This window comes from Hemiscyllium ocellatum, chromosome 13 (genome assembly GCF_020745735.1).
Source record: "Hemiscyllium ocellatum isolate sHemOce1 chromosome 13, sHemOce1.pat.X.cur, whole genome shotgun sequence".
NCBI lineage: Eukaryota > Metazoa > Chordata > Chondrichthyes > Orectolobiformes > Hemiscylliidae > Hemiscyllium > Hemiscyllium ocellatum.
In genome coordinates, this window is record NC_083413.1 from 19,972,721 (window position 1) to 20,261,078 (window position 288,358).

General features: G+C 41.6%; 5 protein-coding genes and 1 non-coding gene across 13 annotated transcripts in view; 1 reads left to right on the forward strand and 5 right to left on the reverse strand.

Annotated features, from left to right (window-relative positions):
- Positions 1–14,410: 14,410 nt before the first annotated feature.
- Positions 14,411–65,033, reverse strand: gpr160 (G protein-coupled receptor 160). 3 transcript variants are annotated; one of them, XM_060834048.1, is made up of 3 exons: positions 64,923–65,033; positions 25,676–25,751; positions 14,411–16,072 (listed from the first exon to the last, which is right to left on the reverse strand). In XM_060834048.1, the coding sequence occupies exon 3, from the start codon at positions 15,981–15,983 to the stop codon at positions 14,949–14,951; it is 1,035 nt and encodes a 344-aa protein (XP_060690031.1). In that variant the 5' UTR covers positions 15,984–16,072; positions 25,676–25,751; positions 64,923–65,033; the 3' UTR covers positions 14,411–14,948. The 3 variants fall into 3 exon arrangements, with proteins under 3 accessions (XP_060690031.1, XP_060690032.1, XP_060690033.1); XM_060834049.1 differs by lacking the exon at positions 64,923–65,033 and adding an exon at positions 37,793–37,820; XM_060834050.1 differs by lacking the exon at positions 64,923–65,033 and adding an exon at positions 25,967–25,999.
- Positions 65,034–81,397: 16,364 nt separating this feature from the next.
- nadkb (NAD kinase b) lies at positions 81,398–143,861 on the forward strand. Of its 3 annotated transcripts, none has more exons than XM_060834590.1 (12): positions 81,398–81,529; positions 88,463–88,774; positions 98,610–98,693; positions 106,598–106,727; positions 112,627–112,735; positions 113,208–113,293; positions 116,431–116,533; positions 119,661–119,821; positions 123,197–123,296; positions 129,788–129,945; positions 134,863–134,945; positions 140,730–143,861. In XM_060834590.1, exons 2-12 carry the CDS (start codon positions 88,470–88,472, stop codon positions 140,887–140,889), a joined length of 1,479 nt encoding a protein of 492 aa, XP_060690573.1. In that variant the 5' UTR covers positions 81,398–81,529; positions 88,463–88,469; the 3' UTR covers positions 140,890–143,861. The 3 variants fall into 3 exon arrangements, with proteins under 3 accessions (XP_060690573.1, XP_060690574.1, XP_060690575.1); XM_060834591.1 differs by having other exon boundaries at positions 88,466–88,774; XM_060834592.1 differs by having other exon boundaries at positions 140,738–140,862.
- Positions 143,117–180,657, reverse strand: sec62 (SEC62 homolog, preprotein translocation factor). 4 transcript variants are annotated; one of them, XM_060834594.1, is made up of 8 exons: positions 180,389–180,657; positions 165,698–165,806; positions 163,923–164,028; positions 162,781–162,982; positions 150,827–150,922; positions 148,715–148,775; positions 148,439–148,558; positions 143,117–145,789 (listed from the first exon to the last, which is right to left on the reverse strand). In XM_060834594.1, the coding sequence occupies exons 1-8, from the start codon at positions 180,398–180,400 to the stop codon at positions 145,317–145,319; spliced, it is 1,179 nt and encodes a 392-aa protein (XP_060690577.1). In that variant the 5' UTR covers positions 180,401–180,657; the 3' UTR covers positions 143,117–145,316. The 4 variants fall into 4 exon arrangements, with proteins under 4 accessions (XP_060690577.1, XP_060690578.1, XP_060690576.1 ...); XM_060834595.1 differs by having other exon boundaries at positions 180,385–180,657; XM_060834593.1 differs by lacking the exon at positions 180,389–180,657 and adding an exon at positions 179,654–179,758.
- trnal-uag (transfer RNA leucine (anticodon UAG)) lies at positions 167,382–167,463 on the reverse strand. Its single transcript has one exon. It is a non-coding gene; the product is annotated as a tRNA-Leu (tRNA).
- Positions 180,658–186,610: 5,953 nt separating the features above from the next.
- Positions 186,611–209,508, reverse strand: samd7 (sterile alpha motif domain containing 7). Its single transcript, XM_060834399.1, is given in 7 exon segments — positions 186,611–186,868; positions 188,247–188,357; positions 191,373–191,485; positions 195,467–196,068; positions 202,200–202,278; positions 205,820–205,933; positions 209,475–209,508. Coding segments are annotated over 7 exon segments (1,311 nt in total).
- Positions 209,509–284,793: 75,285 nt separating this feature from the next.
- The window catches only part of LOC132821695 (extracellular calcium-sensing receptor-like), an 8,904-nt gene continuing 5,339 nt past the window's right edge, over positions 284,794–288,358 (reverse strand). The window contains exons 5-6 of the mRNA XM_060834400.1: positions 285,796–285,919; positions 284,794–285,707 (exon numbers count right to left, since the gene is read on the reverse strand). Coding sequence (XP_060690383.1) covers positions 284,794–285,707; positions 285,796–285,919 — 1,038 coding nt within the window. The remainder of the gene's footprint in view (positions 285,708–285,795; positions 285,920–288,358) is intronic.

Sequence of the window (288,358 nt, forward strand, 5' to 3'; positions counted from 1 at the left end):
TCCTTAAGTATCCCAGAGGAAGGGTTACAAGAGGATTGTAGGTCAGTCGCTGTGTTGTACTGCATGAGTCCTCTGGCAGCTTCAACTTACTTCTTGGGCAGTACTGAATCATCCAAAGTACTGTTAAGAGACCTTTAATCAAGACTCCATCTTCCCTCTCAACTGGACATAACAGATTCCATGGCACTCTTTTTTTTCCCCTATCTCTGACAAATATCTGTCCCTCAACCAAAGTATCTGACTTTATGTATTTGCTAGTGCTAATGACGACCTTGTTTCATATAACAAAGTTCTGATGAGGTTTCAGAAGAATTTAATTAGCTGTAAGACGCACCCATCTGTCATGCAAAGATGGATGTAGGGTGATACAATGCTGATCTGTCATGATCTGGTTGAAAAGGTCCATTATTTTCCAGTATTTATGATGCAAACATTCATGCCAAAGAAAAATAATTAAAAAATTATCAGAGGTACTCACCAAGAAATCTGTCTTATATCATCACAGATTTCAGACTAGGGAGAAAAATGAAAGTGTCAGACCAAGTACTGAAGGACAATCTTCTTTAATACTCGCTGTTAAGAAATGAGGCTCAAAGAATCAGAACGCGTGGATTTTAGATTAGATTTCCTACAGTATGAAAACAGGCCCTTCAGCCCAACAAGTCCATACTGACCCTCCAAAGAGTAACCCACCCAGACCCATTCCCCTAACTAATGCACCTAACACAATGGGCAATTTAGCATAACCAATTCACCTGGCCGACACATATTTGGATTGTGGGAGGAAACTCAGGCAGAAACAGAGAGAACGTGCAAACTTCACATAAACTGTCGCCTAAGGCAAGAATCTAAACTGCGTCCCTGGCACTGTGAGGCAGCAATACTAATCTCTGAGCCACCCTGCTGCCCCCTTTTAAACAAGGCAGGAAGATCTGTTTTTCCAGTTGCAGTGGTTTATCTGTATTGTTTAATTATGCTGGAATAATAATTACTTAAAATGTCTCCACAAGCCTGGGGATGAGTTGTTATGAAGGTCTGTTACCACACATGAAAGAGGATGCAAAAGTCTTGCAGCAGAATTTTATAAACTAAAACTACTTGCTGGGACTTTCAACCCTATTTTCACAGGGTTTTGTCAATTTGTAGGATTGTGTTTCAAAGTTTCTGGCAAAGCCAGCTTTGAAAGTTTTAACGAGTTATTTTGTGTTCTAAGAGTTAAATAAAGGCTAACACCGTTCATCTACCATTTTCCTAACTGGGTACAATGTAATTAGACACTGCTGTCTATTCTGAGCATTGTAATAGCCCCCACTCATTCTTGGGCTGAAAGACAATCTTTGACAGTAGACGTGACTGCATCCTGTTTGTGGGTAACATTGGGTTTACCAGTTGGCAGCACCATTTCAATGGATTGTCTTCTAGCCTCGATGTGTGACGATATAGCCCATTTAAGTGGGCTGCAGAACCAATATAAAAACCATGAACTATTCTCAAATGAGGCTTTGGAAAGAAGCCTAGAGAAACTGTATTGTATTGTGTTTATTACAGACTATTAATGTTTATAATAGTATGCTGATAAGCATTCAGTTTGCTTTTTCCTTTGAAAACCTTTATGCAAATCAAAGCTTTGGCAAAGCCAACTTTGATAGATTTGAAGAAGCATTTTGTTTTTCATTGGTTGCCATCAGTGGCTAGAGCAGGAGCAGCTCTGATTCTTTCCAAAAATAACTGTTTATAGATAGTGCATATCCATGCACGGAGCATACTCAGTGTCAAATTATGTCGCTGCACTCATTGAAGACATCATCCCAGTAGCTTATGTGCCAACCCAATTGAGTCATGCGTCACAATTTTGTGGAAAGAGAAATGTCAGCTTTTCAAGATGAATGATTGCATTGTACTGTTTTGTACATGGTGTATTTTTTATCGTTAAGTGTGCAATTGTTGTTTAAGGACTGTGGTAGAGTCAAGTTAGAGTCATTGTGCTGGTCCACATCTGTAACAAAGTGTTTAGTGTAAACCCAACCAAGCCTAAGGGTCTTATTGTGACCATACACTCCAAATTCCCTCACTCCCCTCATGTGCCAATGTTTTCAGTTAATAAAAAAAGTTTAATAAAGTAAGCTCATTGATGTATTTTATTTTTGATGAATTCGTGGCTTATGGATAATGGTGGTAAAGCAAGGAAAAGTTGATTAGCTGACGGAATTATGCATTTTAATGATGTGCGTTTTTGGTTGTTAAAAAAATGTACTGCATTTTCCAGCAACTTCATTAGGTGCTTTAGAGGTTTTCTCCTTGAATCTCTGCAGTCCCTGTAATTGTGTTCGAAGATTCCACAGCAACAATGAAAGAGAAACCATTTTTACCTAAATCGTAACCACGTGTCCTGCAGAGGAAAGTTAAGGTGATAGCAGTCCACCACTATTATTGCTGCTGTCAGGTGTCAACTAAATATAAAGCTTGTGGATTCAAGTGCTGATCCCTGAATGGGAATAAAATGTGGCTGACACTCCCAATGTGGTACAAAGGCAAGTGGAAGATTGCCGCCTATCGGATGAAATGTTGTTCATCTGCCTTTTTGTTGATCTCATAAAAGATCCCACAGCATTATTTTGAACGAGGGGAGTTCTTTCTAGATGTCTGTCAATATTTTTGCCTCTATCAACATCATTATAAAACAGTCGTGCCAATTATCATAATGCTACTATGAGACCTAGCTGTCTGCAACTTTGCCGTTGTGTTTCATGCAGCATTGGCAAACTTCTTAAAATTACTTCATTGGTTACAAATGCTTTGGATGTTTTGAGGGCCTGAAAATTAGATTAGATTCCCTACAGTGTAGAAACAGGTGCTTTGGATGTTTTGAGGGCCTGAAAATTAGATTAGATTCTCTCCAGTGTAGAAACAGGTGCTTCAGCCCAACCAGTCCACACCGACCTTCCAAAGAGTAACCCATCTCCCTTTGACGAGTGCACCTAACAATATGGGCAATTTAGTATGGCCAATTCATCTGGTCCACACATCTTTGGACTGTGAGAGGAAACCAGAGCAAACCACACAGACACAGGGAGGACGTGCAGACTCTACACAGACAGTCACCTGAGGCTGGAATCAAACCTGGGATCCTGGTAAGGATGCAATGCTAACCACTGAGCCACTGTGCTGCCTATATAAATGCAAGTTCCACTGAGCCACCATGCTGTATAAATGCAAGTTCTTCCATTAGCAAATTTATCTGGTTTCATGTGTTGTCTGCAGTAACAAACCCTGGTACTTGTTGGCACTGTATGATTTCCAGGCATCAGTTAAGATTTTTCTCCAAATTGTGCTATGTAGACCATGATGGCTTACTACACAGCACAGTGGCTCATTGGTTAGCACTGTTGCCTCACAGAACCAAGGATATGAGTTCAATCCCACCTTGGGCAATTGTCTGGAGGTTGCATATTCTCCCCGTGTCTACGTGGGTTTCCTCCCACAATCCAAAGATGTGCAGGTCAGGTGAATTGGCCGTGCTAAATTGCCTATACTGTTAGGTGCATTAGTCAGGGTCAGTATAGGGTAAGGGATTGGGTCTGGGTGGGTTACTCTTTGGAGGGTCGGTGTGGATTGTTGGGCCTAAGGGCCTGTTTCTATACCGTAGGGAATCTGATCTTGTGCTGCCTGCCCATATGGTGCTGCAGTGAATACAGTGGGATGAAGGCCACTGTTTCTCTTAAGTTACATAGATGCGTTGCAGTGCAACTGTCAGGATTGTACTATGCTGGGAGCAAATAGGCTGTGAACAAGCAAGGTCCCTTTAAGATAAACACATACGTGGCTATGTTGAATCTTTAAGGCACTGAGAATTTAAAACAAAAATTAGGGAGAAAATTGATCCAATCCATTGGCATTAACCTTGACCACCCTTGTGTTGGAATTTGCAACCAGATTTTCATACAAACACAGGAAATAGAAACAAACCCTTTGAGGCTGCTTTGCCATTCAATAAGATCATGAGACTAATTTGTTTGTGTTTCAAACTCCACTTTCCCATACAGCCCTTGATGCCCCTGCCTAACAAGAATCTATCCACATCTGTCTTAAAAGTATTTAGTGACCCAGCCTTCTGAGGCAGAGATTTCCAAAGTAGCACAACAGTGTGAGAAAACAAAAATCTCACTGCTGTACTGAAAGGGGAACCCCGAATTTTAAAGTGTCCTATTTCTGACTGACCCACAAGGTGAAACATTGTTTCCATGTTCACCTCAGCAAGACCATTCAAAATCTTAAACATGGCAATTGGGTCAACCCCCACTCTTTTAAACTTCAGGGGAAATAAACCCAGCCTGTCTAACCTATCCACATAAAACCTGTGAACTGCTTCCAACCAGTGCTTTTATATTCTTCCTTTAGGAAGAAGATCAAACTGAGACACAATGTTGGAGATGTTTCACAACTGAAGCATAAAAATCCTTACATTTATGTTAAAAGATAGCATTCCATCAGCCATCTAGATTATGTGTTGTACCTGCATACTAAGCTGTAGAGTCATAGAGTCATACATCATGGAAACAGACATTTCCGCCCAACTCATCTGTCGCTGACTAGAAATCCCAATCCGACCTAGTCCTATTTGCCAGCATTTGGCCTATATCCCTCTGAACACTCTATATTCACATACCCATCCAGATGCCTTTCAAATATTGTACCTGCCTCCACTTCCTCTGGCAGCTTATTCCATACTTGCATCACCCTCTACATGAAAAAGGTACCAGTCTGGTCTTTTAAAATCTTTTCCCTATCACCTTAAATCTATGCTCTCTAGTTTTTGGACTCCCAACCCTTCCACGAAAAAGTTTTTGGCTATTCACCCTATCCATGCCCCTCATGATTTTGCAACTTCTTTAAGGTCACACCTCAGAGTCCGATGATCCAGGGAAAGATACCACAGCCTATTCAACCTCTCTCAATAACTGAAACCCTCCAGTCCAGCACCATCTTGGTAAACCTTTCCTGCATCCTCAAGTTTAACAACTTCCTTCATATATAAGGGTGAGCAGTATTGTAAGCAGTATTCTAAAAGTGGCTTCATGGCCTGTACAGCTCAACATGACATCGCAATTCCTATACTCAATATTATGTTCAATGAAGGCAAACGTGCCAAATGCCTTCTTTACCATTCCATCCACCTGCAATTCCACTTTCAAAGAACTATGCACCTGCACCCCTAGGTCTGTTTGTTTGGCAGCACTCCGAGCGCCCTATACGTCTTGTGCAGGTATGCCTTACCAAAATGCAACAGCTCACACTTATCTAAATTAAACTCTAACTGCCATTCCTCAACACATCACCCACCTGATCAAGGTCCTGTTGTATTCTGAGAAAAGTTTCTTTCATATCCACTACATCATGTTTTTTGGTGTCACCTGCAAACTTAATAACCATACCTCCTATATTCTTATCCTAATCATTTATATAAATTATGAAAAGCAGTGGACCCAGCAATGTTACTTGTAGCACACTGCCGATCACAGGCCTCCTGACCCTAAGCAGTCCTCTACCACCACCCTTTGTCTCCTACCTTCAAGTTAATTTGGGATCCAATGACTATCTCCTCCTGGATCCCATGTGATCTAACCTTACTAAGTAATTTAATCGAATGCTTTCCTGAAGTCCATATAGACAATGTCTACCACTCTGCCTTCAACAATCTTCTATTTCACCTCTTCAAAAAACTCAGTCAAGCCAGTAAGAAATGGTTTCCCACGCACAAAGCCGTGTTGACTGTCCCTAATCAGTCCTTTCCTTTCCAAATGCGTGTAAGTTCTATTCTTTTGAATCCCTTCCAACAACTTACCTACCACTGACATAAGGCTCACCAGTCTATGATTCGCTAGCTTTTCCTTAGTGTTTCTGAAACAATGGCACCACATTAACCAACCTGCAGTCTTCCAGAACCGTACCCGTGACTGTCAATGATATAAATATCTCAGCGAGGGGCCTAACAATGTTTTCCCCACCATCTCACAAAATTGTGGGAAACACCTGATTAGATCCTGGGAATTTATTTATGTTTATGCGTTTAAGACCTCCATCATCTCTTCTCTAATATGAACTTTTCAAGACATCACTATTTAATTCCTGAGCTTCCATGTCCTTCTCCACAGTAAAGACATAAAATCTTTGTTTAGTATCTCAACAATCTGCTGCAGTTCCACACATAGATGGCCACATCAATCTTTAAGGGACCTTTCTCTCTCCCAGTTACTCTTTTGCCCTTCATATACTTATAGATTTGTTTTGGGTTCTCATTAATTCTATTTGCCAAAGCTATGTCATCCCCTATTGGTCCTTCTGATTTCCCTTTTAACTACACCTCCTGCCTTTATACTCCTCCAGGGATTCACTCAATCTCAGCTGTCTACACCTGATGTATGCCTCCTTTTTCTTGACTAGAGCCTCAATTTTTCTCATCATCCACCATTCCCTACACCTACCATTCTTGCCCTTCACATTAATAGGAACATACTGACATTGGACTTGTGTTATCTCCTTTTTGAAGGCCTTCCACTTCCCAACCATACATTTTACCTGCGAATAGCCTCCCCCAGTCAACGTTTGAAAGTTCCCCTTTAATACCATCAAAATTGGCCTTACTCCAATTTAGACCTTTAACTTTTTGATCAGTTCTATCCATTTCCATCTCTATGTTAAAACTAATAGAATTAAGATCACATGCCCCAAAGTGCTCCCCCACTGACATCTCAGGCACTTGCCCTGCCTTATATCTCAATAGAAGGTCACGTTTTGCTCCTTCTCAAGTAATTACATCCACACATTGAATAAGAAAGTTTTCTTGCACACTTTACAAATTCCTCCCCATCCAAGCACTTAACACTATGACAATCCTAGATTATGTTTGGAAAGTTAAAATCCGGATCATTACAACCCTATTATTCTTACAGATATCTAAGATCTCTTATATTTGCTTCTCAATTTCCTGCTGACTATTGGAGGGCAACTAATACCATCTCAACAAGATGATCATCCTTTTCTTACTTCTCACTTCCAGCCAAATAACTTCACTGTTCAATCTCCCAGGAATTTTCTCCCTCAGTATAACCATCATGTTATCCCTAACCAAAAATGCCACCTCCCTCCTCTCTTGCCTCCCTTTCTACCCTTTCTATAGTTTCTCAACCCTGTAATGGGACACAATATTCCAAGTGTGGCCGCACCAGCATTTTGTATAGTTGCAGCATGATATTGTGGTTCCGGAACTCAATCCCTCTACCAATGAAACCTAACACACCATATGCCTTCTTAACAGCACTATCCATCTGAATGGGAACTTTCAGAGATCTATGCACATGGACTCCAAGATCCCTCTGTACATCCACACTACCAAGGATCTTTCCATTGACCCAGCATTCTGCCTTCCTGTTATTCTTCCTAAAGTGCATCACCTCACATTTAGCTGCATCGAACTCCATTTGCCACCTCTCAGCCCAATTCTGTAGTTTATCCAACTCCCCCTACAATCTGTAACATTCTTCCAAACTGTCCACTACTTTATCGACTTTAGTGTCGTCTGCAAATTTACTAAGCTATCCGCTTATGCCTGTGTCTAAGTCATTTATAAAAATGACAAACAGCAGTGGTCCCAAAACAGATCCTTGTGGCACACCACTAGTAACTGGACTCCAGACTGAATATTTTCCATCAACCACCACTCGCTGCCTTCTTTCAGAAAGCCAGTTTCTAATCCAAACTGCTAAATCACCCTCAATTCCATGCCTCTGCATTTTCTCCAACAGCCGACCATGAGGAACCTTATCAAAGGCTTTACTGAAGTCGATGTATACCATGTCAACTGCCCTACCCTCATCTACATGCTTGGTCACCTTCTCAAAAAACTCAATGAAGTTTGTGAGACACAACCTGCCCTTGACAAAACCATGTTGGCTATCTGAAATCAAATTGTTGCTTGCTAGATGACTATAAATGTTATCTCTTATAATCTTTTCCAAAACCTTTCCTACAACAGAAGTAAGGCTCGCTGGTCTATAATTACCTGGGTCATCTCTGCTGCCTTCTTGAATCTGGGCACAACATTTGCAGTCCTCCCGTCCTCAGATACTAAACCTGTAGACAATGACGACTCAAATATCAAAGTTCTGCTATCTCCTCCCTAGTTTCCCAGAGAATCCTCAGATAAATACCATCCGGCCCAGGGGACTTGTCTACTTTCACTCCTTCTGGAATTGATAATACCTGTGCATAACTAACCTCGATCCTTTCTAGTCTAATATCTCATACCTCATTTTTCTCCTCTACAATATTCTTCTTTTCCTGAGTGAACACCGATGAGAAATGTTCATTTAGCATCTCTCCGATCTCTACACTCAACTTCCCACTTCTGTCTTTGTGTAATTGATTGGTGCCACATCAAAGATTATAATAGAAAATAAAAGCCTATAATGTAGTGGGTAACCCATTAGATGGACAGAGAATTGCCTGGTGGACTGTCTGGCAGCAAACCGTATGTATGAAAGGGCCTTTGTCACATTGGCAGGGTGTATTAAGCGGACGCCCACCAGAGTCTGTGCTGGGGCCTAAACTTTTCATAATTTACAGCAATGATTTAGATGACAGGACAAAGCTTTGGTAATAAAATTTTCATTTGACACCAAGATAGGTAGGAAAATTTGTTATGAAGAAGACAAAAATGTTGTTGACGGATATAGATAGCTTGCGTGAATAGGCAAAACTTTTGTCGATGAATTATAATATGGGAGAATGTGAAGTTGCTTATTTTCCAAGAAAAATGAAAAAGGACAATATTATTAAATAGAAAATGGGATTTGAACCTATTGATCACATGGATCGCTTGGAGTGGCAGTTCAAGGCAATGAGAAGTTTACAAGAGCATGGGGGTATGATAGGTAGCAGTTTCAGGAAGGTAGCAAAACCACAGATACAGTCACGCAGATAGTTGACAGCTAGGAATGGTATGAGAGATAGTCAGGTACGGCAGGAGTCTCCTATGACTATCCCCATCTCAAACAGCAATGCTGTTTTGGATACTGCAGGGAAGAATTGCCTCTGAGTGTGGGTGGAGCACTATCAGCTAGGTTTCTGGTACCAGGACTGGCTCAACTGTAACAAAGGGTGTGTCAGATTCCAAGAGATCGATTGTAACAGGGGACTGTCTAGTCTGGGGCATAGATGGACTTTTCTGTGACTGTCAGTGAAACATCAGGATGGTGTGTTGCCTCTGTGGTGCCAGGGTCAAGGATGTCTTGGAGACGGAGAGTATTTTAAAAGAGGAGAGTGATCAGCAGGAAATTGTGCATCTTCGTACCAACAACGTGTGTCGAGAAAGGGATGAGGTTCTGCAAAGAGAAAATAAGAAGCTAGGTAGAAGGTTAAAAGGTCATCAGGGGTAAAAGTATTTGAACTACCACTGATGACATGTGCCAGTGAGAATAGGAGTAGAAGGATAGAGCAGATGAATGTGTGGCTGAGGAGCTGGTGAAGGGAGCAAGGATTCACATTTTTGGACCAATGGGATTTCTTCAGGGGTAGAAATGACCTGTTTAAGACGGATGGGCTTCACCTGAATTGGAAGGGGACCAATATCCTTGCGGAGAGATTTGCTAGTGCTACTCAGGAGTCTTTAAACTAATGAGGATTGGGTAGGTTGAGGGCAGGGGCTGATGGAAGTATGGGAACTAAAGTGATAGTGAGAAAAAAGGCTGAGGCTGGTACAGTAGCTAAGGAGAGCAAGTCAAAGCGTGAAGGCAGACAAGAATATGGCAGAGAACAAGGTTAGACTGATAAATTACACCACATTTACTTCAATGCAAAAGGTACTGTGGAAACATTGGAAAAGGTGCAGAGGAGATTTACCAGGATGTTGCCTGGTCTGAAGGAAAGGTTTTATGAGGAAAGGCTGAGAGACTTGGGTCTGTTCTCATTGGAAAGAAGAACCTTTCATATGTCTTATATGATACAGACATATAAGATGATCAGAGGATTAGATAGGGTAGACAATGAAAGACTTTTTCCTAGGATGATGACATCAGCTTGTACGAGGGGGCATAGCTATAAATTGAGGGGTGATAGATTTAAGACAGATGTCAGAGGCAGGTTCTTTATGCAGAGAGTGGTAAGGGGGTGGAATGCCTAATCTGCTAATGTAGTCAACTCAGCCACATTAGGGAGATTTAAACAATCCTTAGATAAGCACATGGATGATTTTGGGATAGTGTAGGGGGACGAGCTGAGGATAGTTCACAGGTCAGTGCAACATTGAGGGCTGAAGGGCCTGTTCTGCGCTGTATTGTTCTATATACTGTCTGGAAATCCAGGATCCTCGTTATCCACAGCAAATGATATCCCTACAAAGAACTATAATCTCGACGACAATCTATAGTTAACCGCAGATGATGGGTCCTTCTTTTATAATTTTCCTTTATGGTACAAATATACTTATTCTGAATCATCCACTTTAAATATTGAATTGAATTGAATTTATTGTTGCTTGTATCGAGGCACAGTGAAAAGTTTTGTCTTGCGAGCAATACAGGCAGATCACAGAGTTAAGTAGCATAGATAGTAAATAATCGATAATCAGCAGCAAAAACAAAAACACAGGTACAGGAGAAAATTAAGAGGTTGTGAGTCCATTCAGTATTCTAACATCAGTAGAGTAGAAACTGTTTTGAAATAGGCTGGCGCATGTGTTTAGGCTTCTGTACCTTCTCCCTGACAGTAGAGATTGTAGAAAAACATTGCCAGGGTGGGATGGATCTTTGAGAATGCTGGCAGCCTTTCTTTGACAGCGGGCCTGGTAGATGGATTCTATAGATGGGAAGTTGGCCTTTGTGATTGTCCGGGCTGAGTTCACCACTCTCTGTAACTATCTCTGATCTTGGAATGGTACAGTTGCCATGCCAGATAGTGATACATCTAGACAGAATGCTCTCAATGGTGTACCTATAAAGGTTGGCAAGGGTATTCGCAGTCATGCCAAATTTCCTCAGCTGCCTGAGAAAGAAGAGACATTGATGGCCTTTGTAACTAGTGTATTCACATGAAGAGTCCAAGAAAGCTTGTTGTGGATGATCACTGCCGGGAGCTTGACACTTTCCACTCGTTCCACCTCTGTGTTGTTAATGTGTAGGGGAGCATGAGTAACATCCTACCGAAAGTCAATAAGGAGTTCCTTGGTTTTGCTGGCATTGAGACCTAGGTTGTTCTCAGTGCACAATTTTTCCAGGTCTTTCACCTCCTGTCTGTAGTCTGTTTCATCGCCATCTGAGATTTGACCGACTATGGTGGTGTCGTCAGTGAACTTGGATGTGGCATTAGTTTGGTATTTGTTGACACAGTCATGGATATACAGTGAATACAGTAGGGGGCTGAGTCCAAGATCACTGGGGGCTCCAGTGTTGAGCGTTAGTGATGATGAAGTATTATCCCCAGTCTTCAATGATAGTGGCCTGTGGGTCAGGAAACTGAGGATTCAATTACATAGAGTGGGGCTTAGTCCAAGATCACTACGTTTAGTAATCAATCTCAGGGGGATAACAGTGTTGAAGGCTGAACTATAGTCAATGAGTAGGATTCTTACATATCTGTTCTTTGGTGACAAGATGTTCTAGGGAGGGTGAAGGGCAAGTGACATGGCATCTGACGTGGGTCTGTTGGTCCGATAGGCAAATTGGAGTGGGTCAAGAGTAGTGGGGAGGCTGGCATTGATTAATGCAATTACCAGCCTTTCAAAGCACTTCATGACCACTGAAGTTAGCGCCACTGGGCAGTAGTCTTTGAAACATGCTGCATGAGCCTATTTAGGCACAGAGATGATGTTAGCCCTCTTAAAACAAGGAGGGACAGTGGCCTGCTGCAGGGAAAGGTTGAAGATGTCCAAAAAGACCTCTGCCAGTTGACTCGCGCATACTCTGAGTGCACAGCCTGGTACTCTGTCGGGTCCCATTGCTTTCTTTGGATTCATTCGAAGGAAAACTGATCTGACCGCTGATGAAGTGACTGTTGGGATAGGTTAGGCAGGACTTGTCCGAATAGGTGTTACCTCTCCACCAAAATTCTGCTCAAATCGAATATAGAATGCATTGAGATGATCTGGGAGGGGTATGTCATCATCTGCTACCTTGCACTGTCTCTTTTTAGAACCTGTGATGTCATTCAGTCCTTGCCATAGTTGGTGGGTGTCTGTCTGGGTCTCTAGTTTGGATCAATATCAGTCCTTGGCTGTCTTAATTGCTCTGCGAAGGTCATACATATATTCCTGATATTTGTGTGGGTCTCCTGATCTGAAGGCTCACGCCTGGTTTTTAGCAGGTTCTGTATGTCCTGATTCATTCAGGGTTTCCTGTCGGAGAACACCCGGATTGACTTCCTCGATATGGAGTCCTCCACACACTTGCTCATAAAGTCTGTGACGGCGGTGGCATAATTGTCCAAGGTACCTGCGGACAGTTTGAACACGGCCCAATCAGCCCGATTCCAAACAGCACCGCAGTTGATCCTCTGCCTCCTCCGACCAGCACTGGACCTGTATCCACAGGGTATCTCCTGCTTGAGCTTTTGCCTGTAAGCCGGGAGAAGTAACACGACATTGTGGTCGGAGTTTCCGAAATGAGGGCGGGGGATGGATCCACTATCTATTTACGGTATATCCCCAGCCTAATGTGCCAGTTGCCTTTGACATGTGGATGAACAGGATACAACACGCATACTCGTTTAAGTAGACATATTGTAAGAACATTATTGTGGTTGTTAGTGATGTAGGTGGCCTTCAAATGGCATATGGGGAAACTCGGGGAGATTACAATGAACTAATGAGAACTTTCAGTAAAATAAGTATGGAGGAAGTTAGGAGTATAGAAGGAAAAAAAATCAAACTCTGACTGGGATTGCTTAAAGAACTAGCAGAAAAGAGATAATGTAGTAAACTGAATGAAAATTGAATTACATAGAATGTTGTGACGATGCTGCCACTTTAAAAAGGTTATTTTGTCCTTGGTTTTTTTTGAAGAGACATTCTAAAGGCAGAGGCACTGAAGAGCCTAGAGAGTAATGGCTAAACAATGGAAGGAGAATGGCCAATTCTCCCAGTTCAGGTTTTTTTCTAGTTGTTTTTTCAGCTGTAGCAGTCACCAGATGTGTGAGTCCAGAAGTGTTGCAAGCTTCAGTAGAAGATTTCGCTGAAATTTCTCTCTGGATGTTGTTCCCTCCTGCCTGTTAGAACCTTTGTTTGAATTTACCTTTTTGCCAAGGGGTGTGTTTATGGGATGTTGGAACATTGAATTGTTCAGTTTAATGAACAGTTAGTTGGAACTGTTAATCAGTAACATTTAATGCATGGTGAGGGTTAAGTTTTCCAATAGATAAGTTATTCAAAATGGCCCTTTCTTTTATTTGTGTTTCAACTGTAGTGTTTAAATAAATTCTGTTTTGCCTAAAGCCAACCTGCAACACCCACTTCACATCTGCCTTTAAAATAAGAAAAAGGTTAGAGTCTCGGCGACCTTCTGAAAATATTTTGAGGGGGTCTGACCTGGTCCATAACAATGTGCAGCACAAAATCAAAGTATGTGTTCTTACTGGTCCATCCCAGTATTAATGTTCCACATGGTCTCCATTTAGCCTTCTTCATAATCTTCTATTTCTTTTCCCACTAAAGTTGATCTAGCTTCCCCAAAAATACATCAATGCCATTTTGCCTTAATGGTTCAATCTATTAATGAGGTCCATATTTTAACTAGGTGGTTCTGGAATTGTAGGTGTTTAACTAGAGGACAAAGTACAAAATTAGCAAACTTGAAGCAAAATTTCAGAGTGGAAGAATTTGGATGTAGTGAACTTTTACAAACAACTCTGACCTGATATTTCATCCATTATCTACACTATTAAATTCTTTGGGGAGGGAATTGAAAGTTCTAGGGATGTTTAGACATCATCTAATCCCAAGGGGCATGGAGGTTCTAGCACTGTGTAACACAGGCCAAATATCCGTTCAATAGCAACTGGACAGGCCATGATGAAAATACGGAGATTTAATATCCGTTCAATTTCTGGTTAGGATGCAGGAGATGGAACAGTGTTGGTGAAGTCCATGATAGAGCAGCCTAATTGGCTACTTGAAGGAGAAAGAGGCATTTATTACCTTCACCTTAGTGTCACAGCCAAGAACAAACACTGAAACTTAACATTTCACATTGGTTATGATCTGCAAAGCAAGACATGAGGTGGTTGTCAGGCTGTCAGAGGTCCTGAAGGTGACACATTTGAGTGGAGGTGGTGTAAAGTAGGACAGAAAGCCCATGGATGAAAATGAGCCATCCATGCATCCAAGAACACAATGTGACTGATAACAAATTCATGCAAAGCACAAACCATTTTATTCATCATCATTGTCACCCTCAATTTCACTACATTAAACATCAGCAACAGAAATGCTTGACTTATTTCCTGTGCTACACATTTCATCGTTACATGTCAGTTGTAGGCAAACCTAAATAGCTCCATGAATAGAGAATGGAGATGGTTTGATCACCAAATGCCCCAAGAAAACAGGCCTCATGGCTTTTACAAATAATTAGAGCTTCTTTTGAAAGTTTATAACCATTACCCCCCCGCCCCACAGAAATTGCTTCATAAATGTGAAACCGAAATATATCTTGCAATAAAAGTGACAGGTTTGAGAGTCACAATTAGAAGGATCACATTCAGACATTTCAAGAGATTGGTGCGTGCAGGAGAACACAATTTTTAAAAATCCCATTGAGTAATTCTGATCTTGCACAAATCTCAATTCATCAACATTAGTGATTATTAATGTTCTTATCCGAAGACTAAGGAGTAAGATGAATCAATGTTATTATTAGATTGAAAAATACACTGTGATATATGTAGGAAAAACAGAAGTTCCTTCAGGCAATTAGAATCTTTGATTCATTGTCATCTTTCACTGGGATCCATCCTTCATCAGCTGCAGTGAAAACTTGCTGAAGATGGCAAAATCTCCAATGGCAGAAACTGTCTGGAAATAAGGAAATGACATCCTGAGAGACCTCACCGTACCGCAGCCAATAGATGGCTCCAATGAGGAAGCTGTTCATGAAACAAAGCCAAGGAACGTTCAAATCCATGTAGGCAGGCAGGGGAGCCCAGATCAAAACAACAGTCAGCTGAAGGAGAATAAATGGGCTCCAGGTCAAGAGAAAGCACATGGTAATATTGGTCAGGAGTTGTTCCTTGGCTGAATGGGACTGCCTCCATGCGTTGGAGTGTGAACATATCACCACAACCTCTTCCACATGGGAAATCACCTTCAGAGATCTGACAAGGGAGCTCAAACCAGACCAACAATAAATAATCACAAGAATCACTGTCAGAAGAATCAGAATGGAGAGAAAGTGGCTCTGAATGCTGATGGTGACATCACATTGGAGGAAATAGTTGTACAAGACAGCTTTTAATGGTGGATGGAGACTGTGGATATCAAATACGTAGACAATGGCTCCAATCCATAACAGCATGATAATGAAAATATATAGGATTTTCCGAGAGGTGTTTAAGGGTTTGGGAAGACGTGGTAGGTTTATGTAAAAATCAAGACCAGACAGGAAGAAGATGGGCAAATGCAGGACACTGTACATGGATGAGAAAATCTGTAGAAGCAGGCAGATGTGATGGTTTCCAATTTGAGTTCCGAGCACTGTACATGTCTTAAAACATGTAACGATTAACACATTCACAAATAATGCAAGATCCATTAGTGATAGGGAGATGCAGAAATAGCCAATCAAACTTGAGAGTATCTTTCGTTTTGTGCTCAGGATGATAAAGTTGAGGATGATCTTTGCAAACAGGACAAAGAGCAATAAATTTCTGCCGTCAATCATCTGGTAAATGTATAGGCTGCTGTCAATCTTAACGCAGTTCTCACAGAAAACAAGTTCCATGTTTGACTAATTTTAATCCACTGCTTATCTTCCACCTTATATGATGAGGGATAGATCTACTTTAGATTGACATCAGAATTCCTGCAAAGCTAAAACAAAGCAAAATTAGTTCTTCAACCTAACATGAAGCAATGAAATATCTAGAATCATGAAGCAATACACTAAATGGATCAATGATTTCATAAAAGATATTTGGAAAACTTTATTTTAGTGAGAGGAAGAACTACAACTTGTCCAGAGTTCTTCTGCCTGTCACTTTCTTGCGGCAAGTGATGAGATTATTTTTGTTGTTGTTGTCACTCTGTGTTCTGTAAGATAGCAGCTGTGAATACTATCAGCTAGATGCCTGGGGATTGCACCATTTAAAGCACCAAATGTTCCAAGGGTCTAGACATTCAGTTTTGTCTCAGGTACAGAATGGGTGGCACAGCTGTTAGCACTACTACATCACAGCACCACGGACCCAAGTTTGATTCCAGGATTAATTGATTGTCTGTGTGATTTCCTGCCGGTTGCTTGGTTTCCAACCACAGTCCAAAAATGTGCAGGCTAGCTAGATTAACCATGGTTAAAGTGGGGTTGCAGGGATAGGGTGGGATGCCCTTCAGAGGGTCAAATGGCCTCTATCTGCACTATAGGGATTCTATTATATATAGGGGTAGCTCCTAAGACCCGGGTTTGAATCTCACGCTTGGGTGACTGTCTTTCTGGAGTTTGCACATTCTTCCCATGTCTGTGTGGGTTCCCTCTGGGTGCTCCAGTTTCCTGATGTGAGTCAGTGTGGACTCAATGGCCTGCTTCCACACTGTAGGGATCCTATGATTCTACAGTCAAGCCAATCCCGAAGGGAGATGGTGATGTTGTGGTAATATTACTGAACGAGCAAACCATAATCTGGGCTAATGCTTTTAGGGCATGGGTTCAAATCCCATCATGGCATGTTGAGGATCTTAAATTCTTTAAATAAATCTGTATTTGAAAGCTAGTTTCTGTAATGGTGGCCATGAAGCCATTGTCAATTTTCAAAACAAAACATTTGGTTCTCTAACTTCCTCTCTTTAGGGAAGGAAATCTTATATGTGACACTAAGTCCTCAGTAATGACTCTTTACTGCCCTCAGAAATAACATGCCACTCAGTTCAAGGTAAAAGCTAAAATTTCCACAGTCCTACTGGACCATTGGGCTCCTCTCTCATTGTAGAGAAATGACTGGTGATGGTCAAACTTGAGGGTCACCATGGCTCAGGCAATGGCAGAGGTTTAGAAGGAAAGCCCTTCATACTAACTTTAGCCAGTACATGCTATTCAAAGGCAATTAGAATGGCAACAATTGCTGGAAAAAGAAGAAAAAGAACAGGGATAGCACCAAGTTGCCGCATCTCAATAGATCATGCAGGTCAGTTCAAGGGTCAGTGAGTAATCAGTCCATTAGGTCCCATGCACTGAAGTCCTGGCTGGCTCTGTACATTGGGGTTCAAGGAGAGTTTGAATAGCTCAGTGCTGCTGAGAAATTGGGATTCAAGAAACTCTTGGTTATTTATCAATCCCATTGAAAGGGAGCTGAATGCCAGAGAGCTGTTAAAGGCAAAGCCTGTAAGCAACCATTTTCTGTTATGGAAAACTGAAGTTTGGGGCAAAGTAATGAATGTAGGCCATGGGGTTCTACTTAGAACAGCTAGGGAGCTGGACTTGTGCCAGGATTAGGTGTTAGAGGGCAGACTTGTGAATCCAAGGGACAAAGTCTCAGAAGAAGTGATTGAGTATCTAGGAGGTCAGCAGTTGTTGAGGCATTCTGAATAGAGTGACTTTTGAAATCAGATGCTAGATCTTCAAAGAGAATTGCTGCAACAACTTGCATGAGAGACAGTAGCCTGATTTTCGATCCCTTGTGGGATGCACGGTATTCGGAAAAAACCCAGCTCTTCAAATCCAAGGCAAAGGGGAAAGCCTACCTCAGGTATCAGCCTTTAGCACCCAATCCTGTCTACCCATAGCCCCGGCTGCACATACCCCATACCTCCCAATAATGATGGGGAAATCAGTTTTGCAGCACAAATCGTATTGTGGTTTTATATGACCAGACACTCTGAATAGCTTGTACTTTTTTTTAAAACTTCCTACCTTTTTAAGACAGCTTCTTGACAAATTTGTCAGTTTCAATTAGTTTATGTACTTTTATGCACAAGCTTGCCTTCTCATAATCTCAAGACCAGAACCAAAGGGTTACCTTACCTCGTCAAAAGGAGAGAAATATTAAGCAGTCTCCGAGCGTTCACTCCTTTCACACCCATACACTTCTCATGTTTACCTGTGCAATTTAACATCATCTACCCATTCCCCATGACTTAAGATTCCAAACTTCTTTTGGCAGTTTTTGCTCTGGCTAAGATGCCCTCTACTATGGTAGAAAATCAAGGCTAAAGATTTTAAAGATTTTTGTGACTCACAGCTGGGCGAGTTAATGAGAGATTTGTGGAATCTGTTTTGATTGTATCTGCCATTTAATATGCAATTTATCATGTGATCCAACACAAATTTCCTATTAACCGCCAACTGCAACTCTGAGCCACCCACCATCACTCAGAAATATAATTGTTATTCCTTCACTGTCTCCAGCTCAAAATCCTAGAATACCTTCCTTAACAACATTGTGGAATCACCCACGGCAGTTGTTTAAGAAGGCTACTACCACCCAAGCGTAGTTAGAGAGGGGCAATAAATGCTGGCCTAGCCAGCGATGCCCACATCCCATCAATAAATCAGAAAAAGACTTTCTGTTTAATTCATTCTAATTTTGGATATTAAAACATAACAGATATTGCAGATTATTTTCTTGTTGAGAGTTACAAAGCAATATGTCTTTTATTTGATTGAAACCATAGAATCTCATGGCTTTATTCTCTTTCCCTAGACAATCCCTGCCTAATCACATCGTGGGTCTAACTACAGCACTTGAATTGCAGCGGTTCAAGAAGGCGGTTTTCCACCATCTGCTCAAGGTCAGTTAGGGACACGCAATAAATGCTGACCTAGCCATCGACATCCCTCAACTGAATGAACAAAAGGGACTACAAATCTTGTCAACTCTAAAGTTATTGTCTCCTAACTGATTGTAACTAGATTTGAAGGTCTGGTCTGGTATCACAACACACATCCCATTCAGACATTACCCCAGTGCCCATTGAATCACAGTTCAGCAATGATTCAATTCAGCAATTATACTTTTCTCATACTCATGTTCAAAATCCTTTTGAACCATTGCCCTCCCTGTCACTGAAGTGTTTTCCAGCCGTCCAGCCTTCTAAGATCTTTGTGCAAAATCTGGCATCTTGCACAATCCTGTAAGCTTTTGATTAGCTGCCTAAGGTTTGCTTTATGTAGCTTTGTGTCAAATATTATTGAATCATGGGCCTGTGAAGCATCTTGAAATGTTTGATTATGTTAAACACTTGACAGAAATGCAAGTTGTTGAATTATTCATTCTGAAATTGTGTGTCAAAATGATCTATAATTAAAATCCTTCACAGGTTCTTTAAAAATTGCAAATGGATATTTAAATTGGTTTTGGCATCACTGACATAAGAAATAGGAGCAGTCTTAAGCCACTTGACCCCTTGTACCTGCTCTGCCATTCAATAAGATCATGACTGATTGAATTACTCTACACTCCCATCTACCCCTCCAAAACCCTTCTACCTCCCCACCTTGCATATCAAGAATTTACTCATTACTATTTTTTGAATTGAAAGACAAAATAGCAGACATTATTTAATAAAACTCTGCAGTATAACTAATTGGCCATATTGGCCCACTATTCTCACATTGCAATCCGTTGTGCCAAGGACAGTTTTCCCTTGTGGCGACTGGGTGGGAGTGACATGTCAGTGTTGGGTGTAGGTTTGCAGATGGCCTATAAGCACGATCTTAACTTTACAGGCTCTCTGGCAAGGGGCAATAGTCGTTGGCAAATAGAGATGTTGGTGGATTGCTAGCTTAAGCAGCTGTCCGTCCAGTTCTAAAGTTCCAAGAAAGAGTCATACTGGAGTTGAAATATGCACTCTCCTTCTCTCTCCACACCTACAGCCAGACCGGAGTTTCTCCAGCATTATCATTTTATTTTAAAGTTCCAGCACATGTTGTAGTTTGCCTTTATCTCTTAGTGTCTACTCTTAATGATTGGAAGGCTATTTTGAAGATAAGTAATTAATTTCTTTCTGGTTCTCTAAACCATTTCACCACTTCAAAAAGGGGTTACACTGACCTAACAGCACACAAACAAATCATTCAGCTCAACTTCCAACCCTTTTTACGTTAGCCTGTTCATTGAACTCTGTTCCTCTCTCTCTCACGTGCTTATCCAGCATTCTTTGGTTAGCAGCATCAATCTCTGATCTCCACAGATAACTCATGCAGACCATTCTAACACTGTAGATTACCCATCTTTAGCCATGGGCCTCCATATGATGAGGATGCATGTGTCTTCATAGTTATCAACATGTTCCAAACTAGATGTCCCTCAGTACTTTACAAAGATAAAGTAAAATCAAAGTTGTTTCAACTGGAGTCGCTCTCATATATGTATGTTTGCAATACAACAAACATTGAATACATTGGTTTGGATCTTCTGTGATTCAGGATGACTTTAAGCCCCAGTAAAAGTGGAGGCTGGTCCCTATTGTTGGATTTTCGGCCCCACATCTGCAACTTCAGATTTTCATCAGGGCCTTTTAAGGTTGTAGTTTGGTGGGAGTTGTTAGCTCAAACTCTGCACTCCCAACCTGGTCGATTTCAAGGTGAAGATCAGCACAAGCTAGTCCTGCACAATTCCTATGGAGTCAGGCTAACCTTTCAAAGAGTTATGGCTTCCGTCACATAGGAACTGTTGGGAAAAGTAGTCTGCATGAGGGAATCTTTCAAAAGGCTGGCTCATAAAGTCAACCTCTTGCCCCACCTCAACCTCTCATTGCTGGCTATGCCATTCATCCAGCCTCTGAAAACCCAGTACTCCATCTGGGAATTCATGCCTGAAAACTCTACTGCAATTCTCTTTGAGGATGTAACTAATAGGTTTGATGAGGGCGAGCCAGTGATGTGGTTAGTGTGGACTTTCAGAAGGCTTTTGACAATGTCCAGCACACAAGATTAATATGTAAAAACTAAAGCGCATGGGATTGGAGTAGTGTATTGACATCGATAGAAAGCTGCTCAGCAGACAGGAAACAAAATGTCGGAAGAAGCAGGTCTTTTGCTAAGTGACACAGAGCGAGTAGTGGGGTAACGCAGAGATCAGTGCTAAGGCTTCAGTTGTTCACTATATATTAATGATGTAGATGAGGAAGTAAACGCAATAACTCAATTTTCAAATGACACAAAGCTAGGTAGGAGGACGAGCTTTCAGTAGGTTGCAGAGATACTTCAGTGTGATTTGGATAAGTTAAGCAAATGGGCAAATGAGTAGTGGATGAGGTAAAATGTAGACAAATGCAAAGTTATCCACTTTGGTAGCAAAATCAGAAAGGCAGATTATTATCTGAATGACTATAAATTGAGAGAAGTGAAGGTGCAGTGAGTTATGAGTGTCCTCATAAAACAATCACTAAAGGTAAACATACAGGTGCAGCAGCAGGCATTGAAGAAGGCAAATGTTATGTTGGCTTCCATAGCAATGTGAATCAAGTACAGGAGCAGGGATGCCTTGCTAAAATAATATATGGGCCTGGCAAGGTCACACTTGGAAGATTGTGTGCAGTTTTTGTCTCCTTATCTGAGGAAGAAGGTTCTTGCTATAAAGGGAATGCCATGAAGGTTTACCTGACAGATTCCTGGGATGATATGAGAAGTTGAATCAGTTAGGATTATATCCTTTAGAATTCAGAAATTGAGAGGGGGGGGGTGGATTTTATAAAAATCTATAACAGTCCAACAGGACTAGACAGGTAGATTTGTGACGACTCAGATGCTGAATCAATCCATGCCAAAATGTAGCAACAACTGGACGAAATCCTGGTAGCAAGTAACATTCACATCACACAAATGTCAGGCAATGACCATTTCTAAAAAAAAGACAATCTAACAATGATCTCTTGTCATTCAATGGTAGTATCTTCACAGAAACCCCAACTACCAACACTCTAAGATTTATCATTGACCAGAAACTGAATTAGAATAGTCATAAACATAGTGGCCATAAGACCATTCCAGAAACTCTGAATTCTCCAGTGAGTAACTCACCTCATGACTCTTCAAAGTTTTCCACCAACTACAAGGCACAATTCAGAAGTATGAAAGAGTATTCACCATTTGATTGGAGGTGTGTAGCTCCAACAACATTCAAGGAGTTTAGCATCACCCAGAAGCTAGTAGCCCACTTGGTTGACACTTCATCCAGAAACATATTCTCCCTCCAAAACTGAAGCTCAGTAGCAGTTGTGTATACTATCTAGAATGTGTATGGCACAAATTCACCAAGGCTCCTTAGATGACATCTTCAAACTCACAACCATTTCCATCTCAAAGGACAAGGGTAGCACAAACATGGGAACATCACTATATGCAATATCTCCTCCAAGTCACTCACCATCCTGACTTGGAAGTATATTATTGTTCCTTCAGCATGGCTGAGTCAAAATCTGGGAACACCATCCTTAAAAGAATTGTGAGTCTACCTACAACACATGAACTGCAGCAGTTCAAGATGGTAGTTCACCATCACTTTCTCAAAGGCAACAAGGGATGATGGCCAATAAATACTGGCCCAGCAAGTGATGTCCACATCCTACAAGTGAACAACAACAAAACGTCCAAGCCATTCTATCATTAAGCACAGAAGGGAATCATTTAGACCAGTGCATCTGAGTTGGATCTTTAAAAAGGTTATTCAACTATTCCATCTCCACTTCCACCTTTGAGTTATTTTTATCTAATTCCACTTTGGAATTGTTACTACATCTGCTTCCACCACTCTCACCAGACAATGCCTCTCCAGATTGCAATGTTCTGTGTAAAATAAAATTTGTCTACCTTTATCATTTTCTTTTGTCATATCCGCAGGAGAATTCATTTCTCCTATTAATCCTTCAAAATCAATGTGGTTTGGTTCTGTCTCATATCCTGGCCATAAAATTCTGCAAAGTTCTGTTTGCATTCCTGTACAACCTTGGTTCTTCTTGCCATTACTTGTGGGAAACAGGAAATCTTCTTTCCCTGCTTTTCCCCACAGAATTCCAGACCTTTTGGTTGCTGTATGGGTCCCTCAAATAATTTCAAAAATTTGAATTCTATTTTAAATTAATTAAGGGCAACAAGCTTCCCTGCTGTACTGAGAGGAAACAAAGGACATGATGCCATCTAGGAGAAAGTGAGGACAGCAGATGCTGGAGATCAGAGCTGAAAATGTGTTGCTGGAAAAGCGCAGCAGGTCAGGCAGCATCCGAGGAGCAGGAGAATCAATGTTTCCGGCATGAGCCCTTCTTCAGGAATGGAAGAAGGGCTCATGCCCAAAAAGTCGATTCTCCTGCTCCTTGGGTGCTGCCTGACAGACATGATGCCATTTAGCCTGCTAAAATGAGAAATTAAAGATTGGAGGAGAAAACCTTTGTGATAGAGACTAAACAACACATTACAACTATGTACCTGTGGCTGTCAATATTTCAACAGCCATAGTGCACAAATTCCAGAATTTAAAAAATACAATGCTCTTGCAGGAAAGAGAAGAAAAAGACGACTTGAATTTATATAAAACCTTTCTACATAAAATTCTACAACATAGAAATATGTCCATCAAATCTGTGCTGGTCAAAATCATCTAACTATTCTAATTTTATTTTCCTGCACTTTGCATATAGCAATGTATCCCTTACATTGTCAATGCACATTGAAATACTTCTTAAATGTTCTGAGAATTTCTGCCTCTACCACCCATCCAGTTAGTGCACTCCAGGTTCCCAACCCCGAAAAGAAAAAGACTTCCTTCATATCCCCTCTAAATCTGCCCCCGGGTCATTGATCACCAAGGGAAAACATTTCTTCTTGTCTGAGTTGTCTATAACCCTCAATTTTATATATCTCAATGATGCCTTCCTCCGTCTCTTCTGCTTCAAGGAAAACAACTCTGATCTATCCAGTCTCTCTTCTCTAAAGCAATATAGCCAATGTAGTTCTTCTTAAGATCATAAGACATAGTCACAGAAACAGGCCATTCAGCCCATCAATGAGATCATGGCTGATCTGATATCCTTCAACTCCATTTTCCTGTTTTTTCTCTATAATCCTTGTTCCGTTACACAATAAAATTCTGTCTATCTCAGCCTCAAATGTACTTAATGTCCCTGCCTCAACAAACCTCTACAGTAAAGAATTCCACAGATTCACTACCCTCAGAGAAAAGAAATTCCTTCTTATCTGTATCTTAAATGTGCAACCATATATTTTGATATTATGCCCTCTGGTCCTAAACTCTCCCACAAGGAGAAACAACCTTTCAACATCTACCCTGCCAGGTTTGCTACGAATCCTATATCTTTCAATCAAATTATCTCTCATTTTTCTATTTCTATAGGTTGAGCACAGTCCCAATCTACTCAACCTCTACTTATAAGACAGTAGTGGGGTGGGGGGGGGGGGGGGGGGGGGGGGGGGGAGGGGGGGGGGAGGGAGGGGGGTGCGGTGGGGGGTGGTGGTGGGGGGGGAGGTAGTAGGGAATGTGATAGGTAGATGAAGGTTGGGGGGTGTTGCAAAGGTGATAGGTCGGAGAGGAGGGTGGGCGCATAGGTGGGAAGGGAGATGGACAAGTCAAGAGGGCGGTGCCGAGTTGGAGGCTTGAGACTGAGATAAGGTGGGGGTGGGGGGGGGAAGGCAAATGAGGAAACTGGTGAAATCCACATTGATCCTGTGTGATTCTGAATGTGGCCCGCAGTCCGCGTAGGATCAGTCGGTTCCATCGGTAGGTGCTGAGGAAGGACATTTGGCTGTTTTTCCTATCAAAGTGCAAAACCTCATATTTCCCCACATTGCATTCCATCTGCCAAGTTTTCTCCACTTAATTAACCTGGCTATATCCCTCTGCAGATTCTGTGTCATCCTCACCACTTGATTTCCCACCTATTTTTGTGGTCATCTGAAACCTGGCTGTAGTACATTTACTTTCCTCATCTAAGTCATTGGTATATAATTGTGGACCTCGAACTGAGCACTGTGACATATCACTAGTTACATGTTACTGTCCTTAAAATACCCCCTAATCCCGACTCTCTGTCTTCTGTTAATTAGCCAATCCTCTAATTATGACATGAAGTCACTTTTGTAACCACACTACAGGCTATTTGTACACATTAAGAGCACACAAATCAAATAATGACTAGATAACTCATTTCATTTTTATAAGTGAAATTGAATGATGTATGTATGTTGGCCCAGGGAATGGACTAGTGCAGGGGCGTGGAGTTGGAGAGGGGTTAGTGGGGAGGGGCAACACTAGAATTGGAACTCCCCTGACCCAGATCCAAATATCAGTTGTGGAATCTTTAGGTTGAACTAATAGGCAATACTGTGACCTTGATTTAGAGCCTCACCAATAGAATGGGAACACTAGCAAGCTCAAAAGTAAAATACTTTTCCTGACTTTTAGTCCACGTTGGCAAGACAGAGTAAAATTCCTCTCTATAAGTGACAAGAAAATGAGAGCCAGTAGTTACCTTTCACCAGCTCCAGGTGCACATCGGTAGCAGATCCAGGTACACTGCTCGCTGCCTGATGATTAAATGTGCCAATCTGCAAACAAAAGACTTATTCAAATTGCGTTGACTTGGTGGTTTCCATGGAGATTATTGATTGTTCTTTAAGAGTTCATTGTACATTTAAATATTTGCTGTGTGCATGGAGTGGAACCAGATTGATTTGAAATTCCAAACAAATATATGAAAAGTACTGAGAAGCTTTTGTGAAATAACTCCACCTCTACTCAAATAAGGGAAAAACAGACCTACCCAAGACTTGGCCACTGATTTATGACATCAGGTGCAACTCTCATAACACAGTATTATTGAATCACACTGAGATTAAGTGTTCAAAAGAAAGAATTTTTCATGGCTCATCAACTTGAATGACATAAATTATTTCTGAAAGTACAAAAACATAGTTTTTAATGTGCTGTGCCAGAAGGCACATTAAAAAAAAACTTTATTCTACAGTGAGTTACTGTGATCTAAAATTCACTACCAGATAAGATGATCAAAGTAGATTCAACAACAAATTTCAGCAGAGGACTGGAAGAATATTTTAATGGAAATGTCTACAGGGCTACGAGGATAGAGCAATGGGAGTGAGACTGTATTGATGGCTTTATGCAACAGCTGGACCAGGTTCTTAAAGAAATTGTTCAGGGAATGCAGGTATCAATGGCTAGATCAGTATTTATTGCCCATCCCAAGTTGCCCTTGAGAAAGTGATTGATGAGTTGCCTTAAATTCTGCTGTCTATGTGGTGTGCAGTGTTTTCCTGAAACTGAGATCTTATGAGTAGAACAATGGTTAGAACGCTGCCTGACAGCATCAGGGACCTGGGTTTGATTCCAGCCTTGGGTGAATGGCTGTGTGGAGTTTGCACACTCTCCTCATTTCTGCAGGAGTTTCCTCCAGGTGCTCTGGTTTACTCCCACAGTTCAAAAATGTGCAGGTCGGGTGGATTTACCATGCTAAATTTCTCCATTATGTCCAGGGATGGGCAGGTTAGGTGGATTAGTCATAATAAATAAATACAGGGTTATGGGGACAAGATGGGTGCTCAGTCTGGACTGGATGTTCCTTAGAGGCCAAATGGCCTCTATCTGCAGTGCAGGTATTCTACGATCTTCCTTTGTGTCAGGCATGACTCAAACCAAGAATTTCTACATATTCCCATTGATTCCAGTTTTTCTAAGGATTCTTATGCTGTACATGGCCAAATGCAGCCTTGATATCAAGAAAAATCAATTTCACTTATCTCTGGAACTCAGTTCTTTGTCCATGTTTGAACTAAGGCAGTAATGGGTTCAGCAGTCAAGTGGTTCTGGTGGAACTCAACTGGAGTGTCAGTGAGCAGATTATTACTAAATAAGTGCTGTTTGATAGCTGCTGATGACATATTCCATCACTTTACGGATGATTGAGAGCCTACCGATGGAATGGTAATTGACCAGATTAAACAACTTGATTGAAGATTGATATCTGTAGACCTCAGGAGATGGCCAAGATGGATCATCTACTTGGCCACCTCTTGCTGAAGATTGTTGCAGAGACATCAGCTTTATTTTTTACTCTAGGCTTTGCCATTATAGAGAAAGGAAATGATTCCCCCTCCTCCAGGCATGTCCATTCATGACTGAATGTGGTAGGACTACAGAGCTTAGAACTGATCTGTTGGTTGTGGGATCACCTAGCTCCAAGTGTTACTTGTTGTTGGTGCTGTTTGGCACACAAGTTTACAAGAATTAAATTTAAAATTTGATTTTTCCGACATTTTATGCCAATTTCAAACACCCAGTTTGCGAGTTCTAACCACCTTCTCTTTGCCACGAACTTGCAATCCCTCAAACATGTCTGAATAAAAAAACCATAAGCTGTCATTTCTGCCCATCTCTGGTGGGATAGTACCACCAGGCACATTTTCCCTTCTCTTTTTGCCAAGATTCTGCAGGGACACCTCTCTCTGGGTCATTCTGGTCCACTCTTTCTCCGTTCCCTACATCTCCCCGCATCCCCATGTCACCTTCCCTTACAATCACAGACAGTGTAATAATGGTGCATTTCCTTCCTCTCTCCTCGCTATTCAAGGCCCCAAACACACCTTCTTGGTGATGCAGTGATTTACCTGCACTTCACTCAATCCAGTCTATATTCACTGCGCACAATATGGCGTGCTCTACAGCGGGGAGATGAATTACAGATTAGGTGCATGCTTTGCAGAACATCTATGCTCTGTCCATTAAAAACGACCCTGAACTTTCACCTGCCATTTCAACCTACCATCATGTTCCACGCCAGCATGTGTGTCTCTGGCCTACTCCAGTGAAACTCAGCATAAACTGTAAGAGCAACACCTTATCTTCCGCTTGGAGACCTTCAAGCCCTAAACATTGAGTTCAATAACTTTAGTATGAAGACCTGTTTCCAGGTCTTTTACCCCCAGGCCCTGACATGGGTTGCTTTCAGCATAGCCAACCCATTATCACTTATCGAGCCTCTCATATTCCCTGGCTTACTATCCCTTTGTCGACCTAACCTTTCTTTTCCCTCTCTCTTGGATCTATCTCCACTCCTTTCCACACCCAACCCTCAGTGTTAGCAAAAATACCACCTTTTCCTTGCTATTTGTTGAAAGGACGTGTAGTGTTAACTTTGCTTTCTCTTCACAGATGCTTCCAGATATGCTGAGTTTCTCCAACAATTTCTGTTTTTATTTGTTGCAGATTCTTTGATATTGCTGGATGAAAATCACTCTGGGACATGACACCAGTTATCTGAATGCAAACCCATTTTGCTTTTTGTAAATAGAAGATTACAGGGTGGATGCTATAGACAGTAGGTTGTGGAGTACTTGTGCCCCTCCCCAAAAGATGGTCAGTGCCTTCCAATGTGAAATCTGGCTGCCCCTTAGCAACAATGGGAGGGGTTGTGTGGCCTTCATTGATTCAGAGTAGGACATTTGTTCCTCATGTATAGCAGCAGCTGCTCTATGAAAAGCTCTAGTCCCAGCAGCACCAACATGCTGCAGTAGCTTTGCGAGAACTACATACTCCCTGAAGACAGAGAGTGGGAATATTGTCAATGATCATGAGGAAGTGCCAGACAATGCTGAACAATTATTTTGTTTCAGTATTCACAACAGAAAAGGAGGCTAGCTTGCCAGAAGTCCCAAGGAAATTAATAGATAGGTTCTAAATAAAATTAGTTTAAGTAAATTATCAGTAATGGGGAAATTAGTGGAACTGAAAAGAGACAAATCCCCAAGACCTGATGGTCACCATCCACAGGTGTTAGAGGTAGGAAAGCACATTACCGATTCCATAACCATGATCATTCAGGACTTAGACCTCTGGATTGCAAACTTGCTCACTTCACTTCATTCGTTGAAGGGAGTGACAGAGGGAAAGCAGGGAATTACCAACCAGTTTGTTTAATATCTGTGGTGGGGAACCTTTTTGATGTCTAAACAAGGATCGAGTAGCTAACCACCTTAAAATTTAAGTTAACCAGAGAGAATCTACATGAAGATTCATGAAGGGTAGATTTGCCTGATAAACCAGAAGAGGTAACAAAAGTGGTGGGTAGAGGTAAGTCAATAGAATTGTATAAGTGGACTTGAAGGTTTGAGAAAGTCCCACACAAGAGACTGCAAGTTCAAGTAGAATTGAGGGCAAATTATTGACATAGATAGAAAATTAGTTGAGTGGCAGGAAACAAAGTTGGAATAATGGGAAAGTACCACATGACTAGTGGTGTTCCGCTAAGATCTGTGTTGAAGTTTCAAATAGTCACAATATTCATTAGTGACTTGGATAATGGCATAAAAAGTCAAATATCCAAATTTGCTGATGACATAAAATTGGGCAGCATTGTAGACACTGAAATGCTGTGGCAGATGGATTTTAATATGGCAAGTGTGAAGTTATCCATTTCAGACCAAAAAACAGCAGATCAGGGCATTTCTTTTAAAAAGTCAAAGTTAAATACAGCACGGCACGGTGGTTAGCACTGCTGCCTCACAACGCCCGAGACCCGGGTTCAATTCCCGACTCAGGCGACTGACTATGTGGAGTTTGCACGTTCTCCCCGTGTCTGCGTGGGTTTCCTCCGGGTGCTCCGGTTTCCTCCCACAGTCCAAAGATGTGTGGGTCAGGTGAATTGGCCAAGCTAAATTGCCCGTAGTGTTAGGTAAGGGGTAAATGTAAGGGTATGGGTGGGTTGCGCTTCGGCGGGTCAGTGTGGACTTGTTGGGCTGAAGGGCCTGTTTCCACACTGAGTAATCTAAAAAAAAATCCAACAGAATTTGGGATTAACTGGTTAAAATACCATAAACAGGTGCAGAAAAAAAGGCTAATGGAATGCTGGTCTTCATATCTAAAGGGCTTGAGTAGACAGATACAGACGTTATATTGCAGTTACACAAAATCCTGGTTAGATCCCAATTAGAGCAGCATGGTGACTCTGTGGTTGGCATCGCAGCCTCACAGCTCCAGGGATCCAATTCCAGCTTTGGGTGACTGTCTGTGTGAAGTTTGCACATTCTCCCAACATGTGTGGGTTGCTCTGGTGTCCCTCCTACAATCTAAAGAGGTGCAGGCTAGGTGGATTAGCCATGAGAAATGCAGGATTACAGGGATCTGGTGTGTCTGGGTGGGATTCTGAAGGGAGGGGTGATGTGGATGCAATGGCCTTGTTCCGCACTGGGGAGATTCTAATGATTCAAGAGTACTGTGAACAGGTCTGGGCACCACACTTTAGGAATGGTGTTTTGGGCCTGATGGGAGTTCAATGCAGATGATACCTGGACATCAAGGATTAAGTTAGAGATGGGGTAAATTAGGTTTTAATTCTCTAAAGTTTAGAATGTTAAGGAGTGATCTAACTTAAGTCTTTTGAGCAGGTGTGGATCGGAGATCCCAGCAAGGGGGTGCATTTATGGTGTTAGGGAACTAGGACAAACAAGGTTGCTCTCTTTGGTGGGGCAGGGATGAGGGTGACCCTAATGAGCACACAGACCCTCCCAAGAAGCCTTCAGCTTTTCTGTCCACAATTAGCTGCCCAGTTGTTTATCATGACCCCACAGATGGATAAATTACCAGAGGCAGATTATGACCTTTGAGCAAATGGCAGCTAATTGCCTTAGGTGTATTGAAGCCCTTAATTAGACAAAGTGAGCGGTTTGAAGCCTTACCCATCCCAAAATATCAAGGCATACGGTTTAGGTCTAGGGTGCAGGTGGGGAAAGAAGACTGGACTGGTCACCTGCTTTATTTTATGCAGCTTCATCCAACTTTGAAATGCACTAACAGTCGTAGAATCCCTACAGTGTGAAAACAGGCTATTTGGCCCATCAAGTCCACACAACCCTTCCAAAGAGCATTCCACCTAAATCCAATCTATCCCTGTAACCCTGTATTTCCTATGGCTAATCCATTACTCTGCACATTCCAGTACACTATTAGCAACTTAGCATGGCCAATCCACCTAACCTGGACTGTGGGAGGAAACCCATGCACACACTGGGACAACATGTAAACTCCACGCAGACAGAAATCCAAGGTTGGAATCAAATCCAGGTTGCTGGTGCTCAGAGGCAGCAATGTTAACCAGGTAAAAACAATGACTGCAGATGCTGGAAACCAGATTCTGGATCAGTGGTGCTAGAAGAGCACAGCAGTTCAGGCAGCATCCAAAGTGAGTCACTGTGCAGCCCAGCTTTCTGTAAAATTCACATCTATGGCCGAAACTACAAAATCAAGAATAATATGTTGGAGTTTCTACAGACTTCCTCAATCTAGCATTTTAACTTTGGCAGAAACTCCAAATAAATTGGGAGATATTTTTCCAACCTCCTAAAACAGATGAGGCTGGGTTAATGTTCTTTTAAATCTCAAACGTACCGCTAGCTATCCACTTTCACTTTGGGTTAAGAGGTGCCTGGCACAGCTTTTAATCAGCCCTACCCCCACGTTTCTACACTTAAAACCAAAATCAATTATCCAAAGTAAATTAAAGCTAGTACTGACAGCAAAAATGGCATAAACCTCTTATCTACTCTTATTAAACTAAGTGTTAAGCAGGTTAGGCAGTCCTTAATGGGCCACTATAACAAACCAACACAAAGATCAAAATTAAATCAAAACCAGGTAGATGAAACAGAAAATAGGAGCAACAATATGCTATTAAGCCTATCAAGGCTGCTATCCCATCCAACATGATCATGGCTGACTATCTCAAAGAGATGATCCCACTCTCTCCCAGCCATCCCCAACATCCTTGGCTTCGAGAAAGGTATTTCTGTCAAAAATATATTCATTGACTTGGCCCCCACAGCTTTCTAAGATAGAGAATGTCAAAGGAATACCACCCTCCTAGTGAAGAGTTTTCCCTTTATCTCAGTCTGAATCAGCCTATCGTGTATCCCGAGTCCATTACTGCTTATTTTGGGAACAGATGCACACTCCTATTTCCCAGAGCATTATCTTTTGAAATGCAATGAAACATCACCTTTCTATTCTTTCGAAGCAAACTTTAATCAATCCTTCTTCCTATATGTATTGTAAAGGGTCTATCCATTAGCAGTGGTAGAGGATAAACCACTATTGAGTGGTAAGAAAACAAGGGATAGTTTGTTGCTCAATGCCAATAGGTTAAAATTACCTTGACTAGTTCAGCACAATAACAAAGATCATCAGGAGCTAGAGATGAAACATTTGTCTCCATTAGGGCTTTGTGCTAGATCCCTTCAGAAAAAAAAAACTGAGACATCAATAGATTGGATGGAGGTAAATGCAGCCACAACATTAACTTTCTGGACCATTACTTTATATGACATTGCTGTGGGATGGAAATTCCAGATGTTGGCACTTTAGTAGCTATGCTTTCAGCTACCTATGATGGAGATCAACAGCATGGATGCACTAAAGGATGGAACTGGAAGATTGTAGAGAACTCAGGATTGTAGCTGGAGAGTTGCACAGAGGGATTTTAAAGTAAGGAAGAACATTTAAGGCCATTTTAATTAGAGGTAAAACTTTAGGGCCAACAAATTAATTAAGACATCTCAATAGAAATAGGATCAAGGAATAATGGGACTGTGGGAGGAGACTGGAGCACCTGGTGCAAAGCCATGTAGACAGAGGGAGATAGACACTAACCTCAACATATTTAGTCAACTTCAAAAATCTGAATTTGTCAGACAGGAACTCCCTTTAACAAATCAGTGCCGACTATCCCTGATAAATCCTCACCTTTCAAAATGTTGATTAATATTGTTCTTCAGAGTTTTCCCAATAATTTCCCTACCACTGGTCTGTAATTACCTGGAGAAAGTGAGGTCTTCAGATGCTGGAGTATCGGACCTGAAAATATGTGTTGCTGGAAAAGCGCAGCAGGTCAGGCAGCATCCAAGGAACAGGAAATTCTACGTTTCGGGCATAAGCCCTTCATCCTGATGAAGGGCTTATGCCCGAAACGTTGAATTTCCTGTTCCTTGGATGCTGCCTGACCTGCTGTGCTTTTCCAACAACACATTTTCAGCTCTGTAATTACTGGGCCAATCCCTGCTGTCCTTCATTAATAAAAAAAACGCATTACCCATCCCTCAGTCATCTAGCACTTCACCTGTAGCCAATTAAATATTAAATATCATCTTGCCTTCCATAGCATTCTAATCTCATCAGAACCTGGGGTATTTATGCACTTAATCTCCAGCTACAGTGTATTCCACCTCTGAATATGGATGAGAAGTGTTCATTTATGATCTTACCCACATCCACTGGCTCCATGCATAGATTGTCCCTTTGGTCTCGGAGGTCCTATTCTTTTCCTGGAAATAACCTGACATCTTTTTGCAGGTGGGAACAATGAAAATCCCAAGGCTAACTAAGTATTATTTCTCCTCTTTACCCTCATTTGTTTTTTAAGCAGTCTCCTACACTGTACACTTTTGAAGGGCTTCCCCAGTTTATAAATGCACTGGACTTAACATACTTCCTTTTTCTTTTTCAAACTTTCAATATCCCTTGACATTGATATTTCTTTGGACTTACTGACCTTAATCTTCACTCTTGGGAGGAACATACTGGCCTTAAACTTTCACTGTAGTACTTGAAATGGATTCCCACTTTCCAAATGTAGATTTACCTGTACGTAGCTGCCCCCAGTCTATGTGCAGAGACAAAAAAAAACTGCAGATGCTGGAATCCAAAGAAGACAGACAGGAGGTTGAAAGAACACAGCAAGTGGGCAGCATCACGAGGTACATAAGTCAATGTTTTGGGTGTAACCTTTATGTCAGGTCCTGTCTAGTGATATTGAAATTGGCATTCACCCATTTTAGACATTTAACTTCTGTACTATCCTTATCCTTTTCCATAATGGCTTTGAAACTTAGAATTATGGCCACCCTTCCTAAATGCTCACTTATGGCTTCATTTAGTAGGATTAGGTCTGGCACTGCCCTATCTTTAGGGGATGAAGCTACACACTGGCATAGAGATCTCCTGGATGCACTTTAAAAATTTCAACCCATCTGATCTTTTCAGTTAATGTCAGCAAAACTGAAATTGCCTACAACAGTGTTTCTCTCATCTTTCTGATTTGCCTACAAAGCTCCTCCTCTATCTCTCTCTGATTATTGAGGGGCCTGTGGAAGAATTCTAGCAAGGTGAACACCCCACTTTTTATTTCTCATCTGTACCCAGATATCCTAGAAGGGCCTTTGAATCAGGCCAATCTTCCCACATTACTGTAGTGATGGTTTCTTGTGTCAAAAGTGCAATGCTCCTACCTCATCTCTCCATCACACCTGAAGCTTTTATAACCTGGAATGTTGAGCTGCCAGTCCTGTCCTTCCTTCAACCATGTCTCAGTGCTGTGAGTTCATCCACCCTACAAGTCAGGCTCCTTGCATTAAAATAGACATAATGGAGCTTTCTAGTCCTCTCATGTGCCTTGCCTTATCCTGCTCATGTCTTCTCCACCCACTGGACTTGTGGTCTTCCTCCTATATGGAATTAGACTTGGCTCCTAACTTTTCACGTACTGTGTTCACCCTTCCAGATCATTTTAAAATCTCCCCAACAGCACCAGTAAAACCTCCCAGCAAGGATATTGGACTTATTCTGGTTCAGGTGCAACCCATTAGGTTTGTACAGGACCCCAGTTACCCCAGAAGCTGGCCCATCAATCCAAAAATCATAAACCCCTCCCTCCTAAACAATCCTTTCAGTCACTCTTCCTTCACCTCTACCTTCGAGCTTACTTTCACAATCAGGATTCCCGCCCACCTTCCAAGGACCCCTTTGCCCACCTCCAACACACTGCATCCACCTGGACACCCCACGCTGGCCTATTACCTGCCCTCAACCTCTTCATTTCCAACTGCCACCAGGACATTAACCGCCTCAATCTGTCTACCCCCCCCCTCCCCCACTCCAACCTCTCACCCTCAACGCACAGCCCTCCAATCCAATCCCAACCTCACCATCAAGCTAGCGGATAAAGGGGGCGCAGTGGTAGTCTGGCGCATTGACCTCTACACAGCTGAAGCCAAACGCCAACTCAAGGACACCTCTTCCTACTGCCCCTTCGACCATGATCCCACCCCCCATCACCAGACCATCATTTCCCAGACCATACAGAACCTCATCATCTCAGGAGATCTCCCACCCACAGCTTCCAACTTCAGTCCAGGAACCCCGCACTGGCCGGTTCTACCTCCTTCCCAAGGTTCACAAGCCTGACCACCCTGGCTGACCAATTGTCTCAGCATGCTCCTGCCCCACTGAACTCACCTTTACCTACCTCGACACTGTCCTATCCCCCCCCAGTCCAAGAACTCCCCACATACGTTCGAGACACCACCCACACCTTCCACCTCCTCCAAGACTTCTGTTTCCCCAGCCCCCAACACCTCATCTTCACCATGGATATCCAATCCCTCTACACCTCCTTCCGCCATGACCAGGGTCTCCAAGCACTCTAATTCCCCTCCAGACGTCCCCAACAGTACCCTTCCACTGACACATTCGTTTGGCTGAACTGGTCCTCACCCTCAACAATTTCTCGTTTGAATCCTTCCACTTCCTCCACACCAAAGGGGTAGCCATGGGCACACGTATGGGCCCCAGCTCTGCTGGTCTCTTTGTTGGCTACGTAGAACAGTTGATCTTCCGTAATTACACCGGCACCACTCCCCACCTCTTCCTCCGCTACATTGATGACTGCATTGGCACCACCGTGCTCCCGCAAGGAGGTTGAGCAATTCATCACTTCAACAACACATTCCACCCTGACCTTAAATTTACCTGGACCATCTGACACCTCGCTCCCCCTTCCTGGACCTCTCCATCTCCATTAATGATGACCGACTTGACACTGACATTTTTTTTACAAATCCACCCACTCTCACAGCTACCTGGATTACACCTCTTCCCACCCTACCTCTTGCAAAAATGCCATCCCATATTCCAAATTCCTCCGCCTCAGCCGTATCTGCTCCCAGGAGGAGCAGTTCCACCACAGAACACTAGATGGCCTCCTTCTTTAGAGAAGGCAATTTTCCTTCCCACATGGTTAAAGATGCCTTCCAACGCATCTCATCCATATCCCACACCTCTGCCCTCAGACCTCACCCCTCCAACCGTAACAAGGACAGAACACCATTGGTGCTCACCTTCCACCCTACAAACCTTCGCAACAACCAAATCATCCGCCGACATTTCTGCCACCTCCAAAAAGACCCCACCACCAGGGGTGTATTTCTCTCCCCACCCCTTTCCATCTTCCGCAAAAGACCATTCCCTCCGTGACTACCTGGTCAGGTCCACACCCCTCTACAACCCACCCTCCCATCCTGGCACTTCTCCCCCTGCCACCACAGGAAATGTAAAACCTGCACCCACACCACCTCCCTCACATCTATCCAAGGCCCTAAAGGAGCTTTCCACATCCAAAGTTTTACCTGCGCATCCACTAATATCATTTATTGTATCCATTGCTCCCAATGCAATCTCCTCTACATTGGGGAGACTGGGCACCTCCTAGCAGAGCGCTTTAGGGAACATCCCCGGGACGCACACACCAATCAACCACACCGCCGCGTGGCACAACATTTCAACTCCCCCTCCCATTCTGCCAAGGACATGGAGGTCCTGGGCCTCCTTCACTGCCACTCCCTCACCACCAGACACCTGGAGGAAGAACACCTCATCTTCCACCTCAGAACACTTCAACCCAGGGCATCAATGTGGACTTCAACAGTTTCCTCATTTCCCCTTCCCCCACCTCACCCTAGTTCTAGACTTCCAGCTCAGCACTGTCCCCATGACTTGTCCTACTTGCCTATCTCCTTTTCTACCTATCCACTCCACCCTCTCCTCCCTGACCTATCACCTTCATCCCCTCCCCCACTCACCCATTGTACTCTATGCTACTTTCTCCCCACCCCCACCAGCTTATCTCTCCACGCTTCAGGCTCACTGCCTTTATTCCTGATTAAGGGCTTTTGCCCAAAACATCGATTTCACTGCTCCTTGGATGCTGCCTGAACTGCTGTGCTCTTCCAGCACCATTAATCCAGAATCTGGTTTCTAGCATCTGCAGTCAGTCATTGTTTTTACCTCATTCATTTAACCTACCTTTCTATTCCTTTACTCAGTTGCACATGACAGTGGAAGTAATCCAGAGATTACAACCTCAGTAGCCTTCCTCTGTAATCTACTACATAACTCTCCAAATTCCTGCTGCAGGAACTCTATTTTACACATCATTGGTACCAATAATGCACTATGACTGCTAGCTATGCACCCTCCCTGTTCTGAACGTCTTACAGCCACAAGTCATTTAGTCAGAAGCTCCCAGCAAAACAGAAATTCTAAAACACTGGTGGGCTGTTGTTTTACTTCCTCAAATATGAGCAGGCACAAGATTTATTATCTGGTAAACATTTGTCCCAACAGAAGATAAACACCTGTTTAGTTGGCTGTGCTCATTCACCCATGCTGAAATAGCTATAAAATCTTCATGCTTAGAAAAATAACTCACAGGAGACATTTTTAAGATTCATTATAAACAATTTGTACTAACCTTCCACACAGTCATCATTCCACTCAGAGCTGGTTTATAGACAAACATAGAATCTCCACCCTTCAGCTTCATTGGTTAGTTAAGAGCAAGCTTACACCCATTAACCAATGAAAGCAAAGCTATCTTGTTTGTAATTAAACAAGGTTCCAGCATATCCTAGTAACAGATGTGCCTGTATCAGACTACAGTTACAACTTGTATTCAATCAAAAGTTATTATAATTCAAATAAGACTATCCTGATTTGGGACCTTCAAGTAAAAATGTGGGCTTTAAGCTTGTAATGTCTTGTTTACTCAGAGTTGCTTTTTCCTTTTGCAACTAGTGGTTTCAGTGATAAAAGGAAATACATTAAATCTTCATTCTCTGGGAACACCGTAAGAAAGTCACGGGCTCAAATCTCATTCCAAAGGTTTGAACACTAAATCTAGGTAAATGCTTCTGGTGCAGAATTGGGAGCATTGACCAAACAGATAGAGAATTCATATCTAACTCGAAATGTTAACTCTGCTTCTCTCTCCACTGATGCTGCTAGACCTTCTGAGTTTCACAGTTTTTCTGCATTTATTCCAGCTTTGTTGCTAGTAGCTGCATTGATGATAATGTAGTTATAGATTTAATTATTAAAAACTGCTGTTTGACGTTTTCACAGGAAGAGCAAAGAGAGAGCACTTTGAATCACAGGGAATACCTATTCATCATTCATGTTTTAAATAGATTATTAGGAATACTGCGGTGAGTAACTCAACTCTTGACTCCCCAAAACCTGTCATCTACAAGACAAAAGTCAGGAGTATGATGGAATGACCCCCCTCTTGCCTGTAGGGGTGCAGTTCCCACGCCATTCAGGAAGTTTAACACCATCCAGGACAAAGTAGCTTATTTGATTGGCATCACATCTACAAATATGTAACTGCCATCCCTCAAGTGCTGCAGTATGTACAGTACTACCCACATGACACACTGTGAATCCACAACAATAAATTCCATCTATAAGGACAAGGGCAGTAGATTCATGGGAACACCACCCTCTGCACGTTCTCATCCAAGCTACTCATTATCCTGACTTGAAACCAATCACCTGCGATTCCTTCACTATCATTGCGTCAAATCCTAGAATCTTCTCCCTAAGGGCACTGTGGGTCAACTTACAGCAGGTGGACTGCAGTGGTTCAAGAAGGCAGCTCACCTCCACCATCTCAAGGGCAACTAGTAACAGGCAATAAATGCTGGCCAGCCAGCAATGCCCATGCACAAAGAGCAAATTGAAAAAAAATTGGAAATGAAATTCAGGTGGTTTCTGTCACAGGCAAGTGATCTTAAATGTCAATTTAGGGTTCTTGTTGTACAGTGATTGCATCCCTGTTTTTCGGTTGGGAAGCCTAGGTTCAACTCCCATATGTTCTAAAGGTATATAATAACATCTCTGAACAGACTGATGAAAAAAATAACTTCAATGTCAGTTTCTTGTCCAGCTGAGCCCCTACCAACCCCTACCAATCTAATACAAATGAAATGGACTTATTCAAACTCTCTAATATAGCGACAAAGTGAATAAACAGAAACTTACAGTTTATGAAAATGAACAGAATATGAATAAAACAAAAATCTTTGAAATCTCAAGTCATGAGAAATGAACTTGTATTTGGTTAAACCACACTAAGCAGTCCAGATCATTACAGACACTCTCAATAATTGCAATGATGTCATTTTAATGGAATTCGACTAAAAGGAAATCAGACCCACAGAACCTGCACAACAGCCAAATCCAGATTTGCGTAATGCAACAATAGTTGTTTTCATCCTAAAACAGCACAATAGAAAAAAAACACTCACAGCATTCTAGTATTTAGCAGTCTTCAATATCAATAACTGCAACACCAATTGTGTAAAGATGTATCTAATATAACCAGTTTCCAACTGACTGCAGGAACCAAACCCGTTTTAAGTTGCACAAGCTGTATAAATCACATGATTCATCACAAAAATAGGTTGCATTTATATAGCACCGAAATGGTCTCGATCGCTGACTGGCCTATTTCTTTTCCTGTGTGTTGTAGCATCATAAAATAACTCAAACTGCCTAACAGGAACATTGTCAAATAAATTTTGATAAAGATCCATATATCAGGGCAGAAGTTGTACGTTAAAGGCTATCTTAAAGCAGGAAACAGGGTCAGCGATGTTTCAGTAAGGAATTCCAGATTTTGGGACCTAAATGGCTGAAGTCATGGCAACAAATGATGTGGAATGATGAAAACCAAAGCTATACAAGGGGTCAGAATTGGAGGAGCAAAGAGAAATCAAAGGTTTGCAAGGGCTGAGGAAGTTACTGAGGTAGAGAAGGACAATGCTATCGTGGGATTTAAAACCAAATTTGGATTTTAAAATTGAGATGTGGCTGGGCCTGGAACCAATGCAGTTCAGAAAGCACAGAGATGATGAGTGAATGCGGCATGGTGCAGAATCCAGAAATACTGGCCACAGTTTGAAATGGTCTAAAAATTTAGGGATTGGATCTGAAATGGGTATGAAAATGTGTTGCTGGAAAAGCGCAGCAGGTCAGGCAGCATCCAAGGAACAGGAAATTCAACGTTTCGGGCATAAGCCCTTCGAGCCTTTCTCCTCGAAGATTTTAACCTGCTGCGAATCCTCTTGCAAGGATGCCTTCCTTGAAGAAGCTCTGAAGGGCTTATGCCCGAAACGTCAAATTTCCTGTTCCTTGGATGCTGCCTGACCTGCTGTGCTTTTCCAGCAACACATTTTCAGCTCTGATACTCCAGCATCTGCAGACCTCACTTTCTCCTCTGAAATGGGTATGTTGAGGTGTGTCTTTATAATCACTTATATCCCAACATGGACTTGGTGTGCCAACTGGAATTCCCAATCTACAATATAACTCTAGTTTCACTGGTTGCACTTTTCAGCAAATTGTTTAATTTCGTAGTGCAGCATAGCTGCAGCCTTAGTTGTACTACCCAGACAACACTCATAGATTTTTTACCTATAAGGGAGTCAAAGGTTATGGGTTGAGGATAGGAAAGTAAAGGCCACAGTCAGATCAAGCATGAACATTTTGAATGTTGGAGCTGGATTGATGGGTTGAATTGTTAAGTCCTGTTCCTATTACTTCGGATCTTATGAGAATACGGTTTTAAGTTATCTCAACCATGCCACAATAATCTTTACCCAAAGAGTTGGCTACATATCTTCTGACCCTGTTGGTGGTAAAAATGTACATTGAACAAACCAACATGAAAGTTTGGTGCACATAAAAGGGAAAAGCATGAGCTATTTTGCACTATATAAGAATTATCAGAAATTGTTTTACTATATAAAAATTCAACCCATTTTATCTCAATAACAACCTTGCAGATACTCAAATCTCACTGAAGAGTCAACCTGTTTCCAATTTAAAGATCAGCTGGTGCTGCCGTACTTAGTTTCTTTCTGGCAAAATTCTGGACCCACCTCTATGCTAGTTTCTGGTGTTAAAATCTCAACATGAAATTCTTAAATCTCTTATTTCTTAACATGAATTAATTAAATTACTCTTCTACGATCGTCTGCTTACAGAGCCTCTCTAGACTTCATTCTCCTGTCCTGATTGTTCTGGAGACTGATAAACTACACTGTGACTGGAAAAGGCCTTTCCTCTCTGAGCACACACTCTAACTGAATGTCTGGTGGGTTTTCTCCCTCTAAAGGGAAACTTTCTGTCTGCCTTAGTTTGCCTGTGTCCTTGAACACACTGATAGGTAACAACCCTTCTTTTCTCTCTGTTACTGCTAAGTCACTGAATAAATAACCTCAAGGGGTTAAAAGCTTCTTTTGGATGCATGTAAACAAAATTTCAGACAGCCAACCAGAGTACATAAAACTCAAGAATGAAACTTAAGTCCATCCTTTTTAACCCACACTATATAGAAGTACATATAAAATATCAAGCCAAACATGGTCCTGTCCTCTTTAGAACCCAACTTCCCAATTAGTAAGATTAATATATCATGAACTTCATCACTCAATAGATTAAAGGGGAAACAATGGACTATTACTATTACAATTGGAATATTAATCCAGAAACTCAACTAATATTCTAAGGACCAGAGTTCAAATTCCATTATGGTAGATAGTGGAATTTGAATTCAATTTTAAAAATTTGGAATTAAAGATTTAATGATGACCATGAAACCATTGTCAATTGTTGGAAAACCTATCTGGAACACTAATATTCTTTGAGGAAGGAAATCTGTCATCCTTAACTGATTTAGTCTACATGTGACTCCAGAAACACAAAAAATATGGTTGACTCTTAACTCCTCTAGGCAATTAGGGATGGGTAGTAAATGTTGGTCTAGCCAGAGATGCCCATATTCCATGAATGAATTAAAAAAAAACTGAGGTCAGTAGTATATAGGCCTTTCAGTGGCCCAGCAGGGGCTATTTAACTATTTTGAGAGTTTCTGTTTAAAAGACTAAATTTATTTCTCTATATCTAACTCCTGTGCTGGGGAGGTTTACTTTCTGTTTAAAACAGTAGAAAGAACTTCATTCTGTATCTAACTCTGTGTAATAGCAGTCCTGGGAGTATTTAATGGGGAAAGTGTAGAGGCAACTTAACTCTGTGTCTATTCACATCTGATACCTGTCCTTGGAGTGTTTAATAGGATGGAGTAGAGGAAACTTTATTCTGCAACTAACTTTATTCTGTTCATCTGCTGGGAATGTTTGATGGGGACAGTATGGAGGGAACTTTACTCAGTAACTAACTCCATACTGTACCTGTGCTGGGATTGTTTGATTGGACAGTGTGGATGGAAATTTACTTTTGGTTTAAAACAGTAGAGGCCTTTAGGGGAAGGTAGGTCAAATAACTGCACGGAGGCTGGTATCCCATCACCATGTTAAGCTATATTTACATGTGCATAGAACTAGGCACTCAAGCCTCCAGCTCTCAGGGTCAACAGATTGGATCAGGTTAGCAGCCCCAGTCAGGGAATTCATAATCAATAAGGTCCACCTGGCTGACCTGACTACATCTATCCCCCTCTAAGTCCGTGGACACGGGCCTATTCTTTTTCTTGTAGCCTGCCATAGGGCATTTTTTAACCAGGTCTGGTTCCTTCAACTCAGCCTCTGGTGCAGGTAATGTGTACTGGACTGTAACCTGTCTTTTGTGGCCAGAGCATCCTGGAAAAAAAATCATTCTCTTCGTTAGGTAATAAAAGCTTCAAGGTTACAGCATCTGCCTTGTCCATCCCAGAATTTGAGGTTTCTTCAATGCTGGATGGAGGGGGAAATCCCATGGGTTCTGACAGCCTTTCCAACTGTTCTGAGGGACTGACTGTGTTTTGCTCCTGCCCCGTTTGTGAGTTTGCAGCGTTCACCTGGTCCATGAACTTGTTCAGGGCCACCTGATCAATCTGAACATTGTATATCACGGGACCTTACCTCGCATCAACCATGCGTTTTACCCATGCAGGGCCATTTCCATGGTTTCAGCACCAAATTCCATCCCTTAAAGTAAACTCTTGCTTAGAGGAGCCTTGTGTAAAGTCTCATCAGCAAATCACCCTTTATTTACAAGTGCATAGTACTTGACACTGGTCCAACTTCTTCTGAGCCAGCCCTTAGAGTGAACAGAAATTCTGACACTCTTGTTTATAGCTGCCAGCCAGGGTTCCTTGATTGGACCAGATTAACAGCTCCATTCAGAGAACTCATATTCTGTAATGTCCACCTGGCTGACCTTGTTATAATCATTACAGTTGGTAAGTATATAAGGGAGAAAAGAACAGAAAGCTATATTGTTTTGGAGGGTTGAAGGTGGGAGGGAGCTCATGTGGAGCACAAACACAGGTGCACTCTAGTAGGAAGTACCAACACATGACCTTTGCCCTCTATTGTTGCTCACCAACTCTCCTGCCATTGATCACCCAACATTATATTTCAACCTGCGATACCAATTAGGAAGAAATTGAATGTACTAAATGATTATTGGCTGTCAATCAAATAGATTTTGCTCACATACCTGATATGTGTAAAATAGATTAAAGCAGTGAAATTGATTTATTTTAAAAACAGCGTTTTATTTAACTCGTATGCCTTTTATTCTAAGGTGTTCCTCCCATCAATTTCTTTTAATTCCAGGGGAGTTCAACAATAATCATGTTGGGCTGAAAAGCCTGTTTATATGTGATTCTATATGAAGACAATTGATTGAGCTTGAGAAGAATAAACTCTTCAATGTCAGGGAAGAAAACTATTCTCCCAGTTTCAGGCACTAACTTGTTGTAATGATTGCATTTTTAGGATGTGAAGTCATGGAGCCACCAATTTTGTTATGTTGGTCAGATATTGCTTCTGATAAAAAAGAAACTGAAGTGTAAAAGGAGACACACCTTGTGCATCAGACAGGAATCAAATTATAAAAGTTTAAATTCTGTTATTTCAAGCATAAAAGGTCTGCAAAAGATATTTGAGTAATAAATTTAATAGAGTATTGAGTAGTTGATTTGCCTTTGAAACTAATATTCAATATAAATAATATTCAATGCAATAATGCCAATACTCTAAATGGCATGATCCTCACTGGGGAGTTTTGAGTTCCTGAAACATTGTTAAATGTTGTTTTTAGTCGATTGTATTCCCAGAATTCTTGCAGCCAATTGATAGGGTCATCAAGGATGATTTTCAGATCAGTGGCTGTTACAACCCATTAGAAATTGGCAATCATCCCAAATGGATAGGTTTTGAAATCTATTGAATGTGAGATTCATTATTAGACTTCAGTCAGGAACCATCTGTGCATAATCCTTCATCAATTCCCATTCCCATTCTGAGAGGTGCACAGCTAGGTTGGTGTAAGATAGTGAAAGAGAACGTGACACTGTGGAGGTCAGAGCGTTGATTGATGCCATAGAATGAGGGAAAGTGAAGGCCATTCAGTGCTTTGAGCTTCTTATACCATTCAATGCAGCCATAGTTCAATCTGCGTCACCTCAGTTCACCTGTAGAAGAGGACCCTTTCCTTCACATCTGCCTGTACTTTACCTCACCAGGAAATAGTTAACCATCCAAATTGGGTTTATAAAATCATGAGGGCCACGGATAGGGTAAATAGACAAGGTCTGGGGGAATCCAGAATTAGATGGCATAGGGTTAGGGTGAGAGGGAAAGATTTAAAAGGGATCAAAGGGGCAACTTTTTCATACAGAGGGTGGTTGTTAGGACGGGCTACCATCCCCGTGTTCGTTTGAAGGAGAGAAACACTGGATCTGATTCAAAATATAAGCTGTTTTAATGAGAGAGAGCCGTACACAAATACAGTGAGGTTTTCAGCTCACTGGAGAAGGCGCCTTCTGCCTATTGTTCTCTTTGTCTAGCTTTTTAGCCCCTCGCATCCCAGTGCTACATCCTTATTTGGTAAGATACGGTATACTCGTATGGCATTGGTCCCGAGCTGATAACATTCTATTACCTCAGTTTGAGCTACGTGCATTTTAACACAGTTCCAATGTCCTGTTATCTTTTCACCCTCCCTGGGGCCTCGTCAGGCTATGCCATCAGCTTTTCGGTCTGCTCCTAGTGTAACATAATGGTCTACTGCTGCCTAGTTTAGCTAACAATTTCCAGACTTGCTAATACTACCTTACGTGAGCACTACCTAACAATAAAGTTTCTTAACACAACCTAACTTTAATAATGGATCCCAACAGTGGTGCATGTATGAATTGAACTGCCAGAGGAAGTGGTAGATGCTGGTACAATTGCAACATTTAAAAATCACTTGGGTGGGTATTTGAATAGGAAGGGTTTAGAGGAATATGGGCCAAGTGCTGGCTAATGGGACTATTAGTTTAGGATGTCTGGTCCACATGGATGAGTTAGACTGAAGGATCTCTTTCCTTCTGTACATCTCTATGACTCTAGGTTGGATGTGGTTTCATTCTGAGCATGAATATCGGTTGCCTTTATGGCAATACAAAAGAATCAATCCAGGGGACTAAAGCATCATTGATAATACAGGTTACTGTTGTTGAATCTATCAAAACAGTAATTTTACTTAAAAGCAAAGAATAAAATGATGTTCAACTCCATTTTGATGTAGTCCCCTCTCCTTCTGCCTATGCTTGGCCATCAATGGGCATTGCATGTAAATTAATCACTTGAAAATGATCTACTGGTGCTGGATAATAGATGGAAATTAATTTGGTTATGGGAAAAATATGTTCGGTTGTGTGTAAGAATACCCTGGATGTGAAAACAAAATGCAATGATGCTGTTCGGATATTAGGATGTACATTCTTTCAGGTGAGACATTTAATAAGATAAGAAAATAAGAAATAAGGGCAGGAAAAGACGATTTGGCCCTCAAGCCTAGTCCACTATTCAATTAGATCATGGCCAATTTGTTCATGCTCTCAATTCCAACTTGCTGCTTACCTGCCCTTCCAATGCCCCATATTCCTTTGTAGATCAAACAACTCACCCTTGAATATATTCAATTATTCAACCTCTACTGTCCTCTATGGTGGACAATTCTGAAGATTGACAACCCTCTAAGAGTAAAGATTAGAGTGGTGCTGGAAAGGCACAGTAGGTCAGGCAGCATCCGTGGAGCAGGAAAATCGACGTTTCGGGTAGGAGCCCTTCATCAGGAATGATTCCTGATGAAGGGCTCCTGCCCAAAATGTTGATTTTCCTGCTCCACGGATGCTGCCTGGCCTGCTGTGCTTTTCCAGCACCACTGTAATCTTGATTCTAATTGCCAACATCTGCAGTCCTCACTTTTGCCTAACTCTCTAAGAGTAGAAATTCCTCTTTGTCTTTATGTGAGATACCTTATTTTGAAATCATGTGTCTTATTTTAGATTAGATTACTAGATTAGTGTGGAAACAAGCCCTTCAGCTCAACAAGTCTACACTGACCCACCGAAGTGCCACCTACCCAGACCCATTCCCCTACATTTACCTCTTCACGTAACACTACGGGCAATTTAGCATGGCCAATTCACCTAATCTGCACAGTTTTGGACTGTGGGAGGAAACCGGAGCATCCAGTGGAAATCCATGCAGACACAGGGAGAATGTGCAAACTCCACACAGTCAGTTGACTGAGGTGGGAATTGAACCCGGGTCTCTGGCGCTGTGAGGCAGCAATGCTAACCACTGCGCCACCGTGCTGCCCACTGCCACCGTGCAATTCCCCCGCAACTGCCCACCAAGGCTCAATCTGCTGCCTCAGATCGTCATAAAAGATTCCATCACAACATTTCAAAGCACACCAGGAGAAAAAAGACATGCTGTCAATTTGCCATCTTGGAGCCATCAAGAAAGATGTAGGAATGCTGAACTTTGAAGGAAATGACCTGCTGTCAATCAACAGAACAATGGCTGTAATCAACAGCTCATGCTTGCACAATTTAAAACATTGCCCCTCCTCAGAAAATCCAGCTCAATCTCTGTGAGATTGCCACTCTGCTCCCTGTTTTACAACAAAGATAACTCCCCATTTCTGACAGGTGATTTCAATCTTAGTTTCTTCAGAAATGCAGAGGTGTACTTCCATTCTGAAAGTTCTCTTATAGTTTAGAATTGTTGCAGGAAGGCAAATCATTCAGCTTTTAAGCAGCCAGCTGCCATATTCTGAAATTTCAAATTCTACAATCACAATCATTTTGACAGCTATTGTCAAATGGTAAATGCATAAGGAAAGACTGAGGTTAGGCTACTGGAGGGTGGGATACCAGATGGGTGAGGTGGCAGAGAAGTAGGGTGCCAAATGGGTTGGGGCGGAAGGTGCCAGATAAAGATTTTTTTTAAAAATTCACTCATGGGATGTGGACATCACCAGGGAGCCAACCTTAATTGCCCATCTCTAGTTGCTCTTGAGAAGGTGGTGCTGAGTGTTCCAGTTCACATGTGGGAGGCTGACCCACCATACTCTTAGGGAGTGAATTCCAAGGTTATCACCCAGTGACAGTGAAGGGATTGCTGATATATTTCCAATTCAGAATGATGATTGACAGAGGAGAACTTGCGAGTAGCGGTGTATCTGCTGCCCTTGTCCTTCTAGACAGAAGTGGTTATAGATTTGGAAGGAGCTGTCTGAAGATCTTTTATGAATTTCTGTGGTGCAACTTGTAGATAGTACTAAGCATCAATGGTGGAGGGTGTGGATGTTAATGGATGCCAATCAAGCAGGTTACTTTGTCCTGGATGTATCAAGCTTCTTGAGTGTTGTTGGAGCTGTACGCATCCAGGCAGGTAGGGAGTATTCCATCACACGTTTGATTTGTAGCCTGTAGGTGGTGGACAGGCTTTCGGGAGTCAGGAGGTGAATTACTTGCGGCAGGATTCATGGGCTCTGGGCCTGCTCTTATAGTCACTGTGTTGATATTGTAAGGCTAGTTGAGTTTCGGGTCAATAGTAACACCAAGGATATTGACAGTGAGAATTCAAGAGATGGTAGTTGGATTGTCTGTTTTTGGTTATGGTCATTGCCTGGCATTTGTGTGGTGCGATGTGACTTGCCACGTGTCAGCTCAAGATATCCAGGTCTAGCTGGATTTGAACGCAGACTATTTCAATATCTGAGTAGTTGCAAATAGTGCTTAACAGCGTGTAATCATCAGTGAACATCCCCACTTCTGACCTTATGATGGACAGAAAGTCATTGATGAAGCAGCTAAAGATGGTTGGGTTAGGGACACTATCATAAGGAACTCCTGCATTGATGTTCTGGAGCTGAGATAACTGACCTCCAACAACTACAGCCATCTTCCTATGTGCCAGGTATGACTCAAACCAGCAAAGAGTTTGCTTTCTGATACCACATGATTTCATTTTCGATTGGGCTCCTTGATGCTACATTTGGTCAATGAGGCCTTGATGTTAAGGGCTGTCACTCTCACCTCAGAAATTCAGCTCTTTTATCCATGTTACAAGATAATAAGAGGGGTGCTGGTAAGTAATGCACTGTTTAGGGTAGGTTGGTGTAGTTGGGAGATCTTGTATCTTTTTGGGCTGGATGCCACGAATAGATTAGGCCTGGAGCTGAGGAACGGAGCAATGAGTCTGAAGGGTGTAGAGAAGGGAGGTGCCAAGTCCAGAACAGATGATGATGAGGGGAGGGGGGGAATGGTTGTGTACTGGGTTGGGGGGATGGGAGGCAGAGCAGGGGATGGTAGGTTCAGGTTCAGGTTCAGGTTCAGAGTGGGGAGGAGGGGAAAAGTTCTGGAGTGGGGGAAGGTGAGTGTTGGCTCCAGAGCAAAGGAAAGATGGATGTCAGGGCTAAAGTGGGACAGTGTAGGGTCCTGGGATGGCTTAGCATGCATATGTGGTCTGGGGGAGGAGTTGTTGTGGGTGCATGAGGTAAATATGGGATCAGTTGAATAGTTTCCAAGGAGTTAAATTATATTTTTTAAAATCACTTATGGGATATGGGCATCTTTGGGTACGTCAGCATTTATTGCCCATCTCTAATTCCCAGAGGGCAGTTCAGAATCAGCCACATTGCTGTCGGTCTGGAGTCACATGTAGGCCAGACGAGGTGAGGGTGGCATTTTCTTTCCCTAAGGGACACTAATGTATTAGATGGGTTTTTCCAACAATTGGTCATCATTGGATTCTTAATTCCAGCTTTTCTGACCCACTCTTTCTAATAATTAACAGTGCTGCTTGCATAGTAGAATTTGAACCCAGGTCACGAGAACATTAGCTGACTTTCCTAGATTAACATTCTAGTGATAATACCATTAGGCCATTGCCTCCTCTATGTTTAATAGTTTAGCTTTTCCTAAGCAATTATTTACTTAATTTTATTGGAAACTTCTGAAATCTCCAATTTAAATGGCTAACTTCTGAACTTCTGAGGATCCCAGGCAAAAAAGAGCTGTACAACAGAATCTTCAATTTCCTGGGTAATCCCTTTGGAGTGTGCCACAATGGGGATTCTACAGGGTTTCTGTGTACAACTTTCATCTACATTAGAATAACTGGATTGCCTGCCCATTTGAAAATCCAGGTCATAATGTCTAAGGGTCATTGGACATAAAATGTTAATTCTGCTTTCTCTTCACAGATGCTGCCAGTCCTGATCTCAGCTTTTCCATCAATTGCTGCATTTGTTTATTCATAAGATCTAATTTTGGTTGGGATTTTTTATTAAGCAACACCTTCTGAACAATTGAGAATGTACTAAGAATTACACTAACAAGTAATTTACTATTATCAGTTGGACTCTCAGTTCGGATCATTTACGCATACTGAAAGCTACATATATTCATGCATAATGGCAGGTCTTTTGCTGGCAAAAGGAACATGTTCAAGCATTGCATAAGTTGAATTAAACAAAAGCTTTAGGACATAATTCCTGAATGCATTGTCCATGCAACATCTCATTCAATTATAATTAATTCGCCAACAAATCAACACTCTTTTCCCATGCACAATAAATTCTTGCTCCACTTGAAATTTGGCGTTCTTTCATCTGGCCTGATGATTGCAAGGCAAGCTTCAAAGGCATGTCCCCTTTCCAGCAATGTTAAATTTTGTCTAGATGAGTTTTCCTAAGTGTCTCAGCCAATGTTTATCTGTCAATCAATGTCACACAGAACTAAATTACCTGGTCATGCATTGCATTTCTGTTTGCAGGGTGCATAATTGATTGTCACATTGCTGCAATAAATGCATTTCAAAAAGTACCAAAAAGCATTTTCTGATATCCTTAGGTCGTGAATGCATACATAAAAATGCACGTTGTCTTGTTCTTTTCAACAATTATCCTTTCAGAATTGAAATAGTATTGATGCAGCCTGAGAGAACGCTGAATTTGCAGGCCCAACTGAAGTTGGGAACAGAGGTCTGAAAATTACAAGAATGGCTGATATACAAGCACCACTTCCAAGGCATATAAAGGACACCTGCCTTGTGGAATTTAAGGTTTTAAACAGTAATTAAGAGGACTCTTCCTGCATAGCAATCCACTGCTTTATGTGCCGGACTACTGCGCATAATTGGAGGTTGAGCCTGTCTCCATGCCAATTCAGAACATTCCCTGGTCAGATGTACAGGTCAGTGAATTCTTCAAAGAGTCACAGAATGATATAGCACAGAAACAGACCTCTCAGTCCAACTCTGCTGCGCTGACCAGACATGCCAATCTGAATTAGTCCTATTTGCCAGCATTGGGCCCATATCCCTCTGACCCTTCCTATTCAAATACCCATCCTGGTGCCTTTTAAATGTTACAACTGTCCCCATCTCCATACTTCGCCTGGAAACTTGTTTCATCCACACACCAACTTTTGCGTAAAACAGTTACCTCCCCCACCCCCCACCCCAGGTTCTTTTTAAATTTTTCCCCTCTCACCTTAAACCTATGTTCTCTAGTTTTGAACTCCCCCGACCCTACAAAAAGGCCTTGGCTAATTGTTCTATCCATGCCTCTCAATAAGTTAATAAACCTCTATAAAATCATCCCTCAGCCTTCTACACTCCAGGGAAAAAAGTCCCAGCCTATTCTGCCGCTCCCTGTAGTTCAAACCCTCCAGTCCTGGCAACACCCTTATAAATTCTTTATGCACTCTCTCAAATTTAACAAGCAGCGCAACTAGAATTGTACACAGTATTCCAAATGTAGCCTCACCAATGTCCTGTACAGCTGTGATGTGACATCCCAAACCCTCTAGTCAATGTTATTATCAATGAAATTAAGTGTGCCAAACACCTTCCTCACTACCCTGTCTATTTGTGACTCCATTTTCAAAGAGCGACGCATTTGCACCCCTAGTTCTCTTGGTTTCGCAGTACTCCCCAAGACCCTATTGTCAAATGTTCACGGAGAAAGTGAGGACTAGAGATGCTGGAGATCAGAGCTGAAAAATGTGTTGCTGGAAAAGTGCAGCAGGTCAGGCAGCATCCAAGGAGCAGGAGAATCGATGTTTTGGGCATGAGCCCTTCTTCAGGAATGAGGAAAGTGTGTCCAGCAGGCTAAGATAAAAGGTAGGGAGGAGGGACTTGGGGGAGGGGCGTTGGAAATGCGATAGGTGGAAGGAAGTCAAGGTGAGGGTGATAAGCCGGAGTGTGGGTGGGGGCGGAGAGGTCAGGAAGACAATTGCAGGTTTCTCGAACTCAGCACCGCCTTCCTAACCTGCAATCTTCTTCCTGACCTCTCCGCCCCCACCCCCACTCCGGCCTATCACCCTCACCTTGACCTCCTTCCACCTATCGCATTTCCAACGCCCCTCCCTCAAGTCCACCCTCCCTACCTTTTATCTTAGCCTGCTGGATACACTTTCCGCATTCCTGAAGAAGGGCTCATGCCCGAAATGTCGATTCTCCTGCTCCATTGGATGCTGCCTGACCTGCTGTGCTTTTCCAGCAACACATTTTTCACCTACTGTTAAATATGTAAGTCCTGCCTGGTTTGTCTTACTAAAATGCAACACCTCACATTTTACTAAATTAAACTCCATCCATCACTCCTTTGCCCCTCATCTTAATCTTCAGCAACCGGAACAATTCCTGGTTCTACCACCAGGGAAAAGATTTAACTCAAAGGATTGGTCTATCTTGAACAGATCATTGTTGAGGTTTGTTCACTGACCTCACTGGTGAGAAAGGACACTGAATGGGTTTCAACCATTTCTCACCCACTCTTTCTAATAATTAACAGTGCTGCTTGCATTCCATTGAGATTACTACTTCTGCATGGTCACATATTCTGTACAGGTTTAAACGAAGAACATCATTTTGCTCATCAGAGATCATTCATCCAGAAACAATCAGCACTCTTTCCGGACTATTTTGTTCAACTTATGTGCACTACGCATAAGGAAACCTTTGGAAAGGATGATGTTTTTACAAGAATGGTGACAGAATGAGGAATTACAGGTGTGTGAATCAACTGCAGAAACTGGATTATTTCAAAGGAGACTATGCCAAGTTTTTTTTCTCATATTCAGCCATAAGATTTGGGTATTGCTGTGTAGGCTAACATTCATTACCCATCCCCCATTGCCATGGAAAAGTTGAGTCACGTCCTTTAACTATTGCAGTCCATGAGCTAAGGTACAAGGGAGGTCTAAAAGCTTGACCCAGTGACACTGAAGGAATGGCAATATTTTTCCAAGGGAGGAAGGTGTGTGACTTTGAGGGGAACTTGTAAATGGCGGTGTTCCCTGTATTTGCTCTCCTTGTCTTTGTAGGTGGCAGAGGTCAGGTCAGGCTGCTGTTGTAGGAGCCTTGGTGACTTGCAGCAATGCATCTTGTAGCTGGTACTCACTGCTATCATTTTCAATAATGGTGAGGGGTCTGAATGTTGAAGGTGATAGATGGAATGCCAATCAAGCCAGTTGTTTTGAGCTTCTTGAATGTTGTAGGAGCTGCACCCATCCAGGCCAGTGGGGAGTAGTCTGACATACTCCTGACCTGTGCCTCGTGGATGCTTTGGGGAGTTAAGAAATGAGTTACTCACTTAAGAATTCCCAGCATGTTCTTGCAGTCATAGTATTTAGATGGGTTTTAATAGAGGTTTTTAAACTGATGAAGGATTTATATAGAGCAATTGAGAAAAAGCCTTTTCGAATGATTGGAAGGATGATAAAGAGAAGATACAAATTTCAGGTAATTGTCAAAAGAGCCAGAGGTGATTTCAGGAGACAAAATCTTTTTGTGCCATAAGTGATATAGAATGCATAGTATAGATGAATACAGGGCACAATTTAATCCAGCCCATCACATTGGGATACAAGTTATCACTGTTCCTAGGTCAAAATCCCAGAAATCCGTCCATAATAGCTCTGTGGGTATTCCTACATAAAAAGGACTGCAATGGTTCAAGAAGGCAGCTCACCAGCACTCCTCAAGGATAGTTAGGAATGTCCATGAAATGTTGGCCATAGCCAGAATGAAATTGCATTTCCCATGGTTAATCCACCTCGCCTGCACATCCCTGGATAGGAAGTACAATTCAGCATTACCAATCTACCTAACTTGTACATCTTTGGACTGTGGGAGGAAACCAGAGCACCTGGAGAAAATCCACAAAGAGATTGTGCAAACCCAACACAGACAGTCACTGAGGGTGGAATCAAACCCAGGTCTCTGACACAGTGAGGCAACATTGCTTACCTCTGAGCCACAGTGCAGTCCATACTCTTGGGATAATTGAAATCAGTCAGAACTCTCCTGTCAAAGCTTTTTAAAAAATCAATTTGCCTGTTCGGGTGTGCTAAGACAGACCTCTGGAGCAGGTGGGATTTAAACCAAGGTCCTCTGGGCCAGAAGTAGAGACACTACCACTGTGTCACAAGAGCCCTCCCAGCAATCTGTATCATAGTCCTAATGACCTCTTCTTGCTGGTTCCTAGTTAAGCAATTCCCTAGATTTAGATTCTTGCTTTCAAATTCCTCCATGGACTTGCCCCTCTATATAGTCTCGTCCAGTCCTACAGCCCTCTTAAATATATGCACTCCCCTGACTCTGGCCACAGATTTTTAATCACTTTACAATAATGACTGAGCCTTCAGCTGTCTGGATCCTCAGCTCTGCAATTTCCTTTGGCAATCCCTTCATTCCTTTTTCTTACTCCCCCAACATGCTCCTTCAACCTCTTCAGCCCAGCTTTAAGTTGCCAATTCTCAAATCTCCCCATGTAGCCCAATGTCAAATTTTGTTTAACATTCCTGTGAAGCGACTTGGGATGGTTTACTAAATTAAAGGCGTTATATAAATGGAACTTGTTGTTGTCATTGTATTTCTGAAAAACCCAAGGCAGCTCTGTGAGATTGTCAACTAATTCTTCTCTTAAAATTGTAAGTTACTGACCTGACTGGATGCGTCACAGCAAAACTTTTCTCTTGCCCTCAATATGCCCAACTTTTGTTATGCTTGGCATAAAAATAAATCAAAGATGGCTAAATTCTCTTTGTATCTGACCATTTGCCCAGATTCAGCATTGCACTATGCTGCTCTTGGCTTTTAAATGATACAAGCCTTTCTCCGCTACAAACAGTTCTCCCTGAATTATTTAACAGATATAAGACTAATGAGGCTATCAGAAAACATATGAAACATTTTCAAATGGACTTCCATAATTCAAGACTACCATAAATTGAATCATTTGAATTAGCTTTTGCAATCTTAAAAGCATTGTGTTTCGAGTATTACATGAGATGTTTGAGGAGAATGCATATGTCATATTCAAACCCATCCAGAAAACTAAGTTACTGACACTGTCACTCATTTTTTCCAGGTCGACCTTTTCCTTGGATTGTGAAAAGGCTGGTCAGGAATGAACCCCCATTCCACCTGAAACACCTTTGCTCACTTACCATCCACACTATCCTACCTTCTCCATCAATGTTACCCTTCCCTCACCCATATTGCCACCCACCTCCAACTTTCATTGGCTACCATCAAAAATATTCCCCTGCACCAATCACATTCCTCTTCCCCTCTCCATAAGGCATAGGAGCAGAATGAAGCCAATCAGTCACTGATCTATCGGGAGATAGCAGATGGTGGGATTAGATTGATATTGATAAAGGATTATGGGAATCGAATAGGGCAGAGGGTTTAGTTTGGGATTTTAACAAGACAAGGGTGAGAGATCAGGAGTGATTTTTGTTTGCGATTGAAACAAGGCTACGGGAATAGGATGGTCAGTGGATTTAATTTAAGAATGATACAAGCAATAGGGATTTTGAGGGAACTGGAATTATTTTGAACTGAGACATAGCTATGGTGACAGAGGAGATTTAGAATTGAGATAAGGTCAATGTGTTGACTTTGTGATTGATACACCGCAGTGAGAACAACAGGCTGGAAGAATAGTTTTAGTTTGTGGCATGGCATTTGGGCAATGGGATCAATTTGAGATCAATATGGTCAGAAATGACAGTGCATGGGCAGTATAATGCACCACGTTACATTGAGTTTACAATGTTTATCCTCCATACACCATTCCTTGCACACTTAGGAATGAAGAAAATTGAAACCAAAAAATTTAAGTATAGCTACTAAGTAAAAGGAGCGAGCCTATAGTGACATCTAATAACATGTAACAGGAGGCTGTTATCAGGAGAGGACACCAAATACAATGTCCTCCCTTACCGTTCTCACTGTATAATTTTGTCGAATAAAGGTGTTGCTTTTCCATCAGATGCAATTATAATGTGATAATGCATTACTACACTATTTTTCCTCTGAGCGGGAATGGCAGAATCTCAGCAGTGGCAGTGGATGGGACCCAAATCCTTTTATTATTTCTCTGAGCCACTTCAAACTCCTAAGACCTTTTTCCAAGAGGAAAAATCAGCAGAATAACATTCACCTCACTCCCAGGCCTTAAGTTGATTCTGCTGCCAACTCCTGATAATATCATCAATAACTAATCTGCATATTTAAAGAACAACACTGATGACTTTGTATGAGTGCCCTTACTGCTTGTGATCAGCCAGATGGATGCAGATGCCAGTAATTAAATTGTCTACTCCTGCTGAATTCTAACAGGTTGAGAGTGTGCCAATGATAAGGTTAAAAATTACCCTAGCATGAATATAATGGAGCAGCACAGTGGCTCAGTGGTTAGCACTGCTGCCTCACAGTGCCAGGGATCTACATTTGATTCCTGCTTTGGATTGCTTCTTGGCCTTTTGGCTTGGAATGTGTGTAGTTCCTGAGGACCAGAGGAAGAGATTCTGCTTGAGAGCTGCAGGTTTGATGTTGTGGACGTGTGTTGGCAGGGGAGAAAGCATGGGAATTGTATTTTTTTTTGTTTTTTTTTACCCATGGTGTGTGTGCGCAGGTGTGAGGCACAGTGAGAGACAAGGTGTACAAATCTTTATTCAATTTCCACCACCAGGAAAAAGTAGGAAAACACCCGAGTGGCCTGTGACAAGCAGTGCCCTTCACATCAAAGGGCAAAGCTGTGTGAACAAACAGTGAAGGGGAGGGTAGGGACTAAATCAAAATAGAGTTGGAAGGGGAAATGATGCACTCCACGCCCTGCGGCGCCCACCTCTCCCTGAACAACTCCAGGGTGTTGGTGGACACCGCGTGCTCCTTCTCCAAGGACACCCGGAGCATGGGGATTGTATTGTGAGTTGTCAGAGCTGCTGGAGACCATTGCTGGATTGTGATTGGATGTTGGAGGATCGTTTGGTTGTGCTGACCTGCTCTTGGTGGATCTTTATGCTGGCTTTAGCCTAACGCCAATTCAGGTACCAGCCAACCTCAGAGCTATGGCCTCAGCAGCTGCTCGCAGCCCTGGCCACGGCATTTGCAACACAGTCAGGGTGACTGTGAAGAAGGTGGTGGAGCATGCACTAGTCGATCTGACGGTGTTTGTGAAGAAGATTTTGCCGGAGTGCAGTTGGTTTGAAGCGGTGGATGTGTCCTGCCTGTTTAACATCTACCTGTCTAAAGAAGATCAGGGAGCCCATGCAGTCATTTGGGCTCTTCTGATGCCTCAGCTCAATATATGAGTGAGAAATGCACAGATCTGTATGTAATAATGAAAATTCTGAGCTGTGTATGTAAATGTGGAAATATGTATGGCATTACCTAATGTACAGTATATCAAATTATTTTATGAATAAAGTATATTTTTGAAATTAAAAAAAGGATGTGTCCTGCCTGTTGATCTTCCAGCTGAAGGAGTTGACCCTGACTGAGTGTTGCAGACTGGCACATTCCAAGGTCCAGGACTATGTGTTGAGGGATGCGCTGAAGCTTGGGGCAGTTGCTGCCAAGGCGCGGTGGGGAAAGACCACCGTTTAACATCTGCCTGTCTAAAGAAGATCAGGGGGCCCATGCAGTCATTTGGGCTCTGCTGACGCCTCAGCTCAATATATGGGCGTATGAGCGAGAAATGCACAGACCTGTATGTAATAATGATAATTCTGAGCTGTGTATGTAAATGTGGAAATATGCATGGCATTACCTAATGTACAGTCCATCAAATTATTTTATGAATATTTTACGAATAAAGTATATTTTTGAAATATTAAAAAAAAAGTGGATGTGTCCTGCCTGCAGGATTTTCCTGTGGCAGGCTATTTTGACGTGACCTTCAGGCGTGTGAAGACTTGCGAGCAGCTCCTGAAGGTCTTTAAGGAGAAGGAAGGGGAATCTCTGTTCTCCATCTTGTCGGCGGTCTCGCTGTGTGTGCTTCCTGCGCAGAGAAGTCGGGTTGTAACAATCCAGATGTACAACCCTCACATCCCAGCAGCAGATGTCCTGACCTTCTTGAGAAGATACGTCCAGGTCGAGGGAGAGAGTACCGATGTGGTTGATCCTTTTGGAATCTGGCCCAGCAAACGACAGGTCCGGGTAACCCTAAGGGTCAATGCCAGTGGAAACATCCTCCACCCACTCTCCAGCTTTGCCATCGGAGGAAGCAGAGGTTACCTGACATACGCAGGGCAACTGAAAGTGCCGAACCTGCGAGAGGTCAGGCCACATGGCAGCGGATTGTAAGGTGACCGTCTGCCGAAACTACAAGCAGGAAGGCCACTCGACCGAGGAATGTAAGGACGCCAAGAACTGTAATCTGTGCGGAGAGGCGGGTCACATGTACAAGGCTTTCCCAAGATGAGGAGCCGCCACCTACGCACAGATGGCCAGGAGTGGCAACACGAGCCCTGGACCAACTAAGACCAGCAAGGTACCGCAAAACAGCATGGAAACGGTGTCTGGAGACACCCAGAAGGAAGGGCAGGCTGTAGCGGAGCAGATGGCAGACAGCGGGGAGATGCAGCAGCCGATCCAAGCTCCTTTAAGACATACGGAGGAAATGGAAGAAGATGGATCAAAGGAGGCAGAGGATTGGATTACTGTCAAAAGCAGGAAGAGGAAACCTCTCAAGGGCCCCAAAGCCACCCAGCGAAGGGGGAAGCGACACCTACACGACAAGGATACATGCAGTTCTTCCGACGGTGAGGACTGCCACAAGAAGGGTCGTCACTAGAGGAAGAGACAGAACGCCATGGGGAGAAAGGAGGGCAGCGACGGCCAAGCAGAAAAAGACGATCCCTCTGAGGGGATGGGTAAAGGCCTCCCCCTACCTGGTGAGAACCAAGAAGTACCCACCGTCCCACAGCTCCAGGTAACTGGGAGCAGCGGTCCTGTGACAGCCCTGCTGTCAGATGGAGAACTGGACGGTGCGGACCCTGGGCTTGACACGAAGACACCAGAGTGGGGAAATGGCTCCAGCGTGGAGCCGGACAGCTACCTCAGCCCTGGGAAGGTCCAGCAGTTTGCCGTCACCACAGGGATGCACACAGCTACCCCAGAGGGGCAAGACCAGCAGCAAATGGACACTGTTAACCTCGTAAACTGTTAAAATGGGGTTAAAACTTGCCAGCATCAATGTGCATAGCATCACATCAGCTACGCGATGTGTTTCTATGATGGCTTTCCTGGCCAGCATTAAAGCCGACGTCCTGTTTCTGCAGGGGGGTGGGATACCGCACCTCAGCAGCTACAGGAGATGGTCGTGCTTGTGGGCCCATGGGCCATTAGTTTGGTCGGGGGCAACAATAGCCGCGCCTTCGGCCTGGGTATCCTGTTGCGAGGAGGAAACTTCACCATCTCTGAGGTTAAGGAGGTGGTGGGCGGGCGCCTCCTCATCGCCAACATCATGTACAGGAATGCTCCCCTGACACTGATTAATGTGTACGCCCCAATGGGTAAGAGTGAACAGTTGGTCGTACTGCAGCAGCTTCCACTGTTGCTGGCTACGTCCAGGCCGATCATTCTGGCCGGAGACTTCAACTGTATCATTGATGCAGATGGATGATCCGGTGGGGGGGACAGTAAACTGGACGCCAAGTCCAGAGCCCTGATGGACACGGTAAAAGATGCCGAGCTGCACGACATCTTCAGCACCCCTGCAGACGGAGCGCAGCATAGATACACCTGGTCATGGGCAGACAGGTCTATCCGCTCAAGGATAGATTACCTGTTGTATCCCGAATGTTCTCTGTCAGATCCACCGACATCAAGTCGGTGTTCTTCTCTGACCATTGCCTCCTGCTGGCCGACTGTCACCTACAGGACGAGCAGCGGGCTGGTAAGGGAACGTGGAAGTTGAACACAAAGCTGTTGACCCCGGGAAACATTGAGGAGCTCAAGAGGGACTACGCAGGTTGGAGAGCCGTAAAGCCCCTCTTTGAGTCCCCAGCGGACTGGTGGGCAACAGGAAAAGGGAACATCAAGAGGTTCTTCATCCTCAAAGGTGTTCAGGAGGCAAGAGAGAGGCGGGGAAAACTGTCCAGCTCCAGGAAAGTATGCAGAACCTGCTCCTGCTGCAGACGATGGGGGTCGATGTCACGGAGGACCTCAAGGAGGTGAAGGGCCAGCAAGCCTCGCTCTTTGCCTCGGAGGCCTCCAAGATAATCTTCCGGTCCAGGGTCCACTCAGTGGAGCAGGACGAGACGTGCTCATGTTTCTTCTTCCAGAAGGTTCACAAAGAGAGCTCTGTGTTCAGCAGCCTGAAGGAAGAAGATGGCTCGATAACGTCATCTCAGGCTGACGTCATGAGGATCAGTAAATCCTTCTATGCCAGTCTGTTTGACGCGAAGCCGACCGACAGCACGGCCTCCCAGTCATTCCTGTCCTCTATCACAGAGGTCTGAGACAACAGAACTCACGAGAGGCTGGACCAGCAGCTATCTCTGCACGAGCTGACCAAGGCCATCGAGTCTTTCAAAAAGAATAAAACTCCCAGAAGCGACGGCTTGCTGTTCGAGCTCTTTTCCGCTCTGTGGGACTTGATTGGCCAGGACCTGCTGGAGGTGTATGTCAGTATGCTTCGGGCAGGTACCCTGAGTGAATCCATGAGGAAAGGCATCATCATCCTCATCTACAAGCGAAAGAGGGAGAGGGAGGAACTCAAAAATTGGAGACCAATTTTACTGTTGAATGCGGATTACAAAATTTTGTCAAAGGTAATCGCCAACCAGGTCAGGTCTGCTCTGGGGTCGGTGATTCACCCTGACCAAACCTGTGCTGTGCCGGGCAGGAAGATCGCTGAGAGTCTCGCACTCCTCAGGGATCCGATCGCCTACGTGCAGGACAGAGGGTTGGACACTGCCTGATCAGCCTGGACCAGGAGAAAGCCTTTGACAGGATATCACACAGGCATATGAGAGATGTTGTCTCCAAAATTGGTTTTGGGGAGGGAATCTGTAATTGGATCAGACTGCTCTACACCAACATTGTCAGTGCAGTCTCAATCAATGGGTGGGAATCAGATAGCTTCCCAGTCAGATCTGGAGTCAGGCAGGGCTGCCCTCTCTTTCCTGCCTTGTTCGTGTGCTGCATAGAGCCATTTGCCAAGTCCATCAGGAAGGATGCGAGCCTGACAGGGGTGACTATTCCTGGCAGCGGGGGCCTGCAGGTTAAGGCCTCCCTGTGCATGGATGTCGTCACCGTTTTCTGCTCGGATCCGCTGTCCGTGCGCAGATTCATGTACATATGTGACCAGTTCGAACGGGCCTCGGAGGCCAAGGTAAACTGAGGCAAGAGCGAGGCCATGCTCTTCGGGAACTGGGCTGACCAATCCTCGATCCCCATCACCCTCAGGACCGACCACCTGAAGGTGCTGGGTATTTGGTTCGGGGGGGCTGGGCCGTGCGCCAAGTCATGGGAGGAGCGTATCAGCAAAGTGAGACAGAAACTGGGCAGATGGAAGCTACAGTCGCTCTCCATCACGGGAAAAAACCTGGTAATCAGGTGTGAGGCACTGTCATTGCTATTATACGTGGCACAGTTCTGGCCTATTCCCAGAACCTTGCTGCTGCAGTCACCCGGGCCATCTTCCAGTTTATATGGAGATCAAAGATGGACCGGGTCTGAAGGGACTGGCTGTACAAAGATCTGGGCAACGGGGGAAAAAGTACACCCAATGCCACCTTCACCCTGATGGCCACCTTTGTGTGTGGCTGCATCAAGCTGTGCGTGGATCCCTGGTACGCAAACACCAAGTGTCACTCCGTACTGAGGTTCTACCTGTCCCCGGTGTTGCGAAGGATGGGCCTGGCCTCACTGCCGCAGAATGCTCCGAGTAGTTGGACCATTCCGAGTCCTTCGTGGAGAAGTTTATGAAGAAAAACACCTTTGACCACAAGTCCTTCAGGTCAGCGCGTAGTGTCCTTGAGACCCTTCGGGAAAAGGAGAAGGCGGATCCTATCGAGTGGATCTCTGAGCAGACTGTCAAAGCCATTTGGCAGAATGCCTCATCGCTAGAACTTTCCGACAAGCACCAAGACATGGTTTGGCTGGTGGTGAGAAAGGCTCTGCCTGTGAGATCCTTTATGCACGCCCGGACTCTCAGCCGCACCGCATGTTGCCCTCGAAGCAGCTGCAGGGGGGACGAGACTGTCACACACCTTCTTCTGGAATGTGCCTATGCAGAGGAGGTCTGGAGAGGAATGCAGTGGTGTTTGTCGAGGTTCGTCCCGAGCAGTGCCGTGACGCGGGACTCCGTGCTCTACGGCCTGTTCCCCGGGACACACACCGAGACAAACATCAACTGTGCCAGGAGGATCATCAACTCGGTGAAGGAGGCTCTCTGGGCAATCCGAAACCTGTTGATCTTCCAGCTCAAGGAGTTGACCCCGACTGAGTGTTGTAGACTGGTACATTCCAAGGTCCAGGACTACGTGTTGAGGGATGCACTGAAGCTTGGGGCAGCTGCTTCCAAGGTGCGGTGGGGAAAGACCACCGTGTAACATCTGCCTGTCGAAAGAAGAACAGGGAGCCCATGCAGTCGTTTGGGCTCTGCTAACGCCTCAGCTAAATATATGGGCATATGATTGAAAAATGTACAGACCTGTATATAACAATGATAAATTCCGATCTGTGTATGTAAATGTTTCCATATGTATGGCATGACCAACTGTACAGACCATCAAATTATTTTATGAATAAAGTATATTTTTGAAATTAAAAAAAAGACTGTGCAGTATTTGCACGTTCTCCCTGTGTCTGTGCAGGTTTCCTCCGGGTGTTCTGATTTCCTCCCACATTCGAAAAAAGTTGTGCAGGCCAGGTGAATTGGCCATGCTAAATTGCCCATAATGTAAGATGCGTTAGTCAGGGGTAAATGTAGGGAAATGGGTCTGGGTGGGTTACTCTTCAGAGTGTTGGTATGGACTTGTTGGGCCAAATGGCCTGTTTTCACACTGCAGGGAATCTAATCTATTTACTTTTTAGTGTTTCATGAAAGAGTCATTGAGATGTACAGCATGCAAACAGACCCTTCAGTTCTACTCGACCACACCAGTCGAAAATCCTAAATTAATCTAATCCCATTTGCCAGCATTGGGTCTAAATCCTTCAAAAACCTTCCTTTTCATATGCCAATCCAAATGCCTTTTAAATGTTTTAATTATACCAGCCTCTACCAATTCCTCTGGCAGCTGATTCCATACAGGCATCACCCTGTGCATGAAAAAGTTGCCCCTTAGGTCCCTTTTAACTCTTTCTCCTCTCACCCTAAACCAAGTCCATTAGTTCTGGATGCCTCCACCCCTGGGAAAAGCCCTTCGCCATTCACTGTATCCATGGTCCTCATTATTTTATAAGCCTCTGATGTTCTAAGGAAAGTAGCCCTCTCCATATTCAGCCTCTCCCTATAGCTCAAATGTTCAATTCCTGGCAACATCCTTGTAAATCTTTTCTGAACCCTTTCAAGTTTAACAACATCCTTCCTATAGCTGGGAGACCAGAATTGAATGCAATATTCCAAAAGTGGGCTAACCAATGTCTTGAACAACATAGACTGAATGCACTGACCAATAAGGCAAGCATACTATCCTGTCTACCTGTGACTCCACTTTCAAGAAACTATAAACCTGTGCTCCAAGGTCTCTTTGTTCAGCAACACTCCCATGACCTTATTATTAAGTCCTGCCTTCATTTGTTATTCCAAGATGCAGCACCTCACATTTACTTAAACTAAATTCCATCTGCTTCTCCTTGGCCCATTTGATCAAGATCCCGTTGTACTCTTAGCTAACCTTCTTTGCTGTCTACCACATCACTAATTTTGGTGTCATCTGCAAACTTGCTGACAATCCCTTCTATAATCATTTCTAAATTTTTATGTAAATGATGAAAAGCAGTGGACCCTGCAGCAATCCTTGTGACACACTGTTAATTACAGACCTCCAGTCTGAAAAACAATCCTCCACCACCACCCTCTGTCTCTTACCTAACAGATAGTAATAACAGGAGATGATTTAAAATCATTTTTTTTTGGAAATAGCCAAGGGTGATTCATGTTCTAGATAAATCCAAGTTTAGGCAGCTGTCTCTCAGGCAAAGAGCCCTGGAAGTCCCTGGTACACAAATTTAAATCCAGAGTACACTAACTTAACTACTTTCTCTTTTTGGAATATTTCTGATGCGTAATGGAGGTGCACATAGTTTAAATCATCTTGGATAAAGGGGCATGCTAAACATCTAAATGTAAGTACGTTAGGAAGAGCTATTCAGCTGCCTTTTATAATGGCCATTATTGCCTTAGCTATAACATACATCAAAGAGTACTACTGTAGTAGCAATACCGGAAATTCTATGAAAGAGGATATTGAGAAAAGAGCAGAAAGCTGCCATTTTAGAGTCAATCAAATTGGAATGGAACAAGTGGGCTGGACCAGGTCGAGAAGGCAGATATGCCTCTCAGAACTGCTTCAGTAAAGCAAAGGCGTCTTTACAGTAATCCTTTATAATTGTCATAGTTTTCCACCACTGAGATTAGCTTTCAATTCTAGAATTATTGATTGAAATTAAAAATCAGCCACCTTACGTGAATTTGAACCCATGTTGGCAGGAAAGGCTATTTTGTTCACTAGTTTACTGACTTTACCATTATAACACCAGCTTCCTCATTCAAGTAGTCTGCCTCATAATGTTGCACAAGCTGCAGCCTCCATGTAACCAAATTTGCCATGCTAGTACTTGGTATGTTCTGAAATTAATTTTTAAAAATATTGTCACACTAAAATAACCCTTGTGCAGATCTCATGAAAGGCATCAGTAAAAATAATACACATATGTTACAGTCAGCATCAATTCTGTATAAATGAATTATTACCCTAACTTAAAGCCACTCACCTGAGCTTAATGCATTCCTCTCCAGTGAACAGAAGTCTGTTTCCACTTGATTAAATGCAAAATTGCTTTTCTCACCATCTGGTACATTCAACAATCGAGAGAACTTTGAATTGCAGTCATTAAAGAAGGTGTGCCGAAGAGAGAAAGAATCACAAAAACTGATGAAGAGATCATATATATTGCTTTGCCCACCATTTAACTCCTCCCACAAATGAGTCCAAGTCAAAGCCCCAGGCCGTGGGTGTGATCCATATCTCAAACATTGTCAGGTTCACCAAGAGACGAAAAGCACACAAGAAAACCATAATTGTTTTGCTTTTATGACTGGTTTCCAAGATTAGTCAACTCATGCCTCTCCCTACAAATGAACAAACAAGAATGTCTTTTGTTGTAATTATATTGGGTGTAATTTCTACATAAAAATACATATTATTGTAAAACAAACTGCAATTAATAGAAGTGTGTGTTCCAAATATTTGTATGTTCAGACGATTCCTTGGCTTAAACAAACAACTAAAATATTATGTGAAATTTTACAGATGAAGAGAACACACTCTGTTTCAATAGAAATAAAGAACTTTCAAGGGGCTGAATTGCCTACTGCTTTTCCTATTTCTTATAGTCCTGTTGTCTGATAATGTATGCAGTTATACATGGACCTATATGCCCTGCGTGTACCTCAATGTACTTTACAGTCTATTAAGTACTTTGATAGGGAAATGTAGCATGCAATATGAGCACAACAAGGTCCCACAAATAGCAAAGTGCTGCTGTACATCAAAACAGTGTCATGGGATCTTTTGCATACACCTGAGAGTGTATACAGGTCCTCATTTCAAAAGCTCATTGAAAAGACAAAACTGAGTAATAGTAGATCCTCTAGGATCATCAGCCGATGTTTTTGTTCAAAGCTCATACTGGCAACATATGATTGAAAAATGACAATGGCATCAAGTCAGTTATGGTTTGCACTTAATGAAATGCAATATACTGAGAATGACCAAACAATTGTCCATTTGTGCACTCTAAACTGCTGGAATAAGTGAAGTTCTATGGAGCTGAACTGTGGGAACTTCACAACCCAGTTAAATGAGGAATCCTCAGGTTTAGTTAAGCGTTTTACATTAGAAATTAAAGTGTTCAAGCACTTATTCAGCATATACATTTCTCACAGTCATTGAAGCTGATGTATCATGGATGCCAAAGTCATATGGCAAAGGAGCGAACATAAATCATTCATTTGCCATATTAACTGCATGGACTAAAGTTTGATAAACAGAAATATAAATGCTTCTTAAAACATTGGATTAGTTTAAAGCTTTGATGTGCATAAATCATACACCCAAATATACATCTTAAAACTAAACAGGTTCAGTATCAATTTGAACCAAGCACAGAAAGATGCAAATGGCCCTAGTCAGTCAGGCAGGAGTCAGATGTGGATAGTAATTGTTTATGGTAGGATGATCTCAAACAAAACTGATGCTACATACTTAAGAGGTCAAAACAGAAAAAGAAAGCCAAAGAGTTGACACTTTGTTTATAAGGCTGTTTAAAGGATGCTGGCTGAGGCAGCATCTATTGTCCATCCCTGTTGCCCTTGAGAAGGTGGTGGCTACCGTTTTAGAACGACTGCAGTCCACGGTGTGCATGGATGCCCTCAGTGCTGTTGGAAAGGGGATTCCAGAATTTTTACCCAACAACAATGGAGGATTAGCAAAATAATTCCATGTCAGGATAGAGTATGGCTTGGAGGGGAACCGGCATAAGTAAGGAGCTTTGTTTAATTTTGCAGCAAGTACAAATGGACACATTATCTACAGAGCTTCAGAATTGTCTCTTCAAACTTCTCCCTCTAAATCTTCTGGGAATAAAAAGGAGAAGACTGTTCTTATAAAGTGCATTTGTAATGATTTTCACAACCTTTTTTGGCTCGTTACTTTATATTGAAATATTTCTTAAGCAAACTATTGTAATATAGGAATGTTGTAATAATAATAATAATGTTGTGGGCAGCACGGTGGCACAATGGTTAGCACTGCTGCCTCTCAGCGCCTGAGACCCGGGTTCAATTCCCGACTCAGGCGACTGACTGTGTGGAGTTTGCACGTTCTCCCCGTGTCTGCGTGGGTTTCCTCCGGGTGCTCCGGTTTCCTCCCACAGTCCAAAGATGTGCGGGTCAGGTGAATTCGCCATGCTAAATTGCCCGTAGTGTTAGGTAAGGGGTAAATGTAAGGGTATGGGTGGGTTGCGCTTCGGCAAGTTGGTGTGGACTTGTTGGGCTGAAGGGCCTGTTTCCACACTGTAAGTAATCTAATCTAATCTAATCTAATGTTACAACATACTGTTAAAGTTCTGATAGCTAGCTTGTGAAGGAGGAGACCAGGATTCAATCCTTGTTAAGTTTTATTACTGTTCAGAATGCATTGTGAACTGGTGGTATAACTGAAGGTCTAAGGAGCTGAACTGTGGGAACTTCACAGCTGAGTTAAATGAGGAATTCTCAAGTTTAGAACATAGAACATAGAACAGTACAGCACAGAACAGGCCCTTCTGCTCACGATGTTGTGCTGACCATGTGAGAAAAACCTAACGTACGAACTCACAAATTTCTGCCACCATGTGCATGTCCAGCAGTCTCTTAAATATCCCCAATGACCTCGCTTCCACAACTGCTGCTGGCAACGCATTCCATGCTCTCACAACTCTGCGTAAAGAACCCGCCTCTGACATCCCCTCTATACTTTCCGCCAAACAGCTTAAAACTATGACCCTCATGTTAACAATTTCTGCCCTGGGAAAAGGTTTCTGGATATCAACTCTATCTATGCCTCTCATTATCTTGTACACCTCAATTAGGTCCCCTCTCTTCCTTCTTTTTTTCCAATGAAAAAAGTCCAAGCTCATTCAACCTCTCTTCGTAAGATAAGCCCTCCATTCCAGGCAGCATCCTGGTAAACCTCCTCTGAACCCTCTCCAAAGCATCCACATCTTTCCTATATTGGGTGACCAGAACTGGACACAGTATTCCAAGTGCAGTCTAACCAAAGTTTTAGAGAGCTGCAAAAAGATCCCACAGCTCTTAAACTCAATCCCCCTGTTAATGAAAGCCAAAACACCATATGCTTTCTTAACAACCCTGTCCACCTGAGTGGCAATTTTAAAGGATCTATGTACCTGCACACCAAGTTCCCGCTGTTCCTCCACACTGCCAAGAATCCTGTCTTTAATTCTGTACTCAACTTTCAAGTTCAACCTTCCAAAATGCATCACTTCGCATTTATCCAGATGGAACTCCATCTGCCACCTCTCAGCCCATCTCTGCATCCTGTCAATGTCACACTGCAGCCTACAACAGCCCTCTATACTGTCAACGACAAACCAACCTTTGTGTCATCTGCATACTTGCTAACCCATCCTTCAATCTCCTCATCCAAGTCATTAATAAAAATTACAAAGTGTAGAGGCCCAAGAACAGAGCCCTGTGGAACACCACTCACCACTGACTTCCAGGCAGAATATTTTACTTCCACTACTACTTGCTGTCTTCTGTCAAGCAGCTAATTCTGTATCCAGACAGCTAAATTTCCCTGTATCCCATTCCTCCTGACCTTCTGAATGAGCCTACCATGAGGAACCTTATCAGATGCCTTACTGAAGTCCATATACACAAAATCCACCGCTCAACCCTCATCAACTTGTCGAGTAACATCCTCAAATAACTCAATAAGATTTGTGAGGCATGACCTGTCCCTCACAAAGCCGTGCTGACTGCCTTTAATCAAGCCATGCTCTTCCAGATGGTCATAAATCCTATCCCTCAGAATCCTTTCTAACATCTTGCAGACAACAGACATGAGACTGACTGGTCTGTAATTGCCGGGAATTTCCCTATTTCCTTTCTTGAAGAGAGGAATTACATTTGGCTCCCTCCAGTCCTCAGATACGACTCCGGTGGAGAGCGAGGATGCAAAGATCTTAGCAAGCGGCGAAGCAATCACATTTCTCGCTTCCCAAAGCAGCAGAGGACAAATCTGGTCTGGCCCTGGCAACTTGTCAATCTTAATGTTTGTCAAAATTTTCAATACATCAGCTTCCTCAATCTCTATCTGTTCCAGCATGCTTACCTGCTCCTCAATGGTTTCATTCACTACAAGGTCCTTTTCTTTAGTAAAGACAGAAGCAAAAAACTCATTTAGGGCTTCTCCTACCTCCTCAGACTCTATACACAAGTTTCCTATGCTATCCCTGATCGGCCCTACTCTTTCTTTGATCATTCTCTTATTCCTCACATACGTGTAAACTGCCTTTGGATTCTCCCTAAGCCTTCCTGCCAAGCCTTTTTCGTACCCCCTCCTGGCTCTCCTCAGATCATTTTTGAGCTCCTTCCTCGCCTGCCTGTAATCCTTTAGAGCTGAGCAAGACCCTTGCTTCCTCCACCTTATGTAAGCTGCCTTCTTTCTTTTGACGAGAAGCTCCTCCGCTCTTGTCATCCAAGGTTCCTTTATCTTCTTGCCTGTCTCAGAAGAACACATTTGTGCATCACTCGCAACAATTGTTCCTTAAACAGTCTCCACATGTCTATAGTGCCCTTTCCATGGAACAATTGCTCCCAGGCCATGCTTCCCAATGCATGTCTGATAGCACCATAGTTTCCTTTTCCCCGATTAAATATTCTCCCATTGTGCCTGCTTCTCTCCTTCTTCATAGCTATGTAGAATGTGAGGCAGTTGTGGTCACTATCACCAAAATGCTCTCCCACTGCAAGATCTGACACCTGCCCCGACTCATTGCCAAGCATCAAATCCAAAATGGCCTCTCCCCTCATTGGCCTGTCAACGTATTGAAATAACAAAACCCTCCTGTACACACCTTATAAATACAGTTCCTTCCAAACCATCTGCTCGAAGAAGGTTCCAATCAATATTGGGAAAGCTAAAGTCACCCATTACAACAACCCTACTACATTCACACATTTTCAAAATCTGCCGACCTATGCTTTCTTCAATCTCCCTGCTGCTATTGGGAGCCCTTTAGTAAACCCCTAATGAAGTGACTGCTCCCTTACCGTTCCTAATTTCCTAATTTCTGACTCAGTAGGCAGACCCTCCTCGACAATGGTAACTTGTGTAGCTGTGATACCCTCTCTGATTAGCAGTGCTACACCCCCTCCTCTTTTTCCCCCCTCTCTATTCTTTTTAAACGTTCTATACCCTGGAACATCCAGCAAACATTCATGCCCCTGAGAAACCCATGCCTCTGTTATGGCCACAACATCATATAACAGATACTGATCCATGCTCTAAGCTCATCACTTTTATTCCTGATACTCCTTGCATTAAAGCAAACACACTTTAACCGATCCCTTGGTTCTTTCCCAGGAAATTCCTTTCCATTGGCTGCGTTACCTCTTGCTATTGCCTCATCTCCATCAACTCTCACTGCCGGTATATAGCTCAGGTTCCCACCCCCCCGCCATACTAGTTTAAACCCTCCTGAACAACTCGAGCACACCTTCCACCCAGGACATTGATCCCTTTCCAGTTCAGGTGCAACCCGTCCTTCTTGTACAGGTCCCACCTTCCCCAGAAGGCATGCCAATTATCTACATATCTGAAGCCCTCCCTCCTACACCAGCTGCGCAGCCACGTGTTAAGCTGCGCCCGCTCCCTGTTCCTCGCCTCGCTATCTCGTGGCACCGGTAGTAAACCCGAGTTTAGTTAAGCTTTTTGTGTTGGAAATTAAAGTGTACAAGCACTTATTCAGCATATACATTGGTCACGGTCATTGAAGCTGAAGTATCATGGATGACAAATTCATATGCCATGGGACCGAACATAAATCGTTCATGAGGTATAGGGAGAGGACAAATAGGCTGGGGCTGACGGGTGACCTCATAGAGGTTTATAAAATCATGAGGGCCACGGATAGGATAAATCAACAAAGTCTTTTACCTGGGGTAGGGGAGTCCAGAGCTAGAGGGCATAGGTTTAGGATGAGAGGAGAAAGGGGCAACTTTTTCACATAGAGGGTGGTACATGTATGGATTGAGTTGCCAGAGGAAGAGATGGAGGCTAGTACAATTGCAACATTTAAAAGGCATCTGGATGGGTATATGAATAGGAAGGGTTTGGAGGTATATGGGCTGGGTGCTGGCAGGTGGGACTAAATTGGGTTGGGATATCTGGTCGGCATGGACGAGTTAGACTGAAGGGTCTGTTTCCGTGCTGTACATCACTATGACTCTATGACTTTAAATATATAACCCAACTCTACAACCCACTGTTAAGTGATAATAAATGTCTTGTTACATGTATACAAGTAACTATCCAATGAATGGCAGTCTTGCAATCCAAGGAAACATGGCAGATATTATTTACACAGCAAGCTCCCACGTCAGATAATAACTGAAATTACTTCATCTGCTTTTCAGAGTTGTGTGGGAGATAAATATTTGTTAAGAAATCTGGTTTACAATCTTCAAAAAAGCAAAGTGTGGTCATTCATGCCAACCTAAAAGGACAGACGGAGTCTTTATTTAATCTTTTACAGAAACGACAGCAACCCCACTGCATTAGCAGTGCATTGGTATTGGCACCTGAGTGTTAGCCTGGATTACATGATCACATGTATTGGAGTGGGATGTGATTCCACAATTTTACAACTTTGGGTGAAAATATTGCCACTGGACCATGACTAAACCTGCATAATGTGCCTAGAGGTCATAAAAAGCAAGCTTTTACCAATTCCATTGTGACAAACTATGCCTGTGTAATAGGACTTCCAACAGGATCCGACAATGGTGATGAGACGTACTGAGCAAGGGAGCTAATTAGTTCTCCAGGGCTGGCATAGCTGGGGCCTATGTGGGTGCCCATGGTTAACCTTTCATCTGGAGGAGGTGGGAGAATTCAAAAGAGAAATTATTGACGGTGAGGACCAGTTCAGCCAAACGAATGAGAGTGTCAGTGGAAGAGTACTGGTGGGGACGTCGGGAGAGGAATAAATGGATGTCTTGAAGGCCCTTGTCATGGCAGATGGAGGTGTATAGTGACTGGATGTCCATGGTGAAGATGAGGCATTGGGGGCCAGGGAAACGAAAGTCTTGGAGGAGGTGGAAGGTGTGGGTGGTATTCTGTGGGTGGTATTTGGGGAGTTCTGGTCCATCTTGGATATGACAGTATCAAGGTATGTGGAGAAAACTTCAGCACTAAACTCATTTCCACATACCTTGATACTGTCCTATCCCCCCGGTCAAGGAACTCCCCACATATGTGCGGTACACTACCCACGCCCTCCACCTCTTTTGTTTCCCTGGTCCCCAATGCCTCATCTTCTCCATGGACATCCAGTCCCTATACACCTCCATCCACCATGACGAGGGCCTCAAGCCTCCGTTTCTTCATCTGTCGATGTCCCCACCAGTACCCCTCACTGACATTCTCATTCGTTGGCTGAACTGGTCCTCATCCTCAACAATTTCTCCTTTGAATCCTCCCACTTCCTCCAGATGGAAGGGGTAACCATTGGTACCCACATGGGTCCCAGCTATGCCTGTCTCTTTGGTGGGTATGTAGAACAGTCCATCTTCCACAGTTACACTGGTACCATTCCACACCTCTTCCTCATAGTACATTGATGACTGTATCGACGCCACCTCATGCTCCCATGACAAGGTTGAACAGTTCATCAACTACACCACCACATTACACCACAAACCTTAAGTTCACCTAGCCCACCTCAGATACTTCCCTCCCCTTCCTGGACCTCTCTATCTCCATCAATGGTGACCAACTGAACACTGACATCTTCTACAAACCTACCAACTCCCACAGCTACCTGGACTACACCTCCTCCCATCCTGCCTCCTCTAAAAATGCCATCCCTTATTCTCAATTTCTCCGCCTCCACCTCACCTGGTCCCAGGAGGACCAGTTCCACCACAGAACACATCAGATGGCCTTTTTCTTTAAAGACTGCAATTTCCCCTCCCACATGGTTATGATGTGCTCCAGCACATCTCATCCACTTCCCGCAACTCCGCCCTCGAATCCCACCCCTCCAACCACAACAAGGACAGAACCGCCCTTTTAATTTCAATAAATGCAACGTTCTGCATTTTGGGAAAGCAAATCTTAGCAGGAGTTATACATTTAATGGTAATATCCTACGGAGTGTTGTGAAACAAAGAAACCCCTTGAGTGCAGGTTCATAGCTCCTTGAAAATGGAGTCGCAGGAAGATAGGATAGTGAAGAAGGTGTTTGGTATGCTTTCCTTTATTGGCCAGAGGATCAAGTGCAGGAATTGGGAGGTCATGTTGCTGCCGTACAGGACATTGGTTAGGCCACTTTTGGAATATAGTGTGCAATTCTGGTCTCCTTCCTATTGGAAAGATGTTGTGAAACTTGAAAGGGTTCAGAAAGATTTACAAGGATGTTGCCAGGAGCTATAAAGAGATGTTGAATAAGCTGGGGCTGTTTTCCCTCAAGCATCGGAAGCTGCGGGATGACGTTATAGAGGTTTATAAAATCATGAGAGGCATGGATAGGATAAATAGACAAAGTCTCTTCCCTAGGGTGAGGGAGTCCAGAACTAGAGGGCATAGGTTTAGGGTGAGAGGGGAAAGATTTAAAAGAGACCTAAGGGGCAACTTTTTCACGCAGAGGATAGTACATCTATGAAATGAGCTGTAAGAGGAAGTGGTAGGGGTTGGTACAATTGCAAGATTTAAAAGGCTTCTGGATGGGTATATGAACAGGAAGGGTTTGGCGGGATATGGGCCGGGTGTAGGCAGGTTGGACTAGGTTGGGTTGTGATATATGGGTGGCATGGACAAGTTGGACCAAAGGGTCTGTTTCCATGCAGTACAACTCTATGACTCTCTGACTCCAAGGTCCTCATCTTCCACCCCACCAACATCCACATACATCGCATCATCCTCGCCATTTCTGCCACCTACAAACAGACCCCACCACCAGAGACATATTTCCCTCCCTAACCCTATCCACTTCACATAAAGACTATTCCATCCGCGACTCACCCCTCACCTCCGTCCAAGGCCCCAAAGGAGCCTTCCACATCCATCAGAGTTTTCTCTGCACTTCCACACATGTCATTTACTGTATCTATTGCTCCCAATGCGGTCTCTTCTATATTGGGGGGACAGGATGCCTATTCGCAGAGCAGTTCAGAGAAGATCTCTGGGACACTTGCACCCACTAACCCCACCGCCCCCTGGACGAACACTTCAACTCCCCCTCCCACTCCACCATGGACATGCAGATCCTGGGCCTCCTCCATCACCAATTCCTTACCACCTGACACATGGAGGAAGAAAGCCTCATTTTCTGCCTCAGCACCCTCCAACCCCATGGCATCAATGTGGATTTCACCAGTTTCACCATTTCCTCTGCCCCCACCTTATCCCAGTTCCCACTTCCAACTCGGTACTGCTCGCTTGACCTGTCCTACCTGTCCATCTCCCATCCCTCCTATCCACTCCACCCTCCTCTCTGACCTATCACCATCACTCCCACCTCCATCTACCTATCAAACTTAGCCCAGCCCCACACCTCTATTATTTATCTCTTCACCCCCTCGGCTCACGGCCAATACCTGATGAAGGGCTTTTGCCCGAAACATTGATTCTCCTGCTCTTCACTGGCTGCCTGGCTTGCTGTGCTTTTCCAGCACCACACTCTTGAGAAAAAGCAATTCTTCCACCCAGTAAAACTCATTTGGTCATTTCATACACATAATGTAAATAGTTGTTTGTTTATCTTTAATTTTCTTTCCTTTGTGCAATAACCTGATGCTAGTGGAATAAAGAATCCTTGCTCTATGATCCTGAGGCCATTTGTGTGTTCAAATCTAATTATACACTTAGATGTAATGATAGAAGTCAGATGGGAGAAGTTCACTAACAGGTTATTGCCAAAGTACCTCACTTCAGCTTGTTTCATAACAGAAGATCTTCCCTCCTTGTCAATCAGAGATGTAGCCATTGCTTTGATGTTGTTTGACTAGCCTTGGGGAATTATGTTACTCAGTTTAAAATTTTGTCTGATGAATGCTCCTGTGAAGTACTTCCAAAGGTTTTGCTAAATTAAAAGCAGAGTATAATTGCAAATTGCTGTTAATGTTGCACCATTCATGGTTCAACTTATATGAAAGCACTTCAATTGTTAATATCTTTTGAGGATTTATGACTGGGGGATTGTAAAATTGGTTCGTACGAAGTACGGAGGAGATACCTGGACTCATGCTTTAACGTCTAGGCCTCCTTCTGAAGTTCTCAGCACTACAGATGTCTGTTTTCAGGCAATTCAATTAATTGCATGTGATGTCAAGGAATGGTTGGAGGCACGGAAAACTACAATGCTACAGGCTCTGACAACATTCCAGCAAAAGTACTTCAGACTTGTGCAGAACTTGTAACAACCCTTACTAAGCTGTCCCAGTGCATCTACAAAACTGGCATCTACCCAATAATGTGAAAAATTATTCAGGTACATCCAGCACATAAACCAACGGGACAAATCTAACATGGCCACGTACTGCCCTATCAGTGTACTCTTGATCATCTGTAAAATAATGAATATGTCATCAAAGTGCTATCTAGCAGACATGTTTAGTAATGACTTACTCATTGCCACTTGGCTCCTGGCTTCATTACAGCCTTGCTCCAAATGGATAAAGAAGCTGAATTCCAGAGTTGAGGTGAGAGTGACTGCCCTGACATCAAAGCTGTAATTGACTGTATGGTATCAAGATGTCTGAGCAAATCTGCTGTCAATGGGAATCAGGGAAAAAAAAACTTTCTACTTGTTAGAGTCATACCTGGCACAAATGAAGATGTTTGTATTTGTTGGTGGTCACAGCTCCAGGACATATCTGTAGATGTTCCTCAGAGTAGTGACCTTAGTCCAACAGTTTCAGTTGCTCCATCAAGGACCTTACCTCTATGATAAACTCAGAAATGGGGATGTTTCAACTGATGACTGCATAATATTCAGCACTATCTGTGACTCTTCAAATACTGAAGCAGTCCATGTCCAAATGCAGCAAGTCCGAGATAATATCCAAGTAATATGCATGCCACACAAGGCAATGGTTACCTCCTATGAAGGAAAATTTAACTGTCAATCTTTAATCGTCAACTAACACTGAATTATCAACATTGAATCCCCCACTATCAACATCCTCTGGGTTATCATTGACCAGACGCTGAATGGGAATACACCTATAAGTATGTGTCTATAACAACAAATAACAGGGGCTTGGAATTCTGAAATACTTAACTCAGTTCCAAACTCTCCAAAACCACTCAAACATCTGCCGGTACAAGTCCAAAATATGTTGCAATGTGCTGCACTTGCCAAGGGAAGTGCAGCTTCAGAAGCTGGATATCATCCAGGACAAAGTAGCCCACTTGATTGGCACCACATCCAGAAACATTCTCTCCCTCCAACACTGAAGATCAGTACCAGCTGTGTGTATCATCAACAAGATACAGTGCATAAATTCTTCAAGGATCCTTAAACAGCACCTTCCAAACCCTCGTTCTCCAGCATTTTGAAGGACAAAAACAGCAGATATGTGAGAACACCATGATGTGTGAGATCCTCTCCAAGCCGCTCAGCATCCTGACTTGAATATATATCATTGCTCCTTCAGTGTTCTGGAACTTCCTCCTTAATGGCATTGTAGGTCTATGTACAGCAAATGGACTGTAGTGGTTCAAGAAGGCATCTCACCACCAGCTTCTCAAGACCAGCCAGAGATGCCCACACCCGTGAATAAATGATTAACAACTAGGCACTGAAATTATACTGTGGCATTTGTTTCTTTTCAAAACCATTTGTTGGAGTTTGCATATTTTAAGCTTACTGAATTGGCCATGCTAAAATGCCCATAGTGTTAGGTGCATTAGTCGGAGGGAAATGGGTCTGGGTGGGTTACTGTTTGGAAGGTCTGTGTGGACTTGTTGGGCCAAAGGGCCTGTTTCCACACTGTAGAGAATCTAATCTAATCTTATATGAGTTTGTAGTCATTTTATTATTGTTTGGAGTTTGGTTGTCTTGTAACCTGTGAAGAGGTAAAACCCTCAGATCAGCCATAACCACTTTCCTGAAGACCTTTCTTCAGGATCCCAAATAAGAGTAAGAAAACTCATACAGCTATTCTCCCTGAGAAGTATTTCCTGAAAGTACTGCTTCTGTTGAAGATCCCAATGATAACTGCAATGACGATCTGTCCAAATGTGCAAGGATGCCAGACTGAAGATTCTCTCAAAGATTTCCTTTTATCGTCCAAACATTCACAGTATTTGGCCATTGTTCTTATGCAGCGATTTCCTTTAAGTGGCGGTGCATGTAATATCATCTGTATATAATTACTGTTATGCGACAAATTACATCTTGTTGTGAATGACAAGATTTATTCATAGATTCAGAGTCACTGAGCATGGGCACAGACCCTTCAGTCCAACAGGTCCATGCTAAACATAATCCCAAACTGAACTAGTCCCACCTGCCTGCTCCTGGCCCATATCCCTCCAAACCTTTCCTATCCATGTATCTATCCAAATGTCTTTTAAACATTGTAATTGTACCCACATCCACTACTTCCTCAGAAGGTTCATTCCACACTTTAACCACTCTCTGTATAAAAGATTTGTCTCTTATATGTTTTTTTAAATCTCTCCTCCCCTCACCTTAAAAATGTGCCCTCTAGTCTTGAAATTCCCCATTGTCGGGAAGAGACAACTGCTGGGAGACAACTACTATCAACTCCATCTATACCTTTTGTTGTTTTATAAACTTCTGTCAGGTCACCTCTCAACCTCCTATTCTACAGTCCCAGCCTATCCAGCCTTTGATTATAACTCAAACTTTCCATACCCGGCAACATCCTAGTATTTCTCTTCCGAACCTCTCCAGCTTGATAACATCCTTCCTGACTGGGCGACCAGATCCATTCTTCATCGTAGCTTGCTTCAAAGCCTCTGGACTAGCACAGAAAGAAAGATCTGTAGTGAATTTCTACCTACGGTACCCAGACACCAGAATATGACATGCTAGCAATTCTGGGTATCACAGCATATTACAACAAATTATATTATCCTCCCAGATCCTTTCAAGACGTTATAACGAGTGGTCATACCAACTAAAACAAACTGCATTTTTTCTTTTTGTACTATACTAAGAGTTTATTTTATGTTCATTCAGGATGTGTCCATGGCAAGGTCAGTATTAATTGCCCATCCCTAATTGCACTAAGTTAGTGGGCAGTCTTCTTGGCAATTGAATGGCTTGTTAGGCTATTTCCGACCGTCAAAAACATTGTTGTGTGTTCGATGCCAGATCAAGTAGGAACAGCAGATTTAATTCTCTAGATATTATTAATGAAATCAATGATTTTTTTTTAGAAAATACAGTAGCTGTTCACACTATTATAGATACTTGCTTTTTAGTGAATCTGGATGCTTAAGTAAAGTGGTTCATAAGCATGGTTCAGTGAGTAGCAGCTTTAAGCCAAAAGTGTGTGGGTTTAACTCCTATTCCAGAGTGTTGAGTACATAATCTAGGCTGACACTTCCAATCTAGCACAGTATTGAGGGACTGTTGTACTGCTTGAGACTTTAAATTGAGGCACATGCCTTCTGATATGGACAAAGAAGATCCCATTGTCCTGATTTTAAGAAAAACAGAGGAGTTCTCTTCACTTTCCTGGGATAATATTTAACCCTCACTTAACATTATTAAAATTGATTATCAGCTCATTTCATTTTTGGTGTTTATAAGACCTGTTGTATGCAATTTAGCTGATAATCTCCTTACAATGCAGCAGTGTACATCCAGGCAAATAGGCAGTATTCCAACATGCTCCTGACTTATGTCTTACTGTTAATGGAGAAAGTGAGGACTGCAGATGCTGGAGATCAGAGCTGAAAATGTGTGGCTGGAAAAGCGCAGCAGGTCAGGCAGCATCCAAGGAGCAGGAGAGTCGACGTTTCAGGCCTGAGACCCTCTTCAGGAATCCTGAAGAAGGTCTCATGCCTGAAACGTCGACTCTCCTGCTCCTTGGATGCTGCCTGATCTGCTGCGCTTATCCAGCAACACATTTTCAGTTCTTACTGTTGATGCAAAGGCTAAGGAATGCAGGATGCCTAGCCTCTGTGCATTGCAGAATCTTTTATGTTTTCAGTGTGTCAGTATGTGTGTGTCAGTAGTACTGCATTGGTCAGTAGGATGAAGTGACAGACATTGATTACACACAAGGAATCAAATGAAGATGGCTGGCACCCAGTTTTGGTTGTGACTGTCCTGTTAGTGACACTCTTACGATGCGAACTCACATTCATTGGAACATGAAGCACTGAATATATACCCTAATAGAGTGCAGCAAATCATTCAACCTCTTGTGGCATTGGAGCCAGGTGCTCTTCAGCCCCGCATGGGTGCTGCCCTCTTCAGCGACTTCTATTCAAGCTTTCTTTGCCTGTTGAAATGACCTCCTGCTGCTGTCTGTGGAGAAAAGCTCTTCCCTTCTCTTCTGGACAGCCTTCAGGAAAGCAGGATCCCTAAAGTGTGATGCTAACTTATGCCTTATCTCTGACCGGGGGGTGGATGGGGGTGATGATCAGAAGTTTTGATATTCCTCTAGCCGTCTGAGTGCATTTTAAATATGGCATCCTGAAGTTGGAGCTCAGAGGGTACCACTGGGCTCCAGAAGTTTCTGCCCACCCATTGCAATTGGGCATTTTACTTGCTTGTGAATACTTAATGATCTAACAGGAACTCAATCTCGAGATATTCTGACCTTCGAAACAGACCCTTTGGACCAACCTGTTCACGCCGACCAGATATCCCAACACAATTTCGTCCCACCTATCAGCACCCGGCCCACATCCCTCCAAACCCTTCCTATTCATATACCCATCTAAATGCCTCTTAAATGTTGCAATTGTACCAGCCTCCACCACATCCTCTGGCAGCTCATTCCATACACGTACCACCCTCTGCATGAAAACGTTGCCCCTTAGGTCTCTTTTATATCTTTCCCCTCTTACCCTAAACCTATGCCCTCTAGTTCTGGACTCCCCAATCCCAGGGAAAAGACTTTGTCTATTTATCCTATCCTTGCCCCTCATAATTTTGTAAACCTCTATAAGGTCACCTCTCAGCCTCTGACGCTCCAGGGAATCCATTGTTGATTGTCAGAAAAAAACCATCTGGTTCACTAATATCCTTCAGGAAAGATAATTGCCATCCTTCTCTAGTCTGGTCTACATGTGACACTTAACTGCCGTCTGGGCAATAAATGCTGATCTAGTCAGCGACACCATCATCCCGTGAATGAATGAAAAAAAATTGAAAAGTATTTAGATGTGCAGTTATGACGCCAAAGCTCACACAGCTGTAAGCCAAGTGCTAGTATAGTTTGGTGTTTGGTTTTGCCTGGCAATGGGCCAAAATATTGTTGTCTGTGCTGTTCATTTCTATGACTCTGCAGTAAAAAGCATGGAGGCACTATAAAATCCTGTGAAGTGCTGAAAATTAAACTTTCATGTGATCCATGATGACCCACATCCTTGTATTTGATTAAGGAAACAAGATGAGAATGTTCACTAAATGTAAAGGCGTTGATTTGCAACTTGCTTCATAATCATTAAGCTAATTGAATTTTTTATCTTTGCCCTGCATCTTCATGTGTTATTTCGATTCAATGATTAATCTAATGCCTTCTTGAATGTCCTGATTAAATCTACCAACAGAAACCAGCGCGTACCATTATAAAAGAAAAAAAATTTCAATCTAAGATTGCTTACTGCAACCCATCTCCAAGACATTGGACTCCTTTTGCGATAAATTCTGTGAGCATGATCTTATACCCCCCAACCACCTGGTGAAGGAGCAGCGCTCTGCACGCTAGTACTTCCAAATAAACCTGGTGGTGTAATTTTTAACTTTGGATTATAGTGGTGCTGGAAAAGCACAGCAGTTCAGGCAGCATCCGAAGAGCAGGAAAATCGAAGTTCCATCCAACATCGATTTTCCTGCTTCTCTGATGCTGCCTGAGCTGCTGTGCTTTTCCAGCACCACTATCATCCAGAATCTGGTTTCCATCTGTAGTCATTGCTTTTACCTAATTTTTAACTTTATCCAGACTTTCTTTAATACATGCAATTTTCAATGCCCAAATTGCATTTAGTAATTTGTAACCACCAGCGCCTTGTTTAAGCCAAAGCTCACTTGGCACCACTAACTATTCCAAGTCGTATAGTCGACATACGCGCGAGAACTATTCGGGATTCAGCACGCTCAACCAATCAGAGGAAAGAACTGGATGGACCAATCAGAGGAAAGAATTGGATGAACCAACCAGCGTCCTCAGTTACGATGGCCAATCCTGTAACTGGAGATACAGCGGCGAATGAGAGCTGTTGTTATTGGCGGGTGGGTGGCGAGCTCTAAACTAGGAGTAGTGACGCTTTCTAGGACTGAGTAACAGCCTGTGGCGCTGGGAGGGTGGCGTATGGTGAAGCTGCGGTCGGCTCGCCCTCCTCTCGCCTTTCAGGCTTTGGCTGCTCCTCGCTCTGCAGGTAAAGCGAAGGAGAAAGTTTCCCTCTCCCCTCCTTGTTTCACAGGCTTCTCCAGGCCTTCACCCTTGGCTCAGGAAATGTATTAATATGAATGTTAACAAATAATGGTCAAGAAGGTTTAATTTTTATCAATCACTGATATAATTCCAATACAATATAATTCCAATATTATAGAATACGGTATAATTTGTGGCTAGTGTTATTGTGTGACCTATAATCTTAATAGAAACAATATGATGCATAATATTAATTTCATTTTAATCAAAATACTTATACTAAATTTAAATGTTAAGAGTATTTTCATATCTTGGTGCAGTTGCATGTATTAATGCTTTGTAATATCATATAATAATAAAATTAAATGAGAAACTTGGTCTGGCAGCCTCTAAAGAGAGGCAAAGTAAACATTAAGTCTCTTATGAATCGTCTATGGGATATTACTTCAGATCTCTAACATTTGCAGTACTTTTTTAGTTCCTTGGGTGTTAGAACAAATATACAGAATTTTAGTAGCATTTGTGGAGCGAGAGAGAGAGAGAGATGATTTATGCTTCACTTTGGTCTTTCTTCAAAATGGGCCTTGTTATCTAGAAGGCAGGACTCATCACTTGGTGAGTGAGTCCAAATGTTCTGTTCATTTTAGTTGATTTTTCAGGAGTGTATTTTTTTTCTGAATATTTGTGAAGTAATATCAAAAGGGTGCGAGTGTTTGTTTGAAAGATCTTTTGAATCTGGGGGATAAAGTGGAGGCATTGCTGGTGGAATTTCTGTAATGCTTTTGTTGCTGATGCACAATCATTACAGTACTGGAGTACAATGAATACAACTGCTCTGAATACAGGGATTTTTCTGTCTCTGTCAACACTTACTGTTGTAGCTTGTAGAAAGCTGGATTGGCAATGCTTGATCTGGTAGTTGGATCTTATCAATGCTGACATTTTCAGCGATGTTGCTGCCAAGATACAGGAAGTGGTCAACGTAGTCCAGGGTGTCTCCTTGAATATTTTGCTTGGAATGTGGAATATTTAGCTGAACAGGACTGGGTTGATATGAATTTTGTTTTGGCAACATTCAAGGACAGGCTGAGTTTCTTGGCTGCAGAATTGAAGAGATTGGGAGTGACTTGCAGAATAGGCAGCAACCCTGCAGTATCTCCAAACTGAGGATCGTATTGTTCTCTTCAAGAAGAGGAGTAGTGACAACACTGGTAATGACAAACTAGTGAACCTTACTTCGGTTGTGGTTAGTGTGTTGAAAAAGATTATAAGAGGGTTTATAATCATCGAGAAAGGACAAAGTTGATTAGGGATAGTCATCCCTGTTTTGTGAAGGGTCGGTCATGCCTCACAAACTTTAGAGTACTTTGAGAATGTAATCAAACAGGTAGTGAGTTTAATGGTATTTGGATTTCAGTAAGGCATTTGATAAGGTTCCCCATGGTAGGCTATTGAATAAATATGGAAGCATGGATTGAGAGTGATTCAGCAGTTTGGATCAGAAATTAGCTAGCTAAAAGAAGACTGTGGCGATTGATGGGAAATGTTCATCCTGGAGTCCAGTAACTAATGGGGTACTGGAAGGATCTGTTTTGGATTCACTGCTATTTGTCATTTTTATAAACTACCTGGATGAGGGCATAGAAGGATGGGTTAGTAAATTTGCAGATGACACTAAGGTTGGTAGAATTGTTGATAGTGCAGAACACTGTTGTAGGTTACAGAGGGACGTAGGTAACCTGCAGAGCTGGGCTGAGAGGTGGTAAATGAAGCTTAATGCAGAACAGTGTGAAGTAATTCAGTTTGGAAGGAGCAACAGGAATGTAGAATACTGGGCTAATGGTAAGATTCTTGGTAGTGTAGCTGAGCAGAGAAATCTTGGTGTCCATGTACATCCCTGAAAGTTGCCACTCAGATTAATAGAGTTGTTAAGATGGCATACGATATGTTAACTTTTGTTAGTCGAGGGACTGAGTTTCGGAACCATGAGGTAATGCTGCAGCCGTACTGAACTCTGGTGCTTGAAATATTGCATACAGTTCTGGTCACTGCATTATAAGAAGGATGAGGAAGCTTTGGAATGTGTTCAGAGGAGCTTTACGAGGATCTTGCCTGGTATGGAGGGAAGGTCATATGAGGAAAGGCTGAGGGACTTGAGGCTGTTTTCCTTGGAGAGAAGAAGGTTGAGAGGTGACTTAATTGAGACATACAAGATAATCAGAGGGTTATATAGGGTAGCTAGTGAGAGCCTTTTGATGGTGATGGGGAGCATGAGAGGACATATCTTTAAATTGAGGGGTGATAGACATAGGACAGATGTCAGAGGTAATTTCTTTACTCCGAGTAGTAGGGGCATGGGATGCACTGCCTGCAACAGTAGTAGAGTCACCAACTTTAAGGGCATTTAAATTGCCATTGGATAGCCATTTGGATGAAAATGGAATCGTGTAGGTTAGATGGGCTTCAGATTGGTTTCACAGGTCAGCACAACATCGAGGGCCAAAGGGCCTGTACTGCACTGTAATGTTCTATTCTCTTCTATCATATATACATCTCTGGTCAGTTCCTGATGAAGGGCTTTGGCCTGAAATGTCAATTTTCCTGCTCCTCAGATGCTGCCTGACTGGCTGTGCTGATTTCTAGCATCTGCAGTCCTTGCTTTTGCCTAGTTCATTTTTTTGTGCAGAGTCAACTTAGGTTAGAGTTTTTTTGTTTTGGTACAAGTATTAAAAACCATTCAAAAGGCAGTTGATTATTGAGGTAGATTGTACATGGTATGGGGACCATCTGGCAACCTTAACACTTGTCTGGGTTGAAGGCATCTTGTTTCAGTCACCCACTCGTGACAGTTTCAGATATATTACCATGATTAAATTGAAATGTATTTAAATTTCTTGTGCTCCAAATTTTTGGATATCCATCAAAGCCATGTGATTGAGTCAAATAATTTGGTCTCTCTCTGAGCGTTTGCTCCGTCTGATATGGGATAGGAAAACAGGACGACACAGTGATCATTTTTGCATATGTTGCTGTTTTGACTCTGTTTTATTGTTTTCTGTGTGGATTTGACAAATAACCCTGGGTGTGACATATCTTTATTGGGTGGCAGGTTAGAATTCGATGTGTTGAGCCACAAAGACTAGAACCATCTTGCTGCAAGCACCTTCCATCTTCACTGCACCATAAAGTTTGATGTGGGAATGTCTGTTGCTGATTGTTGCATTGTACAAATGAAGATGAGGTTAGGAGGGTTCTTCCATTGATTTTTGCCCCCACATCACTGATCAGCTGTGTCTTTGAAGACTTGGTCAGCTCAATCAAGAGTAATGCTATAATGTTACTTTGTCACACTGAACCTCACAAAGGTAGGGGAATTCAATGTACCAAGTATATTATTTAGCTGAGGGAGGGTGGTGGATGCAAATCCACAGGTTTCCTTTGAAATTTGATCTGATGAGACTTCATAAATGACTCCCAGGGCCAATCCTTCCCAATTGTACATCACTGTGCCAACTATTATGATATCTGGTGGGACAGGACATCTCCAATGTAATTCCTGGGGATTAGCTGTGAAGTGGAAGATTGAGTACAGATATGACTTGTTGAATGGTCTCCCAATCGTGACACGTCCCAAAATATAAGTTAGAAACAGAACGAGTGAGGACTAGGTGCGCCATGTCTTGCTCGATATGAGGAGAAGCTTGGGTGCTCCAATGACCACTTGATCAATGTCACCAGGAGCTCCTTGCTCCTCATAGGGCCACCATGGGGGCGATGCAGATAAAGCACAAACCAAAATATCATCAACTGCAGAACAGGGAGACAGTGTGTCACACCGTTATTGCAGGTGCATCAGTCCATGATGAACCTGGTAGGAATGACCACTGCACAGGACTTCGGAAGATTGTGTTTTGTGGCAATACTAGCATGCAATGGGGATAAATCCAGCACTAATCCAGGAATGAAGGATTCCTGCCCGAAACGTCGATTCTCCTCCTCGGATGCTGCATGACCTGCTGTGCTTTTCCAGCACCACACACTCTCAACTCTGATCTCCAACATCTGCAGTCCTCACTTTCTTTGTGTATCTACATAAGCACAACCAACCTTGTGAAGCTACTGAGCAAGACTACATGGATGTTCAATAACTGTAGCAACATGTTGTAGTCATAGCTAAGTATTCTTACAATCATGGTGCTGATCAAAGTTTCTGCAGTGAATTTTGTTTACTTATAGACAGTTAAATAACTAACTAGAAGTTCTATAAGCATCTCAAAGCTCTAATAGCACAGCCAAGCAAGATAGTACCAAAAACATACACATTGTTTTGGTGGAAGTTTTGAAAAAGTGATCCAAAGTCTTCCTTCTAAAATACCATCATTACAGAAGCCAATCTTCAACCTAATCTTATCACCCTAAATGAATCACTCAAAGCGAAGGCTGTGGGGGGAAAAAAACAACTGGCAGTGCTGATACTGTACTCCCCAGAGCTAGCTGTATCTAGACTAAACTGTCCCAGTATAGCCGCAACACTGCCACCTATCAGACAAAGTGAAAAACTGACCAAACTGAAAGAATATCAAAATATCTGAAGTAAAAAATCACACAACACCGGGTTATAGTCCAACAGATTTAATTGGAAGCACACTAGCTTTCAGAACGGCGCTCCTTCATAAGGAGCGTCGGTCCGAAAGCTAGCGTGCTTCCAATTAAACCTGTTGGACTATAACCTGGTGTTGTGATTTTTTAACTTTGTACACCCCAGTCCAACGCCGGCATCTCCAAATCAAAAAATCTGAAGCAATTCACCTTCAGGACAAAGTAGTGTGCTTGTTTTGGCTTCCCACTCAGCCCCTTATGTGTTCGCATGATTCACCAGTGCATCATGGCTGCAGTGTGTATAATTTGTAAGAGATACTGCAGCAGCTAGCTTAGTCTTGTTTGAGACCAGCTGAAAAGCCACAATCTGAACTACCTGAATGGAAAATCAAGGACAGCAAGCTGCTCTCTGAATGAGAAGGTGAGATTCAGTAAATTGGGTCTCCAATTCTGAGTTCAGAAAAATTACATGTGATTTAGTTGAATATGCGTAATTCTGAAGGGACATGACAATAGAGTTAGGTTATCTTTCCTCTGGCAGTGGATTTTTGAACCAGGACACAGTCTCAGGGCATGAGGTCAATCACTTAGCACTGAAGTGAGGAGAAATTTCTAGATTCAGGAAAGGTTTACAAAGCTTTTTATTTGCATACTTTGTCTTTTAAGAGAGATAGGTATTTGATCTTTTCATGGGATCATTGGAGGTGGTAAGTGGGCAGGGCAGGAATGTAGAATTGAGATTTGTTAGCTGGGATAATAATATGTGAAATATCAGGCTCAACTACTCTGGCATTTTTTTTGCATGGGATGTGACATCTGCAATTTCACTTCTAAGCCAAAATATTCAGGTGGGGCATTATATTACTGATCCTTTGCTTCATAAATCTGGAGTTCCTCTCGCTAACAACACTGTATGAGAGTATATTCACCACAGGAACTTCAGTGTATTAAGTGGCATAACATCATATTCATCAGAATGCTTTGATAGGGATAATAAACATCAGTCTTGTCCCCAACCAATCAATCAGTTTAAAAACTTCTATCACAGTCTAGTTCATAACTTGGCTCACTTGCATATGTTTGTCGAACCATACTCTAGGGAGTCCATGATATTGGAGGCAAGGTACTAGTATGGAATGGGGGTTGGCTGACTTGCAGGAGACAGAAAGTGAGGATAAAGGGGTCTTTTTTCAGAATGGTCATCAGTGATGTAGTCGAGTCCCACAGGGGTCAGTAGTAAGAGAGAATAGTACTTTGGGGCACAATCTCAGAATGAAGGGAGAAATGTTTAAAACAGATGAAGATGTGAATCTGTGGAACTCCTTGTTGTAGAAGGTAGTGGAAGCCATGCTACTGAGTGCATTTAATACCACGATAGATAAATTATTGAAAGGAAGGGGATCAAGAATTATTGGGCAATGGCAAGAGAATAATGTTGAGAAACCTGTCAGCAATGATTGGTGAAGCAGATTTGAAGGATTGTGAATAGTCTATATCTGTTCCTATATCTTAATCTTGTGATGTAGTAAACATGGTTTCCTTTATTACCTTTTCTTTAAAGAATAGAATCCCTACAGTGTAGAAACAGGCCCTTCAGCCCAAAATTTCCACACAGACCCTCTGAAGAGTAACCCACCCAGATCCATTCCCCTACTCTCTTTTTACCCCTGACTAATGCATCTAACCTACACTCCCCTGAACACTATGGGACAATTTTAGCATGGTCAATCCACCTAACCTGCACATCTTTGGACTGTTGGAGGAAACCCATGCAAATGTGGGGAGAATGCGTAACCTCCACGCGGACAGTTGTCTGAAGCTGAATTTGAACCCGGGTCCTTTTTGCTGTGAGGCAGCAGTGCTAACTACTGATCCACTATGTCACCCTCTGATTCTCTAACTTTTCTTTTCTCCATGTGGTTTTTAACCTTGTGTAGGAACCTCAGCTACCCTTACACTTTAAATCTTGCTACTTGTAGTCATCATGCAGGCCGAACAGGAATCAACCAACAGCTGATGCTATGCTCTCTACATGCTGGGCTATTGAGAAGGTTGAACTGAGGCAAGATCACAGCAACTGAACCAGTAGACAAATTTCACAAATGTCATAAGCACAAATATCCTGGTAAAGGTCAGATTCTTATCTCATTCATTTGGATATTTTCACTCAGGTTGACCATCTGATGTAGGGGCAGCAATGTTATCACCAGACTATTGTTAGTTGTGATGTAACCAATTTGAATTGCATATTTTTGTGTAGTACAAATATTGATCTAAATTATTTTCATTTGTTTCAGTCAGTCATTTTATTTTGTATTTTGTATTTTTTCTTCCTCAGTAGTTTTATGATGGATGCAGCAGATAATGGCAGTGCCCTGAATGGGGCAGAAATGCCCCAAAACCCCTCAGAGACTAGGTCTCAGCCTCCACCCCAACCCCAGTCTGAACTCAAGGCCTGTCCGGGTGAAGAGGTGTGGGAACATAGGCGATCTGGGCGATCATACAAGAAGGGAGCACAAACATCCATGCCAACTGATGAAAAACCGGAATCTGTCTCATTGAAGAAACGGGACCAAATGTCACCCAAGAGACGGGAGCAGGTAGAAAAATCTCCACGGAAAAGTAAGACTCATCGAAAGGTCGGACACAGGTACAGTAATGGTACTTAGCTCTTCACTCTCTGCAGATATGGTCAACACTCTCACCCTTTAGGAACAGTTAATATATTGATATCCTGTGGAAATAATATCACCCACCTGGAACAACCAGTGCTGTAGCTTTGAAAATGGTGCAGAGAAGCATTACTAGAATTACTGAGATGACCTCTTAAGAAGAGATTTGAAGTTGGGATTGTTCTTGGGAGCAGAGAAGTGGAAGTTCAATAAATGTTCAAAGGTACGAGGTATTTTGCTGGAATAGTTGTTACGAGGACCTACATTTGAGATCATGATTTGGCGATGCCAGTATTGGACTGGAATGTACAAAGTTACAAATCACACAACACCAGGTTATAGTCCAACAGGTTTAATTGAAAGTACTAGCTTTCGGAGTGCCGCTCCTTCATCAAGTGGTTGTGGAGTGCACAATTGTAAGGCACAGAATCTATAGCAAAAGTTTACAGTTGTAAAGTGCAGTCTGTAAACTTTTGCTATAAATTGGGTCTTATGATTGTGCATTCTACAACCACCTGATGAAGGAGTGGTGCTCTGAAATCTAGTGCTTCCAATTAAACCTATTGCATTATAACCTGGTGTGTAATCTGTAACTTTTGAGGTAATTGATAAAAGAACTAGAATGGAGATGCTGGAAGGATCTTTCCTCTTGTCGGAGAGACTGGAGCTTCGAGACTCAGTTTTAAAAAATGTTTTTCCATTTAAGAAGAGGTGTAAAAGTTGTTTTTGGAGTGTTGTGATTCTTTGGAACTATTCCCCAAAGAGTGATGGAAGCAGAAATATTGATTATTTTTAAGGTAGATGTAAATGGATAACAGCATCTGATTCACTGTTGCGTGTGTAAAAAAAAAAATTGCCAATCTGTGAATATTGAACTCTAATAAAGGATGTTGTTAAAGTTGAAAGGGTTCAGTAAAGACTTACAAGGATGTTGCTGGGGTTGGAGGGTTCGAGCTCCAGGGAGAGGCTGAATAGGTTGGGGCTAGTTTCCCTAGAGCATCTGCGTTTGAGGGGTGACCTTATATAGATTTTTAAAATCGAGGTGCATGGAAAGGGTGAATAGCTAAGATCGTTTCCCCAAGGTAGAGGAGTCCAAACCTGGAGAGCATAGGTTTAAGGTGAGAGGGGAGCAATTTAAGAGACTGAAAGGGCAACCTCTTCACGCAGAAGGTGGAGCTGACGGAAAGTGGCATAGGCTGGTATAGTTACAGCATATTTAAAGAATATATTGTTATTTTCTTTAATTCTAAAAGTGAGCATTAAACAACAACTATTCACAAGTCTAAACTCCCCCCTTGTCTGAACTGCTTATTACCTGCCTTTAACTCAATAATAATATACTGTTCCAATAAAACACTTTTATTAAGTTGGTGTAAATTTAATACCATACAGCGATTGTGGTCTTCGGTGTCTTTGTCTTGCATCTGAAGAATTCTCTGGGTTGTTGTCTTTCTTTTTAAGGTGAAGATGTTTCATATGAAAAGTTTCCTCTGCTAGAGTGTTTCATTGTCTTGGGTCTCTCTCTCTTGATGGCAGTTGCTGAGTCTAATTTTCAAAATGCCTGGCTTTTTATCCCCAACATTGGATTGTCTTATTGGTTCGATGTTGGTAAAAACAAATTAAAATTCAATTTGATTTTAGTATCCTGGGGCGTAATTTTAAACTGGTTAAAATTGAACTGTTCTCCAAACAGCACCCAACTCTGTTATCTATTTCACAGCCAAATGTTACATGTTTTCAATTTTCCAGTACACAGAGACAGTTATCTAGTCATATACACAGGTGTTTGTAAGCTCTTAGTGCAGAACAGCATTCATGCTCTCTTAAAGGTACAGTACACTCCTTAAATTTCATAACACTATAACTTTAGAAATAGATAATCAGCTATAGGATTTGGTGATATTTTGAAATGGTGAAATAAGCAGAAATGGAGGTCTGATTTGCTGCTAGTTTGTACTTTAATGCTTTTATGTGTTTGGTTCATTTGCTTCCACTGTAGCTGCTGTAATAAAAAAATTAACTTGAATATTTTTAAACTTTACATATTAATCAAGATTTTGAAAGAAGTGAGTCAAAATTGCAGGTCAACTGGTGAAAATCATTCAGTCTTCTCTGGATTTGGAGGAGGTGCCAGAAGACTGGAGAATTACTAACATTATCCCACAACTCTTCCTGAATAAGGTCATAATCTTAGCAATTACAGACCAGTTGGTTTAATTTGAGTGTTGGGGAAGCTTCTGGAAACTGTTATTCTGGATAAGTTAATAGTCACATGGTAAAAGTCAAGTTAATAAGGAAGAGTCAGCATCGCTTTCTAAAGGGACAGTTGTGTTTAACTAACTTGGAGTTTTATAGAAAGGAAAGAGTAGGGATTGATGAGAGTAATAGTATTGATGTGGTATACATGGATTTCCAGAAGGCATTTGACACACAACAGACTTGTGAGAAACGTTATAGGCCATGCTAAAAAGTAGAAATGTGGATACAAAATTGGCTGATTGATAGGAAACTGATAATTTTCAGGCTGGAGGAAGGTATACAGTGGAGTTCTCCAGGACACAATTGTGGGATGTTTGCTTTTCCTGATAATATATTAATGACTGCATCTTGACATGCAGGAAACAATTTCAAAGTTTGCAGATTACACAAATCTTGGAAGAATTGTAACTGGGAAGTCAGCGTGGAACTCTAGAAGGACATTGACAAGTTGGTGGAGTGGGTAGGTAGATGGCAGATGAACTTCAATGCAGAGAAGTATGAAGTTTTGTCCCATGGTAGGAAGAATATTGAGAGATCATATAAAAGAGGGCACAATTCCAAAGGGGATGTTGGAGCAGAGCACCCTGAGTATATATGTACCTAGACCAAGGATGACCGGCGGAAAAAGCAGTTAGTAAAACATGGTGTTTTTGTCTTTATATTTAGAGTGTAGAGTACAAGAGCAAGGAGATTAGCATGCTGTTGGTGATGCTCTATTAGCATGAATAGAGGATTGGCTAACTAATAGAAGACGTGAAGGTGGAATGGGTGGGATTTTCAGGGATCCGTACTGGGGCCACAGTTATTTACGATGTAGATGAATGACTTGGATGAGGAAAGTGTGCCATAGTTAAGTTTGCAGATGACAAAAAAATAGGTGGGGAGGCAAATGGTGAGAATGACTTAGTGTACAGATGGATAGAGATGGGTTAACTGAGTGGGCAGAGTTTGGAATATAATATAAGAAATGAGTTTATACGCTTTGGCAGGAAGGATAGAGGAGCTGAATATTACTTAAATTAAGAAAGTGCCAAAAAAAACAGAATAAAGGGATTTGTGAGAGCTTATTCATGAAACACAAAAAGCTAGCATCCGCATTCAGTGAGTAGAATCGTAGAGATGTATAGCGTGGAAACAGAGCCTTCGGTCCAACTCGTCCATGCCGACCAGATATCTCAACCCAATCTAGTCCCACCTGCCAGCAACCGGCCCATATCCCTCAAAACCCTTCCTATTCATATTCCCATCCAGATGCCTTTTAAATTTGCAATTGTACCAGCCTCCACTACATGCTCTGGCAGCTCATTTCATACACGTACCACCCTCTGCGTGAAAAAGTTGCCCTTAGGTCTCTTTTATATCTTTCCCCTGTCACCCTAAACCTATGCCCTCTAGTTCTGGACCCCCCCCCCCCCCATCCCAGGAAAAAGACTTTGTCTATCTATCCTATCCATGCCCCTCATGATTTTCACCACCACCCTCTGTCTTCTACCTTTTAAGCCAGTTCCACATCCAAATGGCTAGTTCTCCGTGTATTCCATGAGATCTAATCTTGCTAATTAGTCTCCCATGGGGAACCTTGTCAAGCGCCTTACTGAAGTCCATATAAATCGCATGTACTGCTCTGCCTTCATCAATCCTCTGTTACTTCTTCAAGAAACTCAATCAAGTTTGTGAGACATGATTTCCTACACACAAAGCCATGTTGACTATCCCTAATCAGTCCTTGCCTTTCCAAATACATGTACATCCTGTCCCTCAGGATTCCCTCCAACAACTTGCCCACCACCGAGGTCAGGCTCACTGATCCATAGTTCCCTGGCTTGTCCTTACCATCTTTCTTAAACAGTGGCACCATGTTAGCCAACCTCCAGTCTTTGGGGAATGAGTAATGGGGAAGGCAAATGGAATGTTCGCGTTCATTTCAAAGAGAATACAGTATGTAAGTAGGGATGTTTTGTGAAAACCTTTCAAGGGTCTGGTCAATCCAATTGCAAGATTTTGAGCAATTTTTGGCCCTTTCTCTAAAGAAAGATATACTGCCATTTGAGGCAGCCCAGAGAAGGTTCACTAGTTTGATACCTAGTGTGGAGAGATTGTCATATGTAGGGAGGTTGAGTAGACTGGACTATGCTCAATATTGTTGCCTGGATTGGATGATTTGAGCTATAGGGAGAGGCTGAACAGGCTGGGCTGTTTTCCCTGGAGCGTTGGAGGCTGAGGAGTGATCTTTATAGAAGTTGACAAAATTGAGCGGCATGGATAGGATAAATAGACAAAGTCTTTTCCCTGGGATCGGGGAGTCCAGAACTACAGGGCATAGGTTTAGGGTGAGAGGGGAAAGATATAAAAGAGACCTCGGGGCAACATTTTCACGCAGAGGATGGTATGGAATGAGCTGTCAGGAAGTGGTGGAGGCTGGTACAATTGCAACATTTAAGAGGCATTTGGATGGGTATATGAATAGGAAGGGTTTGGAGGGATATGGGCTGGGTGCTGGCAGGTGGGACTAGATTGGGTTGGGATATCTCGTCTGCGTGGACGGGTTGAACCGAAGGATCTGTTTCCATGCTGTACATCTGTGACTCTAAGATTCTTGGAACATTTGACAGTACAGATGCAGAAAGTTTCTTTCCCCTTGTGGCAGGGTCTAGGACTTGAGAGGTTGCACACTTAGGATAAAGATTAAGAGGAATGTCTTCTGTGCATGTTAAATCTAGAATTCTTTACCACAGTGGGCTGTTGAGGCTGGGTCATTTAAGTATATTCAAGGCTGAGAGAGATTTTTAATTAGTAAGTAAGTCAAGGAGAAAGGGCAGAAAAATGGAGTGGATGATCAGATCAGCCATGATCTGATTGAATGATGGAGCAGATTTGATGGGCTAAATAGCCTATTTCTGCTATGTCTTACTGTATTATGGATGTTTAATTTGTATAAGACACTTGTTAGATCTCAGCTGGTGTGTTGTGTATTGTTTTTGAGTGCTTCCATACAGGAAAGGTATGAAAGCATGGGGAAAGTGTAGAAGCAATTTGTAAAAATGGTACAAGGAGTAAGAAACTTCAGTTTTGATGATAGAATGAAGAAATTGAGATTGTTCTCTCTAGAGAGAACAATGCTCAACTGAGATTGGTAGAGGTTTTCAAAATCATGAGCCAGCTGGATTGAATGAGCAGGCAAAGATGTAAAGTGTCCTTCAAAAGAAGCAAGGCAATGTGAGGAAGAAGCAATAGTTTGAGTAGAGAATGTGATACATGAGAATGTGGTCTTGTCAGGGCTGAATTGAGACTTGGATGAAAATTTGGATAGAAATGTTGTGTAAGTACAGGATACTGGCACTACATAATGATTCTCTTGCTTGAGTAGGTTAACGCACAAAGGACCAGGTGGCCTCGTTCTGCACCATAACAGTTCTGTGATTCTGTGAAGTATATTTCCCTGCTTTTTAAATGCAAGTTCACTCTTGACATTGGAGGCTGAGGGGTGATCTAAAAGAGGTTTATGAAATCCTCAGTGGCATGGGTGGGGTGAATGACCAGGGTCTTATTCTGGACTCCCCTACCTCGCGGAAATCTGGGATTGGAGGGTGTGGGTTTGAGGAGGGGTTGGCGGGGGGAGAGTTGGGTGTTTGGGTGGCAACCTGGTGGACAATGTTTTGATTGGTGCATGTATGGAATGAGGTTGCTAGTGAAGTAGTTGAGCCTGGTACAGCTAAAACATTACCATCCATCCAGATGGATGGTAGAATCGGAAGGGTTTAGAGGGCTATTCTGGCAAATGGGACTAAATTAATTTAGGATATCTGGTCAGCATGGACATATTGGAATGAACAGTCTGTTTCTGTGCTGTACAGCTCGATAGTTCTATGATTGAGTATCCAGCATTAATGTCAGGATTGAGGTTTCGTTGTTTTTTTCTTTGCAATCCTACTTAGTTTGAGTATTTAAAAAATTACAGACATTACAAGTGTTCCCATCTGTTGTTCTTAACTAACTTCCTCTCTATTGCAACTGCAGTATTTTCCTCACTGACTCCTTGAGGTAGCAGGTTCCAGTAGGCAATAGGTGCAGGAGTAGGCCATTCTGCCCTTCAAGCCTGCACCACCATTCAATATGATCATGGCTGATCATCCTTAATCAGTATCCTGTTCCTGCCTTATCTCCATAACCCTTGATTCCACTATCCTTGAGAGCTCTATCCAACTCTTTCTTAAATGATCCAGAGACTGGGACTTCACTGCCCTCTGGGGCAGAGCATTCCACACAGCTGCCATTCTCTGGGTGAAGATGTTTCTCCTCATCTCTGTCCTAAATGGTCTACCCCGTATTTTTTATTTTTTTTGTAGATATTTTTATTGAAATTTAACATTTTTGCAAATTTACAAAAATAAACAAAACTCTCAAATACAAACATTGATGTACAATTAAATCATATATACAATAGTCATAATTTAACAAAGAAAAGAGAAAGAAAGAAAACAAAAAAGAGAAAAAAAAACGAAAAAAGAAAAAAAAACTCAACTTTCTACTAATCTAACCTATAACTAACCAGAGTGTATACCTAAGTCTCTTACATGCTCGGAATGTATAAACATCAAATATAATAAAACCCGTATTCGCGCAGGATTCCTCTCCCAAGGGGCCCCGGAGCAGCCCGGTCTGAAATCTTCACTAAATAAAAGCCCTTGTTAGGATAGCCGAAATATCTGCATTTATATAATTCAAAAAGGGCTGCCATATTTTATAAAATAATTCAGTCTTTCGGTGCACCATACTACCCCGTATTTTTAAGCTGTGTCCTCTGGTTCGGAACTCCCCTATCAGCGGAAATATGTTTTCTGCCTCTAGAGTGTCCAATCCTTTAATAATCTTTCAATGTAAGATAGTCCCGCCATTCCAGGAATTGACCTAGTGAACCTACGCTGCATTCCCTCAATAGCCAGAATGTCTTTCCTCAAATTTGGAGACCAGAACTGCACATAGTACTCCAGGTGTGGTCTCACCAGGGCCCTGAACAGCTGCAGAAGAACCTCTTTGCTTCTATACTCAATCCCTCTTGTTATGAAGGCCAGCATGCTATTAGCCTTCCTCACTACCTGCTGTACCTGCATGCTTGCCTTCATTGACTGGGTAGAAGAACACCCAGATCTCTCTATACTGCCCCTTTACCTAACTTGATTCCATTTAGGTAGTAATCTGCCTTCCTGTTCTGGCCACCAAAATGCATAACCATACATTTATCCACATTAAACTGCATCTGCCATGCATCTGACCACTCACCTAACCTGTCCAGGTCACCCTGTAATCTCCTAACACCCTCGTCACATTTCACCCTGCCACCCAGCTTAATATCATCAGCAAATTTGCTAATGTTATTGTTAATACCATCTTCTATATCATTAACATATATTGTAAAAAGCTGCGGTCCCAGTACTGATCCTTGCGGTACCCCACTGGTCACTGACTGCCATTCCAAAATGGAGCCGTTTATCACTATTCTTTGTTTCCTGTCAGCCAACCAACTTTCAATCCAAATTAGTACTTTGCCCCCATGTGCCCTAATTTTGCTCACTAACCTCCTATGTGGGACCCTTTTCAAAAGTTTTCTGAAAGTTCAGGTACACTACGTCTACTATCTCTCCCTCGTCCATCTTCAAAGTTACATCCTCAAAACATTCCAGAAGATTAGTCAAACATGATTTTCCCTTCCTAAATCCATGCTGACTCTGTCCTATCCTGTTACTACTATCCAGATGTGTCGTAATTTCATCCTTTATAATAGACTCCAGCATCTTTCCCACCACTGAGGTCAGACTAACTGGTCTATAATTTCCTATTTTCTCTCTCCCACCTTTCTTGAAAAGTGGTACAACATTAGCCACTCTCCAAACTGCAGGAACTGATCCTGAATCTATCGAACTCTGGAAAATAATCACCAACGCATCTACGATTTCTCAAGCCACCTCCTTCAGTTCCCTGGGATGTGGACCATCAGGCCCCGGGGACTTATCAACCTTCAGACCTAACAGTCTCTCCAACACCAATTCCTGGCAAATATAAATTCCCTTAAGTTCAGGTCCTTCAGCCACTGTTACCTCAGGGAGATTGTTTGTGTCTTCCCCAGTGAAAACCGATCTGAAGTCCCAATTCCATTCTTCTGCCATTTCTTTGTTCCCCGTAATATATTCCCCTGTTTCTGTCTTCAAGGGCCCAATTTTAGTCTTAACCATTTATTTGCCTTTCACATACCAGATTCTAATCATTTAGCTGTTTTTTTCTGAGTTCATAATTGGTTCATGTGTGGGTGGTTCCTAGTCTTGGTCTCCCGCATAAATGAAAACAACAATTCCACATCGACTTGATCAAACCCTTAAATAATCTGAAATATCTGGATCTGGTTATCCCTCGGTTTGTTTGCTGGAGGAAAGAGTTTAAACCTGTTCAAACTTGCCCAGTTGATTGTCACCTCAGTTCTGGCATCTTCCCAATAAATCTATTTTGCTATTCCTCCAATAGTTCTGTGTGTGACCTCCTTTTACAAAATGGAGACCAGAACTCTGCAAAGTAATCTTGCATGTGGTTTATTTAACTTCTGTGTTTTTCAGTTTTATCGCGATATAACTTGTTTTGGATTTTTAAGGCCTTATTAACTTAACGTCGCTTTTTTTTTAAACCTCAAGATCCCTCTGTTTCTTGAAGCCATTTAGGCCAGTTTCAGTGTGTAAAATCCATGATTAATCAGGATACCAGGGAGATGTCCTTGCTGTTTACCCATGCTGTGGGATCTTCTACGTTCACTGGAGACAGCAGTTTGAGTGTGAAGTCTCATCCTGAATGTAGCATTCCTTCAGTATTGCAATGCAGCTGAAAATGGACGTAAGACAATGTGTTTGGATGAATTTTAGTTTATCCTGAATTCTTTACACAAACCCAGAGAAATGTTAGACTGTGGAACTCTGAAAATTGTGCTGAGGAGGTTGAATAGCATAAGTTTAAGGGGAAACCTAAAAAAGGAGAGAGTGAGAAAATTATGGAAAGACTGGTAGATGAGGTGAAGTCATGTAGAATAAGACTTCTGTGACCTATAAGCTTTGATCAATTGGATTGAACAGCCTGCTTTGATTCAGTAATTTCTGAAAGAACTTACCGGTTTTTGGTAGGAAATGCAGAATTAGAAGCTACTATGCACAGTAAGTTTGAGTGTCCTTAATTTCCAGTATATTTTTGCAGAATCCCTTCATAGTCTAAATAAAATTTAGATTATTGTATGTGTGACCTTCAACATTAATGGTGCAGCTGCTGTCTTATCAAAAAATTTACCGGCTTAACTCTGTTTTGTTTGCAGCTGTCCATTCCACCCTTGACTTATTAACCAGTGTACTGTTTGTGCATTTTTTGTTCATACCTCTTATTCTGAATGATATTTCTTGAAACTTTATAGATGTTGGAGAGGGAGGAAGAGAAGCCTGGGGATAAAAAAGCAGCCACCAATGAGAAGTGATACTGATAATTTGTTTCCTTTTTAAATTTAACATAACTTTTCTCTCCTTTCAGACAAGCACACTTTCTCCATGGCCCATCTCCTGATATACACTTTGGACCTAAAGCCTCCATTCTGCAAAACGCCACTAGTATCATGTAAGTAAAAATACATTCTTTTTCTGTCTTAAACATTGAAAAAAGTAGCCGATAAATGAGTTTCATCAAATCTTTTCAGGGTTGGTTTCTTAATGTGCACACAAGTTTAAAGCAGCATTATACTGTTGGAGAATTTGAAGTCTGTGAGCATGATATCTTTATCGTCGTTAGAAGCAATTCTGAATGTGAATTGTGGAACATTGAATTTGTGTCAGTTCTGAAAGATTGCTTGAGAGTTAATGCTTGCCAGCTCAGTGTAAAGCAAGTTTCAAAGGGTTTGTGGATCTTAAGTGATGTTTACAAAAGTTAAGGTCATCACCTTAAGGAGTATGGTCATTCTTAAGCAAGCATCAGATGGGGTAAATGGCAAGCACTGACTTCACTTGATATCTCTTTGCCTATTAATCTTATTAGCCTGAGTAAATGTACTGCTTACTCTTCTGGATGTGCCTTCTCATCTAGGAAATATTCTTGGTCTGGATCACCATCCTATTTGCAGCTGTTGAACAAGTAACTTCTGTGTGCAAGTTCTGTGCTTGTGCATATATAGAACATAGAACGTTACAGCACAGTACAGGCCCTTCAGCCCTCGATGTTGCGCCGCCCTGTCATACTAATCTGAAGCCCATCTCACCTACACTATTCCATGTACGTCCTTATGCCTGTCCAATGACGACTTAAATGCACTTAAACTTGACGAATCTACTACCGTTGCAGGCAAAGCATTCCATACCCTTACTACTCTGAGTAAAGAAACTACCTCTGACCTCTGTCTTATACCTATCTCCCCTCACTTTAAAGTTGTCCCCTCGTGTTTGCCATTCCCATACTTGAAAAAGACTCTCCCTGTCCACCCTATCTAACCCTCTGATTATCTTGTATGTCTCTATTAAGTCACCTCTCAACCTTCTTCCCTCTAACGAGAACAGCCTCAAGGCCCTCAGCCTTTCCTCGTAAGACATTCCTTCCATATCAGGCAACCTAGTAAATCTCCTCTACACCCTTTCCAAAGCTTTCACATCCTCCTCATAATGTGGTGACCAGAATGTGTCTTTATATTAAGCTGTATATATAAACAATGCATTCATTCCACACACAAGATTTATGGGAAACAAAAGCAATGAAAGTGTCTGTACATTGAATTGGATTGTCATATTGTCTTTATACCTGAACTGTAGTGCTATGGGTGAGAGGTTTAGAATCATAAAGGATGGAAACAGACCCTTCAGTTGAACCAGTCATTGCTGACCATAATCCTAAATTAAGTTCCACCTCACTGCGCTTGGCTGGTTTCCTTCCAAACATTTCTTATTCATGTACTTATCAAAATATAGAGTCATAGAGATGTACAGCATGGAAACAGACCCTTTTGTCCAACCTGTCATGCCGACCAGATATCCCAAGCCAATCTAGTCCCACCTGCCAGCACCTGGCCCGTATCCCTCCAAGCCCTTCCTATTCATAAACCCATCCAAATGCCTTTTTAAATGTTGCAATTGTACCAGCCTCCACCACATCCTCTGGCAGCTCATTCCATACACATACCGCCCTCTGCATGAAAAAGTTGCCCCTTAGGTCTCTTTTATATCTTTCCCCTCTCACCCTAAACCTATGCCCTCTAGTTCTGGACTCTCCCCACCCCAGGGAAAAGACTTTGTCTATTTACCCTATCCATGCCCCTCATAATTTTGTAAACCTCTATAAGGTCACCCCTCAGCTTCTTGCGCTCCAGGGAAAACAGCCCCAGCCTGTTCAGCTTCTCCCCATAGCTCAAATCCTCCAACCCTGGCAACATCCTTGTAAATCTTTTCTGAACCCTTTCAAGTTTCACAACATCTTTCCAATAGGAAGAAGACCAGAATTGCACACAATATTATAACAGTGGCCTAACGAATGTCCTGTACAGTCGCAACATGACTTCCCAACTCCTGTAGTTGTTAATGTTCACTTGAGAGTGTAACATTTTTTTAAAAAACGTTTTGCAATTTACATATGAAAGAATTGAAATTAACATGGTAATTCTAAAAGATGAGAGACTTAACAAACAATCCAGGTTTTTTTTCAACATATTATTTCAGTTACATCACACTGTAAACTTTTGCTATAAATTCTGTGTCTTACAATCTTATTCTCCACAACCCACCTGACGAAGGAGCAGTGCTCTGAAAATTAATGCTTCCAAGTAAACCTGTTGGACTATAACCCGGTGTTGTGATTTTTAATTTTGTACTCGGGAGAACCTTGAGTCAGCTGTGAGCAGGTTCAGAATGGGGTTAGATTGAGAGTAAAGTTCTCTATTGAACATTGAACATTGAACATTGTAACTGACCTACATTCACCACATCCTCTGGAAGTTCGTTCCACACAACAACTCTGTTTTTAAAAATAACTTTCCCCTAATGTTTTTCCAAATCTTTTGCCTCTCCCCTCATCTTGAAATCCCTTGGAGTCTAGGTTAGAGTGGTGCTGGAAAAAGTACAGCTGGTCAGGCAGCATTTGAGGAACAGGAAAACAGATGTTTCGGGCAAAAGCCCATCAGGAATGAGGCAGGGAGCCTCTGGGGTGGAGATAAATGGGAGGGGGGTGGGGCTGGGGAGAAACTAGCTAAGACTGGAGTAGGTGAATGGAGGTGGGGCTGAAGACGGGAGGGTGGAGTAGATGGATGGGACAGGTCATGAGGATGGTGCTGAGCTGGCAGGTTGGAACTGGAGTAAGGTGGGGGGAGGGGAAATAAGGAATCTGGTGAAGTCCACATTGATGCCTTGGGGTTGAAGTGTTCCGAGGTGAAAGATGAGGCGTTCTTCCTCCAGGTGTCGGGTGGTGACGGAGTGACAGTGGAGGAGGCCCAGGACCTGCATGTCCTCAGCTGAGTGGGAGGCGGAGTTGAAATGTTCGGCCACTGGGCAGGTTGTCCCGGTGATATTCTCGAAAGCGGTCTGTGAGAAGGTGTCTAGTTTCCCCAGTGTAAAGGAGACCGCATCTGGAGCAACGGATACAATAAATGACATTTGTGGATATGCAGGTGAAACTTTGGATGTGGAAGGCTCTTTTTGGGGCTTGGATGGAGGTGAGGGGGGAGGTATGGGTGCAGGTTTTGCAATTTGTGGTGGCAGGGGAGGATAGGTTGTTGGGGGGGGCGTGAACCTAACCAGGTAGTCACGAAATCCCTTACCCGAGGGAAACAATACCTGCCATTCACCTTATGACCTGTCATGATTTTGTAAACGTCTATAAGATCACCTCGCAACCTCCTACGTTCCAGTGAAAAGTCCCAACCCATTCCTTTATCCTTTATCTCAAGCCTTCCATTCCCTGTAACATCCTGGAAAATCTCTTATGAACCCACTGCAGCTTAATTCTTAATTAATGCACTTAATTTTTTTAAAATTGAGGAACTGTCAGAATTATCTCCAAATTGTTTATGCAACAGCATCTAAATAGTTGGGCTATGAAAATGCTGGAAGCACTTGAGACACCAAGACTTTCAATGTCAGTTCAAGGACTTTTTGTCAATGCTTTTATTTCCAATCACTGGAAAATTGAAGATCCACTTGTTAGATGAAGTGTCCCAGGTTGATCCTGCTATTCAGCAATAATTGTTCACTCATGTTTGGAAGTTAATCAACTTGAGCTTCTACTAAAAAGAGATATGTTCATTGGAAATATTTTCTGTTTTTCTGTCTCTGGTGCCAATTTCCAATGCATCCTGAGTTCATTTAAACCTTGCAATATCTGTAGTATTCTGGTTTTTGTATTACTGAGAATTACCTGCTGTTTTTACAAAAGTGTTACTTTGTGACTTTCCTCTTCAATTAGGGAAGCCACAAATGGACTATAAGATATTTTGAGGATGAAAGGATTATTGACTTTTTTATGTTTGCGTTCGTAGATGATTGTGCCATTTTGTTTTTTGACCTGGTGATCTCTAAAATCAACTGCATCATCGCCATTAACATTACAAGTGCTGGAAACTGACAAGGATCGAAATAGTAACTCATATTTATGGGTAGCACAGTGGTTACCATTGCTGCCTCACAGTGCCAGAGACCTGGGTTCAATTCCCTCTTCACTGTGTGGAGTTTGCACATTCTCCCTGTCTGCCTGGGTTTCCTCCGGGTACTCCGGTTTCCTCCCACAGTCCAAAAAATTGCAGGTTAGGTGAATTGGCCATGCTAAATTGCCCATAGTGTTAGGTGCAGGGGAATGGATGTGAGTGGGTTGCTCTTCGGAGGGTCGGTGTGAACTTGTTGAGCCAAAGGGCCTGTATCCACACTCTAAGTAATCTAATCATACTTTTTATATTTATTGTCTTTACTTTGGTTTCCTCCCTGTTCATGTGTACATACTGTATTCCAGCTGGCCATTCTGGGTGAAAAAACCCAGGATTTCCTGAAAACCCTGATTGTGGAGTAAAGATGATGGTGGTATTGATCTACAGCTAATAATGCACAGGGAATGAGGAGTTGCACTAAATAGCATGGCTCCAGCTATAGAAAGAAGACCATCAGCTTCATGGATTGGTCTGTATGAAATTGGCAAACCTTAGCCTGGAATGGTGTGATTGCCCTTGCAATTAGAGGAAATCTAGAGTACTGAAAGTAATAACGTATACATAACAAGAAAATATGGACTGAATTCTAATGCAAAGAAACAAACCCTTACTGGTGCACATTTCCTGAGCTCAAATTTAAAGCAAGATCTGGCATTTTTAATCTGGAGGACTGGAATGCAAGACTGTAGAAATTGTGGTTAGACTCCACTTGTAGTACTGTGAGCAGATCTGGTTAGCATGCCTTAGGAAAGATATATTGGCCTTGGAGGGAGTACAGCGTAGGTTTACAAGAATGATACATGGACTTCAGGCGTTCAGGCCTGCTTTCTCTAGAACTTAGTAGGTTTTAGGGTGATCTAATCAAAATCCTTAAGGTATTATCAGGAATAGACAGTGAAGATAAAAGTAAATTTTATTTCCACTGGTTTTGGATTCTAGCGCTTTGAGGCATTGTCTGAGAATTGAGGCTAGACATTCAGAAGAGATATTACCACATGCAAAGGTTGATAGATGTTTGACGTTCTCTCCCAAATGGCAGTAGATATAGGATCAGTTGTTTACAATTTTTAATTTGGGTTTTTTTTTTCTCAAGCAAAGGTATTAAAGGATATGGGCAAAATGCAGGTACGTGGAGTTAGGCCACAAAAATATAAAGGAGGATAGTAAAATCTTTTTTAGGTATGTGAAAGGGGAAAAAAAAATGTTTAGACTAAAATTGGACCCTTGAAGACAGAAACGGGGAAATATATTACGCGGAATAAAGAAATGGCAGAAGAGTTGAATTGGTACTTCAGATCTGTGTTCACTGGGGAAGACACAAACAATCTCCCTGAGGTAACAGTGGCTGAAGGACTTGAACTTAAGGGAATTTATATTTGTCAGGAATTGGTGTTGGAGAGACTGTTTAAGTCTGAAGGTTGATAAGTCCCTGGGGCCTGATGGTCTACATCCCAGGGTACTGAAGGAGGTGGCTCTAGAAATGGTAGATGCGTTGGTGATTATTTTCCAGAGTTTGATAGATTCAGGATCAGTTCCTGCGGATTGGAGGGTGGCTAATATTGTACCACTTTTTAAGAAAGGTGGGAGAGACAAAACAGGAAATTATGGACCAGTTAGTCTGACCTCAGTGGTGGGAAAGATGCTGGAGTCTATTATAAAGGATGAAATTACGGCACATCTGGATAGTAGGAACAGGATAGGTTAGAGTCAGCATGGATTTAGGAAGGGGAAATCATGCTTGACTAATCTTCTGGAATTTTTTGAGGATGTAACTCTGAAGATGGACAAGGGAGATCCAATGGATGTAATATACCTGGACTTTTCTGAAAGCCTTTGATAAAGTCCCACGTAGGAGGTTAGTGAGCAAAATTAGGGTGCATGGTATTGGGGGCAAAGTACTGACTTGGATTGAAAATTGGTTGGCTGATAAGATACAAAAAGTAGTGATAAACGGCTCTCTTTTTCAGAATGGCAGGCAGTGACCAGTGGGGTACCATAAGGATCAGTGCTGGGACCGCAGCTTTTTACAATATATGTTAATGATATAGAAGATGGTATTAATAGTAACATTAGCAAATTTGCTGATGATACAAAGCTGGGTGGCAGGGTGAAATGTGAGGAGGATGTTAGGAGATTACAGGGTGACCTGGACAGGTTAGGCGAGTGGTCAGATGCATGGCAGATGCAGTTTAATGTGGATAAATGTATGGTTATCCATTTTGGTGGCAAGAACAGGAAGGCAGATTACTACCTAAATGGAGTCAAGCTAGGTAAGGGGACAATACAGAGAGATCTGAGTATTCTTGTACACCAGTCAATGAAGGCAAGCATGCAGGTACAGCAGGTAGTGAAGAAAGCTAATAGCATGCTGGCCTTCATAACAAGAGGGATTGAGTATGGAAGCAAAGAGGTCCTTCTGCAGCTGTACAGGGCCCTCGTGAGACTGCACCTGGAATATTTTGTGCAGTTATGGTCTCCAAATTTGAGGAAAGACATTCTGGCTATTGAAGGAGTGCAGCGTAGGTTCACAAAGTCAATTCCTGGAATGGTGGGGCTATCTTATGTTGAAAGATTGGAGCGACTGGGCTTGTATACCCTTGAGTTTAGAAGACTGAGAGGGGATTTGATTGAGACGTATAAGATCTTGAAAGGATTGGGCACTCTGGAGGCAGGAAACGTTTCTGCTGATGGGTGAGTCCTGAACCAGAGGATACAGCTTAAAAATAAAGGGTAGGCCATTTAGGAAAGAGATGAGGAGAAACTTCTTCACCCAGAGAGTGGTGGCTGTGTGGAATGCTCTGCCCCAGAAGGCAGAGGAGGCCCAGTCTCTGGATTCGTTTTAAGAAAGATTTGGATAGCGCTGTCAAGGATAGTGGAATCGAGGGTTATGAAGATAAGGCAGGAACAGGATACTGATTGAGGATGATCAGCTATGATCATAATGAATGGTGGTGCAGGCTCGAGGGACAGAATGGCCTACTCCTGCATCTATTGTCTAAGTCGGCTATGATCTCATTGTATGGCTTGAGGAGCTGAAATGGCCTACTGTTCCTATGTTGTTGTGAGTCGGGCATGAATTTCTTAGATAATTAACTTATGCATGACTTGTACCAATTTAACAAAAGTTCTAGTTGTCAAAATAACCACTAGACACCTTAACCACAGAGAATCCTAAACAAACCTTCCACTGACAGGTAAGGTCTTTGCTGATGCTGAAATAGAAGCCTGTATAATATTTCTTCTCCTATAGTTGATCCAGAATATATGTAGCCTTACACTAGAGATTTCATGTTTGTTTGCAAGGAGTTAATCACCTTTGACAGATTAATATTGCTCTTTCCTTTACAGCCACTCTCTCTTTCCCCTCCCCCAACACCCTTCTGCCTTGCTGTTTCTTTCCTCCCCTGCCTCTTGCTTACACCCTCTGTGGCCTTCCCTGCTTTATCTCTAAATCTTGCAGTCTCTCCCTCGTCCCCTACTCCCTTTGCCATCTCTTGCAGCAACTTTCTTACCTGCCAGCAGCTTCATTCTTTTCCCCCTTGATTCCTTGTTCTCTTGGTGATCCCCATCTTCCCATCCTCACTCACAGTTTCCCTATTTCCCCCTACCAGTAGATTGCAACTATACTTCTTAGATTTTCCCTCCTTAAAACCACTGCTGTTCATTCTGCTATCTTTAATACTCTTTCAGAGGTCCTTCTGAACTCTGTTTAGTTACCTACCCTCATATTTCCTCACATAACTAAGTGTCACATGTTGTCTGTTAATACACTTGTTTTTTTTTGTAGTAAAGTGATGGTGTCTTTTAATTCTTTGTTGCAAGGCTTTAATTATTTAGTTCTAATTCTGTTCAGGCACATTCAAGATCCAACTAGTCAGAGGTTGACCTGGGACAAACCGCCAACAAATGTACTGGTCATCAAAAAAGTAAAGGATGAAGCCCTTCTGGAGCCCTTCAAAGAACTATGTACTTTTCTCATTGAGGTGAGCCACTTGATACTATGTAGACTTATCATCCCAGATAATGTTATTGCCAAACAAGTCCGATCCCAGATAGGAACCTGGTTTGTTGGATCATACTTGCTTTGTTAAAAGTAAAACAAATCGGTGTGAAGTGCTGCCAGAGTGGCTGTGGGAGTCGGTAAGTTTTCAGAAGTATAAATCGATGCTGAGAACTGGTGAGTGGGTGTTTTAATTGTGATTTTTATGTAAATTCCAGTTTATTCTGTAATTTAGCAATTAATTAAAATAACTTCTCAACTTATTCACTAACATTTCTTTGCAGCCTTAAAACACTGATGAGCACAGCTGCAGATTGTTAATAAGGTGGCCAGCTTAAACTTGTTTTCAGAAGTTATCAGGAAGCATAGAAAGAGGCTGTCCTCTGTACTGCTTTGTTTGCGTTGAGTGTTGCTCTGAGTGCAAGGAGTTTTAAATTTTTTGGTTTTGCTGAGTGAGAGGGGGTTCAGTGGAGAGGGAAAGGAGGTGTTCCTTTCGTTCTCTACCTTGTTCGTCCTCCAGTAATTGCCTCTTTCTTTGGTTTGGGGGAAGAACCTGGTTGGTGAGTAAATGGCAAACTATTCTAATTAGTTAATAGTTGTTTGATTCAAGCTGTGCAACAGTGTCCATCCTTTTGAGACAAATGCGAGTAGTTTCATGTGGTCCTTTGTTTTCATTCCCCTGGCTGACCATGGAATTTCTCTAGCACATTTAAGAGGTTGCTGTTTACTGCAAAAAATATGGAGTTGAATCCGGCACCAGCCTCCCTGTTCAAGTTCTCTGGGCGAACACATCTGCAGGAAGTAACACTGGTTGCTGAAGCTTGAATTCCAGATTTCTGCAGTCGAGTGGTAGCTGGAGTCACTGATGTGTGAGGCAGAGAAATATGTGGATAACATTTAGGGAGGTGGTTTCACCACCGACTACAACACACTAGCGCAGAAAGAATGAGTGACCACCAGGCAGTCTGAGGGATTTGATATGTTAGAATCCCTCAATCTGTCTTGCTTGCTAATTGTTTTTGAGTTTTGGATCTTGATGAGCGCTGTGGTTTCTCGGCGGAGTGCAGTCAGAATCAAGTCTGTGACATCATGGGTGACTCAGTTATTGAGGAGAGGAAGAAGAGTGATAAGCGATTCTATAGTCTGTGGAACAGATCAGCATTCTCCTGCAGTACTTGTGATTGTAAGATTGCTTTCCTATAGTCAGGATCAAGAATATCATGGAGTAGCTGCAGGATATCCTTCTTGAGAGGGTGAACGGCTAGCAGTGTCATTTACATTCCTACCAATGAAGAAGTAGGAAGTATAGAAAACTCCCAACAGAGTGACCTTTTCTTTCCTGTTTCTAACCTCAGCCCAAACTACCTCAGTGGATGAGCCCTCGAATGTTATCTCAATTGTTGTAATTCTACCCTTGATTAACAATGCCACATGCCAACCCCACCCCATCCCCACCTCTTTTACCATCATCTCTGTTCTTGCTGAAATGTGGAGAAAGTGAGGACTGTAGATGCTGGAGATCAGTTGTGTGGGGTGCTAGGAAAGGACAGCAGGCCAGGCAGCACCTGAGGAACAAACAGCCACAACTACATGGGGTAGAGGAGCAGGCGAGGCCATTTGGCTCTAAATGACAGATCTGCCATTTAACAAGATTATAGCTGATTTTCTATCTTCCTGTACTTCCTGTAGACAGTGAAAGTCTTTTTCCTAGGATGATGATGTCAGCTTGTATGAGGGGGCATGATGAAAATTGAGGGGTGATAGATTTAAGACAGATGTCAGAGGCAGGCTCTTTACTCAGTGATAAGGGCGTGGAATGCCCTACCTGCCAATGTAGTTAACTCAGCCACATTAGGGAGATTTAAACAATCCTTGGGTAAGCACATGGATGATGATGATCGGATAATGTAGGGGGATGAGCTTCGATTAGTTCACAGGTCGGCGCAACATTGAGGGTTGAAGGGCCTGTTCCTCGCTGTATTGTTCTATGGATCTGAAAGCAAATATTGCAGGCATTAGGAAGTAAATTAAATTGCAAAAGCTTGATCGCTATTTTCAGAATTACTCCCAAGTGGCCGTTATCTTTGGCAGTTCCTAAGACAAGGATGAATTGTTTCCACTGCAGGGGTAAGGGTGTGGATTCTGGGGTGGCTGAATAGTCTCGCCTGGAGCTGCAAACTCTACTACAGGGGACAGGTAGTGTTTGATGTGGTGAGTAACTGGGGGACAATTTATTCTGTGCATTCTTTCCACTGCTTGTACTTGCCCTCCATAAGTTCCACTCAGTGAGACTTTAAGCGGTTAGCACTTTTGCTGGTGCTGTTTTTCCAGTTAGTATTCTAAGGCAAATGATTTCCAAGTGTTGATGAGGATGTTGCATTTGTCTGGGGAAGCTTTCAGGCTTACCTTGTAATATTTCCTCTTTCCTACTTAGCATTGTTGAGTTTTGAGTAGAGCACTTGAGCCAGAGAAGATGAGTGCCTGCAATTTGCTAGTTTTATTCAGCCAGTGCAGACATGATGGGCTAAATGGCCTTTCTGCACTGAAATATTTTTGTGGCTCCATGTGATGAGAGAGGACTAATTGTTCAAATAAAAATATTTTCGGGCTGAGTGACCATAATATGAATGAATTTTACTTTTGAAGGTGAGGTTGTTCTAAAGCCAGCGTTTTAAATTTGGGTAAAGGACTTTATGAAGTTATGATGGCAAATTGGCTGAGGGGGATTTCAAAAATGCGTTAAGAGGAATGATGTTACAAAACCAATCAATGTTTGTTAAAGAAATCAGCAACTAAATTCCTTAACTAAATGCGAGATGATTTGACTGAAACCTATAAAGTACTTGGACCATGCAGGTACGGGTAAGATATTTCTCCTGGCTGGGTAATCCATAACCATGGTAAACTATTTCAAAATAAGGAGGAGCCTACTTGGGACTAAGATGAAGATGTTTTTTAAAAAGTGTTGTAAATCTTCAGCATTCTCTACCCTATTGGACTATGGAAGCTCTGTCATAAAATATATTTAAAGTAGGGATTGACCGATTTCTAAATGCTACTGATATAAAGGGAAATGGGGATGGTGTAGCGAAAAGTCATCGAAGTGGATGATCAGCTGTGTTTGTATTGAATGGCAGGATGGACCAGATGGGATGAATTGTCATCTTCTGCTCCTGTGTTCCTAAGATACTCTGCCTAGAGTATGAAACTTGATGAAGTTGTTGGGAATACATATTTACACTTAAATACTATGTCATAAAAACTGAAAGGTTTTTAATTATTTGTACATTCTTTAGGTGTTTAAAGTATTGTTTCAGTGCTGTTTACTAGAAATCAAGTGACTTTGGCGAGAAAAGGAAGCAACGTTTTCAGGGAAATGCTAAATGGTATTATTATCTCAATTATTGACAAACTTGGCTTTGAAAGGACCAGGAGCCCTCTAAACTAATGATTTCCAGAAACCCTTTTTGGACTTGAAATTCTATTTTGTAGACTGTGGAGAAGATCCAAGAAACTACAAGTGTCTCTCTCGAAATCTTTTCTCTCAGCAGAAGCCTTTTAGACTTCCTAAATATCAATGTTTCTGTTCACTTGGTAAACTGGAAGTAGACTGTGATCAATTCCCAAAGGCTCGTTCATGCTAATTACAATCAGAACTGAACATTATCATTGATATTTAGCTGTAGGTAACTCCTCTTCATTGACGAGGAGCCCAGTGAATATGAGTTCATCATATGCTATCCTTTGTTTACAGACCTTAAGCCCTTAACAAGCAGTTTGTTTTTCCTTTAGCCTCTTTTTAATGTGTGATTGTGTATATGCAAAAAGGGCTAACTTGTAACTGATCTGTGCTGTCAGGTTATTTCAGCTTGAGAGAACATGGACTGAAATAAAATGGTGAGCTGATAAGGACTCCTTCCACCTCCTTTTCAGGAAAGAAGCATGGAGTTCTTAGTTTCTCCAAGTTGAAGATGGATTTAAGAGTTTGGACACCTGTGGTGGGAAAAAAAAAATTTAAAGCCTGAAAATTGGAAACCGCCAAATAGATGGAGGGAACTTAACAGAAAATAGTCAATTAAGTTCCTTTTTTAAAATAAAATGAAGTGAATATAAAGAGTTATGGATGCAGGTGGGAAGAAAAAAATCTGAGATTGGAAGAAATCAGTTCTGTGGGTTGGGCTAAAATGATTGCCCCAGGACAGTCTTTGGAAAAAGGTTGAAATAGACTCCGTTGGATTTGGTGACTGAGGGGTAGAAAGGTGTGAGGGCACGTTCTCCAGTGGAGATTAGATCATTGACCACCAGGGGAACGGCTCACTGGTGTGGTCATGATTCCAGAGTAATTAGGAAATGCCAGAGAGCTGGGGTGCAACCCCTCAAAAGGAAGTTTGATCCACCAGGCAATTACAGTACCAGTCTTGACATCAGCTTTCATGACATTGTAGATGTTGTGATTTGAAACTAGAACAGTGGATATAAATCAGAGTAAATGAAAGGAGCAGAGAAACTGAGACAACTCCTGTCATATCGAAAGTTCCCAATGAAAGGAGTCTGGTGGAGGGATCCAAATGGAATGCAATTATGAAGGTAGGAAAAAGGTCTGTTGTGCATGATTCCTGGCCAATGAGGTAGGTGTGGAGGCAAAAAGATGGAAGAATTTGCATTATATTTAGTTTGAAATTGCTTGTGATGGAAGGTAAGATGAAACGGAAGATTTTCTTTTTACTGACCGGTTTATAGTGTTGGGTTAATGTGGATAACTATTTTCTTGGCTCATTAGTGTGCAACACTATATTTCACTAGCTTGTTGATAGTAATTTAATATGAACATTTGTTTATTGATCTGTTTACAGCAATAGGAGCACTGTTTTTAAATGAAAATTCAATTGCAGGGTTGTGGTGAAACCTAGATACCTTTTACCTCATTTTGGTTGGTGCCTTTTTGAATCTCATCTTTGGTTGATTCCTACTGTGAGCAAGCTTGTTATGTTGTCATGGATTTCATCGGCTATTGGCTTCATAAATCTAAATATTACCCTCTGATTCATTTTGCATGTGATTTGAGTGGTCAGCTGTACAAAAATTCAAGATGGTTTCAGTAAACATCTTTCAAGGATCTAAATAATAGATTTTTCTTTAATTGGACACACTTCAAAAATTCTAACAAGGCAGTCATTTGAAATTTAAGTTTTTTAGTACTTGTCAGTTTTGATTCTCATTCTAAGCCTATGAGCAGTCTGTTTGTCCTTTCCAGCCTGTTGTACCATTCACCAAAGTCATGGCCTACTTGATACTCAACTCCATTTATCTGTCTCCTCTTTATGCTTTGATCCTCCAGATCCTTCAAACAATTTACCCTCTGACAGCTTGTAGAAAATCATTACACTGAGGACTCTGTCCTTCTATCAATAAGAGTGTTTCTCTCATAAATGCAAACTTCATTTGAAGATCATGTCTATTTTTCAATGATTTCCTCTGGCCATATGAATACAAAATGATTTTGTTCTTTTGTAATGCTGCCAGGGAAACTGGAATGTTACTTGTAAAGGCAAAAATGATGAAGAGCTCCAGAGATCTCATCAGTCCCTAATGTCTCTAGATCTACCTCTGTAAGTAAATTGGATCCCAAATGACACAACAGCATGACTCTGTTGAAAGCAAGACAGAAGAGTTGCAGTCGAAGGAATAACACCTGTTGTGTATAGGTTTAAATAGTATACTCATTTTCCTCCTCCTCACACTGTTGATTAGGATGAGAATACCTGCAACATTCAGTACAGTATTCCTTTGGCAATGTTTGGTAACAGCAAGGGAACTAGGGGTAATTGTCGGCCTTTCAACTGAATTTAATTTTCTGTTGTTTCTTTTTCCTCTCTCTGCAGGAGAAACACTTGGTTGTATTTGTTGAGAAAAAAGTCGTGGATGACGCAGCACTTGCTAAAGATGTAAAGTTTGAGCCCATCCGGCAGCAGCTCAGTCCTTTCCGCGAAGGTGAGGTGGGAAGGGGAGACTTTCTTGCTTATAGAATACTATGGGATGATCAGATCTATAAATGCTGGAACTGCACACCAAGTCAGTCATCCCATTAGAAAATAAAAGTTTGGGGATTGAAATGTGAGGAAGAGCCCACCTGAGAAGAGACGTTTTGTGTGGAAAACCTTTCTTAAGACCCAGTGTTACTTTTTTTTTCTTTCTTAGCTGCCGGTGAACATAGTGTGTAACTTCTCTATTTGCCTGTATGTTGTGTATCAAGAAGCAAAGGCCTTTTAATTTATACTGCATGTGGTGTTCTCCTCTACTTTTGATTATTCATCTGACCTTGTCCTAAAAATGTAATTGGGAGACAAGAAGTAGTCCTGACTGTTGGTTTGTTTATCTAGATGTTTTTTGGGTAGTACAATATTTCTTCTTGAAAGAAGAGTTGGAATGCGTAAAATAAGCTTACCTCTTCTTTAATTCTCAGGTTACGATGAATTGTCTGGCTACATAGATCTAATCATTTGTCTAGGTGGTGACGGCACACTGCTATATGCCTCCTCTCTCTTCCAGGTATTAAGTCGAACTCCTGATATGTTTGTGTCGCGTTTGTTTTAGTATTTTATCACAAAGCTCGAAAAAGCTAGATTAAAGAGCAAGGACCTCTACTGATGAATGCTAGACAGTCAGAAACTTGCTACAGTAACTGTGAAAGCATATGTTTGCAGTCTGGACAGTTAGTGTGCATTGTGTCTGATGTTCAGCTGAAGTGATTAACAGTTGAACTACCCAAAATTGTACCCAAAGACTGCAGCAGAAAGGACCACTTGTATAGCAGCTTAGTTCACTCCCCAGAGAAGTAAAAAAAGTTTGAATTTAATTTTTGTTGACTGTTCCACGTTATGCCACTATATCATAATGACAATAGACAATAGGTGCAGGAGTAGGCCACTTTGCACCATCATTCATTATGATCATGGCTGATCATCCTCAATCAGTATCCTGTTCCTGCCTTATCTCCATAACCCTTGATTCCACTATCCTTGAGAGCTCTATCCAACTCTTTCTTAAATGAATCCAGAGACTGGGCCTCCACTGCCTTCTGGGGCAGAGCATTCCACACACCCACCACACTCTGGGTGAAGAAATTTCTCCTCATCTCTGTTCTAAATGGCCTACCCTTTATTTTTAAGCTATGTCCTCTGGTTCAGGACTCGCCCATTAGCGGAAACATGTTTCCTGCCTCCAGAGTGTCCAATCCTTTCATAATCTTATACGTCTCGATCAGATCCCCTCTCAGTCTTCTAAACTCAAGGGTATACAAGCCCAGTCGCTCCAGTCTTTCAACATAAGATAGTCCTGCCATTCCAGGAATTGACTTCGTGAACCTATGCTGCACTCCTTCAATAGCCAGAATGTATTTCCTCAAATTTGGAGACCAGAACTGCACACAATATTCCAGGTGCAGTCTCACTAGGGCCTTGTACAGCTGCAGAAGAACCTCTTTGTTTCTATACTCAATCCCTCTTGTTGTGAAGACCAGCATGCTATTAGTTTTCTTCACTACCTGCTGTACCTGCATGCTTGCCTTCATTGACTGGTGTACAAGAACACCCAGATCTCTCTGTACTGCCCCCTTACCTAACTTGACTCCATTTAGGTAGTAATCTGCCTTCCTGTTCTTGCCACCAAAATGGATAACCATACATTTATCCACATTAAACTGTATCTGTCCACTCGCCTAACCTGTCCAGGTCACCCTGTAATCTCCTAAACTCCTCCTCACATTTCACCCTGCCATCCAGCTTTGTATCATCAGCAAATTTGCTAATGTTACTATTAATACTGTCTTCTATATCATTAATATATATTGCAAAAAGCTACGGTTCCAGCACTGATCCCTGCGGTACCCCACTGGTCACTGCCTGCCATTCTCAAAGGGAGCCATTTATTACTACTCTTTGTTTCCTATCAGCCAACCAATTTTCAATCCAAGTCAGTACTTTGCCCCCAATGCCACGTGCCCTAATTTTGCTCACTAACCTCCTATGTGGGACTTTATCAAAGGCTTTCTGAAAGTCCAGGTACACTACATCCACTGGATCTCCCTTGTCCATCTTCAGAGTTGCATCCTCAAAAATTCCAGAAGATTAGTCAAGCATGATTTCCCCTTCCTAAATCCATGCTGGCTCTGTCCTATCCTGTTACTGCTATCCAGATGTCGTAATTTCATCCTTTTATAATTGACTCCAGCATCTTTCCTACCACTGAGGTCAGACTAACTGGTCTATAATTTCCTGCTTTCTCTCGCTTCTTTCTTAAATAATGAATTTGATATTGTGGAGAGTGTAAAGGGAGCGATGTCAGAGATCAGAAAGATATAAAGGGTCAGGAGTAAGACATCGTCTTTGGTGCTGAAACATCTGACCATGATGCATGTAAGATCCTGAAGAGACATGATGGGTAGATGTAGAAAGGATATTTACTTAAATGGAGAATTTCGAGCTAATGGACACTGCTTTTAAAAAAAAAAATAAAAGCTAAAATAAAATGCCTGTTTAGGATAGATAAGGACATTTTTTTTTCTCTGAAGATTGAGTGTCTTTGGAGTTGCCTTCCTCAAAAGGTGATGGAGGTAGTGTCTTTCAGTATTTTTAAGGCAGGGAGAGAGCTTATTGATAAGCAAAGGAATGAAAGAATATGTTCCTGGTGTTTTTCTCTTTTGCCTGGACCTCCGAAGTCTATGCACAGCATCAACTTCCTGAATCATGCATATCATTGTGCATGCAGCTTACAATGTGCATGCACATTAGTGAAAGATCATTAGAAAGAAGTTGAGGTCAAAATCATGATATTGAATGGCAGAGCACCCTCGAGCGATGGGGATGTCTTTTCTGTTCCTAATTTGTATGTTATCCCTAGCTGGCTTTTAATGGAAATGAACAGGCTGAGGGGTTTACACATTCTGAATGCCACTTATCTCAATAAATGAGTTGAGATTCACTTCCAATTGTTGGACGTGATTTTCAAAAGTGTTAACTCTGCACAGTTCATCTTTTGGATAGCCAGTTGGTAAAGAATAGTACTGAAGCCAGGCACTTGCTTTTCTATAAATGGCAGGTAAGTCATGGCATATATTAAACAGCTGATGCCATTTTTAGTAAACCATGTGGAAAAACCTTTTTCAATACAGGAATAGCACCGAGTTTTGTATTTTCTAGTTTTCTATAACGTCCTTTAAAAAGGTATTCCCATCAGTTGTTCTTCCTTCATTTTAGTCAGATAAGTGCTTTGTCAGCTGGGTGTGTTTTGGCAGGATATAGTTGTAAGCCATTTGACTGTGATGTATGTTCATATAGCTGAGTTTCATCCTTTCCCTACCTGACATCCTGAAATTTGTAAAATTTCCTACTGTTATCACTGGATGCTGGCTGAGCTTAGAAATGTTGTCTGAAAACCTGATGTATTGATCCTTATTGTACTGCCTCAAGTTATAGAATAAAAGTATTAAAAATTAATCATTAGGAAATTAATTATATTGATATTAATTATAACAGAGGAAGGTGGTAAAGTCAATAAGGGAATAGAATTTTTACAATATGCTGAGGACTCTTCCATCATTTAATGTGTAGAAAGTCTTTGTTTTTGTTGTATCAGTATGGATATGGCAGCTTGGTTTGTGTGGCTAACTTTGCTGTTGTTTTTTCTAGACCAGTGTTCCACCTGTAATGGCGTTTCATCTTGGTTCACTTGGATTTCTCACACCTTTCAAATTTGAATCTTACCGAAAAGAAGTGACCAATGTGATTGAAGGTATGAAAGAAATACTTCAGAACCTTTTTTATCTTTATGAAATGCTGTAGGCTGTGTTAAATGATACATCTAAGGTTCATCTGATCTTTATTTGGGGTTAAATTAACGTCTGTTATTAAAACCATCTCAGTAAACTAGTGTACATATACTCTGGTATAATGTCCAATTATTTTGAAAGATACCCAGCAATACAGTTATGGGTTCTGTCTTTCTGATCACCGAAACATTGATTTGCTTTCTTGACCTTCAGTATGCCTGCTGATGACCTGGATTGGGCCATTTGCAGACAGACTTGAGGCAGGCCATTACAATTAAAGCAGTGCTCCCTTTTGCCAACTTTTATTACAGTCAGTTTCGCTATAACGCGATAGTTCTGTTCTGTTGCAATTCCATGTTGTAAGAAAATCATGTGATAGCAGCACTACTTAAACTAAAGGGGCTGGTAGAAAGTTGAGTTTTGTTTTTTTTATTTTGGTTTTTTTTTCTCCTTTGTTAAATTTTGACTATTGTATATTTGATTTAATTGTACATCAATGTTTGTATTTGAGGGTTTTGTTTATTTTTGTAAACTTGTAAAAATGTTAAATTTCTAATAAAAATATCTTTTTTAAAAAAAAAACTAAGGGGCTGGAATTGCGTTATAATGAATAAATGCTTTAAAAATTCACAGTTTAGAAACACTGTCCCCAATTCGTCAGTCATATTATAGTGAATTTGCACTATTGAAACACTTGTCGTAGCAGAATGACTTTTGCCAAATTGTGGTAGAATTGCAGTTCGCCTTGTGGGGCTGTGCAAATAGTGCAGAGTGAGTGATTAATTGATTAACTTGGCTAATGTAGGCATTGAAGATATTGCAAAGTTGCAATGAAATAAAAGATTGGTAGATTGCAGTTTCAGCTCAGGAACTGATTACTTGGCTTTTCAGGTCTGTGTCACTATCTTTCCTCCCATTTGGTTGAGTCCCACTTTTTCCTGCACCATTCCTCTTACACCTCAACTCAATACAGAGGAACCTCGATTATCTGGCATCCGATTATCAAATATTGGATTATCCAGCAAGACCGCAAGGTTCCAATGCTTGGCTAAACTGTTATTGGCATTCGATTATCCGGAATTAGATTAACAGAATGAAATACTCCCTGCCTGTGTCCTTCAGATAATCTAAGTTCCTCTGTATTTGTCAACCACAAAGGACTGTTTGTTTCTTTTTGTGTGATTCATTCACTTTATTAATTTTTACCATTCATACTAATTATCATTTATGTGGGTGATGTAGTGAAAGGGATACAAATGACTGCATATTGTGCACGTATGCTGCAAATATTGCAGCTTGTTAGATAAAAATATGCTTTTAAATTGGGGATAGTGGGCAGTGTCAATGCTCACATTTACCTCCCAAGGGACATAGGCGCAGGTATGGATTATTTAGTATTTTATTGTACCATGAGAAGCATGGCTGATCGGTACCTCAACTCCATCAGCTTGCTCTTTTTACCTGTATCACTGATGGTCTTGCCCAATAAAAAGAAAATCTGTCACTCTTGAATGACCCTGTTTTAGTTTCAAGAGCCTGCTGCCTTGTTCAGGATTTCCTCAGTAGAGGAAATTTTTTACCTTACTGTATCATGTCATTTTTAAACTTCTCAGTTAGATGATCTTTTGACCTGGTGGTTCAGTGGTTAGCATTGCTGCCTCACAGCACCAGGGACCCAGGTTCGATTCCCGCCTCAGGTGACTGTGCAAACTTCACGCAGACACATTCTCCCTGTGTCTGTGGGTTTCTTCTGGGTGCTCTGGTTTCCCCTCTCAATCCAAAAATGTGCAGGTAAGGTGAATTGACCATGCTAAATTGCCCATAGTGTTAGGTACATTAGCCAGGATAAAATATAGAGTAGGGCAATGGGTCCGAATGGATTACTCTTTGGGGGGTTGCTGTGGACTTGTTGGGCTCAAGGGCCCATTTCCATACTGTAGGGAATCTAATCTAATCTAATCATTTCAGTTGACCCTTAACATCCACAAACTTGTAGTTGGAAATTTTACATAATCATCCTTATGATTTCACTCTTGAATGACCCTGTTTTAGTTTCAAGAGCTTGCTGCCTTGTTCAGGATTTCCTCAGCAGAGGAAATTTTTTACCTTACTGTATCTTGTCATTTTTAAACTTCTCAGTTAGATAATCTTTTGACCTTCTCAATATTACCACAGAGGGCTGTCGAGACTGGATCATTAAAACTCTATCTCCGCCTCTAATATATTAATCAGTAAAGGATTTGAGGGTTATGTGGAAAGAAAGACAGGAAAGTGGAATTGAGGATTATCAGGTCATCTGTGATCCCGCTGAATGGCCTACTTCTGTTCCTATGTTTCATGGTTTCCATAACTTAAATCCGAGGATAGTTCATGTGAATTTGTGCTGTCTTCATTCCAAGGCTAGTATAGTCTCCTGAAGAGTGGCAACCTAAATCAAATACATATCTGAGCAAGACTTGTCAACTCAAATATCACTTCCTCCCTTTCACACTCTTCGCATTTGAGACGACTAATCACAGAATTTATTTCTGTTTCAGTAATATGCTTTGGTACATAATGTAGTGCAGTATGTTGGCTGCAGTTATTGTGTCCACATTTAGTCATTGATACAGAAAAATGTTAAGGTCTCTGCAAGTAGAGAGCAAAGTCACAAAGCTGATTACAATCAGCATTGTGCCACAGGAGAAGTTTGGCCTCCTTTATCTTGAGAAGAAGCAACTGTGAGGGGACTTGGAAGAAAGGTAATAAGTTGATAAAATGATATTCCAAGACATGAGCTTTGCTTCAAATATGCGATGAAATTAGAACAAGAGGGAATTTTAAGATGACAGATTCAGGGCTCTGGATGTTCTTCACACACTGAGCACATACTGCTTGGGATAAACCTCTGGGTACAGTACTAGTGTTAGGAACACTAGGATTCTGTGATAAGCAGTTGGTTCAAAATATGTGCTTATTTCAGATAGATGAGCTAAGGTAACCTGTTGCTTCCTAATCTATATTTATCTTGCTATTTTAACTGGTAGGAGAGTGACCACTGCTGGAAATCTCAGTGAATGCAGCTTATTTTGGAACCTTGTCTTTGATCAGGAGATGCCAGGATAATTCTGAGGAGTCGCCTGAAGGTGAAGGTGGTTAAGGAATTAAAAACAGCAGAAGTGGAGAGGCAATACCAAGTGCAGGATAACGGACTGGCCCCACAGAGTCATATTGACAACGAGGCAGGAAAAGTCTTCATGCAAGTACTACATGTATGTGTAGACAAGACCATAAATTCTTGTGCGAACTCCTACCCTTAATGGAATGTAGGAGGGGAAAATTAGGCTGAAGTTGCAAATTTGAGGGAAAAATTAGAAAATAAATGTTGTAAGATATTGTAATGTGTATTCTTTTTGGTAGCAAGTTTCAAATTTTCACCATTCTTTGAAGAAAGCAGTTTTTAAAAATTCCTGATTGCTACTCATAAAAAATATTTATGACACTCTAGTTTAAGGTTAAAAGTAAATGAAAAAAACTGTTTGATAAGTTGGAAGTCCTGCCCAGAGGGTAATTGTTGCGAAGAGAAAAGGGTGCTTCGATTGGAAATTGAATAGTTGAAAATGGTATTGCATTAATACAAACAAAATTATGCAGCATCTTTGATCTGCTTTTTATCTTTTGGTGCCGATATCACTTCCAGTAGAGTCGACTATGTTTCGAGTCACATGTAGGCCAGATCAGGTATGAATGACCGATATCCTTCCTAAAGGAATTAATGAACCAGATGGGTTTATCTGAGTGCTAAGTGAGTTATTCTGGTTCACATAGTCACCATTAGGCTCACTTTTTTTTGTTTTAAAAAGTTCCAGACTTTTTTAAAAATTGAATTCAACATTCACCTTCTGCTATGGTGAGACTTCAACCTGTGTTCCCAGATCATTTATATGTGGCTTTGGATTTCTAGTTCAATGAAATTACCACGATGCTACTACCACCTCACTTTCACCATTTAGGTGATGAACTATGGCCTGCGTTTATACAGCACTACAGCATACACCATCTCATTACATAAGGAATAATAATATGTGTCACTTATTGTGTTGCTCAATCTTTGTGGAGTCCACATGCACAGATGAAAGATGGGAGCAAATTTCCAGGATAAGTGTAGCACTGATTCTGAGGCATTGTAAATTGTAGCCACTTGGTGGAGTTGGAGAGCTTCTGACTATTTTTCAGTGTCTCTATTTGAATGTGTTGTTGACCTAATATGATTGGAGGATAATGTCTTTTTAAAGTTCAGCATATTGTTATGTCAGGCTCTTTTCACTTACAGAACTGTGTGTGCATTACAACAGTGCCAACCAGAAGCAGCTAATGAAGTCAGCCGATTGCATGTCTATCTACTTGACTAACGCAGAATCTATGGCTGATCCTTGGAACAGTCATTTTGAATTGTGAATCTCTTCAGTACTGTCATCCCCACTCAATAAGTCTCCTAGTATATGACCCAGTTTCCTCTATACATCAATGATTGTATAGATTTTGCAGTTTTGTTTTTATACTCCAACTTAATGTTTTTACAACCATTGAAATTGCATTTTTCCTCTTTAACACACCTATGTCAACTTTTCTTATCTCTTCTGTGCCCCGAAGTTCCTCTGCTCCTTCCTGAAATTTGTCCAGATGTTAAAGTGGAACTGTGTACTGAGAAAATAATATGATCAGAACAGGAGAAAGTGAGGACAGCAGATGCTGGAGATCAGAGCTGAAAATGTGTTGCTGGAAAAGCGCAGTAGGTCAGGCAGCATCCAAGGAGCAGGGGAATCGACGTTTCAGGCATGAGCCTTTCAGGAAATTTCCTGAAGAAGGGCTCATGCCCGAAACGTCGATTCCCCTGCTCCTTGGATGCTGCCTGACCTGCTGCGCTTTTCCAGCAACACATTTTTCAGCTGTGTTCAGAACATCCAGCATTCATTTATTGGTTTGTCATTGAGCTTTACAAATTGGAAAATGATAGTAATTTCTGCTGGCAGATCTTCAGTTCCCATTATTGTGCACTTATATTTTCCTGTAGGAGCTGCTAGATAATGAATAAGAGTGAGGACACCGACTGCTATTCTGTCTAAAATCAATAGTACAAACCAACTGAAGCATATGAATGGTTGCCATGGACAAGATCACTTACCTCAGCATGCACTGATATTTGCCCAGAATTGTGTACAACTGTGACCTAGCCATATGTAAAAGTTCCATCGTGGTAGCTTTATGCTGTATTCCCTTTTGACTGTCTCAGACCTTTATTACTTTTCCTTAATCTTATTTCAGTGCCAATAGATTTGGGCTGTTCTTTCAAAACTGAAAATAATTAAGGCACTATTGAAATAATTATTTTGCCTTCTGAAGCAACATGTTTTCCTCTATTGCACATAATGCTATGATTGGAAGTGCACTTGCATTTGAGGTGTACATTTTTATATATGGGTATAGAGGTAGAAGATCCTTTATCTGAATATCCAAAAACTGAAAAGCTCTGAAATTTGGAAGATTTTTGTGAAGTTTTTTTTCTCACTAACAAGGTTGTTTGGCAAGCAAACAGTTAACCCAAGCCAATGCCCACTCGATGCGCCTCACTCAGATGCGACATGAGGGAGCATGGCCAAGCACCAACAGGCCTAGGATTTCTCGGTGAACCCCCCAAGTTGACACCGACTCGATGCACATCACTTGGATGTGACTTGGGGCATGGCAAAGCACTTTTTTACTCGGATGTCTGCTCCTCTGGTCAGATTTTTTAAAATTTCACCATGAAACTGTCACTATTCTGAAAATAGAAAAATTCTGAATTCTGAAAAAACGGCTGGTCCCGAGCATTTCAGATAAAGGATCTTCTACCTGTACCATATTTTAATCCAGTACTAATTCTTTGGATGTAAGCTTTTATGTCCGTCCCTAATTGTTCTTGAGAATGGGTGGTGAGCTGGCATCTTAGTGTTGTGGTCCATATGGTGGTGGGAATTCCACAGTTCTGTTCACAAAAGAGTTCTATTGTTTTCACCCAGTGACACTCAAAGACTGGCAATAGAGTTTCAAGTCAGGGGACGTGTGATTTGGAGAGGAATTTGCTGGTGATAGTATGATCTGCTGCTCATGTTCCTTAGGTGGTAGAGGTCACCTGTTTGGAAATGTGCTACGGAAAGAGGCTTGGCAATTTGCTGCAATGCACCTTGTAAAGCACATGAGTGCCATTCTGCACCAGTAGTGGAGGGAGTGAATGTTTACGGTGACAGTGGGTGGGGTGCTGATGAAGCTGTCTGCTTTACCCTGGATGGTGCTGAGCTTCTTGACTATTACTGGAGCCACACTCATCTGGGTAAATGGAGAGTATTCCATTTATTTTTCACTAGTGCCTCATAAATGGTGGGAATAATAAAGTCAGCAGGGTTACTTGCTGCAGAATCTCTCACTTCTGATGTACCCTTGTACCCTCTGTTCAGTTAGATTTCCATAGAAGTAACACTAGTAATTTGATGTGAATTATTTTTGTTTGGGGGCATTGGGGTTTTGTTTCATGTGATTGAATTTCCTCTAGTCTAAATGCATCATATGGCATTCCCCTGGAAATTGATTCTTCCAAATGGATATTACAGGTGCTGAATGAAGTGGTGGTGGATCGTGGCCCATCCTCCTATCTTTCAAATGTGGACTTGTATCTGGATGGGAGACTCATTACATCTGTGCAGGGAGATGGTATGGTGAACATTATAGTTTTTGTAATTTATTCATATGCTGGTTATATGCTTTTTACAAATAGATGGTGAACCAGTATTTTTCTCAAGTTACTTTTTCTCTATCCATTGCCTCTATCTTCCTTTCTCTGCTTGGTGATTGTATGGGTTAGATATCTCAATATTATCTTCAATAATCTGTTCATGGATGCTACAAAAACTGAACAAAATTCAAGATTTGGGCTGATAATTGGTAAGTTACGTTCAAATCTCTCAAATACCAGGTGACTAGTACCATACCCAACAAGACAGTATTTAAAATTCTCCCCCATGACCTTCATCTTGTACTGACACCATCTTGCAGGTTACCATTGACCAGAAATTGAACTGGGCTAATCACAATACTATGAGAGCAGATCAGTGGTTGGGATTAACCTAGTTTCTGACTCTGTCAACCTTGTCCACCCTCAACAAGACACAAATCAGAAATGTGACAAAATACTCTCCGATTACCTGTATTATTGCAGCTCCAACAACTCCAGAAGCTTGACACCATCCAGGATAAAACAGCCCATCAACCACCTTAAACATTTCTCATTTCCTCTGCCAGGGCATGTTGTGTGCAGTGTGCATAATCCACAAGATACACAGCATCAACAAGCCAAGGCTGCTTCAGTAGCAATTTCCAAACCTATGTTTTTTGCCATCCAGAAGAACAAGGGCTGGAGATGTGAGAGCCCTACGACTTGCACTATACCTCCCCAAACCCTAAATCATGCACAATCCTGAATTAGAACTGTATCGCTGCACCTTCACTTGTGGATTAATTTACTGCACTATCCTTGTAACAATGCAATAGTGTGTTTCTATTTGTTCATGCAATATAGGCATTGTAGGCTAGGTCAGCATTTATTCCCTTACCCTAATTCCCCAGAGAGAGTCAATCACATTGCTGAGGGTTTGGAGTTGCATGTAGGCCAGACCAGTAAGGATAATGGATTTACTTGGTATTAGTGAACCAAAGGGTTTTCTTTTGATAATTTGCACTGGTTAATTGGCCCATTAGATTTGTTTTATTCAATGCAAATTTCACCATGTAATGATATTCAAGCCCCATTTATCAAAAACATTTAAAAGATATGCAGGTTAGGTAGATTGGCCATGCTACACAGCCCATAGTGTCCAGGGATGTGCAGGCTAGGTTGATTAGCCATAGGAAAGGCAGGGTTACAGGGATTGGGTAGGGCCAGGGGCTGGATGGGATGCTCTTCAGAGGGTTGGTGTGGACGCAATGGGTCAAATGGCTACCTTCCACACTGTAGGGATTCTATGCCTCTATGAAAATATGAACCTGGAGTTCTGGATTATGACTATCCCCCTAACTGGACTACTTGTTTCAAGAAGATAACTTGTTATCGTCTTTTCAAGGGCTGTTTTGGATGCTAGTAACACTCGCATCCCACAAATATAAAAGATAAATAAAAATATCTCTAGCACTTAAGGCCACAAGATCTGGTTCCAGAAGAGAGACAATGGATGAATCCGTTTTATACCAGTTAACCTAAAACATGACCACAGTAACTAAAAATATCATTCTCCCTGAGCTTACCTGACAGACTGCAGGTAATTAACTCCTGCCCAGTTCAGTTAGTTTCAGTGGACAGTGCTTTTCTCAGAATAGAAATAACATTCTAAATTTATGTCCATAGTCCTACCATTCCCCTCTAATATACATGCACTCAGTTACATAGAATTGCTTCGATTGTCAGGATTATCAGTAGTCATGTGGGAAAGAAAATTAATCCGAAGATAGGAAGGACATGTCAGAAGGGCACTATGACAATAATCATGGTGACATCAGTATGCAGATGGACAGGGAAAATCATCAGATTGATAGTTGATCTCCAGAAAAGGAACTTGTGGAATGTTGACCAGATGTTTTTCTTTGGAGCAGCTTGTGGTAGAGCGTGCTGGGGAACAGGCAATTCTCGATTTAGTGATGTGTAATGAGGCAGACTTGATTGGGGAGCTTAAGGTGAAGGAACTCTGAAGGGACATTGACCATAATATGATAAAATCACCCTGCAGTTTGAGAGAAAGAAGATTTAATCAGATGTAATGGTATTACAGTTGAGTAAATACATGGAGTGATGGTCAGTGTTAATTAGAAGAGGAGCCTAGTGATGGCGGTGCAGCAATTGCATGTGTAATAGGGTATCAGGAGTCACAGTAAAAGTTCATCCCAAGGAAAACAAAACGTTTCAAGGGCAGGATGGGGCAACCATCGTTGATAAAGGAAGTAAGGGATAGCATAAAAGAGAAGAAGCTGCCCACAATATAGTGAAGATTTAGTGAGTAGCTATAGGATTGAGAAGTCTTTAAAAACTAGTAGAGGATAACTGAAAATGTAATAAGTGGGCAGAAGATGAAATGAGAATAACCTATGTAGTAATATAAAAGAAGATTGCAAGAATTGTTTTGGATATCTGAAAGATAAGAGGTGGGCAAGGATTGCTGAAGTAGTGGTAGTAGTTACTTTGCATTAGTTTCTACAGTGGAAGACGCTAACAACATAGCAGAATTTCAGGAGTGTCGGAGGGCAGAGATGAGTGGTGTGGCAATTTTTTTAAGGAGAAGGTGTTGAATCTGAATTCCACAGGGTCAATGTTAGGACCACAACTATTTGCTATATACACTAACAATCTGGATGAGGAACTGAGGGCATTTTAACTGAGTCTGTAGATGACACAAAGATGGGTGGGCAAGTAAGTGGCAGGTGAAATACAATGAGGCAAAGTGAGAGTTTATACATTTTGGTAGGAGCATAGATGCATAGACTTTTCTAAATGGGGAAAGGCTTTGGAAATCTGAAGCACAAAGGGACTTGGGCATCCTAGTTCAGGACTCTCTCAAGGTTTGTTTGGCCATTCTGAAGACAAATGCAATGTTGGAATTAATTTCAAGAGGGCTAGAATACAAGAACAGAAATATATTGCTGACACTGTATAAGACACTGGTTCGACTGCATTTGGAATGTCGTGCTCTGTTTTGGCCTCTATTAGATAGGGTAGACAGTGAGAGCCCTTTTCCTTGGATGGTGATGGCGATCATGAGGGGACGTAACTTTAAATTGAGGTGATAGATATAGGACAGAGGTCAGAGGTCGCTTCATTACTCAAGAGTTAAGGGTGTGGAATGCCCTGTCTGCAACAGTAGTAGACTTGCTACCTTCAAGGGCATTTAAATGTTCATTGGATGAGAATGTAATAATTTATGTTAGATGGGCTTCAGATTGGTTTCACAGATCGGCGCAACATCGAGGGCTGAATGGCCTGTACTGCGCTTAGTGTTCTGTGTATTGAAGGAAAGACGGGTTGCCATTGGATGGGGCCCAGAAGAGATTTACAAGAATGATCGTGGGGATGAAGGGCTTGTCACGAAAGGAACAGCTGAGGATTCTTAGTCTATAGTGTATGGAGTTTTGAAAGATGAGCAGAATCTAATTGAAACTTGCAGGATACTGGGGCCTAGATACAGTGGGCATGGAGATGGTTTCCACCAAGCTGGAGGACAGGAAATATTTTTGGCTGTATCAGACTGCTCCTTTTTTATTAAGGTATTTTAGGTGTTGGATGTGATTTCCTCGAATTCCAGGAGCAACAATTGTTTTATATGCTGTTGCATTTTTTTTGGAACTTTTGGAGGAATCAAAAGTCAAAACAATGGGACTTTTAAAAGGGAAAGGAATCACATGATGAGGTCAGTGCATGAGAGGGAGAGAAAGAAACCCATACTGTGTGTCTTGAAATGCATAAATGTGGATAAATCCCCAGGACCTGATCAGGTGTACTGTTGAACTCCAGGAAGCGATTGCTGGACCCCTCGCTGAGATATTTGTATCATCGATAGTCACAGGTGAGGTGTCGGAAGACTGGAGGTTGGCTAATGTGGTACTACTATTTAAGAAAGGTGGTAAGGACAAGCCAGGGAACTATAGAGCAGTGAGCCTGATGTCGGTAGTAGGCAAGTTGTTGGAGGGACCCCTGAGGGGCAGGATGTACATGTATTTGGATAAGCAAGTCTGATTAGGGATAGTCAACATGGCTTTGTACATGGAAAGTTGTCTTATGAACTTGATTGAGTTTTTTGAAGTAACAGAGGTTTGATGAGGGCAGAGCAGTAGATGTAATCTATATGGACTTCAGTAAGGCATTTGATAGGGTTCCCCATGGGAGACTGGTTAGGAAGGTTAGATCTCATGGAAGGAGAAAGTGAGGACTGCAGATGCTGGAGATCAGAGCTTAAAAATGTGTTGCTGGAAAAGCGCAGCAGGTCAGGCAGCATAAAAGGAACAGGAGAATCGACATTTCGGGCATAAGCCCTTCAGGAATGAGGAGGGTGTGCCAAGCAGGGTAAGATAAAAGGTAGGGACTTGGGGGAGGGGCATTGAGAATACAATAGGTGGAAGGAGGTTAAGGTGAGGGTGATAGGGCGGTGAGGGTGGAGAGGTCGGGAAGAAAATTGCAGGTCAAGAAGGCGGTGCTGAGTCTGAGGGTTGGGACTGAGAAAAGCTGGAGAAATCTGCATTCATCCGTTGTGGTTGGAGGGTACCTGGGCGGAAGATGAGGCACTCTTCCTCCAGGCGTCGTATTGCCATGGTCTGGTGACGGAGGAGACAGAGCCCCACTGTCTCCACTCCGACCCTCCAAAGAGAAACCCACCCAGACCCCTTTCTTTCTGACTAAAACACCTAACACTATGGGCAATTTAGAATGGCTAATTCACCCGACCTGCACGTCTTTGGACAGTAAGATGAAACCAAAGCATCAGGGGGAACCCATGCAGACATGCAAACTCCACACATTGTCACCCATGGCAGGAATCGAACCTGGGTCCCTCCCGCTGTGAAGCAGCAGTGCTAACCACTGAGTCACTGTTGTAGTTCTCCTTCCCCAATTTAACACTTCCATCCAAGGAATGCTGTTATACCTATCGGTCAGTATTGCAAAACACGCCTTATTATTGTCACTATTTCTAAAATGCTCTTCCACTGAAAGTTTTCTCACCTGGCTGGGCTCATTTCTCAAAACCAGGATCTGTGTAACCCCTTCCCTGGCTGGGTTGTTTACATTATAGTGTCAAGGAACTCTCCTAAATGGTCCTTAGAGGTTATGCCCCATCCAAGCCCCTAACAGGTTGTGAGCCCCAGTCAAGGGGAAGTTAAAATCACCCACTACAACGCTGACATGTTTACATCTTTACAAAATCTGCCGACATATTCTCAACTGTCTCCTGCTGGCTGTTGGGACACCTGTTGTAAAGTCCAGCATTGTGATTTCACCTTTCTTCTTCCTGACTTCTATCCATATGCCTTGCTGCACTAGTTCTGTGATGTATCTCCCTCAGACAGCCTAAGATACTCCTTTACCATAATGCAACTCCCCCATCCCTTTTACATCCCCTTCTACCACACCTGAAACATCTAAAGCCTGAGACATTCTGCTGCCAGTCCTGTCCCTCCCTCCAGCCAACTCCTTAATTGCAATAATGTCATAGAGCTTTGATTAGTACTTGGAACTAAGTTCATCTACCTTGCTGATTAGATGATTTGTATTGAAACACCTGCATTTCAGACCACTTTCCTCCCCTCTCTCTTTTTTTCAGCAGCATTTACCTGCCTGTTCTTGTTCTTAGTCATGTTTGCCTTGGTTTCTACCTTTTGCTCAATTTCTGCATGTACAGCCCTACTCTGGTTTCCATCCCACTGCCACACAAGTTTAAACCGTCCTGAACCCTCTACCAAGTATTACCACCATCACCATGCTCCCTGCCCCACCAAAACCACCAGAAGGACATCAGTCCCTGTTCAGCCCAGGTGTAACCTGTCCACTTTGTCCTGGTCCCAGAGTCCCATGAATCTGACACTCTCCACTTCACACCTTCTTTTCAGCCTTGTGCTCATCCTATATATCCTGCTGTTTTGATTCTGACTAGCTCATGGCATGGTAGTAATTCTATGATAACTTTTGAGATCCGGCATTTCTACTTTCTTCCTATATTCTCTATTTTCAGCTTTTAGGACCTCATCCCTGCTTTTAACCTATTGGTAAATGGATCAAGAGTTTGAGGAGAAGGCAGGAGCATGGGGTTGATAAATATATCAGCAAAGATTGAATGGAGAGCAGACCCTTTAGCCTGAATGGCTTAATTCTGCTTCTGTGCCTTATGGTCTTATGGATTGGCAGTTTAGTTGATCGGTGCTGGTGTTTATCTTTGAAATGTACCATCTTCCATGTGACTTTATATATTCCCTACATTTTTCTTCCTTCTGCACTTATCCTGTTTTCCCCTTAAATGTGATTTGTCTAAGCTGCTTGCTTCATCTACACTCTGTGGTGCCACTCTCTGCGTCGAGAGGTTGTATGATTTCTATGGTTTTCTGAATGTGAATGGTGTTGATGTCTTGTGTGGATACACAATATTTATTGAATAGTTACTTGACTTATTTCTTAGGTGTCATTGTGTCCACCCCAACTGGTAGTACCGCGTATGCTGCAGCAGCAGGAGCTTCAATGATGCACCCAAACGTACCAGCCATCATGATCACACCGATCTGTCCTCACTCGCTCTCATTCCGGCCTATTGTAGTACCAGCAGGAATGGAGCTAAAGGTAAACCTGTCTAAACATGATCTACATGCATGGTCAGGGACAGAGTTTGAGGATATTGCAGTCAGTCTAAAGCAACATCTTCTAAATTAACTTTTATTTAACAAGATTAATTCAAGGAATGAGAGGACTGTTTCATGAGGAGATATTGAATAAAATGGGCCAATGTCTCTCGAGTTGAAAAGAATTAATGCTGATATAATTGAAACGCATAAAACATTTGGTGGACTTGGGTGTTAGCGAGTTTTGAAAAGACTTGTAGCTCAGGTTGAGGTTCTGGATGTGGGTGTGCTCGCTGAGCTGGAAGGTTCGTTTTTAGATATTTTATCACCATACTAGGTAACCTCTTCAGTGAGCCTCTGGATGAAGCACTGGTGATGTAGCCTGCTTTGTTATATGTTTGAGTTTCTGAAGGCTGGCAATGTCATTTCCTGTGGCGATGGCATTTCCAATTCTTTTACCACCCCCTGAGAAAATGGTGGTAATCAAATACTGTGCAAGAACTGTCACAAACACTACATTGGTCAAACGGGCAGCAAACTAGCCACCAGGATACATGAGCATTAACTGGCCACAAAAGGACATGACCCTCTGTCACTAGTACCCTTACATACAGACAAGGAAGAGCATCACTTTGACTGGGACAACACATCCATCCTAGTTGAACAAAGACAAGCACAAGAATTCATAGAAACATAGCATTCCAACCGGAACTCTATCAACAAACACATTACTTTGACCCCATTTACCACCCCTTGAGAAAAAGAACAGGAAATAACATCACCAACCCAAACATAAATAGAAAGCAGGAACCATCAGCAGTGCTTCGTCTGGAGGCTCACTGAAGATGTTCGAGTAAAAAGTGAGGTCTGCAGATGCTGGAGATCAGAGCTGAAAATGTGTTGCTGGTTAATGCGCAGCAGGTCAGGCAGCATCCAAGGAACAGGAAATTCGATGTTTCGGGCACAAGCCCTTCATCAGGAATGAGGAAAGTGTGTCCAGCAGGCTAAGATAAAAGGTAGGGAGGAGGGACTTGGGGGAGGGGCGATGGAGATGTGATAGGTGGAAGGAGGTCAAGGTGAGGGTGATAGGCCGGAGTGGGGTGGGGGCGGAGAGGTCAGGAAGAAAATTGCAGGTTCGGAGGTGTCAGGAAGAAAATCTTCCTGATCTCTCCGCCTCACCTCACTCCGGCCTATCACCCTCACCTTGACCTCCTTCCACCTATCACATCTCCATCGCCCCTCCCCCAAGTCCCTCCTCCCTACCTTTTATCTTAGCCTGCTGGACACACTTTCCTCATTCCTGATGAAGGGCTTGTGCCCGAAATGTCACACTTCCTCACTGAAGATGTTACCTAGTATGGTGGCAAAACATCTGAAAATGAACCTTTCAGCTCAGCGAGCAGACCTACATCTGGACTTGGGTGTGTTAATGCTAAGATGTTGCTTCCATGGATCAAGAGGAGAAATTTCTTTATTTGGAAATTTGTGAATAATCATTTGGAGGTGTAGAACTTGAGCTGTGTGAATCTTTGGATTTCTCCTCCCAAAAACAAAGGAGATGTAGGCCATTGCAATTCTGACACATTCGTCAGTCATCACCTCCCCTCAGCCCTATTTTACCATGCACTTAAGATTTGAGAGTCCATTCTCAATAATGGACTCTCAAATCTTACCGATTACCAAGGTTAGATTAACTGTCCTATATTTTCCAATCTCCTGCTTCTCCCCCTTCTTAAATCGCAGTGTTAGCCATTTTCCAGTCCTCTGGGACCCACCCTGACTCCAGTGCTTTCTAAAAGATCACCAATGCCTCTACAGTATCATCAGCTATCTCCTTCAGAATTCTGGGAAGTAGTCAATTTGGTCTGGGTGATTTACACACCTTCAGACTTTAATCTTCCCCAGCACCTTCTCCATGTGATAGCCATCACACTCACCTCTACCCTCTGTTATGTTGCTGGTGACTTCTACAGTGAAAACTGATGCAAAGTACCTATTCAGTACCTCTGCCATATTTTTTGTTCCCCATTATCCCATTCTCTAGCCTCATTTTCCAGCTTTCTAATAATGCCTATTCTGCACTTTATAAAAGTGGGGCTATTACAAAACTGAACCCATCTCATCTGCTTGTTGGTTTTTCTTTCAGATTTCTTTGAATACAAAGTGACATAATAGCTTAAATATCAGTTCATACAACAAAATTATCTGAATAAATTGGGTAGATGCATAGACAGAAAAATGTGTTGGAAGTAATAATTGTGACCATTTAAATTAGGATAATGAAAAGAAAGCATTGTTAAATGAGAATCATACTTGGCCTAAAATTCATCCTGGCTCTGCAACCATCAACCCTTTGATTTGCGTTTCTTGTAGCACCAATTCCTCTAGAATTACTTGCCCTCCCCAACAATAATTAAATGAAAAATTCCATTCAGGATAAACAAGCCAGCGCAGTTGTTGATTAGCACCGGCCCCTACTTTCCATTGCCACTGCTGCCTTTTAATTCCATCTACTTCCATCAAAGGTTGTGTTATGTATCATAGCTTAGCGAAAAGCAAGGGTTATTCATGGTGTTGGGCAACATATCCCAGCTTAAGGTTGATTTGGTAAGGACATTGAACAGAAGTTGCCCAGCCAAGTTACCATCACTTTTCACTTTTTAATCCTGTAGCATCACCAAAGGAATCATACAAAAAAGTTTCCCAATCGCTGAACTTTGTAAATGCATAGATATGAATGAGTGCATATCATGATCTTGGGCTCAGTGAAAGTCCTGTGAAGAAGTACTGAAGTGTATTTGGTATGGCAGGCAATTTGTGCACTGAAAACTCCCACAATCAGCCTTAAGACCAGATGTATAGTTTTTGTGATGTTGTTCTAGCATACCACTGGTCAGCATCCCTAGCTCCTCTTTGCTGTAATCTTAAGTCCAGCTCAGGACAATTTGGACTTCGAACTCAGCCACACCTGACAAGATATATTGATTTGTTTCATTTTCATTTCTCGAAGGTTACCTCCAAGTACAATGAGACCTTGATCAGATGGGTTGAGTAGTGGCAGATGGACTTTAATTTAGATAAATGTGAGGTGCTACATCTTGGAAAGGCAAATGAGAGCAGAACTTACACATTTAACTGTAAGGTCCTGGCTGACCAAAGACCTTGGAGTGCAGGTTCATAGTTCTTTGAAAACGGAGTCGCAGGTAAACAAGATAATGATAAGGCATTTGGTATACTTATCTTTATTGGTCAGTGCATGGTGTATAGGAATTGGGAGGTCATGTTGTCGATGTACCACTGTTAGAATACTGCATTCAGTTCTTGTCTCCTTGCTTTGGAGATGATTTGCAAGGATGTTGCCAGGATAGAAGCTTGAGCTATAGGGAGATACTGAATAGGGTGGGGCTATATTTCCTGGAGAAATGGAGGCTGAGGAGTGACCTTTATAGAGGGTTTATAAAATCATGAGGAGCATGGATAGGATTAATAGCCAAGGTCTTTTTTTTTTAACCCAGGGTGGGGGAGTCCAAAACTAGAGAACATAGGTTTAAAGTGAGAAGGGAATGATTTAAAAGAGACCAAAGGGGCAACTTTTTCACACAGGGTGGTGTGTATGGAATAGACTGCCAGAAGAATTGGTGGAGGCTGGTACAGTTACAACATTTTAAAAGACATCTGGATAGGTATATGTATAAAAAAAATTGAGATGTGGGTCAAATGCTGACAAATTGGACTAGATAAATTTAGGATATCTGGTTGGCATGGACGAGTTGGACCAAAGGGTCTGTTTCCGTGCAATGCAACTCTGACTCCGTCTTTGTAATTACCTTTATTCAATTGTAATGCCGTTACATCTGATTCCAGCTTCTCCCCCTCAAACTGATGGATGAATTGTATCGTGTTATGGTCACTGCCCTCTAAGTGATACTTCATTTTAAGTTCCCTAGTCAAATCTGCCTCAGTACACATCATCAAATCCAAAATTGTCTGTTCTATAGTGGGCTGTATTACAAGTTGCTCCAAAAAAAAATGTGGTAGACAATCCAGGAACTCCTTTCCTTCAGATGTGCTTCTGATTTTCCCGGTCGGTTTGCATAATGAAGTCTCCCATGATTATTCTAATAATGCCTTTCTTACATGCTATTTATATCTGATTTATTTTCTTCCCCATGTTTAGAACTGAGGAAGGGTCCCCAGACCTGAAACATTAATTCTGATTTCTCTTCACAGATACTGTCAGACCTGCTGAGCTTTTCTAGCAACTTCTTTGTGATTCTGTTTTGTTATTGGTTGAGGGATAAATGTTCACCTCTGGTGAAGAAGGAGCTACTGTTAAAGATGTTTTATGAATGACAGTGGTTCTCACCGTACAGGAATTCCTCAATACTGAAGTGGACTGACAGCCTGGATTATGAGCTCAAGTTTGTAGATGTGCTGTAGAGTATAATGATATCCAGTTTGATCTTTGATTTGTGCTGACTTAGCTGTTCATAGATGGTTGGGCCCTACAATAGGCCTCAGTAGGACAGTCATACTTTCCAGCTACTTCTGGCCATGGGAGAGTAGGGAAGAAAATTATATAAATCCACTAAAATTCCTTGTCCTCAAACGTCAGAATCTGAATTTGTTATGTAAGAATATAGGACTTGAGCAGGAATATTCCATTTAATCTTTTTTGAGCCTGCTCCATCATTCAGTAAGTTCAAAACTATGATTGCGGTATCAACTCTATTTTTGGATCTGACGCTTATTATCAAGTTACCTGCATTTAACCCATTACATTCTTTTCTAAGAAAAGATGTTCTAATATCTTAACCAAAAATGTTAAATGTCAGTTTCTAGAAAGTGCAAATGAACTTGTCTAGAATGGTGAGAAAAATTGTAAGTTTACAATCTACACTTTGTTTGCTTTCTGAAGATAATGTTGTCACCTGATACCAGGAATGCAGCATGGGTCTCATTTGATGGTAGGAGAAGACAGGAAATTCAACATACTGACAGGCAAGTATAGAACAATGGCTATCATCTTCCTCCTCTCCTTGCAAAAAATTTATTTTATACTGGTAGTTATTGAATATGCCATGTAGGCAAGATCACTCGAACAAGGGATATGGCAATTTCTGATTGCTGGCCTGTTTACTAACTAACTTGGTGGGCCAATTAATATTCTGTCCCCCACTTTAAGATTACGAAGTTTGTTTTGGTCTAGAGCATTTTTTAAACTTATCTTGAAACAAGGACATATGCAACTAATCTTGGTCTTCAGTCATAATTTAGAGATCAAACCTGCATTGGCTTCAACTGGGCAAATCTGACAGTGGGGTACTGCATTTTGTCAAATCCCACTTACCTCCAATTGTTCCCCATTCTCCAGTTCATTAAGTTGCCTGTTTTATCAACTCTGCCATAGCTTCACTCCAGCTCTGCAACTCCTTTTATTGGCTATGTCTGTCTATACCTTTTCAGTGTCACTGAACTTTACGTTGTGGGTTAAATCTCCCATTTGTTTTGGTTGAAATATTCAGGGCCTTTGGTCGCCTCTGTGTTCTTCTCTGAACCCCTTCTATTGTTTTACATACTCTCTTCCTGTAAGAGCTACCTGAGCACCTACCTGTTTAACCATATACTTCTGGTCACGTTACCTAAACATTTCATTGCTCAATATGCACTTCTCATTTTATGACTGTTATATACTCAATAACTGAGGGGTGACAGCACACATGCTCACTTCAGAAGTAGTATTTCTTAGGACCTGAAATGTGTATTTCTGTGCAGCTGCATGATGTAACAATTTTCTGGTAAACTTAAGGGAAACTCTTCTTTGCACTTTATTTAGCTTGTGCTTTCAAGGGAATGTAGTCCCTTGGTATGATGAGGCATATTTTGTAGTTTAGTCAGAGTCTCGCAACACAGAAACAGCTCCTTGGTCCAACTTGCTTACGCTGACCAAGTTTTCCAAACTAAGCCAGTCCCACTTGCCTGCCTTTGGCGTATATCCCTTTTAAACCTTTCCTATTCATGTACCTGTCCAAATGTCTGTTAAATAATTTTACCTGCATCTACCACTTCCTCTGGCAGTCACCCCTCAACCACCTACGCTCCAGTGAAAGTCTAGCTGATTCAGCCTATCCTTTTAACTTGAATCCTTCAGTTAAGCAATATCTGAAATCTTTTCTCACCCTTCCCAATTTAATAATATCCGTCGTCCTCAGGGTCTGAATACGTAAATTTGTTGTTCAGTGAACATCAAAAGCATTCATAGTAGTAAGGCCCTAAGTTCAATTTCACTGGCTTTTCCAGCTTTTCTGGAGAAGCTCATGGGAGGGTTTAAATTAGTGGCAGGCAATCTGGGGAGGGGTGTTGATGGAGGTGGATGATTGGAGCAGCATATCTAAGTCTTAAGACTTGGGAAGAGCTTGAGACTAATGCACGTATAGCTTTAAAGAGGAACAGTTGTGGAGATTGTTGAGCTCAGTGGAGTTGAATTGAATTGAATTTATTGTCACGTGTACGGAGGCACTGTGAAAAGCTTTGTCTTGCGAGCAATACAGGCAGATCACATACTGAAGTAGCATAGATACCTAAATAGGTAATCAGTGGCAAAAACAAAAACACAGGTATAGTCAAATGCTAAGGAGTTAGAGTCCATTCAGTATTCTAATAACAGTAGGATAGAAACTGTTTTGAAACCGGCTGGTGTGGGTGTTCAGGTTTCTGTACCTTCTCCCCAATGATAGAGGTTGTAGAAAAGCATTGCCAGGGTGGGATGGATCTTTGAGAATGCTGGCGGCCTTTCCTTGACAGTGGGCCTAGTAGATGGATTCTGTAGCTGGGAGGTTGGCCTTTGAGATTGTCCGGGCCAAGTTCACCACTCTCTGTAACTGTCTCGGATCTTGAATGGTACAGTTGCCGTACCAGCTAGTGATACATCCAGACAGAATGCTCTCTGGCGCACCTATAAAAGTTGGCAAGGGTATTCACGGTCATGCCAAATTTTCTCAGCTGCCTGAGGGGTGGTGGGCCTTTGTAATCAGTGCGCTCACATGAAGAGTCCAAGAAAGCTGCTTGATGACCACTCCTAGGAACTGGAACCTCAGACTGCACTTGTTTCAATGCAAAAGTATTAGAGGTAAAACTGGTGAATGTAGAGGCTGGATTAATGCATACAGTAATGTTCGTGATGAGGTTGAAAGAAGGACCGGATTGGGAGCCTAATGTTCCAGGACTTCAATATTTTAGATGAGACAGGAGAAAGCTGCATTACTGGTTAGAGAGCATATCACAGCTATGTTGATGAAAACCTGGAGGGATCTGCAATGAGGCATTGTGGGTAGAACTCAGGAATAGGATGGATGCAATCAAAATACTGGGCTTGTATTTTGTATTGCAGATGTCTGAACTGCCAATGGGAGGTAGAGATATGTTGTCAAATTCTGCAAACATGAAAATAACAAGGTTGTTGTGGTGAATGATTTTAACTTCGCCCATACTGATTGGGATTCACTTAGTGTTGGGGCTTTGAAGGGGGAGCAAATTTTTAGGTGTCCAAGAGGGTTTTTTAAATAGCATGTGAATAGTTTGGGGGGTGCGGTTGGGGGAATAGTGACTATAATTTTGTATGTTTTCTGATATTTATGGATAAGGAAAAAAGTGGACCTTGGATAAAAGTCTTGAATTGGAGGAAAACCAATTAAGGCGAGAATTGGATAATTAGGATTGGGAGTGAATGTTTGAGGTTAAATCCTCATTTGACGTGGGTGTCTTTTGAAGACAAGTTGATTAGTGTGCAGGATAGTCATGTTTCTGTGGAAACGAAGAACAGGAATGGCAGGTTTCAAGAACCTTGGATGACGGGAAATTATCAGCTGAGTCAAAACAAAAAAGGAAGTGTACCGAAGGACCAGGCAACTAAAAGCAGACAAAGTCCTTGAAGAATATAGAGCAAGTAGGAAGGAGTTAGGATGGCTAAAAAGAGCTGTGAAATGTACTTGGCCAGCAAGGTTAAGGAGAATCTAGAGGCATTTTACACATCTATTAAGAGTAGATAGTAGCTAGGGAAAGAGTAGGAACCATTCCATGATAAGAGGAAGGCGATGTGTGGAGCCAGAGGAAATGGATGAGATTCTCAATGAGTACATTCATATTCACTTATGAGGGGGACACTAGGGATTTTGAGGTTGGGAAAAGGTGTGTGAATACTCCCTTGGGTAGGTCAACATAATAAAGGAGGAAATGTTCGGTGTCTTGAAATGGATTAAGGTAAACCAGTCTCCATGGGCCAGATGAATCTATCCAAGAATACTGTGGGAGGCAAGGGAGGAAATAGCCAGGGCCTTAACAGACATCATCCTTGAATCCTTTTTTGGCCTCTGGCAAGGCTCCAGAGGACTGAAGAACAGCCAGTGATTCTTTATTTCAGAAGTGAAACAGAGGTAATCCAGGTAATTACAGTCTGGTGAGCTTGACGTTAGTGGGGGGGGGGGAAGCTGTTAAGATACTGAGAGACAGGATTTATTCATTTTGGAAGTAATTGGATTTGTTAATAAGCAGCATGGGTTTGGGTGGGGAAGGTCATGACACCAATTTGATTTGAGTTTTTTGAGATGGTGACAAGAATGATTGAGGGAAAAGCAGTGGATGTTGTTGACATGGAATTTAAGGTATTTGATAAGGTACCTCATGGCAGGTGGTACAAAAGGTAAAGTGTCATGGGATCCAGGGTGTGCTGACTAGATAGATACAGAACTAGCTTGGTCATAGTGATGGAAGGTGCTCTTTGTAACAACACAAATCAGCAACTACTGTTCCACAGGGGTCAGTGTTAGGACCTTTTATTGTTTATATGTATTTTAAAAAATGATCTGGAGGAAAATGTAGATGTGTCTGATTCATAAGTTCACAGATGATACCAAGATTGGTGGTGTCGAAGGATACAGCAGGATATAAATTGCAGCTTTGGGCAACAAAATATCAGATGGAGTTTAATGGACAAATGTGAGGAAATGTATTTCGGAAGATCAAATTCAAGTGAGAATGACAATAAATGGCAGAACCCTTAAGGGCATTGATATAGAAGGATCTCTGTGTACAGGTCCACAGAGCTCTGAAAATGGCAACGTAGGTGGTCAAGAAGGCATCCTGCACACTTGTCTTTATTGGGCTTGGCATCAAATGTAAAAGTTGGCAAGTCATGTTACAATTGTATAAAACTTTAGGCCACATTTGAAATAGTGTGGTGACCAGAACTGCATGCAATATCAGAAGGGCGTGGATGCTTTGGAGAGCATGAAGAGGAGGGTTACCAGGATGCTGCCTGATCTGGAGAGCTTTCAGTATGAGAAGAGATCGGATAAATTCTGGTTTTCACTAAAAGACTGATTGAAGGGTGGCCTAATAGAGGTCGACAAAGTTGAGACGCATTCACGCGGGTGGATAGTCGGAGGCTTTTTCCCAGGTTGGAAAGGTCGACTACAAGAGGGCACAAGTTCAAGGTGAAAGGAGGAAAGTTTAGAGGAGAAGGACAGGGGAAATTTTTAACTGAACTGTGAGCAAATTCTTTTTGGAGAAGAGTAGTACTGCTTTGTGAAAGCATTTTGATTTTTCATTGAGATCGATGGTAAAATTGTACAGCAGCCTGGATCTACAATTGGGGATCATTTCCACAACGTGTATGATCCCAGACACTTTGTACCATAATATATTGATTCTGTAACAGTTACATGTTAACTGCTGGTTTCGATTCGATAACCAGGACATTTGCCATACAGAGCCTCGGTACTTTCTCAAATTCAAAGGGAAATCCTGGAGGGTTAGGGATCACCAATGCTTACTTTGTAGAAGCTGGGAATAACAGTTAGCACTGAAATTTGAATTGGACAACAGATGCATGGCAACATGTCCCTTGAAGCCACATACCATTAAGACTTCAAATTATATCACAATACCTTTACTGTTTCTGGCTGAAGTCCTGGAACATTCTCTTCTTAACAATACTGTAGAAGACCCAACTGGCATAGCAAGAACTGTGGCAGTTCAAGAAAACAGCTCACAACCACACTTTCCAAGGTAATGAGACATTAAACAATAGACAATAAATGCTGGCCCAGCCAGACTTGCTGACATCCCATGAACATCTTTTCTTTTAAAAAAAGATGTCTGTGATGGTCAGAGTTGGGCAAGTTGGCTACAGATGCTCCCAGGCAAAGGAAATAATGAATTCCTAAATGTATAATTACTCTTAATTAATTGACTATCAACAAATCTGTGCATAAAAAAATGAATAAATCGTTTTGTTGAGGAAGGTGCATTGCCATGAGAACAAGAACTTGCGTTCAGTAATACCTAGAAGTATGTTGGATAATAATCCTGCTGTCTGAATTGTGCCTTAAACTCTTACATTCACTTGAGGTGGTAGACAGGTCCTGGTTTTTACATTTTCATTTGAAACATGTTGAGAATCTGACTTGCAGCTTTATGCCCTGTGTGGTTTGAGCTGACTAATGTGTCACTTTTCTTACACATGGTCTTTTTTGCCACAACCTTCCTGAGTTTACTGTCATTTTAGATCCCAAGGAGAGTTGACTTCAAGTACCAAAGAGTCCAGTTGAGTTGTAAGTTTATAACAGCAGAACCATTACCTGTACTTGCTTTCTTTTCCTACCCAAAGCTGAAAAGCTTTAAAATGCCTATTTTAAAAGATGAGTGACTTAATTAAACTTAATATTCTTGGCATGCCAGACTGTTGTAGTGAATAGTGGGATAACTTTAAGTTGTTTTGTTTTTAAGCATAACAGTAACAACATCATGTTATCCGGTGCCATCGATCTGTTGCCATGACCTCGTGTACGACTGGTTTGAGAGTTTGGCAGAGTGCCTTCACTGGAATGTGCGAAAAAAGCAGTCACGGTTTGAAGAAATCACGGATTCTTCAGATACGGAATGTTAGTCCATAATGGATGCATCCCTTTCCCCAAACCCTGCCGCCTTAGCAAAACTTGATAATACTTTGTTTTAAGCTCATTGGAATATCTCTTCTGTTTGTATTGTTAAATGGAAGACAGTATTTTGTATCCAATTGTAGTGTACATTTAGCATTCCTACGGGTATGATCTTCCTGCCTCCCTCTGCCCAGCAGATTCCTGATAGCATAATTATCTTGGGCTTTTCACTGGGCTTTGTGTCAAAGTTGAGGAAAGAGTAATGAAGATGCACCAGCTCTTTTCGATGTGAACTTGAATTCATGTTGCTATTGCATTTTTTCAAAAGGTGCCTTAATTGACCATTATCAATAATCAAACTTGAACAGTAGAATCTGTCATTGCAATTTATTTGCTGCAGATCTGGTGTAAAATGAAGTAGCTTCATTTCCTTTTGATTAGTTTTCATATCTGGGGTTGACCTTCATTACAGAAGAGCAAATAAGCCAATGCTCTAACTTTGCCTGTTTATTTATTAAGCCTTATGGAAAATTCAAGCTTACCATCATCTTCAATGCCTAATTCCTTGCTGGGAGCAGGCTTTCATTTATCTGCTGAACCTCAACTATACCTTAGAGATCAGTGCCAAGAATGTGGGGAGAAAGTTGGTAACCTCAAGTCAAATGTTAACACCTGCTCAAGGACAAATGTGTTCACTGTTGCAGGAAAAAAAACATTTTATACATTTTGCATTGACAGTTACTTTCACCTCTGAATAACTGAACAAAAAATACATTCAGAACTTGGTTCTTTTGGATTGTATCAATCATCATCAAGCAAGGCCATTGTCAATTGCACCTCCCATTTTAACTGCTGTTTGGAGTGGGATGACACCAGGTTCTAATGCATTGTTCCATCCACTGTGATTCAAGAGGGTACACCTGAACTGAGTTTGGGCTAGCACTGTTTGTATTGTGAACAATCTCAGTTGCATATGTTAGGGCCAAACTGGTGCATTAGGTAATATTATTCTGAATATGCAGATAAGGGTAGCAGGGAACGTGTATATTTTAACCCTGACATTGTTTTTATCTTAAAGCTGATGCACATTAGACCTAATCTGGATTACTTTTGTTGATAGTGATAAAAAGTTCAGTATTTTCTTTCAAAAACATTGACTGCATGAAATTTGAAGGATGACTTACAAGTGATTTCCAATTAGAATTATTTTGACATCATATTAATAAAATTAAGTATCAAACAATATAACTATACTCTTATTGGACAAATGCCATTATAATAAGGGAAGATGTTGAGCTTCTTGCAGACATAATGACATACCACAGAACAAGTTACATTTCCAGTAGTATACAGTTGTCAAATTTGTTCTATTTTCAATAAAATAAATTATTTTCTTTGAAATTGTAGGTTACCAATGTAAGAGCAACAGATTCATTTTGGTGGGGTGCATTAGATCTGAGTTTTCTCATGCTGTTTTGGTGTCTTTGTAAGGAAAAGAATTGTATACCTATTACTGCAGATAACAATAAGTTGCCACTTTAAGTTAGTGAGGAAGACTATGTGCATGGAGCAGCAAGATTTACCTGAATGGCAGCAGAGCTAATGACAGTATTTAAAAGGGACTCAGTCACAGTCATTACTTTCATGGCTGCAATCCAGAGCAAGAGGCTTCAGTGTTCCTGTTGCTAAGATAAATTAATTTTGCAATCTCTTAACTGCTAAGATATAATTGCAAAGCTATAATTGTATAATGATCTATAGCACAAGATCCTCTGCTCATTGCATCCACACTGGTCAAACAATGAACCTGACTCAGTGGTAACCTTTGGTAGGGAACTAGTAACAGCTACACCAAGAAAAGGAAATTATGCAACAGAATTTTGTTGCACTTAAGCAATTTGGTGGCTGCTGGCATTTTGAAAGCTATTTAGTTAAGCCTGTTCCCTTTATTCATTTCCCCAAAGGAAGGAGAACCTTGCAGGGTTAAGTATTTATCTTGAAAGTTATTAAAATAGCTTCCAACAACCTTTAAGTCAACTTTGCAAATTGATCCCTTGTTCTTTTGAAATATTTTAAAATTTTATCTGAAGTTCTTACATGTGGGAACACTTTCAAGGTAAAGGACAATCTTGTTGGAGAGGAATAGGTTTTCTCTCAATGCCATTGCTTTAAAAGGTGAGAAACATGTCACTTTACCTATTCTCTGCTTGAAAAGGAAAATACACATAAACACAGTTTAGTTTTTAAATTGCATTTACTTCTTCAAATAGCTAAAACAGTTGTTTAAATAATGTTCCAGTAATCAAAGACAAGTCTTTAAATTATGTATCAATCCAAATATGGACATAACTGGGTTTGAACAAGAGTAAGGAGTAAACATTCCCTCCACCACTCCTCTCCCTCTCTCTGGTGAAATATGTGAAGTAGCATTGACCTGTAGCTACACTATACGATGTACAAATACTCAAAATACCATTTGAGAGCAGGTTGAGATACTCACTACCAGAAAACCACCGGCACACTGGCAAATCTTTCTCCAAGAAAGACACATGATAACAGAAAAAAATGCTTTTGTCATCTCATTAGGAAAAGCATATGAATATAGAAAAGTTCTACACTACCAAGTATTTTTTTTCTGTGCTATTAGGTTAATTAAACAGTTAACTACAAAGTTGTGGTCCACACTCAGGTGACTCTGTGAAATGTCAGAGATCGGTTAATTACTGCATGACGAGCAGATGCTGGAAACCAATTAAATTCCACATTTAACTCGATCCTTCAGACTACCAATAATGCGGCAGAGGTTTAAGGAGGAAGGCTTGAATCTGACTCAATGTTTTTCAACAGATTTCTAATGAGAGGGTACAAATTATTTCAGCTTGTAAAATAAATGCATTGTGCATTGAAAGATCAGTGAATAAACCTGTGAAATTAGGGATTGTTTTGCAAGATATAGATTAATAAAACAATGTTACTTACAGCTGCAGCAAGCTTCCTGTCTGCATGCCTTAAATTCTCTAGTTTTTTTCAAACCATTCAAAGAGATTGAAGATTCTGTGACACTTATGGAAACATTTGCATCTTTCTGGTTGTACACTCAATTACATGTAATGCAAAGATCATATTAAGGCTAATGTTCATACCATTGAAACAGATCCTTTACAAAGTAACTTCTGCATGATTCTTACGAAGCTAAGAATGTGTACCTCAACCTTCTTTTTTTGCTTCTCCTCAGTAACACAGTCAAGGTCCTAGTGTAATGATATCAAAATCTAAACTTGGAAGAGGTGGAGGCAATTTAACTGCAGTATTAACAAGCCAACTTCTAAACTATTACATATTTTCCTGTGTGCATGCCTGCATAAAATTGGCACATAATTGTAAGCCCCATAGTAATGTCCTCCTCCAAATACTGTACCTTCATACACTGAACTTGTTCCGTCCATGACCAGAATATGTATCTGTACTTATTCTATGATATTCGACAGTCGCCTTAAAATTGACAGAACTGAACAAGTGAATTTTACACAATTACACAAAGCATTCGTGCTTGATTCTGGATTGAGATGTTTTAATGGGTTATTTTCAGATTCCAACTGCTCAAGGAACAGCTGTATCCTGTTTCACAGACTGGGCCACTTGTAATCATTTTTTTCTGATTTATAAGCCACCAATGCACCACAAAAACTTTAAAAGGCTACCACATGCCAGAAATTTTGCTTGGCAGCAATGGATATGGCTCTGTTTTCCACTAGTACCTGATTTCTGGTCAAGTGTGCTGTGGAAAGCAGTGGCTTTTCATCTGCACATTTTCCAAATTTCACTGGATTCTTTTTGGTGTTAAGTATCAATTGCCTGAATGCATCAAGTCCCTCATCTTTTCGCACCATTTTCCAACATGCAGGCAATGTACCAAAACTACAGGATTCCAGTGCACAACACCAGCTTTGTACAGGTGCATGTGAGCCTGGAACAGAGTACAATACAACAAACACTACTGACCTCCTCAAGCAGTGGCAAACACCAGCACCAATTTAAGGCCTGCTGTCTCAGCTGAGTAAGAATATACACAGACATGATATTGCAGATGTAACTCTTTGGACCACTGCATGGTTTGGCTTTGTCTTAGAATTTTGAAAGGTCATGATGTATGTGCTGTGGTGTGGAATATAACTTATCTTGCCACAGAAATCTGCTAATGCTAACAAGTTTTCCTAGTGTACCTCCAACTCCTCTGCCGAAATATTGTGGCTTATGATCATTGTGACTGGGATGAGGGAGTTTTAAAATGCTATGATTATCATGCAGTTTTGACATTTCACAATATCTCATCATGGCATCCACAGTGGGCCAGGTACATGTCTCCATCCCAGTGTGGAACTGTTTTCAACATCAGCTACTCATGCTCGGTTGCTGGAGATGGAATTATCCTGTTTTACGACTTACTGTGTAATGGCTGGGCCTCTTCGTCATCATCTTCCTCCTCCTCCTCCTCCTCTTCCTCTTCATCATCTGTGGGCTGTTCCAGTTCCTCTCTAGTGATCATTTCAAAGTCATTCCCATTGCCACTGCTATGCTGGGAACCATCATCGTCCCTTCGGTCACTGTCTGTGTCTGACTGTCGCTCCCTAACCAAATTGCCTGCTGCCTCTTCTGCTGTTGCTGTTTCTACTTTTGTCTCTTCCTCTTCTACCTCCTTTCCCTCATCACCTTCAGGTTGTGACTGTTTCTGGGGGTCAGTCTCCTCATCTGTTTTCTTGGAGTCCGATTTGGGCCCCTTGTACTCATGTGTGTACAGGGGTCTGAAGGAGTCAATGAAACCAACATCCGCCGTCAGGTTTGGTAAGAACCAGAAATGATGTCGACCACCAGTGAGGAGCCAGATTAATAGGAAGAGAATGCAACGAGCTGCGAAGAGAATCAAATAGTTATCAATATTAACAGACAGATTAAAATCATTGTAAGAAGATGCATTTTTTTTAAACATCTGATTCGTTATTCCAAAAATCATCTGCCTTCTAAAGACATTTCTTGGATTTTGGTGCAGTAAGTAAAGAAAAGCTGGTTTGTAAGTTGAATGAGGGATGGTCAGCTAACTATTGGAACACAATTTTAGATAAATGTGTAAAAAAAAATGGCAGAGAGGCAGCGTAGACGGATGAGAGGACTTTTAAAAATATGCAGTGACCTAAAATAAGTTGCCCAAAAGGGTTGAGGAAGCACATTCGCTAGCAACTTTTACATAAGGGAATTCTGCATCTATCTTAGCAGGAAAACTATGCAGGGCAATGGGAAGATCAGGAAGATCAGTGGTAACCCACAGAACAATTGTCTGGCTTCTTTTCTTCGTCATGAAAAAATCTAACTCAATCACCGATAAATAAATTTATTTCGAAAAGTGATATTACGAGGTATAACTGCTGCGTCATTTAGAAACATGAAAGTTAACAATTATAGAATTGTTGTAGGACAGAAGGAAGCCATTCAATCCATTGTGTCCATGCCAAGTCTCCACGATAACTACTGACCCAGGCCAAACCCCCTTTATGTTACCTACAGTCCTACCTAATTTATCTCTTTTCTTTCAAATAAGCCAAAAACATCTTTAGAAAAAAAGAGAATAATAGCTATGTAAAATGTAGATAGGGGGCCAGCTCTTGTAAATATGGCACAGGTCCAGATGCAACCTGCCTTCTATGAAGGTTATCAAGGCCAAAGTCATGCAAACTATGGAGTCTCCAGACTAGTTTCCAAAACGTTTTCAACACAAAACTCTCACTGGAATTAAATGGAAATTTAAAATCAAGCCTGTCATCTATTTCAAATTTTGCTAGTATCAGTTATTGACTCTCACCTCAGACAAGTGATTTCTGTACATTTGAAAGGGGTGTCTTGCTGTTTAATTGTAAAATAGCATAGAGGAACAACACAAATTCCAGACAGAGCATAGATGGATTTGGTAATAAACTTAGTCTGTACTTCCAATGGGATGCAGGCAGAACTGGTGAGATTAACATTTGAATGTAGTGGCTTGCATAAATCATTTCAGAAAGCAGTTAAGAGGCAGTCACATTGCTTTGGTTGATTCGTGCTAGGACAGACTAGATATCGACAGAATATTTTCTTCCCTAAAGATCACAGCATTGATCTGGAGAAATAACTGCTTTTGATAGCACATCGCACCTTAATCATTTAATATCCTGATTAAATTCGGTGTTAAGAGATCTCATTTTGTTTTTGAACTAAAGACTGCAAATGAGAAAATGGATACGTTTGAAAAGGGGATGTCAAAACATTGTTTACACCTTGGAGAAACAAGGAAAGCTAACATGATAATGTGAGACCATAGTACATTTTGCGAGTACTTTTTGAAACACAGACTCAGAGTGAAATGAACTTGAGGAGTAAGGAATCCTCCAGAAGTTGGCTGTATCAATATCTTTCCATCTTCCCTGGTCAAGTTGCTCTCTCCAGTTTTCTGTTGAAAGAGCAAGCAGACTCAAATCTTGGATGCTGTAAAAGATAACCCTTAAACCTAAGGGGAAAAAAAACAGGATTGTGAAACCAACCCTTCATAGTGTGATGACTTCGACAATAGTGGGGTTTGATTTCCAGCACACTACCCCGATGAACTGCGACAATTATTCCAGATTATGCACAGTTCTGACAGGTTCTCTTTTAAGCCTCAGGTTATGGTCCTCCATTGACAACACCTTCCCCTGAGGTCAGCAGTAAAGTAAGAGCTGAAACTTTAAGATACCACGCTGGCAGGAATGTGTACAATGAGACAACAGTGCATGAGTGAAATGAAGTACTGAATGGAGACCGCCAGATGTCATGGCAGCAAGGAATTGAACAGAACAAGGCATGAAGGCAGCTTGGATTAAGTCTAGCACAATGCCAGGGCAAAATAAGGATAGGAAAGGACACTGACAAATTGCATCCATGTAGTGCTCAATTTATTGAAATAATTCAAGCTGCTTGGATTGCTATCAAAAACAAATTTGGTGTCTGCCACATAAGGAGATGATAATGAAAATAGAAAGCACTGGAAAAACTCAGGGCAAGTCTGGCAGCATCTGTGGAGATACACAATTTTTTTAAAAGCTTAATAGGACTTTTCTTTAGGACTTGAGGTATTAAGACAACTTAGCAATCACCAGGTCAAAAAAAGCATTTGTAAGGATGATAGAAATGTTGATATTCCTGTATTTCCAGAGGTCTGTTGGCTGCAGGCACAATCACCAATGGTTCTGTGATTAAGGCCAAGGTAGTCCAATATATTGGAATGGACGAACAAAGATGTCTTGGAAGGTTGTACAAAATTGTAGAAAGGGAAGGAGCATAGGCACTTTTTTTTAGTGGAGGCTGCTTATTACCCTAGATCTGGATACAAGTCAGTAATTTTTTAAAAAGATATAATTAACTTTGACATTCCTTTAATTTTCTTATTTGTTTGACAGTTTTCATTTGGATGCAGTAAAATCTACACATTCTCAATCTTTAAAATTAATCAAACACAAGATACAAATTCTTCAATCATGAATCGTTACTCACCCACAGCAAGGAGGAGGATACTGGCAACAAAACAGCCTGCTGCAACACTAAGATAGTAAACACCTACTCGCATTTCTGCAGGCCACAGGGGAAACAGTGTAGCGGCTATCACTGCAATGACTGTTAAATGACCAAAAAAATGGTTAGTTGCATTGCCTGTTGACAGAAAGATGGGATGGGCGAGGAGGGGGGAAGAGGGACAGACAGAGAAACATGTAGGGAGCACATACAGGATAACACATACAAATTAAATATGTTGGTATTTGAGCAACATACCTAATATTAGTCCCATTGCAAATGTCTTAAAATGAACAGGATCATATATCCATACGTATACCTTAAAGAAAGAAAGAAAGAAAAAGAAAAGGGCAAACTGAGAATTCCTTTTGACAGTAAAGCAACAGATTCCAAAGTCTCTGCATAGGCCTGACAGACCTACTATGCAGGGAAGTAGAGATGGTGAGAAAACACAGATCACTTTCTTAAAAGCGGCTTATCCATTCTATTCAGAGACAATACCTTTAAAACTTATAATAGGCACAAAAGATAGAGAACAGATTAGCAACAATCTTTTTCGGAATAACTACATTTACTACTGGAAGACTACAACATATTTTGCATTTCCATTTTCATGTTTGCTTTGCCATGTCAAGTACAGCAAGTCTTTGTTTAAGGTTTCCCCCTTTAATGTAAGTTAATGGGGCTTTGGAATCTTGATGAGTGTTGCAATTCATTTTAATACCAAATACATATCTCAATTGTACCTCACTTCTGACTTAGTTTCCTGTTCTCCTCCCGACCTCCTCCTTGTGGTCTCTTCTCCACTCTGAACTTCAACTTATGGTCGTTCCCCACTTTAAGACAACAGACTAAAGGCCTATTACCACCCTATTTCCCAGTTATGGCATTTTCCTCTGCCCGAATATTGGATTGATGACCTCACTCACATATCATTTCCCAATCCTTGACTCGTATTCAGATGCTGTGGAAATGAGAGAGTTTTGATGGTTCAGATGTGCTGGTGATTTCTACCACCCTGCTCTTCTCTAAAGCCCCACCTCAAAGCAGGGAGGGAAAGGGAAGCAAAATCATTTAAAGAAAAACAGATTGAATGTGTCTCAGCACATCATGAATTTTCACTTCCTCTGTATCACAGCACCATCTCTGGATTGACCCTCGACATTGAATGGGAATACCAACTTCAGAGAGGGAAGTGGCGAGAGAGGCAGGAAAGGAATAAGCTGCAACTTAGATGTTGGGAGCTAGGAGACGCCATAACTCGTAGGTGGGAAGTGAAGAAGAGGCCACCACACAGGAGTCAGAGAGTGGGGAGGAGTCATCAAGGGCTGATGATCAGGAATGTAGGGAGCAATTCAGAGGATCATCAATTAGGAGGTTTGGTAAACAGTACCACTGGCAAGGAGGAAATACTATCAGCAGCAAGTTGCATTTTTCTTGCACATTTTTAAAATTGGTAAATTAAGTAGCTTTTAAAATAAAATAAATGTAGGAATCTAACAAATGTATAATATTTTAATTTGGAGAGTACAGCTTGTTTTTCATTCATCCATGGGGTGCAGGCATTGCTGGCTAGACCAGCATTTATTGCCCATCCCTAATTGCCCTGGAAAAGTGATACAAACCGTCTCTTGAACCACTCTAATTCTTGAAACGTAGGAACACGAATACTACATTTCGGGAGTTCTAGAATATTGTCCAAATGACAGTGGTGCCACATTGATGTGGATCCAAGGCAAGATGGTGTAGATCTTGAAAGGGGAGGCTTGCTGAGGGACAGGATTTTTCTTTTGACATATAGCAAGCATGAAAGAAAACACCAGCGGACAGGTGACAAGTTCAGTGGAGAGAATTATCTGCTGATTCATGTTGGTAGGGAGAACATAGAGACACAATACAAGATAAAGGGCACAATTCACATGGTGCAAAAGAAGGGGAACTTTGGATATATCTATGCATATGTTAAGAAAGATTGACAGAAGTTAATAAAGCATCCAAAAACCTAGATTACATTAACAGGGACAGAACACAATTGCAATGAGTTTATATTGAACTTATAAACGTCACTCAGACAGTCACCCAAGGCTGGAATCAAACCCGGGTTCCTGGCACTGTAGTAGGCAGCAGTGCTGAGCACTGAGCTTTCGTGCTACCCTTTAGGTGACAATGCTGGAGCATGGAATGCTTCACTACTACAAGTGAATAAGGCAGAGATGACTGCAACTTTTAAAGATGGGTGTATAAAAGCACAGAAGTACAGGAGATAGTACAGGAGTAGAAATAGTTTTGTGTTGTGCTAACAAGAAGCTGTCAGATAGGATTAACTAAACAGTCATCCTCCAGGCCAAAAACTCAATGGAGTTTCTTTACCTCATTTCCATCAAGGAAAAGCTGATCATTGTGTGGTTCCAACTTAAATTTTCTTTTTGTCTCTTTCTTTTTCTTTGGTGTTCCTGGAGCTTCATCCTGTCAAAACAATCAGAAAGGAAGTTATTGACAGATAAAGATTAAGTGAGAATATCCTATGACTTTAGTATTCAAAGCATAGCAAAGTTTTCAGCATAGGACTACCTCAAAAAGTCTACGTTCACAAGTTTCCTTGTTCAGGTCAAGCAATGACCACTACACTACCGATATCCACTGCTAGAGCCGCAGTTTAAACCCACTTTATATTTATGGAGAGACACAAACAATGCAACACATAACTGAGGAGTATCCTCTTTACAGAGAAGAAGGTGACTAATTGTCTTAAGAACCTAAGAACAAGCAGGAATGGGCAACTCAGTGTTTTGATCCTGCTCTGACAATTATCACAATCATGAATAATCTAATCCCATGCTAAACCCCACCCTTCTTGTTCATTGCTCATAACCCTCCAACACACCTCACTAAAATCTGTCTATCTCCTCCTCAAATTTCTTCATGGCCCTGGTATCCACCACACTCTGGGGTAGTGAATTTCACAAATTCACAACCTTTTGAAAGAAGCAATTTTTCCTCATCTCTGTTTTACATCTATCACCCCTAAGCCAAAAACAATGACCTTTTGATGCTCCACGTCAACTTTTTAAATTCACTTGAGCATTGTATATAGCTCAAATAGATCGCTCATTCTTCTGAACGGGAGCATACAGGTCCCTTAGCAGTGGTCAGGATGTGGGACAGAACGTCAACCGAGATAGAAAAGTTACGTATGAAAGGCACTACTACAATTATTATGGAGGGACTTCAATATGCAGCTGAACGGGGAAAATTTAGCTGGTAGCTGATCATAACAAGAGGGATTATTTAATATCTACAAGATAGGTTTTTTTTGGAGCAGCGTGTGGTACAGCCTACTAGGGAACAGGCAGTTCTAGATTTGGTAAACATGTGATGAAGCAGGCTTGATTAGACAGCTTAAGGTAAAGGACCCAGAGGGGGCAGAAACCATATAATAGAACTGACCCTGCAGTTTGAGGGGGAGAAGTTGGAATCATATGTAATAGTATTACAATTAAGTAAAAGTAACTGCAAAGAAAGAAAAGGAGCTGACTAGAGTTGATCAAAAGAGGAACTGAGCAGGGAAAATGGAGCAGCACTGGCAGGAGTTTCTAGGGGTATTCAACAGGCATAGTAGAGATTCATCTCAAGGAAGAACCATCATACCAAAGGGAGGATGAGGCAACCATAGCTGACAAGGGAAGTCAGGGATTTCATAAAAGCAGAAGAAAAAACCTTACAATGAGGGGAGGATTAGTGGGAAGCCAGAGGATTGGAAAGCCTTCAAAAACGAGAGAATAACTACAGCAGTGGTAAGGGGGAATATGAATAAAAATGTGGGTAAATTAACTACCAATATAAAAGATTGCAAGATTTATAAAAAGAGAGGCCAAAGGGAACACTGGTCCACTAGAAATTAAGGCTGGAGAAGTAGTAATGAGGAACAAAGAAATTGTGGAGGAGTGGAGGAACTGCATCTCTCTTTACAGTGGAAGACACCTGTAGCATATCAGAACTTGAAGAGAGTTGGGGCAGAGAGATGAGTGTTGGCCACCACTAAGAAGGTGCTGGGAAGCTGAAAGTTCTAAAGGTGGATAAATTATCAACTGGATGACTACACCCCAAGGTTCCGATGAAGATATTGGTGGTGATCTTGCAGGAATCACTGGAGTAAGGGAGAGTCCCAGAACACTGGAAAATGGATAACGTAATAATACCCCTGTTAAGAGAAAGAAATCACAGGCCAGTTAGCCTGATCTCAGTCATTTGTAAGATTTGAGAGTCCATTATTAAGGATGAGATTGCATAATACTTTGAGGTGGCAGGGTGGCTAAGTGGTTAACACTGCTGCCTTATAGCGTCAGGGACCTGGGTTCGATTCCAGCCTCGGATGACTGTCTGTGTGGAGTTTGCATGTTCAGATGAGGCGATGGAGAGTTACAGAGTAGCTAGGAAGGATTTAAAGAGAGAGTTAAGAACAGCAAGGAGGGGTCCTGAACAGTCTTTATCAGATAGAATGAAGGAGAACCCGAAAGCTTTCAATAGATATGTGAGAAATAAAAGGATGACTAGGATAGGAATAGGGCCTGTCAAAGACAGAAATGGGAAGTTGTATGTGGACCTTGTGGAGATCGGAGAGGTGCTAAACAAACATTTCTCATCTGTTTTCACTCAGGAAAAGGAGAATATTGGAAAGGAGAAAACTGAGGTACAGGCTATTAGACTTGAAAGGATTGAGATTAGTCAGGAGGAAGTGTTATCAATTCTAGAAGGTGTGAAAGTAGCTAAGTCCCCTGGGCCAGATGGGATTTTTCTCAGAATTCTCTGGGAAGCTAGGGAAGAGATGGCAGAGCCTTTGGCTTTGATCTCCGAGTTGTCATTGTCTACAGGTTTAGTACCAGAGGACTGGAAGTTTGCAACGGTTGTGCCCTTGTTCAAGGAGGGCAGTAGAGACGACCAGGTCATTATAAACCACTGAGCCTTATGTTTGTTGTATGAAAAGTTTTGGAAAGGATTATAAAAGATAGAATTTATAATCATCTAGCAAGCAACAAATTGATTGGAAATAGTCAACATGGATTCATGAAAGGCAGGTTGTGTCTCACAAACCGCATTGAGTTTTTTGAGAAGGTGACCAAGCATGTGGATGAGGGTAGGGCAGTTGACGTGGTATACATGGACTTTGATAAGGTTCCACATGGTAGGCTATTGGAGAAAATGCAGAGGCATGGGATTGAAGGTGATTTAGCAGTTTGGATTAGAAACTGGCTTTCTTTAAGAAGGCAATGAGTGGTGGTTGATGGAAAATATTCTGCCTGGAGCCTGGTTACTAGTGGTGTTTTGGGACCACTGCTGTTTGTCATTTTTATAAACGACTTGGACACAGGCATAGGTGGATGGGTTAGTAAGTTTGCAGATGATATTAAAGTCGGTGGAGTGATGGACAGTGTGTAAGAATGTTGCAGGTAGACATGGATAAACTGCAGAATTGGGCTGATAGGTGACAAATTGAGTTCAAAAAAGGTGGCCGATAAATGTGAGGTGATGCACTTTGGGAAGATTAACAGGAAGTCAGAGTACTGGGTCGATGGAAAGATTGTTGGTGGTGTGGATGTGCAGAGGGATCTTGGTGTCCATGTACATAGATCCCTGAAAGTTGCCATCCAGGTTGATAGTGCTGTTAAGTCGGCAGACAGTGTGTTCGGTTTTATTGGTAGAGGGATTGAGTTCCAGAGCCGTGATGTCACGCTGCAACTATACAAAACACTAGTGCAGCATCACTTGGCATATTGTGTGCAGTTCTGGTTGCCCCATTATAGGAAGGATGTGGAAACATTGGAAACGGTGAAGAGGAGTTTTACCAGGATGTTGTCTGGTCTGGAGGAAAGGCTGAGGGAATGGGTCTGTTTTCACTGCAGAGAAGGCGGTTAAGAGGGGATTTGTTAGAGACGTAGAAGATGATCAGAGGATTAGATAGAGTGGAGAGTGAGAGTCTTTTTTGTAGGAAGATGATGTCTGCTTGTATTAGGGGGCATAGCTGCAAATTGAGGGGTGATAGATTTAAGACAGATGTCAGAGGCAGGTTCTTTACTCAGAGCGTGGTATGGGTGTGGAATGCCCTGCCTGCCAATGTAGTTACCTCAGCCTCATTAAGGGCATTTATATAGCCCTTGGATAAGTATATGGATGATGTTCACAGGTCAGCAAAATATCAAGGGCTGAAGTGCCTGTTCTGCACTGGATTCTACACACAGTCTGCATGAGTTTCCCCTAGCCGCTCTGGTTTCCTCCCACAATCCAAAGATGTGCAGGTTAGGTAAATTGGCCAGAGTGTTCAGGGATGTGTAGGTTAAGTGCATTAGCCAGGGGTAAATATAGAAAAATAGGGTATGGGAATGGGTCTGGGTGGGTTACTTTTCAGAAGGTTGGTGTGGACTTGTTGGGCCGAAGGGCCTGTTTTCACACTGTAGATATTCAGTGAAAGTGCCTTGTAAAATAGGGCCAAGTCAGCATGACATCGTCAAGAGGAGATCATGCCCGACAAATCCATTAGAATTCTTTGTGGAAGTGATGAGCAAGTGGACTTGATCTATTTGGATTCCCAGATGGCCTTTGTCAAGGTGTAACACAGGAGGCTAATAAGAAAGACAAGAGCGCATGGTGTTAGGGGCAAGGTATAGACACTGTTAGAGGATTGGCTAATTGTCAGAAGACAGTAAGGTCATTTCCAGAATGGTAGCCAGTAACTAGTGGAGTTCCACAGGAGTCAGTGTTGGGCCCAAAACTATTTATGCTCTACATAAATGATCTGAAAGAAGGAACTAGGGGCATTGTTCCTAAGTTTGTAGATGACACAATGACAGGTGGAGAGATATATCACACTGAGAAAACAGTGAGGCCATAGAAGTACTTGGACAGGCAAGGAGAACGGGCAAAGAAGGGCAGATGGAATACAAATGTGGGAAAGTATGACGTTATGCACTTTGAGGAAGAACAGAAGAACAGACTATTTTCTAAATGGAGAAAGATTCCAGAAATCTGAAGCACAAAGGGATTTAGGAATCTTAGTTAGGATTCTCTAAAGGTTCATATGCAGGTTCAGTTGGCAGTTAGGAAGCCAAATGCAATGTTAGTATTAATTTTGATTAGGCTAAAATACAACAGCAGGGATGAACTGCTCAGGCAGTATAAGGCTATGGTCAGACCACATTTGCAATACTATGAGCAGCTTTGTGTCTCGTATCTAAGGATGGATGTGCTGACATTGGAGGGGGTCCACAGGAGGTTTGCAAGAATAATCTCAGAGATGAAGGGTTTGTGATGGGGAGCAATTGAGGACTCTGTTAGTAGCTGATGTGGATTAGAAGGCTGAGCAGATGAGGGAGGATCTCAGTGAAACTTACAGAATATTGAGAGGCCTGGATTGAGTGGATGTAGAGAAAATGTTTCCACTCGGAGAGACTTGGATCCAGGAGCACAGCCTCATAATGAAGGGACTACAGAACTGAGACGAGAAGGAATTTCTATAAGCAGTGGTGCTGAATCCATGAAACTCATTGTTGCAGGGAGCTATGGAGTCACTGAGTATCTTCAAGAGTGAGATAGATTAGTTCTTGATTATTAAGGGGATCAAGGGTTACGGGGAGAAGTCAGAGAATGGGGGTTGAGAAACATCAGCCATGATCAAATGGAAGAAGACTTGACAGTACAAATGGCCTAATTCTACTTCTAGGTCAGTCAGTCACAAATTTACAAGCTGTGTCAAAGGTGGCTCATAAGGCTGCTGCAGTACATCTCTCGATGTTACACACTGCAGCGTTGTGAAAAGGTGGAAGAGGAAGTGAATGTTTAAAGATGGAGGATAAAGTAACAGTTAAATGAGCTGCTTTACCCTGAACATGATGCAGCATTTTGCAACCATGTCTTTGGAGAGCTGGTCCAGTTATGTTTCTGGTTAATAATAACCCCAAGACGTTGGTTGTGGTGAATAGTGATGATGGAACTGGACAGGCTAAATGCAGGAAGTACGTTCCCGATGTTGGGGAAGTTCAAAACTAGGGGTTACAGTCTAAAAATGAGGGGTAAGCCATTTATGACTGAGATGAGGAAGAATTTCTTCGCAGTTATGGAATTCTCTTCTAAAGGAATTCTGGGCCGAATTTTAGTCTTAACTGTTTTCTTTTTCTTTTCACATAGCTAAAGAAGCTTTTATTATCCTCCTTTATAATTTAGGCCAGTTTCCCATCGTACCTCATTTTTCCTCCGCGTATTGCCTTTTTAGTTACCCTCTGTTGCACTTTAAATGTTTCACAATCCTCCAGCTTCCTGCTCATTTTTGCTATGTTATACTTCTCTTTGATCTTTATACAGTCCTTAACTTCCCTCGTCAGCCATGGCCGCTACTGCCTCCCCTTTGGAATTTTCTTGCTCTTTAGAATGAACCTTCTGCATTTTATCCAGAAATACCTACCATTGTTGTTCAACTGTCATCTCTAGTAGGGTATTAAACCATTGAACTTTGGCCAGCTCCTCCCTCATAGCTCCATAGTTCCCTTTGTTCAACTGCAATACTTCCGATTCTCCCTTCTCCCTCTCAAATTGCAGATTAAAATTTATCATATTATGGTCACTAACTCCTAATGGCTCCTTTACTTCGAGGACCCTATCAAATCCAGTTCATTGCACAGATCCAGAATTGCCATCTCCCTGGTAGGGTCCAGTACAAGCTGTTCTAAGAGTCCATCTCAGAAGCAGTCCACAAACTCCCTTTCTTGGGGTCCAGTACCATCATGATTCTCCTAGTCTACCTGCATGTTGAAATTCCCCATCACAATTGTAATACCTTTGCTACAGGTCAATTTCAACTCCTTATTCAATTTACACCCTACATCTAGACTACTGGTTGGGGGCCTGTAGATAACTCCTATTAGGGTCTTTCTACCCTAAGAATTTTTCAGTTCTATCCATACTGACTCTACATCTCCTGATACTATGTCCCTCCTCGCAAGGGACTGAATATCATTCCTCATCAACACAGCCACGCCACCCCCTGGGTGTCAGTCTGTCCTTTCAGTAGCATGTATAGCCTTCAATATTCATTTCCCAGGCCCTGTTCACTTGAAGCCACGTCTCAGTTATCCCCACAACATTGTACTTGCCAATTTCCAACTGAGCCTCAAGCTCATCCACCTTATTTCTTATGCTTTGTGCATTCATGTGATATTTTCAATTGGTTACTCCCTTCACCCTTCCTATCAATCCCTATTTCACTTGACCATACTGTATGATCCCTGCTTGACTTTTCTGCTCCGTTGATTCTGTTGTCTTTAACTTCTCTCATTCTCACTTTCCCTTTAATTTCCTTCTTGAATTTCCAATTTGTCCCCTCCCCTACTTAGTTTAAACACACCTGTGTTGCAGTGGCAAACCTACCTGCCAGAATGCTGGCCCCCCACCTATTAAGGTGCAACCTGTCCCTCTTATATAATTTATCCTTAACACAAAGCATACCCCAAGAATTTAAATCCTTGTTTTCTGCACCAGTTCCTCAGCCACACATTCAAGTCCATTATCTCCCTGTTCCTGCCCTTACATCCTTTCTTAAACAAAGGCACAATATTAGCCACTCTCCGGTTATCTGAAATCTCACCCGAAGTTGTAGATGATACCAATGTTTCTGTAAGGGGCTCCAGAATTTTCTCCCCAACTTCCCACAATGCCCTCAGATCCACTAGATCAGGTCCCAGAAATTTATCCACCTTTGTATTTTCTAAGACCTCCAGCATGACTACCTGTAATGTGTACTGTTTTCAAAACATCAATATTAATATATGAATTCTCTAGCCTCAATTTGTTTTCCGACAGTAAAAACTGATGTAAAAATATTCATTTAATGTCTCTTCCATCTCTTGAGGTTCAACACAAAAATTACCTCTTTGATCTTTAAGAGGTCATACTCTTCCCTCTCTCCCTGTTCTCCAGCTCTGAATGTACTTGTAGAAATGCTCTGGAACTTCCTCAACCTTTTCTGCCAAGAAATCTCATATTCCCTCTTTGCCTTCCTGATCGTCCCCTTAAGAATGCCCCTATACTCTTTATACTGGTCAACAGATTCATTTGAACCAAATTATCTATATCTAATATATGATATTTTTTATTCTTGACTAGAGTCTCAATATCATTATTCATCCATTGTTCCCCTATCGTACCAGCTTTACCTTTCACTCTGCTAGGAACATAATGACTGAATTCTCATTATCACACTTTTTAAATTCAATTTAGTTAAATTAAACAGAATTACAATATCCTATCAAAAATCAAAGGTGAGACAGAGATGACCCATTAAGATCCAGTGCTGAAACCAACACAGAAAATGCTAAAGAAACTCAGTAGGTCTTGCAGTATTGGTGGAGAGGGAAACAGCTCATGTTTTCAGCCTGATATAGAACTCTTTAGTAATGCCTTGAAAATATTAAACCTGCAGCGTCTCCATTTTTAAAATTGTTTTATAAGTTTAAGCTTCTAAATTTTATAATACCAATGCTATATTACTTTCATTCTAATAACATTTCAGTTTCTTAAAACAGCAAATAGTATCTTTTATTTGCTGTGGATTTTGATGCCTTTTTGTGATTAAAATAGAGGCTTTCTGCTGGCAAAATGGAAGCTGTCCTGCAGCTTGGATGGATTATTCCCCTTCTTTCCAGGTAAGTTTATGCTCTCTCATCTTTCATGGCCTAATACTCAAAACAAAGTGTCTGTTCCCAATTTTTAAATAATGTTATGGCTGTGGTCTTAATAAATCTTCCTTTCAAATCTGTTTATTTCTTTCTTGATTTTGTCAAAATCCTGAAATTCTTCTAACTTTCTCACAAGTCCTCTAAATTTCAAGTTGCTCTTTTATTAACTTAAATCTGATATTCATGTAGTTGCAGTTTTAACACACATATTTTCTGTTTTTTACTTTACTGTATCAGTCTTGCCTCATTATAGGGGTTTGATATAGTGGTGACATTTTTTTGGTCCCTTTCTTTCCCAACTAAGTCCATTGCACTGCAAAAGTGAAGATATTCCCCCCACTTTCCCACAGAAATGCTGAACTTTATTCCTGAAACACTAAAACTGTTGCTCCCCAATTAGAGCTTAAATTAGGACTGGACCTGCAGATCCTTTTTCTCTAATGATTCTCTGAGAAAAGTGACTAGCTTTTTTTTTGAAAAAACACTGCACTGTTACCCACATTATCTTTCTTATGCCTCTCACCAGATCAGAAATGAAGACTTTAGCCTGAACTGTTGCCATTTCTTCCATGGGTTGTCTGTTTCCTCTGCTCAACTGCTTCCAGCTGCTGACTGTATGTTCTTAAAGCAGTAAACTCACTTGTCACTGGACTTGAGATGTTAACAATTTTTTCTCCACAGACTTGCAGAGTTTCTCCAACAATTTCTGTTTTTATTGTAGTTTTCCACTTCTGTTACATTGAAATACTTAAGCAGTAATTCCAAATGTTGATCACCATGTTGCATATCTGTCAAACCAACAAATGGCAGCTTGTGGTTCAGTTTGAGAATCTATCACCAATCCTTGTTTACTTACTGGGTCTAAGGACCTGTTTGCTTAAAATGGCAGAGGATGAACCACTTGTGAATCTTAACAAGAGGAGGAATGTCTTAAAGATGTAGTTTATTGCAGGATATCGGTAAGAAAAAGTCATAGCTACTTTTTCGAAATTATATACCTGACCACCATCAAGATCTAGAGCTCTACTCTTTGTTCTGCACTCAGGACTATTTGATGTCATAAAATTAGACGGAACCAAATGCAATCTCTAAAAGTAACTCTTTCAAACTCAATACCATATGCAAAAATCCACAGGCTGGGCCTAAAGCATTTCTTGTATCCAATGCTTTCAACCACTTTTATCAATATCATGCTGAGTGAATTGAATTGGTTAAAGACAGGCTGGAGCACTTGCAACTGTCTTTTGCAGTGATGTGGACTCCCCCCCCCATCATTGTGGGAGAGAATACTTATGAAGCATCCCACCTGGTTAATTATTTAATTCTTCACCAACATGCATACCTGCATTTGACAGGACTGTACAGCTCAGACAAATTTGTTAATTGAGAGATGGCTTTGTTCTATCACAGTCATTCTGTTATCAGTTTGCATGTGGTGCTGTGCTATAACTTCTCCAGGTTAGTATGTTATTTTGGTTAAGAAAGACACTGCTCTTGGCACATGATCCTGCATTCTTCATTGAATCAGGATTGAACCACTTGATGGTAACAGCAGAGTGGAAGGCACGCTAAGAGAGAAGTTTTCAGATTGTGGCTGAACGCAGATCTGCTGTTGACGGCTGAAAGAACCTCATGGATAACGAGTTTTGAGTTGCTGGATCTGTTTAAAATCAAATATCTTCAGTGTGGTGGTAATGCCATACAACATGGTAGAAGATATCCTTTGTCTTCACAACAACTGTACAGTGGTCACTCCTCCCAATACCTCATGAGCAGAATCATCTGTGACAGGCAGATTGGTGACAGTGTGATCAAGTATGCTTTTCCTCCTGTTGATTCCCCCACTATCCTCTGCAGACTGTTTGCCAGTTATGCCCTTTGGGACTCAGCAATCTCAACTGATGGTGGTGCTATTAAATTGCAATCACATTCAGCTGCAATATATTTTGCACTCATCCACAGTATTTCTTCCAAATTTAACATGGAAGAACACTGGTTCATCCACTGAGCGAGAGCGATAAGTGGTAATCCACAAGGTTTCCTTGACCATGTTCATTTGACCTAATGGCATCTGGAGTCGACTCTGAGGATTGCCAGAGTCTTTTAGCTGCATATTTTTGAACTACCAATTCTAGTCCAATTGAATGGTGGAAACTAAGGCTGAGTGGTATTATTCTGAGAATATGATTATGTCAAGTTACTGCTTGACTAGACTGCAGGACAGCTTTCACAATTTTTTCTCATGTGATATTAATGAGAAGACCTTCAGCAGGTTCCTTCGTTGTTTCCATTGCTAGGTTGACATTGGATGGTCCATCAGTTTTCTTTTAACGTTTCTATCGTGGTTTTGTTTAACTAAGTGGATTAGGTTGCTTCAGAGGGCAGTTAAGAATCAACCTACATCCTAGCTATAAAACCCTTAAAGAAAGGCCGGTGAAGCTTTATTGCCAGAGGATTTGAGTACAGAGTAGCCTTGACAAATTGGATGTGGAAAATTTGTTTCCTCTTGTGGGTCAATCCAGAACTAAGGGACAATGATTGAAATCAGGGGGTTGTCCTTTTAGGACAGAGATTAGGAGAAATTTTCTGAGGGTAGAGAGATTTTGGAACACACTGCCTCAGAAGGTGGAGGTGGCAGTGGTCAGTAAATAATTTTAAGACAGACTTAGATAGATTCTTTTTAGGCAAGGGAATCAAAGGTTATCAGGGGTAGCTGAGAATGTGGAACTTGAAACACAAACAGGTCAGCCATGAACTTATTGAATGGTGCAGCAGACCAAGTGCCAAATGGTCCAGTTGTATAGTGGCTTGGTTAGGTTGCACCTGGAAGTACTATGCACAGTTTCGGTCTCTACCTCGGAAAAGATTTTATTGCCATACAAGCAGTGCAAATTAATGAACAAGACTTGTTCCTGGGATGGTGGAACTGTCCCACGAAGACACAATGGACAAACTGAGCCTGCATTCTCTAGTTTTGAACAATGATGGTGATCTAACTAAAATTTACAAAATACTTAAAAAAGAGAGAGACAGGGTTAGTGCACGTAAGACATTTCATTTGGTTGGTGAGTTTTGAACCACAGAACACAATTTAAAAATAAGAGGGTTGTCACTTAGATCTGCGATTAAGATTGTTTTTTATTCAGAGGATTGTGAATCTTTGAAATTCTCTACTGGAGGACTGTGGAAGTTCAGACTGAGTATGTTTATGTATGCTTAAGTTGACATTGACATATTTCTGACGACCAGTGGTATATAATGTAACAGGGGTGAGGTGGGTGAAAAGCTAATAAAATGTTCTATCTGCCATGATAATATTGAATGGCAGGGAGGCTCAATGATCTACTCTGTTCTTAAGGTTGGGAATTCTCTCAAACTTCTCTATCTCACTTTCCCAGTTTTAATCAGTTCCTAAAATGTTTTTGATCAAGATCAATTGTCATAATATTTCTTAAATATGGTTGCGTCAAATTTTGCATGACGATGCTGCCGTGAAACATTTTGAGATGCTTTATTAAGTTGAGGTGCAATACAAATACACTCATGTGGCAAAAGGATTTCTGTCACGCTTTGTACATTTCACTCAGCAATCAAGTCTCTTACCTTTTTCTCCTTCTTAGTTTCTTCCTTTTCACTGTCTTTTTTCTTCTCTTTCTTACTCTTCTCATCTTTTGAGACTTCTTTCTTGCTCTTCTTTTCCTCGTCCTTACTGCTGTCGTTTTTTCCTTTCTCTTTTTTGATCTCTTTCTCAGACTTCTTTTTCATCACTTTCAATGCGCGGTGGAAGAACTGCTTCTTCAGAAGCCTGTCGACATCAGACAATAAAAATATATATTTTGGTCATTGCAAAAATATCTATTTTCCTCCTTTTCTCTGCTGATGCTTATTCTTGCCCAGGGAAGGTTGTGGACATACCTACTGCCATCTGGCAACTCAATTTGCTGATTAACATATCCCTCAACCAATGACACAAAAACAAATTAATCTGATCATTATCCCATTGCTGCTTGTGGAAACTTGTCAGCAAATTACTTGCTGTGTTTCACACATTCTAACAGTGACCAGACCTTAGAATTCACTGGTTGTAAAACATTCTGGGTCATCATGAGCTTAGGAAAGGTAGCATACATATCAAAGCCTTCTCATTACTAAATTTCCACTGCAAAATTCTTTCAGAGAAATTCTGGAATCATGCTGCTATTTCTGTGACCATTTTTATCAAGCTGAGAAATGGTTTTGTCACTCCGTGTTATGGATGCAATCATATATTGTTACTTAATATACATGAATAAATATTCTAACCATTTATTAGGTAAGATGTTAAATAAATATGCATAAATGGGAACAGACTGGAAAGCACACTGCTGTAGAGTGCAACCAGGATCATCTAACCATTATAGCAATGGCTTGCAGTGTTCTAGTTATAAGCCAGCAGTATTGAGGGCCAGCCTAGGTTAGATATTGGGATGACCAAGCTTACCACTGGTTCTACCTTTTAAACAGTAATCATGGAGCTACAATTCTCCAAGTGACTCTGCTTGCTAACATGGCATACAAAGCCAAGTGCTAGAAAATTGGATCAGAATAGTTGGGTGGTTGTTTTTGACTGGATGCAGACTCAATGAGCCAAAGGCTTTTATAATTCCAACCACATTTCAATATCGCCTGCTGATTTAAGGAGGCGCAATGAAATGAACAAGAGGAAACAGAGTTTGCAAATTTAGCACTTACAAACTTCCACTCACCTGTTGCAGTAGTCAACTACTGATTCTCGAGTTGTAAAGACTGCTTCCTCTCCTTTCTTTGATTTTGCCCATTTTGAATCCAGCAAGCAGTCCACTGCTTTGGAAGCTGAAAGGCGATGACAACATTAGCACTGCACTTATAGCACAAACAGGCCATTCCGTCTAAGCTGGTGATTTGAGTGTCCTTCTATCCCTTTTCTTCTTTCCCTTCTCCCTCATGTAATTAACAATAGATAAGGAATGTTGCTGAAGAAATGGTAAAAGGTTTTGTTCTGCCTTAATTATAGAGGACGTAAAAAACATTCCAATAATAGCTATAAATGAGATGTCAAGATAAATGGGGAGAGGACAGGTGTATGGCTTTAAGATTAGAGTATTAGTCATGATCATGCTGAATGGCAGAGTGGGCTTGATGGGCCTATTTGCCTACTCCTGCTCTATTTGCTATGTTTTTATGGATAGCCTTGACAAATTGAATGTGGAAAAGATGTTTCCTCTTGTGGGTCAATCCAGAACTAAGGGGCAATGATTGAAGTTAGGGACTGCCCTTTTAAGACAGAGATTAGGAGAAGTTTTCTAAGGGTTGAGAGATTTTGGAACACACTGCCAAAAAGAGGTGGAGGCGGCAAGGGTCAGTAAATAGGTTTTAGACAGACTTAGATAGATTCTTGTTAGGCAAGGGAACCAAAGGTTATCAGGGTAGTTGAGAATGTGGAACTTGAAACACAAACAGGTCAGCCATGAACTTACTGAATGGTGCAGCTGACCAAGTGCCAAAAGGTCTACTTCTGCGCGCATTTCAGGTGGTCAAATGCTTGTTGGTGTCAAAATCTCCACATGGCAATAAATTTAAATTTCACAGACTACAAATTAAACATTCACAAAAAAGAAAGGTTTTCAAATGGAATTAGTTTCTGCAAAAGATCATAAACTTGTGAAGAAATGGTGATGCATGAGACAAGTGGAGATGGGCTAAAAAGAAGAGTGGGATTGAGGAGTATAGTGAAAAGTTAGAAAGGTAAAGTAACATTCAAGAGAATGCACAGGCTTGTCAAATTTAAGTCTTTGCTTCGGAGTACAGCCTTTTTCTTCCCCCCAAGTGCTGGAATACCTTATCCACAACTGTCCTTAAAAGAGGCTGAAGTTTTCAAGACTGACATCAAAAGATTTTGGTTTGGCAAAGGTACCAGGAGCTAGGGTAGATAATTGTAAATGGATATCAATTGAGTAACTTTGACCAGATGTTCTGGGTGCAAACATAGGCACTAACAGGCTACATTACCTCTAATCTGTGTGAACCTCCGAGATCGGTGCGGGGTAACAACTTCCGAAACTTGAAGCTAATGCTGGTAACAATATTGGCATGCAAATCGCTTGAGCTGAAAATGTGGTGCTGGAAAAGCGCAGCAGGTCAGGCAGCATCCAAGGAACAGGAAATTCAAAGTTTCAGGCATAAGCCCTTCATCAGGAATGAAGGGCTTATGCCCGAAACGTCGAATTTCCTGTTCCTTGGATGCTGCCCGACCTGCTGCGCTTTTCCAGCAACACATTTTCAGCTCTGATACTCCAGCATCTGCAGACCTCACTTTCTCCATGCAAATCGCTTGATCCTTGGAGCAGCTGTCGGATGCACTCATCGCTAATTTTTATCTAATATGCACACACATGTGCATGCATATGAACCAACATAGGCACAACACAAGCATATGTACAAATATATATACATGCATTTGGTACTTGCATAAATTATTTTAATTTTGGCACTGTGATCTTACCAATGAAATAATCAACTCTGTGGCCCATCATGGTGGTCGACTTAGTTGGGCAATTGAAGCGCAAGTACTTGGCCACTGCTTTCTCCTCTTTAGTTGGCTCTCCAACCTCCTAAAATACAAAAGACAATAGCACACAATAAGTGCATTCAAACACAATACAGTTTTTAAATTGGAACTGCTCCTTCCAAGTACTGATCACTACAAGCATCAGAGTAGAGATTAAAATGGACCCTAACCAACAAATTCACTGAATAATATGTACAACTCAATACAGGGCCTGAGCAGCATAAGGTCAGTGCAGCACACACTGTAACAGTCTAATTTAGTTCTTTATGAGAGATATTTTAACAGAGGCTTTAGAATAATTGCTCGGTATTTCAAGAATTTTCACTAAGATTGTAACGGTCATAAACTGCGCAATATGGGAACTAAATAAAATATTTAGTTAGTGACCTTTATGGTAGAAAATTGTGCAGGTTATGACCTGTTGATAGCATGCACACATCCAATCAGGCTACAAAGTGATTGAAAATGTCATTAGCAGCTACTCAATAACAACCTGCTCACTAGTGTCCATTCTGTATTCTGCCAAGGAACATTTAGCTCCATGCCCTAGTCTAACCAGGCATTTATGTTTTTCAACTTGTCACGTGGTCACATGCTCCACATTCTCACCACTATCAGGATAAAGAACTTTCTCCTGAATTTCTGCTTGCATTCCTTAATTGACTATCTTATTTATGGTCCCTAGTTATAAACACCACTAAAAATGGAAGGATCTAAAAGCATGGAAGAGTTTGATAGAATAAAGACAAATTAAGTTAAAAAGCATGGTCATAAGTCTACAAAAGCATACTATTTGAGTCACTCCCTGAAATAACTTTTTCAAGAAAAGAATTGTTAGAAATTCATCAACTTTGACATTTTCAATGGCATTTCTACAGAATTAGAATTCCTACAGTGTGGAAAGAGGCCTTTTGGCCCATCAAGTCCACACCGACCATCCGAAAAGTAATCTACCCAGACCCATTCCCCTCTTACAGTGGAACCTTGATTATCGGAATATCGGATTATCTGAAGGAGATCTAGAGGTCCCGATAGAAACATTTCATCAAAGATGTGTTTCCAACAGTGATCGCGTCTCTTGTTTACAGTGATTAAACAGGCACCGTCTCCAAATGACTGATCTCCCGCCCTTTCTCTCTCCCCACACTTTCTCTGGAGTTCTAGAGGGGTGTACCCTAAACCCAGATAATATCTTCAACATCGTCCTGTACCGGGTGAAGGTGGAACCTGTCAAAACGCTGCAGTAAAAAGGTGTGTGCGGGTGTGTGTGTCTGTGTGCGCGCGCTATTTGGAGACTTACCCCACAAAAGCAGCAGCAGCAGTTGGTGTACAGTCCGGCTGCCCTGGAGAGGGGCAGGGGACAGGATTGAACGGGTTTGGAAAGCGGTGTTGGATGGGGGTGCCGGCCAATTCACCTAACCTGTATATCTTTGGATTGTGGGAGGAAACTGGAGCACCCGGAGGAAACCCACGCATACACAGGGAGAATGTGCAAATTCCACACAGTAAGTCACCCGAGGCTGGATTCGAACCTGGATCCCTGGCACTGTGAGGTAGCAGTAGTAACCACTGAGCCACCATGCTGCCCAATCCACTGGACCTACTTCACCCATGACTCTGGTAGCGGTGGCATTCGAACCCACGACTCAAGAGAGACTGGAACCTAAATCCAGCGCCTTAGACCACCTGGCCACACTACCTCAGTATTTAAATTGGACATAATTTAAACTGAACAATGTTTCAAAGTCCATATTTTCCTGAAAAAAATCAAATTATTAGGCTGTAATTAACTAAAATGATATTTGAAGCTGATGATTTATTCAGTTATCCTTTAATTATATTATTTAAGGAGACCGGACATGAAACCTGCATATTACTGTCAATAATACTCCCAGATAGAGCTATGGAATATATAATATTTGTAAATGTGACTGACAGTTAACTTGCTCCTTGCTGGTTACTTTTCCACCTGCTGATAAAGGATTCTTTCTGGATGTGCTAAATCCTAACAATGAGGCTCAAAATGATTGGTAGCAAATGTGTTGATTGGAGGCACAGGATTGCAGTCAGCAGATGCATTCAAATCACCTGACAATTTTTTAAAGCAATAAACTCCTGGCTTCTTGTAGTTCCAAAGTACAATCTGTTTCTATTATGTGCATATTCAAAGTCGTTAATGTTTACAGTACAAATTACATTTTTAAAAACGCAATAAGTGACTTTGAATAAAACCAAATGAATAGAAGTATCTAAATACAGGAATGGCATCTCCCTCAATGAGAAATAGTTTTGCTCTCAAACGACTAATGACCCATGAAAGAAATTTAATTTCTATTTGAACATATTTTATATCTTTTCCATCCAGGCAGCAACTTTCAACCAATTGATGCACTTGAGAACAACTTAGAAAGTGATGGTTCATTCTTCCTGTGGAAAACTAATCTAATAGATTGGTTCAGGCAGAAGATGACAAGTTCTGTTCAGTTCAGTTAAAATTGAGTCTTTGGCCTCCACTGTTGATTTAATTCCAGCACACTTATGTTGCACGTATTATTGTCAAGGAGATGGCTGATGGATATCTGGAACAAATTGTGACATTTTCCCCCTACTGGCTTCCAATAGCTGCAACATGCACTGGTGAGCTCAGAACAGCAATGTCTCACCACAAAAAAACTGCTTCAAAGCTGCTTCTTTCTCTGCACTTGATGCAATCATTTTGGAATTTGAGAAGCCATGACTTGCTCATTTCAACCCACAGTCCGTAATTTAAAGGCTGTTCTGAGAATCACATTTCAAATATCCAAGATCCTTCATTTAGAAGAAAATAAAATCCTATGCTGAGTTGACTAGTGGTTTAACTGTGCATCCTTTAGTTATTAGAATTTGGCAACCTGATTGCACCAGCTAAACAAAATCCCCAAAATATGTAAGGAATTCTTAGAGCACTTCACTTTATAAAACAATTTTCACTTAAGGAAACAAATAAGTTAATCATGAGCAACATTTAGCTATATGCGGAAGCTTGCCAGATGCAAACTAGCATGTTTTCTTCATTATATTACAATTATACTTTAATTGGTTGTGAATCAGAGTCATGCCAATGTGGGTTCATTTCGAGCACCTGTGAGATTATCATGAAGGACTCTCCTTCACAATCTCTCCCCTCACTTGAAGCATGATGACCCTCTGGTTAAACCACCATCAATTGTCTCTTTGTATTGACAGCAGCCTCATAGTCTGGTAGAACTACGGCGAATTTTATTACAGTTCAAATGTACTTAATTGGACTGAAGTCTGAGGAATTAGCTAAATTTGTGCAAGAAAGACTTTTCAGAGTTTGATAAAGTTTGAACACTAAGGACCACATGTAAAAAAAATTCTTACAATTTAATAACCCTTACTGTCAACATGCCGTTCATTACATACCAGATAGGATAATGATTAACAAAGGCTCTGCACTGCCACTGAGAATTCCACATAACTAGTGGCCTGGGAACGAAAAGCGAAAAGGCCTGAGGCTATTTAATCATAAAGGCAATTGAATTAAATTATTACATCTTATCTTAATCATGTTGCTAATGGCATGAATACTTGAAATTGGGTTGGGAGATACTTGGTGATAAATTTATATCCCTAACATTTATATATGAAAGAAATTTTAGTTTGAAATAATTAGTATTTCTGATGTCTCCCAATTTAAAACCTACCTTTTATATTATTTACATACCAGTGTGTTTTAGGTGATTTTAGGTGCTTTAACAATGGCATTAATATCTATCCTTAGGCAATAAACCTCAAACTTTGTGACCTGACTCAGACATTTACACTCTGCACTACAAAAAACATGACTAATGGACAATACTCTCGCTTCCAAGTCATGAGAATCTAACTCAAGGACTTGCGACAAAATAAACCAGTGTGCTATTCACAATTTACTGCAGAGAATACTTTGTGGACAGAATTGCAATTCCAAATTCCATTAGATTTCAAACATTATAATTGCATGCAAAATAGCTGGCTGGGAATGGCAGACTTAGTAAGGATTACAACATGAGACAATTGACTGACAGATATAACATGCCAACACTTAGGGAAAATGGTTTGGAGATATTACAACTGAAGTCATCAACTATATAAAATGTTGGTAACAACCTAGTTTTTGGTAACTTATTACAGACGAGCGATGAACGCTAAGGATTCCCCTGGTAGCAAGTATGCACTTGGAAGAATAAGGATTTTCTGGCAGAAGGTACTGCATCAGGTGAATAGGGTTCCTGATAACAAGAAATTGAATTTAAACATAAATTGACAATAGAGTCTTTGAGTCAGCAGCCAGATGCTCTGCAGTGCTGTCTGAAAATATGGCACAGGGTGCCATCCATAAAATGTTCTAATGACGACTGAATCAAATTTCAAATTGTCTTTCTAGACAAAGTTTTCTAGAATAATGCTAAGTGTTGACATGAAATAACAGGATCCAGTCTTCGTATTACATCATTCAAATTCTCTCTTGTAGTTCCTGGAGACACCTGTACGCTGGAGGAACCTACAACTTGCACAAGTAGAAGGATACATTTGCAAAGTTTCACTCTCCCCATTTTTCCCTCTCTCCAATTTTAGTTACCTCTTACAGCCTGTCAATTTTTCATAGCAATTGACCAGACTTGATTAGGTTAAATTGCAAAAGCCTTTGGTTGCGACAGATTGGCATTTCAGAAAATATTTCAGCTCACAGTTTATGGAAAACGTACAGTAAACAAACTCATCTTGCAATCTTGTCAGTTTTGTATGCAATATTAACAAACAAGAGTGTAGATGTACAGAACTTGCACTTAGTGCAATTGGAGCAGGCAGACAAAGACCCATCAACTCTACAAATCTTAGTGCAACTAAGTCTAAGTATGCCTGGAGGGATTTTGATAAAAATTACCAAGGTTTCCTTGTCACAAAATGTATATACACCAAAAAGTAATAAATTAGGACTCTGGACCAGCATTACATCTGCACTGAGCTCACAGTCCTGGATTAGTTTTTTTTAAATTAAAAAGAAAAGTCATATCAAAATCCAAAATGCAAGCTGAGATACAAATTTTAACCCCATTTTTAAACGTGGTACATGCAGCAGACTTCTGCTCCAATTAGTCACTTTGCTCTACTTGCTGTATGGGTTCTGTGCGAAGTGAGCGGATGCTCATTGCCAGATGACAGCAAAGAGGCCATCTAGTTTGTACTGAATCCGTAATTATCCTGGGGCAAACATAACTGACATGTCACTATCCAAGTCCCAAACATACAAAACATTGTATGCCCATTAACTTTGTAAGAAACAGTAGCAGTCGTCAATTAGATCATAGCTGATCTGATCCAGCCTGAGCTTCACCTTCCTGCCAGTATATCCATAACCATGAGAGCGGCACAGTGGCTCAGTGGTAAGCACTGCTGCCTCACAGCACCAGGGACCTGTGTTCAATTCCCATCTCTGTGTGGAGTTTGCACATTCTCCCCATATCTGTGTGGGTTTCCTCCGGGTGCTCCGGTTTCCTCCCACAGTCCAAAGAAGTGCAGGTTAGGTGAATTGGCTATGCTAAATTGCCCACAGTGTTAAGTGCATTAGTCAGGGGTAAATGTAGGGGAATGGGTCTGGGTGTGTTGCGCTTCCGAGGGTCGGTGTGGGCTTGTTGGGCCGAAGGGCCTGTTTCCACACTGTAGGGAATCTAATCAAAACCTCATCTCCACTGTTAAGCAACAATCTGACTAACTTAGTTTGAATATATTCAGTGTCCCCAGTCTCCACTGCTCACTGAGGGAGAGATATTCAAATGCTGATGACCCACTGAGAAAATACAATCCTCTTCATCTGTCTAAAATGGGACAGCCCTTATCGATTCTGTCATGGACAGATGTATCTGTGGCAAGCAGATTTGGAAAGATTGAGTCAAGTATGCTTTTCCCTCTTGTTGGTTTCACTATCACTTGCTGGTTCCACTACCACTTGCTGCTCAATCAGTGCAACAGCTAAGGACCGGCTCAGACAGTAGTGGTGCTGCTGAGCCACTCTTTGTAGTGGACATTGACGTCTCCCCCCACCAGAGTACATTATGTGTCCTTGCCACCCTCTGTGTTTTCTCCACGTGTTGTTCTCAAGAGCAGTTAGGGATGTGCAACAACACTGTTGAAGCCATGTGCATCCCTTGAATGCTTAAAGTCTTAATGACAATCCAGATAGTGACTAGCGACAAGATTACAATCCTGAAGGTGAGTAAATGCCCATAAAGATGTAAAACATGCAGCCTCCATTCTGAAGTTCAGGTTGTTTTCCAAACTGTTTCTGCAACAGCGCATACACTTAGTATGTTAGACACAGGAGGAGGAATGATACTGCGGACTAAATGCACTAGCAACAAGTGTCCAGATAATGATGGCTGGAGACATTGTTAAAAAATCACCAAGTTTCATCGGTGAGCAAAATTACCATTAACTGTCCATAAACCGTTTGTGTGGGGGAAGAAATTACTTGACCAGAAAAAAACAGGATAACAGTTACTAAACCAGCAGGGAGAGATGTATGTATGTGTGGGATGTGGGTATTACTGCTAAAGCTACATTTAATGTTTATGCAGAGTAGTCTAAGAGTTCAGAGTGTTACAGAAGGCTAAACCAGTGCGCAGTTGGAACAATGAACAGGTCAAACTTGGATGGAATGCAAAATTTGAATTTCATGATAAAAAGGCAATATACATATTTTGCTCATCAATCTCCAAATTACCTTAACCATAACCACTACTGTACTTAAACATCAAGATACTACCATATTCAAGAATTTTAACCTATACGACTGTACACTATGTATTTTCCCAGTGACCGTACTTGGTCATTGGTGCTATTTGCCATCCGTACCAGCACGTAGTACTTCGGAAAGGTTCTTTGTCAATAACACACTTCTGCTGTTGTATCATCTTGTGGCTATTGAAGGATTAATGGTACAGAATATGTCACCGTAGATTATCAGAAATCCGGAATCAAGTCTCACCTGTTCTAGAGGTGTGAGACAAAATCTCTGAAAAGATTGATTAGAAAATAACCTGCACTGTTCTCACTGAGGCAGTGGTAACCTCCACACCGCTGAGCCAGGAGGTTTGGCTTCAGCTCCCACTTCAGGATCTGATGGTCATAGAGGTGAACAGATCGATTAAAATTATTATGTGTGAATTCATATCATTCACATGATAAGGATTTCCAACCGCACATCACCACTTACTACTGATGCAAATCTCAAACCACTGTAAAAGCGAGAACAAGTTGAAGTGGTCAATGCAATTGGAAACGTAACCCTCTGAGTCATTGAGGCGGTGTAGAAATATATTTGCTCATCAGGTACAGAGAGTCGCTGTCTCAAGAGGACTTTAACATATTGAAGTGATTTTATTAACACATTCATTTCATGGACACTGGCACATGCTCAAATCTCCAGAAACAGTATTGTCCCCGTGCGGTTGACTCATTTTAACATGAAACCCCTTTGAACAGTTATTTCAAAACTAGAATTATGATAGTCAAAAACACAATGGGGTTTTTAGCATGATCTTTAAAGCAAAAGAACACCTGCCAAATTATAGCAACATCAAAATGCTTACAGGAGCAATCATTTTCATCACTTTCAGCTCTCTCTTGCATGGATAAAAACTCTTAATTGTCACAATACTTTAACATTACCCTCTCTCTCATAACAGAGAGTTTGGAAGGACAAAGCCTGGTATTGGGCATTTCAATTCATTGTGATGCCTCCACGTTTTACAAGTTTTGAATAATTCTGTAGATCTGTTGGGCATGTCCCTAGTTTCACAGCTTAGCCTCTTGCAAACAACTTCAATTGATGTAACATAAGAAAATAGTCAAAGCGGTTCATGGTAGGGATTCTCAAACAAAATTTGACACCAAACTAAGTTCGGAGATATTTGGATAGCTAACCAACAGTTTGAACTAAAATTAGAAATTTCAGGACAGCATCTTAATGGAGAAATGTTAGGTTGGGAGACATAAACAGGGAATTCTAGAACTTATAGTTGTGGCATTTGAAAGCATGAAGTCAGGTATGAGCAAAGGGCCAAATTTGAAATGCACAGACCTGAGGATTATAGGACTTGAGAAGGTTAATCAAATGGAAAGGGGAGAGGCTACCAAGGGATTTAAATACAATGAAAAGTTTAAAATTGAGGCAACTTATTTAGGCCAGTGAGTAAAGGAATGATGGGTGAATGGAACTGGGTGTGATAGGAAACAACAACATTTTCTCAGAAGCCACAGACATCCTTCAGGCAACCAGATCAGCAAAATGAGTTTAAGCAACAGGAAGCGTCCGTTGGCTGCCTTTACAAATCACTCAGCTGTTGCACTTCTCAGTTTAATGGAGTAAGAGCTGAAAATGTGTTGCTGGAAAAGCGCAGCAGGTCAGGCAGCATCCAAGGAGCAGGAGAATCGACGTTTCGGGCATGAGCCCTTCCTGAAACGTCGATTCTCCTGCTCCTTGGATGCTGCCTGACCTGCTGCACTTTTCCAGCAACACATTTTCAGCTCTGATCTCCAGCATCTGCAGTCCTCACTTTCTCCTCTTTTGAGTAAGACCAAATTTGCATTATAGATCAGTTAAGTACTTGCAATTTAGCAAATGAAAACATACCATCTATGACCTTAGTTGTCTTGTATGCTTATTTGTCTTATATACCAAACTACAATGTCTCCTAATTTGGCAATGACTTCACATTTGAAGCTGTCATTTTCCTCACCCTCCCCACTTGTAACCTTCAGCACTCTTACAATCTTCTGAGGGCGCTTTGCTCCTTCAATTTTAATGTCTGTGCATCCCCGATTTCTGGGCCTTAAACTCTGGGATTTTCTTCCTTAACGTCCTTGCCCCTCTCTCTCCACTTGAATACTTCTTTGAAAATCACCTCATTGACTGAAACTTTTGCTACTCATCCCAATATAATTGTTCTGAAGCTTGGCAATGTTTCTGCACCTGGTATATTAGTAGGCAATTTTAGGCACCTTACTTGAGGAGGGATAGAACATAGAACATAGAACATAGAAGGATACAGCGCAGTACAGGCCCTTCGGCCCTCGATGTTGCGCCGACCGAGTCCTACCTAACCTATACTAGCCCAATAACTTCCAAATGCCTATCCAATGCCCGCTTAAATGAACATAAAGAAGGAGAGTTCACCACTGATACGGGCAGGGCATTCCATGAACTCACAACCCGCTGTGTGAAGAATCTACCCCTAACATCTGTCCTATACCTACCACCCCTTAATTTAAAGCTATGTCCCCTAGTAACACCTGACTCCATTAGCGGTAAAAGGTTCTTAGTATCTACCCTATCTAAACCCCTAATCATCTTATACACTTCTATCAGATCTCCCCTAAACCTTCTTTTCTCCAATGAGAACAGCCCCAAGTGCCTCAGCCTTTCCTCATACGATCTTCCTACCATTCCAGGCAACATCCTGGTAAACCTCCTCTGCACTCGTTCTAAAGCTTCCACATCCTTCCTATAGTATGGCGACCAAAACTGCACACAATACTCCAGATGAGGCCTCACCAGAGTCTTATACAACTGCAACATGACCTCAGGACTCCGGAACTCAATTCCTCTGCCAATAAAGCCCAGTACACCATATGCCTTCCTCACAGCACTATTTACCTGGGTGGCAACTTTCAGAGATCTGTGTACATAGACACCAAGATCCCTCTGCTCATCCACACTACCAAGTAGCCTACCATTAGCCCAGTAATCCATCATCTTGTTATTCCTACCAAAGTGAACGACTTCGCATAGTTGTAGTTGTATTGAAGGCTGTTCAGAAGAGGTTCACTGGATAAATTCCAGAGGCGACCGGCTTGTCTTATGAAGAGAGCTTGAGCAATTTAGGACTATACTTTCTGGGGTTTAGAAGTATGAGGGGAGATCTAATTGACGTAGTTAAGATGCTGAAGCAGATCGACAAAGTAGGAGGAGAAAAGATGTTTCCTCCTGTGGGGCAATCTAGGATGAGAGTCATAGTTTCAGGATAAAGGTCAGAAGGCAAAATAGAGACAAGGAGAAATTACTTCTCTCAAGGGGTCATAAATCACTCGTGTGGAGCATGGTAAATTTAAAGGACAGTTAGACAGATTCTCAATTAGTAATGGTTTGAAGGGTTATGGAGGGCAGGCAGGTAAGTGGAGTCAAGGCCAAGATAAAATCAACCATGATTATATCAAATGGCACAGCAGGGGGCTGAATTACCTTCTCCTGTTCCTAGTTGTTAAGTTTCTTCTAATGTTTTACTATTTTAAATGATGCTATTTAATTGCATCTATTGCAGTCATTGTTTTTGAGTTCTGAGTGTCAGTCACAATCCTGCTCCAGGCTTATTTTTTGTATGCATCACTTCAGTACTCTAGCTACATTGGCCGCAATTAACTACTACAATCACATTAATGTACTGATGGCACAGGGCGCCTTCGAGCCTCCCATGTAGTTTAGACATCCAGAAAAATGCTGAAGATTATTTTAAAGTGTGCTTGTCACAACTGCCAACGCTACCCAAATACAGACAATACTATTTAGGTGGATAGAAGAATACCACCAACACTGGCACAAGGTTATTAACAATAAAAGCCACAGAATCCACTATGTCAAATTCACCACCCTAAATTGATCCAATCACCATTTAATCATATCGAACAGTGAAGCAATATCCAAGTTGACAGCAGTATCTTATTTACTCCTTACTGTGTGGGACAGGGAATGAAGCCGAAGAAAGTTCTTGATCAATGGTTGAAAAGGACTAAGACCAACAGAATGGCTGCCAAATACTGTCTCAACTGTCCCTCACCACATTAAGCCCCTCACTCTCATGGTGCACTGGAGCAGTGCCACTGTAAAATAAGATCTGTCAACACTGCTTGTTTTCATGCAAATAAAGTGAAAATATAAGATGCATATTTTCAGTTTGCGTATTCGAAGAAGTCCTAACATACGAATTGGGGCAAATGACGGTAGTGTTAGTTTTGTCGCTGGAAAAATAAACAGCTCAAAAAAGGAAATATTTCATTAATCTCTAAATTAATCTCTATGATCTTCAAATCACTTTTCACAACCACAGGACATCCAAAAGTACTTTCCAACCAATGGAGTATTTCTGAAGGGTAGTTATTCTGGTAACCTAATAACCAATTTGGACACAGTAAACACAAAGAAACAGCAATGCAGCGAACACAAGAAAACCTGTTTTAACTCTTGGCTGTAGGATGAGTATTGAGCAGATACTCGGGGAGGACTTCCCTGGTCATTATCAAATAGCACCTTAAGACCTTTTCAAACCAACCCAAGTGGGAGGAAAGAGCCTTAGTTTAATATCTCATCTGAAAGATGGGACCTCACCAAGTGCTGTATTGAAACTGACGACCTACATTATTTTCTGGGACACAAACTAATCATCAGACTCAAAAACAAGACTGCTACCCACTGGCTGACACCACACAAATGTATACCGATTTCTGTGGTAAACAACTTTTATTTATACAGCACCTGAAATGTAAAGAACGCACCAGGGATCTACATTAGCAGTCAGAAAGATCATGCTCATGCAACCAGAAAGATTAGAAAGGAAATTAAAAGATTATGAAAACTAGTAGGTGGAAATTTTCCACAAAGGTGAGACAGAATGAAGAATGCAGAAAATGCCTGCATTAAATCTATGGAGTGAATTTATAAGGCTGCATGAGGTTACGGAGTTGAAGCAAGTGATTGACAAAAGATGGTAGAAATTAAACAAATCATGGGCTGCAAAATAGACAGCACAAATCATGGGCTGCATAAGGACAGACAGAAGCAAAAGGCTTGCATTGCTAAAACAGCTTTTAGCTTAAACAGCTTTGGCTATTGCACAGTTTCAGCAAATCATTTTCACTTGTGGTGGGAAGAGTCCAAAAACAGAGCCCTTTGTCAACAAAATCATCACAAATAAGTTCAAAAAGAGCTTAGGAGAATTGTTAGCCACAGAGTGGTAAAAGAGTGTGAAACATTTTGAGAAATATTAGAGATTCATGAGGAGAAACTGTTAAGGTCTGAAACTCCTACGACAAACTCATGTCCCTCTCTCTTCTCCATCAAGACGTTCCTGAAAACCTATCCATTTGATCAAGCTGTCCTAATAGCTCTGTATGTAATTCAGTGTTAAATATTGTTAGACCACAATGCTTGGATATGTTATTATACTAAAGGCATCACAAAAATTAAAGTTGCGTTACTGAAACTGGATAAACACAGCAGAGAGGCATGAATGGACAAACATGTTGTTGGTGGGTGATGAAACAGGTTAGGACAAAACTAGCAGATAGCATTAATAAACAGAAGCATGAGGATAAACCATTTACAGTAAATTGAACTGCCTTGATGAGGAACCTGGAGAATTGCTTCCTCCCACTCCACACCTTTCAATTTCAGACGTTAAGAGAGTTCACAAAATGAAGTGGTTGCGTCACAGTTATAAATAAAAGTTCAACCTACGTGCAATCAACTAACAGACTGTTGTATGCAGGCTGTGTAATTTATTCACCATCTCATCATCTGTTATATGCTGTAACTGTATAGACTGGGAGCTTTCAACACAGTCTCAGTCAGCTGGTTACAGTATCCCAGGAGAAAAATACCTGTCACCATTACCTCATTGCACATGAACCGGTGCCAAAATCAGCACATACATCAGAGGCAAATAGAATTTAAAAATTAACGAGAGATATAATAGTTAACAACCACAACTTGTGATTCACCACAAATTAATGCTTCATATTGGCCTGCTCGTCTCCCCTTCTCCACTGCTACTCTCTCTGCAGAAATCATTTCCTTCCTGTGTTCTAATCTACTCTTTTCTTCACCCAACTCCTCTGCATCCCTCTCTCTCATCCCAGTTCCTATCCCTGGTTATCACTCCTTCTTCCTGCTCCTCTTAGCTTCTATATCCTACACTTTAGACCTCTGCTATTCCTTCTCATCACCATCTGCCTTGCCCCATTTTCCACCAATCCTCCTAAGGGCTCTTCTGGTGCAGTGATAGTGTCCCTGCCTCTGGGTCAGGAGGCCCAGTTTCAAGTACTTCTTCCTCCAATGATGACATCCCTGAACAAATTGATTGGAAAATATCCACCAACCCTCCTATCGTTTCCCCTTCATTCCCATTTGATCATTGCTCCCCATTGTCCTGGCTGCAATTTCACATACCAGTCTCCTGTTTTCTCCCCCTACCTATACTTTAACTACAAATTTCGTCACCTCTCTTCCAGTCCTCCTTTCTTTAGCTCACTCTCCCCATGACGTTCACCTCAACATGCCCCACTCTACTTGACAGAAGCGAGGACTGCAGATGCTAGAGATCAGAGTCTATATTGGAGTGGTGCTGGAAAAGCACAGCAGGTCAGGCAGCATCCGAGGAGCAGGAAAGTCGACGTTTCAGACAAAAGCCCTTCATCAGGAATGCCCCACTCTACACCTGCTCTCCATTTCTCCTGAAGCCTCACCCCTTCTGCCCTCAAACTCACCCACCTCTGGCCCTCCCCATACTCACCCTTTCCTCTCACCACCACATTCACTCACTCACTCACTCACTCCCACTACACTTGCTTCTGCACAGCACACTCCCAACCCCCTTCCCTTATCCTCCTCTTCCCCCACACTCCACCCTCACCAACACCACCTCCCCCCCCTCCATCCACCGGACCCCCACCTCCTTTCTCGCCCCCCGGCCACTCCATCGTTTCCCCTATATCCCATCCATTCTGTCATGTCCCTGCCTGAATTTCCTCTCTACCCCGGGCTCTCAGCCGCATCCAGTTACCGGCTCCCGCTACCTGACTCCGCTTCTTCTGTTTGCGCCGCTCCGCCATCTCCCCGGCCCCAAGTGACGTGTAACGGGGAAACCAAACATCGCGAGAGTCAAGGCCTGGCATCATAAGCGTCCCCTGCCGGCCTGGAGGTGGAACTACACAAACACAGCCCCGTGCCGCCCAGAAGGAGGGGCAACTGCAACAACACAATCCCCTACCGCCCAGGAGGAGGAACTGCACCAACAACGCCTCCTGCCGGCCAGGAGGAGGAATTACACCAACACTGCACCTTCCCGCCCAGGAGGAGGAGAAACTGCAACAGTCCACTCCAGCTCAGGAGGAGGAACTGCACCAACAACGCCTCCTGCCGGCCAGGAGGAGGAATTACACTAACAACGTCTCCTGCCGGCCAGGAGGAGGAATTACACCAACACTGCACCTTCCCGCCCAGGAGGAGGAGGAACTGCAACAGTCCACTCCCGCCCAGGAGGAGGAGCCAAAGAGAAGGAACTCATGCACCACGTCATATTCGAGGAGGAACTGCAAACTACAGCGTCCCCTGTCGCCGAGGAGGTGGAACTGCACTAACTTCCCCCTGCCGGCCAGTAAGAGGAATTACGGTTTCCCCGCCACCTGCTGACCCGGGGAGTGAAACTGCAGTGACACCGCCCCTGCTGCCCGCAGAAGGAACTGCAGTAGGACTGGCCTCTCCTGTGCCATTGGCAGATATAGAGTCTTATTTAATCATGAGATACCGGCCTCGCTGGCCATTTCTCGTTCCTCGTTGGCCTTTAGATAGTGGTGGTGAGCTGCTGCAATCCATGTGCCTTAGGTAGAGACCGACATTGCTGTTCTGGAGGAAATTCCAAGCTTTTAACTCAGCGATGCTAAAGGAACAGCAAACGATTTCCAAACCCGAATGTTGAGTTGATTGGCGGGAACTTGCTGGTAGTGGTATTCCCAGCTATCTGTTATCTTTGTCCTTCTAGATGGAAGTAGTTTTGGTCCCGCTGCCACTTCCTGCCCAGAAAGAGTCAACTGCAGTCACACTGCTCCCTGCTGCCCAAGATGGGGGACTGCAGGCACAAGATCACTTCCTCCCCAGGAGGGGGAGCTGCAGGGGACCAGTCCTTGATGTGAAAATTTTTTCTATTTCAAAAATATACTTTATTCGTAAAATAATCATAAAATAATTTGATGGTCTGTACATTTGGTCATGCCATAGATATGTCAACATTTACATACACAGATCAGAATTTATCATTGTTATATACAGGTCTGTGCATTCCTCACTCATACGCCCATATATTTAGCTGAGGCGTCAGCAGAGCCCAAATGACTGCATGGGCCCCCTGTTAGACAGGCAGATGTTACACGGTGGTCTTTCCCCACCGCGCCTTGGCGGCAGCTGCCCCAAGCTTCAGCGCATCCCTCAACACGTAGTCCTGGACCTTGGAATGTGCCAGTCTGCAACACTCAATTGGGGTCAACTGCTTCAGCTGGAAGATCAACAGGTTTCGGACCACCCAGAGAGCGTCCTTCACCGAGTTGATGATCCTCCAGGCACTGTTGATGTTTGACTCAGTGTGCGTCCCGGGGAACAGGCCGTAGAGCACGGAGTCCCGCGTCACGGCGCTGCTCGGGACGAACCTCGGCAAACACCACTGCATTCCTCTCCAGACTTCCTCTGCATAGGCACATTCCAAGAGGAGGTGTGTGACAGTCTCTTCCTCCCGTAGTCGCTTCGAGGGCAGCGTGCGGTGCGGCTGAGAGTCCGGGCATGCATAAAGGATCTCACAGGCAGAGCCCTTCTCACCACCAGCCAAGCCTAGTCTTGTTGCTTGTTGGAAAGTTCTGGCGATGAGGCATTCTGCCAAATAGCTTTGACAGTCTGCTCAGGGAACTGCTCAATAGGATCCGCCCTCTCCTTTTCCCGAAGGGTCTCGAGGACACTACGCACTGACCACTCCCTGATGGACTTGTGGTCAAAGGTGTTTTTCTTCATAAACTTCTCCACGAAGGACAGATGATACGGAACGGGCCAACTACACGGAGCGTTCCGCGGCAGCGAGGCCAGGCCCATCCTTCACAACACCGGGGACAGGTAGAACCTCAGTACATAGTGACACTTGGCGTTTGCGTACCAGGGATCCACGCACATCTTGATGCAGCCACACACAAAGGTGAGGGTGGCATTGGGTGTATTTTTTCCCCCGTTGCCCAGATCTTTATACAGCGAGTACCTTCAGACCCGGTCCATCTTTGATCTCCATATAAACTGGAAGACGACCCGGGTGACTGCAGCGACACAGGTTCTGGGAATAGGCCAGACCTGTGCCATGTATAATAGCAATGACAGTGCCTCACACCTGATGACCAGGTTTTTTCCCGCGATGGAGAGCGACCGTAGCTTCTATCTGCCCAGTTTCTGTCTCACTTTGCTGATATGCTCCTCCCAAGACTTGGCGCATTCCCCAGCTCCCCGAACTAAATACCCAGCACCTTCAGGTGGTCGGTCCTGACAGTGAAGGGGATCGAGGATTGATCGGAAGTGCTGGTGTAGACAGTCAAAAATCTCACGGCACCAGATTATAGTCCATCAGGTTTATTTGAAATCACAAGCTTTTGAAACAACTCTTCTTTGTCAGATGCATTGAGAGAGGGCACAACAACACAGAATTTCTAGGCGGATCATACAATTGGTGTAAATGGAGTGAACAAACTAAAAATAGTTAATGGAGAACTCTGTTAGAAAGAAGATTCCAGTTTTGATTGATTAAGATGCAAATTCAGAATCTGTTTCAAATCACTACCCCAGATAATTAAAGGTTTTATCAGTGTCTGCCTAACTTTCTAAACTTCAGTCAGACAGAGATAAAAAAAATGATATCTTAAGTCAGACACTGAATTGTAGTTGTGAGGCTTCATTCAGAATCTGTCTCTGAGTTTTAAATCAGGCCAGTCTTGTTCCAAAAGCGGTAATTTATAAAATGCCGCACTGACTGTGACTACAAATTGTGTGTCTTCTGAACAACATAGAATGTATCTACAAATAAACAAAAATCCTCAGTGAAATGATTTACCCCATAGATTTATGTAGATGTATGTGTGTATGTGCTTGAGAGACTGTGAGTGTGAGAGCATGTGTGCAGGTGAGTGTAAATGTGTGTGTTTGTGAGAGGTCTGTGTGAGTGTGAGAGAGTGTAATAAGTAATCCAAAACTGTACAAACTAATTAAAGTAGAGAGGTCATCCTTGCCTACAGTATACGAGATAGATAACTTTGGCTGAGTCACATGAGTACCTGCTATGTACATGGGGGAATGGTGTTCCCACGTGTAATGGTAGTATCCATGTCTTCTCTTCAAAATATCCCCACAATGTCACTAAATGTGATGCAGTCCTGTCTTACAAGTGAGGCTCAATGAAAGCTTTATTATTTTTCAGGACTGAGAAAAGCAGGTAAATCCTAGTCAAATCACAGATTCAGATAATTGAGACATGGAGCAGGAGGAGATGGGGGCAATTTGCTTCAATAACACAGGAATAAAGATTAGTGGAAGATTGTATAAATATTTCAAAACCTACCTTGACATTATCTCCGAAAGCAGAAGGATATGAATGCCAAAAGGAAACACGATAATCCCATTATTCTGCACAAAATGCTCTGTTATCACTTCCCTATCAGGGCAAATAATGTTCACTTCGATAAGTTACCAAGTGGTATTGGCTTGTCTGGGAGGCAGTATGTAGGATGAAGATGCTATTCACAGACAATCAGCCAGTTCTCTTGAAACCCTCCTCAACCGAAAGCACCAAAACAGATTATTTACTTATCAATTTGATTTCTAATTGCTGGACCTTGTGCACACATTTTCTGTAATTCCCAGCATTTCCACAGTGACTATACTTCTCATTGGCTATAAAGCACTCTGAGATATCATGAGGTTGTGAAAAGAACAATATAAATGCAAATTTCCTCCCAACTTATTTTTAGTAATCTTGGAACTGACCCCCACCCCAACGACAATGAATGAATAACTGAAAAAAAGTTAATGTTGGATGTTCTGGTCTTTGAAGGTCATTAGTAGTTTTATAAACTTTTGTCTGAAAATTGAAAGACTTTTACTGAAATCAATGGAGCAGTGGACTACCATTCATACAAGAGTTGGATCTAACTAGTGTTTTGCCATTCCATTTTTTTCTTACACTTCAATGTTATCCAAAAAAAGGATATAAAAATAACTATACATTTTCATGTGTACAGCATCTGATCACATCTCAAAACATTCGGAAGGGCAGAGTACCTGAAACTGGAGGGGAAAGGTAGCAGTACAATAGGACAAGAGTCATGAAGTAAAGAAAAGAGGATCAAGAGTAACAGGTTCAGTTTCCAATCCAAAGATGTGCAGGCTAGGTGAATTGGCCATGCTAAATTGCTCACAGTGCTCCGGGATGCGTAGGTTAGGCACATTAGTCATGGGTAAATGTAAAGTAATAGGGCAGGGGAATGGATCTGGTCAGTGTGGACTTGTTCGGCCGAACATAATCCAATCCAGTAATGGATTGCAGATTTCCTTTATTATAACTCACGAGGGTCATGTGCTGAAAATTGAGCCTCGCTACTCTGGAGTCATCACAAAAGTTAAAGATTTTTAAAAATTATGCAAAGTTCCCCAATTTACATGACTTCAGATTCAGGTTGATAGAAAATACAGACCAGGTTTCTGTACTGAACAAGAATAACTATTCATTACATGCAGCTAGATTCGAGCTACATGACCCCATTAGCTTAAGACTGGTTAATTATGTTAACATTAGGTAAGAGACATTGTTATCTCCTAAGAAATAGTAACTAGGTCAATGCTACATGACTGTTGACAGTGGAACTGACTAATATCTAACAACAAACTGACAATTTATCTCAAGAGGGTTGGAATATAAAAGCAGCGATATGCTTCTGAGACTTTATAAAGCTCTAGTTAGGCTCCATTTGAAGTATTGTGTCCAATGTTGGTCTCCACACCTCAGGAAGGACATACTGGCACTGGAGCGTGTCCAATAGAGATTCACACGGATGATTCCTGGAATGGTAGGCCTAACATATGATGAACGGCTGAGGATCCTGGGATTGTATTCATTAGAGTTTAGAAATTTAGATTTAGATTAGACTTACAGTGTGGAAACAGGCCCTTCGGCCCAACAAGTCCACACCGACCCGCCGAAGCGCAACCCACCCATACCCCTACATTTACCCCTTACCTAACACTACGGGCAATTTAGCAAGGCCAATTCACCTGACCCGCACATCTTTGGACTGTGGGAGGAAACCGGAGCACCCGGAGGAAACCCACGCAGACACGGGGAGAACGTGCAAACTCCACACAGTCAGTCGCCTGAGGTGGGAATTGAACCCGGGTCTCAGGCACTGTGAGGCAGCAGTGCTAACCACTGTGCCACCGTGGAAAGTTGAGGGGAGATCTAATAGAAGCTTACAGATAGTGCATGGCTTAGTAAGGATGGACGCTGGGAATTTGTTTCCATTAGGCTAGGACCCGTGGGCATAGCCTGAGAATTAGAGGGGGTCAATTTAAAATGGACATGAGGAGACATTTCTTCAGCTAGAGAGTGATGGGCCTGTGGAATTCAGTGCCATGGAGTGCATTGGAGGTCGGGGCATTAAATGTCTTCAAGTCAGAGAATGATAAATTCTTGACCTCGCAAGGAATTAAGGGTTACAAGGAGAGTGCGGGTAAGTGGAGTTGAAATGCCCATCAGCCATGATTAAATGGCGGAGTGGACTCAATGGGGCAAATGGCCTTACTTCCACTCCTATGTCTTATGGTCTAATGGTCTAAGCTTAGAGCAGTTCCTCCCGGTGACAGTCATTTATGTATCACTGAGTAGAAGTATTTCCAAAGCTTCTGAGAGAACCTTTTCAGGCCATCCGCCTTATTCTGCCATCCACCTCTAATTCACACCTTGAACATTCACTCTCTCTGTTGCTGATACCCTGTATATGTCATCAAGGACAGCAGCAACTTGCTATATGACCTTTGAAAGCAGCTTTCAAATCTATGGTATCTACAGCTGGAAGGACAAGGGCAGCAGGCTCATTATGGCACCACCACCAGCAAGTTGCTGTCCAACCAACATGACACTCTGACTTGCACCTATATTGTTAGCTCCTTTGTCATCTTTATGTCAACATTCTGAAAATTCCTCCCTGCCACCACTGTGGAAATTCACCTCTTGGATAGAAGTATTTCAAGAAGACAGTTCGCCACCAACTTCTCAGAGGAAGCTAGAATACATTCCCTGTCAGTCATGAATGAAGGCACTATTTTTGGAAAAAAAATTGGATTCTTTAAATTTTGTGATGCTTTAGAGCCAATGAGGATGATTCTTTTACTCTACAGTGTTCCTGGACTTTTATTTATTGATATTGTCTGGATTGTGTCAATTAGTAGAATAAGAACTTGGAGAAATTGATTTGATTATTTGGAAACACTGTATAATAAAAGATATAATTATTTGGAGGAACCCAATATTTGAAAAGAAAGTTATAAAACCAGAGAGAAAGTGAAAGACAAGAATGAAAAGAGAAAATAGGGAAAAATACAATGCAAAGAAAACAATGGGATTTAAAAAAAGCAAGAAAGAATAAATATATATTAAATGAAAGAAGAAAAAAATAAATGAAAGGAGAGAATTATAGTTAAGAATGAATTTTGTTATTTTCTTCATATGTTCGACAAATTCCCCAGCTGTTACATGTTTAACTGTTAATTTGGATCAATTTCTGTACCATGTGAAATAATTTCAAATGAAAGGGCATTAAACTTCTGGGGTCCAATAGCTGTTACTCACTGAATCACACTTACAGGTAGCTTATTTACAATTGAAGATTAGTATTGCTTTCTGACCCAAGTATCACAAACTCAAGAGATCTACACATTGAATCCAGCTCAAACAATTCAACCTAGATGGTCTCAGAAGCCTGTAAATGACGTTGTTCATCAGGTGTTTTGTCTGGTGTTTCCACTGTACTTTGTTCCGAAGCCTTGAATTTCTCCTGGTCTCGTCGACCTGGACTTCTCCGCAGGTCATCACCTCCAGCAGATGCTATGGGTGAAATTCCATCTGACGTCTGATTGACCGTTTCACCAAAAGCACTTTGCAGGGGTGCAGAGACCGCAGAGTTCATCACATACAATACATTCCCCACACGTCGAGACACCTGGAATGAGAATGAATAAAAAAAAGTATTAATCTACTTGTCATTACTTAGAACTTTACAATTAAATGATTTGCTTTCAATTAAAATAAGTCAGAGCCAGTATTTATCTTGCTTCTATAAAACAAAGAATTGTTTTGAAGAAGGGTCACTGGATCTGAAATGTTAACTCTTCTTACTCTCCACAGATGCTGCCAGACCTGCTGAGTTTCTCTAGCAATTTATGCTTTTATTTTGTCAGATTTCTGTTGAGCTTTTGCCTATAAACAGGCCAGTGAAAATGTAAATATCATATTCTTATAATTGGCAGAATCCTCAACACTGTTTTCACAGTTTAAGAATCTTCTAAAATTCTCGACAGTCATTGAAATGCTTTTCTGCTATTAACCTTTGTAAGAATTGTAACAGTCTAGCATTATGTCCTCAAATCAACTTTTAAGTCTAAGGAAGTTAGGGTGATAGTGTTATGAACCCAATTGATGATAATTCTGACAAGTCAGATCCCAGAATGAAATCTGTTTGATAAACCATAAGTTTTATTTTTGCAATTTTGTTATTATGGTGGTCGGTCACTGAAAACATTCAAAAGATGCACTTACAGCAAATAACATAAATATAGTCCACAAAAGAAAAAAAACGTACACCACACAATTTGGAAAGATTTTATCATAAATTGCAAAAACATCCTTTATCCCAGCAATATTCTTTACAAACACTCAATCCCAGTGAATTAACACTTTTATCTTCACTCTTGAAGTTTGAAAACAGCTGATGAGGTTGGAACCATTGCCATTCATAAATTTATATATGTTCATCAGATGTGATTCCACCTGTTCTAACACTAGTACAATTGCAACATTTAAGAGGCATTTGGATGGGTATATGAATAGGAAGATTTTGGAGGGATATGGGCCGTGTGCTGGCAGGTGGGACTAGATTGGGTTGGCATATCTGGTCAGCATGGATGGGTTGGACCGAAGGGTCTGTTTTCATGCTGTACATCTCTATTACTCTATGACTCTATAATAGTAACAGATTATTTACAATTTTCCCACAAGGTGGTAGTGTATTTGCTAGTTTGGTGTCACAAAAAAAATCCATTTGAAATGCCAATTGTTGATTTTATGATGAATTCGAACATGTCGGTCTGAGCCATGAACTAACAAATATATCAGAAGAGTAGGCCATTTAGCCTTTCAAACCTCCTCTGCCATTCATTAAGATTATAGCTGATATGATATTAAACTCAACTCAATATTTCTGTATACTCTGAGTAACTTTTCAACCACTTGATAATCAAGTAAAATCTACCTCTACCTTAAAGTTGTTAATGGAGATGGTGAATATTGGAGTTGTGGCCATCTGACAGCCTGGAATGTACCTGGGATTGGATTTTTAAAGCTGGACCCATCTTCAGACCCATTGTATCCAGAAGATGTCCTTCAATGAGAAGAAGAAGAGTCACCCCATCAACAGCATGATCTTTGAAGGTCTAGGGGTTAGGAGAATGAAAAATATGAATATTGACCAAGCCTCTAAACCAATGCCCCCTCCAGATTCACTATAGTCAGAACCAAGAAAATGCATTGATTGGCAAAATAACTGGCCAATTAATGAGCATTTAAGTAATAAAAGCAGAAAATATGAGAGAAATTCAACAGCACCAGCAACATCTGAATAGAGATAAGTAGATTTGGTTCAGAAGATTGAACCCAAAACATCAGCTATTTATCTCTCCACAGATGCTGCCAGACCTGCTAAGTTGCTGTAGCACTTTTTATTTTATTTCATGTCTTCAGCATCCACAGTATTTTACTTTCAACTAAGCACTTAAAGGGTTATTTTCTGCCCAGCCTCAAAGACTGACTGACTGACTCACTAACTATCACAGTCACTCTCACAATCACTCTCATACTCTCACATTTCCACATTGATTCACTCTCACACTCACTCACTGTCACATACTCTCTCTCTCATCCTATCGAGGGCTGCTGGGATGAGCGGGTCAGATATGCTGGCAGCTCTCTTAGTTGATATTTCTTCCAGTTACGGGGCTGACATCTATCTCCAGCCAATTAATGCCTCTTTTTGGGTTAAATGGTTGAGATGTCAATGCATTCTCCACTGACTGTGTGGGTGGTGTGGCACCACTGGAAAAAAATCTAGGTCATGGTTATTAAATGAAGGATTCAGTAATTTTTTTGATTGATTTATTTTGCTTGTCCTTGCCTAATGGTGGCTTTGAAAAATAAAATGAGTGGTTGCTTCTTCAGGCTGTTCCTGGTTATGTGCGCCTGATGAAGGGCTCCAGCCCAAAACGTCGATTCTCCTGCTCCTCGGATGCTGCCTGACCTGCTGCGCTTTTCCAGCAACACACTCTCAACTCTGATCTCCAGCATCTGCAACCTCACTGTCTCCTGGTTATGTGCTGCTTATTCTTTGTTTCAGAACAGATGCTGCTTCCATTCATTCATCCATGTCTACTGAACTGTTGATGTTAATGAGAGTGATGGTGCATGTTGGAGCAAGGACTAAGATCTAGTTCTTTCCAAGCACTTGTTATGTAAGGAGTTCTGCCTTGGACAGATCTATTATCAAGGATATTAAACTGATGGCAGAAGCAAAGTATCACAGATATTGGGTATCTGTAATAAAGCCATAAAAATACAGGGATAGCTAGCAGGGTGTGCACTTTCTGTGGACAGAGCAGTCGAGTTATCAGCTGTATTTCACCCTGTGGGGAGTGTGGTTGTGAGGCTGATGAGACCATGAAATGGTGAGGGAAAGTGGGTGCTGGAAGTTCTGTTGTCTTCCAATTACTTTTCCATTTTTATTTTATTTATTTATTGCCATATGCATCTTGTTACAAAGTACAGTGAAAAGTGTTGTATAGTGACACCACTCTTTGGTACCAACTTAAAACTCAGAAAAAAAAACCAAAACATAGAATATAAAGGGTGATTGTCCTGGTGGTGAGGCCCAGATCCCTTTTGCACGTCACAGGAACAAAAGTTGTCACTCTTTGGCATCATCTCACCTCCATAACACCCCTACTACTGAGTCCTCGCTGGACGTTGCCAATGCAGAGGCCACCGATGCCTCCAGGTATGGTACTGGCCCAAACTCGATTCTGCTGCTGCCATGAGTCTGCTTTGGGCCCACCTTGCCGATGCAGCTGCTGCTGATGCTATATTATGGGCCCAAACTTGCTTCTGCCGCCCCCTTTATGAATCTGCACTAGACACAGATGCCACTGGGCATCCAAACTTGCCTCTGCAGCAACCATGAGTCAGTGCTTGGACCACCTTGATGATGCAGAAGCCACCAGGAATCCAAACTCTCTCTGCAGCTGCCACCCACGAGTCTGCACTGCTGGGTCTACTCAAGGCTGCGCAGCTGGGCCTACTTGAGGCTGTGGTGCTGGGCTCACTTGCCGATGCTGTCACCACAACTGAGTTTTTCACCAAGAGGTAAGTAAAATAAAACAGAAGAGGAAAGAAAAGGTAAGAGAGAACAAAAAAGAAATGAAATAAAAAGAAAAGTGGATAGAGCAGAGGAGTCCTGTGCTCAAAAGCTCTACTCCACTGCCATTTTACTCAGGTTGGGGAGGTTGGAATGTGTGCCTCCTGCACAGAGGCTAAGTTAGCCATTAAAATTGGCAATTGATACGTTTCTTCTCCACTGACATTATCAGTAGTGCTGGGTTTTCTGCAGTGGGCAGAGATGACCTTGAGGTGGTGGCATCCTGTTGGAGTATTGCATGGGCAATCTGGGTAGGGGGGGTCCATGGTTAGGGTACTGCCTCCCCACTCCATCCATCATCTTTCATCCTCTTGCTGGAGCTGACATTGCTGACCATCCATTCCTCCCCCACCCCTCACCTTGGTTCTTCCAGATCACACTTACCTATTTGTCCTTCCATATGACCTCTTATTGCAGATGCTGTCCCATCAATTGCCACTGGTTACAATGGCACTGCTGAGACTGCAGGTTCTCCACGCTCTGGTTGTCAGCTTTTGGGCTAAACAGACTTCTTTTAAAGGGACAAAAGATTTGATAACAGCTAATTAATTGCTGGAACTTTGAGAAATACAGCCAGAATCCTGCAACTGACTAAAACAGTGCTGTAGTGGCTTCATGGCCCACAGTAAAATTGAGCCCAGTGTTCTGGATCAATTACCTTTCATTTGAGCAAAACAAAAGAGGTCATTGATGTAAAATATTAATTTAGTTTCTATTTCCACCAAATCTGCTGTAACCTAGAGCACTTTTAGATATTTACATGGAGTTAAAATTTCCTGTGTTGGTACTTAACCCACAATATGGAATTCTCCCAAGTCCTGGCCAACTTTTATTCCTCATGCCACAGGCAAATTAACTATTTCTCTCATTTTTTGTTTGTGAAGCCATGCTGGTTGCTATATTTGCCTCCACTGAAGCATTCAATAAATAAATAATGTAAAGGGACAAAATAAGCCATCATGGAATTGAAAAGGAAAACGTTTACTTGAGCATAATCTGAGCAACTTGGCAAGAAGCTGACAAACTTGTAAACATCATCCACTGTTCACTTCTGAATGTTTTCATCGTCTTCTGGTAAGACGACAGTATGGGGTCCTGCTGAAGAAAAGATGGAAAGTTGTCATTTTGCCCTTGTGGGAATTGGAGGTCGAGAAGACATGAAATGTGTCAGTAATTAATTGAAAGCCTCTGTCAGAATTTATAACCACTCTCGATATATGTCATGAATGAATTAATGTAAGATGATATTATAGGAGGAAATTGATGTACTATTCCAAAATCTAGTTGTTGATTAATAATGAAATTAAGCGGTTCCTTTTAAAAGAATTAACACGGTTGTTAAGCAGTTGAAATAAGAATTTATATATTTAATTAATATTTAAAGAAACATATTGAATTAGAACAGATTATACATTTAAAAGGGTGAAGTGATACATTTTGGGAGACAGAGCAAGGAAACTTAATACGAAACAAAAACAGAAATTGCTGGAAAGGCTCAATAAGTCTGGCAGCATCTGTGGAGAGAAATTAAACACCGAGGAAGGGTCACTGGACCTGAAACCTTAACTCTGATTTCTCTCCTCAGATACTTGCTGAGCCGTTCCAGCCATTTCTGCTTTTGTTTCTGATTTCCAACATCTGCTGTCCTTTCAATGTTTATTAAGTCAATATAAACTAAATGGTACAATTTCTAAAGGAGGAGAAACCTGGGGCTATAAGAGCACAAACATTTGAAGGTGGTAGGTTGAAGAAGAGGTTAATAAGGTTCTTGGGCTTTTAAGAATGAAGGCATAAAGTAAAAAAGTAAAGGAATTAAGATGGACCTTTATTGAATTTTGTGTTGGTCTCCACTGAAAGATTGTGTTCAAATCTGAGCACATCACTTAAGGAAGAGTGCAAAGATATAAGAATTTAAGTACGTAAAAATAAAACATAAGGAACAGAACCAGGAATTGTTCATATGGCTCATCAAACTTGCTCCATCATTTAATATGATTTTAGTTGATCTTTGTATTCAACTCCACTTTCTCACTTGCTATCCATGTCCTCGATTCTCCAAGGGACCAAAATTCTGTCTGTCTCAGTCTTAAAAATATTCAAAATGGGCACCCACAACACCCTGGGTGAGGGAATGCCAAAGATTCATAAACCTTGGAGTGAAGCAATTTCTTGTCATTTCAGTCCAAAATGATTGTTCATCTTTCCTCGCATTTCCCTCATTACACGCCATCTACCACCATGTTTCCCATTCATTTAACCTGTCCATCTCACTTTGACTCATTTAACTTGTCTATATTGCTTTGGTTAGAAGTAAAAAGGATATGAAAGATATAGACTGTAGGGAAATAGATGGTGACATCTTGCAAAATATCCAGATTACAGAGGAGGAAGTGCTAGATGTCTTGAAATGGGTAAAGGTGGATAAATCCCCACGACCTAGTCAGGTGTACCCGAGAACTCTGTGGGAAGCTAGAGAAGCAATTGCTGGGCCTCTTGCTGAGGTATTTGTATCATCGATAGTCACATGTGGGGTGCCAGAACACTGGAGGTTGGCAAACGTGGTGCCACTGTTTAAGAAGAGTGGTAAAGACAAGCCAGGGAACTATAGACTGGTGAGCCTGACCTCGGTGGTGGGCAAGTTGTTAGAGGGAATCCTGAGGGACAGGATGTACATGTATTGGGAAAGGCAAGGACTGATTAGGGATAGTCCTTGATTGAGTTTTTTGAAGAAGTAACAAAGAAGTTTGATGAGGGCAGAGCAGTAGATGTGATCTATATGGACTTAAGTAAGGCGTTCAACAAGGTTCCCCATGGGAGACAGATTAGCAAGGTTAGATCTAATGGAATACAGGGGGAACTAGTCATTTGGATACAGAACTGGCTCAAAGGTAGAAGACAGAGGGTGGTGGTGGAGGGTTGTTTTTCAGACTGGAGGCCTGTGACCAGTGGAGTGCCACAAGGATCGGTCCTGGGTCCTCTACTTTTTGTCATTTACATAAATGATTTGGATGCAAGCATAAGAGTTCCGGTTGGTAAGTTTGCAGATGACACCAAAATTGGAGGTGTAGTGAACAGAGAAGAAGGTTAGAGCTTAAAAATGGGTTGCTAGAAAAGTGCAGCAGGTCAGGCAGCATCAAAAGAACAGGAGAATCGACGTTTCAGACATAAGCCCTTCTTCAGAAATGGGCTTATGCCCGAAACATCGATTCTCCTGTTCCTTTGATGCTGCCTGACCTGCTGCGCTTTTCCAGCAACACATTTTTAAGCTCTGATCTCCAGCATCTGCAGTCCTCACTTTCTCCTAGCGAAGAGGGTTACCTCAGATTACAACAGGATCTGGACCAGATGGACCAATGGGCTGAGAAGTGGCAGATGGAGTTTAATTCAGATAAATGCAAGGTGCTGCATTTTGGGAAAGCGAATCTTAGCAGGACTTATACACTTAATGGTAAGGTCCTAGGGAGTGTTGCTGAACAAAGAGACCTTGCAGTGCAGATTCATTGCTCCTTGAAAGTGGAGTCACAGGTAGATAGGATAGTGAAGAAGGCATTTGGTATGCTTTCCTTTATTGATCAGAGTATTGAGTACAGGAGTTGGACGATCATGTTGCGGCTGTACAGGGCATTGGTTAGGCCACTGTTGGAATATTGCATGCAATTCTGGTCTCCTTCCTATCAGAAAGATGTGAAACTTGAAAGGGTTCAGAAAAGATTCACAAGGATGTTGCCAGAGTTGGAGGATTGAGCTATAGGGAGAGGCTAAACAGGCTGGGGCTATTTTTCCTAGAGTGTCGGAGGCTGAGGGGTGACCTTATAGAGGTTTACAAAATTATGAGGGGCATGGATAGGATAAATGGACAAAGTCTTTTCCCTGGGGTTGGGGAGTCCAGAACTAGAGGGCATAGATTTAGGGTGAGAGGGGAAAGATATAAAAGGGACCTAAGGGGCAACATTTTCAAGCAGACGGTGTTACGTGTATGGAATGAGCTGCCAGAGGAAGTGGTGAAGGCTGATACAATTGCAACATTTAAGAGGCATTTGGATGGGTAGTTGAATAGGAAGGGTTTGGAGAGATATGGGCTGGGTGCTGGCGGGTGGGACTAGATTGGGTTGGGATATCTGGTCGTCATGGACGGGTAGGACCGAAGGGTCTGTTTCCATGCTGTACATCTCTGTGACTCTAATTAAGCATTAGAGAGAACATAGAAAAGGTTGACAAGAATAATTGGAGGGATAAGGAACTTCAGGTACATTGAAAGATTGGAGGAGCTTGGTCTGTTGTCCTTAGATAAAGGGAAGGTTATTATTAAATGTGATAGAGCCATTCAACATCATGTGGGGACTGGACAGAGTAGGTAGGAAGAAACCATTCACATTAGGAAAGGACTGAGTACAAGAGGATACTAATTTAAGGTGAATGGTAAAATTACCGAAAGCGAGACAAAGAAAATATTTTTACACAGACAGTGTTTAGGATCTGGAATTAGCTGCATGAGGGCATGGTGCAGGCATATTCAGCCATGGCTTTCTAAAGACAATTAAATAATTAACTGAAGAGTGAATGTTTGCAGAGCTTCAGAGAAAAGGCAATAGTCAATTTGCTCTTGAAGAGGGCCAGCAGAGTCATGCTGGACAAAGTGTCTCTCTCTCTGCTGAATCAGTGTACAGTTCTAATATATATTTGTTTTGATTCTCATGTTCCTGAGATGCCCTAAGAATTAATTAATTTCAATTAAAAACAGAAACTGCTGGAGAAACTCAACATGTCTGGAAACATCTATGGGGACAGAAACAAAAGAAATGTTTTGAATGCAATATGATTGTTCTCTGGAACTCAATTCATGTTTTATTTTTAAGTGTCATGTGAGCACATACTGCACACAGACAGGTCCATTCATCATAACCAACAAGCAAAGATAGTAAATCGTAAAACAAGATTAAGGCAGTTGTTATAACAAACCTTCAATGCATTGGAAAATAATCTCCTTCCTGATTTCATTCCTGTTCTTCCTGGTATCTGAAATCGGCAAGGTATTGCTGGCAGAGGCAATGATGAAGGGAATATATACTTATGTGGCACAGCTTTTGAGCATATCCTTCTCAGTTCCAGTGTAAGAAGTATTACCATTGTCTGTCTCTAATAATTTCTCATTGCTACTGCCATGTTCTCTCAATCTTTGCTCACTCTCTTTATAACCACTAATTAATCCAAAAGGGCATAGTAAGTTTGTGTCAATTTTGTTTTGGTTTGGGTTAGCTGAAAGACCAGACTTTGACTCATTTTCGCATCCAATTTCCTTTCCTTCCACTGTTGTTACTGAGGTGCAGTTCAGCTTCCTGTCTTCTATGTGTCCTTTGGATCTACTATAATTATCATCTGCATTCTTCTGAGTGGCCACCCTTTTTATGCCTCTCTGATTCCTATCTCTGCACAATGTATTCATCAGAGGATATGGATTGGATGTTACCAACAGGCTATTATCGACACTAACGTTGCCCAATGCATTTTGATGGAGGAATGCTTCACTGGTTTGTTGACCTTTGGGTAGCCTGTATATGTTGTGATGTGCATTGGCATCTGTTGAAATGCCAGGACAAAGGAAAGGCACTTCCACTCTCAATGGTCCTTTTCGATGAGCGTTCTCCAGCACCTCCTGATGGAGTAATGCATCCACCTCCAGCCTAGAATTGAATTCAATCACTTTAGATTAAAGATTCCAGCCTCATAATAGATATTGTTTTAAAAAAATACTACTTCTGATTCTCCCTACATAGAATAAGGACAAGGGGTAAATTGACATAAACACACACATTGTTTTTCCCATGCTGTCCATGCATAAATCTGGAATTTTCAATTGGTTGCCCATTACAGAAATCGGTGGAAGTGAGATTAAATAGTTTCAATAATGGATGTCCTGTCCACAGTGAATGTTTATAGACCTGGAGCACCTTGAAAATGTCTTCAAATCTCAAATATTTTACCGATAGGGAAATATATTAACTTTATAAGATTGATCACAATATTAGCAGTTGTTCAAAGCTCAATATCTTAATTTGAATTGTAATGGAATGCTGGTGTATTAAAATGACAAACAGAAAATGCTATAATAGGAGAGAAAGGACAACTTGAAATTAGTCTTCAGCAGCATAAATAGAAAAGGAAATCAATATAAAGTAAAATGAGCTGCTAGTTTGCTTCCATTATGCATTCGTCCAAGCATTCCATGAAGCATCATGAAAATTAAAGAACAAAATTTTCATTCTCATAGTGTTATTGTAGAGAAAAGACCCCAATCCCATAGTAAAAAATGAGGTCTGCAGATGCTGGAGATCACAGCTGAAAATGTGTTGCTGGTTAAAGCACAGCAGGTCAGGCAGCATCTCAGGAATAGAGAATTCGACGTTTCGACCATAAGCCCTTCATCAGGAATGAGAGAGAGTAGCCAAGCAGGCTAAGATAAAAGGTAGGGAGGAGGGACTTGGGGGAGGGGGCGATGGAGGTGGGATAGGTGGAAGGAGGTCAAGGTGAGGGTGATAGGCCGGAGTGGGGTGGGGGCGGAGAGGTCAGGAAGAGGATTGCAGGTTAGGAGGGCGGTGCTGAGTTGAGGGAACCGACTGAGACAAGGTGGGGGGAGGGGAAATGAGGAAACTGGAGAAATCTGAATTCATACCTTGTGGTTGGAGGGTTCCCAGGCGGAAGATGAGGTGCTCCTCCTCCAGCCGTCGTGTTGTTATGTTCTGCCGGTGGAGGAGTCCAAGGACCTGCATGTCCTCGGTGGAGTGGGAGGGAGAGTTAAAGTGTTGAGCCACGGGGTGGTTGGGTTGGTTGGTCCAGGCGGCCCAGAGGTGTTCTCTGAAGCATTCCGCAAGTAAGCGGCCTGTCTCCCCAATATAGAGGAGGCCACATCGGGTGCAGCGGATGCAATAGATGATGTGTGTGGAGGTACAGGGGAACTTGTGGCGGATATGGAAGGATCCCTTGGGGCCTTGGAGGGAAGTGAGTGTGGAGGTGTGGGCGCAAGTTTTACATTTCCTGCGGTTGCAGGGGAAAGTGCTGGGGGTGGAGGTTGGGTTGGTGTGGGGTGTGGATCTGACGAGGGAGTTACGAAGGGAGTGGTCCTTGCGGAACGCTGATAGGGGAGGGGAGGGAAATATATCCTTGGTGGTGGGGTCCGTTTGGAGGTGGCGGAAATGACGGCGGATGATACGTTGTATGCGGAGGTTGGTGGGGTGGTAGGTGAGAACCAGTGGGGTTCTGTCTTGGTGGCGGTTGGAGGAGCGGGGCTCAAGGGCGGAGGAGCGGGAAGTGGAGGAGATGCGGTGGAGGGCATTGTCGATCACGTCTGGGGGGAATCTGCGGTCCTTGAAGAAGGAGGCCATCTGGGCTGTGCGGTGTTGGAACTGGTCCTCCTGGGAGCAGATGCGGCGGAGACGAAGGAATTGGGAATATGGGATGGAGTTTTTGCAGGGGGCAGGGTGGGAGGAGGTGTAGTCCAGGTAGCTGTGGGAGTCAGTCGGTTTATAATAGATGTCTGTGTTGAGTCGGTCGCCCGAGATAGAGATGGAAAGGTCTAGGAAGGGGAGGGAGGAGTCTGAGACAGTCCAGGTGAATTTAAGGTTGGGATGGAAGGTGTTAGTAAAGTTGATGAACTGTTCAACCTCCTCGTGGGAGCACGAGGCAGCGCCGATACAGTCATCGATGTAGCGGAGGAAAAGGTGGGGGGTGGTGCCAGTGTAGTTGCGGAAGATGGACTGTTCCACATATCCTATGAAGAGGCAGGCATAGCTGGGGCCCATGCGGGTGCCCATGGCAACTCCTTTAGTTTGGAGGAAGTGGGAGGATTGAAAAGAGAAGTTATTCAGGGTGAGGACCAGTTCAGTCAGTTGAAGGAGGGTGTCAGTGGAAGGGTACTGGTTGGTGCGGCGGGAAAGGAAGAAGCGGAGGGCTTTGAGTCCTTCGTGATGGGGGATGGAGGTGTACAGGGACTGGATGTCCATAGTGAAAATAAGGCGTTGGGGACCGGGGAAGCGAAAATCCTGGAGGAGGTGGAGGGCGTGGGTGGTGTCCCGAACGTAGGTGGGGAGTTCTTGGACTAAAGGGGACAGGACCGTGTCGAGGTATTGGGAGATGAGTTCGGTGGGGCAGGAGCAGGCTGAGACAATGGGTCGGCCGGGGCAGGCAGGTTTGTGGATTTTGGGCAGGAGGTAGAAACGGGCGGTGCGGGGTTGTGGGACTATGAGGTTGGAGGCAGTGGATGGGAGATCCCCTGAGGTGATGAGGTCCTGGATGGTCTGGGAGATGATGGTTTGGTGGTGGGGGTGGGGGTGGGGAGGGAGGGGGTAACAGATAGAACAGTGCCAGAAACATTACTGGTGGTAAGAAATGCTACGAAGGTGGATAACCCATGCAAGGCCTGGGTGGACATGATAACTTAAGAGGTGAGAGGGCAGCTAGTGGCCTACATACTCGGACTTGGGGAGGGAACCAGGTAGACATCATTGACTACTTGATTGGGTTGTTAATTTGGACAAATCAGAAAAGCTCTGCCTCATCAATATTAACAGGAAATTTAGAATCTCCTCTGTTCAGGAGACTGACTATAGACAGTGTACTCTGCACAAGTAAGTCAAGGGTGGCTTGGTGATGGATACTGGCCTGAATGCAGTTATTTCAGTGGTGACATGAGTGTGATTATTAAAGGGGGCCAAAGGCACTTGACATGTTGTTAGGGCTTTCCATAGCTGAGACACAAAATGGCCAACATATGTTTAAACAGAATTAAAAGCCTGTTCCAGCATTTAAGTGAGAATTGAGTTGGAACTCCTGAATGTACTGGTCACAGACAATTGGACATAATTTACCAGGAGAGAATTTGAGTATTTCCTGAAGTTGAGTGGCATTCAGCACATAAGGACAGCTCCATTCCATCTATTGTCCAATGGTCTGGCAGAAAGACTGGACCAAATGATGAAGGCAGGCTGAAAGCAGCAGCCTATAGCATCACTTGATGCAAACCTGTTCCAGTTCCTGCTTGGTTATAGGACCACCCTGCATGCAACAACAGGGTTGGTTCCAGCAGAATTGCTGAGGGGGAGTAGACTCCACATCAGGTTAAACCTGACATACCCACACGTGTGAGGAAGGTCGGAGTGTGAAACGGCAGCAGGAATGCCAATTCTGACACAGGCATCCTCTGGGAGAGAGAGAGAATTTAATTCAAGGGAATAATTTTTGTGCTGGTACTATGGAAGTGGCCCTGCATGGGTGGGTATGAAAAGATACAGTCCTGAATAAACATATGGATCACCTGAAAGCTATTAACATGAAAATGTGGCAGGGCAAAATATACCTGGTCCCTCAGAACAGCCAGAAGGGCTGAAAGAAACTATAGGTTCTCTCCTTCCATCGAGTGTTGAGGAAACCTCAGAGTCCAAGGCAGATGCAGCATCCATACCATTGGTGCTGGAAGGTGAGGGGGAAACTGCCCTGAGATGCTCATGACACAAGAGATGGACTATAATCTGGTACACACAGTCTGTGTCAGAGTCTGAGTCAAAGGAACTGGATCTGGGACAAAAATGTCACAGGAAAAACTAGAAGAGAAAGACCAGGCCTGCATACTCCCACTTTAGATTAGATTACTTACAGTGTGGAAACAGGCCCTTCGGCCCAACAAGTCCACACTGACCCGCCAAAGCGCAACCCAGCCATACCCCTACATTTACTTCTTACCTAACACTACGGGCAATTTAGCATGGCCAATTCACCTGACCCGCACATCTTTGGATTGTGGGAGGAAACCGGAGCACCCGGAGGAAACCCACGCAGACACGGGGAGAACATGCAAACTCCACGGTAATTGAACCCAGGTCTCTGGCGCTGTGAGGCAGCAGTGCTAACCACTGTGCCACTGTGCCACCCACTTGGGGAAGTGGTGGAGGGATGTAGTGATTAGAACCAGCTGGACTTTATTAACTATGAGGTCCTTGATTGGCCCAGATTAACAACCACAATCAGGAAAACCCTGGCTGACCAATATTAACAGGAGATTTAAAATCTCCTCAGTTCAGGAGACTGACTCTGAGTCGGCAGGCCATAGCCAGAGCACTGTGCACAAGTAAACAAAGGGTGATAGGATACTGCCCTCTGTGCAATTATTTCAGCAGGACAGAACAATGTGACAGGAGAAAGTGAGGTCTGCAGATGCTGGAGATCAGAGCTGAAAATGTGTTGTTGAAAAAGCGCAGCAGGTCAGGCAGCATCCAGGGAACAGGAGATTCGACGTGAAGAAGGGTTTATGCCTGAAACGTTAAATCTCCTGTTCCCTGGATGCTGACTGACCTGCTGCGCTTTTTCAGCAACACATTTTCAGAACAATGTGACAGGCAAGAAGAGTGAACAGGACAGTGTAAGAATGTTGGACAAAATAACAGAAGAGTTGAAAGTGGCAATCGTAGGAAAATGTCATAATCCTTAATAAGGAGGCTATAGCAGGACACTTAGAAAATCTTCACAGAATCAGGATGTCCCAACATGGTTTTGTGAAAGGAAAATTGTGTTTGACTGATTTATTAAAGTTCTTTGTGGAAGTAACAGACAACATGGATAAAGGGAGTTCAGACGTCAGTTTGAACAGGTGACACATCAAAATAAGAAGTCATAGTGTAGGGGTAATATGTTAGCATGGATAGAGGATTGGTTAGCTAACTGGAGCAGTGGGCAAGCACAGAAGACCATAAGATGAGGAGCATCTGGCCCATTGCATCAGTTATACCCATTCACTGAGATCATGACCGATCTGACAATCCTGAACTCCACCTTCTTGCTTTTTGCCCGCAACCCTTGATGCTGTTATTGATTAATAATCTGTCTATCTCAGAGTTTGATATAACAAATGACCCATTCTTGACAGTTCACTGTGGTAAAGAATTAAATAGGCAACTATGTATTTGGAGTCCTGCTGCAAAGGAAGATGACCTCTCCACATCTATCCTGTCAAACCCCCTTCCGAATCTCAATGTTTCAGTAAGGTCACCTCTCTTTCTTCTAAACTTCAATGAGTACAGGTCCAACCTAATCAACCTGTCCTCATAAGAAAATCCCTCCATACCTGGGATCAGCTTAGTGAATCTTTTCTGGGCTGCCTCCAACACCGGTATATCTTTCCTTAGATAAGGGCACAAACCTGTTTAGTGTTCTAGGTGTGGTCTAACTAGTGTTCTATACAATTTAGCCAGGCTTCCTTTCGAATTATCTTCCCAGGTCCTTGGATATTTTCAAGTGAGAATTAGATAGATTCTCGACTAACAAGGGCATCAGAATGCATGGTGGTTGACCGGAAAGTGGAGTTCAGGCCACAACCAGATAAAGCATGATCTTATCAAATAGTGGAACAGACTCAAGGGGCCAACTGGACAGCTTCTGCTCAAATTTGTATTATTCAATGTTTTTAGACTATCTCTTGGAAAACTAGGAATGTGGGTATTTTTCAAAAGGGATGTCCAGTGCTTAAGTGTCTCAGCCTTGAAAACCATGGGTGCCATTGCTTAAAATCAGTGACAGGCCAGAGTTGGGGGATTGCAGAGATCATTGTGTGCTGTAGGTCTGGAAGAGATAGAAAATGGTGAGTCATTGAAGGGATTTGAAAACACAATCAGACAAAAACTGTGAAGTTGATTATGATCATAGCTCTTTTTTTATATATAGAATCTATGCAGTAAATTGTATATTTGACTAGTTGCAGAGAAAGGTCAGCATTCAAAAGATTAAACAGCTAATGCAGCCACTTCTATGATTGCAAACCTCTACTCACCTAACCAGATTCTGCTTGTGAATCAGTTCTTGGCGTCTGAGCATTGAATCCATTGCTTCTGGCGGCAGAATATTGAAACCTTCAAAGCAAGTTTGTACTATATTACCGAGTTCTGATAGGTTGGTTCCTATAGAAACTCTCTGAATACAAATATCTGACAACTCCAACACACCTATTTTAAAACTGAAATTGTCAGCATTTTACTAACTAAAAGTTTTAAGGAGTATGAAGAATGGATAGATGACTTTGGGTTACAAATCAACCAATTGACAATAGGTGCAAGAGTAGGCCATTCAACCCTTCGAGCCAGCACCTCCATTCGTTATGATCATGGCTGATCATCCTCAATCAGTATCCTGTTCCTGCCTTATCCCCATAACCCTTGGTTCCACTATCCTTAAGAGCTCTATCCAACTCTTTCTTGAAAGTATCCAGAGACTTGGCCTCCACAGCCTTCTGGGGCAGAGCATACCATACACCCACCGCTCTCTGGGTGAAGGAGTTTCTCCTCAACTCTGTTCTAAGTGGCCTACCCCTTATTTTTAAACTGTGTCCTCTGGTTCGGGACTCACCCATCAACTGAAACATGATTCCTGCCTCCAGAGTGTGCAATCCTTTAATAATCCTTTAATAATGTGGTTAGCACTGCTGCCTCACAGCGCCTGAGACCCGGGTTCAATTCCCGACTCAGGCGACTGACTGTGTGGAGTTTGCACGTTCTCCCCGTGTCTGCGTGGGTTTCCTCCGGGTGCTCCGGTTTCCTCCCACAGTCCAAAGATGTGCGGGTCAGGTGAATTGGCCATGCTAAATTGCCCGTAGTGTTAGGTAAGGGGTAAATGTAGGGGTATGGGTGGGTTGCGCTTCGGCGGGTCGGTGTGGACTTGTTGGGCCGAAGGGCCTGTTTCCACACTGTAAGTAATCTAATCTAATCTAATCTAATCTAATCTTATACATTTCGATCAGATCCCCTCTCAGTCTTCTAAACTCAAGCATATATAAGCCCAGTCGCGCCAATCTTTCAGCGTAAGATATGCCCCCCATTCCGGGAATTGACCTCGTGGACCTACACTGCACTCCTTCTATAGCCAGAATGTCTTTCCTTAAACTTGGAGACAAAAACTGCGCACAATATTCCAGGTGTAGTCTCACCAGGGCCCTGTACAGCTGCAGAAGGACCTCTTTGCTTCTATACTCAATTCCTCTTGTTATGAAGGCCAGCATGCTATTAGCTTTCTTCACTGCCTGCTGTATCTGCATGCTTGCTTTCATTGACTGATGTACAAGAACACCTAGATCTCGTTGTACTGCCTCTTTACCTAACTTGACTCCATTTAGGTAGTAATCTGACTTCCTGTTCTTGCCACCATAGTAGATAACCACACATTTATCCACATTAAACTGCACCTGCCATGCATCCATCCACTCACCTCGCCTGTCCAGGTCACCCTGTATTCTCCTAACATCCTCCTCACATTTCACCCTACCGCCCAGCTTTGTGTCATCAGAAAATTTTTCATACCTTCATCTATATCAGTAATGTACATTGTAAAAAGCTGCGGTCCCAGCACTGATCCCTGCGGCACACCACTGGTCACCACCTGCCATTCCTAAAGGGAGCCATTTATCACTACTCTTTGTTTCCTGCTTCAAGATCAATCATCTGAAAAGCAGAACAGTCTTGCGGGGCTACCTGACAAGCTTCTGTTCCAACGTTCCACAGCTCATACCAGATTCAATATACTGTCCAATGATAGTGTCAGCTGACTATGGTCAACACAGGATCAATAAAATACTTTAAAGAGTCCTTGTAGTTCAATAATATTGTTCCTAATTCTGAGCCAAGAGACACAGATTCAAGTCCCATGTGCTCCAGTGATGTGATTGGGAAAATATCTAAAAACCTTAAAAAATAATTAAATTCTTAATGAAAGAAAATCCAGCATGATAAATACTTTAATCGCTTTCATAGATCATAAGGTGGCCCTTCAGCCCACAAACTGTTCTCACCATTTGATTAGAGCCTGAATTAAGTATATCTGAACACCATCGTTGGTTGCATATTCCTCAACAAAAAATCTTAGAAAATTCCCGCAATATCAGTTGCAGAATATAAAACATCAACAGCTTTATAAGGGAAGTGAATTCCAGTGTTTTCACTCCCTTTTGCATGAAGAAGTGTTTACTGACTTATGACCTTCCAAAGATTTCTCTATGCAGTTTTGATAGCAAGTTGTAGATTGGAATACAACTAAGCACTTCAGATGTTGCAAATGGCTAACCAGGTAAGCGTATGAAGGTACTTTTACAGATTGATTAAAAATACACTCCATCTTGCAATTAAAACATTTATGGGTTCGTGGTGTGTCGGCAAACTGACTAGGTCAGCATTTATTGCTTATTTTTGATTGCTCTGGAGATGGTGGTAGTAAGCTGCCTTCTTGAACCACTGAAGCCCTTGGGGTGAAGGGGCTACCCGAGTTAGGAAGGGAGTTTCAGGAATTTGACCCAGTGGTACAGGAGGAATGGCAATATAGTTCAACTCAGAATAGTGTTTGGCTTGGAATCAAAAATGCAGATAATGATATTCTAATATATCTGCTGCTCTTGTCCTTCTGGTTGGTAGAGGTCACAGATTTGGATGGAGAGTTGGTGAGACATCCACACAATGTCCTATAATAACTCACACTGCTGCTATTGTTCATAGATAGTGGAGGGAATGAATGTTGAATGTAGTGAGTGGGTTCCAAACAAATGGGTTGCTTTGTCCTGGATGGTATTAAGCTTTTTCAGGGTAACCCATCTGGAAAAGTTAAATGACAGCTTCAGGATGTTGTTTGTGGGGAATTCAGTGAATGACGTTGAACAACAAGAAGCAATGATTAAGTTATCTCTTATTGAAAATGGTTATAGCCTGCTACTTGTGTGGAAAGAATATTACTTGCCACTTCTTACCTCAAGCCTGGATGTTGTCCAAATCTTGCTGCATATGGATACTACTGCTTCAAATATTAGGTGTATGATAAGATCATCAATTATTGTAAAAGCCACCTGATTCAAAAATGTCCTTTAGGGAGGGAAACCTGCTGCCATTAGCTAGTCTGGCCTACATTTGACACCAGATCTACAGCAACATATTTGATACTTAACTCTCATTGAATAGCCTAACAAGGCATTGAGTTCAATGGTATCTAGGGATGGGCATCAAATCTGGCTTTGCCAGTGGTGCCCACATCCCATCAAATAATAAAGAGAAAAGTAATTGGAATCACTTCAATGGATCAGCTATTGAATTTGAACTCTGAGAAGACAAAATTCCATGGATCTTAAAGTTCTTCTTGACCCACTGGCTTAAAAATATACATTCACAATCTCATAGTACAACCCACTGAAACATAAAGGAGTAAAATCTAGAAATGTTGGAGCGTGTGGAGTGGAGCCCACTCAAATGACAAATTGTAATTTTTATTTACCAAATATTTAAAACAGATTAACATTTTCTTGAAAATATTTTCTTTGTGTTTTAATTATTTCAATTCCACTTCCTCAAAGGAAGTGAAAAGTAGGTAAAACATTGAACTATCACCCACACAACTCATTTTTGAATGAATTTGTAATTTTACCTGCCCCTGGGTAGGTACGATTGTGAATCACACTTGTTTGGAGTGATGTTCCAAGTTGGGAGCCCAAGTGGATTTGCTGTGTTTCAGGTAAACTAAGGATTTCAGAAGTTGCTCCTGTAGGAATAAGATAGTGAAAGTACCAGGTAAATCTGTTGTAATCAGCGAGATTTGTCAGACATAGCAGCTTGGTTATTCAGAATTAGATGCGGTAAAATTCCTTCACTCGAAAGGTTGCGAATATTTGATGTTATCTTGCCCAGAGGCCTGTGGAAACCCAATTGATGCGTTAAACTGAGATTGATAAATTTCTGGATTTTAAGGGACTTGAGGGATATTGGGATAAGGGAGGTAAATAGAGGTAAAGTCAAAGATTAGCCATGATCATGTTGAATGACTAAGCAGGCTTGAGGGGAAGTATAACCTGTATCTGCTTCAAATTCTCATGTTCAAGAACAAATTCTATAGAAATAAAGAAAAAAAAAGTGAGAAATGTTAAAGAACAACATTCTATTGTTTCATTTGTGGATTGGTTATCTTTAAATCTTATTTGCTGATTAAGTCTTGGATCCTTTAAGCACCCAATTGCCTCAGTAAACAGATAGTCCACATTTGAGCCTAACCACTTCTACATGAACCTGGCAGGATCTGATTAGCTGCCTATTTTAAGGTAAAAAATGAGCAACATAATCCATCAAATCAATTCTTCATCAATGGATTATGTTAAAATTCTTCCCATCTTTTAAAGGATTATAGTTGCAATTTGCAAAAACACTGAAACAGACTGTTTCTTCAAATGCAAATCTGTTGTTCCTCAATTAGTTTGAGACTTGTGGTCGCTTTAACATCGCTAAGGTTTTCATAACCAAAGCCTTCTAATGAAATGCTGGAGCTAAACACAATGCCAACTTTTTTGGCCTCAATCCAGTTTTGGATTTGGCAACAAGTGGCCACCCAACTACTAGATTCTACGCAGTCTTGGTCTCTTCTCTCTGCTCCCTTGCTGATTCCAGAGAATGTGTTGCATTTAAGTGAAACAATATATGCCAAAGATTACTTATCAATGCTATCCTTGGGGTAGAACGTGATGGTTGTTTTTAAAATAGGTGTTCGTGAATTTGCAGTTCATTTAACATAAAAACAGAATCACACATCACAGAAGGAGGCCATTCAGCCCATTATATCTAATCTGGATCTTTGAAAGAGCTGTCCAATTAATCCCATTTCCCTACTCTTTCCTCAAACTTGACAAATATTCCCTCTTCAGGCACTTATCCAAACTTTCTATAAGTATCTCTTGAATCTGGATCCACCATTTTTTTGAGAAGTGCATTCCAAATGCAGATCAATCGGCTGTGTACACGTCTTCTCACCTCCCCTCAGATGTTTTGCATCTCTCTTAAATGATCCTTCAACTTATAACAGACCTCACCTTTAGTTCTTTGTTTTATCCACCTACACCCCCCTCCACCCTTCTCTAATTCAAAACCCCTCACATTTCTGTGTTTCCTCAATTGTGATAAAAGTTAATAGATCCAAAACCTTAATTTGGATGCTGCTTTGTGCTGCTGAGTGTTCCCAATGTTTTCTGTTTTTACTTCAGATTTCTAGCATCTGCAGAGTTTTGTTTTTGTGTAATAAATCTGTACCTTCTTCATACCTCATTTCACATCCAGCTTTTACCATGAAGGGTGTGCAACAGAAATAGTTTGAGCATCATCTGTTGAGGAGCTGTGGTTCAAAGTGGACACCAAGAGTTTGAATCTTCTGTTGTCTGGGATCCATCAACTGCCCCGAGGGTTCGTTAGCATCATTTGATTTCTCATCAACATTTCTTGTTAGTGATAAAACTCTGAACAAAATAAAGATGCAACAAATTGATAAATGGAAACCACTTGTTGCAATTGTTTTCCTGATCCTTAACATTGCAGCTTTCATTATAAAGGATTCAAAAAACCTCCACTACTTGCTTTATGTTTAATACTGTGATAGTGTCTGCCATGCCTCAGTGGGAAGCACTTTGTGCTTTATAGGAAGGTAATGAATGGTGTAGTGGTAATATCACAAGATTTAGTAATCTAGTCAAAACACTGGGGATATGGGTTCAACTCCTACCATGGGAGATCGTGAAATTTGATTTCAATTTCAAAAGAAAACCCTGCAATTAAAAGCTTGCTGGAATGAAACTAATGTCAGTCGTTCTTTTAAAAATCCATCTGGTCCACTAATGACTTTTTAGAGAATTACTGCCCTTATCTTGTCTGGCCTATGCGTGACTCCATACCTGCAGCCACATCATTGATGTAGATAGATTTTTGATCAGTAGGGGAATCAAGGTTTACTGAGAAAACTCGGCAATGTAGATGTGAGAAAAATCAGATCAGCCATGATCCAGAATGGCAGAATAGGATTGAGAGGCTATATCTGTGTTGATTCAGTATCTGTGTTATTAATGGCCTAGCCAGTGAGACTCACGTTTCATGAATGAATAACAGAATCTGGAGGCTGAGTTCAAGTTCCAGACCAAAGACATGAATGCAAATTTCAGGCTTACACTCTCAGTCGTTGGCACTGATGTGTTCCTTTTTCACATGTAACTTTCATCCTTTCAGGTAACTGTAAGATATTGAAGACCAGTGTTTCCAGGAGGAGACGATGTGTTCCCAACAGTGTCGTAGGCTGATATTAAATCCACAGCTAACATTGTCAAACATCTAATCTGGTCATTACCCTATTATTATTTGTTAATATTTTCTGTATGCAAATATGTTTCCTACATTACAGGGACTTCATTGGCACTCAAGTGCATTGAAATATCCTGAAGTCATAAAAGGCACTGTAGAGATGCAAAACTTTGTTTCTTTAACTGCAGTTTTCACTAAAATACATCACAGACCACAGAAAATTTCATGAATTAAAGATTTCTTGCTCTCCTTTATTCCCTCACTGAAAGATTAATGTATTAATCTACTGTGACACCTCGATCCAATGTTCTTATTTACTAATGGCATTGAACAAAAACATAAGAGGTAGAGTTTCCTTACTTTGAGTCTGGAGCTGTTGGACTGTCTCGGTAAAGGTCATATGGGAGGAGAATTTGAGGGGGTGTATATGCCAGTATGACAGGCCACTCAGTTTTTCAATTTCTTTAACTTAATAATTGCTTTATCCAGCAAACAGTTTTCCCTTCTCCCTTTCATATCTTTCTGTAGTTTTCTGTGTCCAGACAATCCAATAGCAGAGCCAGATCTTATGATCTAATGTGTATGAAATTCAGTATTTGTGCTATTCATGGCCTCTAAGCCAACAGGTAATGAAAGGAAAAAAAAGTGCTATCTCATGATTTATTTACTAAGGATATGGATTCAATTTTGATGAAGGAATTCTGAACAAAGAAAGAGGAAATTAAGACAGATAACTGAAAACCTAGTTAGATTCTTACAGTAACATAGTTAGATCGGTTTTAGAATGTTTTTAAATATAGTGAAACTTAAAAGAAACCTCCAGAGTGAAGTGGGTGAAGATTCTGTCACCAGTTATGGGTGATGTAATCTCCAGGATGTACATTAAGGAGTGGGATTGTTTCTTGAACAATGTTCAGAGCTACCGTGTTACCCTTATTATTAAGAGGGATTTTCACAAACTCTCAACTACCAACCTTGATCTTCAACTGCTCCAATGCTGTTAGCCATCTGGTACAGATTTTTCTCAATCAACTACCCTGGTTCATTCGATGTGGACATCTTTCCAAAATGCTCCCTGGGTGTCATGATGAGCTGGATAACAGGGTCCACTCCTACCCTTCAAAGCAAACTTCAAAAAAGGCCCTCACAGGCAGACTTTTACGAAGTGTTTTAGAGAAATAAAGAAGAAAGAAAGAGAGAATCTAAACTGACATTGCGTCTATTGCAAACAAAGTATGTTTCAAATAGCTTCAAATATTTTTGAATTTGCTGTAAAGGAAACATGGCAGCAGGCTCCCACAACACAAATATGATCCTGACCAGACAATATCATCTACTTAAAGCTGGTTGTGATATGTCATTATCATTTGCAAATTTGGATTTTAAAGTACAGATAAATTGGATATTGTTTCAGTTCTGTGAAGGTGACTAATGTGTTTTTTTCCAAAAAGATCAAAAAGTTATTTCAAATAGTGAACTAAAGAAAATTTCCAAGAAATAACCTGAATAAGTTAAATGCCTCTCTCAGATACCTAATTTATTAATTACTGAATGTATACAAAGGTAAGTTTTAAGTCTACAGCAGGAAAGATGGTCAGGGGCCAGAATCAAATCTCAGTTCAAAAGAAAAGATTTACATCAGCAGAAATTGATTTGAAGAAAGTTTCAATCTGTGGGAGTTTTTAGAGGTTTCCCAGCTGTTCGGTTTGATCTACAAAGCTAGGTTTCAATCTGGAATCTGACTTGTCTGTGTTATCATGAGCTGGGATCATAACATGGTTCAGGAAAGCTATTGTAGAATATTTCAGGTTTGGGAATTGCAGGGCAGAAGAAAAACTAAAGGAAGGCTGGCATTTATAAAACACTGTTCCCATAAGCTTAAGATCTTAGAACACCTACACTGCAGAAAGAAGCCATTTGACCCATTGAGTGTGCTGATCAATGAAGAGCATCCTATCCAGTTCCAGCCCCCCCACCCTATTGTTATGACTCCACATTTACCATAGTTAACCCACATAACCTGTATGTTCCTGGATATTAGAGGGCAATTTACCATGGCCAATCCACCTAACCTGCACATCCTTGGACTATGGGAGGAAACTAGAGCACCCAGTGGAAACCCACACAGCCACGGGGAGAATGTGCAAAGCCCACACAGACAGACAACCAAGGCTGGGAATGAAGTTGGGTTCTTGGAGCTGTGATGCAGCAGTGCTGACCACTAAGCCACTGCACTGTGCCTGTGTCAAAGCACTTTGTAACTAATTCAGGACTTTTAAATTCTCATCACTGTCATAACAGCAAACACACAGAGATGTCGATGGAGTTGTTGTAAGATCACTGGGCCAGGACTCTGGTATCCTTGGGAAATCCTCTGGGGATGTGGGTTCAAATCCCACAAGAGCAGCTAGTAAAATTTAAATTGACTCAAACTTACTGGATTGTAGAATTATTCTTAGTAACAGTGACAATGAGATAATTATTGATTGTCATAAAAAGCTATACATTTCCTTTCTGGAAAGATATTTCCTATCTTTACCTGGTCAGGCCTAATCCAGACCCACAGCACTGTGGATCTTATCTGCTCTCTGAAATAGCCCAGTAAATCATGAAAGAGTAAAAAAAAAGTAGCCAATTGCATTTCTTACTACCATTCAAGAGGATAAATGCAGCCTTGATTTCATGAGAATCTCAAATGAGTTTCAATGTCTTATGAGAAAAACAGCACCGTTAACAGTGCAATGTGCTGCTTTGGAGTGTCAAATGGATTATGTGCTCAAATCTTCTGACTCAGCACTGAGATTGCCCCTCAATGAGTCATAGCAGAGATTACACAAGAGAGCCTTGTCACATTTTGTCTGTGTGTTCTAGTATTTCTGAGCTACAATTGGAATTGGTCTCAAGAGTCATTTTTATGTTGAAATACGGTAAGGAGTTTGCAATCCTGTTGGATTCAATGCATTCTAATTAAACAAGGAGCGATGTTTTGCTCAATAGGTCAGTTTCTATTGGCTTATTCAATCCATATTGTCTTGGTTTAGTCATAATTTTGAGTCAGTTAGATTGGATTCGGGTCTCATTCCTCATGGATGAAACTATCACGATGCTTCAGTGCCAAATGGAGACACAGGGGACAGATTTCTGGAATTTGGACAGGGTATAGATGGAGTAACCTGTCTACAACTGAAGGAGAGCACGCGTTGTCTTTGCTATAATGTATCATGCAATTGTAAGAGAAAATCACCATTCATAATCCTGAAATCAAGTTTACTCTGTTAATCTTTCTTTTCTACATAAGTATGGAATAAAGCTGCTCTATTCTAAATACATAATCTGATCTGCTTGTTCAATTCTTAGCATACAGCAATTTAGTATGCCGTAGAAGCCATTATCCACTCTTATTAGTGTCACCCTCAGTAAACACCAGTATTGAGTAGCTTGCATTCTTTTCCAATCCTTTAATCCAGTCCTCTTCTCTTAGGACCAGGGGTTTTGACTCAAGACACAGTAGCCTGCATGCTGAAGGAGTCATACTCTGAATCTAACAGTGTTACCCCTTGGCTAGTAAGCATGGTTGGCATTAAATTACAAGATGATAAAACATTGAGAATTTAATCTTTTGATATTCCCTTTTCTTATGGGTCATTGCCCTTTTTGTTAAAATCATGCAGAGTTCTTTTAAAGTTTCATCATTGTGCAATTCACAACATGCAAACAAATGCATGTAAGTGTAGTTGAGGATAATTAAGATAATTAGGAATAGTCCACTCAACCTCTTCAGCTCATTTTCACCAGCAATTCTGAAATTAAAAATTGGAGATTTATCAGATACACCACTGGAAGATACTGTGGGATAAATTCATGCTTTGTGTGTTAGTAAAAACAAGTGATTGTGAATCATCATTCTGTTTTACTTCTCCTATTTTTGATTCCATTAGATTCAATCTGTCTCAAGTAGAAAATAGAACTGTGTAGCACAGGAACAGGACCTTCAGCCCATGGTGTTGTGTCGAACAAGATGCCAAATTAAACTAATCCCTACTGCCTGCCCTTGGTCCATATCCCTCCATTTCTTGCATATTCATGTGCTTATCTAAAAGTCTCTTAAATGCCCCTATGACCACCACACTGGCAGTGCGTTCCACACCCCTACCACTGTCTGTGTAAAATAACACTTGCCCCTCACATCATCTTTGAACTTTGCCCCTCTCATCTTAAATGCCTACGCCCTGGGTTTAGGCATTTCAAGTACTTATCACAAGTGCCTTTTCACTTAAAGTGTTTTCATTGGGTATGTTGCATCCATCCTTTTGTACATCTTGTTCAATCGAGCATGAGCTTTTGTGTACTTTTTAGGTATTAGGTAAAACACACACTAAAATATTATTTGTTGCAACAATCGCAACAAAGTCTCAAAAACAAATGATACTGTTCAGACCAGTTGACACGACAGAGGCACCAGAAACAAGAATGACAAAAACCATCCTGTTAACCCTTCAAAGTCCTCTTTACGATCATTTGACGTCTAGTTCCAAGATTAGGAAAGTTGACTCACAACTAGTCAAACAACAACCTGGCACAGTCATACTCACTGAATCCTAATTTTCAGACATCATCCCAGACACCACCGTTGCCATCCCTGGTGGATGCACTGGTAATGCGGATCTATTGGTTCCAGTAATAGCACTCAAGACTTGTTGTCCAGAATTTGCTGCACCATTAGCCAAGTTGTTCCAGTACAGCTATAACTGACTTTCTCCATCTTTAAGTTTTCTGCTCTCTTTCAAATAATAAACGATTTGGCAAACTATATTCATGTGAGATTAGCAGGGAGATATCCATAAAGTGGGGATAGTAAGACCTCGTCACCTGGATTTTCCATTATTCTTCATAAACATCTCACCCAGGAATCCTGGCCTTTATTTCTATGTGTTGGATTATCTCACTTCTATACAATCAATAAAAAACTTGCTCAGAAGGAGTGTGTCACCAGACGTTAACAGACACCAACAATATATACTGAGTGTAGCTCAAGCTGGACAGCTGTCAACACACTGAAGCATTCAAACTATGCCAAAAGACATCAATGGCATTAAGAAGATGAACCTTGTTTGGGCCCCTTAGCACACTCATTTCCTTTCACATTTTACTTAAAAGAAGAGCAGGTTGAGTTCTTTCTTGTGTCATCAAGGCTCATATATAAATTATTTTGCGGACTTGAATTTGAAGAATTGCGAACAGCTGGAGTGTTTTGTTTTAAGTAGATCAATGAATGAATGTTGGAACTTTTTTTTAAACAAGATGTTTTCTTGTTGTCACATGTCTTGAGATAATTGCTAATTTACTGGAAACCACTGCTTAGTCCACGACAACCAGGTTTCACTTTCTGCTTTGAATGATCTTTGGAGTAGTTGCAGAAAGGCCTGACAAATAGGAAAAAAACTTCTCATCTGAGCTTTCTTGTTTCTGGAGAAGAATCATTGTTGTGGGTCCAGTGTGTTATTTTTAATCTAGTGTCATATCTGGAGACCTAGTCCAGCTGGGCAGTGGTACATCAGGTGGCAATTCCATGTGAGTATCAGAATTAAATTTTATGAATGGCCCATGGGATCGAAATGGTGGGTCACTTAGGTATGAGGGAAGCACGCACTAAAACATTATTTTGTTTGCCAGGATTACTTAAAATGCAATTATATTTGACAAGACCTGTCATACATGTTGGGTAATGGGAAGCAATTTGGTTGATGCTCAAGTTCCCTCAAATGGCCTCGCAAGCAGTCAACTGAGATTTCACAGTGATTGTTACAAAAAAACAATGAAACTGGACAGACCAGCTGGCCTGATGGAGGCACCAAAAGCAACAATGGCAAAAACTGGCCTGCTTACCCTTCAAAGTCCTCCTTACAATTGTCTGGGGTATAGTGCCAAGGTTGGGAGAGCTACCTCGCAGACTAGAAAAGCAACAAACTGGCATAGTCTTACTCATGGAATCACACCTTACAGACCTTACTGGTCTGTTGGCTCTGACAACATGCCATCAATAGCACTGAAGACTAGTGGTGCAGAACTTTGTGCACTATTGGACAACCTGTTCCAGTACAGCTAGAACACTGGTATATATCTGTCAGTGTTGAAAATTACAAAGGCATGTTTGTAATCAAAATACAGGACAAATTCAGCCTGACCAATTACCACACCATCAGTCTACTCTCAGTCATTAGTAAACTGATGGAAGGTGTTGTTAATAGTGCTACCAAGCAGCACCTACTTAGCAATAACCTGATCACTGACACCCAAATTGGGCTCCACCATATAGACTCTCCAAAAAAAAATCTGAGGAGTTGTGAATGGTACTGTCCATTGTGCAATCATCGTTCATCTCCTGACCTCATTACAGCTTTGGTACGAACATGGGCAAAAGACCTGAATTCCAGATATGAGGTGACACCAAATCTGCTTTTGACCAAATATGACATCAAGGATTCCCAACAAAGCTGGAATCAATGGGAATCAGGAGAAAAACTTTCCACTGGTTAGAGACACATCTGGTACAAAGGAAAATGGCTGTGGTTGTCAAAGATCAGTCATCTCAGCTCCATGTCATCTCAGCAGGAGCTGTTCAGAGTACTGTCTGATGTCCAACCGTCTTCAGCTGCTTCAAGAATGACATTCCCTCCATCATAAAGCCAGACGTGGGGGTGTTTGCCAATGCAGCACCATTCATGACTTCTCAGATACTGAAGATATTCATGCTCAAACGCAACAAGGTCTGGACAAATTTCCAGGTTTGGCTTGACAAGTGGCACGTAATATTCACACCACACAAATACAGTCAACGATCATCTCCAATAAGAGACAATCTAACTACTGCCCGCCGACATTTAATGCTATGACAATCATTGAATTCCCCCACTATCAACATTTTAGGGTTACTATTGATTGGAAACTTGCCATATAAATACAGTAGCTACAAGACCAGTTCAGAGGTTAGGGAATCCTGTAGTCAGTAACTCATTCACTTCCTGACTCCCAAAGCCTGTCCATCATCTACAAGGCACAAGAGTGATGGAATATTCCATACTTAATGGGTGCAGCTCTAACAACACTCATGAAACTTGAAATCTGCCAGGACAAAGCAGCCCACTTTATTAGCACCACATCCACATTCAATTACTCAACCAGTAGCAGGTGTGTGTACAATCTGCAAGATGCAGTGCAGAAATTTGCTAAAGATCTTTAGACACTCCCTTTCAACCCCCACAGTCAATTACATCAAGAAGGACACAGGCAGTAGATATCTGGGAACACTACCTCCTGCAAGTTCCCCACCATCCTGACTTAGAAACACACCACCATTTCTTTAGTGTTGCTGGATCAAAATCCTGGAATTCCCTCCATAAGTGCGCTGTGGATCTACTTACAGAACTGCAAAGGTTCAAAAAGACAACTCACCACACCTTCTCAAAGGCATCTAGAGACAGGCAATAAATGCTGGGCAAGCCAGCCATAATCACATTCTACAATTGAATAAAAAAGGTACCAAGGTAACTTATTTGAGTAATACTGTTGATCAAGGCCGTGTGTCATCCAAGAGGGCAGAAGTGTTGGCTATTTTGGATGTGTGCCTGGAATAAAACTTGAAATTTTACAGTATGTCGCAAAAGGATTCTTTTGCCCATTAGTTCTGAACATCAGCAATGTCATTGCACCCGTAACAAACTTATTGAATGAAGACAGAAAATTTGAATGGATGTAAGAGTGTCAACTTGCCTTTGAAAATTTAAAAGCTATACTGATAATCATCCCAGTTTTAGCCATACTGGGTAAAAGCTATACTGATAATCATCCCATTCAAATTGGCAGTGGTTGCCAGTTATATCAGTTTGGGAGCTATTGTATAACAAGGATGAGATAGGGGTTGATGGCCTCTCAGGTATTTTTCAAAGGAACTGACATAATATCAACAGTTGAAAGTGAGAATGAGTCTTGTGTGAAATCTCCATTATTTTCAAATATACATCACTAATAATGTAGATAGTACTGTGTTTATACACACCACAATACTTTGATTTTCTTAGAAACAGATCCAGGGCATGAATTTAGGATTATTTCAAGGGAGCTCAGTTCTCTAATCTTATAATTTGGAAATTGTTCCTGTGCCTGGAAAAGAAAATGCTGCTATGGACACCTAATTGAGAGCACTCATGCCAGAACCTGTGACGTGTAAAAATGTTTGCTGTATAACTCTGTATAATTAATTTTTAATATTGGGTTATGATGATTTCTGTAAATATTCATAACATGATGCAAATGTGCCTTTGACAAAAGTTGATTACACAAAAGAATAAGGGGAAGAAACAAAGCAATTTGAAGAGACATTATCTTAAACAGCAAAAAGACACTTTCTCACAGCAATATCCTTTACAAACATCCAAGCCCATTGAAGTATCACCCCTATTATCAAATTAAAACATCTAACTCAACTCATGAAGCCTCAAACACTTCTTTCTGGTGAATTTCAGAACACCCTACATATGTGATTCTTTCTGTCCCTCCCTGAAAAAAAACACAGAAGCAATTACCTTACTGAGCTTATACACTGAATGCTAGGAAAAAAAACCCTAAGAGGTGTTTGAGTTAGTTTGATTACTCTTAGGTGGCTAAACAACATATCTACTCATATGGATATTTTCTATAACACTGAACTTGCTTCTGGCCTTTAGCCTCTCTATGTGCTTCTGATTGAGTCATAAAAGCTCAGTGTAGTAAATATTGCAGCATTTATCGCACCAGGTAACTTATCTAGTCATTTAGCTCAAGTCACTTGTTCTGTTTTTTTGCGGAAAGATTGTTTGGATCAACTGCTAAATATATTCATTTCTGACCCTTATTAAAAAAAAATCATCTTCTCAGAACAGAAAAGCAAAAATCCATTTACCTCTAATTTAGAAAAAAAGTTTCCAAATAGTAATAGTAATAAGCCTTCATCACAGAATGAAAATAATGAATTCAAGTATCATAGCTAGAAAGTATCAAGCGCTGCAGGCCAGGCGTAGCAACTTCCTTTTAGAGATGAGACCTGTGATCAAACTCATTTTACTGATGAGTTTGGAAATGACAAACATGATAATTCAACAGGTCAATCAGAAAAAAGGGAATTAATCTATCACGTGTCTCATCTGTGGTTCTCTTACATTTCGTAGTTTGCCTGATCCTAGTTGTGATAAAAGGTTGTGCACATGACTAAAGGTCATCTCCATTTCAAGGAACTGACCAGCAAAGTAAAGAAAATAATAGATTAGGGGACAACCGAACAGAATAAAGTGAATCAAAACTTTTGACTGAGTCTTTGGTAGTGGATGCATCCTGTAGGTCTGATAAGGTGACAAAATAAAGATGCATTTTCATTTCTACAACATCCCTCGTGGCTCTGTTCCAATTTAGTTTGCAACCAGAATCTAGGCACTGCTAAAAACAAAGCATTCAAAATTGCCTACAAACTGCTTTATGATAATGAGCAAAATTTCACTTTTTTGAGATGTTGGTTGAGGGACAAATCCCTTCCAAGACGCTGGGGAATACTATGTGACCTTTGGCATTCACTGTGGAGAATAGAGAGGCCCTCAGTTCAATGCTTCTTTCAAGAAGGCAGCGCTTCTGAGAATGTGGCTTTCTCTCCTCTCCCCAGACCCACTGACCTGAAATAGGAGTCTCGACTTTATGTTCAAACCTCTGTGGAACTCCAGTCTGTAATGTTTTGACTCAGAGTTGATTGTGTTACCAATGAGCTATGGTTGATGGATAGAAATTAAAACTTTTCATCTGCAAAATTAATACATTTTCCTCACCATTCACTAATTTAGGAAAACTGTCTGATGACAATATAACACAAAGCTACCTTCTTAAACAAAACAGGGGTCAAACTGCAGAGACTCACACATCATTAATCTTATTCCCCTTCTCCAGTTGATAATCCACTCACCAATGGAAATAATTTCCCCATCCATAATGTCAAAACCACTTTTAATTTTCAGTACATTACTGGTAATAAATCTCCTTCAAACTTCCTCAAATCGTAGCAGGACCTATACACTTAATGGTAAGGTCCTAGGGAGTGTTGCTGAACAAAGAGACCTTGGAGTGCAGATTCGTAGCTCCTTGAAAGTGAAGTTGCAGGTAGATAGGATAGTGAAGAAGGCGTTTGGTATGCTTTCCTTTATTGGTCAGAGTATTGAGTACAGGAGTTGGGAGGTCATGTTGTGGCTGTACAGGACATTGGTTAGGACACTGTTGGAATATTGTGGGCAATTCTGGTCTCCTTCCTATCAGAAAGATGTTGTGAAACTTGAAAGGGTTCAGAAAAGATTTACAAGGATGTTGCCAGGGTTGGAGGATCTGTGCTGTAGGGAGAGGCTGAACAGGCTGGGACTATTTTCCCTGGAGCGTTGGAGGCTGAGGGGTGACCTTATAGAGGTTTACAAAATTATGAGGGGCATGGATAGGATAAATTGGCAAAGTCTTTTCCCTGGGGTTGGGGAGTCCATAACTAGAGGGCATAGATTTAGGGTGAGAGGGGAAAGATATAAAAGAGACATAAGGGGCAATTTTTTCATACAGAGGGTGGTACGTGTATGGAATGAGCTGCCAGAGGATGTGATGGGGGCTGGTACAATTGCAACATTTAAGAGGCATTTGACTGGGTATATGAATAGGAAGGGTTTGGAGGGATATGGGCCGGCTGCTGGTAGGTGGGACTAGATTGGGTTGGGATATCTGGTCGGCATGGACAGGTTGGACCGAAGGGTCTGTTTCCAAGCTGTACATCTCTATGACTCTATGACTACAATCCCAATTCCTCATCTGTCCATGTAACTGATCACCCTAATTCCCCTTTTGGTGATTTCAGTGGATAGATGGATGATTTGCAATGCACATTGATGCCAATAGAATAAGTTCAGTTTCTTCACTGGCTTGAGATGTGTTGACCCTCAGATTAAATTCACTAGCAGTTGTCTCTCTGTAATGAAACAGTAGCTCTATTGTTCTCTGCAGCTATGGCAACTTTACCTTTACTTCTGGTAAAACTCCTCTGATGTTGACATACAATACACTCCTGGCTGTATGTATAAATTTGTCTGTAGCCTCAATTTATTCAGTTTGTCAAAGCATCACAGAGAACATGCTTCCAAACAAAAAATTACAATTAAAGTCTGTGTCAGCAGTTTTATTGTTTAGAAGAGAACAGTTTTGCATCTTTTATTAATGGGTTTTGATTGAGTAAAGTGCTGACATGAACCCGACTGTATCATCCAGCATAAATAACACCATTCATGAGATTCTAATCACCAAAAGATCATAGTGAATTCAATATTATTTTGCAAAGCGAGAGAGTTCGCAATAGAACAATGGACAAATTAAGTGCATTTAAAATTAAAAACTACTTAAGCCTTACCTCAATACCATTGAAGTGTGTTGGTAGGAGCCACAAAGCCTCAGAATTTCCAATCAACCCAACTCTATATTCACCAAAAAATGAAGAGCAGCTTTCAACCTCTGTTGTGCAAATGCAATCCATGAAGTGGCCCCGACTGACTGAAACCGAAAACCTCATCCAAAAATTAGTAAAATTACAAGTCTCAGCTTCCCTGTTTTTTCCAGACATATTCTTGGAAGTGAGCCAGTTCTGAGTTACGTAACGAGTTCATCAACCAGTTAAACTCTTATACAATAATGTAAACCCAAAAATAAATTAAAATTACGCAGAAGCTTTTCAATAGAATCCAGCAAAGAGATAAATTATTTAAATGTTGTTCAACTTGAAGAGGTTTTAATGCATTGAATATGGAAAAGGCCTGAAGAGAAATCAAACATTCTCCCTCTTGTTTGAGGAAGTGAAGAATCCCCTTAGAATTTTCTCTGGCAGTGATGAACAAAATATTTATTTATTCCCATGTTTGGCTTGTTTATGACAGAAGGAATTGGATAAGACATTTGGCTCATCCAAGCCACTCTGGCTCTTTTGAAAAACAGTTAAATTGTAAATGTATACTGTGGAAGTTAATACCCCTTAACCCCCCAAACCAGGCAATCATTTTAAAGTTGGAGCATGGGGTTCTGTCTTATTGGGGAGGAGGGCGCAGGGTGGGGACCCATGCAGTCCTGGACTCCTCACATCCACCAATTAAGACCAGAGCAGGAAGGCTTGAGGGTGCTTTCACATCTGCAGATCATCTGAGACTATTAAATGAGCAATTAATGCCCCAGTTTAAGACCTTTTCCTGCTTCCATTTGTACTTTATCAATAGCACTTGGGGAAATCTTACTGTGGGTAGACCAACAAAGAACTGTCCACTTTGTTTGCAGTTCAGTAGGTGTGGTCAAAGTCCTCAAAAGAACAGTTTTTGATTTAGGCATCTGGCATTATGAAGAGGGGTCCCACAGTAAACCGCAAATTATACCAAATCTGCAACCTTGTGTATGAAAAATCCTTCAGTCTACCATTGTGATTAAACCAGGGATCAACCCTGGTTCAGTGAAGGGTGCAGGAGGACATGCCAAGTGCAGGATTAGACATACACACAAACGAGGTGTCAACCTCCTGAAACAATGCAACTTGCATGCCAAACAGCATAAGCAGCAAGTGATAGACAGAGCTAAGTGATTCTACAATGAACCAATCAGATCTAAGCTCTGCAATCCTGCCACATCCTATTCTAAATGTTGGTGAACAATTAAACAACTCACTTGATAAGGAAATATTTCCACAAATATTCCCATCCCCAACATACCAGTGAAAAAGATAAGGCTGAAGCATTTGCAGCAACCTTCAGCAAGAAGTGTCAAGTAGATAATCCATCGTGACCTCCTCAAGTGGTCCCCAGCATTACAGATATCAGTCTTTAGTCAATTCAATTTACTCCATGTTATTTCAAGAAATGGTTGGAGGCACTGGATACTGCAAAGTCTATGGGCCCTGACAACACCTTAGCAAATATACTGAAATTTTATGCTCCAAAATTTGCTGCACCCATAGTTAAGCTGTTCCAGTACAGCAACAACACTGGTATTTACCAAACAATGTGAAAAATCCCCATATACACAAAAAGTGGGACAAATCCAACTGAAGTGCTGCCGCATCACTCTATTTTCTATCAGCAGTAAAGTGATAGAAGGTGTCATCAATAGTGCTCTCAATCAGCACCTGAACAGCAATAACTTGCTCACCTATATCCAATTTGGATTCAAGCAGGGCCACCCAGCTCCTGATCATACTACAGCATTGATTCAAACATGGATAGAAGTGCGGAATTCCAGAGATAAGGTGAGAGTGACTCCCTTCACATCAGTATTGCATTTGGTTGAGTGTGACATCAAGGTGCCCTAACAAAATTCAAATCAGGGCAAACTCTCTACTGGTTGGAATAAACACAAAGTACACAAAGGCTGTGGTTGTTGGAGGTCAGTCATCTCAACTCCAGGAGGTCAGTCATCTCAACTCCAGGACATTTGTAGAATTTCCTCAGAGTAGTGAATTAAGCCCAAACATCTTCAGCTGCTTTATCAGTGACCTTCCCTCCATCATCAGGTCTGAAGTGGGGATGTTTGCCAATGATTGCAGTATTGAGCACCATTCAAGACTCCTCAGATCCTGATGCAGTCCATATTCAAACACAACAAGATCTGGATAATATCGAAGCATGGGCTGAAAGTGGCAAGAAATATTCATGCAAGACAAACACTAGGCAATGACCAGCTACAGTCTAACCACTGCCTTGATATTCAATGGTCTTAGCATTATTGAATCCCCACTATCAACATCTCGGGGTTATGACTGACCAGAAACTTATCTGGATCCACAATATAATGCAATGGCTACAAGAGCAGACCAGAGGATCGAAATACTGCAGTGAGTAACTCACTTAAGCTTGTCCTGAATCTCCAAGACAGAAGTCAGGAATATGATGGAATATTCCTCTCTTGACCACATTCGAGAAGTTGATACCATCCACAACAAGGCAGCCTGCTTGATTGGTACAATATTCACAAAATTCACTCCCTTAATCACTGACTCTCCGTAGAAGTGTGACCATACACAAAATGCACTGCAGAAATTTGCCAAAGATTGTTAGGCAACACTTTCCAAATCCATGAACACTTCCACCTAGAAGGTCAAGGGCAGCAGATACATAGAAAAACTCTCACCTGCAAGTTGGTCTCCAAGCCACTCACTATCCTGACTTGCAAATATATCAACATTTTTTTCACTGTTGGTGAATCAAAATCCTGGAATTCCTTCCATAATAGTATTGTAGGTCAACACATGGATTGCAGTGGTTCAAGAAGGCGGCTCTACCATTTGCTCAAGGATATTAGGGATTGTCAATAAATACTGGCCCAGCTGGAGATACTCACAATGAATATTTTTTTAAAATCTGTTTAAATTCTTCATAATTTAATGCACTCTACAGGCTGTGGAAACAGATCCTGGCAGGTCTAAACCTTCAAGAAAGAATCACATTTTTATTAATAGTGGCACATACAAAGGTCAGGATTACAGAAACAGGTCTTTAAATGATTGCCACGTATTTTGCAAGTGGATGTTTACAAATCTTATATTTACAAACTAGGAGTGTTCGCTTCAGCTTGGTGAATCAGAGAAGATTTAACAGAATTTTATCTATTCAGCCTTTCTCTGAGAGAAGCACTTCAATGTGAATTAAAATATAGTGTACTTACACTGTATGTAGAGGGATGTTCAATTGTTCAAAGGTAATAGATAGACATTACACAAGATGGCAATGACCTATCCTGACAGTGGTCTCACAAGTTGGCGAGAACCAGATTCCTTCTTGGCTTGTTGTTCAGAGTTCGAACAATTTCAACTAAAATTGGCTGTGATAAAAATGTTCATTGTTTTCTTTTTAAATCTTCACCAGCTCCCTTCACCTCCTGACCACTTGATGTCCCTGTCCTGGACCTCCTCCCTGACATCACTCAGATTGTTCTCTCCAATCCAATGCCAGTTCCTCAGATGGTATTAAGAAATGGGATTACATGAAATAATTACTTGAGTAGTTCTTAAGCCTAAACCAATAAAGCAAATTGAACATTTACCCTTCCTAAACCCTATTAAAGATTTGAGAAACAAGGCAGATTATGTAATGAATTATGACTGGTCTTCAATTATAGTTGTAAACACAGGAATGAACAGGATCTGCAGAACAAAATTGCTTTGCTTTACTTATGGTCAAAATATGACATAATATCTTCACATGGGTGCACAATGTGAGTGGAATAAAAACTGATATAACACAAATAAGTGAGGATAATCACTGAAAAAGAGCTGTGAAGAGTTGCTAAACACTAATCCTCTTTAAGAATATTATCAAGCAATCACTGGGATTAACAGTGCTGATCTCTGGGTTAAAGTGACTTACTATATCCACAGGCTTCCTGCTGGTAACTCTTACATTTCATTTGTGTGTTTATGTGTATGGTTTTGAGAGAGAGAGAGAGACAGAGAGAGAGAGAGAGAGTGTGTGTGTGTATGTAACCAAAAAATATTATGAGATAGAAGCAGAAGAAATATTTAGGTTTAAAAATTCCCTTTTCATTCTTGAATTACAGGTTCAGAAGAACTGAAGTCAAATTTCTCATCTTCATATTTAAATTCTCCATTCCATAACCCTCCCTATCTCTGTCACCTCTAAAGCTCTACCACCTTCTAATCACACTGTGTTCCTCTAATTCTGCACATTCCTTGGTCCTTTCCTCTCACCATAGGCAGTCATGACTTCAGTCATCATCGAAGAGTGTGGAGCTAGAAAAGCACACCTGGTCAGGCAGCATCTGAGGAGCAGGAGAGCCGATGTTTTGTGCATGAGCACTTCCTCAGGAATGGCGGTGGCCCAAGGAGGCTGAGAGATAAATGGGAGGTGGGTGGGGCTGGGGAGAAGGGTCCTGGGAATGCGATAGATAGATGAAGGTGGGGGTGAAGGTGATAGGTCAGAAAGGAAGTTGGAGCGGATAGAAGGGAAGAAAGATGGACAGGTAGGACAGTTCAAGAGGGTGATGCCAGTTTGGAAGCTTAGATCTGGGATAAGGGGGAGAGGAGAAATGGGGAAACTGGTAAAATCCACATTGATCCCGCATGGTTGGAGGGTCTCAAGGTGGAAGATGGGGCATTCTTCCTCCAGACTTCAGGTGGCTAGAGTTTGGCGGTGAAGGAGGCTCAGCACTTGCATGTCCTTGGCAGAGTGGGAGGGGGAGTTGAAGTGTTCGGCCACAGAGTGGTGGCATTGTTAGATGTGTGTGTCCCAGAGATGTTCTCTGAAATGTTCCGCAAGTTAGCATCCTGTCTCCCCAATATAGAGGTGACCACATTGAGGGCAATGGACACAGTAGATGACAAGTATTGAAGTACAGGTAAATCTCAGTTGGATGTGGAAGGATCCTTTGGGGCCTTGGACGGAGGTGAGGGTGGAGGTGTGGGTGCAGGTTTTGCACATCATTTGGTGGCAGGGGAAGGTGCCAGGAGAGGAGGGTGAGTCAAGGGAGTTGTGGAGGGAGTGGTCTCTGAGGAGCACAGATGGGGTGGGGAGGGAAATATATCCCTTCTGGTGGGGTCTGGTTGTAGGTGGCGGAAATGGTGGAGGATGATGCGATGTATCCGGAAGTTGATGTGGTGGAAGGTGAGGGCCGGGGGTGGGGGGGGGGGGGTGTGTGTGTCCTGTCTTTGTTGCAACTGGAGGGGTGGGTTCAAGGGTGGAGGTGTAGCAAGTGGAGGAGATGCGCTGGAGGGCATCGTTGACCACGTGGGAGGGGAAATAGTGGCCATTGAAGAAGAAGGACTTCTGGATGTTCTGTGGTGGAATTGATTCTCCTAGGAGCAGATGCAGCAGAGGCAGAGGGATTGGAAATAAGGGATAATGTTTTTACAGGAGGCAGGGTGGGAGGAATTGTAGTCCAGGTAGCTGTGGGAGTAAGTGGGTTTGATGTAGATGTCCGTGTCGAGTTGGTCACCGGAAATGGCGAGATCCAGGAAGGGGAGGGAACAGTCTGAAATGGTCCAGGTGAACTTGAGGTCGGGGTGGAACGTGTTCATGAAGTTGATGAATTGTTTAATCTCCTCATGGGACCACAACTTGGCGCTGATGCAGTCATTAATGTAGTGGAGGAAAAGGTGGGGAATGGTGCTGGTGTTGTTGCGGAAGATGGACTGTTCCACATACCCAACAAAGAGACAGGCATAGCTGGGGCCCATGCAGGTGCACATGGCTGTCCCTTTGGCCTGGAGGAAGTGGGAGGTTTCGAAGGAGAACTTGTTGAGGGTAAAGACCAGTTTGACTAATCGAATGCATATGTCAGTGGTAGAGTAGTGGTTGGGTCAGCGGGACAGGAAGAAACGGAGGGCTGATAAATTGAAGTGCACTTATTTCAATGCAAGAGGCTGAACAGGGAAGGCAGATGAGCTCAGGACATGGTTATGACCATAGAACTGGGATATCATAGCAATTATAGAAGCATGGCTCAGGGATGCTTAATGTTCCAGGACACAAATACTACTGGAAGGACAGAAAGGGAGGCAGGAGAGGAGGGGGAGTAGTGTTTTGGATAAGGGATAGCATTACAGCTGTATTGAGGGTGGGTGTTCCCTGAAATATATCCAGGGAGGTTATTTGGGTGGAACTGAAAAATAGGAAAAGGATGATCATCTTAATGGGATTGTAGTATAGACCCCCCTAATAGTCAGTGAGAAATTGAGAAACAAATTTGTAAGGAGATCTCAGTTATCTGTAAGAATAATAGGGTGGTTATGGTAGGGGATTTTAACTTTCCAAACATAGACTTGGACTGCCATAGTATTAGGGGTTTAGATGGAGAGGAATTTGTTAAGTGTATACAAGAAAATTTTCTGATTCAGTATATGGATGTACCTACTAGAGAAGGTGCAAAACTTGATGTACTCTTAGGAAATAAGGTAGGGCAGGTGATTGAGGTGTCAGTGGGGGAGCATTTTGTGGACAGTGACCATACCTCTATTAAGTTTAAAATTGTGATAGAAAAGGATAGAGCAGATCTAAGAGTTAAAGTTTAAATTGGATGGTGTTAGGCAAGAACTTTCAAAAGCTGATTGGGGGCAGATGTTCCCTGGAAAATGGAAAGCCTTCAGAAATGGATAACGAGAGTCCAGAGAAAGTATATTCCTGTTAGGGTGATAGGTATAGTGAATGCTGGATGACTAAAGAAATTGCAGATTTAGTTAAGAGAAAGAAGAAGGCATATGTCAGGTATAACCAGGTTAGATCGAGTGAATCACAGAGTATAAAGGCTGTAGGAGTATACTTAAGAGGGAAATCAGGAGGGAAAAAAGGGGCCATGAGATAGCTTTGGCAAATAGAATTAAGGAGAATCCAAAGGGTTTTTACAAATACATTACGGACAAAAACGTAACAAGGCAGAGAACAGGGCCCCTCAAGGATCAGCAAGGCAGACTTTATGTGGAGCCACAGGAAATGGGCAAGATACTAAACGAGTATTTTGCATCAGTGTTTACTGTGAAAAAGGATATAGATAATATAGTATGTCAGGACATAGATTGTGATATCTCAAAAAATGTTCATACTACAGAAGAGGAGGTGCTGGATGTCTTGAAATGCATACAGGTCGATAAATCCACAGGAACTGATCAGTGTACCTTAGAATCATAGAATCTTAGAATCCCTACAGTGTGGAAACAGGCCCTTTGGCCCAACAAGTTCACACCGTTCCTCTGTAGAGTAACCCACACAGACCCATTTCCCCTACCCTATATTTACCCTTGCCTAATGCACTTAACCTACACATCCCTGAACACTATGGGCAATTTAGCTTGGCTAATTCACCTAACCTGCACATATTTGGATTGTGGGAGGAAACCGGAGCACCTGGATGAAACCCATACAGACACGGGGAGAATGTGCAAACTCCAACAGACAGTCACCCGAAGCTGGATTTGAACCTGGTCCCTGGCACTGTACTCTGTGGGAAACTAAGAAAGTGATTGCTGGGCCCTTTGCTGAGATATTTGTATCATGGATAGTCACAGGTGAGGTGCCAGAAGACTGGAAGCTGACTGACGTGGTGCCACTATTTACGAACGGAGGTAAGGACAAGCCAGGGAACTTTAGGCCAGTGAATCTGACATTGGTGGGCACATTGTTGGAGGGAATCCTGATGGACAGGATGCCCATGTATTTGGAATGGCAAGGACTGATGATGGATAGTCAACATGGCTTTGTGCATGGGAAATCCTGTCTCGCAAACTTGATTGAGTTGTTTGAAGAAGTAACAAAGAAGATTGATGAGGGCAGAGCAGTGGATGTGATCTATATGGACTTCAGTAAGGCGTTCGACAAAGTTCCCCATGGGAGACTGATTAGCAAGGTTAGATCTCATGGAATACAGGGAGAACTAGCCATTTGGATACAGAACTGCTCAAAGGTAGAAGAAAGAGGGTGGTGGTGGAGGATTGTTTTTCAGACTGGAGGCCTGTGACCGGTGGAGTGCCACAAGGATCAGTGCTGGGTTCACTATGTCTTGTCATTTATATAAAAGATTTAGATATGAACATAACAGGTATAGTTAGTGAGTTTGCAGATGACACCAAAATTAGAGGTGTAGTGGACAATGAAGAAGATTACCTCAGATTACAACAGGATCTTGATCAGATGGACCAAAGAGCTGAGGAGTGGCAGATAGAGTTTAATTCAGATAAATGCTAGGGTCTGTTTCTGTACTGTACATCTCTATGATTCTATGACTGGCCCCAACATCTTAATTAGGTGAGTGCTGTTTGCAATCGCAGCAATGTGCTGGGAGGATTGCTGAGCTGCCAGCCATCCAATTGACCGACAGCTCTTGGGATGAACACCCATCATTTAAAAAGAGCAGAACCTCTGGTGACAACCAATTATTGGCCTAATAGTCCAAACATGTGCCAGGGCTCACACAAACAAATGAAGTAGGGTTGGTTCTGAGGCAGGGTCACCGGACCCGAAGCCTGCTGAGCTTCTGTTTCTGTTTTTGAAGTAGGGTTGATTCTGACTTTCAAGCCCATTATCAATCATTTCTTGTTTTGAGAAAATTCCAGTTAAGGAATGCAAGGGTATAGTGAGAGGATGATTTGAAGTCGGAAGGGAGGTCATACTTTCAGAGCATAAATGTTGTTCAAAACCAATTAGGCCGAATGGTCTGTTTCTGTGCTGATTACAATTTGATGTAATCATTCTTTGTGAAATTGGATTTCTGTTATTGTATTCACTATAACCTTTCATCGAAATCTCTTTATCTACATCAATCATTGTGTGCTCCTGTTCTAGCAATTTTAGTTTTTAAGTTTCAGATTTTCAGTATCTGATTAAATTTCACTTTGGTTTATTCCTGGAGAGGGGCTGCTCCTTTAATGTAGCAATTTGACAAAAGAAAACCTCACAAATTGAATGAATGGCATAGTTTTTAGCCCATTTGTCACACAGTGGCAGGATTTCCTTCTAGACATGCAATGAAATACGTCTATATATCTGAAGGTTGACACATGGGCTTGAAAACACTTTAACATAGCAGCATAATGGCTGTAATCATAAGGGAAAGAATATATCTCTTCTCTTAATATTATTAGACTAAGGCAGATTTATAATTGAGTTGTGATATGAGAAATTGTTACAGTAAAAAGGTAATTGAAGCACCAAAACTTGTCTCAGAGGTGTAGAGGAATTGAAATGGTAATTTACATTTCAAAGTAGAGGCAGTTATTTTACCATTGACCACAATTTAGATTAGATTAGAATATGACAAAAGACAAGTGTGGGATCTAGTCTTAGATTAGATTACTTACAGTGTGTGAAACAGGCCCTTTGGCCCGACAACTCCACACCAAACCTCCGAAGAGCAAGCCATCCCCCCACATTGACCCCTTCACCTAACACTACAGGCAATTTAACATGGCCAATTCACCTAACCTGCACATTTTTGAGGGAGGAAATCAGAGCACCCAGAGAAAGCCCATGCTGACACAGGGAGAATGTGCAAACTCCACACAGCCAGTTGCCTGAGGTTGGAATGGAACCCCAGTCTCTGGTGCTGTGAGGCAGTAGTGCTAGCCACTGTGCCACCGTGCAACACAGTTACAGCAAGCAATTTCTCCAGATCCCTAATTACATGTGTACACTTAATACAGGCAATGCAGGCACACTTTCTGTGAATCTATGTTGTTGGAGATTCTGGTGCAAAATGATTATAAGTATAATTTAAACAAAAAGTCATTCTTGGAACAAACAGAGAACAGTGGAGAAATTCAGCATGCCTGGGGAGACAGAAACAAAGTTAACATTTTGAGGTCGGCATGACGGTTCTTCAGAAAATTCTTGGAATGTGTGTGCTGCTGTCACAGCTAGCAATTATTGTCAATCCTTGCATGCCCTGTACAACCTAGTGTTTATTTAGCTATTTAGAATACATGTAAAAATCAATAATGTTGATGTGCAACTGGAGACACATATGGGCCAGACCAGGATGTTGTTTCCTAATAGTGCTTTAGTGAACCTTTGATGATATGCATGACAATCCAACAGTTTTACTGTCATATTGGTAGGACACTGATGGATAGCATCCCATCATACCCATTATTTAAATGTACCCTAGCATTGCCTAAGTTTGACAAGAAGGACGTAGAAGCCTTTTATATTTCATTTGAGCAAATGGCCAAACAGATGATAGGAGGTATTTGCGTCACTATCAGAGGGAGTATCTGGGTAGTATGATGAGGTGAAAAAAGCCACTTTAAGTGCATATGAGCTAGTGCAAGAAGCCTACAGACAACATTTTAGGAAAGTAAGGAGGGAACCTGGTCAAATGTACATTGAGTTTGAAAGGATCAAACAAAATAACTTTGATAGGTGGATAAGGGCATTGAAAATAAATCAAACGTATGACGCTCTTAGAGATGGCTTTAGGATGTGTATTGTGTCCTTGGTTTTTGAGACTGAGACATTGAAACAGAGGTGCTGAGTGATCTACTCCCAGCCAATAAAGTAAACATCCTGTGAGACCTCAGTTTTTTAAAAAGTTAGCACTATAGAAACAGCCTAAATGAATGGGCTCAAGCTCCCACAGAACCAGGATTCTAGTTTAACTTACAGTAGTGGCTGGTGTTTCAAAGCTGGATGTGGAAGTTGTTATTCTTCTCTCTGCTACAACTAAAACTTTGCATTCTCTTCCTGCTGCTATTTTACTGAATTTGCCTTTGCCAAGGATGTGTTTATGGGATGTTACCAAATGGAATCATTGCTGTTTAATCCTGGTTTCAGTCGACCCAGAGTGGGGACTCCTGGATTAATTAAGCGATGGCTTCAGTGGCAACAGTGGGAATGCTTGAAACTGGGACCCCTGACGTCCTCAAAGCAGCAGCGAAGGCAGGGACGCCTGGTTGTGGGACAAGCATGGGTTCCACATAGGACATATCATCGGCATCGGGAGTGGCAGTGAGGTAGGCCTAGCAGCAAAGAGATGGTCCCATAAAGAGTGGTGGCTCCAATGCTGCCATAGGCGGCAGTAAGGAGATAGAGGAAAGGTGGCAGCACAGGTGTCGTTGGTGAGCGGTTCAGGGTTTGGGGCTCTCTTTCAGTTATATTGTTTATCCTTTTTATTCTTAAACCATTCAAACTGGCACCGGATTGTGTTGACAGTTGAAGCTTTTCACTGTATTTTACTGTATTATTCATTGTAAAATGCAAATGACAATAAATGAATCATTCATCAAATAATCTGTTATTCAGTTAAGTTTTCCAGGAGAGTTGCATTATTCCAATTCTTCATTCATTTGTTTGTATTTTACCTGCAGTTTAAAAATAAAGTGTGTTTTACTTCATGCATATTAGTTTGATCAATCGAATTACATCCTGAACACAACACCTTACACTTGCCTTTAAGAATAAGAAAATATTGGGGTCTTGGCTATCTTCTTAATATATTTGGAGGGGGTTTGATGTGGTCCATAACAAGAAGTGGAGGGCCTGAACACCTCTTGAATGTTCTGAGAGGAGACTTCTGAGGGCCTATGTGTGGTTCTTCCTCTGGCTTATATCTCCTGGCACTCCCCTGTGTCCCTTTGAGGATCGGGCACCTGCATTGGGAGCCAGTGCACATGCTATGCAAATTTGTTTTAGGAACAGTACATAGTAAGATGGGGTTCAAATTAGACATGAGAGATGACATAGGGGAGGGTTGGTAATTAATGCTGTGAGTTTGGCAAGATATGGTGACAAAACTCACTGGGTCTTTTGGCGATAAAACTTGGACTTAGCCAAAGAACGTAAGATACAGTGTTCTGAGTTAGCAATTGCTTCAGTTTGCACTCCACCAGGCTCCTGAAATGACAACCTTGGTCCAAACCTGGGGAAAATAGTGCAACTGCAAAAGTGAAGTGAGGGTGACAAAACATTAAGACATTTGTTGAGCATGGCATTAAGAAGCTCAGACAAATCTGAAATCTATGAGAATGAGTGAAAATACTCCACAGGTTGGAAGGAAGATCATTGTGGTTGGTGCCCAAGCCCAGAAGTAGAACTTGAACTTAAACCCCTGTTACTCACAGATGAGGGCTATCAACTCACCCATCACTCATTGGATTTAAGCATGCTCTCATGTCTTAAAGGTTTATTATGCATTAAATCCATATTTAATGTAATTACAAACTGAGTGGTGTACACTGAGAAAGAATAGTTATTGCTTGATTGTGGTTATTTTAAAGTCAGTTTCAGTGGCTACTCATAGCTGAACATGCTAGTTAAAATTGTTTAGATTTTCTGACAAATTAGTTTTAAGCTGTGTGGATGAAAACTATGCCAGGTCACACTTCCAGATCACGGTTTCTCTCCAAGTGGGTCATGACACAAAGATCAGATTTGGCGTTGCAGATGTTCCTATTCTCCCCACAATTATGGTGGTTGTGGAGAGCAGAAACCTTCATCTGGAGACTAGCTTGAACCACCATCAACCAACAGCAAGGGTTATATAATAAATCAAAGCATCCTTTAACATCAGAAATCTGTTTCAGCTGCGAGTTTGTGTGGGACAGGGATTATTCATGCACTGACTTGAAGCAGCTAGAGACGAGCAAATGTAATACAGTCACTGAGTGCAGCATAAACTATGTTTCATGAAACTGAGATGGGGAGAAGAATCATAGAATGGAATTCCTACAGTGTGGAAGCAGGTCACTTTGTCCATCAAGTCCACACTGCCCTTCCAAAGAGCATGCCACCCAGAACCACCCCCATCCATGAATCCCAGCATTTTCCAGAGCTATTCAATCTAACATACACATCTTTGGACTGTAGGAGGAAACCCACACAGACATAGAGAGAATCTGCAAATTCCACACAGGCAGTCATCCAAGGCTGGAATCAAACCGGATTCCCTGGTGCTGTGAGGCAGCAGTGATAATCACTGAGCCACTGTGCTATCCCCAATGAGGTGGCTTCAAAGCCTCATTTTTTCTGTCATTGTCTGCCTGTTGTATAGCTCCTCTGGTGTCCAGCAGGTAAAAAGTGTAATGAAGGGAAATTTCCTTCAGGTAATCTGGTTTCCTCCCACAGTCCAAAGGTGTGCAGGCTAAGTGGATTAGCCAGGGGAAATGCTGAGATGCTGGGTTAGGGTAGGGGAGTTGGTCTGGTTGGGATCCTCTTGGGAGGGTCAGTCTGAACTCGGTGGAGTGTGTGTGTGTGTGTGTGTGTGTGTGTGTGTGTGAGAGACAGAGTGACAGGGCCATAGAATGAGTCATTGAACAGTCAGGGGAGGGAGGATTGGAATAGTCTTGTTTATTTGTGTGCATCTGTGTTGCGGGAGAGGGTCTACTGGAAATGTTTGTGAGTGGCTTTGGGGAAGTAAGGAATAGCTCCTTGAAAGTGGTGTCGCAGGTAGATAGGATAGTGAAGAAGGCATTTGGTATGCTTTCCTTTATTGGTCAGAGTATTGAGTACAGGAGTTGGGAGGTCATGTTGCAGCTGTACAGGACATTGGTTAGGCCACTATTGGAATATTGCGTGCAGTTCTGGTCTCCTTCCTATTGAAAAGATGTTGTGAAACTTGAAAGGGTTCAGAAAAGATTTACAAGGATGTTGCCAGGGTTGGAGGATTTGAACTATAGGGAGAGGCTGAACAGGCTGGGACTGTTTTCCCTGGAGCATCGGAGGCTGAGGGATGACCTTATAGAGGTTTACAAAATTATGAGGGGCATGGATAGGGTAAATTGGCAAAGTCTTTTCCCTGGGGTTGGGGAGTCCATAACTAGAGGGCATAGATTTAGGGTGAGAGGGGAAAGATATAAAAGAGACCTAAGGGGCAATGTTTTTCATGCAGAGGGTGGTACGTGTATGGAATGAGCTGCCAGAGAAAGTGGTGGAGGCTGCTACAGTTGTAACATTTAAGAGGCATTTGGATGGGTATATGAATAGGAAGGGTTTGGAGGGATACGGGCCGGGTGCTGGCAGGTGGGACTAGATTGGGTTGGATTATCTGGTCGGCGTGGGCGGGTTGGTCTGAAGGGTCTGTTTCCATGCTGTACATCTCTATGACTCTATGACTCTAATTCATCTTCTGCCAGAAGGCAATATGGGGAGATTAGCTGTAACCTACATGGAGGCCATTGTGTGGAGATGAGTCCCTGTTGCTAGGAGGCGAGGTTCTCTTGGGAATTGGAGGCAAGCCCTTGAGTTTCAAAAACCCAGCATGGTCTGGAGACTTGCCCTGCTGTGGTCTGGAGGTTAGGTGCCAGCACAAACTGGGGTGGAAGGACTTTAAATCGTATACTTCTATTTTTTCATTTTTCCTTTTTATATTCTTCTAGACTTTTTTATTTAACATTTTTTCTTTTTTATACAAAATTTTTAAATATCTGTATCTGGGTAGCTTGTACCTAAGATGGCACTGTAACTGGTCATTTGTAAACTTTTCACTGTACTCATTTGAGTAAGTGGCAATAAAACTAATTCAATTCAATTAATATTTTAAAAAGTTATTTTTACTTAGATTTTCATAGTTATAAGATGTGTTATTGATTATGTTACAACAATTATCCATGGAGTGGTTATTATATTGCTTTATTGCAATCTTGCTGGAGCCTGGGATCATGTTAATCTTCGATTGTTAGAACAGGTACACATCAGGAATTGTTTGTGAAACACTAAAGAAGCCAAGAGGTAAATTTGATCTTAGCTATTTGGTGACATCTGTTGGAAGCTGCCTGTACATGCAGATCAGTCAAAGATTGATTAATCCTGCAACCCATTCGAAAAGGTGAAAGACTTAACAGCAATCTAGGTTTGTTAAATACATCACATCAATTTAAGACACAATGATCTTTTGCTATAAATCCTGTGTCTTCTGATCATACTCCACTAGCTCCCTGATGAAGGAGCAGCGCTCTGAAAGCTTGTACTTCCAAATAAACCTGTTGGATTAAAACCTGGTGTCGTGTGATTGTCAAAGAGTGACAAAATGTTTTGCTGAATATCCGCTGATAATTTGTGGACTCACGGGCTATGAGGAGCTGACATGATGGAGGAGTTGAGGCTTGGGGCAAATCAGCAATGATCGTATTGAATGGCAGGCAGGGGCCAAATGGCTTACTTCTCTTTCTATCTCTTGTCTTTTTATAAGACACTTAAGGAGATATTTGGACAGATTACCAAAACTTTGGGAAAAGAGTGTCTAAAAGAGAGAGTCAGAGAAGTTCAGGTTGGAAAGTCCAGAGCTTAGTGCCTGAGCAGCTTTAAAAAGAGCTGTATATGATTGAGCAATTAAAATTGTAAATTGAAATAGGAAAAGGTAGCTGATTAAGATGTACATTCCTGCTCTTGTTGCCTGACTCTTTCCTGTAATATCCATTCCAGAATCCTCATCCCATCTTCATTCATCTGTGGGCGGCACGGTGGCACAGTTGTTAGCACTGTTGCCTCACAGGGCCAGAGACCCAGGTTCAATTCCTGCCTCAGGCGACTGCCTGTGTGGAGTTTGCACATTCTCCCCGTGTCTGCGTGGGTTTCTTCCGGGTGCGCTGGTTTCCTCCCACAATTCAAAAAAATGTGCAGGTTAGGTGAATTGGCCATGCTAAATTCTCTGTAGTGTTAGGTGAAGGGGTAAATGTAGGGGAATGGGTCTGGGTGGGTTACGCTTCGGCAGGTTGGTGTGGACTTGTTGGGCCGAAGGGCCTGTTTCCGCACCGTAAGTATATAATCTAATCTAATGAAACCTTTTGTGATCTGGAGTGTGTTATTACAGGCTACAACCTGTCCTGCTGGAACTACCTTCAATGGACAGCTGCTGATCTCTGGTTAGCCGGCATCTCATGGGAGGGAGGATTTCTGTATACAGGGTCCTGATCCTGGGGAAGGTCCCATGATGGTCAATACAAGTAGTGTTTCCCAAAAGGGACAATGAGAGTGTCTCACCAGTGCTCCAACCAGATAACAAAACCCCTTTTGAATAACAAATATTTGACTTTTAATGTAAATGACTTTTCAGTCTCTTTTGCACCTTTTCCTGATTCAAAGTGGATGGTAATAAAATAGAGAAGGATGTAAAATGGGATGTCAATTCACTGTTCATAAGTTTACATGGACAGTCAAAACAATCCTGTTTGTGCTATATTGCTGAGTCAGAATGGCATGGAAAATGCCATACAAACTAGAAAGAGCCTGGTTTTACATGTGTAATTATAGTATTATAGTTTGCAGAAGTTGTTTGTCAGATGCTGCATCCTGAGAAAAAGAAGGGTTGAAAGGAACTTTAAAAGTATTTCCCACTTTTTACGCTTCAGTGTACGTGCCTACTTGCTCTGACAAAATGGTGATAGCCCACCATCTTGAACCACTGGGCAGTTCGCCTCAAAGGGCAGTTAAGAATTAAACATGTTGGTGCCAGACCAGAGTCATATATTGACCAGACTGATTGAAAACAGCATGAGCCAGTTGTCTCTTTAAAGCAATCCACAGCTCTGTGATATCTTTGGGCTGACCCAAACTCTTTTTTCAATTGGATTATTTTTGACCAAATTCAAATTCTCAAAAAGCCACAGTGAGATTATGAATTCATGTTCTCTGAATTATTGGCCCACTAACAAGATGTTAATGCTGCTGTCCCTTAACCATTCACAGCCAGGTTCATGTATATGACGAGATAAAATTACTCATTGCTCTCTTAGCTAGGGAGAAGCAAGGAAAAAAAATCCTTCAGGATTTAAAAGCATCTGAATCTACAAAATCTAAAATCTGAATACCACAATTTGGTTAATTTTAGTGACTCCATCTTTCGCTGGAGAGATGTGCTCATGTATTGTTATTTAGAAAACCTTAGGTGTTCTTCTTTCCTGTTGTGTAGTTCACTTCTGAGTTCTGGGATTAAATGTCCTTACCTCCTCCAGCTATTTAGAGTTTTTTAATGTGAACAATAAACTTAATACAATCAGTTTCTAATTGGATGCTCTGTCAAGCGGTATTATTAAATTGGAGATGAAAATTGTAACCTGTGCCTCCTCTTGAGTTGGAAAAATGATTCTTAACCCTTGGGCTGTTCAGCTGTCTTTTTCTAATTTTCATCATCTCTGTTTCTGCACATTCCCCAGGCAAAGCACGAGAGAGGCCTTTGTCTAAATTAATATCTTGTTGTTTTTAACTCCCAAATGCTTGCGGTTTTAAGTCCTTCGGATACTGTAAGACAGGTTAATGAAAACAAATAAGCTTGTGTGGTCTTACACTGGTATTACACACTGCTAGCCCATTCTATGCTGAAATTAAAGCCTGGCATTTAGACACATAGTGGATCCAAACTATCTTGTGGCTTGTGATAATAAATATTAATATAATTATCTTAGGTGAGATTTTATTGCAAAAACATGCCTGAATGGCACAAGTCTTAATTAAATCACAAACTAGCCAGCAATTTGAAGTGAAGAAGAGATAACTTGTGAACTGCAAACTACCATAACATTAAGGAAATTGTCCCATTGTTTACCAGATTCAGATAGCCTGTTGACATCACTGCTCATTTAGCAGCTCACACTTCAAGAAAATTTGTGCACAAACATTTTAACAACTTAAAGCTGTGTGCACGAGCCCAACTAAGAGACAAAGCTGTGAGGAAACTGGGAATGTTTCTTGAGAAGAACTAATTGGCCTAGAATTTGTGGTCATCAAAACACAAACAGTGCTTGCTAGTCACTTTAATTTCACTTGCTCACAGCAACTTGCAATGATGAGAAAAGTAACACAATTAGGTTCTCTCTGCAAGGCATTCAGATCCTTTTGTGTGCAGGACTTTTGTCTCGGGGTCTGGATGCTGACAATGGGACTATCACAGGCCCCTGCCTCCACATCGCTTTGATTTTTGAGTGGATGGTTAATTTGTGGCCAGGACATGTGCTCACCACTCCATTGATAATGGCTAAATGGCTCCTGAGGAAGACGGGCTATGAGGAGCCTGCTGACTCTGAGGAATTAGTTGGCACTTTGTGCAGCATGTGAGCTGCTGTAGTCCGTAAGGGAGATGGTCATCTCAGATTTGCGGTGTGCTCTTAAGATATTTTAAGAAGTGCAAGGGCCAACACTGTCAGATTGCTACTTTATTTATTTAGATTCCCTTTAGTGTGGAAACAGGCCCTTCAGCCCATCAAGTCCACACTGACCCTCCGAAGAGTAACCCACCCAGACCCATTTCTTTCTGACTAACACACCTAACCTACAGGCAAATTAGCATGGCCAATTCACCTGACTTGCACAAATTCGGACTGTGGGAGGAAACCGGAGCACCTGGAGGAAACCCATGCAGACACAGAGAGAATGTTCAAACCCCACACAGACAGTCACCCGAGGCTGGAATCAAACCTGGGACCCTGGTGCTGTGCAGCAGCAGTGCTAACCACTGAGCCACCGTGCCACTCTTAGTCGGTGAACCTTCTGTATAGAGTAACCTTGACTTTTGGCTTGCTGTTGGGAGTTTGCTTTCATTTCTCGGCTATGATTTGGACATACAGAGAAGCCAAGCTGCTGACTGGCGATGGCTTTTCACCAGTGATCACAAAAGGTCTTAATTGGCCACCCACTGTTTGCTGGTACATAGCCATCATCTGCATCCCCAAGCACTCACTTTGAAATGGCTTGACAAAGAAAACATGTCAGAATGAAAATGCCTCTCTCTGCTGCTAATTTTCAAGACCTCCAGCCTCCAATCCTGTGCCCAACGGAAAACAAATATTTTGCTCAGGGTCTGGATCCTTCTTGCTGTTAAAACTGGTGGCCTCATTGTTTTTTCTTAATACAAATGTCAGGCCATATGTTGAAATGACCTCCATCTTCTAATTGCTTGTCATTTTAATAAACTACCTTGGTCTCATGCTAATATTTCTTTCCTGAGCCTACTGTAATGTTCCAATGAAGCACAACCCAAGCTTGAAGAATAACACTTCATTTCCTGCTGAGGCAATTTATAACTTAGAGTACTTAATATTGAATTCTACAACTTCAGAGCCTATCTGTCCCCCACCTTTCATACATTCTCTCACCATGACCTTATATCGTTTGTGTCTTGAGTCTTCTAGGCGAAAGTGAGGACTGCAGATGCTGGAGATCAGAGCTGAAAATGTGTTGCTGGAAAAGCGCAGCAGGTCAGGCAGCATCCAAGGAGCAGGAGAATCGACTTTTCGGGCATGAGCCCTTCCTGAAGAAGGGCTCATGCCCGAAAAGTCGATTCTCCTGCTCCTTGGATGCTGCCTGACCTGCTGCGCTTTTCCAGCAACACATTTTCAGCTCTGTCTTGAGTCTCTCAGCAGAGAGGACCCATTTTCTCCTTGGTATTTACACTCTTTTTACATTGCTGTTTCTCTTTCACCACAATTGGCAACCACTTTGTGCTTTGCACTCAGCCTCTGCACCATGCATTGCCTCACTCCTCCTATACTTTCGACAAAATAATAAAACCACAGTCATCCCACTACTTTCAATTCTGAAGAAGAGTCGTACCTGATTTGAAGTGTTAACTCTACTTCTCTCTCCATAAATATTGTCAGACCTGCTGAGTTTCTCCAGCATTTTCTGTGTTTGTTAGTGAATGTTTGATGTAGTTCACAACATATTGGAATGATTAATATACATTAATATTTGCTGATAATTTTAGTTTTATTTTGTTGATGATGTCTACTAACAATATTTTTTTGTTCCTGATTTGATGAGCCAGTGTCTCAAATTGATTGAAATCAATGTTAACCTGTTAACTTTCAGGCAGATTTTTTTTGTTTCTGCAGTAAAGTGATTACGTTTCCTGAGCACAATGTAGATATGAAATTACATACCTTCATCCCTAACTCCAATCTTATCCGCTGTCTCAAGTTGAGTGAGATTATCTGGAGGTTCAACACCCTGTTCCTCCATGAACAGTACTTCTGAAACTATATCCTTTCTTGCTTAAGTCCGGCTAGCTGTTGCTTAGCTGGTAGCACTCATGAACCCAGTGTACAGATACATGGGATCAAGTCCCACACCAGTGACTTTAGCACAAAACCTAGGCTGATCTTTCTGGTACAGCACTGACAATCTGCTGCATTGTTGTAAATCTCATCTATTTGATGAGTTTGAAACTGAAGTGTATCCTCTCACCAGGTGATTGCATAACATCCAATGAAGACCAGTTGTGGCCTGCCGAATGTCACTAAAGCAAAAGTTTTTGAGAGCTTGACCTGTTCAAATTGGCTGCAATGTTTCCTGCATTCCTTTTGAAATGTATGCACAGTTGTACTTCCTGTGAAGAACTTTGGGACATTGTGAACAACATTTTATTAATGTATGTCTTTTCTCTTTTCAAATTCAGCACAGTAAGATTGCTTGCATCTGCCCCTTACACTAGCACACTATTGCTCAAATCAGCAATATTTGCTTTGCCATGACCTGGGTCTTTACACCTCAAATTCCTGTGTGAGCAGTGGTTACAGTGGATTTGGGAGGACAGCAGTTGTCCTGACTTAAGTGTGATAATGTGAAGGCCAACTCAACCCCAAACCAGGGAACACATCCCTAACAGTTGCTGATAGATAATTTCCATTAAAAAACTATTTATAAGTTTGGAAGATTCTTCTCCTCAGTCTAGGCATCTTCAGTCTTCAAATCGCATGAAGGATTTAGCAGAAGGACAGCTGTCATCAGATAATATATAATGGAAAAGGTAAGTATTAATATTTAAGGGGCATGTAGGAGATTAGGGGTGATTTAATCATAACATAATGGATCTGAACCAGTTTACTCCACATCTTTTAAAGTGCCCACAATCTCAGTCACTATGCACTTACCATGTTGCTGATGAAATCTTAAACTGAGGTGAGCATGCAAGTTTCTATGGTGCCATATCAAAGATATACAAAGATATGATAGTAGTTCAGTTAACATTAATCTGTTGACGAACGTTCATTAAAGCAATTTTTTGGTCATTATTGCATTGCTATTTGTGGGAGCTTGCTGTGTACAAATTGACTTGTTTTCTTCGTCACAGTGATTACACTATGTGTACAATTGGTTGTAAGTCCCTTCGGGACATCTTGAGGGATAGTAAGATATATTTCATCTCCAAGGAGAGTAGGAGTAGACTGAGAAATAAATAGATGAAGATTGAAACAACTGGTTGGAGAGAGAACGTGTTTCTTAAACTTGGAATTGACCAGCAGGTGGCACCATACCACCATAAGTTACCGAAAAAAGGTACAAGGAACCAATTAAATTTTAGCAGATGTGTGAGTAAGTTTTGGCAAAAGTGGAGGGATTGGAAGGGAGGAGCTCTTGAAGAAAGATAGCAAAATATGTGCAATCTATAGAGGGGTTAACTGTTTCACAGAGTCAGAGGTTTCCAAAACAGAAGAGTAAAATGAGGAAGTGGGCCATTTGAAGTAAATGGGTAATTTAAAGTCAACTGTTTCACATTAAAGGTAGCACATATAGGTCAGTAAAACAATGAACACACAATAAAATTGGAAAATGAAACAATTATGGGGCAGGTTTTTCTTAAAATCCTGAGATAGGAATAGAGCATTGGCAAGGTCTTGTGGGTGATAAAAAATATCAGATAATTGTCACCTATAACATGATTCGAAATGTCATATATCTTTTTCACTTGTGATACATTTGGTACTTCCTGAGGTACATGGACTAAACAAACCCATTCTTCTAACATTTCAAATTCCAAGTACACTTGTTCATGTACCTCTTCCCTCAGCATCTCCTTAACATGCTAAAATATGGCACCTGATTATCGCCTCATTAAATAACTATCACTGATAGACCTGTATTCTATCAAAAGCTTTAAAATGAAAAGGACAGCATGCATGTCCTTCACCATATCTCTGGCTAGGTCTTAAACAAGTTTTGTTTCATTGTGTGTTAGCAGTCAGGTGCAAGTTACATTGGGTAGATAGACATTATTACTAAGATATGGAGAATCTCGGCAATAGGCCTGTCCACTTTTAGAACCAAAGCTACTCTGCCTTTCCCCACCAAAGTCCTTATGACATCATCAGAATGGATAAGGCTTGATGCAATTTACAGCATTAACCCTTTCAGAACCATTGTCTTATATGGTAACGCCAATGTGAAAATACCCTGTTAATTCCTACTCACTGCTTCCTCTCCATTAAACAATCCTCTTCTTCTTGAACTTTCTTTTATTAAATTTTATTTTAAAAATCTTTATTATTTTAGAACCCAAAGGGCTCTGGAGCATTGGAATGTACAGCCGGACTTTGTGATTGGTGAAAATGGTGAAAAAGAAGTCTGATAACATGATAAGGAAGAGCTCAGAAATATAAAAAAACAGAAGACATTGGAAATGCTCAGGGGGCTGGGCAGCACCTGTGGAGAGGAAACAAGGTAAAGAGGCAGAATTGTAAAGGCCCCTGCTAGACGATATGAAGGGGACTCATAACGTTTCATGGGTAGTCTTCCCACTACCTATCCACCCTTTCCTGCCCTGTCTAAAATTGTAGAGGTGAGGCATAGGGCAATTTGCTTACAGCCCTGCTCATGCCTTTAAGCGCCCAATTAATGGTGGTTTAAAGGTTGCTTCCTAATTTTGAGGCTGTGGGAAGAAGTTAGGGATGGTGGGTGGGTGAAGCTTGACAAGTTAGTCTGCTGGAATCTTAGGCAGAGAAGAGGTGGAGCCTCTCTCACTGGTCTGGATCTCTCACTGCACCATGACAATCCGCAGAAGCTTCCCTCCCCATGGTTTTTCCAAGTTAATGACTTCTCACCATCTTGTCACTGTGCTATCACCACCCTGTGACGCCTGCCTTCTCACCCCAGCTGCCAGTTTGCCACCCCCACTGGGGCCTCTCCTCTTGTCCTCATTGCGAGATCTCTGCAAATACCAACTTCTGGGCTTCTGGCAATTGGAATATAGGGATTAGATATAGTCCCAATAATGGGCAAAAACAAGGACTGCAGACTCTGGAAACCAGAGTCAAGATTAGAGTGGTGCTGGAAAAGCACAGCAGGTCAGGCAGCATCCGAGGAGCAGGAAAATCGATGTTTCGGGCAAAAGCCCTTCATCAGGAATAGACATAATCCCAATAATGGCCACAGCATCCAGTGATGTTGCTGGGACCAAAAAACATGGTCTAACTATGCAGAAAATGCAGGCAAATGTTTCAGGCCAATGATCTGTCATCAAAATTGGCAGAAATGAAAGACTTTATAATTTATTGGAATGCTTGATGTTTTTGCAGTGATCTGGGAAGTGTATCTGAAAAATTAAAATAAACTTCAGAATCCAACAGGAAGCTACACATGCATATAGTTAATCAGCAACAAAGGGGCTGAAGTACAAGCCACTCAAAAGCTTTCTTGTAATATGTTCAGTCGCAGAAGAAAAAGTCTATATTTGTACATGCAAATAAACAAGCCACACCCAATGGATAAAGTTTAGAGGTTTTAGTCCAAAACATCTATGCTGGTGTTTATGGTTCCACATGATTCTTCTCCTGTTTTAGTTCAGCACATTCTATTAATACATCCCTTTCTTCTTAGCTCTCTTTTGTATGTATCTAAGGATGCCTTGCCCCATAACAGTGAGGGAATTTTAACTTAATCTTTCTGTAAAAAACTGACTGGGTTGGATAAATCAAAACTAAAATCGATGGCAGTGTATAATGACTGGCTGATCTTTGGGATAACATGGTCCTTCTCATTGATGCTTAAAATTTGGGAATCCTGTTGCAGAAGATGCTTTGACATTGAATGGTTTCCACCTTCTAAAGTATTGGCTTCATACCTTCCACTGGTAAAAGCACAGCCTCCGCTACCACAACTGCATGATGCGATGTCTGGAAATTGAATAAAAATGTAACTTGTTTAGCCTCCACTTCAACACAAGGGGATTTTTATTTTTAAAAAAGTTGAAATTTACAGCAAATCAAGTGAGAGTAAGATGTGCACTTAAAATCATAGACTCTTAGAACACAGATCAAGGTTAGTTTGACTGCCAAAACACTGTTGGTTTTTTGAGGGCAGACTCTTGAGTCATTCTCTTCGTCCAATTTGAGTGATTAACTGCCAATTTGTGTCTGACTGGTACCAGTGCCCAGATCTTCTTGATGGTAGGTGATCCCCACCACCATTATCACTGAAGGCCAGGTCTAGCATGCGCCTGGAGGTTACTTATTGATTACTAGACTGGAGTCCTGTAAGGCCTCAGGCAATCATATATTCCACTAAAACCATGGCCAATACTCTGTGTGTTTTAGATGCTGGCACTAGCCAGCCTGTGGTGGGGTTTCCAAAGGTGCTGCCTCATAACTGTGAGCACCATTTGTTTTTACAAATTTTGGCACATTAGGAGGGTGCCCCATGATCTAATTTCTTAAAGTGGCAGTGCCCACATCTGGCAATGAGGCTAAAAGTTTCTCATTGGACCTGCAACTTCGGGGGTCCAACTGCCATCCTGAATTGGATGCTAAGGAAGACTGTAAATTGCCTGCTCAAATAAAATCAGAGCACTTCAGATGCGGGAAGTTCAAAGTTTCAAACATAATGTGCTGGAAAAACTCACCAAGTCTGGCAGCATCTGAGGAGAGAGAAACAGAATGAATGGTTCGAGACTGATATGACATGTCTTCAGAGCTCTGGCCTGAAGATGAGTCACTGAACTCAAAATATTAACTCTTTTTCTCTCTTCACAGATGCTACCAGACATGTTTACCCAGTAATTTCTGTTTTAACTTATTGATAGGCTACTTCTGGGTAGATATCCCACATTTGTGTGCTGATATTCACAGTGGGATTATGAGTTGGAAATGTCCCCAACTTACATTTATACCCTGAAAGAGCTGTTTAATTAGTTCTGCCGGCCTGCTCTGTCCCATTAATCCTGCAAATGTTTATTCACAGTGCAATTCGGGGTTATCACAAAATGCTGACTTTGTCTGTGACACAAACATCCCATCAAAGAATAAAGAAAATGTGTCCAATTCCCTTTGAATAGTTATTATTAAATCTGCTTCCAGTTTGCTTTCAGGTCTTGTATGCTAAACTGTCATAATGTGCTGCATTAACTTACTTTGCATCACTCATTTGATTACACATTAACTTAAATCAGCACTCCCTTGGTCACCTATAATATGATGATAGCACAATGGCTCAGTGGTTAGCACTGCTACCTCATAGTACCAGGGTCCTCCCACACAGGGCCATGCTAAATTGCCCATAGTGTTAGGTGCATTAGTCAAAGGGAAATGGGTCTGGGTGGGTTACTCTTTGGAGGGTCGGTGTGAACTGGTTGGGCTGAAGGGCCAGTTTCCACACTATAGGGGATGTAATCTAATACTGCCATTACAAAGTGAAGCTTTTGATTTAATCTTTTAATACCAGCATAACTTTGAATACTTTGATTAAACCCCTGTTTAGCTTCTTCCTCAGGAAAACAATCCCAACTTCTGTCATCTCTCTGTGTCACTGAAGTTCTGCTTTTCTGTTACCATTCCAATATATTATGAGGCATTGAACAGCTGATTTGTGATGCAGAGGGATGCCAACAGTGTAGGTTCAGATCCTGCACCAGCTGACATTACCATGAAGGACTCCTCTTCTCAACCTCTCCTGAAGTTCGACCATCACTAGTCCTCTCAAATGAAAGAATAGCCTTATAGTCTCTTGGGACTGTGGCGACTTTGCCTTATATTACCAAGATATCTTGGAATTATGCACAGCCCAATCTCCTATCTTTGTTGCCTCCTCCAGCCGATTATCCACTGAGATCACTGCCTTAGTCCAGTTGTAGCCTCAGTCTGATTTCCATTCACCACTTGTGGTTTTGCCTTCAGTTAACCCAGTGTCTAATTTCAGCAATTCTCTTCCTAATCCTCACATCCTCTCCATCACTCTCCTTTAAGACTGCTCTTTAATTTATCTCTTTGGCCAAAGTTTTAGTCATCTCTCTTAATAACGCAGTATGTTAGGTGGTGTCGCATGTTGTTTGCTGACACTTCAATAAACTGCTTTGAAGCATTTAAAGACGTCTAATTTTTTTTGTTGTTATTTTTGGATGCAAAATTGCTTAGCAGAAGAAAGAGCTACTGAAGACAGAGCCCAATGTTTCCATGATGCTTTTTATCAAATATTCAGTGCTCAATTCCTAATTCTTGGTTGAGAAATGCATCCGTCCGATACTGAGCACATGTCCGGTGCATCATTGATATCTGTTGTGCTATCTTACCTTGCTTGGTGAATTGATATTAAATATTTATGATTACTTTCCAAGGTTTCCAGTTAATTTTGAAGGCTGCCCCTTGGGAGCAAGGAAAATAAGCAGAAGAGTGCACCCTGAACTGATGCTTTGATTGTATAGAATGTGCTGACAGTGAGGTCTGTATTACCACACAAGTGGTTCTATCTGTTTGTACTTATCTTAGCCAATAGTTTTTTTTACTGAGTAGGTTCTGTTTTCTTTCATTTCTCCTATATTTCATAGAATGTATCAAATATCTCTTGAAACATTAGGTCCAACCAGAGATGAATGCATCCAAACTTTTTAAGAGACCCCAATCAATATTATTGATTGTTGTGTTATTTACCACTGCGGCTATTTCCTTTAAATGCCAAGAGACTCCAAATAGTTCAGGCCAACTTTGAAAATCTTTCATAATTTTGTTAAAACTGGAAGAGTATATGAAGAAGCACATGATTCATAAAGTGACTTCGAAGAATTGATAGATATTCTAAATACATCAGAAGATACATTTATACTTTAATTTGTTGACTAATCAAAATGAAAATTAACAGTCACCGATATAAAATATGTTTTTCTCAATCCAAAAAAGCCTTTGTAGTTTTTAGATATTCACTCCAGAAGATAGGCTGTACATTTATTTGTAGTGATTCATTGATAACTGTTTGCTTTCAGTAATATCAAAATCTCTAGTTTTTATGCAGCATTTCAGGCTGTTCATTCAACATTATCTTTGTGGATCAGTAACCAAGAGCCTACAACTGTTAATACTACTGTTAATACAAAGAAGGAACACAATTTCAAATCCCATATTGTTGTTTGAGAATTGAAATTCATTTGAAAAGATTTTGAAATTAAAAATCTAACTTCTTTAAAGGTGACCACAGCTTTATTATGAAATACCACAGGTTCACTAAAGCCCACGGAGATCTGAGCCCAGGGAATGAAAACTACTGTCATTACAGTGTCTGGGTCTCAAACATTGTCTCCAATATGCCTTTCAATGTAGCCTAGCAAGCTACTTCATTGAGTGCTACAACATCCAGTGACAAAAGTAAATCAAAGGAATTTGGCAATGATGTTAAAATAAACAGCTGCTGTCCTGCCTCTCCTCCTGTGCAATAGGAATGGTTAAACCAACTCCATGTTTTGTAAATGGCAAGTGTAGCTATCAAGAAGTGACAGATTATAAGTTAGAAATTACTTTTGCTAATTATCAATTGAATGCTTAAAATAAATGATTGAAGCAGCCTTCCAGTGTTTTTTCAAAAATGTTGTTTACACTTTCCTGGTTGTTATTGAGAAACCTCTCAGCCAGTGATGCTTTCCTTTATATCAAAATATTGCCAAGTTCAAGTTCCTTTTCCACCAACTTAACACAGAGTCTGAAGATGAAACAGAATTGTAAACATGTTTTATGCAGAATGATCCATTTACTCTTTCCAGTAAAATGAAATAAAGCACAGACCAGGGCAACATACACAGAGAGACGTCAACATGGTAACTTTATCCACCTTTTCCATATCACTGAATAGAGTGTTCAGAGCATTTGTGATGGTAACATTGGTCATGATTTTAGGTAGTACCATTTATTTGGAGGGAGAGATTAAGTGGGGAAACACAAAAGAGTGAGAAAACGATGAGTTGGGATTTAAATCACTGAATACAAAAACATGGTTAGAACAAAGTTTGAGTTTGGAAAGCAATACAGATTACTCAAGAGTTTTTTGGAATAGTAATTAAGTGGGCAATAGAGAATGAGGATTTTTCATTCAAGGACTGGAGCAAGCTAGATGAGATGCTCAACTGAGGAGAGGGCACAAGATCAGGCAAAGGTATCGAACAAAAATAGGATGGCTGAAATACTTGTAGCAAAGAGGGTAACTCATATTGAGGTGTAGCTGCTAACAGAGTCAATACAGCTGTGTTCATATGAAATAAAAAGATAGAAAATGATGCCGTTGTATTATTTTAAGGCAGGAAAGCTGGGTTCATGTCTCTTACAACACATTAGTAATCTCAAACTGCATTCCAAATACTTACTGATTCTATGTCAATTTCTTGGCAGATATAGCCTTCATTTTTATCAATACTGTTGCCCATTGTAGCAGTGACTATACTTCACCAGTACCTAATTGTATGAAAGAAGTTTGGGACATCCTGAGGTCATGGAAGATGTGATAGAAATGTGATAATAAAAATAATCTTATTATCCAACGGATTTCCTTCAAGTCAAGAAGAAAACCAAATATATCAGACTAAAATATGCATGTTCAGCTACAAATGATGTTTACCATAATGTTACTGAAAAGTTGAAGAAGTTTTTTTTAAAACTTTTGGAATAGAGACACAGGTGAAATAAATAAAGTTAATTGCCTTAGTGAGTCAATGCAATGAAATTACAAGGTAGCATCGGAATGGTCCCATGGTGAACATCACCTCTTGATCTATAATTACAGCACGCGATCTAATTCCAAATCTGCACTATTTAATGCATTTGCTTGAATGGACACAGAATTACAAATTAATTAACTCGGTCTATTTTTTGTTGTTTGGAAATTTAATTCATTAGAGTTGATGCACCAAGAGAGTGTCCTAGCTCTAGGTCAAAATCAACTCAGTGCAGAGGCACAAATCCACTGAGTGTACTAGGAAAAAGTTATAAACAAATGTGTTAGTTCACTTTATAATTAGCTGCTGTTTATTTCCATACAGATGGAAGAACCGGGCATCTCATTCATAGTAGGAAATGATGTAAAACATCAATATATGGTCAAATTTTGAAAGTTTCCAGTATTGCAAATCATTCAGCAGAACTGAAAAAAAATTTGAAACTGCTAATCTTATGTGCACTTCTATGCAACTGTTCTAAAATTTTACTTCACAAATATAAAAGCAGAAGTCTGGAACTTTTAATTTTGCTCGGCATCAGTTGCAGTTGTATTATTATATAACTTAAGAGGACAGGTCATACTTGTTAGGTTCATATGCAGCATGTTCTGGACAATGTCCAGACTTGGTCTGATAATTGGAAAGTAATATTCGCACCATACAAGTGCCAGCCAATGACCATCTCAAACGAAAGAGAATCTAGCCAATGTCCCTTCATGCTCAAGGGCATTACCATTGCTGAAGCTGCTACCACCCATTATCAACATTCTTCAAGTTCTTATTGACCAGAACTTGAACCGGACAAGCTTCCTAAATGCTGTGGCTGCAAGAATAGGTTAGTAAGTGGGAATTTTGAGTAACTCACCTCATGACACCCCAGTACTTGTTTGCCACCTGCAAGGTACAAGTTAGGAGTGTGATAGAATATCTTCCACTAGCCTGGATAAATGCTGCTCCAACAAAACTTCCTCGACAATGAAACGACTTACTTGGTTGGCACCATATCCATCTCCTTTAATATTTACTCCCTTCAGCTGTGACACATAGATGCAACTGTATGTTCTATCTATACTATGCGCTGTGCTAAAGCACCAAGGATCCCGCCATAGCAAACTTCCAAGCCTGCAATCTCTACCACATAGAAAGACAATGATGTCCACCTGCGATGCCAAGTTTATAAGGCCATGAGCCAAGTATTGGAAAATGGGATTAGAATTGTTAGGTGATCATTTTTGACCAGTGCAGAATTGTTGGCTGAAGGGCCTTTTTTCTGCACTGGAGACTCTACATGACTGTATGACAAATTCCAAAGATGTGCAAGAACTTCACTATCTGCAAGTTCCCTCTATGTTACACAAACCAATTTGGAACTATATTGCTGTTCCTTCACTGTTGCTGTGTCAAGATCTTGGAACTGCCTCCGTAACAGCATTGTGGGTGCATCTATATATAAAAGACTGCAACAGCTCAAAAAGGCAGCTCAGCACCACGTTCTCAAAGACAATTAAGGATAGACAATAAATACTGGCTTAGGCAGTGATGTCCCTATCCCATGAATGAATAATAAATAAAAATGACTCCAGTGGCCCAGGATCCAAATTTGAATAAAAACAAAATATTGAGGAACCATTCCATTTGTTTTCAAATCAATATATGGACATTCTTGATATGGTCAACATTTAACGCCCATCTCTAATTGTTCTTTAGATGATGATGACAAACTATCTTCTTAATAACTGAAATGCCTGAACAGCTGTTCCAGAGATAAACTAAGATTGAGGCACATTGCTGTGAGTCTGGGATCACATATAAATTGTATCAGATATGGGTGATAGATTTCTTTCTTTAAAGGATATCAATGAACCAGCCAAGCTTTTATTGAAATTGTTATGGTCATCGCTGCTGATCTTCTTCTTCACTTTTGTTAGAAGGAGGGGTTGACCCACAGTGCACGGGTTGGTCCTGAATTGTCCCCAGATGAACAGGAAATAACCCTTGCAAATGGCAGTAATCCAATCCACATCTGCCAATTTGCCAACCATACCAAACATTGCCATTCCAAAGAAGTTGGAGTTGCTGTGGCAAAGTGCACTTGTACATGCACCTCATAGTTTGGATCTATGATCTAAGATGGTAGAGGGTCCAATTTTCTTTCCATCACCTGGCTGACCAGAAATCTTTCCCCTTCTTGCTCCTTACCATTGAAAGGATTTTGAAAGTTAATATTCAGTTTAGCTGCTTAATGAATGCCCTTGATCAACCATCAAATCTGGATTGAAACCTAGAGCTTTTGCCTTTGAGGCAAAAGTATCACAAGACCGCAAACATTCCTGATGCTAGATATTTTAATCTCTCATTTTTATTTTATTAATTTAGTTTTTTTTTACTTTTCATAGTAGCATGTGAACAAACATAACCTTGATTTGTATTTTACAGGGTGCCGTAATTCCTGACCACTCATGGGTAAACATTGGAGGAACTCAATCAAATGATCCCAACGATTGTCCCATGGCTACTTACTGCTGTTAATCACTTCAAGATGAGGTTTCCTCTCCTATTTCTGGAGGAAGTTCTGGAGGAAGTTAGAGAGGTGCGGTCATTCAATTGGGCAGTCAACATTGCAATACATTAGTGCCACCAGGAGTGATGGGAACTGCTGGGACCACAGGTGGTTTCATCACTTTGAGGAGCCAGGCAAGTCTGCAGTCAGGAATCTTGCTATGGCCTGCAACCTGCCCTGGCAAAGTTAAGGTGAGGGGAGTTGAGGGCTTGGGGTGGGGGGATTAGGGAAATGATTCAAGAGACTGGTGGGAGGATTAAACTGGAGAAAAAGCCTACAGGAAGGGTCTTTTTTATTCATTCACAAGATAAGGGTATCACTGGCTGGAGGAGAAAGTGAGGTCTGCAGATGCTGGAGATCAGAGCTGAAAATGTGTTGCTGGAAAAGCGCAGCAGGTCAGGCAGCATCCAAGGAGCAGGAGAATCGACGTTTCAGGCATAAGCCCTTCATCAGGAAAGATGAAGGGCTTATGCCCGAAACGTCGATTATCACTGGCTGGGCCAGCATTCATTGCCAATTGTAAGTCAAAGACATTGTGGATGTGGAGTCAATCAGATAAGGAGGGCAGTTTCCTTCCCTATAGGACACTAGTGAACCATATAGATTTTTCAACAATCAGTAATGGTTTCATGGTCATCAGTAGATTCCTAATTCCAGATTTTTTTTAATGTTGAAATCAAATTCCACCATCTACTATGGTGGGATTTGAACTCATGTCCTCAGAACATTGTCTGATTTTTTTAGCTTCATAGTCTAGCTATAATACCAGTGGGCTATTTCCTGCCCCACTGTGCCCATTAGGTTTAGGGGGCTGGAAAAGAAGGTCCCCTGCCACATTTTACATCAGCTCACACTCCAAACACTGCCAGGATTTCTGCCTGGTTCACTGTAGATCTCCTATTTTCTGAATCACTGCTCATTAATCAATGCAGCCATCCCAGTCCAGTGGATATTAGAGCAGGTGACCAAAAATTAGTTTAAGGATGTCGATTTTACTGAGTATCTGAAAAGAAAAAAAGAGTGGCAGAGAGGTTCAGAGAAGGAATTCCAAAGTTTAGGGTCGACCGTGTCTAAAGTGCCACACTAATGGTGGAGAAATTATAATTCAGGGTGCTTTTGAGACCTGGATTGGAGGAGTGCAAATATCTCTCAAGTTTGTGAGACTGGAGAATGTTATGAAGGGGGCAGTGAGGTCACAGAGGAATTTGAAAGCAAGGACAAGGACATTAAAATTGAAAGATTGTAAATTAAGAACCATTGCAAGTCAGTGATCATGAGGATGATAGATGAATAGGACTTGGTGGCAGTTAGGAATAGTGCTTCAGAGGTTTTGATTACCTCAAGATAGCCAAGGGCAGGCCAGCCTGGAATACATAGGAATTGTGAAGTCTAAAGACAACAAAGTGTTTCAGCAAAGATATAAGGGCTTTCAGTAGTGGATGAGCTGAGACATGGATGAATGCACAGAATTGGAAATAGAAAGCCAACACCCCCTGTTAGACTTACAGATGGAGAATAAATAAAGAAAAGCGAGTGTACATAAAATACCAAAATGTTACCAGCAAAAGACTCATAGAAGTTACCTTCAGGACAGAAGAATAATATTTTATGTGAAGCAGGTTGGGGCACAGGATCACTGTAGTGATGTTACTGGACTCATATTCCAGTCAATCTGCACTGACATTGAATTGGATTTTGTATTCCCCTGCCAGGGGGTTTGAAAGCAGGGTGGGAATATAAAATCTAGCAGGTTACCATTCTGCCACCTACCCAAATGACCATGACCTGTCTGAAATATATGAGAGTGGGACATGTGGCCTGCCGACCTTTGGGTCAGATGGCGACGATTGGCGGACCAGAGAGGATGAAGTCAATGGAGAGAGCAAGATGAATTTTTGAAGCTGTTTCAATTTAGTAATATCAAGTTAATATTAATTTATTCAATATTTTACCATTTAAACAATTTATCCAGCAATTTATTCTGTAATCCAAGATGGCGCTGGAATGTGACACACTTTTCATTGGACCAAGGTATAAGTGGCAATATTAAATAACTCTAAATCTAAATCTAAGACGCTGTAAAACTCAAGTCAACACAGACCTTCGTAATTATTTCACCAGGTGGCTTGCTGGTCATTGCCCTGAAAGCATGTGATTTCTTGTATTTGCTGTTTTAAACTAAATGACTTTCTGACCCATAAAAAAATGCATCAGATCTTCACTGAACTGAAAAACTAAATCCTCTTCCTTTGCTTTAGAACCCAAGTTCTCAAATGATCACAATATATTATGAATCTGCATAATACTGTCTTCAAGGAGGAGAAAGTGAGGACTGCAGATGCTGGGGATCAGAGCTTAAAAATGTGTTGCTGAAAAAGCGCAGCAGGTCAGGCAGCATCAAAGGAGAAGGCGAATCGACATTTCGGGCATAAGCCCTTCTTCAGGAATACTGCCTTCAGCCAACTTTCAAAATCCAGAGTACAATGGTAAACTGGTACAATGGCTGGTGGTGCAAATATTTGCACTTGTCCACCTTTGCAATTACCTTATATTCAGGTAACATTGCGCATTCACATTTCTTGTTTGCAACTATCCTTACAGGTATACGTCACTCAAAATGATTTTGTGTACAAAATATCTTTAGTAATTTACAAATGTATGAATTAGAATGAGGAGTATACCACTTTCAAATATGTTTGCATGGTTGTTGACTACCAAAAGTTGATCTTTCGTCTTATTATAATGCTGGCAGAGTTCATAAAAAAAACTTGAAGATGGCACAAAGTAGATTTGCTGATAGGCACATTTTAATAACATCACTAAACATAAAACTTTGCATTTGAAACAGAATATATTTTCTGGACAAAGGTTGTTAACAGGGAGGCAATAAAAACAGAAATCCAGTTTATAAAGAATTACATTGGTGATTTAAATGTATCTTACAAGCTATTTACTTCAAGCCATAGTTAGTTGCTACAAGTTCATAAATAAGTACTAAACATAAAACTGTATTCTCCTCTGCTCTAGAGTAGTAAATATAGTACTATATTAAATAGTAAATAAGTAGTTTACTAACTTCTATTGGAAAATTGAAGATGAATGTAATGAAAGTAACTCTGGAACTTATTTCCATCAAAATGAATTGAAATTAAAGTAGTGCACCTGACTGACCTCAGGGCAAAGCCCAAGTCTTGTGCCTTAATTAAAGTATGGGTCCTCATTCAGTAAATGCCTAATTTATTATATTTGCTTGACAGGACATAATGATGAAAATTGATTAATTAAGGGTTTGATATCAAGAGACAGTCCTTGCTTCCGGTCAAACAGAGCATAGTTCAGTTTAATAAACCTATTGGATTTATGAGCAAATAGTAGGAAACAAATGTAATTGCATACTTCAAAATAAGGCACATTTTATTTTGTCCAAACAAACTGCTTTACTTTTCTGTCAAATAAATAATGAACTACTTTTTTATTAACTGATGGATAGGCAATTCTAATAGGTTTACTGTAATTTCATAAATAATTACCATGATATGGAGATACTGGTGTAGACTGGGCTGGACAAAGTCAGAAGTCACAACAACAGGTTATAATCCACCAGGTTTATTTGAAACCACAAGCTTTCAGAGCACTGTTCCTTCATTTGGTGAAGTGTCTTCACTGATGAAAGAGTAGGCTCTGAAAATTTGTGATTTCAAATAAACTTGTTGGACAATAATCTGGTGATAGTATCAACAGCTCCCCTTTTTAAAATTTTACGTTCATTATGTTTGACGTAATTGAGGCTTTCACAAGCCTACCAAGGCTTACATTAAACATCAGTGGTCCTAATAGATATTCATGGAAAATTAACCTTTTTGATGAGATTATTGTCAAAATTATCAAGGGTCTGTTTGTATTTTTTTGTAGGAGGGCGCAATACATTCAATTTTTAACATTTGACATCTCAAAGACAATTGAAGCAACAGGATTTACTTCTATTGCTGGTCTCTTGGTACAGAGCATCATCTTTTGCATCAATATGGCCAACATGATGCAAAGTGAGCAACCAGTGAGACTGGAAAGGCTTCTATTTCCAAATGTTCAGCTGATCTACATCCACAACAGGAGCTTTATGCATGTGTTTGCTCACTTTCCTTCAATAATGCCTTCATTTTCTGGTGGTCTAATGCTGCAGCTTTTTATGTCACTGCAAGAAAATTAATGAATACTAAAAGAAAAAGGATAATGAGAGTCCAGATACCGTATGTTCCTGTTAGGGTTTAACACAAGGCTGGTAGGTGTAGGGAATGCTGGATGACTAGAGAAATTGAAGTTTTGGTGAAGAAAAAGAAGGAAGCATATGTCAGATATAGACAGCAGAGAGCAAGTGAATCCTTGGAAGAGAATAAAGACTGCAGGAGTAAACTTAAGAGGGAAATCAGAAGAGCAAAAAAGGGACATGAGATAGCTTTGGAAAATAGGATTAAGGAGAATCCAAAGAGATTTTATAAATACATTAAGGAGAAAAGAAAACTAGGAAAGAATAGGGACCATCCAGGATCAAGGCAGTCTATGTATGGAAGTGCAGGAGATGTGGGAGATACTAAACAAATATTTTGCCTCAGTGATTACTGTGGAGAAGGACATGGAATACATAGAGTGTGGGAAATAGATGATAACATCTTGAAAAATGTTCATATTACAGAGGAGGAGGTACTGGGTGTCTTAAAATACATAAAGGTGGATAAATCCACAGGACCTGATCAGGTGTACTCTAGAACTCTGTGGGAAGCTAGGATAAGTGATTTTTGGACTATTTGTATCATTGATAGTCACAGGTGAGGTGCCAGAAGACTGGAGGTTGGCTAGCGTGCTGCTACTATTTAAGAAAGGTGGGACAGAAAAGTCAGGGAACCATAGGCTGGTGAGAATGACATCGTTGATGGGCAAACTGTTGGAGGGCATGCTAAGAGGCAGGGTGCACATGTATTTGGAAAGGCAAGAATTGATTAGGTATAGTCAACATGCTTTGTGTGTGGGAAACCATGTCTCACAAACTTGATTGAGTTTTTTGAGAAAGTAACAAAGCAGGTTGATGAGGACAGAGTGATGGATGTGATCTTTAAGGACTTTAGCGTGGTGTTCAGCAAAGTTCCTCATGGCAGCCTGGTTAGCAAGGCTAGATCATATGGAATACAGGGAGATCTAACCACTTGGATACAGAACTGGCTCGAAGGTAGAAGACACACGGAGGGTTGCCTTTCAGACTGGAGGCTTGTGCCACAAGGATTGGTAATGGTTCCACAACTTTTCATCATTTCTATAAATGATTTGGATGTGGACATAGGAGGTATAGTTAGTAAGTTCACAGATGACACCATCATTGGAAATGTAGTGGACAGCGAAGAAGGTTACCTCAGAGTACAATGGGATCTTGAGCAGGTGAGCCAATGGGCCAAGAAGTGGCAGATGGGGTTTAATTTAGGCAAATGTGAGGTGCTGCATTTTAGAAAGGCAAATCAAGGAAGGACTTATACACTTAATGGTAAGGTGCTGGGGAGTGTTGCTGAACAAAGAGACCTTGGAGTGCAGGTTCATAGTTCTTTGGAAGTGGAGTTGCAGGTAGATAGGATAGTGAAGGAAGTGTTTGTTATGCTTTCCTTTATTGGTCAGAGCATTGAGTACAGGAGTTGGGAGGTCAAATTACAGCTGTACAGGACCTTGGTTAGGCCACTTTTGGAATATTGTACTCTGGTCTCAGAAGGATGTTGTGAAACTCGAAAGAGTTCAGAAAAGATTTACAAGGATGTTGCCAGTGTTGGAAGATTTGAGCCAAAGAGAGAGGCTGGGGCTTTTTTCCCTGGAACATTGAAGGCTGAGAGGTGACCTTATGGAGATTTATAAAATAATGATGGGCGTGAATAGGTAAATAGACAAAGTATTTTCTGTGAGGTAGGGGAGTCTAGAACTACAGGGCAGAGCTTTTGGGTGAGAAGGGAAAAATTTATAAGGGACCTAAGGGGCAAAGTTTTCATGTAGAGGGTGGTGCGTGTATGGAATGAGCTGCAAGAAGAAGTGGTGGAGGCTGATACATTTACAACATTTCAAAGGCATCTGGATGAGTATATGAATAGGAAAGGTTTAAGTAGATATGGGCCAAATGCTGGTAAATGGAATAGTTTAGGATATCTGGTCAGCATGGATGAGTTGGTCTTCAGGGTCTGTTTCTATGCTTTTTATCTCTATGGTAAAAACAAGGACTGCAGATGCTGGAAACCAGAGTCAAGATTAGAGTGGTGCTGGAAAAGCACAGCAGGTCAGGCAGCATCCGAGGAGCAGGAAAATCGGTGTTTCAGGCAAAAGCCCTTCATCAGGAATAGAGGCAGGGTGCCTGCAGCGGGAAGAGATAAATGAGAGGGGGGTGGGGGTGGGGAGAAAGTAGCATAGAGTACAATAGGTGAATGGGGGTGGGGATGGGGATGGAGATGATAGGTCAGAGAGAAGGCTGGGGGAAGGTAGCAAAGAGTAACAGCTTCAGGGCAGGGGTGATGACCTGGGGGTTATAGTGAGAGAGAGAGACTCACTGAGATTCTTGTAGAAAGAGGAGGAAAACTTCTTCAAGGCAGGCATCCTTGCAACAGCATTCGCAGTCAGGTTAAAATCAACTAGGTAAAAACAAGGACTGCAGATGCAGTTGCTATGGCTCTATGACTCTATCTGAAGAGATGGCTACCCATGACCCTGAAGTGGAGGTACAGAGGAAATGCAATTAGTGATATCTGCTCACAAAAATCACTATTGAGCAGGCCTTTGGCCTTCTAAAGGTGAGGCTATGGTGCCTCAACAAGTCCAGCAGTGCCCTGCAGTACACTCCTACATTGGTCCTGTACATTGGGAGGCTTGCCACACTCTCCATAACAGAACCTTACAGAAAAGTGTTGCAATGCTTGTTTAACACAGCTCATTGAAGGCAGAGGAGATGGAGCAGATGATAGGAAGGAAGATGCAGAATCCAACCTTTCCTAAGTTAGCATGAATATCAGAGTACATCTGATCCAGGTTTGTTTCACATCGGGGCTACATATCTGGAAGGATAACATGCACTGTGTCTCATTTTGGTCTGCCTGAGAGTACACATCTATTGAAAATAAAACATAGACAAGTTCCAATCTTACTAATAAAACATGGCCCTATCCAGTGATGACAGTGTTCCCATTTACCACCTCTTCACCAATTACCCTGTGTCTAGGTTATTGTCGTTGAAAAATGTGTTGCTGGAAAAACACAGCAGGCCAGGCAGCTGAAGCTTGAAGAAGGGCTTATGCCCGAAACGTCGATTCTCCTGCTCCTCGAATGCTGCCTGGCCTGCTGTGTTTTTCCAGCACCACATTTTTCAACTCTGGTCTCCAGCATCTGCAGTCCTCACTTTCTCCTAGATTATTGTTGGACCAGACTTTTTCTTCTACTTCTTACTAAATTTTTGACTATCTAAATTTTTACACAAACTTGGCACTGTGCCTAAACTAAGCCTTTCAAAAGTATGCCTTAAATGTTTAGAACTGCCTGTCACAGAGTAAATTCCCAAATGTTTCTTCTCACTAAGAACCTTTTTGTGACCTCCACAGGTCTTATTGTTATCTTATCCAGTAACTCTGTACGGAAACCTCAATTCTGGCTGTGAAAATGTGCTAAATGTGGCTGCCAACCTATTTCAGCCATCTTGTGTCAGTTAAAAAGCCCCAGGCAGCCATCTTATCAACTTTAGTCATGGGCTGCTGCAACAATGACTGCAGTGTCATTGCACCAGATCTCTTCAGTTCTGCATTTTGGAGGCTCAGCCTGAATTTGAATCCCAAAACAAAATTGATATAAACTCATATGTGACCTGGTTGGTCAGATATTCTAACTCCCATATATCTGAAAGGAGACACTCTGGAATATTTTGAAACACTCACAAGAGTGCCTTTTCGTGTCTTTACATCGCTCGTTGATGTTTTGGACTCTCTAGCATCACCACAGACCAAGGTGGTACTGGTGTTATATGAGACTTGGGTGGTTTTTCGTCAGTTGGGGGTCTTCCTTCCTCCATCCTCCATCCTCCATCCTCCATCCATATGGTAGCCTTCCTCAACTTTTTGAACTGCCATGGTGTTGGTGGATCGGCGCCTCCCCCTTTTGTATTTTTATATCTTTTTTTTGGTGGGGGTTAGCCGATCCTTGTCTCGGTGCTGTCACCATCTTGCGGTTGTTTGCTCACTTGCCACTGAAGAGTTGTAATAGTTCGAGTGTCAGTGACAACGTGAAGCTTGATGCCATTTGGGCGAAGGTATCGAATCTCTCGACACTGAGGAATTTCATGAGGCAGTTATTCATGCCCAGCCACTTGCCTCATGCGCCCATCATGAAGCCAAAGTGTTGGGTTCTGAACCTCTGTCAGTTCTTTTATCTTGGCATTCAGGTATTTGCTGCAAATGTGTTGCTGGTCAAAGCACAGCAGGTTAGGCAGCATCTCAGGAATAGAGAATTCGACGTTTCGAGCATAAGCCCTTCATCAGGTATTTGTTCTTGTTGCTTTTTTCACGCCATGCCATTTTCAGTGCCTTACTGTCATTCTCGTATCGCATTGTGACATCTACTACCGCGATCTTTTGACCTTTCCTAAATATAAGATTGGGTTTCCATAGGAAGCCATCTTTTGCGAGCAATCTGGGCTCCACGTATGATGTCCAGCCATACTTACTGACATGAATTTGCAACTGGTCAGCGATCTTCTTATGGCATTTTATGCGAACACTTTTTACAAATGAACAGCATCCTGAGATGTGTAAGATTGTCTCGATTGCCGTCTCACACCTTCGGCACAGTTTGTGTCGATTTGGTCTTCCTCTAGATAGTGTAGTTCTTGTTGGGTATAGACTAAACCACAGGAGCAAGCTATTTCTTAACCTAGAGGAATTTTGCTAGTTTGCTGCTTTTAACCAGTGGGCGGCACGGTGGCACAGTGGTTAGCACTGCTGCCTCACAGCGCCTGAGACCCGGGTTCAATTCCCGACTCAGGCGACTGACTGTGTGGAGTTTGCACGTTCTCCCCGTGTCTGCGTGGGTTTCCTCCGGGTGCTCCGGTTTCCTCCCACAGTCCAAAAATGTGCGGGTCAGGTGAATTGGCCCTGCTAAATTGCCCATAGTGTTAGGTAAGGGGTAAATGTAGGGGTATGAGTGGGTTGCGCTTCAGCGGGTCGGTGTGGACTTGTAGGGCCGAAGGGCCTGTTTCCACACTGTAAGTAATCTAATCTAATCTAAAAAAAAACCACGAGTTAGAAATCCTGTTGTCTCTAAAGTACTGGATGCCTGCCCTTTGACATTCCAGTTTTGCCACTTTTCAAATTCCCATTCCCTCCAACCTGTATACCTGTTGGGCGGTTTCTGTTGCTGGAGTGCTGGCATGATGTCTTGGATGTCGGTCATCGGGTCCATTTCCTCTTCGCCGCCATTACGGCTGCTAGGTAGGAAATTTTCAATTTCTTTGAGGACCTTGAGCTCTTGCAGTCCCGCAATGGTATCTGTGTTGCACTCTCCTTTATACTGAAAGGAGGCCCGAATTGCCACATCACTGGACATCTCAAGGGCCTCGCGTTTGCGAACAATCGCGGATGGAATTTGCACCTCCGGTTTTGGGATGCCTAGACCGCCATTCCTGTTGCTGGTATACAGGACCCTATCAGCGGTATGAGGTGTGAGGTGGAGGAATTCTTTGGTGGAATTACAGATTATTTGGTCCAGGTTTTGAGGGTAGTCTGAGATGCTTCAGTTAGGATCAAGTAGAAATACAGTCTAGGGGTGACATGTGTTTTCAGGGTTTGTAACTGCTGTCGCGGTCGGAGTGGTGCTGCCTGTATTCCTTTAACCCAGGACTTAGGCTTCTTCTCCCATTCCCCTTCTGTCACACCTGCCCATGGATCAATATGGGCACTCAGGTACCTCTCTGTGTCGCCTGGGGGTATGTAGGCTATGGATTCATTTCACAGCTTCCAGTTTGTGAAGTGGCTGTATAAGAAGGCCATCCTTTTAAACATAAAGTGGAATCCCTTCATCTTCCCTATGTTAATACCGAGGCCTGTATGGTCACAGTATGCCTGGCGCAGCTTCAGATTCCTTGCCATTCCAGTGTGGGTCATTTAGAAGGGCAATGTCATCCATGAAGGCCAAAGTCAAGCAGTTGACCCTTCTGCTGCCAGGGACATGGCGACCCTTGAGTTGGCCTTCTCCAGAGAGCATACCAGCGGATCCAAAGCAATGTTCAATAAGATTGGTGAGAGCGGATCGCCCTGTCTTACACCCCTCTCAATGTTCATTGAGGTGGTGAAGTTCCTGTTCCCTTCCACCTCTGTTGTGTTGCCAGTGTAGAGGTCTTTGATCAGACCTGCAAAGGCTTTGGGAGTTGTACTCTTTGCAAGGTTTTGATTAATAGGTTGTACCCAACCGAGATGAACGCTTTCACCAGATTGACAAAGACAACTGCGAGGTCCTTGCGGTTGTGTTTTGCTCTCTTAATGATGTTTTCAAGGATGACAATATTTTCATTGCATCCGGGAGTGGTTGCACGGAACCCCTTTTGCCTGGGGTTAATTTTGACTGTTTCACTCAGGCACTTTGCCAGTATTTTCGTGAACAATCGTAGCAGCATTGGACTGATAGTTATTGGCTGCCAGTTGTCAATGCTTTTCAGGTGGTCTTTATCCTTGCACTTAGGAATCAAGACCGTTCAACACTTTTTTAGATCTGACTGAGTAGTAAACCATTGGTCACACGTACTGCATGCAAAGTTCCCTGTTGAGGGTTCTTTCTTGCCTTAGCATTTCAGATAGTGGCAGGTGATTGTATGATATTCTCCTGCTTTGTCACAAAGTGAACATTTTGTTCAGATGTTCTTCATTCAGTGCACCTTAGTCATATCAGTCTTATGCAGACTCACCGTGGGGAAGAGGGTGTCACAGTCCTTGCAGAACAACCCGTCGATGGGGTAGTGGATAATTACCTCTGGGACAGATGTTCTGTTGTATACTGACTCGATTACAACTCCTTCCATGAAGGCAGTTGTCTCGGTTGTCACATCAGTTTCGGTTATGAAGTCTTTAAAGTCTGTGCCCTGAATCGAACTCAGACACCTCTTGTTGTAGAAGGTTTGGGAAGTTATGCTTATCCCCTCCGTGGGGTGGGCTGCCCTCATGGTCCCTTCTGCAATGTTATCTATGTCATCCGTTACTGGGCATGCTGGCTCCCTTAGAGGGGTGGCCAGGCTCAGCTCCACGTAAGGCAAGAGATATCATCTCAAGGTCGCTGTCTCGGTTTGAACCGAGATGGACCTTGTTGTGTGTTTTAGTAAGCAAGATCATGTACAATTTAATGACTTATCACGGCTCGCGGTTGTAGACGAGGCTGCGGGAAGGTTGTTTATCCGGGATGCTTCCCAGCTGGACTGCTCCATTGAATATGGAAGACTCATAATTTTTTTGAGAATAGATCTGCGTGGGCCACAGCCATCTCGTACTTTTTCTCAGTCGTTTTGTCGCACAGTAGCCAGGGCTACTGAGCTTACCAGCGGGGCCAACGGGGAGGCACGACACAAATTATGTGCCAAAAATACGTCAAAATGTCATAGTTACTCTCTCCATAAGTAACTTAAAACTTACAGGATTAAGGTCACTGTTCCTGAAATGTTGCCCCACTGAAACTTTGATTATCCGATTAAGTTCATTCCTCAATTCCAGGTCTATTGTGGCCCCTTCCCTTGTTTGAACATTTACATATAGTTTCAAAAAAACATCCTGGACACACCTAACAATTCTCCCCCACCTAAGCATCAGAACTAATCAAGTCTCAGACAATACAGGGGAAGTTAAAATCATGCACCACGACAATGATTTCACATTTTTCCATAATATGTCCATATATTTGTCCCTCTAACACCTACTGGCTGTTCAGAGGCCTGTGGTACAATCCCATCAAAGTGACTACACTTTCCTATTCCTCAGCTCTACCCATATGGCCTTGCTGGATAAACTAGGTGTCCTCTCTCAGTACAGCTGTGATATTCTCCCTAACTTGATTCTGTTTTTTCAAAAAGTGACCAAGATGTTTGTTGAGGGCAGAGCGGTGGACATTGTTTATATGGACTTTAGTAAAGATTTCAACAATACTTCGCATGGTAGACTGATTTATGAGGTTAGATCACATGGAATACAGGGAGAACTAGCCATTTGGATGCAGAACTGGCTCAAAAGTAGAAAACAGAGGGTGGTGATGAAAGATTGCTTTTCAGACTGGAGGCCTGTGAATAGTGATGTGTCACAAGGATCAGTCCTAGGTGCACTGATTTTTGTCATTTATATAAATGATTTAGATGCGAAAATAGGAGGTATGATTAGTATGTTTGCAGATGACACCAAAATTAGTGGTGCAATGGATGGTGAAGAAGGTTACCTCAAAGTACAACAGGACCTCAATCAGTTGTCCAATGGGCAATTGCAGATAGTTTAATCTCAATAAATGTGAGGTGCTACATTTTGTTAGGGAAAATCAGGCCAGGATGTATACACTTAAAAGCAAGGTTCTGGAGAGTGTTTACGAACAAAGAGACCTTGGAATGCAGATTTATATTTCCTTGAAAGTGGAGTTGCAGGTAGAGAGGATAGTGAAGAATATATTTGGTGCACTTACCTTCATAGGTTAATGCACTGAGGAGAGGAGTCGGGAGGTCATTTTACCACTGTACAGAACATTAGCTGGATACTTTTGGAATGTTATATTCAACTTTGATCTCCCTGCTAAAGGAAAGATGCTGTTAAACTTGAAATGGTTCAGAAAAGATTTACAAATATGTTGCCAGGTTAATAGGGTTTGAGATATGAGGAGAGGCTGAATAGACTGGGGCTTTTTTCTCTTGAATGTTGGCATCTGAGGGGTCATGTACTTTAGTAAGAAGAATAGAAGCATGGACTATTTTCTAAATGGGCAGAATATTCAGAAATCTGAAGTGTAAAGAGATTTGGGAGTTCTAGTCCAGGATTCTCTCAAATTAAACTTGCAGGTTGAATCAGTCATGAGAAAGCAAATGTAATGTTAGCATTTATTTTGAGAAGTCTTAAATATAGAAGGAAGTATGGACTTCTGAGGCTCTATAAGGCTCTATTCAAAACACATTTGGAGTATTGTGTGCAGTTTTGGGCCCCATATCTCAAGAAGGATGTAATGGCTCTGTAGCATGTTCAGAGGTGATTCATGACAATGGTCCCAGGAATGAAAAGCTTAACATATGAGGAACATTTGGAGACTCTGGGTCTGCACTCATTGAAGTTTAGAAGGATGAGGGAAGGATCTAATTGAAATTTATAGAATACTGAATGACCTGGACAGAGTGGATGTGGGGACCTGAGGGCACAGCTTTAGAGTAAAATGAAGACCTTTTAGAATGGAGATAATGAGAAATGTCTTCAGCCATAGAGTTGTAAATCTATGGAATTCACTGCCACAGAAGGGTGTGGAGGCTAAATCATTGAGTATATTTAAGATGGAGATAGATAGGCTCATGATTTTCAAGGGGATCAAAGCTATGGAGAGAAAGTGGGAGAATAGAGTAGAGAAACTTAGCCATGATTGAATGGTGGAGTAATCTTGATGGCCTGAATGGCTCCTATGTCTTATGGTCTTGTAGAACTTCATAAATCATAAGGGGCATATATAGGGTGAATAGTCAAGGTCTTTTCCCCAGAGTAGCAGTGTCCAAAACTAGAGGGCATGGGTTTAAGGTGAGAAGTGGGAAATTTAAAAAGGTCTTAAGGGGCAACATTTTCACGCAGATGGTGGTGTGTGTATGGAATAAGCTGCCAAGGTAAGTGTGAAGGCTGGTATAATTACAACTTTTAAAAGACATCTGGATGGTTATATGAAAAGGAAGGGTTTCAAGGGATATGAGCCAAATGCTGGCAAATGGGACTAGATTACTTTCACATATTTGATCATCATGGACAAGATTGAAGAATCTGTTTCTCTGCTGTACATGTCTATGACTCTATTACTCTCTAATCTGTAACACAATTCCTCCATCTCCTCTACATGCCTCTCTATCACACTTGAAACATCTAAGTTCCAGAATGTTAAGCTGCCTGTCTTGTTCCCATCTCAACCAAGTCTCTGTATTGGCTAAAACATCATATTTACATGTTTCATTCCAAGCTCTAAGTTCATTCTCCCTTACCTGTCATTGTCCTCACATTAAAATAAATACACCTCAGACCACCAGTCTTACCATGTTCAGTAACCTCCCCCTTCTGTCCTTCCTCTTAGTCTTCCTGCCCTTAGTCTCAGACGTCTCGGTCATTTCACTTGCTGACCTATTGCACTGGTTCTTGTGCTTGGCCACACTAGATTAAACCGTTGCAAGTGGCACTAGTAAACCTTCCTGTCAGGATATTAGTGTTCCTCCAGTTCAGGTGGAACCTATCCTTCTTGTACAGATCCCAGCATTTCTGGAAGACATCCCAATGATCCACATGTTTAACTGCACTATATTTCTATTCCTAGCTTCACTGCCAAGTGGCACAGGAAGTAGTTCTGAGATTACAATCATGGATGTCCTGATTTTCAACTTCCTGACATTCCATAGACCAGCATTCCACGGGGGCTGAATTCTCCTGCCTTTGTGAACCCTGTTGACTAAATTAACTTTATCAACTACATACAATAATCCAAGAACGGATTACACAACCTTCCCCACTCATCATCAAACTCAGATCTCTCACTCCCGCTCTCTATTCCGAGCAGACTACAAGTACAAAAAGGACTTTATCTCTCTTTCTCCAGATATTACTCAGTCGACAAATCTGGTTCTTGAGCAGCCAAACCTAGTTCACTTAGTTAAAAATCACACAACACCAGGTTATAGTCCAACAGGTTCAATTGGAAGCACTAGCTTTCGGAGCGCCGCTTCTTCATCAGGTGGTTGTGGATGAAGGAGTGGTGCTCCGAAAGCTAGTGCCTCCAATTAAACCTGTTGGACTATAACGTGGTGTTGTGTGATTTTTAACTTTGTACACCCCAGTTCAACACCGGCATCTCCAAATCATGACTAGTTCACTTAATGAGTCATGATTTCACCTATGGAATTGCGCTCCTCAGATGTTTATCCTGATGCTGTTGTTCACCCGAAGGTTCAGCCTGACTGACCTCCTGTTCAAACATTAATCCCGTTGCCGCTGGTCACCCCCAGGTTTGCTCTCCTTCGCCCTGTTGTTGCTTGGACTGACCTTCATTGGAATACCATTGGAATTCAGCTCCACTGTTCTGTTTAGACTAAAGGTGTAATGACGTATGGTAGACGTATGGTACCTCTGGTAGAAAACTACCTGAGAATAAGTGAAATGATTATTTCTGAGATAGTGTCACTTCACAGGACCTACAATGACGACTTCACGTCTTCCCTGATGACTGAGAGTAGACAGACAGGGTGCTAATTGGAGAGATTAGATTGTTTTATTTTGACTGAACATGCTAAGTCAATCTTCCATGTTGATCAAATCATAGAAATGATACAAAAAAAAAGAGGTCAGGGTAGATTTTACAATTGGGGGAAGGGAAATTACGATGCTGTAAGACAGGATTTGAGGAGCATAAGTTGGGAGCATAGGCTGTCAGGGAAGGATGTGGTGGAAATGTGGAACTTTTTCAAGGAGCAGATACGACGTGTCCTTGATATGTATGTACCTATCAGGCAGGAAAGAAATGGCCTTGGTTGATGAGGGAGGTTGAATGTCTAGTAAAGAGGAAGAAGGAGGCTTACATAAGGTTGAGGAAACGGGGTTCAGACAGAGCAGTGGAGGGATACAGGATAGCCAGAAGGGACCTGAAGAAAGGGATTAGGAGAGCTAAGAGAGGGCATGAAAAATCCTTGGCGGATAGGATCAAGGATAACCCCAAGGCATTTTATGCGTATGTGAGAAACATGAGAATGACGAGAATGAGGGTAGGTCCGATCAAGGACAGTAGTGGGAGATTGTGTATTGAGTCGGAAGAGATAGGAGAGGTCTTGAATGAGTACTTTTCTTCAGTATTTATGAACGAGAGGGACCGTATTGTTGAAGAAGAGAGTGTGAAACGGACTGGTAAGCTAGAAGAGATATTTGTTAGGAAGGAAGATGTGTTGGACATTTTGAACAACATGAGGATAGACAAGTCCCCCGGGCCTGACGGGATATATCCTAGGATTATGTGGGAAGCAAGAAAGGAAATTGCAGTACCGTTGGCAATGATCTTTTCGTCTTCACTGTCAACGGGGGTGGTACCAGGGGACTGGAGAGTAGCAAATGTTGTGCCCCTGTTCAAAAAAGGGAATAGGGATAACCCCGGGAATTACAGGCCAGTTAGTCTTACTTCTGTGGTAGGCAAAGTAATGGAAAGGGTACTGAGGGATAGGATTTATGAGTATCTGGAAAGACACTGCTTGATTAGGGACAGCCAGCACGGATTTGTGAAGGGTAGGTCTTGCCTTACAAGTCTTATTGAATTCTTTGAGGAGGTGACCAAGCATGTGGATGAGGGTAGAGCAGTGGATGTAGTGTACATGGATTTTAGTAAGGCATTTGATAAGGTTCCCCATGGTAGGCTTATGCGGAAAGTCAGGAGGCATGGGATAGAGGGAAATTTGACCAATTGGATAGAAAACTGGCTAACCGGTTGAAGTCAGAGAGTGGTGGTAGATGGTAAATATTCAGCCTGGAGCCCAGTTACAAGTGGAGTTCCGCAGGGATCAGTTCTGGGTCCTCTGCTGTTTGTAATTTTTATTAATGACTTGGATGAGGGAGTAGAAGGGTGGGTGAGTAAATTTGCAGATGATACGAAGATTGGTGGAGTTGTGGACAGTGAGGAGGGCTGTTGTTGGCTGCAAAGGGACTTAGATATGATGCAGAGCTGGGCTGAAGAGTGGCAGATGGAGTTCAACCCTGCCAAGTGTGAGGTTGTCCATTTTGGAAGAACAAATATGAATGTGGAATACAGGGTTAATGGTAGAGTTCTTAGTCAGGTGGAGGAACAGAGGGATCTTGGGGTCTATGTACATAGATCTTTGAAAGTTGCGACGCAGGTGGATAGAGCTTGTAAGAAGGCCTATGGTGTATTAGCGTTCATTAGCAGAGGGATTGAATTCAAGAGTCGTGAAGTGATGTTGCAGCTGTACAGGACTTTGGTTAGGCCACATTTGGAGTACTGTGTGCAGTTCTGGTCGCCTCACTTTAGGAAAGATGTGGAAGCTTTGGAGAGGGTGCAGAGAAGATTTACCAGGATGTTGCCTGGAATGGAGAATAGGTCATACGAGGATAGGTTGAGAGTTCTCGGCCTTTTCTCGTTGGAACGGCGAAGGATGAGGGGTGACTTGATAGAGGTTTATAAGATGATCAGAGGAATAGATAGAGTAGACAGTCAGAAACTTTTCCCCCGGGTACAACAGAGTGTTACATGGGGACATAAATTTAAGGTGAAGGGTGGAAGGTATAGGGGAGATGTCAGGGGTGGGTTCTTTACCCAGAAATTGGTGGGGGCATGGAATGCGCTGCCCGTGGGAGTGGTAGTGTCAGTATCATTGGCGACCTTTAAGCGGCAATTGCATAGGTACATGGATGGGTGCTTAATCTAGGATAGATGTTCGGCGCAACATCGTGGGCCAAAGGGCCTGTTCTGTGCTGTATTGTTCTATGTTCTATGTTCTATGTAGTTGGCTCATGATAGCTATACCAGACAAAAGAGAAACGAACAACCCAGCCTCATCCCATTTGCCTATATTTGATCCATAGCCTTTCAGGATACTGGAGGTACATAACCAGATACATTTAAAATGAGGTTGAGTTTTTTGCCCATCCGAACCTCCAGGCAGTGACTTTCAGACCCCTACCTGGACAAAACACGTCATCTTCATATCCTCTCCAATCTTTCCACAATCACTTTGTATCTGTGGTCACTAACCACTGTCCTCTCTGTTATGGTGTAAAGGTTCTTCCTATCCATTCTATCAAGGTCCCTCACCTAACTGTACATCTTCAACAATTTTTCCCGCGACCTGGTGTGAATTTCTTCGGTTCTGAGTAGCAATCGGCCAGACATACGTGAGGAGAAAATTGCCCGAACTTCCAAAGAAAACAACTTCAGTCGATCCAATCCTTCCTCAAAACATTATTTTCTTGTCGAGCAACTTCCTCGCAAACGTCTTTTGCATAATCTCTAGTGCAAACACATCACTCCTTCAAAGAGCCGAGAGAATTGTTCACAATATTTAAGTTGTGGCCTGACTAATTATGTATACCTTTCCAGCATAACCTTCCTGCTCTTGTATACAATGCCTGAGAAAATAAAGGAAGGAATTCCATATGCTTTCTGAATCAACTTATCGACCTGCATAATAGTAAACTGTAATTTTCTTTTTGCCACTTATTTACAAATGAGTTTGTTACCATAAAAAAGAATTGTTGGATTGTTAATGATGAAATCTGGTGTGAATTTCTTCGGTTCTGAGTAGCAATCGGCCAGACATAAGTGAGGAGAAAATTGCCTCCGAACTTCCAACCTGCTATTGGATATTATTTTAATGTTGTTCAACAATATAAAGCAAGCCCTAGCGAGTCGGCAGTCCTCTTTACATCTCAGCCCGGTTTTGTTTTTATTATCTTCCAATACACATCTTATACCGTCACACAAGGTCGAGATCCACAAAGTTATCTGTATCATAGTCACAAACATATCCTATACCTTCTCTAATATCGAGGGTAAGGTCTTGACCGTTGGTTTGAGTGTTTCCAGACAGAGGGGGAAATGAGTCAGTCCGTACACTGTACTCCTTAAAACCCGCCAACGCACCAGCATCGCTTTCTCACTCTGACTGAACAGGCTGCACCAAAGCAATTGGCCTGAACCATCGATGTACAGTTTCGCCGAGAATTACAGCATCTTCCAGACAGGGGAATGGAGATGGTGAGGAACAAAATCCAAGCTGTATTCATAATATGACCTGCAAGTTTGTGATTACGCTGTTATATTATTGTTTCTACATTAGAAAGCCAAATACTGCGGATGCTGGAAATCTGGAACAAACAGAGAATGTTAGAGAAACTCAATGAATCGGGTAGTTTCTCTGAAGAGAGAAACGAAAGAAATCATTTCGAGTCCGGTAAGACACCTCATCAGATCCTATTACATCTTACCCTCTTGGTTTTGGATTGGTCTAGGAATGGAATAAAAAATACTCAAATAAAACAACAGAGTTTTAGGTCGTGACTTTGCATCAGAGCTGCTATTAGTTTTGTCGTGAAAAAACTAATGATCTGAATTGTAACTTTGTCTTTCCACAGACGCTGCCCAACCTGTTGAGTATGAACAGCATTTTCTGCTGTTTTTGAGGTTTGCGGTATCTGTTGTATTTGTAATTTCAGTTCAATTCCTCCCTGCTCATCTCCATAGAACAGTTCATTTTCACCAGTTAATTCAGACACGTTCTTCGCTTGAGAAGTTTCTGATTAACGATGTGAAATGAATTTACACATTGATTCGGAATTATGCGAAGGCATATTTGAGATGTACAAGTGTACCACGTCAGTATGTCAGGTTCCCGTCCCAAGAAGTTTGTCTTGTTGCACGTCAGATACGGAAGGAACCTCATGTGACACCGAACGTTCTTCCAGAAAGGGAGGTGAATGAGGGAAACTGTCAGCTTCCCATTCCAATGTTAATGCACGGTCTATAAATCGAATAGCTAACCAGATTGATGTTGCAATTGTCATAGAGTCATAGAGATGTACAGCATGGAAACAGACCCTTTGGTCCAACCCGTCCATGCTGACCAGATATCCCAACCCAATCTAGTCCCACCTGCCAGCACCCAGCCCATATCGCTCCAAATCCTTCCTATTCATATAATCATCCGGATGCCTTTTAAATATTGCAATTGTACCAGCCTTCACCACTTCCTCTGCAACTTATTCCGTACACGTTTTATGTCTTTTCCCTCTCAACCTCAACTAATGCACTCTAGTTCTGGACTCCCCGACCCCAGGGAAAAAGACTTTATCTATATATCCTGTCCATGCCCCTCGTGATTTTATAAACCTCTATAAGGTCACCCCTCAGCCTCCGACACTCCAGGGAAAACAGCCCCAGCCTATTTAACCTCTCCCTATAGCTCAAATCCTCCAACCCTGGCAACACCCTTGTAAATCTTTTCTGAACCGTTTCAAGTTTCACAACATCCTTCCGAAAGGAAGGAGACCAGAATCGCACGCAATATTCCAACAGTGGCCTAACCAATGTCCTGTACAGCCGCAGCATGACCTGCCAACTCCTGTACTCAATATTCTGGCCAATAAAGGCAAGCATACCAAACGCCTTCTTCACTATCCTATCTACCCGCGACTCCACTTTCAAGTCACTTCCCTCTAGTTAATGATATTATCGTTACACTGTTAATCCAGAGACACAGGTAATGTTCTGGGAATCCAGGTCTGCAATTTAAATCCCACGACAAATGCTGGAATTAGAACCTAATGAAATTATGGAGTTAGAAATCTAGTGATGACCATGTATCCATTACCGAATGTCAGAAAAACCTGCCATCCTTACCTAATCTGGCCCACATATAACTTCAAACTCACAGCAACTGGGTTGATTCTTAACTGCCCTTGGACGATTAGGAATGGGCAATAAATGCTGCCTATCCAGTGACGCCCCCATCTCAAAAAAAATTAAGCTAGTTTTGCTCACGCTGCATAGAACCGCTTACCTTTCTTTTTCACCTATAGCTGTGAAATCGCTTGGCCCCTAAACAATTACAGTCGCAATCTCTTTATAAAGCAAGAAGTCGCACGACACCAGGTTACAGTCCAAGAGGTTTATTTAAAATCACAAGCTTTCGTAGCGCTGCTCCTTCGTTAGGTGACGTGTTTAGATTTCTGTCTTTGTCCACCCCAGTCCAAAGCCGGCACCTCCACATCATTTCTTCATAATGCAGTCACAGAGTTCCCCTCAAGACCAAGCTACGGACAATGACCCATCTACTTTAGTTCCAGAAACAGAAACAAACCAAAAATAGAAAAGAACCGGTGTGGACTCGACGGGCCTAACATATGGTAACAATAATAATGTAAAAAACAATGACTGCAGATGCTGGAAACCAGATTCTGGATCAGTGGTGCTGGAAGAGCACAGCAGTTCAGGCAGCATCCAAAGTGCAGCGAAATCGACGTTTCGGACAAGAGCCCTTCATCAGCTTATCTCTCCACGCTTCAGGTTCACTGCCTTTATTCCTAATGAAGGGCTTTTGCCCGAAACGCCGATTTCGCTGCACTTTGGATGCTGCCTGAACTGCTGTGCTCTTCCAGCACCACTGATCCAGAACAATAATGATGTGACATGCCCCAACAAAAAATGCTGAATAACAGGATCGAATGAATACGATTTCCAATTGGTGACGTGTTTGTGACGATCTGCGTTCAACTGGATTCTGAACAAGAATATAGAAGAGATTAGAAAAATAAAATCTTCTGCATCTTTGGACATTTATTGCAGCTAAGCAAATTTAGGGGCATGACAGTTTTCTACCACCTCTGAAAAGAAACGCGACTATGGTGAGCGGAAATCTTTAAACTCTCATTCTCTGAAATATATGACTCTGTATTGTTTTTGATTCACAGTTTACCTTAGAATTAACTTCTGTTCCTCAAGAGATCGCGCGGGATGTGCTGTTCTGGTCTTACCTGGTGATAGCACTTGCAACATCAGGTTCTTTGCGTTGTCATGGGAACTGCGCAAATTACATCAGAAAAATGTTTTGTCTGTTGGGAATGATGAATTATTCGCAGTCTAATTACCTAACCAATGATTACTACACATTGTCACCAATATATTTATTGCCATATAGCGCCTCGGGTCATAATTAGAAATAACCCGGCGACAGGTCCTTTGAACGAAAACAATGGCTCTGTTTCGGATTTTCCTGTTGCTACTTGCTGCGGAGAACCCAGGGAGCATCGAGCAAAGCACAGTGTACCCGCACTTTCGGAGGATGGAGATATCATTCTGGGGGGAATACTTAGTTGCACTGAGAAGCGATTCAGAACCTTCCTTCGTTCACCATCGCTCCGCCTGAGTCAGAATGCCGAAAGTAAGTTAGTTTTGAATCGCTAGATTATTTTAACTAAGATGTTTTAGACCAAACCAAATAACAATGACTTTTCAGGTTGGTCGAACAATGAGAAACAAATACAATTTTTAAAGTTAAACTCAAATTAAATGTTCCAAATTTATCAAATGTTTATGTGATAGTTGCGTCACTTTCTCAATTAAAATCATGTTCCTTCCCTTTGCCCTGTCAAACAATGTAACCATTGTCAAGTCTTTTTTATGTTCATTTAAAGTTAATCTCGCTCCAGTGATAGTGTATATGGGTCTCGACAAGTTACCATTGTACGTGATTTATGCAGTTCTTGGTGACGTGTTTGTGAAGGGGAAATCGTCATGGTCCCCAAAAGGGGCAGCTTTCTCATTGGAGAGAGAAACGACTGGTGTTGAGGTTAACCTGAGGGTCACCACACTCAGGAAGAGAGCGAAGTTACGACAGCTGAGCCTTCCTTGTGATCTCGGCCACGTGCTGCAGCGAGATTTGACGTGTCAGCTTCACTCTAATTAAGACTGAGATTCTGAACTGAAAAGACTTTGTTCTCTATGCATTAATTATGCATTGCATTGTGACGACACATATTGTTTGAAAAGCTTCAGCAGGTCTGTCAGCATCTATGGAGAGAAATCAGTAAACACTCAGGTCAAATGACCCTTCCTCAGAATTGGTTACTCTGATTTTTCTGCACAGACGCTGCCAGACTTGCTGAGCTTTTCCAGAAAATTCTATCTTTTTATCTCTGATTTACAGCATCCACATTTCGTTTTGGTTTTTATTTAAGCTTAGACTTCGTTTCTCTGTCTCGCTGTGCGACAATCGGCAGCAGGGCTCCACCACTGGCCACAATCTATTGCAATCTTTTCACTTCAGCCCGGGCAGTGTCCTGCTTATAAAGGTTCTCCTCGTAAATGCACTTCAGCAGGTCTTCTTTGGATTGCGGTGTCCTTTTTTATTCCATTTGGTGGTGCCTATTCTACTGCTATTGTGGTGGGAAATAAAGGTAAAGCTGGCATAGTCTTACCGGGCCATAGAACATAGAAGGATACAGCGCAGTACGGGCCCTTCGGCCCTCGATGTTGCGCCGACCGAGTCCTACCTAACCTATACTAGCCCAATAACTTCCATGAGGCTACTCCCTTGTCAGAACAAAATGACTGATGACAGTTTGAATTTGAGCATCACCGCACCTCAGACAAGGGCAGAAGTCAAGATGTGAGTCCTTCCTGGTATCCTCAGCTGGTGTAGAAAATTGGTCCCACACTGTACGATATTAGTCCACATTGCAAATCAGCCATTTAGCCAAGTGAGCTAACCAGCCCCTAACTAATGAGATGTGCATCCAGGAAGAGAAATATTTGTCCTACCAGTCACAGCCAAATCTCCATCATATTTTCCTGAAGGTACCTCTGACCATTCCTATATAGCAGTTCTTCATTTGTGATTTTGTATCTTCAAATGAAACCAAGTAAGCAATGTCGGTGAAAGATGCCCAACCTACATGACGCGCATGGTTCTCGCTTCCATGTCTCCCCGATATCGATGGGACTTTGTACTACTTTGTATGGATGGAGTCACAGCTTCACAGCTAGTTCATGTTGATGATTGGATGCTTTCATAGTATGGAACTGATGGAAGATCTATACTGTTTTGCCAACTGCTTTATTAACTACAATCTACATCATCCTCCCTGGCACTGTTGCATCATGGTTAACGGTTTCTTTGATCTTTTGTTTTATAATGTGGTGGGATGGCCCTGTTGCTATTTGGCCATCATTGTTTCGATCTTTCTTGCAGATCTTCTGCAACAAACCAGACACTCATGCACTCATGCCACTGAAATATCAATCCTTCCCTAAATTGTAAAATAAAGAACTGCAGACGTTGGAAATCTGAAACAAAAACAAGCTCTGTAGAGACTCAGCAGGATTAGCAACATCTGTGGAGAAATAACACCGCTAATATTTCAATTCCAATACCTCTGTGCGCTCTTGCTACATTAAAAGAGAAACACCGGTGAGGTTTAAGGAAATGAAAATATGATGATGAAATGAATTGAATTCCTGTGGACACTGAAGGACCGTTAATCTATTTATGTGTGGTAAATATTTCATAATACGTTGTTATCTGAGAAGTGATGGTTCCAACATTTTGAATGCTTTCTTTCCATCCATTTTTTTTCTTAGAGTGTGCGTGTCACTGACGAGGCCAATATTTGTTGCCCATCCTCAACTGCCTTTGAACAGAATAGTTTCCGAGGTCATTTCAGAGAGCTACATATATCTGTGAGTGCATGTGTATGCGTGTGTGTTTGTGTAATGTATTTTTTTATTCACTCAGTGGATGTGGACGTCAGTGGTTCGGCTAGCATTTTTTGTCCATCCCTATTTGACATTGAGAAGGTGATAGTGGCTACATTCATGAACTTTTGCAGTCCATTTCGTAGATAAATTCTCTTAGCTGTGGTGGAGGAATTTCCAGGTTTTGATCAGTGACACTGAATAAATGGTTACCGATTTCCAATTGTGGATGTTGAGTGGCTTGGAAGGGATCTTGCAGGTAGTGGCGTTTCCATGTATCTGTTTCCCTTCTCCTTGACGAGGGTGGAGGCTGTGGGTTTGGAAGGTGCTGTCTATGGACCCTGAGTGACTTTCTGCAGTGCATCTTGTAGATAATACACACTGTTGACACTGAGTGTCAGTGGTGGATGGAGTGGATATTTGTGTGTGTAATGCCCATCAAGCTGGTTGCTTTGTCTTGGATGACATCAAGCTTCTCGAGTTGTATTGGAATTGTTTCCAATCACGCAAATCGGGAGTGGATGGTGGACAGGATTTCTGGAGTCAGGAGGTAAGTTACTCATTGTAGTATGCCTAGCCTGTGACCTGATCTTGTAGCCACATTATTTATATGACTAGTCCTGTACAGGTTCTACTCAATGGCAATCCCGAGGATATTGATAACCAGGAATTCAATGAAGGTCATACTATTAGAGTTCAAGAGGTGAAGGTTGGATTCTAACCTTCAAGTACAAGCACAATTCAGTTGCAGTTGATGACTCACAATGCCTCATGCAAGGACAGTCTTGAGCTACTAGATTTGTTTGAAGACTATCCAAGTTAATACAGCGATGATGTCACACGCATCATGGAGAATAATCTCAATGTAACTACTCTGTCTCTACATCGACTGTGCAGTGGTCATTCTTACTGATAATATCTAGGGCAGATTCATCTGTGGGCTGTTGGATGGATGAAAATGAGGTCAAGTACATTTTTCGTCCTTGTTTGTTCTCTCACCATCTGTTGTGAACTGGATGTAGGAGATGTAGCCTTTAGCACTTGATCAGCTTGGCCAGCAGTAATGTTGCTGAATCAATTGTGGTGGTAGACATGGAGTTCGATTGTGCAGAATATATTTTGTGCCCCTGCCATTCTCCTTGCTTCCTCCAAGTGCTGCATGAGGAAGTACTGCTTTGTCAGCAGAAGAGAAGGGTGTAACATGCCACTTGGCTTTGTTGCACTTTGGGCAGTTCCATTGAATATGTGGGCTGACACTATGGTATGTGCAGGAGTTGTGATTTGGCTTAGGAATTGGCAGAAAAATTATTGCATGTTGTTTTAAAAATAGAGCCAGTGCGAATGTGTGTGTGATAAACCTAAAGCAATTTTTAATTGAAGATACACATTCACATTGCTTTCTTTAATCCTATCACTGTGCATAATTTATTTAGAGCAGTTTGGCACACATATAAAAAAAGCCCCGTCTAAATTATTAAAACCTTTGCAATATTAGTGGAGTTTCCTGTAAACAACTATTCGTAGAAAAAAAAAGCAATTTCATTTAAATAGAATAACTGAAAGTGATTGTTTGGCATGATTTTAAATTGCACTGGTAACTTTTATTTAAAATAATTTCATGCCACAGAGTGTTATTTATAATTTCTAAGTTTTGCTGCTTACTCTTATTTTGCTTCAAAGTCTAGACTCTGTCAATAACAAGCTAAATGCATCAGCCCACACATAAATAACACAATGTTCAGAAAAAGTTGTAAATCCAAATGTCACTTGCCTGACTTCATCTGTGATCAGAAGAGTCGGCATAGTGAAGAATTAAATGAATTATGATACTAATTTATAGAGGTGCTAGTTATTCTTCAGACAGTTGCTACTAAAGAAAAATATCTGTTGGACATAGTGGAATTGAAAAATACAGATCTGAAAAGAGTGTGCAATACCAGTCCCACATGATCTATCACCGTTACTATATAAATAGGTAGATTAAATTTACAAAAGAATCAGAATGTGAGTTGTTTTGACCAATTTGTTATAATTAACACTATTGCTTTTGAAGTGAACATGTCATCGACTGTTATTCATTGATCATTATGCTTTGATTATTCTTTTCACCATTTATTTCTGTCATTGAAGGAATCTGAGTAAGAACCGTTAAGAAGACAGTATTTTTTTGAGGATTCATGCTTGAAGAACTGTGGACAGTAGTTCGTTTAGAGTACTGAAGAGATACCTGGACTGTTTCTTCCAAAGAAATGTCACTAAAAGGCTATTGGGTTTTTACTTCAAGATATTTCCAGGAAATTAAAAAGCTTATTTTTGCATATATTGACATGTCCACGTTGATGATATTGTCTTTGGATGTCATTTAGAATTTATGTGGGTACAGCCATCTGAGAAAAATAAGCTATCAAGTTCATCTTCTCCCTGTCTGAGGGATACCCTTTTTTTTTGTAGATATTTTTATTGAAATTTAACATTTTTGCAAATTTACAAAAATAAACAAAACTCTCAAATACAAACATTGATGTACAATTAAATCATATATACAATAGTCATAATTTAACAAAGAAAAGAGAAAGAAAGAAAACAAAAAAAGAAAAAAAGAAACGAAAAAAGAAAGAAAAAAAAACTCAACTTTCTACTAATCTAACCTATAACTAACCAGAGTGTATACATAAGTCTCTTACATGCTCGGAATGTATAAACATCAAATATAATAAAACCCGTATTCGCGCAGGATTCCTCTCCCAAGGGGCCCCGGAGCAGCCCGGTCTGAAATCTTCACTAAATAAAAGCCCTTGTTAGGATAGCCGAAATATCTGCATTTATATAATTCAAAAAGGGCTGCCATATTTTATAAAATAATTCAGTCTTTCGGTGCACCATATTTGTGAGGAAGTCAAGGGGGATATATTCCATAATTAATCTGTGCCAATTTGAAAGTCCAGGGGGGCCCTCAGCCACCCAGTTCACCAAAATATTTTTCCTTGCACAGAAAGAGAGAATAGAAAATAGTCTCTTCCCATGCATATCCAGAGATGAGAGGTTCGAAAAGCCCAAAAGGAGAGATACAGGGTCCACCCTAATTTCCGTTCCTAAAATTTCTGTCAGGGTATTTGCCACTTTAGTCCAGTATCTGCGGATTTTCTGACAAGTCCACAGACAATGTACAAGAGTACCCACCTCTATTTTGCATTTGGGACACATTGGAGATGCTCCTGCCTTAAATTTTGCCAGTCGAGCCGGAGCTATATGGGCCCTATGAAGTATCTTTAGTTGGATAGCCTGAGTTCTGTTACAGATAGCAATTCTTCTAGCATTTTCCCAAATGTCATTCCACATATCCTCAGAGATTTCTAGCCCCAAGTCCTGCTCCCATGTTTTAAGCAGGTCATCCATGTCTCCTGAGACTCCATCATGTAGCAAATGGTATATAGTACTAACGGAGGATGCCCCCGCTGGTCGTAAGACATTACGTTCTCTGTCTGATTTATAAAGACTATCTATTAATGTAGTCTTCCTCTGTATATAATCTCGAACTTGGAAGTATCGAAAGAGATCCCCATTAGGTATTCCGAATTTCAGACGCAGCTGCTCAAAGGACATCAGGATCCCATCTTTAAATAGGTCCCCTAAGCATGAGATGCCCCTGGATCTCCAGAGTTTAAAGGTGGCATCTGTAATCCCCGGTTGGAATCCCCATGCGCCTACTATTGGTGCATGGGGGGATGTTTTATGTGAGTTACCCTCATTTTGCCGCATTATATTCCAGGCCTTAATTGTGTTTAATATTATGGGATTTTTACAGTGGTCTGTAATGATTTTCCTCTTATCTAAAAATAAAAGGTTAATAAGTGGGTATTTTACTTGGGAGGCTTCGATATCCAGCCAAATTGATTGTGGATCAGATGAAACCCAATCAGCTATGTAACTTAGTAGGGAGCTTAACTGATATTTCCTAAAGTCTGGGAAGTCCAGTCCTCCCCTTGCCTGTGGAAGCTGTAGCTTCTTCAGCTTAATAAGGGGCCGTCTATGGTTCCAAATAAAGGAGCCCAACCAGCTATATAATTTACGTAGGGCTAGCCTTGGCAGCATCAGCGGGAGCATTCTCATAGGATATAAGAGACGGGGCAGAACATTCATTTTAATTAATGCTATTCTCCCTAGCCAGGAAATCGGAAGGTCTCTCCATCGCTGGAGGTCCTGCCTTATCCTTTCCATTAATTGTACAAAATTAGCCCTATACAGCTGATCAAATACTGGCGTGATAAAAATACCTAAATATAAGAAGCCCTCCAGGGACCAACGGAAGGGAAAAGGGGATCCGTCCATTAAGTGGGGTATCATAGCCAGACCACCCATTGGCATGGCTTCCGATTTTGAAAAATTAATTTTATAGCCTGAGAATGCACTAAATGTATTAATAACTTGAATTAGACGAGGCACTGACATTAAAGGATTACTGAGGAATAAGAGAACGTCATCTGCATAGAGGGTAATTTTGTGTTTACCTGTACCAATCCTCGGGGCCATTATATTAGGATCAGTCCGGATGGCTTCTGCTAATGGTTCGATTATCAGTGTAAACAACAATGGTGAGAGGGGACATCCTTGACAGCAGCCCCTACCCACACTGAAGCCATCCGATCTTAACCCATTAGTAATAACAGCTGCTTTGGGGTCATTATACAATGTTGAAACCCATTTGGTAAACACCTGTCCAACGCCAAACCTTTCCAATGTGTAAAATAAATATGACCATTCAACCCTATCAAATGCCTTTTCCGCATCCAATGAAATTACTACTCCTGGTATCTTTCCCTGATGACAGGCTTGGATCATATTCAAGACCCTTCTGATATTATTGGATGATCTGCGGCCCTTAATAAATCCCGTCTGGTCCTCCTTTATAATATATGGCAGTACCCTTTCTAGTCTTAGTGCTAACATTTTTGAGAGAATTTTAAAGTCTACATTTAGTAAGGATATTGGTCTGTAAGATGCACAATCTTCTGGGTCTTTTCCTTTTTTGAGGATAAGAGAAATATTTGCTTCTTTCAGCGTGGGCGGGAGACAGACCTGACTATGCGCAAAATTATACATATCCATAAGTGGGTCAACCAATATTCCTGTAAATTCTTTATAGAATTCAGCTTGAAAACCATCCGGGCCCGGTGCTTTTCCGCTCTGAAGTTGCCTAATTGCCTCAAGTATTTCTTGGACTGTTAAAGGGGTATTTAGGGCCGACACCTGTTCCGGAGTCAGGCCCGGGAAGGTCAAATTTTTAAAAAATGTCTGCATCCTCCTAATCCTATCTTCACAATCCTGCGATCTATATAGTTCAGAATAAAATTCTTTAAAGGTCGCATTGATCTTTTTATGATCATGAGTCAGGGTACCTGTACTTTCCTTGATGGTCGGAATAGTTTGAGGGGCTTTCTTTTTCTTTGCAAGAAATGCTAAGTATCTACCCGGTTTGTCGCCATATTCATATAATCTTTGTTTCGCAAATAATATTTCCCTTTTAGCCGTTTGAGTAAGCGCGGTGTTTAAAGCTGTCCTAAGAGCTGTAATCCTCTGCAATTTTGTGATAGAAGGTCTATCAGCGTATGCTGTTTCGGCTGCTTTTAGGCGAGCTTCGAGCAGACGCTGTTGCTCTCCCTTCATTTTCCTCTGGGTCGCTGAATAGGAGATGATCAAACCTCGTGCATAAGCTTTGATGGTCTCCCACATCATTGACGGATTACTAGCCGTACCAGTATTAATTTCTAAAAAAGTTTTAAGTTCTTGGGAGAAGTACTTTAAAAATTTGCTATCTTTTATCAGGAAGGGGTCCATACGCCAATGCCGAGCAGATGTCCCATTGTTCTTTACCTTAGTTTCCATGTATACAGCGGCATGGTCAGAGATTGCTATAGTACCTATTTTACAGGTTGCTATAGAGTTTAGAAAAATCGATGGGGCAAAAAACATATCAATTCTTGTGTAACATTTATGTGGATTAGAGTAGAAAGAAAAATCTCTACCCTGTGGATGGAGACATCTCCATACATCTACCAATCCTAATTCTTTATTCAGGTCCGCCAGTTGTCTAGATCTGGGAGATACTCCAGCGGCACTCTTGGGAATCCTGTCTATTTCCGGATCCATAATACAATTAAAGTCTCCCCCTATAATTGTATGACGGGCACCAAAGGCCATCAGTTTTGAAAAAGCTTCCGTTATGAATTTAAAGGGGTGTGCCGGGGGGCAGTATACATTTAAGATCCCATATTCCTCTCCATTTATGAGGGCTTTAATCAAAATATATCATCCAGATTCGTCTTTTATCTGATTTAGAATTTTCAAAGGGAAGTTCTTCCGGACAAGGATAACGACTCCCCTGCTTTTTGAATTAAAAGAGGAAAAAAAGGCCTGATCAAATCCGCCCTGTCGTAATTTTAAGTGTTCTTTATCCGACAGGTGTGTCTCCTGTAGGAGAGCTATATCAACTCTCTCCTTCTTAAGATTTGATAATATTTTCTTCCTTTTAACTGGCGAATTACTCCCCCTGACATTCCAGGTGCACCACTTAACCGACTGTTCAGCCATAATCATCTGGACAGATCCGAGACCCCTCGGGAGGGGAAACCCTATCTAGAACATCCCGAGCATGGAGCATACAAGATTTACAAAAGTAAAGATTCTCTGATACACTCAAAACAATATAACAAAAAACTCTTTCTAAGTATAAAAAATATAAAACATTCCGAATTGGAGATTTTCTCCCTTGTTCCCAGGGAGCGTCACTTCCTCTCCCACAGTCCATCTTACCCTCTTCCAACCAGTGCCCCACCCTTGACCCAGGTGTTCCTCAATAAAATGAGGAGAATTCAAATATAATATAAAGCTAGAGTTAACAGTGAACACCCCACCCCCACCCACACCCACATCTAAATATATTTGGGAATATTAATACCATATATAACTATAAGATTACAATCTCAACACGTAATACTTAAATATAATACCACAAAATAACAGGGGAAAGAAAAACAACCCCGCTCCTAAAAACAGAAGTAAAATAGAATAAGGTAACCACCTCCGCCCATCAACATTAACCAAACGCCCCAACATATATATATACATACACACATAGGGGGAAAGATAAGAAAAGATGAAGGGATGTAAACCAAAATAATGGGAAAGGCAGACCAGCGTCCACACTCTCTTACAGCTTATTTAAGAGAGTCCAAGAATTCCTTAGCCTTCTCCGGTGATCCGAAGTTATATATGGATCCTTCGTGGCTAAGGCGTAGCGTCGCTGGATATCGTAAGGAGTACTGGATATTTAAGTCCCTTAAACGCTTCTTCGCCTCATCAAATGCCTTCCTCTTTCGGACCAAAGCTGGGGAGAAGTCCTGGAACAGCATGATCCTGGATCCTTTGTGGGTCATAGCTTGGGGATCTTTTCCCAGATTTCTTGAGGCTTCCAGGAGCATCTGCCTCTCCCTATAGCTCTGCAGCTGGAACAGGACCGGGCGTGGGCACTGGGTTGAGCCGGGCCCACGTACTGTGACCCGGTAGGCCCATTCTACCCTTACCTGGCCTGATCCAGCCTGCAGATTTAAAAGTTGTGGCAGCCAATGCTCTAAGAATGCTGTCAGCTGGCCTCCCTCTTCCTGCTCGGGAAGGCCCAACAACCGAATATTTTTTCTACGACATCGATTTTCGAGGTCATCAATGTGGTTTTCTAGGTTCTGGACTCGATTCTTGAGAAAACGGATGTGGTCGGCTGTTGATTTTATCCCAGTCTCTGAGGCTGCGGCCTTCGACTCCACCTCTCTGACTCGGCACTCCAATTCCTGAATGTCTCTGCCCTGCTTCTGCAGCTCGGCTGATAGTGCTTCTCTGCTCTGCCGAGACTCATCGATAAAAGCATCAATCTTAGCCTCCCACCTGGCAAACATCTCCTCAAAGCTCATCTTCGTTGGTAAATCTCCTGAAGTAGCTGAAGACACCTTTGTTGCAGCTGAAGAGGGAGAGGGTGGGGGAGGGGTCCCTGCTTTCTTAGAGCCGCCTGTTCCCTTCCCTTTACTCATTTTCCAGCTAGTATTAGACTATTTAAATGTACTAATAGGTAACTATTTAAGGTTAACAACTATTATAAATGGTTTAGTGAGTGTGGTGGGGGTGGATAGCCCACTTTTCCCAAGTTTTGGGTAGAGCACTGTGGACTCAGTCTTGCTGGGTCGCCGCCATCTTGGATCCCCCCGGGATACCCTTTTTGAGGGTCCACTATGAGATCTGACGTACTGATTCACCTGTTTTTTTTTCCCAGAAAAGCCTCTAAATTCTCTCTAATTCCTGAACGAACTGCACCTGTAAAAGTCTCAGTGACAATTGCCTGTGTTTATTTAGCTTGGATATTGATTAAAAGTCATTTTGAACATTTCATAAATGATCCTTCAATAACCAACAATTATTGTCCAAAGTGCTTCACTTTCAAATTAATTTCTACACAAAATGTTTCTTATTTTTCCCTGAATTGATGTGCATGTAGTGGGAGCTAATTTAGAAGTATAATTCCAACTGTATGTTAATCAACTTTATTAGTTTGCTGAATTGTTTTCACAATAAAATGATCGATTCATTGTTTGTTATAGACGCCTGGTCGATGAATCTTTTTACTCTAAATCTAATATAATTATGTTGTACAATTGCCCCTATTAATAATGCATTACAGCATTTAAGTTGATGCTGTGGTCAATGGAATGGTGAGACGAGAAAAGAGGCAATGTGCTCCTTCAGAGCCAGTCACAACAGTAATATAAAACATTGTCAAACTATGTGGTGTGCAGTTATTAATGTTACATCGTCAGTGCAATATTCCTGATACTTAACAAACAACACTTCATGTAATACACCAAAATGCAATTGATTTAAAAAATGTCCTCATCTTCTTCGCTAATAATATCTAGTTATATATTCATTACTTTACTTAAACAATTAAACATTTATAATTTGATCATTCTTAAAACCACATCACTGTGAACAGTGACTATTGTTATAATCTCTTTTTGTTTTGGCTACGATCCCTTTGAAAACTCTTTCCCCATTAAAAACTTCTTGGTGTTATTTTCTGGTTTCAGCAATACGACATAACATTTTGGAACAAAGATACAAAGCAGAAGTCCAAAGTTAGAAGTCAAAATAGCAAAAACCTCTGAAGCAGTGGTATATTTTCCAGGAGAGCTTACATAAGCTGGAATGAAAGCTATCCAAACTGCACAAAATGTAAGCATGCTAAAAGTTATAAATTTAGCTTCATTAAAATTATCAGGCAGTTTTCGTGATAAAAATGCAAGGACAAAGCAGACACAAGAAAGAGTGCCAATGTAAACTGAAACTGAATAAAAGGCAGTTACAGAGCCCACATTGCATTCTAAAATGATAATGTCGTTATAGTATCTGGTATTTTTCATGGGAAATGGGGGTGCCATAGCCAACCACAATACACTTATAATACCTTGAATGAACGTGAGAACAAAAATGCTTAAACGTTGCTGTGTGACACCAAAATATTTTAACATGGTATTATTTGGAACTCTTGCCTTAAACACAAGCAGTACAATCATTGTTTTAACCAAAATACAAGAGATAGATAGAACGAAGGAAACTCCAATAGCAGTGCAGCGTAAAATACATGACCACGGTGAAGGTTTCCCTATGAATGTAAGGGAACACAAAAAACAATGCGCTATTGCAAAAAGCAGGAGGAAGCTTAACTCAGAGTTGTTTGCTTTGACAATAGGAGTGTTTTTATACTTTATGAAAACTATTAATGTTGCTATAGCTAGGCAGACTCCAACCAGTGCAAGCGTTGCTAATACAATTCCCAAAATTTCAGTATAAGACAGAAACTCAATTTCTTTTGCTACGCATTTATCTCTCGATATATTGGGCCAGTACTCTGTTGGGCACTTGACGCAGTCAGTTGAACCTAAAAGAAAGCAATTTATATGTAAATTTGAAACTAAGTTTATTAATCTCTTTGCAATATGTACAATGAAGTGTGCTGTTTAACAAACCTGTGGTGTTACTAACTTCCCCTTCAGAACATGGCGTACAATCAAAGCAACAAATAGGTCGTCCTTTCCTAATAAGCTTTCTTGTACCAAGTGGACAACTTTCGGCACAAACTGCACGAGGAACCTGAAGATTAAAAAAGAACAAAAAACAACAAGGTATTGTGTTGAAATATAAAAATGAAACGCAATCTGTGATTGCAACAAATTGTACAGATGGAAAGTTTATATAAACTGAACATATTGTTACATATGAATGTGGGTATGTTGACGCTACACATCTGGACCAAAAAATGAGTGATAGCAGACTTACCACAAATTTTATATTGATCGAATAAAAGGGACAACAGGCCAATGTGTGTGCAATCGTTGACCCGTGATCTGAGCTTTACACTATGACTGAAGGCATGGTGGACTTTTGACAAGCCACCTCTTAGCAAGGTGGGAGGAGGAGATCGGGGACTAAACCACAAAAACTACAGCGATATCTTTTCATATAGGGCCTTTAACAGAGTTAATTACCTCAAGTCCGTCCTCCACTGTTATTCTTAATCAGAAATTGAAAGCAAGACACATAAGAGATTATTAGGACAGATGACAAGAAGCTTGGTCAGTGGTAAAATTCAACAAGCACCTTAAAATAGGGAAGGGAGGAAGGGTGCAAAGTTCATGGAAGAGGCATGCAGAGGAGCTAAGCGGGACTGTTTCGAACAGAACAGGACTCGGCGCAAGCTCTGGTGTTGACAACACATATCTGGATGACGTAAGTTTTGAAGGACAGAAAATTAGAAGTCAGCCATCTTAGCACCGGAATAATCAACAGATATTAATGGAAGGAACAGCATTTTAGCAGTTGGGGCAGAATCAAATAGATCTGGACATATGTTGTTTTGGAATCATAGAGTCATAGAGATGTACAGCATGGAAACAGACTCTTCGGTCCAACCCGTCCATGCCGACCAGATATCCCAACCAAATATGATGTCAAACATGACTTCAACCTGTGTCCCCCGATCCGTGTATAAGAGAGAACAGTTTCTCTCTATGTTCTCTACCCAGATCCTCATGATTTTGAAAACTTCCAACAAATCTCCTCTCTACGGAAACGACCTCAATATCTGCAATCAATCGTGATAATTGAAGTTTCTCATTTCTGCAGTAATTCTTGCAAACAACCTTTGTACTATCTCCAATACAGTCACATCCTTCCTGAAGTGTGGCGCCCAAATATATAAACAAACCCCAACTGGGGTGTAAGTAGTCTCTTACACAAGTTCGACACAATATCTTCCTCAACGCTCTGAATATTTTGCCTGAAAATAGACTTTTATGAACTCTGCAACTCATGTCTGGGCAGATGTTCTTTACATGAAATAGGAAGCTGGCAAATGCCAATATTTCCATTGGTTATCCAACATGATGGAAAACTATGAAATTGTGATTAGTTTAAGTTCTATTTAATACACGTTCCTCCATTTCAATAGAATGAAACAGGTAAACCAAAAATAAAAATCAATCACCCATTAGATTCACTTGTAAATTAGACGATCAAAACTGGGCTGACAGCTTCCTACAGTTGATCATTAGGGCACTTGTATCATCCACAGAATAGAATCCATAGAGGATGGAAACAACCCATTCAGCTCATCAAGTCCACACCGGCCCTCTAAAGATCTTCCCACCCTATCTCTGTAACTGTGCATACCCCATGGCTAATTCCCCGAGTCTGAACACCCCTGAATGCTGTTGGTAACTTAGCATGGCCACCTAACATGCACACCGTTGGAATATCATAGGAAATCACAGCACCCAAAAGGAAAGCCACGCAGACAATATACAAACTCCACACAGTCACCTGAAGGTGGAACCAAACCTAGGCTTCTGAGGTTGTGAGGTAGAAGAGCTAACCACTAAGCCATCATGCCACCTCACTTCAGCTGTGCCAACAATATCTTTCCTCCTATCAAAAGGCCAGAAGAAGGCGTGTTCTCTGCTATTTGCACAGTGATCAGCACCATTTGCAGCCCTTGAGAGAATGAAACAGTCCATGTGCACATGGAGTGAGAACAGGGCAGCATTTGGGCTTGAGCTGGTAAGTGACTAGTAACATTTACAGCATGCAAGTTCCATGAAATCACCATCTCTAATGCAAATCTTTCACCTTCCCCTGTCATGAAGTCTCACTTCTGTCCTAAAAAAAATCCTGAAAGCTTCATTTGAATGATCCTATAAGCATTGTGCTTACGAAACAGCATCAGAAGCTTGGTATTTTGGTGTCAATGACTCACCTCTTGAATCACAAAGCATTTCCACCATCTGCAAGGCACAAGTCAGGATTGTTAAAAAAAAAATCCACCTTACAAGTGTAGCTCCATCAATACAATTGAAGCTCAACATTATCTGGGTCAAATCAACCTACTTGATTGGCATCCCACCCTTAAGCTTACATGTTCTCTGCCTCCTGCACCAGGGTGGAGAAGCAATGTTACTATTTGCAAGATGTGCAGTAACAATTCCGCAAAGCTCATTCAACAACATCTCCTGGACGATGACTTCCAAACCTTCA

Excerpts from the sequence above, each read along its gene's own strand:
- gpr160 (XM_060834048.1), bottom strand. The coding sequence starts at position 15,983 with ATGGAACTTGTTTTCTGTGAGAACTGCGTTAAGATTGACAGCAGCCTA.
- nadkb (XM_060834590.1), top strand. The coding sequence starts at position 88,470 with ATGATGGATGCAGCAGATAATGGCAGTGCCCTGAATGGGGCAGAAATG. Across the intron at positions 88,775-98,609 it reads CATCGAAAGGTCGGACACAG|ACAAGCACACTTTCTCCATG; the intron begins GTACAGTAATGG and ends CTCTCCTTTCAG. Across the intron at positions 134,946-140,729 it reads GAAATTCAACATACTGACAG|CATAACAGTAACAACATCAT; the intron begins GCAAGTATAGAA and ends TTTGTTTTTAAG.
- sec62 (XM_060834593.1), bottom strand. The coding sequence starts at position 179,755 with ATGATGCCAGGCCTTGACTCTCGCGATGTTTGGTTTCCCCGTTACACG. Across the intron at positions 162,983-163,922 it reads GTAGTTGACTACTGCAACAG|GCTTCTGAAGAAGCAGTTCT; the intron begins GTGAGTGGAAGT and ends TGATGTCGACAG. Across the intron at positions 150,923-162,780 it reads AAACTAAGAAGGAGAAAAAG|GATGAAGCTCCAGGAACACC; the intron begins GTAAGAGACTTG and ends TTGTTTTGACAG.